At 39.3% G+C, this 288,358-nt stretch overlaps 1 protein-coding gene across 3 annotated transcripts; it reads left to right on the top strand.

Annotated features, from left to right (window-relative positions):
• Window positions 1-73,249: 73,249 nt before the first annotated feature.
• On the top strand, window positions 73,250-275,862 carry LOC146379112 (cell adhesion molecule 2-like). Of its 3 annotated transcripts, XM_084942414.1 has the most exons (11): window positions 73,250-73,739; window positions 207,259-207,285; window positions 220,982-221,131; window positions 234,686-234,838; window positions 237,887-238,024; window positions 249,287-249,448; window positions 250,667-250,757; window positions 250,874-251,052; window positions 253,836-253,949; window positions 269,220-269,342; window positions 270,250-275,862. In XM_084942414.1, the coding sequence occupies exons 1-11, from the start codon at window positions 73,679-73,681 to the stop codon at window positions 270,366-270,368; spliced, it is 1,317 nt and encodes a 438-aa protein (XP_084798540.1). In that variant the 5' UTR covers window positions 73,250-73,678; the 3' UTR covers window positions 270,369-275,862. The 3 variants fall into 3 exon arrangements, with proteins under 3 accessions (XP_084798540.1, XP_084798541.1, XP_084798542.1); XM_084942415.1 differs by lacking the exon at window positions 207,259-207,285; XM_084942416.1 differs by lacking the exon at window positions 253,836-253,949.
• Window positions 275,863-288,358: the final 12,496 nt, after the last annotated feature.

Genomic DNA, 288,358 nt, shown 5'->3' with positions numbered 1-288,358 from the left:
TTCCTTTATCAGTGATGCAGGTTGTCCTACCTTAATGGAGGGCTATTTTATTATTTTATTATACAGTAACAAGCTCTTTTTCCAGACCAAACAGGCATATTCTAAATAAGCTCGACACCCTTTGTGTTATCTGCTTTAAGTTGGCCGTTATACAATGGCATTTCTGATTTGTTGTCTTCTTTTTAAGTTGAGGCATAGTATCCAGGATTCTAGCTAGTGAGGATGTAACATTATTAAGAAGATAATTGACCTTTGTGGGAACTGAATTTAAGTAGCTGCTCTGCATTGTAGCATACAGCATTGAAAAGGTGGTGGAATCACTTTCTTAAACTTACAGCATTTTTTAGAAAGTCTAATGAAATTTATTGTCCATTTTCTGCATAATGTATTTTAATAAAATAAATTTTAATAAATAAAATAAATTGGTCAAATAAAGGAGAATTTGTGGGAAATACCATTAAGTTCAAGTTCAAGTCAGGTCAAGTCAGCTTTATTTGTATAGCACGTCTTATATGTGTGTATACATATAAGTATACACACTTGTATATATGTATATATATATATATATATATATACATATATATATGTATGTATCCTGATTGGAAATCTTGTATATATACAAGTTCGATTTGATTATTCCAGAGTCTCGGAGCAGCGACGAAGCAAGCCACCTTTGGATTTTAGGTGGGAGTGTGAGGCCTGTAAAAGCATCTGATTGGTGGACCGCAGAGTTTGAGCAGGTAAGTGCAGGCTAAGGAGATCTGAAATGTAACCTGGAGTCAAACCATGGAAAGCTTTAAAAACAAATGACAGAATCTTAAATGTTCAGTTTCTATGCTTTCTGTCAGAAAAACATCAAGAGTTGTCTCATAATTACCAGTTAACAATATAAACCTGTAGGCTTCAGTCGCACACACACAAATCTCTGTCCTAATGAGGACACAAGTTTCTCCTTAGTGAGTATGAAAAATGGAGGCTGCAGCCTGACGGGTCATAACATTTTCCTACCTATTGATGTTTAGGGTCTGGCTGCTGGGTTGGGGTGGCAATAACTCTGGGTTCTTGGCTAGTTTAGGATTAGCATGCTATCTGTGCAAAGAGGAAAAGTTGTAGTAGCAGTATAATGCAGTTGTCTTTGATTTGGTTTCCACTTTACCATCATCCTCTTGTCATTTAAAATAAATAAATAAATAATGTCCAAATCCAGGCTGTAGACCGAGCCATTACTTTCCTCCTATGATACACGAACTGCACATTAGTGGAACCAATGACCCTCCTTACTCAGGAGTGTTGACTCATTTAAACTAACATATTCATCCTGCTCTAACCTTGAAGTTTCTGTAAGGTAGAATAAATTAATGTGTTGATCAATTATTAATTCATTAACTAACAGGGTCTTAGAAGAGAGAGAGACCTAATGTTTAATGGACCACATTTAATTGATTTATTTTTCCAGTTGAGGGTATTATATTCTTTCTTTGTGAATTTGTTAACTGATTTTTAATTTGTTTATTGATGGCCTACACTGTTCCAAAAAATAGTAATGTCAAAGTATCTTACTGTATATTTTACAGTTTTGTACTGTCTTTTTAGAATATCATTAAATTTACATTAGTAGACTGTGATTTTACATGTCAAAGGTAAAATAACATAACATCACTGTAAATATAGTAAAACACAATTTACTTGTTTTTTAGATATATTTTTTTGTACATATGCATATTTAGATTGTAAAAATACATTCAGAAATGTATCATAATTTCACAAATATTTGTCTGTTATGTGAGAGAATGATCTGTTAAATTCAAATGTAATACTATGGAAAAATATATAAAATGATCAAAAATTAATGAGAATAATCAATAATTAAAGGAGTATTTGAAATATGATTGCTGAAAATTTCATGTCATCTAGGTCTGATTCAATAATTCAGAGGTAACAAGTGAAAATATAATTAATAGGAATAAAAACGAAAAAAAAACATATAAAACATTGCACGGCCACGCTGTGCTAATTATATATTTTGAAAAATAAATGTAGAGGTAGGACTTGCAATTAATATAAATCTCAAAGTATTCACAACATTCCTGAACAGAAATAGGCCTCTGCACCTGGGGTGAGGGTGTGGCCATGAAATCAATGTGACATGCCATTGGATGTTGGGACACATACAAACATGACGCTAAGCATCGGCCAATGAATGTGAACTAACAACCACAAGGTCGCGGGTATGGCTGTACTGTAGGAAAAAATCCTAATATAAAAGTATTTTACTGTGCATTTTACAGTTTTGTTCTGTTCTTCTAGAATATCATTAAAGTTACGTAAATAGACTGTGATTTCACATTTCAAATGTAAATTAACTTTAAATCACTGTAATGTAATAAAACATAATTGTCATGATTATTAAATGTATCTGTCTGTACATATGTATATTTAGATTGTTAAAATACATTCACAAATGTATCATGATTTCACAAATATTTGTCCGTTATTTGAAAAATTGAACTGTTGAATTCAAATGTAATGCTATGGAAAAGTATATAACATGATTCCTATAAACTTGTGTTACATCACATAAGTATTATTATCAATGCTATTTAGGGTGATCGTGGCTCAAGAGTTGGCAGTTCGCCTTGTGATCAGAAGGTTGTCGGTTCGAGCCCCGCCTCGGACACTCTCGGTGTTGTGTCTGTGGTCAAGACTCTTTGCCTACTGGTGATAGCCAGAGGGGCCGATGGTGCGATATGGCAGCCTCACCTCTGTCAGTCTGTCCCAAGGCATGCAATCCATTATTATTTAAACCAACTGTTAACTGTATATTTCTGTACATTTACGTATTATGATTCATATTGCCACATTCATTGACCTTGTTTATAGGTAATTTCATTGTTTGATCACGTTAAAATGTTCCTAATTTAATGTCTAAAAGCACTTGGAAAAGGCAGAATCCCATGTAAAATTAGCGCAACAAACTCTATTTTCATTACTGAAAATAACTGTATTTTCATGAGAAAATTATTTTCTGTTATTTTACGGTAGTATTTTGGCGCCCTAGCTGCCGGAATATTACTGTTTTTTTAGGATTTTTTTTTTTTTCCTATTTATAGATAATTTCATTGTTTAATCACATTAACATGTTCCTAATTTAATGTTTAAGATCACTTGAAAAGGCAAGATCCCATGTAAAATTAGCGCAACAAACTGTATTGTCATTACTGGAAATAACCGTATTTTTATGAGGAAGTTATTTTCTGTTATTTTACGGTAGTATTTTGGCGCCCCAGCTGCCGGAATATTACCGTTTTTTTAAGATTTTTTTTTAACAGTGTAGGAGCAGACACAGTCTCTGCGGAATGGAGTTTTGGGGGGATGACAAGAGGAGAGAAACTGAACAGATGTTTGGAAGACTCCAACCCAACTTTTCCCAACTTTGAGGTGGGTGACTGTAGCATATACCAGTGCACGCCAGGAATGCCTTACCCAGGCAATCACAGCCTGGAATGTCCACAAGCGACTGACTGTCAGCAGCAAAGACATGCATGACAAGTGAATCATCCCTGTATGGATGCTCCTTTAGTTCCTTACGGTTGATTTAAAAGTAAAATTCAGAATATTAAACAGCTAAACTGCATGTTGAAATATACCACTCTAAAAATGTACAGTACCAATTAGTCATTGCTTTACAGTATCTCTCTGAATTACATTATGGAGATGTAAAGAAAATCTGTTTAAGAACCTTGCAGATGGTTGTAAATATGCGATATCTCACAATGCAACATAACTTTTATAATAATACAAAACTTAGTGATTATATAAAATGCATAGCACACTGCATATGGTGCATCCTCCGCACTCATTTTCTAGCATAGCATTACTCCATTGCACTATCCACCATTCCCTTGTGTGAGAAACGTAAGGGATGTTGTCATCATTTCTTGCTCTGTGTGATGTCTCTTTAAACTGAACTTCACATTTTAGGCCTGCAGGTCACTGCAGTAATATCAGTAAATGCTTATACATTCAATATTATTCAAAAAAACCTAGTAAAATCATGATATGAAGTTTATCAAAATTACAAGCCATCTGTGATTAATATGAAACTGTATTTTACAACATTGTCAAGATGACTGATTGTGAAAACCAAGACAAAGCAATTAAATGTGTCTGGTATCAGGGGACTGGAACACACTCCTCTAACCTTTTATTATATTGCTTCTGTCAAAGTACATACATTAACATGAATGCTTCTGATGTAATTAACTTTTCTATTAGCAGACTGGCCTCAGAGGCAGCATATGCCACATTTTAAAAAGGAGTTGTTCATTCAGAGTGTGCCGTTTCAGATGACTCATTAATGATCCGGACCTAATTGAAATGCAGGAGGACTTTTGGTGATCTTTCCAAAATTCTAATACCTTCACCCTAGTGCAGCAGACTTCTAATTTTTGAGCAAAAAAAAAAAACAATGTAGTAGCTATTTAATCATAGTAAACGTGTCGAAACCAGGTCAAAATAAAACCACTAAACTGGCTGAATTGAGTCTTTCTTTTTAACACTGGACACAAGGTAATGTATTTGGATTATAATTTTCTTCAGGTTTCCTGCCCTTATTTAAACTTCAGCACATACCTACTAATGCATGTTTTATAATATGCAGTTCATTTAATGTTTGTCAAGATTTAATAGCTTCATTGCAGAGCAATGCAGACAGACAGGTATGGATGCAAACAACAACATAGCCCAGGACACATGGACTGTACAGGGATTTAAATAAGTATTATAAATTATCCACCTAATTATTATTAAAAACAACTGCGAATTACTTTGTGCACAATTTAAGGCTGATTGTTCTGAAATCATTGTCAGTGTTGTGTATCCTGTAGGTTGGTTTTTTGTTTGTGTTTAACCCTTTTCTTACACCCCACTTGCAGAGTTACTTTTCCACTCAGTTTTGTTTGTACAAGCAGTCCATATGCCTGGGTGCTGATTTTATACACATGTGGCCATGAAAGTGATAGGAACACCTGAATTTAATGATTTGAAAGAGTAAGTGAATAATTTTGGCAGTATAGAGTAGGTATAGTTTTTCCAACTCAGGCTCCTATTGGACACAAGGAGAATGAAACAAGTAATAAGGATTGATATGCACTAAATACATTTATAAAGGTATTTCTTTAAAAGAACTTAGTTGAATTGTGTTATTTTATGTTATTTTAAAATATCTTGATATGAAGATATATGTTGTCTTCAAAGGTACATTACAATATACAGATCTCAATAATATTTGTGTCTGATATTTATTCATAAATTGTTAACATGTGTCTCCTTTCATACTGACAAATATAGAATATGTGAGATATAATCTCTCCAGCGTGTCCTGGGTCTGCCCCGGGGCCTCCTCCCGGTGGGACATGCCCGGAACACCTCACCCAGGAGGCGCCCAGGAGGCATCCTTGTCAGATGCCCGAACCACCTCAGCTGGCTCCTTTCGATGTGGAGGAGCAGCCCCTCCTGGATGGCTGAACTTCTCACCCTATCTCTAAGGGAGAGGCCAGCCACCCTTCGGAGGAAGCTCATTTCCGCTGCTTGTATCCGCGATCTCGTTCTTTCGGTCACTACACTACCCACAGCTCGTGGCCATAGGTGAGGGTATTATAATATATCACTGCGGCCGCAGCACCAATCCGTCTGTCAATCTCCGGCTCCCTTCTCCCATCACTTGCGAACAAGACCCCGAGATACTTGAACTCTTCCACTTGGGGCAGGAACTCATCCCCAACCCAGAGTGGGCACTCCACCCTTTTCCGGTGGAGTGCCCACTGCTTCCCGCTGCTTCACACTCGGCTGCGAACCATTCCAGTGCGACCTGGAGGCCATCACCCGATGAAGCCAACAGAACCACTACTACTACTATTACCTATTATCTATAAATATCTATAAGTCTTTATGGAAATTTAACCAAGTAGACAAGCCTGAAATCATCAATGTGATACCAATAGAATTCAACTTTACAAAAGCTCTTAGTATCAGAAAAACAAAGAAGATGGTAGACTTAAGGGCCACACAGAGTGTTGTTATTTAAATTTAGATTTTAAAAAAATAACCGCTACCTGAAATACCTGGTGACAAAACCTCACAACCTTTTGGCACACAGGATGCTTTGGATTGTGGGTCATATCAAGAAAAGCCTTTGCAAGCTCCAGTTTAACATTATGCATATCAGGAAATATAATAAATACTACTGAAGACTTTATTCACACATATACACAAACTCACAAGTGCAAGTAGTCTGCTCCTACTGACATTCACAGATCTGAGCAGTGGAACTGCAGACTGAGCCAGTGCAAACTCTTTAAAAGAGGTTGATCTTGCCACATATCATCTTTAACTGTCTGGCTGGATGCCTATTTGTAGAGCTGGTCATCAGACATTACGTCAGCATTTTTTATTCCCCCCCCCCCCCCCCGCTACATAAAACCTCTGTGAAACCACTAGACATCACATGCTACATCCCTACATTTTAGTCCTGGGAAGGGTTTAATTGCATCATAGAATGTCAAATGCAAAATCAATATTTTAGCATTTCTATCACAAATCCAAAGGGCATTGATTATTTAACAAATGTAAAAAAAAAAAACAGAATAAGAAGGTTTCTCAGACATATAACCTAATTTAGCACTGGTATAGGGGAAGCATGAAGGAAAATGCTCTTTCCCTGTTTGTTTTGTGGACCAACATTTTTAAAAAATATTTTTAAAAAATCCCAAAAATAAAATAGAAAAAAAAAACAACAACAACTAACTAACAAAAAAGCCTTAATAAATAAGTAAGCATTCATTCTGTCATGCAAATTAGTTACCTTCATTTAATTAACTGCATTAAACTTCAAACTTCATGGTGCTCCATGATACAGACTACCTTGGACAGGTTGCCAGTCCAGAACAGACCAGGATGTTCAGTGGTTGAGTTAATGGATGGATGGCCAAATATTAATTAAAAGTATTATTAGAAAAAAAACACCTAAACACTCAAGACAAACATCTTAAACATTAACCACCCTTTGGAAGTTCGTTTTTCTTCTTTTGATTGTTTTATTTAAACACAACTGAGTTTTTGTAAAATTGTTTTCTTTGAGTGTCTGACAGAAACCAGAATGATTAAATAGGTCTTTGGTATAGCATAAAGCTTTATACACAAGTCAGATGATGTTCATATGGCTGATCAAAGATTACTTTTAGGAGTTCTGAGTAAACAAAATTCCGCTGACAGCCTGAGCTTCTGATCCTGCCTGTGCTGTTCAACACCACAAAAAGAACGGCTGTGTTTGTGTGGGATCTGTATGTGTGTCTTTGTACTGATATTTCCTTTGTCACATACATGAAGTCAAATCAAGCTTACCTTTTACTAATCCTCACTCAATGGCGCCATAACAAGAGGCTACATGTATTTGCCGTATTTGTATTTGTTTCTCTATCTAAGTAAAATCCACACACCACTATTGATATCATCAAGTCTTCCACAGTCCAGGGTTGTCATCGTTTATCTTCTTTTGTCGGTTTTACCCTGACCACTTGTTTTCCTCCTCTTCTTTCTCTCTTCTTTATAGTGTCCATAATCCTGCCTTTGTTGTTGTGATCATGTTTGTATTTCCAACATAATTGGATGAAGGACTGCTGCCTAGCCCGGATTGGCACATCAATTGTTAGCCATCCATCTTTACGGATGACTTTACTGTGCCAGATAACATTCCATCGATGAAAAGAATGGGAAGAAAAGAAAAGGGGCTTCCGGGGAACCGAGGAATTAATTTAAAATCACTGAGCATTTGAGAATGAGTGGCAAGTATTCATGTTGATATAAGTGTTAGTGTGTGAATATCTGAGTGTGTCTCTCTGTGTTTATCATACAAGCCTGTGCATGTTCATAAATTCGCAAACTTTTACTTAATGTTAATATGCTCCGACTTGTTCCCATATATGTTTTTATATATACCAACTGCTGAAAACTGTTAACATGCAGTTAACAATTTCAGATCTTCTGCATTCATAAAAAATGAATTATCATTAAATGTCAAATTTTCAAGAAGTCATAGTGCAGAGAGGAAGGAAATTTATTAACGGTATGTAGATGAACCCAGCTAATGGAAACAACACCACGTGACCTAAAATTGCAATAATTCACAGTTAGAAATGTCAGTGCCTAAAAGGTACTGCAGTGGCTTAAAGAAGACTGGGAAGAATGCAAATTGGATATTTTTATTTCCCAACTTTTAATAATCTAGAATTGTTCGCCAGTATGAGAGTTTATCAGAGAGAAAACACTGTGATCACAAAGCAGAACTGCTTCATTCTATAAGCCTGGGGCCACTCTGAGCCACTGGGTGGTGCAGTACTTATAACAGCCCATTAGCTGCTGAAAGAATGACCTAACCCAAAAATGACCCAACAGATCCAGCATTTGTTCACATTAGCAGAAACATTAGTAGAATCACGTTCACTCTTAAAGTCAGTATTTATACTTTGTCTTTCATCTGCTGTCACTTTATCTGTTACGGCCCTAGCTGGGCCTCCTGATACTGCCCTTGTGTGGGCGTGATGCTTTTCTCCGCCTCCTCCTCTCTTGCTCCACCCCTCTGTCTCTCTCTTGCTCTTCTCTCTCCCCAGGACACAGCTGCTGTTAGTGACAGGGTGAGCTTGTGGGCCCCTGGAAGTGCCTCCTCGTGGTGTGGAGTTTTTGTTTGGTTGTTGTGTTCTTTGTTGTTGCAACCTTTTTTTCCCTTTTTTGACGCGTTATTGGTAATACGGCGTTGCCGGCTCCTTGTGTTATGATTATCTATAATAAAGACTATTTTATTTACTAAAAACACCTGTCTGTTTTCCTTTCATTCTGTTCTGGACTCATTTGTTACTGGTCCCCTCACTTGCATGCCTAGACCCCTTCGGGGGGGACGTAACAATGTGGGGGCTCGTCCGGGATATGAATGGAAGGAACAGCAATTGAGTTTTAGTGAGTTGTTTGCCGGTGGCCTGTTTAGTTGTATTGTATCTGCTGCGCTCTCTCTCCAGTTAGAAAAGGGGGGTGTCTAGCTGAGCGTAAGCTCCTCCTTCAGGCACTCATTTTTTTATTTTGCCTTTATTATTTTCGGAGTAATCCCGGGTGGGGATTACAGGGAGTGCAGAATTATTAGGCAAATGAGTATTTTGTCCACACCATCCTCTGCATGCATGTTGTCTTACTCCAAGCTGTATAGGCTCGAAAGCCTACTAACAATTAAGCATATTAGGTGATGTGCATCTCTGTAATGAGAAGGGGTGTGGTCTAATGACATCAACACCCTATATCAAGTGTGCATAATTATTAGGCAACGTCCTTTCCTTTGGCAAAATGGGTCAAAAGAAGGACTTGACAGGCTCAGAAAAGTCAAAAATAGTGAGATATCTTGCAGAGGGATGCAGCGGTCTCAAAATTGCAAAGCTTCTGAAGCGTGATCATCGAACAATCAAGCGTTTCATTCAAAATAGTCAACAGGGTCGCAAGAAGCGTGTGGAAAAACCAAGGCGCAAAATAACTGCCCATGAACTGAGAAAAGTCAAGCGTGCAGCTGCCAAGATGCCACTTGTCACCAGTTTGGCCATATTTCAGAGCTGCAACATCACTGGAGTGCCCAAAAGCACAAGGTGTGCAATACTCAGAGACATGGCCAAGGTAAGAAAGGCTGAAAGACGACCACCACTGAAAAAGACACACAAGCTGAAATGTCAAGACTGGGCCAAGAAATCTCTCAAGACTGATTTTTCTAAGGTTTTATGGACTGATGAAACGAGAGTGAGTCTTGATGGGCCAGATGGATGGGCCCGTGGCTGGATTGGTAAAGGGCAGAGAGCTCCAGTCCGACTCAGACGCCAGCAAGGTGGAAGTGGAGTACTGGTTTGGGCTGGTATCATCAAAGATGAGCTTGTGGGGCCTTTTCGGGTTGAGGATGGAGTCAAGCTCAACTCCCAGTCCTACTGCCAGTTTCTGGAAGACACCTTCTTCAAGCAGTGGCACAGGAAGAAGTCTGCATCCTTCAAGAAAAACATGATTTTCATGCAGGACAATGCTCCATCACACGCGTCCTAGTACTCCACAGCGTGGCTGGCAAGAAAGGGTATAAAAGAAGAAAAACTAATGACATGGCCACCTTGTTCACCTGATCTGGACCCCATTGAGAACCTGTGGTCCATCATCAAATGTGAGATTTACAAGGAGGGAAAACAGTACACCTCTCTGAACAGTGTCTGGGAGGCTGTGGTTGCTGCTGCACGCAATGTTGATGGTGAACAGATCAAAACACTGACAGAATCCATGGATGGCAGGCTTTTGAGTGTCCTTGCAAAGAAAGGTGGCTATATTGGTCGCTGATTTGTTTTTGTTTTGTTTTTGAATGTCAGAAATGTATATTTGTGAATGTGGAGATGTTATATTGGTTTCATAGGTAAAAATAAATCATTGAAATGGGTATATATTTGTTTTTTGTTAAGTTGCCTAATAATTATGCACAGTAATAGTCACCTGCACACACAGATATCCCCCTAAAATAGCTAAAACTAAAAACAAACTAAAAACTACTTCCAAAAACATTCAGCTTTGATATTAATGAGTTTTGTGGGTTCATTGAGAACATGGTTGTTGTTCAATAATAAAATTATTCCTCAAAAATACAACTTGCCTAATAATTCTGCACTCCCTGTAGTTCCCTGTCGGGGGTAGGCTTGTCGGTGCTTTGTGCACTTGATGCTTAGCCTTTAAAGTTGCCTCGAGCCTGGTACACTCCAGAAGCTAACTAGGCTGAAATTTTAGTAGGTAGGTCTGGGGAGAGGGTCGGCGGTATTTTTATTTATTGGTTAACCTGTGGCCACACATCCCCCCCCCCCCACCTGTTTTTCATTTGTGTATTGGAGGTGGTGCTTCTTTGTTGTTACTGTTAGCCTCAGGTAGTTTTTGTTTTAGTTTCAATGGCTACCTTTGATATTGCCGTGTTTAAGGAAAACCCTTCGCTTGTCCAGCTGGACGCCTGTAGGAAGAGGGATTTGCATGAGGTGGCGTCATTCTATGGCATTTGTGTCTCCACAGCTCTGCGTAAGGCTGAGCTGAAAGCTGCTCTTGTGTCTGGCTTGGTGGAGAAAGGGATAGTGGCCCTGCCAGTGTCTGCCAGTCCACTTGAGCATGGTGTAGCGTCTCAGCCTGTTCTGCAGGTGCCAGCTCAAGGTGTAGCTCCATCAGTGTCTACGCCTGTTGCTCAGGGGATTCCTGAAGACAAACCTATGACACTGCCTCACTTCGAGCCTCTCTCCATTGAATCATCAGTAGGCTCGAAGCAGGACGCTAAGCTCCGTGTCCGCCTGGCTCATCTCCAGTTGGAAAAGGAGGATCGTGAGAGGGAGTTCCAGCTAAAGAAGGAGTTTGAGCTTAAGCGTTTAGACGCAGAGCTTGCCAGAGCCAGGGAGGTCGAATTGAAAAAGGTGGAGGTGGAGGTGGAGGCGGAGACAGCTGTTAAGTTGCGACAGCTGGAACTCCGGCAGGCTTCCCTTCCTCCGACTGCCTCCATTCGTCAGGCAGACACACCGTTTGATGTGGGGAAAAACATTCGTCTGGTTCCAGTGTTTCACGGCACTGAGGTTGACAGTTATTTTGAGTCCTTTGAGCATATAGCCACAGCCTTGCACTGGCCACGGGATTCGTGGGCTATTTTGCTACGATGTAAGCTGGTAGGTAAGGCTCAGGAATTTTGTTCCTCATTGTCAGCTCAGGACAGTCTGAATTATGACAAGCTGAAAAGTGCCATCCTGCTGGCTTATGAGCTGGTCCCAGAAGCCTATAGGCAGCGTTTCCGGGGGTTGAAAAGGGGACAGGGTCAGTCTTATCTTGATTTCGCCAGGGAAAAAGGTGTTCTTTTCGATCGGTGGTGTGCGGCCTGCAAAGCCACTGACCTGGCTTCGATCCAGGAACTAATGCTCATAGAGGAATTTAAGAACTGCATTGCTGAGCGCATCGCAGTATACCTCAGTGAACAGAAGGTTTCCTCATTACAGCATGCTGCAACACTCACTGATGAGTTTGCCCTCATCCATAAAACCAGTGTCATTAAGCACGACCGACGCGATGACCTAGTGAAGGTTAGTGATGTGCCAGCTACACAGTACCCAAAGGGTGAGATACTTGTGTCCCATTCCAAGGCAAAACGAAAGTGTTTTTTCTGTTTCAAGTCTGGCCATTTAATAGCAGATTGTGGGGCCTACAAACAGAAACAGTCAGTCTCAAGGGCTAGGAGTGTACCAGCTAGCAAAGCTGATACAGGTGTGGTTTCAAGAGCCAAAACAAAGCTCTGTTTCGTCTGCCACAAACCTGGCCACCTGGTTGCTCACTGTTTGAAAGCAAACTCAAAGCAAAATCGATCTGCTTTCAAAAGAGTGAACTGTGGTTCACAAACCGACAAAGTTGCCAGTCCTAGGCAACAATTGGAGCATAAATGCTCAGTGGTGTCATTTGGTCACTGTCAGAGATCAACTAATTGTGATCTGCCACCTGATGACCGTCTTTCGGGTCCAGATGACCTACAGTGTAATAGATTGTGTGTGACACAACCATTCCAACCTGCACCTCTGGCTAACCAGCATGCCTTTCGCCATGACCTAGCGAAGAAGCGTCACAGAAGTGTTGCTGTAAGGCCTTCTAGCTGCCTGATGGGTTCTCCATATGTGATGGCTCAAACATCTGGCTGTCATTTGGGACACTATGTTGAGGGACTTGAGCCAACCCCGTTCAGTGTTTTCAACCCATCAAAAAGGTCTTGGCAGATTTGGCAGGGTATGCCTAACCGTTATTATGGTGCATGGTAGGTGATATGTTTAAAAGCTGGGTAGGACGTTCTGTGACAAATCACTGGTTTGTATTTATGGGAGGGGGTGTTACGGCCCTAGCTGGGCCTCCTGATACTGCCCTTGTGTGGGCGTGGTGCTTTTCTCCGCCTCCTCCTCTCTTGCTCCACCCCTCTGTCTCTCTCTTGCTCTTCTCTCTCCCCAGGACACAGCTGCTTCTCATTGGACTCATTTACCACCTGGGCCAACTCACAACTCATTAAAACTCAATTGCTGTTCCTTCCATTCATATCCCGGACGAGCCCCCACATTGTTACGTCCCCCCGAAGGGGTCTAGGCATGCAAGTGAGGGGACCAGTAACAAATGAGTCCAGAACAGAATGAAAGGAAAACAGACAGGTGTTTTTAGTAAATAAAATAGTCTTTATTATAGATAATCATAACATAAGGAGCCGGCAACGCCGTATTACCAATAACACGTCAAAAAAGGGAAAAAAAGGTTGCAACAACAAAGAACACAACAACCAAACAAAAACTCCACACCACGAGGAGGCACTTCCAGAGGCCCACAAGCTCACCCTGTCACTAACAGCAGCTGGCTTTACTGCTGCCAAGGCCCACAAGCCCACACTACTCACGTAAAGCAGCTATACTGTTTCCACAACTCCACACTTCAGGCAGGCTAACTACACACAAAGCAGAGACACCAGAGAACACCCCCCTCCCTGCTCACAGCTCATCCCCAGCTTATATGACCTCAGAGAGGTGATTGCTGACTGGGCCCAGGTGGTAAATGAGTCCAATGAGAAGCAGCTGTGTCCTGGGGAGAGAGAAGAGCAAGAGAGAGACAGAGGGGTGGAGCAAGAGAGGAGGAGGCGGAGAAAAGCACCACGCCCACACAAGGGCAGTATCAGGAGGCCCAGCTAGGGCCGTAACATTATCACATTAGATTTTTTCTTCATGGCATTGAAAAAACAAACAAACAAACATTTGGAACATAGGAAATGTATTTCTTGCATTCTTTTATTGTCAGTAGGCCACATATACCTCTGAGAAGCTGGATCACAGGTTCCACATTTCCCCTTGTATCTGAAAGCAAATAATTGAATGTCATCCACCCATTCACACACTGGTGATGGCAAGCTACATTGTAGCCACAGCTGCCCTGGGGCGCACTGACAGATCCGAGTCTGCCGGACACTGGCGCCACTGGGCCCTCTGACCACCACCAGCAGGCAACGAGTGAAGTGTCTTGCCCAAGGACACAACGACCGAGACTGTCGGAGCCGGGGCTCAAACCGGCAACCTTCCGATTACAAGACGAACTGCCAACTCTTGAGCCACGATCACCCCAATAATAAAAGAAAGCCCCAACAATCAGATGATCTCCTTTGGACAAGCACATGTGATGTTGGGGAGCAAGAACTCCTTTTTAACAGGAAAATATTTTGACCGGAATCAGTCTCAGATAGTGGCTGTCATCTGACTTCACTAATTGAGGTGGGTGGGGCAGATAGAGAGAGATAAAGAAATAGAACACAAACTATGGGGGAGATAACAGATAGCAATACTGCATGCCAATAATGCCGTTTTGGCACATAAATGCATGGGAAGTCAACTGAGCACTCAAAGTGCTTTACACAACTTGCCTCATTCACCCATTCACATAAGCAAAATCTGGATTAGAGAAGCTAATGTGAAAAAGATATGATCTCGCTTTCTATTTCCTGTCTGTACTGGGTTGGCTGTGGCTCAGGAGGTAGAGCAGGTCACCTACTAATTGGAAGGTTGGTGGTTTGATTCCAGTCGGCATGCCAAATATCCTTGGGTGAGATGCTAACCCCAAGTGGTCCTTCAGTGCATCCATTGGAGTGTGTTAAATAAAAACCAATTGCATAGGAAAAGTGCTTGCATGAATGGGTGTGAATGAGGTTGTATAAGAAGGCTTTGAGTGTTCAGTTAAAAGTAGGAAAGCGTTATTTAATTAGCAATCCATTTATCATTTACTCTGATGCTTTGGATCAACTAAAGGTCTTTCAAGTACCTTTGAGAACAACCTGATAATCAGGAACACAAAAGTCCAGCCTAGAAGTAATAAACCCATGAACTATGTTTTAGCATCCACGCTTAGACATTTCTCATTTTTGTGATATCTGTTTAATGTGCATGCTGAAGGGCATATCCTAGTTATAAATGACTCCAAATTTCCTCATAGTGTTACTGGAGGCCAGGGTAATGCCATCCATAGTAAATACCTGGTTAGAGACCATATTTCTGAGGGATTTTTTTGCACCACATACAATAACCACAATTCTTTTCAAATGGACACACTGCTAAAGAACAGAATGATGCAGTAGTTTCTTATAGATGGGAGAAGTTTACCTTCTTGTCATCATTTCATTAAAGCTCTGAAAGAATGTATTTTCATTCTAATGGTCTTTTCCAAAACATACAAGCAGTTTAAAGTAAAAAACACAAAAGTCTAAAAGAAGCAGCCTCGCATACATAAGAATGCTTATTTTCTAGGTATAATTTGTCTGACGTATGTCACCAACACTCCTCCAGCCATCTTTCATGGACTTACAAGTATATCCACAGGCAAAATGCTATTCATGAGCACTAACTTGGATGTAGAAAAGGGTACTCATTATTTTGAAATGTGACAAAAGGACATCAGTATGACTTGGTAATTAGGATGTTATGGTACCATACATTACCACCACTACAACCCTGTGCTACAATAGTGTCATTATATTTGTTTTTGCTGACCAAGAGACAATAATCACATTTCCTGTGGTCACAAGAGGTCCATGTCACACAAACCTAAATAGAGGCCACATCTCTAATGAACTTTTAATCCTACTTTTCTGAGCCCTTCCCTTCTTGTCTCCCTTCTTTTGCCTGTTTATCATTTTGTCTGTTCCTTCTCTCTTTTCATCAGCGTTCTCATCTTTTACCCCCTAAACCTTCTTTTTAGACCTCTGTCCTTCTCCACCTAGGGTTCATAACTGCTTTCATTACACCTATCCTAAAAAAAGCTCTAAACAGTGACTTTACTCCTCTGGCAGTATTTTCATTCCAATTCCAGTAGCTTGTATATTCTATTTTGTGGTCATCAGAGACATTGGAACAAACTGGTGCGCTCCTTATTTTCTTTTGTTTTTCTTTTTTTCTGAAAAATCTGATCTTTTCCAACTACAAATTTTACCCACTGAACTAAGAAGGAATAGGTTTGACTTGAGGATTTATTGAATGGCATTTTAAATGTCACCTCACAGCACTAGGAAGGCTCTTCAGCTATAGTAATTAGATGAATATTTAACAAGCACATTATCTGTTCCTGACAGCCAAAAACATTCAGAAAAGATGGGCTCATTGTGCTTATTATGGACACAATGAGCCATTACAGGTATTGTTTCTTGGTCACTCTAAAGGTGACACTTCTTCTTAGTCACTACTGATGTAACAATGCCTTGCTTTCCATGGTAATGGGATATAAACAACAACTATACATTTTAAATGTCATCTCCCTCTCTGATGCTGCCTTTCTCTGGTACTCCCTATGTCTTTAGTTTACTGTCATACATGAATACAGCGATTCTCCCTTTTTACATCCTGGCCTCCTAGTGGTACTTTTCCCGAGTCACTGTGAAGAAGGAAGAATACGTTTAAGCTCTCAAAATCTTATATATCCATTTCAAGCTGTATTTTTTTTTTTGCCATTTGTGCAAATGTTTTCCTGTTTTTAGCTATCATGTGGTAATGCATGTCTTTTAATCATGCCTATAAGTAAATGATATGTGCATTTCATAAATTGTACACAAGCATGTCAGATTATTGTGTACATCTGCGTGATAGTTGATCCAACCTCATTTTTTAATTTGTGTTTTTATATTAGTGAGTTTTTTCTGATTATACTGGGAATAAACATATACCAGAGTACATTATGAAATGTGCAAATGAAAGCACAATATTGCTCATAATTCACAGGTAACAACGCAACTAATTTAAAAGAAACAAATAAGGATTTATTAACATGTAAAATTATATACTATGTAAATATAGCACTTATTGGCTAACCTTGCAGTGTAAATGGAAATAACTTCCTTACCTCATTTGGATTAGTGCATTTGACTTAATGTAATCTACTTTTAATAAGTTTACTTACTCATATTGTGCGATCTAAACTGTTGTCTGCATACTGAGTATTGCTATACGTGTAAGACTCATGGGACGTTACATTCAAGTCTTTTGTTTTTTACTGTTTTGATTATTGTTTTAGTGAATGTGCATCTTCTGTGTGTTTTGTGGCCAAGAACAGGTTATAAAGGTATTGTTATAGAAACAGGCCACTATTGTAGCAGTTAATGTAAGGTTCCAGTGTAAATAAAACCAGTGTCTGTGGCACAGACTGATCAAGCCAAGCAATGTTTCTTCAATGTTAAATAATTAACAACCAACTATATTTTTAATATATTAAGTAGACTACAGTTTTATCAGTGAGGCCAGGGTGAGCAGGAGAGGAGGGGGGGTCGCCGTCTTATTTAATGAATCATTTCAATGTAAGCAGCTGTCTCCTGGAAGTTTTCAGTCTTTTGAATATGTGGCTTTACAGCTGAAGGCCCCATCCAAAGTTGTGTTTCTTAATGTTTACAGGCCTCCCAAATACTGCACAGACTTTTTTAATGATCTCAGTGAACTGCTATCTGTGATGTGTGTTGATTTCGACTGTGTAATTATTGTTGGGGATTTTAACATCCATGTGGACAACCCTCAGGACAAAGGGACTAAAGACCTGAGTAACACTCTGGGCAACTTTGGGCTGACTCAGCATGTAACAGAGGCCACACATAATAGAGGACACACTCTTGACCTACTGATCTCCAAGGGCCTGAGCATTTCGAAGGTTACTGTGTCTGATGTGGGCCTGTCTGACCATTACTGTGTTTTCTTTGAAAGTAAAATTTCAGCCCACACAAATATATCAACAGCAGTGATCACAAAACGGTGTATAACTGAATACAGTAGTGAGATCTTTAACCAGGTCTTCCCATTGACACCTGACCTGTCCAGAGGTTCAGTCAATGAGCTCGTCAATAGCTTCAATGCGAAAATGTTAAATGTAATGGACACTATTGCTCCCATTAAGGTGAAGGTTATCTCTGGAAGGAAAAAGTCTCCCTGGAGAAACTCCACACTGGTGAAAAATGAAAAAAGAGAGTGTAGGAAAGCTGAGCGCAGATGGAGAAAAACAAACCTCCAGGTTCATTATGACATCTATAAAGAGAAACTTCACAATTATAATTTACAACTGAGGAGTGCAAGGAGGTCGTACGTCTCTGACATCATCAACAAAAACAGTCATAATGCTCGGGTCTTATTTTCTACAGTTGACAGGCTAACAAACACTCCTGTGTCAGTGGCAGCTGAACTTCATTCGACCATGGCCTGCAATGACTTTGCCAAATTCTTCACAGAAAAAATCCAAAAGATTAGACAAGCAATTGGTACATCAACAGCAGATTCAGGACGTGTACTGTGTCCACCGAAAAACTGTTTAAACACCATCAAACAGTTTCACCCTATTAACAGCAAAGACCTGGAGGAAATCTTAGGTCAACTGAACTCCTCCTCTTGCTGTTTAGATGTCCTGCCAACAAGTTTTTTCAAAAAGGTCTCAAAGACTTTGGAGTCAGACCTGTTACAGATCATCAACTTTTCTTTAATGTCAGGTGTGTTTCCAGAACCACTAAAAACTGCTGTTATTAAACCTATACTGAAAAAGGACAATCTTGACAAGACACAAATGAACAACTACAGGCCGATCTCAAATCTCCTATTTTTAAGTACGATCATTGAAAAAGCAGTTTCTCAACAGCTCAATTACTTCTTAAAACAGAATAACTGCTATGATGCCTTCCAGTCAGGTTTTAGACAGAACCACAGCACTGAAACCGCTCTGACCAAAGTGTTTAATGACATATGTCTGAATACAGACAGTGGAAAAATGTCAGTCTTAGTTTTACTGGATCTCAGTGCAGCATTTGATACAGTTGACCACAACATATTACTCAAACAACTGGAAAACTGGGCAGGTCTTTCAGGAACTGTACTAAACTGGTTCAAAACATACTTAGAAAACAGGAAATACTTTGTATCAATAGGTAACTTCACATCTGAGCAGACAAGTATCACATGTGGAGTTCCCCAAGGTTCCATCTTGGGACCCCTTCTGTTTAACATTTACATGCTCCCACTCGCACAGATTATAAAGAACAACAAAATAAACTATCATAGCTATGCAGATGACACACAAATATATATCACAATGTCACCAGGAGACCGAGGCCCTGTACAGGCTCTTGGTAAATACACTGAGGAAATTAATGACTGGTTGTGCCACAATTTTCTCCAGCTAAACAAAAACAAAACTGAAGTAATAGTCTTTGGTGCCAAAGAAAAACGATTACAGGTCACCAGAGAACTTCAATCTATACACCTAAAAACCACAAACCAGGCAAGAAATTTGGGTGTAGTGATGGACACAGACCTAAATTTAGAAAAACACATTAAGACAATAACAAAGTCAGCTTACTATCACCTCAAGAATATTTCAAGAATAAAAAATCTGATGTCTCAATGGGACCTGGAAAAACTAGTCCATGCATTCATCTTTAGTAGGCTTGATTACTGTAACAGCATCTTTACAGGTCTACCTAAAAAATCAGTCAGACAACTACAGCTCATTCCGAACTCTGCTGCTCGAGTCCTCACTAAGACCAAAAAAGTGGACCACATCAGTTCAGCTCTGAGGTCTTTACACTGGCTGCCTGTCCGTCAGAGGATAGACTTTAAAGTTCTGATGCTGGTCTATAAAGCTCTGAATGGTTTAGGACCAAAATACATCAGTGACCTCCTGACCCAGTATGAACCTTCCACATCTCTCAGGTCATCTGGATCCGGTTTTTTATCAGTTCCCAGAGTCAGAACCAGACACGGAGAAGCTGCATTCAGCTTTTATGCTCCATATATCTGGAATAAACTCCCAGAAAGCCTCAGATCAGCTGAAACACTCAGTTTATTTAAATCCAGGTTGAAGACTCACCTATTCTCAGCTGCATTTGAATAAAACACCAAATCCACACTTTTAAGCTTAAATTTCAAAATTTACATTTTAACTACTGATTTTATCTACTGGGGTTTTTTTTGTTTGTTTTTTTTAATCAATTTTAAATCATGCTTTTATTTGTTTTTGTTTTTAATGTCTCTGTAAAGCACTTTGAATCACCTTGTTGTTAAATTGTGCTATATAAATAAACTTGCCTTGCCTTGCCTAGACATAATGATACAAAGACCAAAAGAAAAAAAAAACAGTAGAAATTTATTTTGCAATGCTATTTTTTGCTTTCACTTTTTGCATACTGAATAATTAAAGAATGGAATCAGTGTATAACTATACTCACCCCAGGGCAGCAGCTGCATGTGATGGCTATCAGCGCTGTATACATATGCAAAAACACAAACAGTCAGCCACAGCAGGATTAGACAAAGGCATATGTGTATGTTTTGATCCTGCTTTGCTTATTCACCCATGCACACATATGCAAACACAGACACAGACTCACTCTCTCAGCAGGATCAGATCCAAGCATTAGTAGTTTTGATCCTGATCAAGTGCTGCTTCAGATGATATTGCTCTAGTCATTTACAAACGGTTCTTTTAGTCATTCGTAAAGGTAAATCACTAATGTTGTATAGTTAATAAAAGAAACATAGTTCCCAAAAATGCATGCATTTAACATTGTTCATGTGTGACTGTTTAGTTGTTATGGATTTTTTTCAGTAATTTATTCATTCTTTATGTGCTCTGATGACCCCCTATCTTGATTCTTAAGACTTCCCTGCTTTTCTGACTGCTCAGTCACCTCAGGGCACAATCTGAAAAATGTGCCCTGAAACCATTTTGGTTTCAGGCTCTGAGTTTTTGCTTTTTTCATGGGTGTATTTTGAATTTATCCAATCAACAACAATGTGCATATAAATCATAGACTAAAGGATAAATTTGGTTGTCATACTGGAACCTCACCATTAGTATTTTGGCCACTGCTAGTTGGTTTTCTGGAGAAAAAACTGTCTATAATCACAGAGTACGAAGTTAGCAGCTAATGCTAGCAAACTTGATTAGCAAGCTGTAACCCTAGAACAGCCTAGTGCAGGGGTCAGCAACCTTTAACACCCAAAGAGCCATTTGGACCCGGTTTCCATGCAAACGAAAACACTGGGAGCCGCAAATACGTTTTGACATCTAAAATGAAGATAACACTGTATATATTGTTTTTTACCTTTATGCTTTGTGTGAACAACTAAGGTGTGTTGCTTAAATCCATGAAGTGCTACAGAGAAAATTACATTTTATTTATGTAATTAACACATTTTGAACTCTTAAAGAAATATAACAAAAGGAAAGACACCCAGCTGAACTAAAATGATCCATGTAGCAAACAAAAACTGTTGTGAGCCGCCACCCTTATATCGCCTTTGGACTTTTGGAGCCTTGACCTGACTTTTAAAAAATAATTGGAAAAAAAGCACTATGCTGCTAAAAGATGAAAAATAGATATTTGCAAAATTCTGCCTAAATATGTATTTTACCTGGTTAATGTGTGTGGCGGGGCGTGTTCTGCCGCACCGCTGCAGGGGAGGTGGACGCACCTGAGCGGGACCCGCAATCACGCCTCGCCGCGTTTGCGTCTGTGCTGTCTGTGCTGTTGTGTTGGTGTGTGTCGGGCTGTGGGCTGCAAGGCTGCAGCCGGCTGTATGCGTCAGCAACCGTGTGTGAAAGGTGGTCAATAAAGACATGCTGAAAAGCGTGTTCATGCGGACATCGTTGGGTCTGCCGTGATATGTTTACAATGGGACTTCTGCTCCTGGGCCTCTGCGCGCGGCGTCTGGGGATCGGGGCTGTGCGAGGTCACTTTCATCTTAGCGCGGGACTGTGGGCTGTCATCTGTGAGGCGTGAGCGGTGTTTGTTTTTAACATAGTTCACAGTGGAGAACAGTTGCTGACATAATGTCGATCCGAAGATCCATAACTGGCCTACCTGGGGTTGAAAGTCTCGATAAATGCATGGCGTTTTGGCGGGTACACCGGCTTCCGCAAGTGTGACGCTTATTTTGAGCGATGAAAAAATAATAGAATATAATTTTGTTTTTATATTCCAATATCACAATAATCTTCTAATTTAGAACTACAAGTTAAAAAAGAACTAACATAAATAAAATACACTTCAGCTAAATACTTTTCCCAAACCACGCGGAGCCGCACTATAAGGACTAAAGAGCCGCATGCGGCTCCGAAGCCGCAGGTTGCCGACCCCTGGCCTAGTGGGTCATTTTAGCCCCTTGGCTTTTTTATTTTTATATTTAATTTTGTTAAAATAAAAATGACTTTTCCTAAAATGGGCTTATTCATTAATGAATAATGAATTTTGGCTCCTATTACATAAACCAAAGTTTGCTAGATGTGATTGATAAATAAATATATAAGGGACTACAGGGAGGCTGTTAAATTGATGCATCTAAAAAGTGTTTAGGTTTCATAATGTTTTGCCTCAAGTGCCATGTTCTGCCTTAAGTTCCTGGATTTGCCAGCCTCAAGTGCCAAATCCAGGAACTTAACTTAAATTTTTTTTGTCTGGCAGCCTTTGCAATCACAGATATGATCTGAGTGCACTGTCGCACCAAACACATTTTGCTTTTCCAAGATCAGCTCTATAAATTCTGTAAAGGTTCTTGTTCAGGATTTATCTGTTTATTTCTTCATTTCTATTCGTGTCATTTCAGTTATTACATATATGTGATGTACAGTATGACAATGTTTAAGGTGGGACAGGCAGAAATATAAGGGGGGGGGGTACAAAGAGTACAAACAGAAATACAATGTTTTGCCAACTGCCGTAACTGTAACAAAAATAAACATACAACACCTGGAACACAAACATTTTAAAGTGCACCTGTACATAAATCAACAATCTTCTTGTGGTGTTTGTGAGTCTGTGTGTGTGCATGTGTGTTTGTCTTTGTCACAAAACACACTTGAAAATGAGGATGGGAAGCTGCAATAACACACCCCAGAAGCCAGAGGCACAGAGAGATGGATCTGGCAAACCAGGCTATTCGCACCCCCAAGAGTACCGAAGACCTAAGGCCACATATCCCATCCCAGCAGGAGGAGGAGGTAGACCCTATATGGTGCACCCATGGCCAAGGGGTGGGAGTCCCAGCGATTCAGGAATCGACCACTCTAGAGGCTGGCCACCCCAGTACGAGGGCTCCAGGTGCCCAAGAACCGCCCGATTCCAGGAAATTAAGTTTTTGACAAGTCTGTGTTGCCATGATGTATATTTTTCAAATAACTGGAGTCCTGTTTTTTTTAACTAATTAATTTATTTATTTATTTTTGCAGTGCAGACGGGATCATTGTAGATACAGTGCTTTTGTACCAGTTAATGCATTAACCTTTATATTTAAACAAACACTTTGCAATATTTAACTAGGGCAGCTTAGCTCTCCCAAGCCCCTCAGCTCAGCTGTTTTTACACTTCTAATCAGTCACACTAAGGATTTAAACTTCCAGCCTTCCACCTCTCTTTTGCCAGTGTGACAGAGTGCTTCATGTTGTGGCTTTCCAGCATTCTGTTTTGTTTTTCAGAAAGCCAGGATTTTTGAACCTTTGCTTGTACTTTGAATTGTGCCGCAGCCTGTTCTCTGTGTTTTGTTTCCCTGCCTGGTTTTTGAACTCTTGTACCTGTAGTGAGTAATTCTAGTTTTTTGCTTTGTTGTTTGTTTTTCTTGCTTGTTGGGTTTGTTCTTTTTTTGTTATTATTGTTGTTGTCTTTACAACCCACCTTTGCATGCTGCATTGTGGTCATCACTGAGCTGAACCTTTGACATCATTAATATAGAGAGAACCATGTTGCTTTCTAATTATTCCCTTTACCTTCTGTTACACCTGTCTAGTTAAATGAACCAATCAGTATATGAACAGGGTAAAAAGAAAAGTGTATCATATGAAAATCTGTTGCAGTTACCTTCATTCTGTGCAGGTTTATCTCTCCTTGCTTCCTTTTTCCTATTCTAGAGAACATCGCCACATGGCTTGCTCGTGTATATAATGGTTTCTATTTCAAAGTGTTTAATACAGACAGTAGAAAAATAAAAGCTTCCTGTTGTTAATTTCTAAGTCTGTGCATAACCCCAGTCCCTGCCTGAGTCCCAAACCATAGCCCCTGGAATTGGCATTAATTGCTTGTGAGGGGAAAGTAATTATCTCAGGTAATTATTACTCTGGGTAGAGTGAGAAGCTGGAGAACCCTTCTCTTCCAGGTCCCTGTGGAGAGAAGTAAAAAGAATTCTGACTTTAACAAGCTTAATTGGAGGGGCAGGGCCTTCGGAGCTATAAGCTCTCATGCCTATAAGGTTTGTGGTATGTATATAAAAAAAGCAGACAAACATCTACCTGCACAGCCAGTAAGGCAGATGCCTTTGTCTTAGCCTTTACATTAATATTCTTTGCACTCTGTTTGCCCCTAGCAGAAAGATACATAGACAAAAAATAATTTAGTTTCATGTAAACATTTAAAATAGTCCATCTTGCTGAAATCATGCAAGATTTATGCCTCAATTATAACTTTTTGCCCTCTTTGAGAAAACCATTACTCTTTAGAACATTACAAAAAATTTGTCGCCATGAGATCATGGGCCAAAGCACATGGGCTCATGAAATGACATCACTGTGGAAGGGTGTCTGATACTGAAAGATATTGTCTTCAACCATCAAAGAAGTAAGGCAACTGAAGGTAACCAGTGAACTTAGAAATCATAAAAGAAAAGTTGTGTAATGATTGCCCTGGAGATGTGCCCGCATCACCTGCTGTGCAGCAAACATGCCAGTCAAGCAACAGGTGGTCAGTCCTCTGTTAAGTCTTCAGATCTGTATATATATATATATATATATATATATATATATATACATACAATGAGACACACTTTTATACAAAAATGCATGTATGATCGCACATACATATACAATCACACATACACAGCTAGATTACTTTAGAGGTGATGAATAAAAAGGTCCAGACACTGACTGTGTTATTGTCTCCCAGACTTCTGTTTTGTGATTCAGGGTAACGTGCCAGAAGCTACAAGGCCCAGGTTAGGGTTGGGGTGGGAGGGGTCGCTAAAAACTAGCATTTAAGAGAAGGAGTTCTTTCGATTTACTGGAGAGCTACAAAAGTGGCAACCAAAGAGTCACAGAGTGTAAATGTTTCTCAGAACTTAAAAAAAATTAGACAAAACACTAGCCTGTTCTACTTCATCTCTTTTGTTGTGGATTCCCACTGGTGAATTAACTACCCTGTAAGAGGTGGGAGAAGGCCAGCAGTCACCTGCACCAGGAAATAACAATGCTTTCACACTTAAGTATACAGAAAATTTGAGCTCTGCAGAGTTCTGAACTCTTCCTGCTTTCTCTGTCACCCTCTGGACCTTCTCATCTGTGACCTGACTTCGCTGTTTTCTGCTGATAGTCACTATGCTGTGCTTTTTGTTCATTACCACAAGAAGTGTTGCCTTCTGTTGTTCTGTCCTCTTGGGCTGACCAGTTTGCTGTTGAGTGCTACCATTCTTGTCCCAGCTGTTATTTCTTTGGTGTTACTGTGCTAGCCTGTCTTTCCAAAGTGGTAAAGGGCAGTTACTTGGACTTACGCATTGGATTCTATCTGTGTAGCATTTTAAGTAGCGCCTCCCAGAGATTAGTGCCTTTGTTGCCACGAGTTGACATTGTAAGGATGGCCATAGTATGAACTCTCTCTTGTGGCTGCTGAAGAATTTCCAAGAGTTAAAGGTTATCTTTTTTGTAATGGAAATAGGAACTTGTAATCAAAATGTTCACCACTTTCACATTGGTGTTTAAGATCACTTACTGGAAATTGTACCAATTCAGTTTCACTTTCATTCAGGCATCGTGAATATTTCTGAAATGCCTACACTGACATCTACGCTGACATCTATAAAAACAGAAACAAAAACAAACAAATTATAGCTTTTTTTTTTTTCAGAAAACATACCAAATACCAAAACCATTACCAAATATATAGAAAATATCGATTGGAGGTCCCCAAAAGGTGATTCTGTTCATCTGGACATAGCGTTTTCAGTGGGAGAAACGTTTCGTCACTCATCCAAGTCACTTCTGGATGAGTGATGAAACATTTCTCCCACTGAAAATGCTACATCCAGGTGAACAGAATCAATTTATGGGGATTTACTTACCTGGATGATTGAGCATGCCTCAAGATATCCATAGGAGGATTAAATTTTATTACAGAAACATCTGAAATATCTGAATGTCTGAAATCCCATGGAACTCATTTATGTAAAGTGGAGTTTACTCCATATCGAATATAAAACAGTTTTAGATGGCTACTTGATTTGGTACTTGTAGCAGATACTCCACACTAATGTGCAAATTGAGTGAAAGTTGGTAGGGAGAGGTTATAGGGGCCAGATTAGAATGGGGCCTAAGGGTGTACTCACATGGCACAAGTCAACTGTGCCTAGAGTTGACTTGTGCCATGCCCGAGGACAATTGTCCCCGCTCCACACTTCCCCACTGGCTTGCACTCACAATTCTCTTAACATCTGAGCCAGTGTTTCAACCCTCTTTCTCTCTCTCTGTGTAGCTATAGAAAGCATTGGATCTCTGAGCTGGGATGTGATTAGCAATCATGCTACACGTATACCATGCCTGAGAGCAACTGAACCGCACCCAGGCCCACCTCTTCAAGCTCCACAGTATGCTCAACAACACCCAGGCACAGCATGCAATGATTACACTTGCCAAATGACCTGGAATCTGGGTATCCTGGGGTTCAGGGGTAGATTTATGATCAGAATCCAAACAGGTGTAGATTACTGGTTGATGATGAAGAATTGGAATTTAAACATTAAAACTTTTTATTGAAAACAACTTTAAAAAATAAAAGCATCAACTAAACCAAACTATCAGTGCATGCAAAATAGAAAAACACAGCAATGTAACATTTTAAGAAGCCCAATGAACTAAATGAATGCTACAAATCATGTAAACTCTGCTCTGTGGATTTTTAAAAGAAGACTGAAACAGTTCATGTGTTAATAGCTTATCAGCATGCGGTCTGAAGGAAGCTGTGATTTAAATAGCCCTTTTCTCAGGCAGGCTTCAGATTGTGGAAAATGGTTTTATACCATTTTTTTTTTTTTTATTGTAACCAATTTAAAATCCACACTTGAGTTTTCTCGTCACAGTCATTTTGACACAAAACTGCACTAAGTGTTGTATTAATCAATGTGCAGTAAAAACACAATTAGCCAGTGCGTGGAAGACACAGAAACAATAACTAATAGTGAAGTGATACTAAAGTAGTAAGAAACTACACCGAGGACACAGAAACACTAAGTAGTTACTGCTTTGTTTCAGTGAGTGTTGGATTAGAATTATTCAAAAACTCGTAAAGAAAAATAATTTTGATAATTGCATCTAATGTTTTACAAATACGCTATCTCTCAATTGACTTTTTAGGTGATAAAGTAATTATGATGATTATTATTATCTACTACATGGTCCTGGATTAAAAGTATTATCTAATAAATTATTCCTGAAATGTCTCACTTCCTTTTTAGAAAGTACATCTACATGAGTGGATAGATTCTACTGGAAATAGCATTCAGTTCTGTATCAAATGTCTGTGCTCCAAATGTGAAAACATTCATTGTTCCCGTTTGGTTTTGGACAACCTAACATTTTAACTTAAGCGCTTACCACTAGGTAGTACTTTTTCCGAAAAGATTGTAATTTCATGATCTCATTTTGATAGTGTGGCTTTTTAAAACTGATCTACTGATGCTCTTTACCATGGCACAAACCTATGCCTTTCAAAAGAAGAGAAAAAAGGAACACGTGAACGACAAGAGCACAATGGAGAATTGCAGCTCAGCCAAAAAGGGTATTACATTCCTGCTGGAGAGCATAGGAGGTAAAGTTCTGACCAGATGGGAAAATAGATGGGTTCATACAGAGGATGGATTGCAAAACCTCAAGGAACTCTAGAACAGAGAGCAGGAAAAGACAGATTGTGCTCGATCATAAACTCTTGATTGGGAGGGAATTGTTACCCTTCTGTGCTTTGGAAAGGACTCAGGAACTGACCTTAGAAATAATGGGAAAAATACAAAATAAAGGGAAGGTAACACATTTTTATTCCCAGGTTCTTAAATGTTGCAGATATGTTATCTATGAGATATGTATAGAATGTTCTTTGGGATCTGTGCAGTGATGTACTGGTCATGATAATACTGGACACAGGGAGAAAACGCTGCAGTTTGAAAGAGAAGACTACAATTTGTGTAGAAGCTTTGTTTATGTCCAAAAGTTTCTTGGCTTCTACTCCCTGTTTAGTTTCACTGGGTGTTGAGTTTTGTTACCAAATCCATAAAATATGCACATTTATGACTTTAGTCTTGCATGTTACAAGATTATACTTGACTAAATTTTTAGCTGTTTGTTGTCTCGTGAAAGATGTGTGCACAAAGAAACGATATTTTACCCAGAAATAGCATGTCTGTGTCATTTCTTATCACCAGTTTTCACAACTGTGCCTCAGGTACTCCAGCATCATTAAAGGGTCAATGTTGTTGAGCTGTATTTATTTGTAGAACCACTGACCGTCATAGACAATGCTTCTAAAATCCTTTTTTTTTTTTTTTTCAAATGACCTGTTGGACTATAAAACTAGGACAAGCCACCTGTATATCATTCAGTCAAATGTGTATTCACTTAAGGTCAGACATTGTGAGGCCCATAAAAAGGGGCTTGACTATAAGACTAATGCAATGTGATTCCAAGTTCACTCACTATGAAAGCTAATTTACAGTCCATTATTGAGAAGATCAAGAACATTCAGAATGTGAACAATTTCAAAATCCAAACTGTCCCAAAAATGCCCACGTGCAGGTCCACAGTAGCTGTGGGTGAATCTATCCCACAAGGGCCCTTTTGGATCCTCACTGGCCCTCCTGTGGGTTAGCACATGAAGACTCACAATAGTTTTACCCCAAGGAACCTCTATTATGGCTTTCTGTGGGCAGTCTAGAGTGTACTTACGGGGATCCATACAGGGATCTCAAAGGGCAAAAGTGCTGTTGTTTTGTTGGCAAACCTACTTGTGACCTGCATGGGGAAAGTGTGGCTTTTTCTGACCACATAGCCCCACAGTTCACCCACAACTACCCACACCAAGGGTGGAACTGTGAGCATAAAGATGGTCCCACAGAGATCTCTAGACTGAATCTTTTTGATAACCTGCAAGAGAACTCAAGAAGTGAAAAATATTCAATTCACTTCAGTTTCATTTATATACGGCCAAATCACAACAAAGGTTCCCCCAAGATGCTTATATTTTAAGGCAAAGACCCAACAATAATACAGAGAATGCCAACATTCAGCTATCAGGTCATTTTCCATTTTCTAAGGTAAACTACTTTGTTTGAAATGATTCTTTCTTCGAGAGGGAGAGTCTGCATAGTTTACTGTAGTGCACATGTTTGATTGTCAAGCAAAAGATCCAGCATTCAAGTGTGGGCAGAGACATAGAGAACAATATTTGGTGAATAAGGGAGTGGCTGAATGTAGTCATGTCTGGGCAGTGCACTGTTTTCTGTGCGCAACCCAAACTATGGGCTGCCCCATTTCATTTCGTGTTGATACTGGAGCCAACAGTGAGCTGCACATTCCTCGATACAGTTTTTAAGAGCTTGCCCAAGACTAGTTGATTGATTAATTGATTGATTGATCATATTTTTTTTAAATTACAAATAGAAAAAAACTTGGAGTTTCATATTACCTTTTTTTTTCTTCTTTGTTTTAAAGAGAACGTTAAATTACGATCCAGATGTGTAAATACGTACGAACCTCGGTTCATGACACCAGATGCCTGGAAAAAATGGAAGAAAAAGGTTAAAGGAGTCTATATCCAGAACATCCCTAAAAACGGAAAGAAAATAAATTCCCCCAAGAAGCAGCAATATGAAGTTATGGAGAACTGTTTTGGTTTGGGAGAGAAAGAGAGAAAGCCTCTTCTGAGGCTCCTTTAAACAAGAGCTGGGTAATCGTCAATTACTCAAACCAGCACACCTGAGGAAGAGAAAGGAATGTCCTGATGAGCAAGAGAGACAAAAGTGGAACAAAAAAGAAGAAAGAAGGAAAGACAATGCAAGCAATAACAGTTACATATTTTCCAGGAAATAATTGCAACTCATGAAGCAATTGCATAAAAAATGTTAGTATATTCATTAAGAGGATGGCTGTGTGAAACCAAGTGTGAAAAGATTCGTAGGTGAGCTTTCCTGTTGACGTTTTTATAACATGTTTTTTTTTGAATTATTAAATGTGTTTTACCTATAGTTTGTTTCTATTATTCACAGGACTGTCTCCAGGATTAAAGGTTTTCTGGCGTCCAGCTCCAAGTTATGTTAGACTTGGGCCAAAATGATAAATCAACAGTTACTTATATAGCACCCTTCTACTCAGTTTTGAGCAGTCAAAACACGTTCTACTAAAAGTCATGTACACCCAGTTGCTCACATTCATACATCACTTTTATCTAATGTTTATCTGCATCAGGGGCAACTCGAGGTTCAGTATCTTACCCAAAGATACTTGACACATGAGCTGTAGGAGCCAGAGATCAATGCGAACTTCAGATTGGTAGACAACCACTTCTACCACCTGAGCAGCAGCAAAATAGCAACAGTAGCAAATGCAGTACTCCAGTTGCCTAACATGGCTCTCAGGACAATACTGGTGTAATACTGGTTTTGGATGAGAGGCATACCTTGGACGGCTCAACAGTCACAAATTCCATTCATTTAGATTAAATTCAGAGTAGTATTAGAAAGAGAATCCAAAAGATCTGGTGGAACCATATAAGTAAGAACTTGGTGACCATGTCAAGTAGGAGCTCCCTTTGAATGGGCAGAGATCCCTGGGAGAAACAGATTCAGGAAATGGCAACCATCTGGCATTACTAGTTGAGGGTGAAAGCAAAGAGAAGATATACGATGAAAATCTTGTGGAGGCTCTTCTAAAAAGAGGCGTGGCTGCTACACCAACAATCTGAAGAGTGCCATGTCCTTTCTGACAAGGTCCCAAGAAAATAAGAAAGATGATCATCAAAAACAACAAACTGGAAATTTCATTGGAACATGGTCATCATGTGGAAGGACAGCAAGCCTGTAGTCATGGTGTCAACTCTCTATTTGATTTGACTTCACGATATGTCTTTGAAATGGCAGAAAAAAACAAACAAATAAATAAAACAAAAGGTACATGTCATATCACCTGCAGCTGTCTAGTCCCACCAAGAAGTAAACTGTTTGTACTATGCTTGAGGCCTTGAAACAACCTGCCAAGAGATATTGGAATACTTGGAGTTTCAGCTCCGTTTGGCTGAGGAAAGGTATGTCAGTGAGAAGACACTAATTCAGATGAGAGCAGTTTTCTTTCTAAATGAAGAAAATGAAAGATCACTTGTATAAGAAATGCCAGTCCACTGATCCCACATGCACGCTGCAGAGTGAATGGACTAGGTGCAACTTAATTAATGTGCCTTCAAAAATTCAGAACATATAACACATAATCAAAATATCTCATTTACAAATACAAATAATGGAAACTCATATTGTTTTATTTTATATTTTAATGCATAATTGCAGTGGTCCCTTATATTAATTAATCTTTAATTATACATATTTGAAAATGCTTGTCACAACAGACCCATCACAAATGGGCGCCAAGGGATAAGCCTTTATGATATTGGTAAATTTTACTGTCTAATTTGTTTGAACTTTTATTGATTTTTATTTTTTAAATATGTTTTTTTGTCTTTTTCCCACTAACAGGCAAATTGTGCTCAAAATAGTTTTCTCCACTTCATCACTTCTGTTTGTTAAATATGTTGTAAAGACACGAGACAGGAGAAGTTCAAAATATTACTTTTACACAATAGTAATCAAGGAAAAGCCATTTAGGAGAAGTGTGGTGGACCTGCTTGTTCAGTCTCTTGAGATTTGAGCAGGTAATGATCTGCTTTTTCAAGAGGTTTGGGGCAAAATGTATTCAGCCAGGGCCGGGGTGGATGCATCCATTTACTTTTTTTTTTCTTAAATTCATTAATTAGAGCATTGAATATAACCTACATTTTAAATAGGTCGATTCATCCCACCATTTACAGAAACAGAAAGAACCATTTGTCCAATTCATCCTGCAAACGACTGAGATAAAAATAAAGCAATCTATATTCTCAGCTGATTACCTATTTTAACTAGCCTACTTCATGCACCCTATTACAAGATATTGTGATGCAATTACAAGATCAGTGTGACAAAGTACCTGAGCATGTATTATTAATCAATTTAAACACATACAAAACAAGAAGAACCTTGAAATGAATGATACACATGCAACAGGAACCTTCTTATTGCTTCTCATCTTTTCTCTTTTTTTATCATATAGGCTTTTCTTCAATATATGCCAAATTACACTGTTTATTTTTTTAGTTTATGCTCCACAATATTTTAGATTACTCTTCATGGTGGAATTAAAGGCAATGTTTTCTATGCGCTCTTCTCACTGAATTCTCCATAACTCAACCTTTTTTGCTGTGCATCAAATTCTAATCAGGTAAGCATCTGCTTAGGATTCACTAAACAACCTTTCATATTTACGCTGGGATAAAAAATTAAAGCTTTCTAGGATATTGCTCATTTTCTCCTTCTGCTGTTTGGGATAAGGGCTATGATTTATTCATTTCTAACCATTTTGGGCTCTAGATGGTATTCAGAGTCAGTTTTCCCTTTTAATCAATGTTAAGATAAGCAGAAGTTGCATTTTGTAATTTCTAACGCTATCCTTGCATAACTCTATCTAATGTTTCTCTGCATGAGTGTGAGTGTGAGAATGTGTATGAGTGTGATGCATGCGTCTTTGTTTTTGAGAGAAAGAAAAAGGCATAAATCATGGCTTTTACCTGCTTTTTTTGGCTTCTATATTTCTATTAATATTTTTTGTCTACTTGTTTACATGTGAATCAACATGCATGTCACAGTCCTCACATTCATGCACATTATTATCTATGTCAAAGCTGATGATATCAGGTATTGGTTGAGGCGGTGAAATTAAATTATAGCCAGAGTATGTAGATGAGATATTGTAATGCATGCCTAAGGTTGTGGAGAGCTGGATGATTAAACAGCTTTAAAAATAGCATACCACCCGAGAAGGGACCAACAGTCAAACACACACACAAACAGATTGATGAGTAAAAATAAACCCAGACACTCTTTCAGCTTGATGTCATGATGTCACATGGCTATATGAAATTTTCAGAGACTTAACATGTTGCATAAGAAAGCTACATCTTGCTACCTCAGCCTGGAGTTGTATTTTGACGTTCCCATTAAATCCTTCAAGTGTATGATGTGCTTGTACTCGGGCTCGTGGGTTGTGTTTTTATACCAAAATCTTTTTGACAGAGGCTCTTAATTGTCCCCGGGCCGGCTCATCTTGTCTGCGACTACATTATTCCATTTGAGATAAAACTAATAAAGAGGCAGGACTTCACTTTTATCTGAATTTTTACTGACCTTTTCATCTGTTTCTACATGTGTGAAGCATGACTGGTCTTTAGATACACACTTTGTAAAACAGATGCAAGCCTGAGAATTTTTGAGTGATCGTAAACAAAATTACGCGTGCATGAGTGCAAGTGACTGGAAGTTTGTCTGCAGTGAGATTAGATTAATAGACTTTTTAAATTTGTATTTTAAAAACAAAAACCCTTCCAAACAGCACAGAGGCATTACTTCCTATTAGGCTGCAGTGTGTGTGTCATGCTTGCATATGTTCACTGCCTACGGGGAGTTCCTTGCTAAAGCCTCAGTTTATGCTAAAGGGAGCATATTGTTCTTCAAACCCTGCAAAGGAAGAATAACCCACAACACACAGAATGTGATGTATTCACCATGAAAGGTTTGTGTTTCTCCACCTTCCTTCCTTTATTATTTAAATTGAAAGAAACAAAAAAAAAATTTTTTTGTTAACATCATGGAAGATAATTAAACATATTCTTTAATTAAAAACATGAAAAATGAGAAACCACTAAGGCTTAAGAAGAAAACAACATGAGCAAATGGGTGAATAAAATCAAAAGCACTACATATTAATTTCATGTGACTTTTTAGTTCAATGTTCTTTTTACACTTTCTTGATTTTCTACACAGTTGGGTATTTTGAACTTGTTAATCTGGGGATTAAAATTTCTGATTTTATCAACAGCAGGCACAATAACCCCACATGGGTTGAGGCAGATTTATTCAGGACTCTGTAGTGACTATGGATCTGTAATAGCATAGGGACAAGCCAGTCTGGCCTAAATTAAATTTGAACACAATACCCTCTGGTTTGGCATAATTACAAATGTTTCACACTAAATAATGAAGCAGACTGCAATGCTAATTCCACGGGAATGACAGAGCAGCAATACTAGGACAAAAAAAGAAATTTCCCATGTTCTTTGATTACAAACGGATGCTCTCAGGTATGATGAGGGGCTGAGTAGTCTAGAATCTGAGAGAGATGACAGCTGACTGTTTATCTCCGAGTCAGGTGCTTTTTTTTTCTTTTTGAAAAAGCAGTTTCTCAACAGCTCAATTACTTCTTAAAACAGAATAACTGCTATGATGCCTTCCAGTCAGGTTTTAGACAGAACCACAGCACTGAAACTGCTCTGACCAAAGTGTTCAATGACATATGTCTGAACACAGACAGTGGAAAAATGTCAGTCTTAGTTTTACTGGATCTCAGTGCAGCATTTGATACAGTTGACCACAACATATTACTCAAACGACTGGAGAACTGGGCAGGTCTTTCAGGAACTGTACTAAACTGGTTCAAAACATACTTAGAAAACAGGAAATACTTTGTATCAATAGGTAACTTCACATCTGAGCAGACAAGTATCACATGTGGAGTTCCCCAAGATTCCATCTTGGGACCCCCTCTGTTTAACATTTACATGCTCCCACTGGCACAGATTATAAAGAACAACAAAATAAACTATCATAGCTATGCAGATGACACACAAATATATATCACAATGTCACCAGGAGACCGAGGCCCTATACAGGCTCTTGGTAAATGCATTGAGGAAATTAATGACTGGTTGTGCCACAATTTTCTCCAGCTAAACAAAAACAAAACTGAAGTAATAGTCTTTGGCGCCAAAGAAAAACGATTACAGGTCACCAGAGAACTTCAATCTTTACACCTAAAAACCACAAACCAGGCAAGAAATTTGGGTGTAGTGATGGACACAGACCTAAACTTAGAAAAACACATTAAGACAATAACAAAATCAGCTTACTATCACCTCAAGAATATATCAAGGATAAAAGATCTGATGTCTCAACAGGACCTGGAAAAACTAGTCCATGCATTCATCTTTAGCAGGCTTGATTACTGTAACAGCATCTTTACAGGTCTACCTAAAAAATCAGTCAGACAACTACAGCTCATTCCGAACTCTGCTGCTCGAGTCCTCACTAAGACCAAAAAAGTGGACCACATCAGTCCAGCTCTGAGGTCTTTACACTGGCTGCCTGTCCGTCAGAGGATAGACTTTAAAGTTCTGATGCTGGTCTATAAAGCTCTGAATGGTTTAGGACCAAAATACATCAGTGACCTCCTGACCCAGTATGAACCTTCCAGATCCCTCAGGTCATCTGGATCCGGTCTTTTATCAGTTCCCAGAGTCAGAACCAGACACGGAGAAGCTGCATTCAGCTTTTATGCTCCATATATCTGGAACAAACTCCCAGAAAGCCTCAGATCAGCTGAAACACTCAGTTTATTTAAATCCAGGTTGAAGACTCACCTGTTCTCAGCTGCATTTGAATAAAGCACCAAATCCACACTTTTAAGCTTAAATTTCAAAACTAACAATTTAACTACTGATTTTATCTATTGTTCTGATTTTATCTGTTTTGATTTTATATACTGTTTTGTTTGTTTGTTAATTAGTTTGTTTGTCTGCTTGTTTTAATCAATTTTAAATCATGCTTTTTATTCGTTTTTGTTTCTAATGTCTCTGTAAAGCACTTTGAATCACCTTGTTGTTGAATTGTGCTATACAAATAAACTTGCCTTGCCTTGCCTTGCCTTTTTTCCACAAGTGGAAGAGGTGTAAGATTTTTTTAGGGGAAAATCGCACTTATCCTCATAACATTGTAGAGTTAAATACATACATTGCTGTTTCTTCATGCACCACAAAAGAACTTAAAATAGCACATTTGGAAAATTTATATATACTTAAAGAAAAAAATGGTGAAACATACTGTGATTCATCAAAAAGTAATTTAAAGGAGATGACTAACATGCAGAGAACAATTTAACTACATTTGTGTTATTCCCAAAGGAGAATCCTGTGAAGATGCACCATTGGTGCGTCTGGACGAGTCACAGAAAAAGGAAGCATTTAAAATTACTTTCCTTATATTGTTGAGATAGAAAAAATTACAATGAGAAAAGTAATAAAATATGAGAAAACCATCCATAAAAACTCTCTTAAAAGATCAACATGCAGTATTGTAGCTCGGATATAAAAAAAAAAATTGCTTTTTGTAGTATTGAGGAACATCGACGTGCATATTCCCATCAGTAGCCACAAACAGAGGAAGAAAAAAACAGGACACATTTTATTAAACTGTGAACATATAATGTTTTTGTATTCATATATATATATATATAATACTGTTTGTCTATATAAAAAATACTGTTTGTCTTGCATATTTTGATTTCTTTCAGTACATCCATGTAAATACAGTGAGTTGGGATTCATCAGCAAGGGGGAAAAAATGTAAACGAAGGAAAAATGACAAATGACGAATGAACAGATCTAACAAGTTAACCTAAGTCCAAAGAAACATGCAGCTTTGTCTTAAAACTCAACACTGGCTGAGAGAACATAATTTAAAATGAATAACAATTGAATAAGGGGAGATCACTTTGAATAACTGAGCATCATAGAGATAGAGAGTAGTGTATTTGGTGATTAGACTCCAATGATTCATCATGCAAGAATCCCACCGGTGACAGGATTCCGAACAAAACCCCCTGGAATCTAGATACTGGTGGTGGGGGTGGTGAAGGGGAAGACTGAGGCTTGGATGGAGCTCTGACTTAGATGTCTGTCAGGTGGAGAAGGGGAGGAGGTGGGTTTCACAGATTTAAACCACACAAAGCAGAGGCTGATTGGCTCAAAGGAGGCAGGCAAGAAGATGATTGGACTAGAATAACGATGTAGAGCAACAAATAATGATTACTGAGATTGACAGCGTGTGAAATCGCTAGTGATGTGAAGAACAGTAAGGCAGCATAACACCCAGGAAAACAGGCAGATGAGTGATTACATATAATGCTTCAGAACGTATTGGCCAAACTTGTGCATGTCAGTTATGTACCGTTATCTGAGGTATTGAATGTCCCCAAATTAATTTATCTGTTCTGACTTTCTCATCCCTGGTGTGTGTGAAAATAAGCTGACCAAACACCTGTCAGAGGAGTCGGCTCTACCTGTTGTTGGCATCTTATTTTCTTTGTTTGTTATTTTCTTAAAGGAAATAGTGAACTACATACATATCTAGATATATTTAATAGTATTCGTTATTTAGATAAAATGCTGTATTTCATTCTGAGTGACTGAATCAGTGTCCACATCTTTAGTATTTAACGTTTGTCTCACGGAACACTGAGCAAAACAAATTATCCTGAGGTCAGAGTAAAATTTGTTTACTTTACTTTCATATCACATAATCTTACAAAAGCTTTTAATTAAATTAAATACAATTTGTTGAATTGGGCTGAAATAAGACTCCTTTACTGAACAATATCCCAATAATTAGCTTTGTGTTAATATCCTGAAGTGTGACATGTTGACTATTGGTAAAGTGCATTTCCAGGAGGGATGTGCAACACTAACACACTCTCCAATCATGACCCATTGATCGTTTTAGGCACACTGAGTACAACAAAAGAAATAGAAAGTTACCCAAACTGCACCCAATCAACCATTTAAACCCTTGACATTAAAATACTTTGCATGTCAACAAGCATCTAGTGCCACAAACAAAAAGGATGAATTTTCATTCAAGAGGAGACAGCATAGCAAAGGTCTGAGAGACGATTAAAAACCTCAAACTCTGAGCCAAATAGGTTTGATATCTCGTGCTCAGGAGCACTGGGTTGTGTATTTACCAATCACTGTGCTGCTTGTTTTGTTGAATGTGCTGTCAGAATCCACAAGCTACGACTGAGCAGAGCCTAATGATCTTCAGCAGTCCCAGTTCATTTTGGGTTGAAGTGATACATGAAAATTATTGCAGTGTTTACTTGTACAAATTTACTAAACCTCTCTTCCACACTCCTATCAATTTACACCAAGGCAGCTTAGCGCAGGCTACCTCAAGCATGGCTGGCAACATACAACACAATGCAGTCAATCCTGCACAAAAAGGCAGCTGGGAACTGTGCTATAAACTCACCACAGAATATGGCATAAAACTAGGCTTACATAGCAATAAAAATGGACACATTCATGCTGTACTCTGTACTGAATTTTTTTTAAATTCTCAAGTTATTACATTGGCCTACGTTTATTTAAGTGACACATCAGTAATTACTGCACCTCGATGTTGTGCCCCTGAATTTTAATTCCTACCCTGTCATGTAAATTTGATTTACCATATACCTATACATTGAAGTGTTTATAGGTTTCCTGCTGTTTCCATTTTACCAGTTAGGCCTATTCACATAAGTATGTGCAAATAGTATGCTGCTCTTATAATGGCAATGGTAATTTTATTTTTATTCCAGGTATGGAGAGAGATGTGCTTAACGCAGGAGATAAAAACATAAAAACTCATATAGGTTCACAATATTTTAAGGCGCTAAAAACAGGTAACTAAAACGACAACAACAACAAAAAGTTGCTGTAAGCTGTGTAGCAGCTTGGGTTACTCTAACACTAAAGAAACAAAAGGTCAAGCAAGCCTAAAGAACTGTGTCTCTCTCTGTTCATTTTGAATCAGTAAGTCACTGGTTCCCATTGTGGAAAGGGTTCAAACATGTGATGGTTAAAGAAAAATAGCTGTGAGGGTGGCAACAATAAGAGAGTTCTGCTCAGCTTCTGTTACAAGCTGTGCAACAGTGGGGTGGCGATCTATCTCAGCTAGAATCTCTAGAAAAGTGTGTAGAAGCCACTGGGGGACTGATTGTGTTACCTTGCTGTGTGTTCCTAGTAATTTGATTGTGGTGGGTCTTTGGTAGCACCTCTAACAGGCTGGGATGGCAGCCAGGTGTGCGAAGTGATGAGCTGCCAACCAAGACTCTGGTGAGTCCCTCCTTCCATTTCCACATGTTTGGATGCTGTGCTCAGAGATATATATTAGACGTATTTGAGTATCCCAGTTGCATCTCTCTCCTGACCTAGTAAACTGCATGTGTGTTACTCTTGTTGGTACATGCAGGATATAAAGCATCAAACATCAACTCATTTTACCACTGATGGCATCCTTTCTTTCTCTGCATTATATGGAAACTGCTGCTCATCAAACCCCACATTTAGAGTCTTAGTGTTTTAGACTTATTTGTTTTTGCTGGCAGACTGCTTGTTCTGTGTTTGCATTCACCATTTGTGGGCAAAAAGATTATTCCTTCGTGGCATTACAGGACTGTGATAAATAAAAAACAACATAAGCCACAAAAACTCAGCTGGTCTACATTTATCAAGACACCTGCATCAGTAGTAATTATTTTATACAACATATATATATATATATATATATATATATATATATATATATATATATATATATCTTATAGTGGCATTCCCTTTTCAATTAAGCATTTATTGTAGTCGGATGCTGACTTGGGTACAGTTGCATATAACAAAAATCAGGGAGCAATTTAAGAAAAAAGATTGTTGATGGCATTTTGTTATTTTAATTTTAAATGAAAAATGTTTAGGATCATGTTAGATTGCTGCTGTCAGTGTGACTTAATTAATTAAACACTTAATATAAACAAGTTTGGATGTTAAACATAACAGGTGAATTTATAAATATATATGTATGTATATATTTTAATATCTTTATTTAAAATTGCATTTACTTGTGCAGTCTCTGTCTGTTCTTTCCTCTTGCAATCAAACAAAAATCAAATGGTGAAATGTTATTTTAAGCACCATTTAGACAACTTTTGTACTTAATATTTAAATCATCCCAAAATGCCACTGGACAAAAAATAAAATAAAATAAAATAACAGGCAGCATATTTTCAAGTCTCGGAGACAACATCAGGGAACATGATGGTTTGTGATGGACTGACCTTTTCACATAGGACTGTTGTGCCCCTATGTATCAAATGCAAAAAGCCTAAAAGCTGCAACCATAACATTTCTTCAGAGCTCCCTTAGACATCGCAGATAGGGTCCCAAAGCAAGACTGCAGTTTAATGAATGAAATATTTGCAAAGAAAAGTATAAGGTAGGATAAGAATTTGAAAATCTGTGGTGGAGTACTTTTTGCTGCTTTGCGGTAAACTAAAAAAATACACATTCAGGGTTTTAGTCAGGGTTACAGGTCTGCAAACACCAAGTGGAAAATTCACTTCTGACTTGTGTACTACAGGGTATTTCTATTTGTAGCTAATTTTGTGGAAATAAAAATTGAGATTTTACAATTTTATATTTTTATTGTGCACTATTGTGCCCCTCAGACTAAGATGGTTTTATTGTATTTGTGTTTGTCTTTTCTCAGTACTTGCTGTAATCTTTTCAATGATTTTATCTTGCTCTGTATGTACACATCAGTCTGTTTCCAAGCGCAGCAGAAACACTGTTAAACGGGAAGAAAATCTCAATGCAATGATCATTTAAATTAAAGTGCAAAAACAACAGAAATGGTTGAACTTTAAACTTTGTCCTTTAAAAAGAAAATATTTTGTACAATTCATTGCCAGCAAGATGGTTCAAAAGACTTAGATCTGGGAACAACAAGAGATTTGAAAAGTTATGCAACTGAAATAAATAATTAAAAAAGGAAAAATAAAACTCACACCCAATTAGATAATAGAGTACTGGTAATAAAAAGCATCTTTACCAAGGCTGTACTAAAATACTGAGGTGCTAAACTGGCCTTTCTGAGGTTCAGACCTGTCTCCTATTGAAACCTTTGCACTTGGCGCATTATGGAATAAAAAATACAACAAAGGAGGACCCAAACTGCTGAGCAGAGCGATGTCAAAAGAAGACGTGATGCAATACAGTAGTAAACATGCCCTGTCTACACTCTGAAATATGTTCTGGGATCAAATGCAAAACAGATTAAAAAAAAATAAGTTTCAAAAAAAAATTTTAACTTAAAATTTTGCGTAGCAACCCATTTAAATCCTTTTTTTTATATGAGTCTCGGTGTTTTGTTTTGAGTGTTAATGCAAATGCATTAAGACGCTGTATCTTTCAAACTGCATCTTTGTTTGGAAGGATAAATAAAGATGCTGTTATTTGGTGTCATCATCCTAATATTGTGGTCATTACTTTCAGTGTGCTATAGATAAAGCAAATGTGTTGCAAACTGCCTCCACACACCTGCCTGTACAATTCCCACCATAATTACTGCTGAGGTTTATGAGTGTGTGTGTGTGTGTGTGTGTGTGTGTGTGTGTGTGTGTGTGTGTGTGTGTGTGTGTGTGTGTGTGTGTGTGCTCGTGTGTATGCACGCATATATGCAGTATGTAGGCCTATGTATCTGTGTTGGTGCATTCAACTGTTTCATAGCAGATGGCCGCTAAGTTGCAGGATTTATAACTAAGGAATGGCATTTTGGGAGACTTGAGTGAGGCAGGAAGATGAGAGATCTGTTTATGTCTTTAATGCACATGCATCCTTATGTGTTTGCCTGCTTTTTGTATGTAGTTTCACTTGTTCTGGCTTCTGACCCCATGGGCATGACAGTGAATATTTGTACAGTAGTCCCAGCATCGCATTTTAGCTTGTGTAAATGTGTGCGTATTTCTAAATAGGAATCTCATCCTCTCTATCTTCCCCTACCTTTAATGGCTTCTTGGCTGAGTCACAGCCTCCTTTCATTAGCCAGTGGCCACAGCAGCTACACTGTTTTTTTTTTCTTTCCGATCTGCTCAGCTCAACAAGGAAGCTTAGCAACATAGTGAGGAATAGATGTGAAGCACAAAAAAAGGTGAAGATAAGAGAAGGATGGCTGAGCTCGATTCAGGATGGGGTAGGGAAAGGCGATCTCTGAGAGCCGACAAGTGAAATGGGGCAAAGAGGGTAAGAATAGGTGAGGGGAGATAAACGGGTGGCGCGTGAGAGGAATTGGTCGATAGTAATAGACTGCATAAGGTGAGCATGTGCTAGTGAAGAAAATAGGGCTAACAGTATGGACCGTGTGAGGAAACATCACACCTCCATCTGAAAGGTGACACTGATATATGATTTCAACGTCATGTTGTTGGAACCTCTTCATTATTCTCTTCAGTCTCTGCCTCTTTATTTTGTCCCACTTGTCATGTTAGACTATTATCTGCCACTGCCTTCTCTCTTTTCCTTTCTCTTGCTATGAGGCTGCTTCTATCACTAACAGTATATTAAAGTGCAGTGTATTATCTGCCATTATCTCTGTTACAGTAACTGCCTGTCTACTGATAACAGTAATCAATTACATCTCTGTTCACTGTGCCACTGCGCACTTACTTTATGTAACACAGTCCTCATCTCTGCACTTTTTTTGGTCATTTGGTCAAACCTCTCGCCTAACTCATTATTCTTTCTGAATCCTACTTCACTTCTTTAATTCATCCGAAATATGATGATCTCATCTTTTTTATCGATCCCAGTCCCTAAAGTTCGACCGCGTAATAAAATTTCTGCTGTATTAATTGTATCACATGACTTTTTGCTGTTGACCCCACCCTATTGTGTATGCACTCAAATTAGAATTATATTAAAATATATATTGTTAACTGGATAAACCCATCATGGTTTCGTTCATTAAGATCTTTTCCCCTATAAGATGTATAATTACAACATTCACAAAAAAACGGAAAATTTAAAAAAATTGACTGGATTAAATGCTTTAACAATAATACCTGCATGGTCTGGTTTGGATGATGTAACAGTACATGTTTTTATACTAACCTGACCTAACCTTTCATACTAACAACACCAGTCAGCAGTGTTCCAGAAGTTGTCCTCTTTAAGACAAAATATGCTAATATATGGATTTTAATGTGCTAATTCAAAATATAACAATAAAAATAGCTAATTAGCTATCATTTCCAGGATATTAATTTTTGTTGTTGTTTTGTATTTACAAAACAAGCTGTAATCATAAACTTTGAGCTTGTGTGTTCTAATTTTTTTATAGTCACTTACTTCATAATGTAATAGTTGTAAAATTCCCACACTATAATTTAGGATCACAGCTGGATTACTCCACCTCAATTCACAAATGAAGAATTAATTTATTTGAATCCCAGCTTGCCAGGCCAGGTGAAGCTGTGTCGCGGTATTATGACATGTAGATATTCTGGTTTCATCAGTTTGTCTTGCCTGTCTATGGGTGTCTCCAAGCTTATTTAATCATTTATCAATGTGCCCCAGCAACAGAGGTAGTGCAGTGCTTATATGCATTTCACTCATGCAAGTCCTATGAGTTACTTTAGTTACTTTAAACAACATACTGTGGAAAAAAAGGAATTAAAAAAATATTAGTTGTATCATATATTAATATTAATATTAATATGTAACTTTACAGCGTTACAGATTTCCTGCTATTGGGAAAGTCAAATCCAAGGTCAAATAGGTGAAAAGGTCAAATAGAGATAATCTAATATTTGAAATTTGATAGTTACAGTTCATACTTGATACAACTAGAATTCATCAGATTTAACAAAATTGGTTATATACATAAACATTTATCCTCCAATTTAATAAGATTTTTATTAATTTTGTTTTGGAAGCAACTCTCTTCTTTCAGGTATAGAAAAGTGCAAAAAGTCTCTCCAACTCCAACAAGATTCAAAATGTTAGTGTTCACAGGGCAATTACCAAATGGCATCATGTCACTCCTATTCTGGCTTCTCTACACTCTCTACAATTTTTTTTAATTATTGTGGACATTTTAAGATCACTATTAAAGCATGCTGTAGTCTAGAACTAAGCTGCACATGAGAAATGTTGTCTGGTGACCATCCTGTAGTCAGAAGGATGGACACATCGTGACTTTCTTCAAGTCACTTCTAGAAACACAATTCATAAACTCCCCTCTCTCTCTCTCTCTCTCTCTCTTTAATTTTTCGTGTGTATGTTTCTGTTGTGATTGTTGACAGCTTGTGTTTTTTTTTATTTTCTTTGCAATGTTTTCTCTGTCTTAGCTTTTTTTTTCCATTTTATTCTATTTTATTTCTGGCCTTTTATTTGACTTTCTGTTTGAATTCATTATTGTGCTTTTGATTGTCTGTCAAAGCACAATGTGAACTGTGTTTGTAGGCGCTATATACATAAGTAATGTTACCGGCTATATACATAAACAAAGTTTTCAGCACTTTATTTGTTTTAAATGAACTTACCAATACAGTTATTATTGCAGTGTTGACGTGGCATTGGTGCAGTAATAATGTCTGGCCTGCACTAATGGAAAGAGAGATTTCCAGACCACTGAATCTGTCTACAGAGAAGGTGCATTTGCCTGGGCCAGAGAGCAGGACAGGAGAAACTTTGGCTAATCAACTATGATATTTTAAAGAGCCACAACTTGTTTGTTTTTGGCAACTCTATTAAATGACAAAAGGTGAAATATGCTGAACCTTTTTTTCTTCTTCTTCTTCTTTTTCTTTCTTGGCGTTGCTTCATTATGGGAACTTTAGTTAAAACAAGATGCCGCTTATGTAACTGTGTCAAATTAAAATGACTTTAAATTCGAGCAAAAAGTTATCTGGTGATTGTTTTTGGAAAACCAATTTCCAAATTGCTAATAGGGAACTAAAGTGAAAACAAATTCAGACTGATGCTGAAAATAAAGTGTAATGAGGTTATTGTTCTTTCTGATAAGAGACAAAGATAAAGTAGCATTACCAACATATAATATCCATCAAATAATTCTTGATTTTTGCCTTAGCTAAATTAAAAGCACAATGAACATTGTTGTGCCTAATATATCATGATTACATTTCACATAAAGATAAATAAATACTGATTTTCATTGCTCCCAATAATTATCAAGAAGACATGAACATGATATATATTGCTCTTGTTAAAATGGAGAGAATGTTGTCTCCGGGAGTTTAGCTGATTTGATTTAGAGCGGCAGGGTATGGTGGGTGTGTTCCAGTTAAAGAACACGGAGGCAGCTTCCAGGTTTGGGAGATTTATTCAGCTGTGGTCTTCTGGCATTCACCCACAGCAATAAACCAAAACCCACGAAATGCTGATGAGAGGACACAAGGAGCAATGCTGGCTATCAGCAGCTACAAAGGCAGGCTAGCAGCACACGGCACAGAGTGGTGCATTCAAGGAGCATCAGCATAGATATGGTGAGTTCAATGACGTAGGACATATCAATTTCCACAGTGCAAACACTATATAAACAAACCACAACACTTCAACCAAGCAAATAACGTGTAAACAGTGGGCTTTCTAACACAGCCGCCCCCGACTGTCTGCACAGACAGTCGAATCCAAGGTAGAAAGGCCACTCAGGTACGTGGATCCTTATCATCTTCAAGCATAGGGAGTGAGACCAAACGGGCTACTGGTCGAATATACGTTCGATCTTTGACCTTAACGGCAGCAGTCCGGATGCGTCCATCAGCTCCAGGGTAAGTAGTCGTTACCTTACCAACAGGCCATAAAGCTCTTGGGAGCTGAGGATCAACTATGAGCACCACTTGGTCCGGTTTGAGGCACTCCGCCTCCTTCTGCCACTTCTGTCTCTCTTGCAGGTTAGGCAGGTAATGACGGATGAATCGGGACCAGAAATGGTCGACAAGAACTTGACTATGTCTCCATCTGCGACTCCCGATAAGGTTACTGGGATCGTAAACCACTTGAGGGAGTGATGCATCATAGCGTCCCATCAGCAGGATGTTAGGTGTGATGGGGTCTGGATCTGCTATGTCTGATGAGACGTAGCCGAGAGGTTTAGCATTTACGATGCCTTCCACTTCCACAAGGACCGTACGAAGGACAGTTTCAGGGACTGTCTGCTCCTTGAGTACGACCTTAAGAGCAGTTTTCACGGACCTGACCTCTCTCTCCCAGGCGCCACCGAAGTGAGGAGCACTGGGGGGGTTGAAACGGAAAGCAATCTGCTGCTCTGCCAAACGCTCCTTCAACTGAGGCGCCATGGTCTCAAAGGCCTCATGGAGCTCTCGAGCTCCACCGACAAAATTTGTCCCGTTGTCACACAGGAGCTCAAAAGGTTTGCCTCTTCTGGCAATGAAGCGCCTTAACGACATCAGAAAGGAGTCAGTGTCAAGACTCTCGAGAAGGTCTAGATGCACACAACGGGTCGTCATGCACTTGAAGACTATGCCCCAACGCTTCTCTGTTCGACGTCCAATTTTCACAGTAAAGGGTCCAAAACAATCAACTCCAGTCGAGTAAAAGGGTGGTTTATACAGACGCAGACGAGCTGGTGGCAGATCTGCCATCTTTGGGATGGAAGGATTGGCACGCCAAGCCTGACACTGCCTGCAGTCTCTCTGATACCGTCTGACTGCTTCCCTCCCCCGGAGGATCCAGAACCGGCGACGTAGTTCAGCCAACACTCTTTCTGGTCCAGGATGAAGGAGGGTCTCATCAAAATCCTGGATGATGAGCTTAGTCAGAGGATGTTTTGGGTCTAGTATGATCGGGTGGATGGTGTCTAGCTCCAGCTGCTCAACTCTTCGTAACCTTCCTCCAACTCTGATGAGTTCCATATCCTTATCATATTCGGGTGATAAGGAGTTCAAACGGCTGTTGGTTGGCAATGGTCTGCCAGACCTGAGTGCCTTAGCCTCATCTGGGAATGACTCTGACTGGGCCTTCATCAGGAGGAGTTTCTCGGCTTTGATGTAATCATCTGCTTCACTGTGCGAGCTTGAGTTTGGGTCAGCCGCCCCATGTAGGGACCGCGCTGTTGTCTTCATGAGATCCTTCCAGGTAGAGAACATGCTGATTTCAGGAAGTTGAGGGCAGGAGTTAACCCTAACCTGTCCACAGAAATATGATTTCTTCAGCTCACCATCCTCTGGCTCTGGATATGCTGGTGGGCTGGTCGGCCAATGCTCCTCGGATCGACGTAAAAACTCAGGGCCTTGGTGCCACCGATGTGGTCGTGACAGCTCCTTCAAGGTCTTGCCCCGGGTAATGTCATCAGCAGGGTTATTCGCGCTATCCACATATCTCCAGGTACTCCCATCTGTAAGACTCTGGATCTCTGCCACCCGTGTGCCCACAAAAACTTTATAGCTGCAAGATTCTGACTTGATCCAGTGGAGAACGGTCGTAGAGTCCGACCAGAGAATAACCCTTCGAATGAGCAGCGTGAGCTCAGCTTGAAGGAGACCAGCTAGTTGTGCACCAGTGAGAGCGGCACTTAGCTCCAACCGTGGCATGGACAACTGTTTCTTTGGAGCCACTCGGGATCTAGCCATTACAAAGGCAACATAGACTTCCTTCTGAGCAGTTTCTGTCCGCAGGTAAGCGACAGACCCATATGCTCTCTCGGAAGCGTCGCAAAAGATGTGAAGATCTCTGTTCGAAGCAGACAAATCAGCAGATGCTGGTGCATAACATCTGGGGATTTCCATTTGGATAAGATCAGGAATCTCCCTTTCCCAGGCAAGCCATCTGTCACGAAGGCTAGGTGGCTGGATCGGGTCGTCCCAGCCGAGCTGCTCCTTCCAAAGATCCTGTACCAGAATCTTGGCCCGTGTGGTGAACGGTACTATATAACCTAGCGGATCATACTGACACGCAAGTGTTTTGTAGACGTTCCTCAGTGTGGGTTCGGTTCTCTCCCCCAGTCGATGTCTGTATTTGAAGGAGTCACGAAGGCAATCCCATGTCAATCCCAGAGTTGGCTCCCAAAGGTCCGTGCTAGACTGAGAGAGCCATAGGTCACTACTCTCAGATCTGACATTGGATGGAAGATGTTCAATGACAGCAGGGATGTTGCTGGCCCATTGACGTATCTCAAACCCCCCGGTCTGGAGCAGCTGGCGCAGACTGTCGACTAGGGCCTTAGCTTCCTCTTGGGAGTGAGTGCTGCGGAGGCAGTTATCCACGTAGAACGACTGCTCTACACAATCGACGAGGTCATGATTGGACCTACAAGTGTCCCGGACGTGCTGCTGCAGTGCATAGATGGCACAGCATGGACTGCATGTAGTGCCAAATGGTAGCACTTGCCATTCATAGATCTTCGGCTCTTCATTCCTCTTCATGTCCCGCCAGAGGAAGCGCAGCACTGGTTTGTCTGCTGGCAAAAGGCGTATCTGGTGGAACATACCTTTGATGTCGCCACTCACAGCAACTGGATACTGTCGAAACCGAAGAAGAACTCCTAGCAAAGATGGACCTAGGGCAGGTCCAGGGAGGAGAATAGAGTTGAGGGACTTCCCTTCGTACTGGAAAGAGCAGTTAAAGACGATCCTGTCCTTGTCATTGTGTCGCACCATGTGGTGAGGTATAAACCAGGATTCTGCAGTGGTTCTAGCTATCTCATGTGGCACCACAGCTACATAGCCCAACTTCTCTAGCTTCTGAATCTCCTGACAATATACTTCAGCGCGTTGTGGGTTTTTGACAAGTCTCCTCTCTGTACTGCGCAGACTTGGCAAAACTGCTTCCATAGGAGCTTGAAGCGTGGCGGAGTTGACGCGACGAAGCAGTGGTGTGGCATACCTCTGTGTCCCATCGACCGTGACCCTGGTGGTGGATGTCTGGAGTAGGTTCAGAGCTTGCTGATCTTGCTTCGATCGGGTTACCTGCTTCTCGCTCACATAAGGCAGCGTATCAATCTGCCAGAGACGCTCAACATTCCTGAAAAGCTCACTGGTTGGCACAACGGTTGTTGTGAACAGGCACTTCTGCTCAGTTGCAGGAGTTTGGTCGATACTGATGGGACCTTGGAGCGACCAACCAAGCTTGGTGTGGACAGCGATGGGTCCCCCTGTCGGGCCCAGATGAACTGGTTCTGTAGGTGCCAGGAGATGAGGCATGTCAGAGCCGATAAGCAGCAGAGGTTGAACATGGTCTACCAAAGGTAGAGGTAAGTCACGCAGGTGTTTATAGCGGCGTTGGAGAATCCTCACCGGATAGGAATGTTCTGAGAGACCAAGAGCATCGGCGGTGAATGCCTTTAGTATATGATACTTCTCCCCAGGTTTGTAGGGGGAAGACACTTGGAAGGAGACTGAGGCGCCACGAAGCTGCACTACCTCTTGGTGGACAGTGCGCAGGGTGAGTGTCTCAGGCTCTGGGGTGAGGTTTAAGCGTCGAACAGCTTGTGGTAAAATGATGCTTCGTTCTGAGCCATCATCAAGTATTGCATGAGTCTCCAATGTTTGGTCCCTGTTGCACAGCAAGACCTTTACAACCTTCAGCATCACCTTGGGGGAACGGTTTGGCCTATCCAAGTACACTGTTGTAGTCGGAGCAGTCATCATGAGCACACTCTTCTGGATCTGCTGGGCCGCATCATGCAGTACAGTCAGGTGTTGCTCTCTGCAGGTATTACAAGGTCGTTTGAGGGTGCAAACCTCCGGCTGGTGAGTTCTTCCACATTTCCAGCACCGCTGTTCATCAGTTAACCACCTCACCATCTGATCGGTGGTCAGTTTCTTAAACTCTACACAAGCGTTCAGGAAATGCTCCTTATTCTCGCAGCGGGGACAGTATGGTTTTGGTCTGGATGAGGACTTTGGTCGGAAAGAACTCCCTTCTGCGCCGGGGTTTTCCCGGGAAGTCAGGAAGAAGGCTGTAGATTTCTCTTTTGGTTTATTGGGAAGACGCTGGTCTTTCTTTGTTGGCTTATAAGCTTCAGGACTATAGAGTGAAGCAGCTCTACCTGCGATGCGCTTCGCTTGGGATTTCATCTGCAGCCAGGAACTCAGATCAGGCAGGGTATAGGTTTGGTCAGTACCTGTCCGAAGAATGCCTTGGTTCAAGCAATGCTCTACAAACCCATCGCGATAACTGGGTGGCATCTTACTCAGTAGTCGGTCGACATGAGACCCACATCTTAGCTCAAAGCCGTTCTGGCCCTCCAGTGTCCTAAGCATCCCTACTAGGGATTGGATAGACAAGGCAAATGCGTCAAAGGCTTCTGCATCGCCGAATTTGATAGCTGGAGCATTCAGAATTGTGCTCAATTCACTTTGGACGAGCTGACGGGGTTGCCCATACTTGTCCTGCAGGGCGTGCATGGCCATGGTGTATGGCGTTGGGTCGTGCATGTATGCCTTAGCTAGCTGGATTGCACTAGGTAGCCGTAGGTGCCCAAGCAGCACTTGATATTTATACTGCTCATTCAGGTGTGGATGACTGTTCAAAAGGTTGTCAAGAGCCATTTTCAATAAGGCAAAGTCACTTTCACGGCCACTCTCAAAGGAGGGAATCATAGGTTTGGGAATGCCATAACCTGTGGCGAGGAAAGGGTACGCATTAGCTGTCGGTAGTTGATGTAGCTCGGACTTAGTCCGGGTGGGAGTGCAAAGTAACTCTGCTTCGGCCGGGTTGGTGCAGGCTGCACGAGCGTACTGCGATGGCTGAACTGAGAATGGAGTAGATGCCTGGTAAGAGATATCAGGTGCAAAGGTAGTAGACCGAGGTCCAGCTGGAACAGTTGGGTGCAGCACTTGGGGCATGCATTGAGAATGCAATCGATGCGAGGCCATGGTTACTGGCGGTGGAGCTACCACGGGCGCTGGAGGCTGGATCACGGTAAGTGCTGAGGGTGGAGCGACTAGCGGTACAGGAGGCTGACCCACGGGACCGACTGATGGTAGAGCTGCATGGGTGCTCGAATTACTATTCTCCGATGGGCATGGTGAGACTCTGGAACCACTGGGTTCTTGCGCTTTCTCTTTAAGGAGAGAAGTAACCATCTTGGCTATCTCCAACTCGTTTACCCTCTTCTTTAGCTGTCGTCGCCTCTCCAGCTGTCTGTTCAACGACTCTTGGGTTCTAATGGCTTCTTCCTGTAGCTGCTGGGCCTCTCTGGCTTGAGCTTGAAGTCGTTGACATTCATATTCGACTTGTTGATCCTCTTCTAGGTGCTGTTGGAATTCCTCAAGTTCCATCTGCTTTACTCGCTCTTCGAGCTGGGCTGTTTCCAGGTCGGATAATGCGTGGGAAGGGAATCTGCCTATCGACGAGCGTGATGCCCTTGTGGACCTGGAGCTGGAGCTCCTCTGGGATGAGCGTGTTTTACCACTATGTGAACACTGGGAAGCAGTAGCCGGTTGCTTGGTTTGAGTTTGTCCCTCAAGAGGGAGTGTTGAAACCTCATAATCGGTTAGGTAAGCAGGTGGCCGTCTCTCTCTCTGCGAAACACGTGGGGGTGCTGAGTCAGCCTGGACATCTGTCTGTTCCATACCTTAATCAGTACTCTAATCCGGCTCGAAGGACCATAAAATGGAGAGAATGTTGTCTCCGGGAGTTTAGCTGATTTGATTTAGAGCGGCAGGGTATGGTGGGTGTGTTCCAGTTAAAGAACACGGAGGCAGCTTCCAGGTTTGGGAGATTTATTCAGCTGTGGTCTTCTGGCATTCACCCACAGCAATAAACCAAAACCCACGAAATGCTGATGAGAGGACACAAGGAGCAATGCTGGCTATCAGCAGCTACAAAGGCAGGCTAGCAGCACACGGCACAGAGTGGTGCATTCAAGGAGCATCAGCATAGATATGGTGAGTTCAATGACGTAGGACATATCAATTTCCACAGTGCAAACACTATATAAACAAACCACAACACTTCAACCAAGCAAATAACGTGTAAACAGTGGGCTTTCTAACACTTGTATTAAAGCATGCACGACTAATGCTTACTCATATACATTCCTGGCTGTTCCTGAGGTTTTACATTAATTGCTTGATGAAGTATGGATTCATGATCATTTATGCATCTTTGCTAATGTTTACTTTTTCAAAAAAAAAAAAAAACTGCAAGCCTTGATTACTGCCACTGCCGCTTTCACTTCAAAAATACATCAGGTCTTAAAAAAGTGCTGCCTTCACCTAAGACCTCTCTGTAGGCTGTGAGTCTAGTTTCACCTACTGGAACTGAGTATTGTCGCTCTCCACTCCTTGCTGATTTGCACTTGAGTGGGGAGAGACAAGGTCAGAGGTAGCAGCTATCAAACATTAATGCTGCGAATATTCTACATTTTACACACTGTTATAAACTATTCTATGTGAAGTGTCTGACTGGAATAAGATATTTGTAAAAACCATGCCACAGTACCTATGCACAGACACTGAAATAGAATAGAAAACTGGCCCTTACCAATGTTCTGCTTCCTTCACACGTGAAATATTTCACATTTGTTTTTTTCTTAGTAATTTAAGTGTCTGGCGATGTCTCAGCATGACCTCGTTATCTGGAAAATCGGGAATATTTATTATATAGAATTGGGTAATAGCGTTAATGTGTAGGCAGTTAAGATGCAGATTATTTCTTAATTTTAGCTTTTTATTCTGAGTCACTGTTGATGGTCTGAAATTCATTTCAATTCATAGACGATTTGAAAGTGACATTGGTGTACCTTTGCACTTAAGTATTCTGCAGGATATTTGTATATTTGGTATTAGAAATGTTCATACTACATTGGGAAGCCTATTATATAAGAAAAATTAGCAACCCTATAATATACATTACTGTAATATACAGTAGGCATATTTTACTAGCTCCTGATTTAAAAAATCAGCATGAATCACAATATTTGATCTGCTCTGACCAGATCTGGAGGAGACAAAAAAAAATAGCACTTATTTCTTTGTATTTATTGTTAGACAGTTGAGCATAACATGACATCATTTTATTCATAATGTGGGATGCCAGATTTAGACTCAAAGGCAGTGAAGCAGTGATACACTTTCACAAAGAGTTAAGGTACAGCAACCTCTAATTTCACGCTGATTTGTACTGACCCATTGCTTGATTTGCCTTTGCCCACAAGGCCAAACATTGCAAACCTTACTAATAATGAAACTCCAAAGGGATGCTAATGACTGTGTAATATAAACAAGGAAGCAGAATTCAGTATAATCTCCTGTAAGTGTATTTTGGAAAACCTATGACTTTATCAGCTCCTCGTTGTAATATCCAAATAGACTGTGCAGCCGAACACGATGGATGTTAATTCATCTTAAAGAACTTAAAAAAGATTGATGTCACTGATTTCATTGAACTTTGTTTTTGGTCATTTACTTCTGATTTGTATAACAGAATTTGTCCCCTTAATTCTTCTTTTTGCAGCAGCCGGCCTAAAATTTTCTCTCTCTCTCGCTGTGTGTGTGTGTGTGTGTGTGTGTGTGTGTGTGTGTGTGTGTGTGTGTGTGTGTGTGTGTGTGTGTGTTAGTTAATAGCACAGTGAGGGCCTGTAAACTCAGTGAGCCTGATGGCCAGAAAGTTTGTCAGCACCCAGGAACCCTTTAAGCCCATGATCATCTGGACCTCTGTCATAAACCCAAGGTTTATAGCAAATTCGGGCCCAGACATGCTCACTGACACCTTACTCTTAAAAAATAATAGAAGCAATTTGATGAAACAGTAAAGCTGAAGGATCCTGCAAGGAGACTTTTGCTTCAAAGGGTGCTCCCTTGAAATGGGAAGTAGTTGTAGTAACATGTTGGAAAATTCCACCTTATGTGATTTCCATTTGTAATGTTATTATCGCTGTGTGAGATCACAAACTTTAAAGCATGCTCTGGATCCAGAGACAGAAAACTCATTGCAACAAAAAACCCATCAGCTTTCTAAAGCTGTCACTGTCCAGTGAAAACCACAAAATATCAAAAATTAAACCAAAAGACTACATTTTCTTTATTTTATTTTATTCACTGTTTTTCAAATTTTTTTAGAGCCGGCTCTGTGTTTCTTCTTTTTTTTACTTGATTCCCATCCATCATTTTTCTTTAGTAAACCTGAAACGTGTTTCATCGAAGTAAGAGTTCATTTTTGATGTATCACATTGCTAAAGCTCACAGTGAAGATCGTGTTCAAAATCGAATAAAAATGCAAGCTGCTGTGTAGCTGACACTTGTCTCTGGTGTTATTCTGCAGTAAAATGTCACATTCACTCCATAACAAAATGCAAAACAGTGACAAATAATAAATTCATTCTCCTGACACCACTTAGGAGCACTGGGGAAGTAGAAAAAATATGGATGATCTACTGCACATTAATTTGGTAAAAGATGAATAGCATTTCTAATAGCAGTGTCAGGTATGGTGTTACCTCTTGGAAGTAGTGTGCATGAGTTACTTTTAATATGCTAATTATAACAATACAATCAGTAGTAGACTTACTACAATTTTGTAACCCTTCCCTTTCATTCTTGCTGCTATCCTTCTGTGCACTGTCCATTGCTTTGGATGGGTGATCCAAATATTCTGTCTCACTCTCTCTAAAAAAAGCATATTAAATAAGTTAGTACAACTTTCACAGTGCTTTAGTTGCCTAGATCTAACAAACAGCATCAGTTTAACAGTTCACATATCCATAAAAAAGCCAACTATTACACTTTACCCACAATGAATGTTGAGAAATAAATATATAAAAACAAAAAGGTTGAACAAGCAGTTTTGCTTTGAAGATTCAGTGACTTGACCTACTGTACAAACATGGCAGAGAAACAAGTACCACAGCAGCTACCTTAGCCTTAACATATAACGCAGAAGTCTGAAAGTGTCCTGCTTATGTTGCATTAGCTTGATAGATTATTAAAAGATAAGGAAACAACCAAAAGAAAAAAAGGCAATGGCTCATAATAAATAGATAAAATCACAAGTGAGTTAAAAGTTCCTGACAAAGAAATTCATATACATCACTACAATAAGATTTATAAATCATACAAAGTCACCCACAAGCAATTGCTTGCCATGTTTAAACATTGGCAAAGACTGTCACAACACCCTCACAGCAGTCCCAGAAGTTCAAAGCTGCTGCCTCTTTACTTTGTCATAAATGCTGCTCAGGAATTTGTCTTCTTTGCACAGTTCTTTTGTCTCTAGGCTCTTTAAAAACAGTGCTGCTGGGGATTAAGTGAAGTAAGCCACAAATAATGACCTCAGACCATCATTGTTATAGTGCAATGTGACACAACTGAATAGATGCAGAGTCTGACCTGTGAAGGTTAATACCTATTGTTGACAGCAGATCAGTCTTGCAAGTTCATGGTGAGAAAGAAGGCAATGTGCCACTAATAAAGCTCCATTCTTACTTGCTTAGTTGGGCTGCAGTTCATTTAAATTTAGAATGTGTCTAAACAGGAACAACAGCAATAACACAGAAGCAAACGGTAGCTGGAAATCTGCACATAAAAAAGTCTTTATAGCGTTCATTGTATGGGATTTTTAAGTGCTAAATGGAAAAAAGATGGAATTGTAAGCTACCAAACCAGGCTACAACTTCAACATGCAAAGAAGTATAATTTAGCAAATGAACCAGTGTGATGTTTCCATTGCTGCCAACCAGAGTTGGAGCTAATAAAAACCTCTTGACTACTACAGAGTTTGCCTCAAGAATGAAGATTAATTGCACCCTTTTTCTTAAGGTTTTTATCCAGTGTGATAAGGGCATTACAAATATAACAATAGGAGGATAGTTTATCATCCGCTCTCACAACTGCTACGGATTAAAACCAGGCTTCGTTATAACTGCCATGATCCACAGCGTTTGTTGTTCTTTGCAGTTTTCTGGCTATTTTTGTGGAAATGTCTGGTTGGTTTTTCGTTCTTATTCTTGAGCTTTAGTTTTGATTGTTACTGTTGGCTAAGTCTCATTATTGTTGGCTTCTGTGATTACTGTTATAATTGTTATTCTGCTTTGAATTCATTCATGCTTTCGTATTTATTAGCTTAGCCTCCCTAGTGCCTCCTGTATCTTGTTGTTAAGTCCTCCTCTCTGTTCAGCGTTTCCCTGTTGAATTACTTCCTGTTTCATTTTGCTGGTTTCCTGTCTCATGTGTTTTGCTGTTAGTTATATTTCTCCCCAGTCATTGTTTTAATTAGCTGCAGCCATATCTCATTGTCCTCCTGCGTCCACTTCCTTTGATCACCTCTTGTGTGAGTATTTAAGCCCTCTCTTGTGCTTCCTCTGTGTTCCCGAGGACTTTGGTTTTGTATTTTGCTGCCCATTGGGCTTTACGTTTTTGTTTGTCTGTTTGTTTTTTTGTTTGTTTGTTTGTTTGGTTGGTTGGTTGGTTGGTTGGTTGGGTTTTGAACCTGATAAAACATTTTATGCTGCCTGTCTTTGAGACTTGTTTTTTGTTCCTGAACCTGCATCCAATGACAGCTGCCGCATAATAAAACATAGCCATGACCATGCTTGGGTTAATATGATTATGACTATAACATATTATTTTATAATATGCATAACTAGCACATGCAGTAGTTGGGTACATGCATTGCAAAACACCTTAGCACAGGTGACTCAGCAAGACTTAGAGTTCAGCCTTTTGAATAAGAAATGTATCACGTTAAATGTCTTTTCTCCTCCTTCTGTTGTATTAGCTGAGCATTTTCCTAAATTGGCAGCGTGTTATAACTAGACCAGATCAATACTCCAGCTGTCCATATGAATCAGAACACAAAGCACAGGGCTGGCAATACCACACAGATCTTTGTTTTATATGTTAAAACTGAGTTGTTGTCAACTGAGTGCCTGAATGTGTGTGATTAGCTACAGATACAAGCATGTATTTTATTTTATTATTATTTTTTATTATTACTAAAACTGTGTTTCAGTAAAGACACTAAACATCAGCTTGTGTAACTTTCTGTGAATAACCAATACATTTTAAAGTCACTTGTAATGCAAGAACACCTTTGTATATGGAGTGGCCAGGGGGAACCGCTAACCTGGCAAATCTCTTTCATCACAAGAAGGGCTGCGTGTATCCATTGTGCAAATCCCATCCTTTAGTTTTCAGTGAATGTACGTTTTTGCTTCTGCACACAGATGGGATGCTTAGTTGGTCATTCCAAGAGTAGGTCAAGTGCCATGTAGTGCCCCTCTTTTCCCTGATTCTGATCACAGCACTTAAAAACAAAATTGGTTCCTGACAAGAACAGGCTTTTGCAGGATTTTTGGGGTATATGAAATCTTCAGACATCCAAAAATCCTGGGTATCACTTTTATCAAGTGTGATGAGCTGACTGTCAGTTTTTCCCAAAGGAGCTAACGTTGAAACAATACCTGTCATTTAGGTTAGCCAACACTTTCTCTTGATTTCTTGTGAATAGTCTCTCTCTGTCTCTCACTCTTTCTCTCTCTCTGTCTGGCTCTCTGAGCTAGCGCACACACATGCACACATGTACACATAGAGAAATGCGAGGGCTGTGGCCCATGGGGATATTTTTCTTTTGGCTGAGGGATCAGAAGGATGCGGAGCTGTGAATGCTTCACTCCCGCTCTCCTCTAGTGTGTGCACTCGCTCACACTGTGTCGGGAATTAATGACATCTCTGTGGCCCATCAACAGCGCAAAACTCATGGGGAGAAAACATAAGAGATGGAGTTTGGAGGGAGCAGCTACGGAAGAAGAAAATGGCAGATAAACCTGGCACTTTATGTTGAATTTTCTGACCGGTACTGCAGCAAAAGAGGTGATAAAGTACTTGAGAGCAATAGGAATGATGAAAAAAAGAACAATAAGTTAGTGCTGAGTCAGATTGGTGATATTGCAGGAAGAGGTAATTTCATTTTGGCGTTCCACCAGAGACTTGCAAGAAGAAGAAAAAAATCAAGCTTTTACACTTTATGCCCTTTCCTTTTACCTTCTTACATTCATGCTGAGGTACATTGTTTTACTGAGTAATCTCATTCTCAAGTACACACAAATACAGTGTGTGTACCTGAGACAACATACACGTTGAAGTAAGAAAACACAGGAAATGTAGATGGGATTAAAATAGTAGTGAAAAAGTTAGAGCGATTGGGAGGGATTAAGGAAATGTTGTCACAAAGACTTTTAACCTTAGAATTTCTGTAGCTCAAGTGAGATATCAAGTTTCAGGACATTAACTGCCCTGACTGTCTGTTGTCCTATATTAATGTTTTCTCTGTTTTCCCCATTTGTAGTGGCTCCAATTCCCAATTTAATATTGGCAAGCTGTTGGGCACAGTAACTAAAAATGCTGCTGACAGCACGTTCAGTCTCCGCAGACAAAATAGGCAAGGTAGCTCTCCTGAGTTACCCCATCTATGAGATTTTTTGTTGTATTTCCGCACTTGTGGACATTTAGCGGCACAGCACCTGTCCCTGTATGAAACCAAGCATAACTGTCTGAAATTTTACATGTAGTTCCCTTTTGCTATCCTCCTCCTCTTTTTACAGTGTCCTTAAACCCCCGACAGACTCAAGCTCCCTTCACATACACACTGAGTCGAGTATAACAAATTGTGGCTTTTTGATGCCATTTATAACATGTTAAATTCAATTTTTAGTTTAAATTTGCTCTTAAATGTGCATGTGCCATAGCAGTGATAGAGTTTTTTGGGACACGGCACGGATTGCCTTTATGAGAAAGCCAAGCAGTGCTTGTGGCACCTTCCAAACATGGCCCCAGATGGTAGCAAATCCTTCCCATGATGTTCACCAGACCTTCTAGCACAAAGCCTCGGCCTTCCCATTCACGCCATCACGTTCTTTTCTTACTCCCCTTGATGTTTAAGGGACAATAAGGTCTTTTTTTAACCTACTGGGTCACTCTCGATTATTCTGAGTGGATCACTCTATCAAAGGTAAGCCCCCCCTGCTCGCTGATGTTGCCACATGTCCAGTCATTTTCTTCACTTCCTGCTCAGCCTGTGCACCCATCATAATTAATTCATTATAGATGTTATGTTTTTATGTCTAATGCAAAAAAGGAATGGATATTGGTAAGAGTAGGTGTATTTATTTGTTTTTTATTATCCATTATTGTCCACTATCTTATTGCTATATGATCACTAATTAAGAAAAAAATGAGACGTTGTTCATGCATTATAAATAGATCTGTGGCAGAAATTCTTTTATGAGGATTTTCCTTGTGTCAGATCAATACTGGCTTGGACCACACTGTGTATTTACAGAATATGAAAAGTAAGGATTAAGCTTGTGTTTTGTCTGCTTAATAACAACTCTTTCTTTTTCTCTTTCTCTTTCTTTGACTGAGATGCTGTGGATGTCAGCCTTCTCAATTTATTTGAGTCTATGTATTACCTTGTGACTATCTCAGTGATTGTTTGGCATGCTGCTCAGCAGATTAAAAAACCCCCACTTATTTTGTAGTTGCAGAATGGCGCATCATAAAAATCAGGCTTTTATGTCCATCAGCATTGAACAATCATTTAAAATGAAAGCTGTTGGCGGACACTGACACAGATATTGGCTTACAGACAGACAGTCCATTACTATTGGCAGTAAATGCAGGAAGAGGGGAGGCATTCCCGCATAACTGAAAAGAAGTTCCCTCTGACATAATTTGTATACATATGATAAAACTGGTACCTTTATGATGCTTCATTTCTGTGGACACTGACAAAATAGGCACATGTCCACCAACTTACCGCATATAAAAATGCAGACAAGCATCTGACTATCTCACCAAAACACATCTATCTCCAACCATCCATTCTGTTAAACTCTTATCCAGTGTAGGGTCACAGGGGGACTGGACACATCTTATCTAACACTTCAGGTTGCGCTAGATTAAAAGGGAGGCTTTTCTCAAACTCAGAGCTGATTGGGAAGCAATGTTGGCATTGCAAAACTCCCAAGTTTGTTGAATCTGCTTTTTTGTAATGACTTCATATTAATGTAGAAGCAGAATTTGGTCATTTTTCAACAGAGGATATTTGGAATGATTCTTTTTGAGCTATATTCTTGATAATAGGATGACAAAATCAGTGGAGAATGCTTCCTTTTCAGCTTTCCAGCAATGCCAACTACAAGGAACTGACATATATAATGATAATGTAAGTAGGCATGTTCAGTCAGCAGAGTAAAGGGAGTTTATTATGAGCAAAGTTTAAGCTCAACCTTTTATAAACTTTTTTTTTTTTTTTTTACTAGATAGGCTTCTAGACTGAGTTATATCTAATAACAACCTGCAGTGATTTGTTATACCAAATGCCAATACTTTGCTCCAGTGTCCTCCCATGTGCCTCCATTACTGACTTGAACAAATCCTTGGCTTATTTGGGTGCGTTAGACACACTGAGTCAACATTTTCTGTTCATTTTCTCTAGGTCCACCGTCTTGAGTAAGATTGATTACATAATTGACTTGTGGTCACCTTAAGTACTAGAATTACCCTGGACTGCTGACTTTAGCTTGCTCTCCCCAGAATTTATGCCATCAACATTCATGGCCAACTTACTCGGCTTAGATAGCCTATAGGTTTCCATTAGTCTATTTCCACATTTACTGAAAGTGACATCTCTGTAGTTTGAAGTGGCAGTAGTTTTCTTAGTATGCCATCACAGTTAGAATAGATTTTCCTTAAAGTAGAGACAGTAAATAAAGATGATTATTTACTGATTCTTTATCACTGTTTCTAAAAGAAATACTAACAAACACAAATCACTGCGAACTAAAAGACGACCACTGACAAATATATAAAGGATTTTTCTAATCATCTTAAAGATCAACCTGACAAAGGTATTGTAATTAAAAAAGATTTATTAATTAATTAGATCAATCCAATAATTAATTAACTGTGCTATACATCCATCCATAAGTTTTACAATAGAGGTAAAAATGGGAATTCTTGCTCACTAAAAGCAGTGATAAAATATTTAAGATGTGTATTATTAAATCAAAACTCGACTTGTAATAACAAGACATGCAAATGTTCCCATGTTGGAAAGTAATATTTCATATCAAAGCGCTGAAAGGCTGAATTTTACCAAATACGTCAGTGTTCAATCACTTCACTGTTATCAAACAGTGTTATTAATGCAGTTTTTGTTGAGGAAGATGAGTTCTGGAGCACAGCAGGGCAGAGATCAGCAGTGTATTTGCACTAATGGGGTGATAACACCCACACAGGAAAGCACTGGCATCTTTAAGTGACAGCTCCTGCTGTCTGTTGTAGTGCTTACTGGTCTGAAGAGGTCACTGAATCCGTTTTGGATAGATCTGGCTTCCTCAGCAGTCCGTGTAGGCAGCTAGTTTGGTGCGGACCAGCTGGCTGTAATTCAACAAGATAAACAGAGAATGGCTCAGTACAATCCTAATCAATAGCTACAGAGCTGTTTTAATGAATTAGCAAGCAGAAGGAAGAATGAATTAAAACAGCAAATTGCAAAACAAGAGTTGTTGGCATTCATAGATATACGGGTTGGAAGAAAAACACAAAGCAGACGCAAGTGCGCTGCAAAAAAAAAGAAAAAAGAAAATCTTGAAGCCTTTAGAAATTTAAATTTTGATTAATGGGAAAATGGAAGTGCCGTGACACTGCTGCAAGAAATGATCCCTTTTTAACTTGACAGCACATTTCTTGGGGAAAAAAATAACATGAGATTAAATGGGAGTTTTAAGAGGCGTTGAGCGTAAATTCTTTAGGGAATGACAACTGTTTCGATACACTAGATGATTCAGCTGACAGTGAGGTTTGCTTTTTGACTCCAGGTTTTGGTGACCTGACATCGATCCTCCATCTTCAAGCTATTAGATATCTCAAGCACATTCTCCTTCCTTGATGTATGAACATCAAATGAAATCCGATCAAATCAGAATCCAGTATTTGCCACATTTTTCTGCTCGGTGTGCATTTAGTCAACAAAACATACAATAAAAGAATCTAGTTTATATCCTCAAATGTAAACAAACGATCTTCTTTTTAAAGCTACTTTTTCCTTTTTATTATTGTGCCCCAGAAAATCAAATCTGAAAGAAGCTGTCATGCCGTCTCTCGAGACTTATCAGTGGGTTAATATCTGATGACCTGATGTTTCTATCGGCCTGTTTTTCACTGACATTGAAACACATTTCTGCTGACTGATGAACAACAGATATATCCAATTATTTTTGAAATTAAAGCAGTAGTCAGCTCTTCAGTGAGTGTTTACGCCAGTGCTGAATCACAGAGCTTTCTTCTGTAACAGAGGGTTTAAGTGAATCAGCTGCCAACCATAGCTAATTACTATTCACTTGCCACTTACAGATGTGTGCAAAGGTTTCTGCACCCTCTGGGCAAATTACATGTAGTATCATCATTTATTTGCAGGCTGAAATGCGTCGCTCACAGCCTTTTCCACAGACTAATGATAATTAACTCAGCTTAAGTGAAGGTATCAGAAAGTAGTGTTCTTAAAATGCTGTTCTAAGAGCGGTACCTTTAATAAGCTCAAACTGCTATAATGAAAAACACTAGCTTGTTGTGGCCACAGGGTTAACAGAGAAGAGAGAAGTTTATGCATTTTCAAGGTCATTCCCACACAGTAAATGTGGACACTGACTTGTCAACATTTTTATGGGTTCTAGGGCTGAGCAAGCTTTACATATCAGCTGGCAAAGACAGTCTGACAACAGGAGAGAAATTATAGATTTAAATTGTTTGTTTTAAGTTTTAAGAGCTCATAGAACTCTTGTGAAAAATTAAGTTTCTAACCACGTTTCAGCTGCGTTAAAACCACTTTTAGCAGAAATACTTTAATCTTTTTCTGCATGCCTTTATCAGTCTCTCACATTGCTGTGAAGGAATTTTTCCTCATTTTTCTTTGCAGTGTTACTTCAGTTCATTGAGGTTTGTGATAATTTGTTTATGCACAGCTCTTTTAAGGCACCACCACAGCATTTCAATCAGGTTGAGGTCTGGAATTTGACTGGAGCGTTGCAACACTTTGATTATTTTGTTATTCAGCCATTCTGTTGTGCATTTGCTGCTGTGTTTGGGTTCACTGTCCTGTTGCATGACCAGACGTCTTCCTAAGCTTTAGCTATCAGACAGATGTCCTCCCATTTTGCTCTAGAATACTTTGGTATACAGAGGAGTTCATGGTTGGTGCAATGACTGCAAGGTGAGCAGGTCCTGTGACTTCAAAACAAGCCCATATCGTCTACCAGCGTGCTTGACAGCTGGTATGAAGTATTTGTGCTGACATGCTTGCTTTTCATGACATGTGATGCTGTGTATTATGACCAAATTTCCACTTTGGTCTTATCCATCCAAAGAACACTGTTGCAGAGGTTTTGTGATTTGGTTAGAAGCAACTTTGCAAGCCTAGGCCTTGCTGCCAAGTTTTTTTCAGAGCAAACATTTCCAAATGAGCCACACTTGCTCGGTTTTTGTTTTTTTCTGATTGTACTGTCTTTAACATTTAACCTGATAACATTTAACCTAACTAATATCTGTAGAGTCGGAGATGTAGCTCTTGAGTTTTATGCAGTTTCTCTGAGTATTGTAAAGTCTGACGTTCAGGGGTATCTACTGAGCCACTCCTGTGAAGACTGTGGCATCATGGTAACACAGGGAATGCTCCTGACCTCTAAACTCCCAAAACAGCTGCTTTTATAAAGGTGGTCACACTTACTGATTATCAATTAATCAAGAGCATTTGATTCGCAGCACCTGGCTCCTACTTATCCCCTCAATTCCTAAGGAAGTACTAATGATGCACTTAGTTTTTTAGAGGACTGTGAAAACTTTATTATTCACATGTCTCTAGGTAATAATACCAGACAGGGAGATATAAATGCAGATATTAGTAATTGTCCATCTCTTTCAACAGAGCAAAAAGAACATCCATAACCTTGTTAAAGTGAGTCATCAGTGAATTAGTAGTGTACAAAGACTGCTCTGTCCTAAAAAAGAAATGTTCATATGTGAAGCAACAAAGATTATCAGAATTTCCAGCATAATAAAAAATAGTAATAGATTTTCTGATTCTTTGATTATTACATTTTGTGTTATCTTGTTTTCTGCGGCACAATTGCAAAGATTTTGTATACTTTACAAGTGGACGCATCTAAATAGGGGAGTAAAACATCTGGATCGGTAGTTTTCTTACATCTTCCAGCAATAACTAAAACACACACAGACGCGCCCTCTTACACATACACACACTCTCCACATAGAACTTCTTTTTGGCAAAATGTATGAAGGTGACATTCAGGAGTGAAGGTAATTTAGACAAAATAGCACATTTAGCCAAGAATTTAGCAGATTGTACACACAGCTTCAACCCTGCAAGCAAAAAATAAATAAAATAAAATCCAACTTTGCTTGTAATTTTTGGCCTTTACTATGTGAAGAAACTGAATTAGATGAGTTGCCAAATTACCCATTTTCTTACATTTAGCTCTGTAGCTGTAGATCCAAATGGATTAAAACACGAAATATGCTGAGAGTGAAGTTTGGAAAATGGTATCTGCTAATTAGTCACATACACCCCTGGGCTCTGATAATGTGTGAACATTTGTATGCAAGTTTGTATCCACATCTAGCCAGGTTTGGGTTCCAGGTTCCACATTTTTAGACTAAAGGCACATCTTACAATCAATGTTTAGTCCTGTATAAAATCTTTCACTTCTCACCTTTCCCGTCGTTTAAAGGGGGGTCTTTCAACTTAAAAAATAAAGGCCCGTTTTGTGAAGATAAAATTTTCAATCAGGTGTGCATTTTAAATAAAGTTAACTCTAATTAATTTTCTCTAAAGAATAAAGACCTGGTTTATTTTATTTTTGTCCACATTACAGCTTCTTTTATGTGCGAAGCTGATAAATTCTCACTTTCAGCCTTTTATTTTCACCTTCCTCCTTTCTAAATGTCAGTGCCGCCAGATCACTGTGCCGTCGTTCCACCTCTGAACACCCAAACGGAATTGAGGGGAGCCAAGAGGAACCGGAACAATTTGGCTTGATAGCACACCCTCTGCTCAACATTGCTAAGCGACCACCGTGAACTCAATTTCGTGAGCCTTCCCTTACCTAGAGGCTAGAGCAAGTGAGGGAGAGTGTGGATGTGTATGCTTTTGTGTGTCTGTGTGTGTATTGAAGACCCAGCTCTCAAGTGAATCATCCCAAAATCTGTGCAAGTTCTGGTCTGTTGGGTTTTTGGTCTGCACTTGGTCGGTGTATGTTCATGTGTGTATAGTACTTGTGTGCAACTTTGCGTGCATGTGGCATTTGTGTGGTTCTGCATGAGTGAGAGGTCTCTGCTGGCCCAACTAGATACCTCAGCTGCCGACAGTCACACTCATATTACAAATAAATGGCAAATGATGGAGCACATTACTCTCTCTCTCTCTCTCTCTCTCTCTCTCTCTCTCTGTGTGTGTGTGTGTGTGTGTGTGTGTGTGTGTGCTCAATATGTACTGAAGACCTACCTCTCAAGTGAATTGTCCAAAAATCTGTTTAAGTTCTGAGAGAGGGAGTTTTCATAGAACTAATTTTATTTACTATGTGAATGTGCATATTTTATATCTCCATATGGCACAATGCGCCAAATGGTTATTTCTGTTCAAGTAAATGCTGTAACTCTTCATGGTATTAAATTCAGAATTTTCCTTTTTAGCTGCCTTAATCATCTTTTTCTGCCACCATCACAGAGTGTTGCTGGAAAATTGAAGCACTAGGAGCCTCTTTCTAGCACTTGATCTTAGTTTTACTCCCACTGATTTGGCATCACGAGCACTGCTTAGCTGAATATGGCAATCAAACACGGAAATGTAACTTAAATGGACTGGCTAATAATTTACCACTGACTGCCAAGAAACAGTTGGTGTATTCAGCTCTGGCTACCTCCCCCTAGACCGGTGCTGGATCTGACTGAATCAGATGATGTATTGTGTACAAGTGCATAGACAGACGTACAGGCAGGGAGAAAAAGAAGACGTGGGAAGACAGACAGAGGCTCAAACAAAAATAAGAATCTTGGCTTTTGTTTAGACTTTCTCCTTCAACACTCATTCTGTGCAAATGAGATGGAAAAGTGCTGCAAAGCTTTGTATTCTTTTAATATAACTGAAAACAGTTTAAAATATGCTACAATGTTATACCTAAATTTAGTATCATTTCCACGATGTTGCCAACAGAGTTAAACTACCGTCTTACTGCAATCAAATTTGAATATTAAAGAAAAAAAATAGTGTGTGCGTGTGTGTGTTTGGAGGGGGGTTGAGGGCGTCAACTGATAAAGGTGTTGTCTTTGAAATAACTATGCAATGCTGAACTACCAGCAAGACATAATGTGACATTTCACAGGCAACAAAACATGCCTTTTTGGACCTTTAGAAGTTTACATTTATGAATCAAAATGATACATGCTTACAAACACACATAAAGCTTTTCTGCTTTTTGTATGGCACGCAGGTTGCACTTCAACAAGTTTAGATTCAAAACAGTGTTTTGCTCCTGCAATACAATTTGGAAAATGGATTATCATTATGACATTTGGATAGCCAAACAGTAAGTGATAATATCATATGTAAAATATAGAAAATGTGCTGTGCATGAGGACATGAGGGGTGACTTGAGCCACCCCTCATGTCCTCATATTTTTCTTCCAAGGAGTCTGACTTTTAAATAAAAATTTTTTATTTTTTCTGTCCAGTGCTTGTAACTGATGATTTTCAGAGGAAGTACTTTTTTCTTTTTCTTTTTTTTTATTAAGCCACTTAACACTGACCCATGAATCATTCAAGAATTAAAAAGACACCTAACTCAAGAGATGTACCAGTGTTGTGTCTATAAATTACATACAACTTAGGCAGGATTTTAAAGAAAACTATTGTAAGAATTTTAAATTGTATCTTTAGGAATTAAAGTAAATGTATTTGAAAGGCATGTCCTTAAGAAAGACCTGACACAGTGACCTGAGAGATGCAGGTCATGTGTCAGGCACGTCACTTTATCCATCTACTGTTCGCTGAAGTCAGAAATGGTCTCAGTGGAAGACGGGCTGTCAAGAAGCCATTTTTTTTTAAAAAGGCAAACAGGGAGTAAAGACTGAGGTGTGTGATACAGGAAGGTTTTTACATATTTAAAGCAATTAACATATAAATACTGAAGGTTGTTTCATGGATCAGGAAAGCAGTTAAAAAGAGAAGTGTAGTGCATAAAATAAAAGAGATATTCTATTGATACTTGGTATTGTAACATACAGTATTAAAGATAAGTAATATCGATTAGTCCATTCATTCTTTATGGTACAGGATTGTAAGGAGAACAATATAGTGGTGCTCTGTTTTATTATGATGATCTGTCTGTGTGTGTAAAGATGCTGCAGGTAAATAACACATTGCCCTAGAGCCCCCAGAGTAGATGCTCTGTTCCTGAATATGCCCACATAGTAGCTCAAAGAAACAAAACTTTATTTCCTGTCTCAGTGCCTCATATCTACTACAAATCAAATAGTAATACACAAAGAACTGTCAACTACAAGTAAATACACATACATACAATAGATCCTCTGAAGAGTCTGAGTTTGAGACTGAATATTATGCAGGTGGGGAATCTATCTGGTCATTTATACCTTTGAATGGATGTGGAATGCTGCCATTCTCATTAACAAGAGGGCAGTCCCTATCGTCTTTGTATGCAGAGTTTGGTCTAGGAACACTTTCCGAGTGAGTGGTACTGAAACAATTGGTGTGCCACTCTAATCTCAACACTGCTGCTGAGCTTTGGATCTGGTTGTATTTGGCAGACAGTCTCCCCTTGTGGTGTGGCAGCCTGCAATAGCTCTGCTCTTTGTGGCACTTCACGGTTGCCAAAATCGGAAGAAAAGGTCATTTATACTGCCGACACAGTGGGAGAAAAACACTCAGGTGTCTGCAAGAGAAGCAGGCTCCATGCTGAAGTTATACATCCATTCTGCAAAGTAGCAACTGTGCTGTAAAGTCTTTTCAGTTACTGGTGCACTCTGCATCTACATATAATTTTCCTTCCCCTCGGTTTCCTGTCTGTGCCGCAGCAGAACTTTTCACCGTGCTTTTCGCCTCCTACTCTGTCGGATGGATTTCACTTCGCAGTTTTGACATGTATAGCAAGTATACAGTATTTGTGTTGGCAGGCATTCTATGCTAAATTGCATATATTACCAGCTTAACACAATATTACTACTGATAATGTGATGAGATCCTGCAGTATTTAAATAGCTGTGATTTAGAATGAATTAGTGATTTCATGCTACAGGGTATTCCAGATTTCTGAAGTACCAGGCGGTACTTTTTGCTCGAATTAGACAGTGAAAAGCAGGCAGACGGAAGCTGAAAAATGGATTGCAGGGGAGTGCTGCAGAAAAAGAGTGTGCTCCAAGCCCCTTAAGTCCTGGCAATAACATCAGCACAGTTCCAGATGTCACATCACAAGTCCAAAGAGTATCAAGAAAACACAACATGTAATTTTCAAAACTTACCAAGAGTAGTTGCATCTCTGTGTTTTAATTGAGTTTTGCAACTAAAATGAAAAACTGAGTTTATTATTCATCAGTAAATATGCATACATTTACATGTCATTTCTGTTTACGGTAAACATCCAGTTTTCTGTCAAGGATGTGGAATTGTTTAATTTGTTTTCCAGCTTTACTTACTTATTTCAGTTTTGTTATTGTGAGTGGCTTTGACAAAGTAGGTCATTCATTTGAATATGCAGGCTCACGGACACATGGCTGAAAGAAAATTTCAATATAAAAGGTGAGGTGATTTATGTGGTGCCCCGCCTTGTTCCATCCAAGCCAAAGTGCTAGGCCCTCAGCTAGCTTGGCAACATGTGTCAGCCTACATTAGGTGGACCAGTGAACAATAGTCTCAGCCAGGAGCAGGTGGTTGTGACTTGAAACTCTGAGAGGAGGGTGTGCACTAATGGCAGTGTGTGTGCGTGTGTGTGTGTGTGTGTGTGTGTGTGTGTGTGTGTGTGTGTGTGTGTGTGTGTGTGATAGAGAGAGAGAGAGAGTGAGAGTGAGAGAGAAAGAGAAAGAGAGGAAGGAGAGAGAGAGTGGTCTATCTGCCATCTGGAGCGCTGAGACAATCCCAGGTGAGGCGGAAACTTGAATGTGCTGTTTCTATCAGTTCACTGACTGGCCACTCTCCTGGATCCAAATGCTTTTTAGAGGAGACCCCCCTGGTTTCTTTGCTATGCCTCTAGTGATGACACACACCAATTCTGAGAGTGTGAAATGAGCCATTACCAGGTGTGCAGCAGCTCCTCTTAAAGTGGACTGACCCAAAAGAAGATCAGCAGGCCAAGTCAAGTCCAATTTGCTCGTAGAACATTTTTCACAAGCTGATTGAAATATTTTACAGTAAATAAGGGGTGCAGTGTGTGTGTGTTTGTGTCTGTTTGTGTGTGTGTGCAGGCAAGCAAAAGCTGTCTTGAAAGAAAGCTTACAGCAGAATAACATTTAAGGTCATTTTTAGCCATCTCAGCTCACTGATTATCAGTAAAGCGTAGAACAAGTTTGAAATCAAAAATTTGATGTCATTTTTAAATTACTGCAAATTTGTCACACGCGTGCACACCATTCGCCCCAAATAATGAAAAGAATTGAGCAATAGAGATGGATTGTCATGTAGCACTTGCAGAGTTTACCTCGTCTTGTCTGTTAGCAGATAACACTTCCTGCTATGCAGCTTTAGATGTGTGATTGAAATTATGCTGAGTTGTTATTAGTATGAAAAGGCAACTTTGAATAAGCAAAGCTAATTTATAAATAATGCATAGGGCACATTTATAATCAAGCTAAAGATGCAATCTAAGGGAGCAGCACTGTGCCTTTACCTCAGAACTGTGTCATGAAAAAATTTGGCATACTGTTTCAAAGTATGTGACTGACAAATTATTACATAAAACATTTGTTCCATAACTAATTTTGTTTTGCAATCACACCATATGCACTATCCAAACAGCAACTCCCTAATAGCTGCTGCATCAAACGTTTGATTGCAGAGCTTCTGGTTTCTATTCTATGATTAGTTTTATGATGCTTGAAATTGATTTATGTGTAGAGATCAGTGTTGTTTTGTGCACTTTATCCATTACATTCTTTTGATAGTTTCACAGTTGCCATATAGCCAAGTGGTAATATGCTCAAAGTGTTTCACGTTTCCATGGCATTTTAAAAGACTTGCTCGTTTTAATGTTCTTCGTATCTTCATATGGAATAACAAAGCAGTCGGAAGCCTTTTCTCAAAATGAGAACTCCTCGAGTTGCTCAGCAGGTTCAATTAATTTCCATATACAGTCCAGCAGGCTCTGTGTTTCAGCACTGTCAGGGTGAAATAAGTGATACCAAATGAAAGTACCAAGCTTCAGCTTTCTCCATACAGAAAGATATATGAGACAGGGTGTTTGCACTTTAAGACTTTTAAAACTAATCAGCCAGATACAGATGAACTCAAACAAAATCACCATGTGTGGTGCTTTGTAGATGGACACCGTGACTACTGATTTATTAATATCATCAAGCTGCACTTTGTTTAGTTTTTGCCTTGCAAACAGTTTTCTGCTTATACACCAGGTCTGTCTTCTTATGCCTCCCATGTCACAGATTTCTAGCGACCTCATTTTCAACCTGTTAGTTTTACACTATTTTTGATATCTCGCATTTATTTTTAGCTTTTCTTATTAATATTATCTTTGCTTGCATTTTCACTTGTTGTCAGCCAACAGCTCCACCTTAATCTAAATAAAGCCACAGTCAATCATCAGCAACAGCTGCCTAAGAAATACATTTTACTATTACTACAATGTGTTGAGTAAGTTTTGAATACTTGCAAATTGGCCAAAAAGCTGTCTTACATATAGCTAGTTACACATTAAATCAAACCCTCTGTTTGGTACCATCGTTTTTTATTACCTTTGCCAAGGGGGTCATGTTTGTGGTGGTGCTTGTGTGTGTTTTTCATTATGTCTGTAAACTCAATAGCTCAAAAAGCTTTCACTGAATTCTGATAAAACTTTGTAGGGGTAGAGAGTGGGGTCATGTAATTAGATTAATTAAAATTTGGCCTTATATCCACCAAGGTCTTCAAGGCCAATGTAATAATTTTGTGGTCAAAAACTGACATAAAACCTTATAACTACAAGTACATATTGTCAACATATAGAAAGTAGCATATAAATATTTGAAATATCATGCTATATTCAAGCTCTCCTTCAAGGTTACTAGATTGATAATTGATAAAGTGATAAAAAAGTGATAACAATGCTATATAAAGCTAGATAATACGTTTTTAGACTGACAAGAACACATAGACATGGGATGTTATGAATTTCTTTTGTACATTACAGTAACAGGTTATAACTGATGAAATAACAATATGAAAACATATACAATGTTCCAGCAATGTCTTTGTTTGTCCGTTTGTTTTCTTTTTATTGGAAAACAAAATAAACTTGTGATTAAAAACTTTTTTTCACTTGATATTTAACACATTTAAACAAATTTTTACTGAAAAATGAAATGAGTGCTACATATGTACTATGGCCATGTGAATAAAAATAATAATAACAAAATTACACTCAAAATTGTATGAGGTACTTTTTTTCCTGCACTACAAACTTCTTGTATGTTTAAAACAAATAAACAAAGAAAACACAATGACCATATAGAAATTAAAATACTATTTCTTTAAAAGTAAATACCACTCCAAGAGGTATCTGCTGAAGCACAGAACCTAAAGGGCAATAGATACGTCATATGGTCCTACCAGTACACAAAAGTCTGTTTAGTGATAAACAATCCTAATTAATTTCTGTGTTACTTATAGACAGACAGTATGATTGTGACCTAACCATCCAAATTCAGTTTCTCAGACCACCCTTTCAACATACAAAACTACATTAAAATGTGACGATCATACATGATCACATACCTCAGCCATGAGTCCTCAGTCCCGACATGTCAGTCTCACCATGCCCTCGTATTGTGGGACCTGCTCTTTCTTTTCCTGCTTCAGTCTTAACTGCTTTTTCTATCTGTGTCCCTCATACCTATATGCTGCCTTGTCCCCTCACATCCCACTTAACCTCACCATCCGCCAGATTGTCCCCTGCAAGACAATCTTCAAAGCTCAGGTATTTGTCAACCCTAATACTTCACAGTTCTCTAACCTTGATCATCACCATCAACCACGCGGAAAGAGATGAAACGTGTACGTGAGTTACCCAGTTCATGCAGGAGGGCAGCTCACGCTCAGGAGCGTGTCAACACGCACCTTCTGTGTTTTGAATTCAGAGTCCATTCCACGAGTACACTGTAAAAAATGATCGGTCTGTGTCGATTAGGCAGTGCCCAGTAGCAGCATCCCGGAAACAATGCATTTCACGCCACACTTCAGAGGCTGAAATCACAGATCCCACTCAAACAGCTGAATCGTTTTACCAGTTCTGCAGTGGCTGATTCAGATTGTTTACAGGGAAATTTAAATAAGAATTAATTTACGAATTTCCCAGTGTTTCCGCCCCTTATGCTGCCTTCGTCCCAGCTTTATTATTCAAACTGTATTGGTCATCATCACTCATGCAGTGTATTCGTTTTACTTATAAGAGGCGCAACTGCAGAGTTGCACAATTTTCAAACGTATGTTTATAGAGTGGTGCGTGACAGCGTACTTGCATATGGGTTATCTAACTCTTTTTATTGTTCATATAATAAAACACACACGCACACAAAAGAATTCTGCTACTGAGCGAGAACATTCCAGGTTACCACGAAACAGCTGCCTTCAGACATTTGCAAAGATTAGTATCACTGACTCGACAAGCTTTGTCCACTTTCCTGTGCGGGGGGGAGGGGGATTAACTCATCTCGTTGACCTTCCTTCTGCTGAGACTGAATCATATTTTAACAGTGAATGTCTAAAACCTTGTTGAAAGCGATATTTCTTGCAGTATGCATCGCGCACGCGCATGGCACACGCAAACGCACAGACGCTCTCCCCTCCAGCTTCCCTCCCCCGCGGGTCGTTCTGATTGGTTCACCTTTCATGTCAGTCAGAACCGTGTGGGCGGGACTCAAACAATCCACTCGTGTTCCCTTCGCTGTGGACTGTACGCCACAGCAGACCAAGAGCGGGGCAGACAGTAGTAAGGCAACGGCATTCATCCTGTTACCGGAGGACAACTCTTCTTGGTTCCTGAGGTTTTCGGTTCCTGTTCAGAGGACCGGAAACTAACTCTACACCTTACTGGCGGTGCATTCGTGAAAGAACACCCAAAATATTGTTTTTGATGACCGAGACTTTTTACGTATTCCAAAGCAAGACAGATTGCGGGTCGGGAAGTCGGTTTGCATTAACCCCGTTCCCCGTCTCCAAGAGACGCACAAAAGGCACACTCCCAAGTCTACCTGGATAAGCTGACAAAGCCGTCCGGTTACAGATCCAGAATTGGAGAGGAGAAATAAGCGCGGAAAGACGGGAGCAAGACAAGGGGAAGACAGGATGAAACTCAAGAGTCATTTGATTTTCACCCTCTATACTATTTATGGGATTCTTCTTAAAGGTGAGCCTGGGACGGGTGGTGCGTACGTGCGTGAGTTGTCTGTGTGCGTGATGTGTATACGCGCATGTTCCAGGCCAACAGCAGGGCAGGATAAACCCTCTCCGTTACACACACACACACACTCACAGATAGAGCTTCTCATTCACATGTGCTATACGTGTCTCTGTGCCTGCGCGTATACTGTATACGTGTGTTGAATGGATGCGCGTTTGTCTGAAAACGCGAGGCAGCTAGAGAAGAAAGCGTGCCCTGTAACAGCCAGGTTGGCTAGAATATCCTGTTTTCATAAATGTATGCACTGGGCACGGGTCCTCCACCCAAGCGCGAAAGCCTAAAGTCTGTCGCATCTGTGTCTTTATGATGTTGATGTTGTGTCCTGTGTGTGATTGGTTGTCCAAAAAAAAGAAAAAAAGACACACCTCAAAATGATCACAATAACCGTCCCCCGCGGTTGTTTTTGACTTGCAGCACTTAAATGAGTGCCGGAGACACTGGCAGCTTTTTGCGCACCGAACAGTTTGGCACTGCTCGTTAAGGCAGCTTTAGAAGCTCTTTGACATGCGGAGCTTTTTGTTTGCTGAGTGCATTTCCCTGTTTTAATTCATGATTGAGACTTATGTTTAGTCTGCTCTGTAGAGATATCTGCGTTTTTGCGTACGGTCAGCTCGGGCGGCTTGTGCGTAAGTAACGATTTAAGGAAGCCTGGATTGACGACCACACGTACATGGGTTGATATGGGATTGACAGAGTTTTTGTGTTAAATTCTCAAAAGTTTTCATTCCGAAATGATTGCTCATAATCTTAATGTCCTTCACTCAGATTAAGCCTCACAGTGCTAGTATAAAATATACTGTACGACTAATTTCCGATTTCAGTTGAGTCTTAAAGGTGTGTGATTTCAAAATATTCTGTTATTTCAACCTTCTTATTTATTTTTGACAACTATAAACAGCTTGCAGCTGTGTTTAGGCATCAGACGATCCAACTGTAAACATGAGTAAGGTGACATTGGGGGTCAAGGTCAACTGCTTTTACTAGGAATGCAACATTGGCAAAGACTAGAATCCAAACAAAGTGGCACTATATGTAATTTTTCAGTTTTTGTTTTGACATGTTAACTTCTTTTAAATGGAGACACACATAAATGTCCATAGATCAGATGGCAAATGCCATCTTTGATGTTATGATTATTAAACGTTTGTCGGTTTGGAATGTATATAAAAGAAAAAAAATGAAAATGTGCTGTTGTGGTATTTTAGACTCTGATTTTGAGAATACACATCATACTGAAACCACTGAAAACCTGATGCAAATTCTACTGTACATTTCAGCATCATTTTTACATAAATTCTCCGTAACCTCTATATTAAGCACTGGATGGCGTTCAGCCCTTTAGGCATCCAAATTGACATTATAGTATTCCTATTTATGTACAAAGTAAAAGAGGGAACACAGGTTCTTGAGATTCTGGAATGGACCGGCAGGAGAGGGGATGACTTTACTTTGACACAACTGTTAGTCTCTCAGCAGGGCCACGTTTGCCACACAAACCTTTTAGTCCACTTCACCCCCCCCCCCCCCCCCCCCCCCCTTTCAAATGATATCATGATGTATTTAAAGAACTGCGTGGCAAATGTATCAACATGAAAGGCAAAATTAGCGACATCTTGACTTGAGGAAAAAGAGAAATCTCAAATAAGAGAGCATTTGTGCTTGATTCCCTTGATCATTTGTTGTTGTCTCTTTGAAGTGCACGTGTGTGTGTGTGCATAAGAGCGAAATGAGAGAGAGAGCAGTCCTTTCTTAATAACCGCATGATTAGAGCAGTTCTAGACTTAATGAATGGGTTTGTAATAAGGTATCTTAGGGTAGATCTGACAGCTTCCATTGCAGGATTTACTGATGTTCCAGAGCCTTTCTTTTTCCTGCTCATTCTCTTAAGGCTGGCATGCTCTGTGAGTATGTGTGCATTTGATTATGGGTATGTGTGTTTGCATATATTCCTATAAATGCGTGCCCTATGTTTATAGCTTATGTTTGAAGAGGCCTAAGCAAAGCCATAAGCATTCCGCCAACAGCAGAGCTCGTTGCATGTGTGGCTCCCCACCACACACACACTCACATGAGGCTCTTTCCCTCTCGTCCTAACCCTGAAGAGGATAATGCTAGGCTGCTTGATTTGAACAGTCATCTCTAGGTGCAAGACCTATTATTGCATAGGTTTCACACAGCAGGCAGTTCAGCCTCCACCTGAATGAAGTCTATCAAGCCGAAGACATATCCGCGCGCTCCGTAAATGACAGCTGTTTCAGCCCCTCTGGCCTCAAGCCAGCTGGCATCAAGAGATCCCGAGACTCTAAATTTCTGTCACCGACGAGACCTGCGCCACATATAGTGCGAACGCGAAATGTTGTGATGGAGGTCGTTGTTTACCAACAGCCCGAGTTGTTAGCATATTATTCTGTGTGTTTCATGTGCCCATGCCGTAGCCAGAGAAAACAGCCTGTTATGCAAATGGGTCTCTTACGTAAGAGCTCAGGGCTGAGCAGCAGGCGAGGGGAGATAGAGGCAGCGAGTGACAGAGAAACAGGGAGATGTTCTAGAATAGAGGAGTTGATGTAAGAGTAATGTGGGAGCAGAGATGTGGAGGAGGAATGTGCAATCTCCTCAACTAAAGTGTGTGATATGTGTGCTGGTTGTTGTTTGCTGTTTGGATGCTAGTTTATCTTTGCTGCTCTGTCTGTTTCTTGTTGCTTTGCCTGCCTGGCAGTCTGTCTGTTTTGAACTCTGATCTTGCTACCCTAAATACAGACCCCTGCTGAGGGATGTGTTTATCCCTGCAGTGAGTCTAAGCTGCTGAAGACTGACCCTCCATCCCTCTGTACTTCCGTCCATCCCTCCCTCTCTTCATCCTCCCATCCTGGTGTGGAGCTTTGTACCACAGCAGCGTGGGAAAGCTTCTGATAACAAGCAGCCTTGTGTGTGTGTGTGTGTGTTTACAGAGCCACTGATTACATGGGAAAAACAAGATTTCTGTCTTTCGTGCTCACTTGCACTTTCCCTCCCACTTCTGTGTTGTTTTCACGGTCATGCTTTGACGCAAACCGCATGTGGTGTACTCCGGTACCTTTTACCCAGGCTATGAAGCTCCGGTACTGAGAACACTCAGTCTAGCAACACTGGCACTATGTGCATTGCATAGTACACACACACACTTGGAGCTCCACTGTGGATTCATTGCTGCTCTGCCAAGGGATTTCCCATGATCAAAGCCAGTCTTTTGTTAGTCCAGGTGTTAAAAAAGTTAAAACAGAAAGGAGGAGGAGGCTGGAGGGGAACATAGTAAGATTCAGAGCTTACACGCTCTTCCGCTCTTCATGGCAGAGCAGAGATGTGTCACTCCAGAACTGCTCCAGAAGAAAAAAAAAAGCAAAAACATTGTGATCCTGCCACCTGTTCCAACTGTTTCCATATCACTAAACCAGTGCATGTGGACAGGTTTTGCTTGGGAATACAAAGCTATGATAAGTTAAATACAGAGACTCTTTTGCTGTATTTAAACACAGGGATAAAATGAGGCAAGAAGAGGCAGGAGGCCAAGCATTGTTAAGCTTAATACACATGTTGTCGCAGATGGCAGAGATTCAGAGGTGGCAAAAACACATGTAGTAAGACACATGGGCGAAATAAAATGTTTTTATGCAAATGTCCTCCAGTTTGTAGAGTGCTAGCCAATAGCTCAGTTACTAAACCAGTCTGTGGAACTCTCTGAGGCATTTATATGAGCCTGCAAAATAGGATGCACCCACACCAAGTGACGCAGCAGAGACACCAATGCCAGGCGGACGGAGTGTCATTGTTAAACCACACAACTTCAGCAGTGTTTGTTATATAGAGGACTTTATCAAGCTGAAATTCAACTCAAAATTCCAAAAATAAAATGAGCTGATTTTTTTTTAAGTTGTGGAATTCTTTCTGTCATGATGAAAACTGCAGAAAACATGGCCAAATTAGTATGTGCCCATTGCTAAGTATCTCCAGATATGAAGTGGTGGCATGACTCATCCTGCCTGTAGGATGGGCTGGCTGTGGTTCCAGAGGTAGAACAAAGTGTCTGTGATTTAAAGTGTCCTTGGGCAAGATGCTGCACCTCAAACCTTAGTGTGTGTCTGTGTTTGTGTGAAGTAGAAAGCCCTGTATGTATTAAATGTATTGATGTGAATGAGAAAGTAGTAAATGTGGCTTATGTATGATGTGCTTTTAATGCAGCTAGAAAAGCGGTATATAAATGCTATTTACCTTTCATTGCATGTCTAAACACAGTGACATATGTGCTGATGTTTTTTATGTACGTTCAATGCTTCCAGGTCAACCCATTTTGCAGGTAAACGCACAAATCAAAAAGCTTTAAAGCAGACATGCAGCTTGTTGAATTCTATAATGCAGGGTTTTACAAATCCTGCTGACTATCACCTGAAATATAGAAATAGTCTTGAATGATTTTCTGTCTGATACTGTGGTCTTTTTAATCACTGCACATTTCAAGTGTAAATGTTTAAAAAAAAAAAACAACTTTGCAGTTATGCTGCCAGGCAGAAGTTCAAGAGCATGTCATATTTAGAAGTAGTACAAGTGGTATTTTAATTTTAATAAATAGTATATTAGATTAACCCAGTTGACAGACGTTTTCGAGTAGATTCATATGCTCATGATGCTGTTAGAGAACTGAAACACAGAAAGTGCCAAACAAACCTTTTCCCCCACAAATAAACATCTTTGTAGTGAATCCGTGTAAAATAAATAAAGATTTGTATTTTGGCGTCAGGGCTGTGTTTCGTATCTCTTAAGCAAAGTGTAATTTAAAGGCAGCCCAAAGCGTGAGAAGGGAGAGATCAAATGCAGCTTTCCGTGGAGAATGGTGAAAATACAAGCCCACAGGTGGATTTGGCTGCAGCAGCAGCATCAGCAGACAGCAAGTTTGCACCCTAAATAGACCTCCCGGTAGGAGAAATAAGTGTGCGAGCTCAGCTAACATATCAGCTGATGGGGCTTTTCTTCAAAGTTAACATGCCCCCTTTTATGTGTACAAGTAAGAAGATGAACTAAAGTGCTTGTGTCAATGTATGACGTTCATCAGCCTGCTCTGACCACAGCACCGATTCAGTATGATGCGTCATTCTCATGAAGGTACTTAAGGCTAGCCGTTTCATTCCATCTTGTAGGCAGACCTCTATGTTTAGCTGCTTTTAGTTTGAGTCTGACTACAGAGAGCAGATATCATCTCACCCTGAAAATTAATCACACGCGCACCCATCGGGAAGGAGACAGACAGCGTTATTGGGTGTTAGTGTGTCTGTGTGTACGCATGCTTGCATATGTGATGTCTGTATTAGCAGTGAATTCCAAAGGATTAGCGAGTAGCTAATCTGAAGCTCCAGTCTTTGACAAACCATGTGTTACTAATCTCAAACACTATGGAATAAAGAGACACAAACACAATCACCTTTTGGATTAAAGCTCTCCCTACAGAGAGTGTTGCAGGGAGAGTGTCTTTTCACTTTTGCTCAAAACAGTACAAGAACATTCAGAGTGAAAAGTAAAGGAGAAATGAAAGAAAACTAAAGATAGCTGCATTGTTTTCTGCTTCTTTATTTTCTTTCTTAATCTCACACACACACAAAGACCTTACAGAATCGAACGGGCTGATTTGATGTGCTTTCAGTTTAACCTACTGTGCTCTTCAGGTTATCATAGGGTTTCCTGTCTGAGAACTCTGAGCCTTGATAAGTTCTTTTTATTTTATTCCATGTGCTCTTTCATCTGACAGCTTCTTTTCCCACAATTCACAGAGGGCCAGAGTCTGTGTAAGAGTGTAAGAGTGATTTCCTTCTTCTCAACTTTGCCTACTTATATGTCGTGCCCCGACGGTGTTATTTGTTTGTGGACTCTGTTCCTAACAGACAAAATAATTTGGCCAGCAAAGTTAGCCCATATTATGTACAGAAAGATACTCACAGAGCCATATTTTCTGTATACAGTAAATAAACATGTACAAATGTGAAAACAAAAACCCGGCAGTGTGGAGGAAAAAAACCAAAAACAAAACCTGCCAAATCTCTTGTTTTCATGGTCTGCATTTGCTCTGATAATATTGACCCAACGTGGGATGCAGCTTCAAAATCTTGGCTTTTTTCCCCACTTTATTGCTGCTCTTTTGGTGGCAAAGATTCATCTTTCCCTGTCCGCGTGCACACATATTTGTTTTCATCAAATCTGAGTTGTCAGGAAGAGTTTACAGGAAAAAACGGTGAAACGTTTTGGAAGCAGACCAAAACACAATAGGGTAGAGAGAGAGAGATGAAACTTCAGGGCTAAAGATTTGAGGCGTTTTTCTAAATTCTTTTTTGTCTTCTTGAATAGTCTGGTCGAAACAGGAAATGAACCCGTATCCGTGGAGAATCCCACAGGTGCACTCACAATCTCTGCTTCTGTTTCATAAAGCAACCCCTAAAATGGTTTGCATCCTTTTTTGCATTTCCTCCTAATGATGATTCTACATTTTTTTTTAATGGATGGCAGCACTTTATCATTTCTCATTGCTATAATTTACTTTTAAATCAGCGTTAAAATGCAGCTGCATTAGTGGCAGCTGCATAAAACTTTCCGTGCATATACTTCATTTTAATTTAATGGTTCTTTTATATTTTGCAAAACACCAATTTGGCCCTTAACTGCTTAACTTGTGCATATACATTAACAATATGGTAGTATTACATGATACTAATTGAAAAGCAGGATTTACGACATCCACAATTGCACAACTATGCACTTGTTTTACCATTATGGTCTCAAAGGAAAGCTAAAGCTAATTGAAATATAATTCCCCAAAGACACATGTTCATGTTAATTGACGCTATGTGCGCCTCTATTTGTGTGTGCGCGCACTTGAGTGTGTATGTTTTTTGTATTCGTCTTATCGCCAGAAGTCACTTTCTAGTCCCTTGTCTAATCATCAGCTGGAGGGTCTCCTCACATCTTAATTTAGTCTGCGGGAGCTATTAAGCACCCTTTTGCATGATCACCATTCATAAACACATCTAATGTAGCAAAGTTATTCACTTAGAATCTCCTGATGTTGGCTCAGACTCAGATCAAATCGGTATTTTCACCGTAAATCACCGTAACTCACTTTTTACCAAATTGTTATTTCAGGACTTTAGATCCGAGAACAAGTGGAGGACTGTGTGTACTTGTGTGCATGGGTTTCTGTGTGTGTGCATGTGTGTGAAACTGGAGATTATATTTAAAGGCTGTAATTCAGTGATTACTTTTGAGAGCTACAAGTGTGAAATTTCATCCGGTTAAAAAGATTTTACACCATAAACCCATACACCTGTTTACAGACACACAATTACACAAAACACACACACACAGCATCAACATCAATTGTAAAAAGATGCAAAGTGGGCATTTGGAAGAAGACTTTTCTTCGTACACTTCTTGATATGTGTAAATGTTGACATTCGAATATCTTTGTATGCTTGTATAGGCTCTCTGTGTATACACAGGCCGCACTGTATGACATCTTGATATCAGCTGGGGTCTGTGTCATATACGTTTTTATAGCAGTATGGATCCAGCTTGTGAGTATTTCAAAATCTTATGTGGCTTCAAAGTTTAGGCTCTGGCCGCTCTGTGTGTAGAAATTGCTCCAGGCCTGTTGTACAGGGGAGGGAAGATGGAGTCAAGTGAGACAATTTATAACAGTTAAAAACCAAATGAACTGAGACCCTTGGCTTGGGTGAGCGAGCGGCAGCATACATAATGTGCCTTAGGGATTTCTTCTCCGCACACATTGTGCTACGCAGTGTTGCGAGTGTGCGTGTGTATGTGTGTGTGTCCAAGCTAGCAAACACATAGCACACAGAAACACGCACCCCTCTCTGCCATCTGTCTCTGTTTGCCACAATGCAAATCCATTATATGCTACACAACATTATTCCCCCCATCCTAAGTGGCACACACCCCTAAGCTTACTTCCACTATCCTCCTCGGTGGAACGGTGACAATTTGCTACCACATACACATCTTTGTTAAAGATGCTGTGGCATGTTTCCAGCTGGATTTTAATACATATTTTCATGCTCCATTTAAATTTTTTCGTAACTTCGCGTTTAGCATTGAAGCGCTGAGATTTTACAAGCCTGTTTGCTTGTTCCTGCTGCCTCATGTGGAAATTAATGTGGTGATTTATTTATTTTTATTTCCAATTGGTCCCTTTCGAACCATCGCTGGACCCTAATAATCCTGCTTCATCCAGTTATTAATTTTTGCATTTTGGCAGACAGACTGAACTCAAGCACATGCACAGACACACACACGCACACACTGCATGAATCTGGGTAAGGCTTGGCTCAGTAGTTTTATAGCTAACTCATCTCCAGTTCTAATCAAAAAGCTTCCCCAGCCCTGAACCTCCTGCTGAGGAAACAAAGAAGTTATTATGTTTTTAAATGGTCTCCAATTACGGGTAATTTCACCGCCTATCTTAAAGCTATTTGCTTTTCTCTCACTTTGCTCCGGTTGGGTTGAGCAAGCATTGTGCTTTGCAAAAACAACGAGCAGACAAGTTCGACATACAGCAGATGCATTCTTTTGGAAAGCAGAGCGGTCCCCTTTTTTTGCAGCCCTTTCCCGGCTCTGCTCATCTCTTATCATGAGAAATGGCAAACACAGTCAACTCAATTCCTTGTTTATCTTCCTCATTATTGTTTGGCTCACAGAACTCTCAATTACCCCGTCCATCTCTTATACAGTCAAAAGCTCCCACTGGCTGAAGCTGGTAAATATTCTCACGTAGTTAGAATCTAGTGAGTCTCATTTGCGAGTGATGTTAATATACATATAAACATGTACACATGCTGTGCTTGAAACAATTTTCAAACAGTGTAATCTAATCAGTTAGCAGCCTGGTGCTGCATTTTTATGTTTGAATAATTTTATGTTGCTGCACAGAGCCTTGCTGACAGTTTCGAATGTTAAACGGTGCCCCACCTGGGGAGTGAATTTGGTTTTGATGGATTTGGGTTTCATTTGTGCGTTGGGATTCTGGCAGTTGTCTTTTATTTTTATTTTTTATGACATTTCAATGATAGAGGCACTCTTCAGCAGAAAATTTGTCAATGCAAGCATTTGATTAATACGTTGCACTCGCATTTTCTGACCGTTTCACATCCAAATAAATTCTATATTTGCAGAGACTGAACTACACCGGATGCAAAATGCACAGGCAAACAATTAAAACTATGAATCACAGGTAGCCAGCAGTTTCTGACGCAAACTCTCAGCTTTGCTATTAAACCCATTTATTCATGGTAACTGTTTGCTTTACAAGGCACTGAACGTGTTTAGCAATATTCCTTTTTTGAAAGTATAGTTTCTTCTTTTCTTACTGCTTCCTTAGCTTCCACTCTAAATTCGTACTATGGCTAAAATCCTAGACTCATTTTCCCCGCATGCAAATGCTGCTGTATGTGTATCCAGTTCAAATGGACCAGCTAATGCTAATCTCTGCTAATCCTCTGAGAAGCACCCTCAGAACAACATTATCATGCTACTCTGTAGCTGAGATGGCTAGTGGGAGAGAGGGGACAAAAATGGTGAATGGAGACATAGGCGGGGCAAATATTCAAACCTTAACAGATGACTCACACACACAGACACACACGCCAATCCTGGTCACCTGACTGTGTCCGCCTTTGCACAGACACACACACACAAAGAGAGAGAGAGAGAGAGAGAGAGAGAGGGAACTCTCTAGGCGCAGTATTAATGAAGCAGTGTTAACCACAGTTATACTCAGGAGGTAAGGGGTAGCCTACTGTTCAGGACTATGTAGTGATCCTAAGCCTTTGCCTTAATGCACTGACCACTCTAATTCTGAGCCTCTAAACGACAAGAAGCCATATCTTTAGACTGTATTAGTTCCTCGACACAGGTGATCATAGTTTAGCTTGCTTGGGAGGAAGCCTTTAATCCTAGTACCACCTTTTGACCTCATAGGCATTATGTTTGTAAAACTGAAGTCCCTTAGAGTTACATTTGAATACGATAGCAACTTACTTAGCTAAGGCGATTCTCAGAAATGTACACTGTAGGAATAGTACAGTGTACATAGACTTTTATATTGGTTGTGTTTTTATTGAGATTTACATGTTCGTGCCCGTATGGGATTGCGTTATTTTCGAGCCTTTAATCAAAAGCTGCAGTTTTGATACGTTTTCCTGACGTCAGCGCCTGTGCTTTCTTTGATGTAATCTTATGTCCCACGTAATGTAGCTCTGCTTGTAAGTAAAATGAAACTGATAAGTCAAAGATAGTCATGCAATTGATTAATTGCAGTCTTGCACTTGTACTCTAGCGCTGCTAATTCGCACACTACTTGCACATTCATGATGTTTACGAGGAGACATTGCCGCATGTATAGGCATGTCCCTCCCACAGATAGCAAATATGACATTTAAAATCAACGCCACTTTTCCAGTTTAAATTAAGTGAAATGCTGAAATCACTGACATTATGGTACATTATTTCTGTGCGTGGCACAGCACAGCAAGGCGCTGTTTGGAAAAAAAAATATCATATCATCCTTGGGAAGAAAAAAAAATTAAGCAAGACGTATCAGAGACTAGGGCTGAATTAACTCGAAGCAAGTAGACATGTACTTGTTAATTTGTATTAAATTAGGCCTTTTAAAGTATGACACTACACCAAACAGAATGATTGCTTGGACCGCTTGCATTGCTTTCATCCCTTTCCAGCTCGATTCTCAAAATTAGCAGCATAACTCCTGAAGTATCAGCTCTCCTGATATCCAGTGGGTACTTAACATTCAAAGGAGGCCACCTCGATAAAAGAGATAACAAGAAAGCAGAACCGAGGAGGAAGGCACAAGCAAAGACAGCAGAGAATTCACCAGGGGAAGGTGATGGGTTGTTTTGAGATGCTATGCAAGTATTTGTTGTGCCTGTGGCTTGGCTGGTGTTCTGTATGACATGCTATTGGCCACTGCTGTGTCAACACTGTCTTTAGGTCTCACTATGATAAGATGACATGAGACAGGAATGGGGGTTACAGCAAAACACTGAGTGCCTGCGACACAAAATGGGTGGAGGGTGAGGGAATGTGAGAATTCGGAGGATGTGGTGGTAACAGGATGGATGAGGGGAGAATAGAGGAATTCCCCAGTGCAGTGGGGGGGAAAAATAAGAGAGCCCCCAAAAAAAGAACAGCAGCCACGCATGAAATATTCAGGAAATGAGACTTGACACATCTTCTGACTTGTCCTCAAACACCTAAACTCAGGCACAACATCTCACAAACGCAAGTGGTATTCACAAAGAGTTTGACACATTTATTATATATCACAATGAAGAGCTGGAGCCTCACAGGGTCTGTATCACTTTTGCTATGTGAATGCAGAAAAAAAGGTTGGATTTTCTATTTAAGTTTCAGTAATGCATAAAAAGCACACACATAGCATATAGATTTTGATGTCAGTCATTCTTATAGTTTTATGAAACATGCAGACCCCCGGATGTGAAAGCTGCTGGGCTGCCCTCCAGTTAGTAATGCAGGGCTGCCCTCCAGTTAGTAATGCAGCAATGCAAATGTGTTTCAGTCGAGAAAGAAAGTTGTGTCACATGTTTTCACTTCACTACTTTGTCTCTCTCTTTTTGCATCTCCTTTCGCTCTTCTCCCGTCTCTCGCCTGGATATTTCGTTTCTCTCTCACCCCCGACACCACTCTCTCCAGTGTCACCCTTGGCTTTCATCTTGCCAGGGTGCTTCCTTTATAAGAATACTCCAATTGGCTGACAAGCGCCCTTGTCAGACACCATTCATTGCACTTGCGTAGATATGAAAAGTGTTTTAACAAGCACCGCTGAGTTTTGCAGTGTAGTGGAAACTGCATACCAATGTCAATGCAGATCCTGTGACCGAATTAAAGAAGCTGTGAAGTTTGGAAAAATTTACGTTGATGTCCTTGTCAGACGTTAAAGTTTTACTGCAGCACCCACAAGGTGGTGACTAACTACAGTTGATTTTGTTTTGCTGTTATCCGTAGGTAATTTGGACAGCAGTGAACTGGATTCTGAGCACATTTTGTGAATTTGATTTACCAGAGACAGAGGTGGCAATTAAATTTTATTCTTAAAAAAGAGCACTCAATCATGGCTATCACAGAAGTGACTTCCACTGGATATTTATATACTGTGGCACATAGTGTATAATTAGGTGTGTTAATAGTTGATAATCATTAATAATTAATAGTTATTTTAAGACTTTCTTTCTCATTTATAATCTCCATAGACTGCTGTCTGGAGACTGGTTGACAAAAGCAAAAGAGCAAGGTACAGCAGCCATTTATTCAGCAAGTGACATCTGGACAGTTGAGTAAGAGACATACCCGTCTGATTAGTGATTCTACTTTAATTGGGCCTTTTTGATAGATTCACAGCTATTAAACCTGGGAGGACAAAAAGAGGTAAAAATAACAAAAAGGTGTTCCTAACAACAAATTTGAAGCTCTCAGATTATTTTTGTCGCATCTTGATGTTGCGCTTTGTAGGTAGTCGCCTGTCCACTTGTCTTGTGGTAGTCATCTTGTGGCTGCAGACCAGTTTTGTTTTTTCTTTTGTTTTTTTGTAGCACCCATACTCACCAGAGTCAGGCCAAGTTTACTATTTAGGGATGTTTCAGGTTTCTCAGAACTAATGTGTGCCCATGTTATAGTATTGTTTCATCTGTGATTATAGACTGTGTGTTTAGTCTTAGGTGGTTGCTAGGCAACGCAATGACGCCATAATATGTCAAGCATACTGAATGTTTTGTGGATATACATTAAATTTTATCGCTATTGAAATGATGCAAATGCTTTTTGATGGTGATATCAGAGCATGATGCTACAAATGGGTCATTTTAACACTGGTAGGTGGTTGCTAGGCAACACAATGAGACAATATCTGATTTAGATAAGAACCTTCATGGACCTAAGATGTACCTGTGTGCCAAGTTTGCTGTTAGTCTCAAATTATGTGTAACAGTACGAGTAGAGCAGCCTAGTGAAAATCTGGGCAGCTGTTGGAAATGACGATACAGATGCCAGTGTTTTGGTACCAGTGTTTTGTTGAGAGAATGATCCATTCCTTCATTAAAACACTGAACTCATTAATGTTTTTATGATCTTTCACTTAGAGGTTATTTATCTGTGATGTTTGAATTTGTGAATATCTTTCCAACTGTAACTATGTCCTAAGTATGTGCACAGAATATTCGCAATAGTTTGTGCACAAACTGTCAAGGTTTGCACTGGCACACCGTGTGGAGGGAGGAAGAGGATCCAGATGCAGACACTTGAAACAAAACTATAATTTAACAAAAGGCAAGCCGTTTATTTGTGGCTGGGAAAAGATACAAAACAAAAGCTGGATGCACACTGAGGCAAAACTAACTAGAAATAAACTTGGAAAAACTAAATGCTAAACATAAGAGACAAAGAACAAAACCTTAGACATGATTAAAAAACCTGACCATGAAAAACCCTGGAAACATGGAGGCATGGAAACATGACGAAAACTCAACAGACGACCTGGCAAGGATTGAGTGAAAACACACAGACTAAATGCACACAGGAGATGATCAGGGGAAGTGGAAACAAATGCTGAAACAGCTGATTAGAATGAACATAATGATGCCACAAGGGAAATGAAACTAAACACAATGAACATGGGACGGACCCCTTCAAAATAAAACAGGAAACATAATGAGACGCAGACATTGACAACATGAGCTTGACAACATAAGACATGCGGACATGAATCACATCAAGGGCAAAATACAGGGGTGAAGACACAAGGGGAATCTAATAAACAATAAACTATAACAGGGCAACATAGGCAAAATAGAAATGAACTTAGCTAATGAACTTAAACATAAACCATAAACATCAAAATATATTAAAACTCAAAACGCTGGGTCAAATGACCCAGGATCATGACACAAACTAATCCAAACATAATAATCAGCTAGTAAAAAGTGACCTCGATGTATATATTTGTCCCCTGTTAGTACAGTTTATGTGTACTAAAAACGTATTAAATAACACTTGTTGATTTATACAGTAAACAGAGCAAAATATTATTCATATTTTAGTTTCCTCAGAGTAGCCTCTGATTGCCTTGACCACTGTTTTTCAGACTAACGGCGATATCTTAAACAGCTGCAGGAGGTCTCTAACAGAAATTGATTGAGTGACTAACCTTTTTTACTTTCTGCACAAGTTCACAGCAAGTCTTCAACAATCAGATAGGCATTAGCGGGATAAAATGGTACTTCACAGCTGTAAAGGTCTGCTATATCATTATGTTATTTCTGTTCTATTTTGGTTCACTGTCCTGGTCAAAATACGTAAGTGGAACTCTGTGTCCTTAAAGTAGCTTGATCTTTTGCAGCCAGCCTACAGCAAAGAAACAAAAACACTGGCTGAAAAGAAGGGATGACATCATGAGTGTTCTACATTGACCACATAATGATATAAGCCACAAGGATACTGTCTCTGAAAATAGATAGAGGGTTTGCTTTATAGACCATGACATATAATTTTCTTTGTTCTGAGGTATACATGCAGTGCTCTGTTTCTGTCAGAATGTACCCAGGCTGTACTGATGTAACTGTTACACTACAAAGCTATGTTCTCCAGGTTTCATTTTGTGTCCTTTACACTTGTGTTCTCTATCTGACTATCCCTGGATAAAGCAAGACTTGAGCTTTAAATCTGCATAAGGCCAGTTCAGCTGCTTAAAGGTTATGTGCATTCAAATAATTTCATAAGGCTTAGATAATTTACAGCTAGGCATTTTTGTGTCTTGCACTGCACAATATGCATATAGCCTATAAACACCAATTGTATTTAAAGCTTTCTAAAATAACTTTTGGATTTTGGCTTCTACCTAGATTTTAAATATATCATTGGCATTAACGAATTTGACTTAAAATATGATAAGAAGATGAAGGTGTTGAGAAATCTAATTCAAAATGTATAGTTGGAGCACCAAAAGGCACCCAACAGTGTGGAAAATTCATGAATGCATTTCGGATTGTCTTATACCACATTAAATGAAATGACACATTCTTCTTAAAGACAGAAAGCTGTTTATCTAGTCAATAAAATGATGCAAGTTGGGCACGTCATTGCTTGTTTTGATATGGTTATGGTTTGATTTGAATGCTACTAATTGTAGAGGAACAAAATAATATTAAACATGACATCTGAGCAACTATTGACTCAAATGTGCTGCTACCTTGTAGTGACAAAAAAAAAAATGCATTATATGTTTAGTTCCCATTCATTGGCTTTTGAGCATGCATTCTGCTAACTAATCCGTATACATATTTCTTCATTTTAAATTAGTGTCCAATGAGCCAGGGACTGGAATTAGCCAATTTTCAGTGATCGTGGCCGGGACTGGTGACCGACAGGTCAGTGACCCATATATCAAATTAGGAGCCCGTCCATTCATGTGCAACATGCACACTCACAGACATGACATGACATTCTAACATGTCATTAGCATTGCAGCTCCTCACTGTGAGTGAAGACACAAAGTTCACCAAAGTAAACCGCCGACCACAATGAACATTCCTGCAACAATAAACCTTTTCAGACATTTAAATCACCCTCACCCAGCTGAACACGGACTTCTTAAACAAGCTAACAAAGGAAAAGGTTAAAGGTACGGCTACCCATAACTCGGAGCTAGCCACAAGCCAGCAGCCTCGGTATAAGCAAAGCTTCAAATTTAGTAGAATAATTATGGAGATGAGAAAAGAGAAGATTGCTGATGTCTTGTTAACTGGTGAATTGATAATGATTTTTATATAAATCTGCTGTGCCTGCTTTTTTTTAGTAAGGTAAAATATGTCAGGTAAACACAGGTGGGTGTACGGCAACTCATTTTTTTTCATTATTATTATTATTATTATTATTATTATTATTATCATTATTTGTATTTATTACATAGGAAAGTGGAGACCAGACAGGAAAGCATATTGTGGCATGTAATCATCAGCTCATACCGGAAGCTAAACTGACACCTGGAAATTCTGAAGTTTAATAACTTCTTTTTTAAATTTTGTTATTATGAAAAACACATTTTTTAAAAAGTTTAGCATTGGAGAAAAAATATTTTTATTTGTATATATGTCAGAAAGAAAATCAAACGTGGCACAAATTAGTAAAGGCCACAGTAAATGTCACACAGGAAAAAAAAAATCTGAAATCATAATCAGGCGAGAAAATTGGCCTTTTTAAAATCTCAGTTTTAAATGTCTAAAGCTCTCGATCAGTTTATCTGGACGTTTTATGTAATGGCCATTGAATGGAAAAGTTGTATTTAAAGTGGTGACACTGCGTCAGATTTTTAACACATACACTGATGTAGTCACAGCTATCAAGAAACAAAGAGGGATTCTTCATCTTTCTAACGTAACCCCTCTTCCTGTCTGTCTCACTGTGTACGTCTGCTTCCTTTTGCCATGTCTCTTGGCAGGGCAACATGACTTGTTTACAGTCTCTGTAGTGACAACTAAATGAAATCACATTTCCCATCAGTCAGTGGGCTAATTGAGGCTAGCTCTTCCATTAGTTGTCTGCTCACATCTGCTTTGTAGGGAGATAGACCGATCAATGCTCAGCCAGAGCTGAAAACTTGGCACGCATAGACACACACGCACACGCACACACACGCACACGCACACACACACACACGCACACACACACACACACACACACGCACACGTGTATTTACACATAGCTAAAACTATATGACTTGCAGGTGCAATCATTTTGCATCATTTTCTGTTTCCCAGACACACTTCCATGTTTTACTTGTGTAATTTCCATTTAACCAACCTTTTTATGTGCAAATGTTTTGCATGCAATCCAAGCGGAAAAGTACTTTCACTGCTGCATCGGGCTCAGGAAAAGAAGGTGATACAAGGATAATACTTTCACTGCTCTGAAAGTTTGTATCAGAGAATGAGAGAGTTGAGCAGCTCGTCCTCCATCTTTTGTGGTATAAGAAGGAATCTGGCTGTTCCCACAGTCTTGGCAAATTCTGCCTTCCCAAATCCTTTTTCTCAGTAATTCTGTTGTCCTGCCAACGGTGAGTGAAAGCGCAGAAGTGCATTATGGACTGGTCATGCATGAGTAACGAGGGGCCCCTCTGATTGTGTGTGTGTATGTGTGCGTGCCCTGGGCTTCATCTACTTTTCAGCCTCACATAAACCCCGCTATTATAGAGTGGCCATAAGTGGTCTTTTGCTCCTACAGTACACAGCTTACTAGAACCCCTCCAGGGAAAACAATGGAAGATAACATACATCCCTGGATTGATTAGAAACTTGCTTTTGCAGTTCACACCCACATCGTCCCTTAGCCCCTTGCTCCTTATCCAACCACCCGCTCCCACCCACTACCACATTGCTATGCATCATACATTTGTAGCAGGTTGTGAAGTGGTTGCCGCGAGCTTCTTTCACAATTGACGAATCAATCCAAGGAAACCGTGACTTTGTTAGTAAAGATGAAACCGTGACAACTTTTAACATACCGCAAGCGATCATTTTGCCCAGTTCGAAATCAGTGTTGTGAAGATTCTGTGGATACAATAGTCCAGTCTGTGCTGATCAGATTGTCAGACTGATTTTCGGCATTTTGTATTTGTCTTTAAATCACATCTGTTTTAGTCTAGTGTGCCTTGGCCAAAGCTTTTGAAAGCTGTACAGTGTTTGGTTTTTAATAGATTTACTTCTGCCAGTGCAGCAGAGAATAGTCATCAGCAGAGGCAAGTGCTGCCAACGTCTGATTCAGATATATATACATATATTTTTATAACCATAACAGAATTTATAACTGAATTAATGTATACCCTTATATTTAATGGCATTTTCATATGCATTATGCAGATGCTAGAAATAGCTTTCCTTTTTAACATTTCGTTAACCCACTTTAAAAGAAATTCTCATATATACACATTTTTTTTAGCTTACTATTGCTGCTGGGATATTTCAAAAAAACACAACAATTAAAAAACACTTGTGAATTATACTTATATACATATTACTCACCAAACACATATAATTCTTGCTCTCAGCTGCTGGTGTCTTTCTGATCTCAACCCATGTCAGTGTCTCAGCCACATGCAGGTCAGATGTAATCAGCGTGGATCTCACACGCCCACAGGTGCACACCTTTGACCAAGGTCACGTGTAACATATTTGGCATGCTGGGGTGTATTTGCTGATGTTGCATCGCACTCTTTTCACCCTCCTTTCCTTTGTTCTTACAGAGCAGTGTTTGTGTGTGTGTGTGTGTGTGTGTGTGTGCGTGCGCGTGCATGTATGCAAGTGCTCAGACATGTCATTCTCCCTTGCTACGGGCACAATTGTGGTTTGGAGCCTGATATTGTTTGGCTTTCTTTTAGTCACATTCTATTTTTGTTGTGCCTCAAATGTAGCATGACTCCAAGCCTACGGCACAGTATAGTGCAAAGTAACCGAACGCCAGCGCACAGGATTTGTGTTATGTCTTTGTTTATGTTTGTTTATGTGCCTATATCACCAATTAGTGAAAGCGCACTGTCACACAAGATGTATAGATAAATAATACCCGCAAATACTTAATGGATTTGAAAGGATCTTTTCTCTTCTTTGTGACTGCCTCAGGTGTGAGTGTCCTCTTAAGTGCTTCCTTATGTGAAATTTACTGGTGAATGATTAGATATTAACCAGTAACGACAGAGACAGAAGCCTCTTTGAGGCTCTGGATTTGCCGTTTTCCTCAGCCTCTTGGTGCACTGTTAGCCAGAGCCAAAGTGGTTCTGCAGGGTCAGCTTTGGACCTCTGACAGGCTGAGAGACTACCTCCCACTCATGCTGTCCTGGCTGTAAAGCATCAACCCCCTCTTCCAGGCACCCTGAGGTCTCTGTTTAAAATCCATAAAAAAATGTACAGTCTGTTTGAGAATTAGTTTTTTGTTTTTACTTTGTGACTTGTGCTTGTATACCCTGTGTATTGTAATAATGGATTGAATTAAAGGATCCAATTCATACTCGCTTGTATTTGTTAGAAAAACACAGCGAAGCAGACATATTAGAGTGTGTGTGGGCTGTGCTCACATGGTGTTGTCCTGTATCTAGTGCAGTAGCCCAGGAGCTAGATTTATTCCCACAGAGCCATTTTGAGCAGGCATAGCTGTGCAGAATTGTTTCGATGCTGGAAGACTGGGAGAAACCCTAAATTCCCTTTATCTGTCACTGTTGGTCATTATTTGATTATTTGCCAGCTGTTTCCTATTTGCACCAATAAACGGCCACAGATGCACATACGCAGGTTGCTGGTACTGGATAACCCTGTTTGTAGGAACCAGCATTGTATATTAAATTGGCGGCTTTTATGGACATTTCATGGAATTTTCTTCTTCTTCTTTTTTTAACAATAGCTACAGACGGCAAGTAACATGCCCTATATGTTGGAGCCAGGTAAGAAATGAAGTGGAGGCCAGGGTGTGTAGCACAAGTAAAACAATCCCTGCTGCTAAACTTCTTGATGGCTTTGAATGCAGTTCTTCCAAAGTGGCATCTGTTTGGTTTGCAGAAGAGACACTAAATCAGATTTCCAGGAAAGTGTAGATACTGCTCAAGTAAAAACCATAGAGAATAGCATTACTATGGTTGTCAATATATATGAGAGTTTTTTGGAAAATGCATGTAATTTTTCACCTAGCCTATTTATCAAGGTTTTTAAAGCCCAAGTGAGGCTTTGAATAGGATGCTCTGTTTGTGAAATTTGGGGGTGACGCCAATGTTTAAAATACCAGTTTGGCAAATAGCCATTACTTGCGTATTTCTGTCTTTTATTCCCCATGTTATAAGAGGGAAACACAGTAAGTCGTATCATGAGTAGAAAATCAATCATACAAAGTCTTTGCACTCAATCCCAGAAATAAGGAGTGATGGGACACAACAGACTGATGACTGCCATCTTAGTTGCAAGTATGGCAAATACTGGCTTATACCATGTGTGCACATCCCTAGTTTTGAAAACCAAAAGATGCTATAAATCAATCCTTTTCATTTCTTTTAAAAATAATCAGTCTCTCTGAACTACCTATTCTCTACTCCCTTTCTGTCTTTGTTTTGATTTCATTCACTCTGTGTCCTTGGTTGGTTGGAAACCGTGGATTGCATAGACATTGCACAGACAGCTCCAGATTTCATTAGAAAAGCATCCACAACAGCATTTTATAATGACATCTCCACCACTATTGTGCTGTTTTATATCCTGTGTGTGTGATGAACAAGTATTTTAAAACCCTTACATTATAATTTAAAAACTCGACTCCACTGTTTATACGCGTGGTTTAAATATAATCACCTAACCATTAATGTTTAGAAAACAAGGCATATATTTCTTTCCCCTATGAGCTTTAAATACTTTAAAGCTTTAAATTGTAATTTAAGTGCTAATTATCTGGTACATAACAAATATCTCCTAGAGTATTTCTCAATTTACCTTTCACTTATTTTATTCATGTACCAAAGAAACGACACCAGAAACTGTGTGTTTATATAAAGATCAGAACATGCTGGACACAAATTTAGATGCAGTCATTCTTTTATCGGTACCCTACTGTGTCTCCATTCGATCCCTGACCAGAAAGAAAAACACTGAACCAAAAGCAAGATTATACAATAAAAACATTAACATTCATGCTCCCTGTCCCATAGGACTCACCACTGCAGTGCCCTGACTTTTCAGAACTACAAATCTTACTTCAGATACTTCAAATCCAAAACGGCTCTTACTGTTAAGGCAGAGCACAAGACAGGTACACATCACCGGCAAAAATACAAATAAAATGCATTTTCAGATTAGAGAAACACGGTAAGAGATATTTTTCCCACACATTTACTAAAACTTAAATAGAAATTTCATACTATTTTAGAGCAATAACCCCTGTTGTGTGCTTTTACGTGTCTATAAAAAATGATCTGGTGAAACAACAGCAATGATGGATGGCTACTGATTCTTTTTAAGTTGTCATCTTTGTAGTTTGTCTTATTTTTATTTGACTTTTTTCTCTTTTTCACATATGTGACTTTGGGTTTTATGAGTTGGAGAAGAGAAATTTTCCACAAACCAGTGGTAACTGAGACAGGTTGGCTTCCCCCCCCCTTATAGTAGTAAAATTAAATGAAAGTGAGATTCAAATGTGTTTATTTACTTGCTAAAGTAAACCTAGAATTTGAAAATATTCTAAAAATAAATATAGTCTCACGCATTAGGGAATGTTGTCCATTAATCACATAGTTGGTGGTTTTATCCCTGTCTCCATACCCACATATCGAAGTGTCCTTAGGCAAGATGCTGAAACACAAATTGCATGGTTAGCCAAGTGCCATTCATGCTAGTTTAGTGACATCCATTAGAGTGTGTGGGAATAAAAAGCAAGATGAAAAGTGCTTTGCCTAAAAGGGATATGCCATGTAAATGAAATCTGAAATGAAAAATGAAACATAAGCATCAAACATGAAAATTTTTAAATGGAAAAAAGTTTGTTTGAGGAAAAATCAAATCACTGGAGTGTGTGTGTGTGTGTGTGTGTGTGTGTGTGTGTGTGTGTGTGTGTGTGTGTGTGCGCGTTTACATTTATTGTGCATGCTCATGCTTTGGAGTGTCATTAATCAAATGGAGTATTATTGTTTTCAGCATCTCGCCCAAGTCTACACATTACCATTTTAATGACATTACTCTCCTATTAATCTGCTTACCACACAGCCAGTGGTGCAACTTATAAAACTATCAAAGAAGTACTTTGATAAAAAACAGAAGAAAAAAACAAGGCCATAAAGAGCGAGGGAACAGTAATTAAAAAGCCACTCTAATGAAAGAAACCTCATAAACAAGAAATAGGAGGGAAAGAATGGCAGAAAAGTGCATATTCTGCAGTCTTGAATTAGATATATGACAAATAAATGGAAGGCCTTTACAGCAGAGAAACACTTTGGTGTGTGGCGACACAAAGTCATACTCAGTGCCTCTAGCCATACCCGCTGCAATTTCAACTTATTAGAGCTTTCCCCAGAGCCTAATCAGATAACTAAATTAAAGCTGCCATCAACATCTTGCAATCTAGATCCAGGGGCTTTTAAAAGTGTTTCCAAGCATTTTTAATGTCTTAAATCTAACTGTGCTACTTTTCTGCTTTCTCAAGCATCCAAGTATGAAGTGAAGATGTGGTCCCGTTGCTAGAATATGAAAAGATTTTTTCCTTTTTTGCCCGATGAGGTGATTAACATTGTTCACCAGGGCTAATGAATCTGTGAAATTCATTTACATGGGGTGACTTACAGACGACTTCCAGGCATCTACAGCAGTGAAAGGCAAGTAAGGCCCACTTGGGCACTGAACCTCTTAAATCTTACATGCTTAATTTTCATCACCTATTAGCTTGTAGAGTTTAAAATATGATGTGCATACTTTTATACATTTGATAGAATAGAATATATGATATAAAGACAGGGCTTCAGTTTAGCCAACCCAAAATGATGTGAACAGATGTTGCAAGATGGGACTGTAAAAAGGTTGTGTAGCAGTAAACACAAGTCACCTGCTCTTAAACAAAAGTACCTTTTGTTTTAAGAGCAGGGATATGGTGTACCATGTGCAAGGAATATAAATACAGCTGGCTGAGTATTTCCCTGTTTGTGACACAGAGCTGAAAAGAGATGAAGCTTTGCTCTTTCTCAAAAGCTAACAGGAGTTGGGTGTTTGGGATGAAAAACCTAAAACTAAGGATGTTCACTTCTTAACCTTTTACAGTTTGAAAAAAATGTCTATTAAGAGATTAAAGATACTGAATATCAAAAGAACAGCTCACACATGCAGTGTGATTGACATGCAGTACTGTGCAAAGTCATCCATCCAACATTCAAAGTTTTTCTTTGGACATTTGCTGCTTTTTCACTCATTTTCAATCCAGGCCTTTGATAGTAAACCGACTGGTTCTAATATAGCACTAGGGTTGGTATTTAGACTGGAGCAGAAGGGGTTAAACCACCAACCATCTGATTAGTAGAGGACCTGCTTTACCTCCTGAGCTACAGCCACCCAGCTTCTGACCAATTTTACAGAAATATATTTTTATTTGTTAAGCCATTTAAAACTTAGCTATCTAGCTCAGAGGATGAACCAGTGTTGTTTCTGCACATATCAAACAATTTAGTAAAGAAACAATTTTAAACTCATTTTTAGCCTCTTTGTTACTAGCAGCCTGGTAAAATGCATAATTTTAGCAGTTTTTTGTTGAATCTTTGAGAATTTTTTTTTTTTACCAACAAAGTAATGTCCAGAGAGCTATTAGCCACAAACTTGGCATATCTCAATATAGTGTGAAATGTGTACAGAAAAAAAGAAGAGCAGAAAAAAAGACATGGCAGGCCTAAAAAAATAAAAATAAAAATTAAAGTAGATAAACAGCGTTTGAAAGCTATGTCCTACATGGTACTGTACCCATGTGCACCAGAAATGTGAGCAGTGCTGATTTTCTAACACTGGAAAATAACTCAAAATGTTAGAAATATTCCAGTGTTAGAAAATCAGCACTGCTCAGTGTTAGCCATTGTTAATCTTCAAAACTGACTAGGTTACTTTTAAACATATAACACTGTCAAAAGTGTTAATTTAACACTCAACAGTGTTGTATTTAACACTCAGAGGTGTGGACCCATATAGACACTCTCTAGTGTTAATTTAACACTGGAGATTTTGCTGTGTAACATTTTACGCCACAGCGCTACCAAAACCTTTTTCAGAAAGAATACGACAATCTGCTTCCTGTTCCAAAAACAGGAAGCAAGATCTGCTAAGTTGATTGTGATATTTTACTGTTTTGTGTTGTAAATGTGTCGGGCTGTTTAATTTTCCCTTCTATCTGGATAATTAGTCCTCTCTTTGTGGCACTTTCATCATCAGTTCTCTCACAGGAACATTGTGTCATTATGTCGCGTGTTCTTCTATTACAGGTTGGTGCTGCAGGAATTAAAGCTTATCTGCTGTAAAGATGTTCCGATCAGACTAATCGGTTTTAATTTATTGCTTTAAGAATTGGTCAGACCAGCGACAACACTGGACTCAGAGCATCTTTAACATCTCTAATTCTCTAAAATCTCCAGCCTGTGGTGGCTGGGTGGCTCTGATCAGAATTAGTTGGTGGTATCATCTTCTGGAGAATTCAATGCCAAAACACCATCAATTACAGATTACCCTAACATAATTGTTTTTTTTTTATTAAAAGCTGATCTAAAAAAAAAAAAATCCACATTTATTATTTGATCAGTTTCAGCATTAAAAGACCTCACTTGTTTGAACTCTGGTTAAAACTGGTATTGATGTAGACATAATTATTAAGTGGAACTTTTGCTAATAGATAAGGATGAGGGAGAGGATGAGGGAAGTTTTGCCAGGGGGGTGTAAGCGAAATCGAATGCATGTGAGATTGTGGATGTAAAAAAGCGACTGCATGAATGGTTGACATAGGTTCAGATAATACAGGGGGAAATGAATGTAATGCGTGGAGGTGTCAGGCTGTAATGAAAAGTGTCTCATTTTCATTTGAGCTGACCAATATGACAAGATAAACAGAAGTAATAGTAACAGGAGCTGTGGCTACTGAATATCAGTGGTTAGACATGTGCAGGCAGCCTGACTGTAAATCGCATACAGCCGTTTGACTCCTCTCATCCTCTCTCTCTCTCTCTCTGTCTGTCTGTCTCTCTTACTCAATTTCCCCACTTTCATTTAGTCTCGCCACATCTTTACTCTGCATCGTTATTTTCACAGCAAATATGTGCAAGCCTCAGCTTTGGTAGATGCATAGATGGTGTGACTGAAAGAGGATTCCTAAAAGTCGCATCCCAGCAGCCCAAATATGCTGTCCAAGAAAAGGTCTTATTGGCTTATCTTGTGCTGAGAAGACCCATTCACATAATCCTTAAGCAGCTAGAATCCAGAACATCCATCCTTGTCAGCCATTGTTCTGTTCAGGAAAACTCTCCCTGTGTGTGTGTGTGTGTGTGTGTGTGTGTGTGTGTGTGTGTGTGTGTGTGTGTGTGTGTGTTTCCCTGAAAGCATGGCACATAGTATGTGTAAGTAGTGTTGCCTACCTGTGCATGGCTGCATGTGTCATTGTTTGCTGTGCACCAACAATGCTATGTTTATTTTTTTTTTGGGGGGGGGGGGGGGGGGGGGGGGTTTGCCTTTGTTTCACTTTGAAAACTAGTAATAATAATAGTCCTTTAAGCGACAAAGCGGGAAGAGAAGCATATGTATTTAAAAAAAAAAAAAATTTCATTGTCAAATTACCAAAAGAAAATTGAGCCTGTTGTTGTCAGTTATCTAACTATTTTCATTTCAAAAACAGAGCACAGTGACTAGGATGGTGACATTACCAGTCATTTTGTGCATGTTGGATCACATTGGGATGCGCCTGCAGTCAAGGGGCAAACTTCACATGGTACACTAGATAAAGTTGTGAACCCTTAATTGGGAATTATGCAGCACATGAGAACTGACCAATGTTGTGGTTGTCAGGGTAGAGCTTGATTTTTCTTTCCTTTTTTTGGTGTGTGTGTGTGTGTGTGTGTGTGTGTGTGTGTGTGTGTGTGTTTGAGTGGACTGGGAAGTGGGAGGGGGGGCAGTTCCCTTAGCAACCTGACCAGGGTCAAAATGTCATGCTGTTTCACTGGCTGAGTGTGCTGCCATATGCAAATAAGGCCTGTGCCAGCCTTCAAACATTAGCATTAGTGGGCATTTGCATAATATCAACTTTTGCCGGTGGGAAAGTAGGGCGAGAGAGAGAGAGAGAGAGAGAGAGAGAGAGGGCTGAAAGAATTTGGAATTGAAAAGAAAGAGTGGAAATCTTTAACAAAACACAGAAGGGGTATGAGGTGGCCTTTTCCTGCAAACTTATCAGCCATTCAGGACAAATGTGTCTCAGCCCTGAGAGTGCTCTATGTGTTAACAAGGTTGATACGCGCTAACTCTGTCATATTTGACATGATGTGCACAAACAAGGGCAGAATCTTACGTTTTCAATGTAAATTGGGGAATTTTTAGAAGAGAAGTAAAACAATACAGTTTGTGCTTCACTTTTGTGTTTGTTTTGTTCATTTGTGTGTGTGTGTATGTGTGTGTGTGTGTGTGTGTCTGTGTGCTGTTTATAACATGGATTTGCCTTCAATCAGCTTCCCCCAAACAAAGCCATTCTCCAGAGATCAAAGAGCCTGCCTCTAACTAGCTTACTTGTGGATCAGGTGTTGAGATTCCAGCGTGCACCGCGGATTGCATTCTCTCTGTTGCTCTGGCAGGTTTTTTTGTTCTGTCTGCGTTGCAACATTGCAGCCTACGGTCTCTAGTGCAAATGTTGGCACAACAATCTGCATAATTCCCAGCTTTTTATAATTACGTGCAGATTTATTAATGATTGTTGGTACTAATAGGAAAAAAAGGAAATGCGCCAATTAAAATGTATAAGCTTAAAAAATATATATGTTTTTAACCTCAGAGTATATTAGGGTACCTTCGAGTATACTGCAAGATTATATTTGGTATAAATGACATTCATTGAAGCATAGTATCAGTGACAAGCTATTTTTAAACTATACATCTCAGCTCTCAATTTCACACCAGCAAACACTGTACACATTACCTTGTGTATATTCTTGCATTTGTGTGTGTGTGTGTGTGTGTGTGTGTGTGTGTGTGTGTGTGTGTGTGTGTGTGTGTCCCAGCCAACTCTGAGGATACTTGTTAGGCACAGATAAATGTCTGATGCTCCCTCGGGCTCGCTTTTAGCTCGCAGAGCGTAGTTTTTCACAGTGATTGGATATCGACAGAGGCATCATGCTCTATAAGTAGACCATATACACTTTCACTTTGACAAATAATTCACCTATGCAAGCACACGGGATAGCATAATGCATGGCTGTCAGACTATTTAAACATCATCATATATACAAAGCAGTGCGCGTCACAAGAGATAAGGTTAGACTTGGCTGTATAAATTTTGCAAATGTGTTTAACATGCTGGAAAAAATTAGGTTACAATCTTCGTGTCATCATTCTTCACTGTTTTCCCTCCTCGTTTCTCATCCTATTCTTTGCTGCCACTTTCCTCACTCATTCATTCATCACTTCGGCAAAGGAAGTGTTTTCCCGTACGCAACACATTTTATTTTAAAGATGAATCTGCTTGAACATGTTCCCCTGAAGGTGCCAGGGAGGAGTCTGCAACCAGCAGCTTTTCCCGACACTCACCCACTCCCCAAACCCTTTTCACTGTTTTCTGATCGCTCTTCTGCTTCTTATCAACTGCGGCCTCCCCATTTTTGTTCTCTTACTCATATCTTATGTTTGCATTCTGAAACTGCCTGCTGTGAAAGCTTAGAAGAAATCTCCTAGTAGACACACACATACAGTGCACTCAGTTAGAAAGCAAAAGCAGTTACAAACTTACTGACAAAAAAGGGCGTGCACAGACGAGAAGTAGAAGAAGGGATTAGATCTAATTTTCTTTTACTCTTCCAGGGAGAACTGTGCTTTCAACCTACAGCAGATCAATAAAGTAAAGCTTTTTGAACAACTGTATCTGTCATCTAATGATGGAACTGGAGGTAAATTATTATGTTCTTAGTGTTATGCAGTTACTACACTAAGAAACACTCTATGTCTGCTATCCTTTAATAAAAATGCTCATTTTATAGCCGGAAAGAGTGAAAGTAAATGTTAAGGGGTCCCTGCCATTTTAATTGGCAAGCCCATTTAAGGAAACAAAATGTTATGCTACAAGAGATGGAAAAAAGCTAGTTCTTTACTAATGGTTTGATAGCTGCTACTGCTTCCATCTAGGCCGAGTCCATTATGAATTAACCCTTTTAACAAACACAGATCCATTATACAGTTATAAAAAAAAAATTCTACTCCAAGCAAAGTACTGAGGCAACTGTATTTATCCGGTGCTCTTTGTGTTTCTGCAAGATTAAGTAAAAACGACATAGTTCATGTTCCAAATTGTGAAACCTGGTTTTAGAGCATATTCTCTGTAAAAGATGGACGTAGCTACTGTAGCATCCCCTTTGATAGTCATTTTTAAAATTACATTGTGTCTTGTATTTCCTCTTCACTCTCTCTATTAATGACTCAATGTTAAATATACTATATGGACAAAAGTACTGGGCGAATCCTCTTAATCTTTGAATTTAGGTCCTTTCAGTCCTGTGACACAGGCATGTGATACCAAGCACCCAGTTGTGCCTTTACAAACATTTGTTTAAAAAAAATGTAATTAAAAAATGATTACTGAATTCAAGCATGGTGCTGTAAAAAGCCGTCGCCACTGCCATAACAAGTCATTTTCTTTTTCTTACGTAAGTGGTACTGAAGCAAAGTGCAAGTGTCTTGAAGTAGCACGCCATGTAACGTTATAGAGAGGGTCAGCGAGTGCAGAGGGTGTAACAGTTGTCAACAATCTGCTGACTGCAGACCTCCAAACCTCCTCTGGCATTAACATCAGAACAAAAACTGTGTGCCGGGAGCTTCATGGCATGGGTTTCTATGTATGTATAATGTGTAGGTGACTTAATACTTTTGATCATGTATTTAGTAGTGGCTTAGTTTTAACAGTACCTAATTTGATTTGCTTTGTATTTATATTAGGAAATTGTTTCTAATATACAGACAAAGTTGTAAAGCTTATATACTAGTAACTGAAGTTCTCAATTATGTATGTTATCCACAGGTCTGTGTGGATAACATTGTTAAAAAGTTAATTGTTAAAATACTTAATTGAAAACAGAGGTGTAACCACTGTATGGGCACTGAGGAGTCTTATCACACTACATACCTAAATACCCTTACTGTTTACGTGGTCTGCTACAAACCAAATTCCCAAAAAGTGAAGATGCTGTATGAAATGTAAATAATAAAAACAGAATGCAATGATTTACAAATCTCATAAACCCATCTTTGAATTACAGTAAAACATGGAAAGCATAAATATTTGCATAAATAGCAAAAATATTCAAACTGCGATTTTAATGACAATATCTACCAATTAGGATTCTAATCTGCCAAATAGGATTCTAGCTGCTCAGCAGTCTTGGATCTTCTTTGTTGCATTTTGTGTTGTTTCAAGATGCACTAAAAATGTTTAATTTGTGAAAGGTCTTCAGCAGGATTGGTGTTGTAATAGCTCCAATGTGTGGTTTGTTGTTGTCTTGCTGAAATATGCAGCGTCTTTGCTAAAAAAGACGTCATCTGTATGAGAGTGTATGTTGCTCTAAAACCTGTACATACCTTGAGCGTTGATGGTGCCTTTCCAGATGTGCAAGCTACCTATTTTTTAACTGAGCATAATAAATTGGATGGTCTCTCGTCTCTTTAATCCAGAGGGTGCAGTGTTTATGTTTTCCAAGAGGAATTTCAAATTTTGATTGGCGTGAACCCACAATAGTTTTTCTACTTTGCCTCAGTCCATTAAATGGACTGAATTGGCTTTGGCTCAGTGCATTTCTGCATCATGTTCATGTATGTCTTGTTCTCTGATAGAGCTCTAACCTGCCTTTGTGGATGGCGCAGTGAACTGTGTACACAGACAATGATTTCTGGAACTGTTCCTGAGCCCATGCAATGATTTCTGTAAAAGAATCATGCCTGTTTTTAATGCAGTGCTGTCTGAGGGCCCAAAGATCAGGGGCATCCAATATTGATTTCCGTCCTTGTCCCTTGCGCACAGAGATTACCAATTAAACTGATTAGTTGCAAAATGTTCCTTCAGCTGTTTCTCTTTTATGCCACTTATTTTTCCATCCTTTTGTCGCCCACCTATCCCAACTGTTTTGAAACATTTTGCTGTCATCATCACTCAACATTGTAGAATCATTTTAAAAAGGCCCCAAAATCACAGGCATCCAGATTTTCAACCTTGTCCTCTCTGCACATAGATTTCTTCAGATTCTATGACTTCTATAATGATATTTTGTACTGTAGATAATAAAATTTAGAATTCAGAATTTTTAGAATTTCTTCAGAATTTTAAATTAAGAAACATTATTCTGAAATGTTTCCACAATTTGTAGTCTTTTTGCAGTCCTTCTATACACGATCCTATTACTGACCTGTCGTGGTTCAACCTAATTATTACCATTTACTTTTCCAGCCATTTGTTGCTCCTGTCGAAACTTTCAACCTCCAAATAATCTAATATTTTTGATGAAATGGCAAAACTCAGTTTTGTAAGTTTCAGTTTGTAAATAAAATTTACATTTATGTGATTTGCAATCATTGCATTACATTATTATTTACATTTTACAGTGCCCTCTTTGACACTTTTTGAAATTGGGGTTGTACGTGACATTATAATAGTAGTGCTGGTGGTAATTTCACATATCTTGAAAGTTATTTTTTTCCCCTGCTAACCAGTAAAAAAGACAAAAACAGAAAAAAAATGCAACATTCAAGATGTTAAATACGCACACACAAAAACTGCTCTGTTAGAACAAAGGGACAGGGGTGAAAAGAGTGCAATGCAACATCAGCAAATACACCCCAGCATGCCAAATATGTTACACGTGACCTTGGTCAAAGGTGTGCACCTGTGGGCGTGTGAGATCCTCGCTGATTATATCTGACCTGCATGGGGCTGACACACTGACATGGGTTGAGTTCAGAAAGACACCAGCAGCTGAGAGCAAGAATTATATGTGTTTGGTGAGTAATATGTGAAAAAACAAAGTATAATGAGTACATAAAAACCACTGTACAGTACACCTAACAAAAAAAGTAACAAAATGATATATTGTGATGTGATTGAGACACAGCGGGTCCATAGATTGGTGTTTAGAGCCATCTTTATTATACATCACACCACAACAACCCCAATTCCCCATGTTTTAACACGCCGGGCATGATTACGAATGCACCGCAGTCCACGCCCCACCACATATATATTATAATATAATAAACAGATTTGACTAAACTTGTGATGAAGCTGAGGGCTCTATTCACCATCTGTACAACATCTGATTTAAATGTCGAGCTGTGATTTGGAGTGCGACATCTCACTTGTTGGAAAAGTACAGATTGTGATTCGCTCTTAAGTCGTGACCAGTCCTGTCGGGAATAATAGTGATGAACAAAGTTATCCCGCATGCAAAAAATATTTCAAGATGCTTCTGCGTGAAACAGTAGATATTTAAAATTCTTAAACAAAAGACTGCCATAAGCTGTGGGGAAGACACAATCGTTATTTCTAAGTGTCATTAACAGCCCCTCACAGATATTGTGTCGCGCAGTTTCTGTGATGTTTATGGCCCAAAATTGGGCCTAAAAAATGGAAATATAATGTCATGTTTGCTGGGTTTTTTTCTCGTAACGGTTTATTTATTTTTGCCTCTCATCTGTCTTCTCACTTCTCTGGCACCTTGCTTGGCATGAAACAAAGTTTTTCTTTACAAATATAAATAGAAAATAAATACGCCATTGCAAGATGGGTCCACTGACAGGGTACGAAATGGATGAAAATATTTTCATCTTTTACACATTTCCAAATATCACACATTTTCTACTATATATTGACGAGGACAAATTGGTATTTTAAGTAAAAGACCGAACCACGCAACCCTAGCCTGCTGAAGAAAGTGTGGTAAAGCTCTTTTTTTGCATCTCTTTTAATTGCATTTATCAACATTGCATTCTATACTTCTTGGTTTCTTAGTAATGCACAATCAGCTTTAGGCAGCGTTTCAGATGAATGTCATGACTGGAGCTAATTTTTAAGATCACGCAACCCATCGTGTAACCCAAATGTAACTGTCATAATCCTGAGTGTGTGTCTGTGTGTGTGCACCGTACAGTACATGGGTGTATGCGTTACAGAGAATCGTTTAATCCCATATAGCATGCCACATATTTTGACAGGGGCTGTCCCCGCCCACAGCTTTGATTTTGTGCGAGAAAGGATAATTATTTCACCTTTCACTTGAAATTCATTATCAGAGGGAGAGGAAGAGACAGGTAAATGACAGGTAATTGCTTTTCAGAGTCAACACCATTCTTTCTCCAATATACCAGTGCAAGCGGGGAGATGGGAGGAATTGAAAAAGACCAGGTGAGAGAAGCGAGACAGAGACAGAGTGGGAGGAATGAGAAGGAAGGGCTAATTTCCATAATGAAAAGGTAATAATTTGTGGTGTTAGTGTTAGTTTCAGTCTAGTGTCTATGGCATGTCAGCTCCTTGCTCGAGGTCATTGTGTGGTACCACTCATGCATACTAAACCCACATGGCCCGTCCCTTCTCAAGAATGTCAGTTTCACCTTTCCTCTTGTGTATCATCTTTCTGAATCGATGAGCTCCCACTTTTCTTTTCCCACGTTTCCATTTTTTTCATGCATTTTTCAAGCATTTCCTGCGACCCAGAATAGTAAAAAACAAAGAAATTCAAAAAAACCCACACAAATGAATCATATCCACTTGTACAATCCTACAAAGGCCACAAACTTTATTTCATGCAGCACTTCCTCTGACTCTCATTTTGGGACATTGATATGTGTCTTATTTCTCTTCTTACTTACACATAAACTCACAAAAACCACAATCCCTCAACCTAGCTACATGAATGATTTAGAAGCATGCACACTGACTATCTGCCACCTGCCTTGGGCTCTGCTCAGGCCCACCTAGCGGCTGCTGGCCCTGCATGTTAATGCCCAGCGGATAGGGACTTGCATGTTAACATGAAGCGGGACTCTAAGCGAGTTGACAGACTGACAGGGAGCAGACACTGTACACTATTGCTACTGGTTAAACGAGTTGGAAGTTGGAATATCAAGAAAGCTCTGCCTTGAAGTTGTTTTCACCTATGGCCACTGACACGTCCAGCAGAACTTACTGATGTAATGATTGAGCTTTTGGACACATGTTGTATTGCTACGGGCTTCCAGTGAATCCCCGAGGCGTTTAGACTGAACCTATTGTAAAGTGGTATAGAAATGTCAAGTTAGAGCAATGATAGCAAGTATTCTAATCATACTCAGGGAGGTTTTGTTCTATTTTTACTACAGTGGTCCTTTTTAACAGATGCTTTAGGGAAGGACTGCCGATGATGTGTACTGTTGCTATGTGACTAATGGAACCATATTTGAAGTGCACTTCCCTTTTTCTAGATAAGACTTTGCTTGTTTTTACTCCAAGCACTGTAAACCATCTGATCACATGCTAAACTGTCAGTGCTGTTATGACTAAACAGGGTACAGATTCTGCTGTAAACAGAAACGAGAGGTTCTTTGTTTTGGGTCACACATAGCATCAGTGAATCACAGATGCAGCCTAGGGACCATATTGCAATGGCCTTTGAGGTAGTTCTCACTACAGTAAGTGTCTTCGCATTTAGCTACGATAACACACAATCACACACCAGCTATGCTATCACAACTGGTAAATATAAACATGTAAACCAAACAGGGATATCTGTTTTGCATATGGCTTAGAAAATGCTGAACAAAGAATAGAAACGACTGTACAACAGGGCAAATGTGCCACCATTTGACCTTTGTGCCACCATCAATTTTTTTAAAGGTTGAAAAGGCTGTAGGTCTGTGACTGCTGTACACTTCACACTGTAAAGAAAGCTGACACGGTCAAGTCTTACAGTACTGATGGTGAATAGCATGATGGCCTTGGTGATTAAAAAGTAAGTCGTCCATTCGGTCAAAAAAAAAGGTTTTAGAGAACCCATTCATCCTGCAAATGTTGTACCTAGCTTCTTCCAGTAAATTACATAAATAGAGTGATTTAAGCCATTTTAAATCAGCTTACAATGCTTCTTATTGCACATGATTGTAAATTGCAAATTAATTATCTAATCTGGGAGTCTGAGTGGATAATGAGCTTTTCAGCCTTAAATAATCTTCCACCAGATTCTCACCAGCATATACTTTAAAACTTTTTATTTATGTAATTGTTCTCTGTCTTGATTTCCATACCCAGTCAGTTTCTGTGTAGCGAGTGTCTCAGCTTAGGCAGCAAAGGAAGGTAATTGAAATTCATTATATGTGTATGGTCACTTTCTCCCCATTAATTTTTGTTTCCAACTCACTTGCTTTTCTAAATAGACTCCATTCTTTCTCAATATAAAAACATGTGCTTGAAGAATTTTAATGTCTAACTTGCAGCCAATTTTAAGAGGTTGAATACATCACAGGTTTGGAGAAGACTGTTCCTGAATTTTAATTGGCATTTTTATTAATCAAGCTGACATAATTCAAAAGGGTTTGTTGAATTTGCATCAGAATCTGCCGTTCTCTGTGATAAATGTATATTTGGTTATTCACTGCTCAAGCACAATATGATCTGTTTATATTTTGCTTATAACTGATATGCAAAGAAAAAAAAATCTGTGTAAAACAGAGTGCTGGGCTAGTTTTAGTTTTAAGGCCTAGAATACCTCCGTGCTAGGAAATGTGGAAACCCGGCCAACTTTTTAAGGCGTTGCTATTTGATTTATGCATGTATGTGTTCTCTAGGTGAGATTTTGGTCTCTGCGTAACTGTGTAACAGGATTAACCCAGCTGGGTTGCATATCTCTTTCCACTATCTCCCACTGGCAATGCAGAGTGCATCAAGCTGAGGAGGCTGTCAGTGGGTGGGCGACATATTCTCCACAACTAGAGGGGGATTTTATAGAGTTTGGCAACCGGCACAATAGGATACAGGGAGGCAGCTCCCCTTCTATCCACCTCCCTTCACCGTCTGGGCTTGTCACTACTAAAAGGGGAACAAAGGCGAGAGCAGCTAAGGGATTTGATTGTTCTTGTTTGGAGGAGAAATGTGTTGTCTGCATGTTGGTAGCATTTTCAGCAACATCCTAAACATGGGTTTATGCTAAAGGTGTACAGGGAGTTGGATGGCTCATCTTCCAGATAGTCAACTCCTAGATATTCTCTGTGGTGAATGTGGGTATGAAATAGGTTGTCTCTCACTGTATGTTAAAGCAGACAGGCACCACTGCTTATTCAGGCAGAGGCCCAGCCCACTCTCTTTCAAATAAACACATAACACTTTATGATGGACTACTCTACAAATTGTATATGCAAGCAGTCTGTAAATAGGAAATGACTGCAGACGGCATCCACAGAGTCCGACTTCCACACCGGATGATAATAATGAATAATTTTTAAAAATCAAAGGGTTAATGGGTGGAGAGGAAGTGTGGTGTAAGTAATCAAGCAAGAGGAAACTTGAGACAGAGAAAATTAAAGCGCTTACGCCATAGTTGGCTCTGTTGAGGTGGAGGCCTTTTTCCTGGAATCCAATGAAGTGGACATTAGTGCGTTGGAGCACCATGGTGGTCACAAGCCATTTCAGTTTGAGCTGTTGATTCCAGCCCATGTCATGCTCAAAGCCAGAGCTCTCTGAGCTGGGGCAATGCAAGTGCTGCCATCTGCAACCATCACTAAGCCATATTTGGATCTGAAGAGGAAGAATGCACTCCAACCATCAAAATCAGTCTGATCCGTTGCTCCAAAATCGAAAAAGTGCTGTTATTAAAAAAAAAAGAAAAAAAAAAAGTACAAACTTGTGCTAAGAATAACTCTGTCAGGGTATTGTAAAAGCGCAAAAAGTTCAAAATGATTGCATATAATGTTATCACAGGCCTGTAAAAGGAGTGGCCTGCATATATACATTTTCAAACCCTAAAATGCAGAAAAGCTTTAAAAGAAATTTCAATATTGTCAGCATTATCAATGCATTATTTCACAATTCCATCATTATTCATTTTCATCCCAAAAAACACAAGCAGTAATTCTTTAAAAAGATGTCTTCGTGTAATCTTTTTGGCTCTTAGCTGGACAAAAAATTACTTTTAATTGGCTCATGGGAATACAGAAGCTGAAGTATTAATAGTAATAACAATGTGTTAGTTGCAGCCATACACTACATGCACGGCAATGTGTGAGGCCATTGCCTGGGAAGATCAGAGATAGTAAACTTCACCCTTTAAGCAGAATATGTGAAATGCTGTGGCATCCACGGCCATAACATTTTGCCTTATTTGACAACCATTTTTTCTTTACATAACTAGGTTGGGAGCATGTGCACATCAGTCTGAATAAAAAAAATACTTTCTGTGTTTTTCTGTTGCCAACTGAGGCATGTATAAATATTCTACTTGTAACAATAAGCAGAGGAGACAGAGGTTGAGAGTGTGCCTCTCCTCTCCTCTCCTCTCCTCTCCTCTCCTCTCCTCTCCTCAGCTGAGGCCTATTGTAGTTTGCACAAGTGATGTTCAGACATTGCAGGGAAAGAGCTATTGTCTCTGTCTAAAAACAAATATGCCTTTTTATAAACTTTTAGCACAAAGAAAGGGGCAAAAATAACTGTGCCGTATATACCATCATACATATAATGTCCTATATTGTTTGTTTCTAAACATTCAACACAGTTGGACTTTGCTTGTGATCATTATTCTAACCCCTTGTTCCTCTCAGACACTCTATAGAAGATTCCGGGCTGTGGTACATCAGCTCCCTCAAGTCCGTAAAGTGTTGGTAACAGTTATGCTGATGATTATCACGACTTGATCATTGTGGCTGAGTAGTGACGGACATTGCCTATTCCGGTGAGCATTTAAAAGACTGCGCATATGGCCACGCTGAAGTCATCCTAGTGTGTGGTGCAATGGTTACAAATGAATGGCTGCGAGTGATGTTAAAGCAGGCTGAGTGACTCTTGTTGGACATGGGGATTTGAAAGCCAGCATGTTGTCTCCAGTGGAGGATGCGTTCAAAGCTCACTAGCTGCAGGCTTTACCTCTCCACAGGGAACTTTATGGAGGAAAACACACAGACATACACCACTGAGCATTTTTAACAAAAATATTTTGCACTTTGTAATACACACAATCCACTCTGTTATGCTGAATTATAACATTTATGCGGTTGCTTGCTTGGGGTAACATCTTGAACATGCTGTGTTGGTCAAAGTTTTTGGCGTTTAAAACAGTTTTTTCCCCCCTTGTGCACATATACCACATTACAAGCTGTGTACAACATACAGTCTAGTTCCAATTAACAGCAGTGACTCTGTATAAAACTATGAAAGGGTGGGTACCTTAATGTTAGAGGCAATCTTATTATATGCGTGTGGATCCAGCGTTGTGCTGGGAGTTGGTAATCATCCTGCCAGTTGGTGGACAGACAGAGTGGCTTGCAGGCCACTCAGGGGACACCAGACACTTTGCCTCCCCTGTGTCAGTGATGAGGGACAGAGAACACCACAGGGGGCCAGCTGACACATGGGTCACTCCGAGAGAGTCTGAACCTCATCTGGCCTCTTTGTTTCACTTGCCAGTCCTTAATGCTCCCCCTAGACATGCCGGGAATGCCATTTCTATGAAGTGCTGTGTTGCAGTAAGCCAGGCTTTCGTTCTAAAACTTGATATACATTAATGTTGACAGCTCATGCAATACTTGGGCACATCGTCTACTTAACAGGCGGGGGTCTACATTATAGGATCCCTTATATTGTGTTTGATAAATAAGGGCTTTTTGTTTGTGTTGATGCTCTCATTGATTGCAGTGTAGAACTGTATCTCCTGGGATAACTGGCACTGAACTGCAACTATGCATATATTTCATGTGTTGAAATGGGCCTTGAGTGAAAGACAGCCCATAATAATAGCATCCTTGGCAGAGTTGAACCCGCGAGTTGTTGATGGCACATCATCACTAGCAACAGCTCTCTTTTTTTTTCACATGCAGTTCCAAACATTTACTGCCTCAAACCTATGTTATTGTGTTAATCATGGATGAAACAGTGATGCTAAAAAGAGGTGCAGTTGATTGGAGCAGATGTGACATGTTTGTCAAATGACCTACTTCTGTCCCTATTACGAATTAAAATTGTATGATGGCGACTGGAGCGACTAATGAATGTTAGATGTGGGGGTGGGGCCAAGTGTGCTAGTGGAGAGGGGAAACAAAGGTTACACGGGAGTAAGTGTGCATTTAGGTCTATGTGCATGCAGTGCCTATGTGGTTAAATGTGTAAATAATACATTGGGGTTCATGTACCATATAGAGATTGCATTAATGTTGCGAATCAGCACAAACGCAAACAGGCATACTGACCAACGGGCCACCCCCAGAGCCTGAGTGTTAATGGCTCTTTAATTGGTTGAGTGTTTGCAGGGAGGTAGCTTTAGACAGATGTTATCTTGCCCTACTCTCTGTAGGAGGTGAGAGCGGGGCTCTAATGGTCTGCGCATATGGAACCGATACTTGGACCTGGGGTGGAGACACAACCTGCTGATCTGGCCCTTTAGCTACTTAGCTTCTGAATTAGGGTGTGTGGGAAGAAAGTTGACTGAAGGAAGATTAATTTCCACATTTTGCACCAGGCCCTGTTGTGCCAACATCAGCAAACTGCATGTCCACTGCTTGTAGTAACAGTACGTTTGCCCTTATGGACAAACACGGGCTTTGAGGGGGATGCAGTTTTTTTGATAAATGGACACTGGCTTCACTCAGGAAAAGTTGTTTGTCTGTCTTGGCCCCAACTCTTGTTTCTCTTTCTTAGTGAATCCTTTCCCCCCATCTTCCCCCTCTTTGTCTCCTTCTTTTCTCTCCATCTTTTTGGCTCCTCTGGCTCAGCGAGGCACAACTGTGTGTCGTGAGAGATCATATCCTCTTGACCTTGCTCCAGAACTTCTGATATATTTCATCTTTTCATCGATTTTTCTACTCTCTGCCATTTTTTTTTATCGCCCACCCCCTCCCTTCCGTTGCCATTTTTCTTCCTCTCCACAAAATCATTTTCATCTCTCATCCCATACAAACATACTAACAGAATTTCTATTAGTCAGAGAAAAAGAATGGAAAAAGCAAGAGAGTAAGGGGATGGTACAAGATTGCATTTTCCATCAGAGTGAACTTTGAGAAAATGTCCACAAACAAATAGAAAAATACAGGTATGCTAGAGGAGTAAAGATGAGCAAAGAGGTGGAAGGGAAAATCAATATACTCATGTGCATGCATGTGTGCGCGCACACACACGCACTCACACCCACATACACAATAAGGTGTGTTTTTAAGGTTAGGCGCTACGTACAAAACAGCCATTTACCCCCATATGATAACAGCAGCACTTGACTTGAAGCTTTCTCTAAACACTTTAGTGTCACTACCTGTGAGATGGGAAAAAAGACACAAAGCAAGTTCTTTTACCAACTGACTTTTTGACCTTGATAACCCCCGCTAATGTGTTTTGACTAACACAGTGTGTCCCATTAGCATCCATGCTGTTGGGGGGGCCACAAGATCAGCCACCGTATGGTGTTATGGTCAGGGTTCAGGGTTATTGTTACGCAGGCGGCGCAGCCATCGTGTTTACTGTCGATGGAGATGACTTGGCTCATGACCCGTTGCCCTGTTGCATATGGGTCCTCCCAGTGAAACGGCTCTGTCGTTCTGAGCATCCACCCTGAGCTGTCATTCAAATGTTTTCATCAGCTCTCATTGCTGTGCTTTATCTCTTGTTTGGGATGAGTAGTGAGGAAAAAAACAAACCAAAAAACAAAACATGGGATGAAGGACGACGAAACAAGAGACGTCTCACAGAGGAACACAATGGCCAGGCTATTTCCTGTCAAATCACTTCATCCTTCTCCTTCATTACTTAATTGACAAACAGAAATGCGCATCCCTGCAGTGAACAGCTCCCAGAGAGCACTACCTTGAATGAGTCAACTTTTCTGGGGTGGAAAGTACAGACTAGCAACAGCAAGAACAGACTCCCAATTGATTTGTCAGCTCAGTTCAAAACAGGCTTATGTAATATCTTCCTCCATCTTTTGCACTCTTATAAACGTTCTCTCGATTTAACCATCAACAAAATTTGGTTTGTGTGTTTGCACTTGCAAGTGCTTATATAATCAGATGAACTCATGCACTGCCAGATATGCTTATTATTAATGAGGCAGAGATTTGGACTGTTATCTGTATTAATAATGTTTCCATTAAGTGAAAATTAAAATCTTGTGCTTACATAATTCACTGTCATTATTTTCTAACCAAAATGTTTTCATTGTGCCCCCCCCCCCCCCCCTTTTTTTTTTTTGTCTGCTGGCTGTGTTTGTTTTCCTGCAACCAACAATGACAGTGGGGTCAGCTCGGTGTCAGTCTGTCATTAATTTTACACAGTCCCCATTTAAGTATATGGCCAAACATTAACAGGCAGGTTGAGTTTTTTTAGGGGGGGGGTTGTTCGTTTTTTTTCTCTTTGTCTGTCTGTTTCACAGCCTTGTCTTTGTGTCCCCCTGCAGAATCCTTAGCATACTTCCCAGTCTTTTCTTCTAACTGTTTATCGGGTCCCCTCATGGTCAGTGTAGGTACTTGGCCAATCCTGTAAAGTGTCTACAGTAAAAAAACAACAAATAAATAAAAAAAAAAAAAAATTAATTAATTAATATTGTGTCATATTCTTTTTGTGCCTTGTATACCCTTTTAATGATCTTATTATAATGTAATTCAGATTAGTTTTAATTTGTTTCATCTAAAAGACCGTGTGAAGCAAATTAACATAAATTCCAACCCAGAGTGAAACCAATTTTTTTTTCTTTAGCTGTGTTATCTTCTGTTTAGTCAGTCCCATATCAGAAAGTTGTGTAGCCCTGTTTAAATAGGGAGAGACAACAGAGGAGAGAGTAGAGGTTTTCCTTTTCTGATACGATAAGGTAGAGGGAATGTTTTGACTGCAGGCTACATGTGGCAGTGAAAATAGCCGAGATACAGCATATCAGAAAAAATATCTGACGATATCTGAATACTTTTCAGGCAAAAGCTGATCATCAGTGTTTGTGCATTTTATCTGAGACTCTTGCAGAGGTACTGCAGCAACACTTTAACAGTTTTCAGCGGATGTCTACATTAATTCTGCTGTTGCTGATGACAAATTGATACATTGTCTGTTCACCAAGCAAGTCTTATGTGTTTATTACACCAATTAAAGCTAAGAGGAGATATATTGACTAAATTGCACTGAAAATTTCAGCTGCCAACTTATCTTCATAAATGTAATTTTGTTTCATCATAATGAAACAGTTCAACTATATCTAAGCTGTTCTGGTACATGTGCTTGGTTGTATTTGCTTGATTTAATGGTTTCTCAATATTTTAGTATTTGATATGCCTGCCTTTTCCAGTCAAGGTTGACACAAAACCTCAAAATCTGTGTTAATTGGCATGATTTAATGTTTTTCAAGGATATCAGAAATGCTTGGCTTTCTCATTTTTCATCCACTCCTTCGTTGGACTTGTATGTTTTCATTATAACAGTAGTAATGTCCGATTATGAGTTGCACCTTAATAGTTGATGTGTTATAACTGTTTTTACTTGAAGAAGACAAGAAGATGTGTGGTTTATTTTGGTTTTGTTTTCCAATGGGATAATTTTTTAATTTTCCATCATTACAGATCCTTCCCTATCACAGGAAGTAGAAAACTGTGTTTTCTATTGAATAATGGTCAGTGGGGTACACTCCTGAGCTGGATTCAAAGTAAAATAAAGTCAGTCATGTTGTAGAGATATTATGATAAATATTAACCTAAACTACAATTTAAATTGAAATACAACATGGAAATTTGCTTGTATTTCTGCAGATCATACAGTACTGTACCTTACTTTGACATATGGGAATTCTTTCTCGTGCATCGCTTTGTCTGTATCAGGTCCATGGCCTTGCCTAACTCTGTCTATCTCATCAGAGAGAGTGGGGGAAGCATGACCTCTGTGTATTTTCATGGTTGACTGGAAAAAACCTGAGTCTACCAGTCCCAGTGGAGAAGGAGAGGATTGTAGAGTGCAGGCTATGACATCCTTTTCCCTGTGTGCTCATGGTTGGCCTCTTGTGGACAATCAGTTCCAAAGCTGACATTTACGCACAACTTGCTCTGCTCAGAGAGGGAGAGGGAAAAAAAACTGAAGTGAGTGGGTGTGTGGGGAAAGAAATCTGACTTGCATTAAGTTACATCTTAAGTTTAAGAAAAGATCAAAAAGTCTTTCGCCGAGTAATGGCACGTACAGGGTTTTCTACTAGAAAAATCTATTTCTGTGTATGACTGTGTTATGTACAGCTGTCACATGGGATACTATGGACTCATTGTGGGCAATGGTGCTTTAACATTCTCCAGTTCTTACAGCATTCAAAACTGTTTTTCATTTACATTAAATCTATTTTTATTAATCTAGTGAAGACCGACGTGTTTTTATGTGTACTTCTCCTCACTCTTACTGCCTACAATCCCAGCATGTCTTCACGAGGATAGATGAGCGGTTGTGGAACGTGAGCGTATTCTGACTGGGCTCGTAAATGCATCACAATGATTTAAGTACAAATGTGTTTATGTTTACAGGCAGTGTTAAAATGCAGTGTCTTCACAGGAAACTGTGCTGCATTTAGACTTTTCACACTGTTAACTGCTCAGAGTGGCTAACTGCCTTTTACACACTTTATTGTGTAATGGTGTTTCTTCCTGGCTCTGATCCCACTCTCCCTCTGCTTGTCTCTTCCTCCCTTAGGTGAGTACCGGGATCCCGGATGCATGTGTCATAACCACGAGAAGGACTGGCTTGCTCGTCACAGTATGCGGTCTTGTTATATTAAGCTCTCTGTGCTTCTTAAATCCTCGCTGTAAATTTACTGTGATTCTTGATGGCATCTACACTTCCTTGAGAAATGGCTGATTATAGTTGCGGGGCGCTACAATAGATAATCATTAGCCATATGCACTGTGCACTGGCATCGTTCAAGATTTAGAGTGCTGTCCGTGGTGCTGAAAACAAATCTATTGCTGCCAATACATTTGTGCTCAGTTGTGTAATAGGTCTATTGTGTGTGCAAGAATCTGTGGGAGCATGTGGCAGTTTGTACCCGTCCATCTTTACAGCATGTGTGTGTGTGTGTGTGTGCGTGTGTGTGTATGTACTGGTATGTGAGCGTAGCTCCATTATCTTTGCGTCTGAACAGTTTTCCCGTCCCATGCATCATCCACCCCCGTCTGTCTCCATGTCAGCCCTGATAACAGCTCCTATTGCCCACAGAGATGACTAATCAATAACACACAACCATGGGAACAACAGCTTGCTCTCCACACAGACATACAAGTGCGCACACACAAAGCGGCTCACTGTCCGCAAACATTGCTTTGACTGCTGTAAGCTGACAAAGAATCTGTTGTTTTCTGATTTCGGGATATCTGGAATGCTCACACTTCCACAACACCACCCACTGCTACCAACACTGCTCCCGCAGCTAAACCACACCTTCACATAAAAAATGCAGAAAGTGTGTGCCCACACACCCACACACACGCGCACACATTCCCGCACGCAGACACACAATTTGTCAAAAGACCCAGAGTCGGTGATGCTTTATCAGCCTTTATCACTGTGTGGTTGAGGATGTTTCTTCTTACAAAGAATCTTCAGTTTCCTTCTGCTTGCATCACTATTGGTTCTCTTCCCTTCTTATCTATTCATGTTCCCCACTTTAATGCTCTTCCAGTACAAGGCCTGTCAACCTCCGTAGAAGCGAAATCAGGGCTTCGGCTGAGTGAAACTGCTTACTGATTTTACTTGATTCAATGCCCCTCACCTTCAATGAGTATCTCAGTCAGCCTCAAAGGAATAACATAGGACAGATGACAATAAATGCATAAAAGCCTTGAAAGGCACTGGTAGAGCACCGTTCGTCCTTCCCCTGTCTTTTTTATTCTATTTTCTTCCACCTGTCAGTGTGTTGTAATGCCCATAGACAGACTGGCCTGTTTAAAACCTTGTCTTCTGTCCTGCTCCCCCCACCCCAAGGTGCCATTCTGACCCAATAACTCCTTCATTCCTCTCTCATGCTTCATTCACTCCTCTTGCTGCTTCTCCTCCCCCCCCATGCTCCTCTCAGTCTCTCTCTGTTGCTTACTCTCTCTCCCTCCGGTGGCCAGAATGCTGTAATTGAGTTTTTTATTCAAGTCAATTAAAAGTGCAGGCCCAGTCGGAGACAAAACAAGTCTGCCCAGTTGCTTTTTTCCTCCGGCTGCCTCATTTTTTATTCAGTCCACTCTTTATATCACTCAGTAGCTAAGAAAGCACGGGGTGTGTACTTTCATTTCATATGTGTCATTAAACTGTTTTGACATTGTTTACAATGTAATTTATCTTTCTGTATGACGCCTCCCCTTCTCCCAAAAGAAATCCTATTTAAATGGTAATTCAAACTTCCATTAAGTTGGGGCCTTTGTGAATGCCATACAGAAGTTGCTCTATTCCTCCCTTCTGCCTCAGCAGCCATCTGAGGCATGATTGTTTACTCCCAAAAAGCTAAATATTTATCAAACTGAAACATCAGCAATGTTGTCTTCAGTTGATAATGCTTTCCTGTTCTCATTTAGCATCATATTTTCTTTAGCCACTGAAGTGATGAATGATGGTGCCAAGTTCACAGGGATCATCTGAGATGATAGAGCGTCATAACTGTGTGTCATCTGCCGAGGTATAATAACTTTGTAATCAGAGGGAAGGTTCACCAAGGTTTGAATGAGCTGGTCCACTTCAGACTCCGAGTCGAGTATTGGGTGCAAATTGATATGCAGATGTTGACACGAGTCACGCCGCATATCACAACTTAAATAATTTCTCTCCCTCATTTACTGAATTGTAATTGTGCAACGCGGAGATAGTGAAAGTGAAGGTAATGCTTTTCATATGCAAATGAGGAATGAAATGAGAGATTTGCAGCATTCATTAAAGAAAAGCAAGGAGATTTATGATGGCTGTGCGGCTAATTTTCTTTAAATGCTTTAATCAGTGAACCGTTTGGAAGGCACAACTCTGAAGTGGAACTTGTCCTCTTTATAACCACATGCATGCTTACACACACACGTGCACTGCTTGCGGTGTATTCTTGTTTTAGTGACGTAGTGGCGAGGTTGAAGTAAAAAGCTATTAACACTTTATAATAACCATCATTAATAAATCATAAATTGATGGGCAATTAAGCTTTATTTCACAGGGTTTTTTTTTCTGTTAACAAGCAATTAAATTATAAATAAAGATGTTTACTAAGTGGTTAATAATTACTTTAAAGGACATTGCTTATTTTTAATACTTAAACTGAAGGGAATTTGTAAATGAAGAAGAACATTTCAAATTGTTAATATAAACCATTACCAGAAAAGTAGATATATTTGTATCCAATTTCCAGGTGAACTGTCCATCAGCTGATTTAAAAGCAATTCAGTCGGACAACTCACTTTTTAAGTGATTTATGCAAGCGGAATTTAGGGTGTCTGGTATCCATGCTATGGCCCTGTCACTCCCTGCAAATATCATACATATAGAAATCAGTGATGAGCCAGTATCTCCCCAGAGGCTACAGGTGGATGGCAGGATAATGGAAGGGTTGAAACAGCAGGCAGCAATGCAGGGCAGCATGACACTGATGTGTCAGAGTGAGAGATGGGAAATTTTGAAGCCTAAATAGACCACCAAATTGGGAAGCTGTGTATGACGTGTAGAGAGCGCAGCATGTTTCATGTGTATGATGCAGTTCAGCTCGAGTTGAGAGCCTCAGATAACGACGTTTCATTAGGAAACAAAATTTAATATATTCTTTCTATTTCTTTAAAAGCTATTTGATTTTGAATAGAGGCATATTCTATTAAAAGTTGAAGTCATACTATTTTTTCCTCGCGTCAATCAAGAGGATGCAGATTCTAAGGGTTTTTCTTTCACTGAATTATTTTCTGCCATGAGGGTTTTTGACATTTCTGATGCTCAGATATTCCTGTTATGATGCCCAAACCTGGGGAAATGATTATTTGATCATCTGCTGAATTTCCAAGTTTGTTCATTTCGTTGTAAGTGAGCAGTCTCTAGTATTTATAGGACTTTGATCTTAGCGTGCCCATGTGGCACACAGACTCCAATCAATCAATCAGTTTATAACAAATCCTTCTGATCTCAACTCGTTATACGTATAAAGCAAACATGTCCACAGAATCAGTTTCTTCCAACCTCTCCACCACCATGGACAAAACCAAAGAGCTGCCAGAGGACACCAGGGACAAGATTATATACCCATACACAGCTGGAATGAGCTACAAGACCATCAGCAAGATGTTTGGTGAGAAAGTGACAACTGTTGGTGCAATTAGTAGCCTAGCTAGTCTCCAGACCTCAATCCAATAGAAAATCGGTTTAGAGAGCTGAAGCTTCGGGTTGCCAAGCAGCAACCAGGAAACTTAATCGATTTAGAGAGTTTAGAGGAGGAGTTGGGCCAAAATCCCTCCTGCAATGTGTGCACACCTGATGACCAACTACAAGAAACATCTTACTGCTTCTTCACCAAGTACAAAGTCAGCTTTTGCTTTGGGATCAAAGACTTGGTTCACTCAGTGACATTCAAGTCAATTTAAAACTTTTATGTATTGTGTGGGTTTTTTCCCTGGATTTTTGGTTAATATTCTGTCTCTCTACATTAAAATGAAACTACCACAAAATTAGTTAATTTCTTAACCTATAAATTCAGCAGAGGATCAAATAATTATTTCCCTTACAGTATTTACGCATGACCATAGGCATTACATTACAAATGAGGGTAGTAACATTTTTTGGCTGTGTGTCTTTGTTGTAATTCTTCACTTATCTGTATGACTGTGTGGGAAAGTGAACCATTTGACTGTTTCACTTATAGAGGTAAACCCAGCTTAGCATGGTGTGTGAACATTTACAGCTGTGGTCTGTGTGCTCTTTGTTAGCTGCCCCACAGCTAACACAGCTGTTGGCCTTTTCACAGCTATTGGCCTTTTCGTTATTTACAGTAGTTTTGCAAGGAAGCAGGGTAAATACCATGAAAAACTGAGGGAAGATAATTGACGTTGTCTGTACGCTGCAGAGGAGTATGTGTCTATTCAATCAATACCTGTATAAATACTGACTTAAATGATTCAGCTGTAAGAAATGGGGTTAATAGCATGTGGTGCAGCCTTAACTGGAGCTGGCTGTGAGATCATTTTGAGCTAACAAAATGTATTTCGAGAGCACAAATCAACCAGTGTTGCCTCCTTTTTTTGTGAGTAAAATTCATAACCTTTACATGGTAGGGCAGCTGGTCTAGTTTGAAATTATTTCTTGTGTTTGGCAGATTAGAGAGAACGTCTTTTTGATTAAAATGCTAAACCTTTTTCCTGTCTTGTTGTCACACACGCGCATCAGCAATACATTTATTTCGGGTAGCTGGTTTTTGATGTACCTGACGATGTGGAGCTTCTGGTTCTCAGGGTGCTCATTTGTAAGATGGTACATTCAAATTAGGTTTTGATTGCAAGCCAAAAATATGTTCTAGCACAAAAGGTTTTTTCATTACGTTCTGTTTAATGCTAAATACCCTTGCACTCATTTTAATTGCTCTGGATGAGAACATCAGCAAAATAATAATAATAATGTTTATGGGCACATTTTCTTCCCAACACAAACAACATTTATGAGGGAAGTTGGAGTGATTTCAAATTACCGGGATCGTAACATTCTAGATCCAGGACACAAACATACAAATAGGAAGAATAAAGGCACGCTTCTGACAGTTTTTAAAAAGGCTAAAAGCACAAACACGGATTGATTCATTTCATCCGCTTTACACTTAGGTGCTGAACGCTTAAATATAATCAGAGAACAAATGCGGCATGACATCTTATAAAAATATTACTTAGATTCATTTCCAAAATGTACGCTTTTTGGACTGTTTCTTCTAAACGGAAGAAACAGTCCAAATAGCGGTGATTGGACAGATGGCATGTTAAAGGCCAAACTAAAGCCTGCTGCTGTCAGATCCACATTATTCTTTTATACTCTTCTGTTAAGCTGTTTATCTGCCTGGGACTTGCACAGAAGTGAAGCACTGTTGAAAGTTTAAAGGTCCTAATGTGTGTTACCCTTTAATTGATCAAAACCTTCACTCAGACTTTAAACTTCCATATAACATGTTACAGCTGTAACACATATTAGTATACTGTGTGGATTTTGCAGATTAATTAATTCTGTATCTATTCATCTGCTCTGTATGAGAGTTCAGTATTCCTATTTCTGATACCTTTTTTCAAATCTCTCTGTTTCCATGGATACTGAAGACTGTAAAAGGCAGGTAGACGATGGATATACACTTTCAGGCTCTCTACTGTTTGGACTCACCAGTTACAAGTGCTGTGTTTAAAATGTCCTACCTGAATCGTCAACCATTTAAATTGTCTAAAGACGAGAATGTATGTGAGGTGTGGTTTCTAATGTGTTTTCACGGTCTAGACAAGACCACAGTCAGGTCTCATTTTCTCTGTTTCTTTGGCCTGTTTTTGTTTTTCAGCCTATTTTTTGTTATGTGTGTCAAGATTTTAAAAAGGTCATTGTACAAGCACTGCATCGGTGAATCAGATTGATGAGGTCAATTTGTATTTATAGGGCATTCACAAGCTGTCTGTAGCTACTGTAAACAACAGGCAAGACATGCATGAGTGTGCAGGTTGGTTTCACAACTAGATAAAGAGGTGAACAGTTTCAGGTTTGTTAATTCGAGGTATTCTGCTGAACTGGGGGGCTAAGAGGAGAAGAATGAATAGAAAAGATAGTCAGGTGCATTCACATAAGCATATATAATTTCTTTTCTTTTTTCGTATAATAACAATAACAAAACATCAACTGTGACCTTAGCGAGAACTTTTCTTCACCACTCTGAACCAAATGTGAGTATATTTTGCTCCTGCCTTACTTTAATATGAAATAGTTCTTTGGAGGAAGTTCAGTGAGAGGAAAACTAAATCACAAAATACCTTTAAAGAGTGACCAGGATGATTTACTTGAAAATTTTTACGTTAAAAGTTTAAAACATTTTTCACATTTTCCAAAAAACTTTATGTGTATAAATACTTTAACACACTGGCTTCATGTTCACTTTGGACAGTAGTCAAACAGTTTCATTTTGTGTACTTGTGCATTTTAGTCTTTTGTATCTTTTTTATTACTAAACTTTTATTAAACAGATATTGGAAACATTCATGCCCTCAGGTATGCCCACACTTTTGACTGGTACTGTATGCTTTGTGGTCGCTTTTTTACAAGTTGTCAGTTTTGTCCTTTTACTGTCACAAGTTTTTGTTTTGTGATAGTAATGTCAAGAAAAAAATGTAGCCGTGATTAAAGATTTTTGCACAAATAAAAGAAAGGAACCATCAATCTTCTGAATAATTATTTAGTAAAGTCTTAGTGTATCATTTGGATTTTTATTATAAATATAAGTAACAGTCTGTTTTTTAGCATCTTGAGTCTCTGTCTTGAGTCACAGACAGAGACAGTTGGGTGTTTAAAATCTTCAAACATGTCTTTTTGTGGCCTTTGTCTTCATTTGTAACTGTTTTTCTTTGTCTGTCTTGAATTCAAAGTGACGTTAAGAGTTTTGATGATGGATGGAGTGAACATTTCTAAAGCCCTTTTGCTCAAGCACGGTGTCTGCTTCAAATCTATACCAAGCATCTATTTTTGTATCTGTTTTTATGATGAAAAATGGTAGTCTTCAAGTTCATACTCAGGTTACATAAAGTGATCATCTCAGTCATCTCAAGTTATTTTTTTTTCATAGGGAACATTTTAAATGAGCAAATGGGCTGCAAGAGAAAATCCATTTCAAAATGAATAATGCACTATATTTCTATCCTTATAAAACCCTGCATGCCCTTCCCAAAGACACATAGTCTTCTTTCTCAGATCCATGCATACTGTGCTGGCACAGTGCAAGGTAGTGCAGATAGAGATCAGATACCTTTGTCAACTCACCTCAGCAGGTTGTAATGATATTGATGTCAGGAAGTCATCATGGAGGACATGTATCACAGCAGGAAATGTCTTAGGTGAAACATGTCCTCTCTGTACTCATCAATTCTTTAGCAACCTGCTGTCACCTCACTCTTCTGGATACAGCAACACATCTCCCACCTTTTGCTTTTTTTTTCTTCTTTTTTTTTGCATTTGTCCTCTCTTGCACTCTCTCTCAAACACAAGTACTGATTCATCCATACAGAGTGAGTTAGGGTGAATTCTACACAACAACTAAACAATGCTTTATCCACACACGTTTCTCTGACTTTACAGGATTTTCAAGGGAGAATCTCAGGCCATATGAGCTAACAAAATAATAAAAAAAAAAAAAACCAAAACATTGACACATTATTAAGGTTTTAAGTGTAAAGATACCGTAAAAGGCTAGATCAGTTTAGCAGGCTAAAGTAGATGTTTCACTTCTGGTAATGTGATCTGTTTTGGAAAAAAAGGGAGCAAGGTGCACTATATGGGCTCAACATAATTCCTTAATTCGAATCATCTTTGCCTCTCATTTTGATTGGCTGCTCGCCAGATTGATGCTGGTGCAAATGCTAACAGTGTTGTTTGATCGCACGAGAGCACATATGTTACTTTGTTTCTGCACAGCTTAACTCGGGAATAAACTGCGACCTGCTGGTGCCTGCTTCCCCCCCCGTCTTTTATAGCGAACAGGTCTCTGTACAGCTGTAAAGGTCAGAAACAGTAAGAGGGTCTAAGAAACAGCTGACTTAAACATAAATACTGCACAGGAAGAGTCTGCACCTGCCATGTTTGTTTTTTATTGACTGTGCTACCTTCCTGCCTGCTCCACTGCTTTGCATAGTTCTCATAAAAAAATGACATTTTTTATCATAAAACAGATGCTGAATGTGAAAGTCCTGCATAAATGCAAAGGATGTGATGGATTTTTTTTCTTCTTTTTAACATGGGTAGACTTTCTACTACTCTCTGATAATAATTTAAGATAAAATGACACATAATTCAGATGTCACAGCTCTTTGTTCTTTAACTTTTGCTTTAGCTTGTGAGAGTCCTGTCTGCTTTTGCTGACATTTAGGCATGTTAGCATGTTGCCATGTTGTTGTTGAATATGCAGGCTTTTTCTGTGTTGTGTAGCTCTCTGCGGCAGGCAACGCTGAACGGTGGTAAAATACGTCTTAGTAGTATAAACGCTTTTTTTTTTTAAGCCTAATTTTTGTTTTATGACATCTATTACTATCTGACAGGTAAAAAAAAAATCCATAAATTTTCTCGCTCCCTGTGTTGCTCTGTATGTGTCCACATCCCCTGCTGAGCTGAAGAGAGTCTAGCTGTTCAGCTGAATCTACTAGTGAATTAACAGTTCTACAGCCTGGCAGGTGCCTCATTAGAAATATTTTAGAGCTGTTATCAGTAACCCAACGCTCCCTGTTTAAAGACCTACAGCCTAGTGTGGTTGTTTTTTTGTGTTTGTGTGTTTGTGTGTGTGTTTGAGACAGAGAGACGAAAGGGAAGGCGTTTGTGTATGTGTGATACTGGTTTAATTGGAGCTGTGTTAATTCAGCACAGTAGTGATTTAGCACACCAGCTGAATGTGTTCATTTTCCGACCTCAGATTTATTTTTGGTGAGAAGTGCTTCTTGAGCAGCTGTACTTATGTGAGGTGAGTCTCCTGAACATCCTGAAACGTCCCAGAATCAGCCAGTGAGACGCTGTTTGTGTTAATTAGAAAAATAATTCAAGGTTTTGAACTGTGACAAGCTGTGAACGCACACATCAACTCGGTGAAAAAACTATATTGACTTAATTTTTAAGCCACTGAATGATGAATTAAATGGTGCAAATACGGTTTAGTTGCCTGTTAATTTCGCATTTTGACCTGTGTCCTTGAGTTTTGATATGCTGACGCTGTTGTGTGGTGTTAAAGAAACTAAAGAGCTTAGAGAAGGTTCCTTTAGTTTGGAAAACTGGAGCCTTAATGATGATGCAGAATGGCTTTAATGTGCACAGCTTGAAAGAGTGCTGCTCATTCTTCGGTTTGTTTTAGCCAAATTTTAAGTCATCCGTTTGACATTTTGGTTTGCTTAGGATGAAATACTATGATTTATCTGTGTGTGATTTCCCGTTTTTCTCTGCACAGCACGCTCAGAAAATAATGAGAAACGTTTTCCCAGAGGCTGTGGAAATGCTATTTAAAACCTATACCGTCATCATAACATAAAGCAATAAATACATTTAGCCTGCATGAGAAAAGGAAATCTATTGCACTAGTAATATGTTTGCAATTGTTATTTTTCCCCTTTTACCAAATTTTTCATATCCTCTCCAATCTGATATAATAACCCAACTTTCAGAGTCGCAAAAAAGAATGAAAAATAAAGTTAAAGATTTTTTTTTTGTCAAAGCTCCTTCGTATTTTTCTAAAGCTTAAAGTGATACATTTCAGTTACATGCTCTAGGTTGAAAGACACATTTTTTTCCCATGGTCATAATTAGCAGAACATTTCATGAGGAACGTGGAGTGTAAAATGTTTTCTTTGCGGCCCTATTTTTCTTTTGACTTCAAAAGACTTTTTATTTTTATTTATTTCTTCTTTTTTTCAGTGTTTTTTGTGTCAGGGCAAAAAGGGATGAAGCTTTTGTGGTGAGAAGCAGAGAAACACTCGGTGAACTAAAAAATGTGGAAATTGACAGAGTTTAGTCTTTGGCTGCTGACAGTGTTGACTGGAGTAGAGCCGAGATTTTCAGGCTGCTTCCACAGACAGTAAGATCAAAATTAACCAAGATTTTCAGAGTGCAACATATTGCCAGGCACTTTCTTGAGTATACTGTACGTTCGCAGGGGTAAACATAGAGTTTGAGGTTCTTTCTGTGCATTTGTGGAATCACACACATTTGGAATCTAAACATTAGCTGGTTAAAATAACGGCTTCACAAAGCAGAATGTAAAGTGAACAATGGCATTTTGGCTCGAGATATGTTGAGATGGGGGGGGGGCTCAGTACGTTGTTCATGAGAGTGAAGATAATTTGTAATTATTTTCAGGAGCACAAAGGCTTTTGACACTGAATGTTAATTGTTCAACTGGGTACACAACCACTTCATCATTTTGCTCACAAACAAGGGAATATGAGCGATGAGACAATGTGACATTTAACATAATAGGATACTGGGTGTCTCCGGGGGTAACAGGAGTCTTGGTTATGAGATTAGAAATGTATGAAATATACCATATACTGACATTTTCTAATATGTGTGGAGGACTGTGAAAAAAGTCTTGAGTCATTTTTTAAATATTTTGTTTCCAAGGACCCAGACTTGGTGCAAACCTAGGGTGCAGTGGTTAGCATTAGTTTGCATGTTCTTCCCATGTCTGCATGGTCTGTCTCCAGGTACTCCGGCTTTATACAACTTCATACAATATAAACAATTTTAATATTTGCACTGCACTTTTTTAACTAAACCCTATCTAACTGTCAATCTGTCTCTCTGTCTGTCTAACATTTAATTAGCCAACTTTTTACTTTATTAATACAGACACTGATAAAGTGAGAAAGTAGCTAATGTTGAAATTCTTTGGCTATTGTGGTCTTCAGTGCTGCTTATGAAATACCACTCTAAACAACATGAGTCTTTGATTGTATTAATATAAAAATAGTGTGATATTAGGAAATGGGTTTTAAAATTGGTAAACCTTTGGTCTTCAGGATTGGAAAGAATGTTTTTAATTCAATAAATATGGATGGGTTCATGCTGAAGGAAATTTGGCTTTCATTTAGCTCTCAGTTTCACAAAGAGAAATGCAGTCCAAGTCAACACAGTCTATTTTCACTTAGTCTGAAAAATATCCACAGAGAATCAGTTGAGCCTGGAAGAAGGAATGCTTTTGGCATGATGCTCCACTTCTCAAAAGTCTCTCAAAACCTTGTGAATAGGCATCCAGGCTCATCCATTTCGCAGCCCGCTTTGCATGGCACCAGAACCAAGAAAAACTCATTGAGTGCCAGACCACAATACACAAAGTACAGTTTTCTCTTGGTTTTTTTTTTTTTTTTGGAGTTTTGAGACAGCTGATGTTAGCTTAACAATAAGTCTCAAATGTGCTAGATAAAAAAAAAAAATCCTGAAAAATCAGAGAAATAATTAAAGAATAGTGAACCCTGACAAACGTGCTTTTGCTGACTTTCAGTGGCGACTCAACTGCTTCTTTTGGGTTAGAGGTGCAAAAGACCACATCCAACACTGTTAACAAGTGCAATCAGGGGTAAAACTTATTCCGCTTAACCGGAGGTTAATGCTGTTTAAATAATTAGATACGTGATTTATTCAATGTTTTGTAAATCAGAAGGGCAGTTATCATTTAGAAAGTTGATACTTTAGATTACAGTATATATATATATATATATATATATATCTGCAAAATCTATCTATCTATATATATATATATAGATAGATTTTTTTTCTTTTTTTTGGGGGGGGGGGGGGGGGGGGGGGGGGGTATTGATTAGCTCGATATTGCAAAGTGGCAACCACATGAGCACAGTGAAAGAACCAAATTTTTTACGGTATAGAACTTATTCATCTGCTTTTATACACATGGGAAGGAGGGGGTGAAAAAAACTAGACTAGCAGAACGGACTGTTTCAGTATTTGATTGTCGTGTTGTAAGGTGAATTTCTTGTATAGTGTATAATAGCAGATTGACAGTTCCTTACTTCTCTCAGACTCCATCATCAGCTTTTCATGCACTTGATTAAACAACTGTAGCAGTTTCTAAACTGTCATTCGTCATTACATCTTGTATTGTGGGTATTGAGGCCAAGGCCGGCTGGACTCCAGACCGTGCCTAATTACACTGTATATTATATCAAAGTGTAATCCACAGTCTAACACTTGCTCTTTGACCTGGAAATATAGCACTATATTTCCAGGCAGACATGAGCCTCCAGAAAGAAAAATAAATAAGGGAAGGCGTGCACAGATCTGACAGCGAGTAGTCCTTGTGATATTTCGTGATCTCTTATAATAACAATAAAAAAAAAAGAAGAATTTGATAGGAGTCCTTTTTTCCCCTTCATCCCATTTATCACATACACAGACAAAGACGTTTTTCTTTCTTTCCTTGCTTGTATGCTTGACACCGTAATTATCTTGGGGATTTACAAGCAGTCACAAGGCAACTCTGAGGTTGCGCCCAGACAAAAACACTTAAAGGCATTTCGGTCATTGTGGAGTGGATGAGGCTTTGAATGTGTTTGACAACAATATTGTTCTTGTCTTAGTAGTTGCTTGTCTGGAGATTCATCAGATTTTAATGAAAAAAAAACATTTCTAGTGGACAGCCAGCACTCAAGGCTAGCACTGTTGTTTCAGAGGCAAAAGGTTTTAACCTGCCTGGATCCTGTGCAAGTGTTTTCTCAGGGAGATAGGAATTTTAGGTTCACTGGTGATTCTACATTGACTATAAATGGGGATTTGAGTCTAAGTTACCTCCCAATGCCAGCTGGCTCCAGCCCCCACACCCTCTCAACCTTTGCCCACTAATCCCCTTCCCCATGATCCTTGTTAGATAAGTTAATATATTTGTGTAGATTAAATATTACAGGAAAACAAAGGCCGTTGTGTGAGGTTGTGTAATGAGTGATAATATTAGCCTTTTGTACATAAGTTTGTACATAAGTATAGTGTCCACACACTATACCATTTTTAGCTTGGAAAAAAAATGAGTGCCATAAAATCTGTAGGGCAGCAATCCTACTTTCAGTATTTAATTATGGATCCTTTAGCTTATCTCCCTCTAGAAAGGACAGCATCATCTCCCATTTCATGCTACTCCACAAGCGGAGATTCACCCTGCCTGGCAGCTCTGCTTGCGCTACAGTGTCACATAGAGCCGTCGCACACTTGAACCCACACATCCACTCCCACATGCACAGACACACACTCGCTTTCACCTTGTCAGCACTTGCTCCAGATGAATCTTGATGGATAAAGCTTCCATTAACACATTAGAGTGTCTATATCCATGTCAGTGCAGCTGCGCACCTCATGCATGTGCTCCCTCTGTACACACTGCTCATCTTTCCCCTGCAGGTGGAGCTGAGCTTGTTGCACAGCAGCAACAGCAGCAGGGTGAGCTGTGATTAGGCGTTTGCTCATGATGATGTAAAGTCAATTCAAAGAGGCATTAATGTGTTTTCTGAAGAAAAGTAGCTATTTTCCACATCCTAAAGATCACTTTGTTCACTGAGGTGAGTTCAGCTGTCTAATGTTAGTTCTTAAGGTTCTTTCTTCATGCCTCATTAGCATTGCTATTGTGTGATTGGAGGAGATGAGCTTTTACTCTGGTTTTGACTTCAACCCAGGGCTCCTTACTCCTGCACTCTCGCTCGCTGTCCATTTTGACTTTATTTTCTCACACACATGCAGTTTGGGGCAGATTATTATAGAAACCTGTAGTTCTCCCATCATGCTGTAGTTCTATTAAATAAATACAGGACATATGCTTAGAAACGTATTCACGTAACTTAATTGTATGTGACTATTTACGCTGCAGCCCTACAGACATGTAATTTGGACAGCAAGTGGATTCCAGCATTTAAGAAATTTCATTAACAGATTTGTTGGACGTCATTTTACACATCGCACAATCTGTCATCAATAGATGCAAATACAGTCAAACACAATAGAATTTTTAAAAAGCAGAAAACAAAGCGCCTTTCATAATTTGGAACTGCCAACGATGGCTGACACTGAACCACATCGCTCATCATTTCACAAGATGCCAGGATCTCATCCGCCCACTTGCACGCATCCTTGGAAACACATATACACAATTACACAGACATGCATCTCTTTCTTCAAATAAACACACTCTCCACCCCCTCTATAATCTCCATCCGTCACTCAGCGGGGAAAGACATCCTGATCCTCCTCCAATGAGTTGCTCTCCAATATGGAAGGACGCAGTGTATCAAAGTGCAAGCATTTATCGATAGCTCTCTTTAAGCCTTAATAAATACGCCTACAGTGCAATTCACAAATTTGATCTTTATATGTAGTATTAGAGTTAAACAATGACAAAATGTATATTGCTTCTAAAATAATTAGATAATTCCCAAAGATAAGCTCATGTACAAAAGTAGCTGCAATTTCATGAAAATTGTTTTGGGTTTTTTTCCTCCCGTAGTTGCCTCATTCTCTGCATTTACATTTTCTCTTTCTCTGTGTCTCTTTAGGTGAGTCAGTAATGCAGTAGTGTGTGGTGAAACCTTCTTCTCTGAAGCACTGGGTTTGTAAGTGATGGGAAAGCATTCACAGTGTTTATTTTCAGTAATGACAGGTTCACACTTATTTTGGAAACTTTCTGAGTATGCCATCAAATCTCAACTTTTTCAGTTCCTCAAATTAATTCAAAAAGTCAGAAAAAAATGTAAAGCCAGAAGCATTTCACCTCTTTCTAAATACATATAAAACTGCAAACCTGGTCTCCCCAACCACTGCCAGGAAGGTTTTATAAGGTCTAGTAGTTCTGGCAGGTCTTGTTGACAGGAACCTGCACTGCTTCATGTTTGGTAGAAATGTTCAGTTTGTCTCTTTCAACATGGGTTAACCAGGAAAGATCACCAAGCAATATCATGAAGCACACAGCTTGACATCTCAGCAGCAAATAAAACTTTATAAATCCTAGGAGATGCCACTTTTCTCTTACTGCCAACATTATATGCCCAAAAGCAAGGAATAAGGAGTTCATGTCTCCTTTTCTCTGTTTCCACTTGTTTTTGGGAGCTCAACTACTGTAAAGACTCTTGGTGTGGTTGGTGTCATCTAAATAAAAATCATTTAGTTCAAGTTGAAGGTGGTGGAGATATCCATAGATTTTAGTGATTCCAACCTGAAACTGTGTTTTAATTTTGATGTGATGATAGGCTGCATAGCTTCAGGATAACAGATCTTTGAGATAGTGCTACATGGCAGGTGGCATCTACTGTTTGAGCTCCTAGTGCTAGTTTTTCCAGTTCAGACATGGCACCCTAGTCAGCTCTTGGAACAAACAAAAATACAGTGATCATTTCTGCCAAAATACATTTGTTAACACTTTGCTTCAAAAGTTCTCGCATTGTGATTTTTATCACTAAAGAATGTCGTGTGCAGGCTGTGACATTTACTTTCCTGTTCTCTCGGGATTTGTTGGTACAAACATGAAGTGGACTGATATCAGCTTAAAAGCCTCATGTGATCACTTACTGCTATTTGTACAGAGAACTGCACATGTATTACAAGGTTTCTCTCATCCTATTTATAACTTTAGTAAATGCTATGCTCCATTAAAACGCTCATTTCTATTTTCCAATACCAGATGTTTCTTTCAGTATTTTTGTAAAAACGCTAACACAGTTAGTTTTAATAGCTTGAAAGTCAGTAATTGGTATGACCACCTGTATTCTTCAACGTCACCTGACCTCTGTTAGGCAAGCTTTTTCGTCATTTCTTTAGTCCTCCGGGGAGATATTTAAAGCTTTTCTTTGGAAGGTTGCTGCTTTTCTTTCCCCTTCTCTGTGAAATGATCACACATTGCCTCAGTAATGTTGAGGTGCAAGGCTACCAGTCACCGATTGTGCATTTTTTCCCTCCATGTATGCTTCTACTACATTGGCAGTGTGTTTGGGATCATTGATATCATATTAGAATTTAAGCAGTTGCCATTTCTGTATTCATAGTTCTGTCATTTTAGACAACATCCAACACCACTTGCCGACATGCAAACCTTGACAGAGCCTCCACTTTGTTTTGCAGATGGTTGTTGACACTTATTGTGTGCGCCTCTCTGCTGCCCTTGACAAAAACCCCAAACTTTCAAATTTGGATTCATCACTGACTGATTTTCAGTCCAGTTCTAGTGTAATCTGGCATATCCCCGATTCCCTTCCTTAAGAATGGCTTCTTGACAACCTTTCTTCCATTAAGACCATCCCTGATGATGCTTTGGCAGCTTAAAGGCCAGAGGGATCTGTCAGGTCTTTGCTGCATTTGTTCCTTTGTCTTATGGACATGAAAAAAAAACCATTCCTCTGAAAATGGGTGAAAAGGAGGCTAAGTGACAAGACTTTGGACATCAGTGTTCACCACTGCAGCCCAGGCCCTCAAGACTCAATCTCCTCCACCTCCTTTGAAAGTTTTTGAAGACCCTGATAACTCCACAGCCAAAGGAGTTTCTTTGCCACCACACACGCCACCACGCTATGTGATCACAGCCTGTCAACATGCCCCTCTTAGCTAGTATGCTGTGCAGGGGCATTGTCCATGATAGACAGCAGTTTGTAAAAAGGGCCTCTCTGCAACTGATCCCAGCTCACTCAGAGTCTTCTCTCATAACCACGGTATTTAAAAATAGTAGGCCACTCTCAGAATGCTCACAGTAGAGATAATACATAATTTCTAAACCATATTTCATAATTATTTTCATAAAGATGAAGAGTAGCCACAACCGGTCCCATGTGGTCTTTGATGGATTTTTCAGTGATGAATAAAGACATAACAGTCATTCTTCTCCCCGTTTCTGCTTATAAATTTGAGACTGCTGACAGCTGTTCCTCGGGTATTTGTCTTGATATCTGTAATACTAGATAGTACTGCTTATTTTAGATCCATACCACTCAAAATAAGGTCCTGCATTAATAAAAACTTGACATGTTTCTCCAAAAAACTCCAAAAATCTTTCAACTCTGCTCTGTCCCTGGCATTTACCAGGTAGAGCCCGTGCATCAGTATTTAGAAAATGTTTTTTGTTTTTTTTACTTGAGGTTTTCTTTTCTTACATGCAAATGATGTTTGGATGTAAGAAAACTCCTGTTTTGTTCCATGAGCCCTCTTCATTTCTCGCTGGTGATAGTAGCATTAACATAGTTTGTATTCCCGAAGTTGTCACTTGCCTTTCTAAAAAAACACTAGATGAAAATTTGGAATCATGCTGTTTGAAGACTGTGGCCAATATTTATTTTTCCATGAATCTGCATTTCTTGTATGTCAAACACACACATCCACAGGGGCTTAAAAAGTACAAGTAGAAAAGCTGCTTTCGACTGCTCCCTTATTCACAAGGGGTTGCCACAGCGGGTAGCTCCGCATGTTTGATTTGGCAGAGTTTTACACGGGATGCCCTTCCTGACGCAACCCCAAAGGGATTTGTGTCTCCTCCCAGAATCAAACTGGGGATCTTTCACTTGTTAGGCTTCACAGTGGAGTGCGTGTATTTGCTGTGCTTAAAAAGTACAGGTAAAATAAAAATAAAAAAGTCAGATATACAATAAACTGAACTGAATCTTCATCGCCATTAAACTCTTATAAAGTTTCAACAGAGAGCAGGAAAAAAATAAAATAACAATGACGTTTTTTTGCTCCCCCAAAGGGGAGCAGGTTCCCCAGAGTGATGTGCGCAGGTTTATGCCCCCAGCTCATGGGTAATTAAATGACAGACACATACAAAAACAAAAGTTTAAGCAGGCCTCATATCTTTTATTTGTATCTGCTTTTCTTTTCATTATCCCCCCTTCTCTTCACCAAGCCCAGCTTAATGATACTGAAAGGCTGAGCTCAACCCTCTATAACCTCATTCTATCCACCAGGACATTAGCAGCCCCTCCCAGTGCCCTCTGTCTTCTCTTCATACTCCTCTCTTCATCAGACGCTAAGGCACACAAGCACTTTCATAAATAAGCAACATTTCCCTTCCACACACACACACACAGGCCGTTGGGCAGACACATGTACAGACACCTTCCCAGCTGTCTCTAGTAAAACATTAAGCACCCAGACTTTTGATCATGCAGAGTGCGCCTGACTACTGAAATAGTAACGAATGAACTCTCAGCAAAAGTGAAACTGTTGTCCCATCTCGGTGTGCTTTGATTGGATCACATAGCAGGCAAATCCGCCATCCATAAAAAGGCTGCCGTGCAGTGAACCCCAGCTGTAGCAAAACACACGCATCTGGTTTGCATTAGCACAGTATTACTCATCTGGGATACATGTCTGCTCTTGCAATGAAGACCACCCTTCTGTTTTCTCCTTTTTTAAGTGGTTACTGGAGTCATTAACTACTGGTTTGGCTCATCATAAAATAGAAAGGAGAAAAAAAGAATGACTGACTGGAAAAGACCAACAAAAGTCATTTTAAATTAAACTTATTGGGAAGAGCTTGAAGGAGAGGGTGATGGGCTCAAGAAACTGGCTCACAGACTGTTTATGGAGTGTCACTTATAGCCTCGTGTTCTTTAATAAAGATATATAGCATTAATATGTGCATGTGCCCTCTGTTATGCTATAGGGCTTCCTTTCCCCCAACTAGTTTCTGACCAAAAGAAACCTCTTGTTTTGACTCTGCCTTTTCCATTGCTAGATACTCTAGACTGCCCTGATTTGCACAGGCCAGTGAACAAATACTGCGCTCAAAAGTCAGTGAAAGACTTGAGCACAGAGTTGTGCATTTCTTTGTTTTTTTTTTCTTTTGCTTTTTTATGAACACACGATATAATCACAGAAACAAAGAACAGACTTTGAAAGCTGTCAGATCTCATCGCCCTCTCTGCCAGTTTCCCTTCCTCCCTCCCTTTCTTGTGTGATGTGTCACATTCTGGGGTGTAAACAACCTCTACACTGGCTCAGGACTAGCATAGCCTCCCTTTGCAAGAGCTGTCACATCATTTTAGATGGCACATTAGATTGTGAACACAAGTGCACGCACACACACACACCCATACGCACACACACAGCAAACCCACACAACTCTCAGTTTATTGGAAAGACCTAACCCTATACAGCAGTTGGCATGTCTAGACTCTACTAAAGCAGTGAAAAACCGCATCAAACACACTCAAATCCATGAAATGCACTAAAAAATCATTGTAAGTACCCCTCATAAGTTACCTTTAGTGTATCTGAAAAATTTTAAATTAAAAAAACAAAAGGAAAACCACTCAAAATTCAACTCGTATGTAGTTGAAATGAGAAGTGACTAACGTACTCAAATTTACTCTGTTTTAATGAAATGGAAATTATACTTAATACTTGAGTAAGCTCATATGTCAGTGTGCAAATTGAAATCAGCTCATTAAGAGTAGTGGGCTACTCTTAAATCAGTATGTAAATCAAGAAGCATCGCAATGGTTCCACATGCGCTTTATGAACACACACCCTCATTCTTCATTTTACTTCGATTATGCACGCCCTTTGACTCGGGGTATAGGTGTGTTGCTGAAATTAGACTGGACTTGGCGCACAGAGCAAAGTGTTCAGCAAGAAGTTAGCCGAGACAGCTAAAGAGAAGAAAGGACGACAAGCGCACAGAGCCAGAAAGTGTGTACAGTGTGTATGAACACAGCCGTGTCTCTGTGACTGTGTCTCAGAGGTTTACCTCAGTCTTTAAGAAGAAGCCAGCAATAACAGAGCTCAGAAACCCGCAGTACAGTGTCTGCAGCTCAAGCCAGCAAATAACTGGGCGATATTGTTTTGTGGGTGCACTATAGGGCACACGTTTGAGACATGACACGGAGCGAGATGGTGGAGCAGTCAGAGCGACTGTCCTGTTTATGAAAGGTCACAGATTTGAACCTTGCACTAGTCAGCTACACACACACCCTGCCATTCCCCTGCCTACTCACCGAACCCTGCATGTGCTGTTTTTTTCCCCCAGTTTTATTCATTTTACAAAAGCATTATTGTAACGGTTTCAAAACCTAAACTGCAAAACCTAAATGCGTATGCGAGTGCACATGTGTGCACTGATCTACACATAAACACACACACACACACACACACACACACACGCTTATTTTTATCAGGTTTGATTTTTATACTTGTGTACTTTTCATCTTCTACACTATATGAAATATTCTGCAGTCCACAGTTATTCCAAGAAATGTTCACGCCATGGAAGAAGTTAATACGCTGGTACCATTTTTATCTTGTTACAGACTTTAACAATATTATATAAAACATGTACTAGCTTTATAAAATAGAAAAGCAATCAGAACAAAGGTGGTCAGATTTTCTCCAACTAATTCTGTATTGCTATAATGAACTTTGGTATATCTTTTACTGAAGCACAAACCATTGTGCTTTAAGGTGTAGTTTCTATTTTTGTTTCTTGGTGGTTATGGAAGAAAAAAAAATGTGGCTGCTTCCCTTTGGAAATACAGTCGTTGTTATTTTATATCTCTGGATATAAAACTGTACTGTAGGAGAGCACACGGGGGTGCACAGCCTATTTCTCAACGCGTTTATTTTCCAGAATGGTCCCCATATGTGTCCCCGATGAATTGCTCAAGATAAAAGTAGAGCCTTTTGGTGGATGTAAAAAGAAGTTAGATTGAGTGGGTGGAAACTGTGGTCTGGACTCTTGGCTTTGTTGCTGTTAAATATGGGTTTGAGAAACACCACAAATTGAGAGTCCAGCCTTTATATTAGATCATTCTTGGGCTCACTGGCACAAAAGCATAGTAATGAAAAACACACCGTTCTATTCAGACACACGAATGCTGCACTTTGTTTTGCTCTGTCTCCTTCTTTCAGAAACAAATCTACATAAAGCAGATGCTTCAGACTTCTTGTATGACACTGGAGGAGAGCGTTGACCGAGCCTAGCCGTTTTGAGGAAGCGGATGTATTATTTGGCTTCAGATATGAGGTTTTTTTTAAGTAACATTAATTTTATTAATTTGTTTATTCCATGAGCCCATGTTGTTCTGAAATTCTCTAAATCTCCCCCAAATTTGCTCTTAATTACCTCTTATACAACAAATGTACAGGCTAGCTCCTACACACAGACTGTAAAGATGTCAACAGCGTGCTGTGCTGGTTTCCCAATTTCATTGGTACAAAACTAAGATCAAACAAGGCACTGATAGGAATTTGACCTCAAGGGAGCACGGACTCCCTAGGGAGGATTTTACTGTGGTCCAAGTCAGAGCCAATAAACTCTCCGTTCAAACAGGGCGATGACACTGACAGATATTTGTGTATGTTCTCGTATGTGTGTGTAAGCTTCCCATGCATGTGCTCTTTCTCACTGGCTCCAAAAAGTATTCTGTGACACTTTAAGATCAAAGAACCCAGAAATTGGCACTTGTGAGCAAGCATTTACCAGGCTTTGATGTTAAAAAAAAAAAGAAAAGAGCTAAAAAGCTAACAATCTGATGGGGTTAGAGATAGGTTGAGGAGAAAGCATTTAGTGTTTGAGGTTAAGGAAAGTGTTATGGGTGGGAAAATGAACTAAAGTCAAACAATTGTCCTTAACAGAACAGAGGTGCGTGGGCTCGTACACGGTTTTTCTATTGATTTTTATCTTTGTGTAACAATCTCATGAATCCTTAGAGGGAGGTGTTACTGTCCTCTGCCCCACCAGGGCCCACATTGCCCTGCATGGAGAATGGAGGTTTGGGATTGAGGCCAAAAGGTTGATTGCATTAGTGACTTCTATCAGGATTCATTTGAAGACTGGTTTAGAAACAAAGTGATGGTTTTTGAACTTTGAGGGTGACCTTAACATTGGGGTGTCCATGCAATCTTATCCACTGGGACAAGTGTGTGTGTATGTATGTGTGTGTGTGCACGCACCCATTGTCCACAGAAGTTTCTCAAGATCATATATCGGGCAATGTAAAGTTTTTTCTGTGGCTCTTTATCTCTCTAACTAATTTCAAAATTAACTCATGAATTATTCGCAAAAGCAAGTTCAAATAGTGCAACACATTTGTTTAAGATGTGATCTGGCAAATAGATGATAAAAATATGCAAACTAAGGAGAAACAGATGACAGAGGGGGTTTTGAGGACACACAAGGAGGAGAAGCGAATCAAGAAGAAGCCTCATAGCAGTCGAAATGAAAAGAAGTGGATGAGGGAAAAGTATAAAACACTGTAAATTCTCTGTCTTAACAGCGATCATAAAGAAGGCACTAAATTAAAGGACAGCAAAGTGGAACTAATGTGAGGAATGCTCTGTTCCTTTGTTTCATGGTTGTTATAATGTCACTAGGAATTAAGCACTGCCCTGAATTTTGTTCTCATATTGTTACCGAAAGTCAAACACATGAAGTTCTCCTCGTTTGCAAATCAGCACATCATGCCTTCATATAACTCACAGTCTTGTAAAAGTCTGAAAAAATCTGAAATCTGAAAAGTAAGTGATCAGCAAGCAGTGTTTCAGTTTCAGGTCGCTAAAATCAGGCATATTTTCCACACCTTTTCCACACAACTCCTCTTTGTTAACCCCAGTTATAAGTGTTACGTGACGGAGAAAAAGAGCAAGAGAGGAAAGCGTGTCTCGGGAATAGTGTCCTACTTTGAAATATGCACTAAAACGCATTTCAGACTGCATCCATTCCAGCTCGTTACATCCCTGGCTTGCCTGGATGTGATAGGAAGCTGCGCTGGATTGCAACCTTCAGGTTTGTCCTTCACAAAACAATAGCTCTAACAATCTTGCTTTCCACCGCTAGGTCAGCGGTAACAAACTCCCTCTGTCGCGTGCATGCTTGCTCAAGTGTTTGCAAACACGCCGAGACATTTCCCTGAGACCGCAGATCAAAGCACGTGTCACAAGCATTAAATCACAGTTTAGTCATTGTTGTTGTTGCTGTTTAGATACATTGTTCTCGACTTGATTTTTTTCTTCATCCCCCTCCTTCCTCTCATCTACTCTCCTACCATCTTTATTTTCTTGTATGTGTTTGGTGGATGGGCTTCTGTATCATATGAATAATACTAATGTAGGCCCGTCTGCATGCACTGGTTCTATCCTTGAAAACTGAATGTGTCACTCTGGGTGTATGACAGCACTCTTTAGTTGTTACACCCACCACCCCTCTGCCTTCTAGGTTTATGTATAGACTTTTTGAATCATTCGTTCTATATTCAAACGGCCGTTCATCACACTAGATCATGTCCGCTTTTGGAGTGAAACAAATAAATAACACATCTGAGTCCCTTTCTTATTGTATTCAGTCTTTATTTTACTTTTTCAAGTCCTAGCTCTTTTCCTTGTTATTTTTCTAATTCTCCTTCTGTTTTTTCATGATATCCAGTTCCCAAATCGTCAGAACACTTACCCCTACCAAGTAGCTATTTCCAAAAAAAAAAAAAAAAAAAGGCTCTTATTCTTTGTCCCTGATCCCTCCCTGACTATGTCAGTGTGTGACTCCAATACTAAATGAGCCACTTTTCATTGCTAGGAGATAAAAGATGGACAGGGACAAGTCGTACCCTGCTTTCTTACTCCCTCCCTCCTTATCTTGTCTCTCTTTCTGTTCGCTCTCTCTCTCTTTCCCGCTGTCCTCCCCACTGAGCAGTAATCTGGCTAATGTTGAGTACACAAATTTGTTAAGTTCGACTGCGTTTCTTCTCATCTGTGTGTGCGCACATACACAGGAACAGGGCGCGCTCGCAGATGCATGCTTTGGCCAGGATGTGATCACGCATACACCTGGTGCATTTACACGTTGTTTGTCTCTCCGTCAGCCGTCCATGTGCTGCTGAGGGCGAAAGCTGTGTGTCATGAACCCTCCATAGCTGGCCAGCTGATTGTTGCCCATCTGCATTTTTGGAAAGCAGCACATTAACAATCGGGGAAACAACACAGGCCCCCAACAGCTCTCTCTCCTGCCTGCTATTAAAGGAGGAGTGAAGCTGAACATATTTTTATCCGACCTGTAAAAAGCTCAATTTTTACAGCCTTTGGATCTTTTTATGGGTCATTTGCACACACTGTGGGTGTTCTTGTTTCTTGGTATCTACAGTATCTCTTTATCACCTTCCCTCAATCACTCTGTCTGTTTCTATTTGTCTTTGCTACACCAATTACTGCACCTCTCAAATCCCTTTTGCCAGCCTTCCCTCTCTTAGCTGTCTATTCTCCTCCTTCACATTCACTTCAGTCCCATCAACACGTTTTTTTCCAGCTGTTCCTTCCCTCCACTGTGTTTTCTCACCTATTCTTCACAACACCATCTTTCAGTTTTCTTTCTCTCTTCACTCATCTCTCTATCTGCAATGGTACAACTGTCCCCTTGGTCTTTTTGAGCCTATCATTAGGGTCCATTAAGGTTTCGGCTGTTCCGCGGAGAATCATGAAAACACTCTGTCACCTTCAGTGGAGAAATTTGGTGGAAGATATTAGGGAAGCGAGAAAATATCAGATGGAAATAAGAGAGAGCAATTGAATTGAAATGTGGAAAAAAAATCACTCTGCTCTGTTATGACCGTTGTGAAGACTTAACAAGAAAGGTGCCTGTGAACTGGCTGATTAAGAAAAAGGATTACATCAGTGTGACAACAGGATGATATTGCACATTTTGTGTTAAACGTGGCAACATAATGGTGAGGTGCACATTATCATCTGGGAAAGCATGAAATTGTGGTCTTCGCGTTTTGGTGTGGCCGTCGCTTCCTACAGATTATGCAACTTGGCGACTGTAAAATATAACTCGTGGATTTCAAACACATGACTGCTTAAGCATTACATTTGTTTCCAGCAGCGCTGAGTCAATGCACAAACAATGCTGTCGAGCTGCACTTGAGTTACAAGCACGCACATAAATAAATAAATAAATTGCATTTGTGCAGTGTACTATGTCTGTAGTATATGTCAGGTTACATGAATCAGTATGTGTGTCTGTGAAAGAGAGAAAGTGAGAGAGGGAGAAAGAGATCTATCAAAATGACACTTAAAAGCTTGTAGATCCGTGAACTGCTCAGCCAAAGTGGAGCAGAAGTCCCTTAGCTCATGCCTGGCACTCACACATCTATTTTAATTTCGCTGCTCACTGTCAGTCTTGCCTGACTAACATGTGATCAATATAGGCAGACACCCATGTAATTATGATAGATTGGATTTCTCAGAGCATGAAACTTGTGACGTGGGGCAGGGGGATTGTGACATGTTCAGTGTGATGGTAGGTCTGTTCTCATTAGACAGCACATTCTTGTTTCCAGAATGTCTGCAGTTCAGCATGGTCTCCTCCTTCTGAACATCAGCTCAGTCACACTAGTCCAGCTGGATAGTCTATGGTCCAATTACAAAATAAGGGCCCAAAAAAATGGACGCTCTCAGGAAAGATTTAAACGTTCCTGCTCACTTTCATATCATTCTGTCGTGTTTTCAGGTGCAGGTAAACGAGGTAGTGATTTGTGAGTTTATTCCATGCTCTAGAAAGAGAAATGAACAACAAAGCAGAAGGATAAGACAACAACCCAAATTTAGGTACGGTACAGTGTTCACAACCATGTTATTTAGGATTACCTTACATATTTATCACCTAATGTGAGCTCAGTTGTCTCAGGTCTTGGATGAGAGCATGAGTAAATGAGTAAGGCTTTCAGACAGAACATGCTACAGTTGCATCTGAGTTCAGAGCACAATTCAGGGGAAGTCATAGGGGAGAGCAGTAAATTCAAATCTTTTTCATTACCCACAGTAAGATACTTTAATAGATTTGTAGAGCTGTTGGGGAGGAACACATACAGGAGCTATGTTTACACATGACGCTTACCTTTAACAAACTACCTGCCTCTTAAATACACACCTGACGTGTCTGCTTGGTCCTGTGGGTATCCTTCATAGCGTGCAAGTTCAATTAATTTGAATTGCTTCAGTTGCTGCATGAGCTTGCTCAGCAGTAGTGACATTATAGCTGAAAGCCCCTTAAGTTATGAAGCCAACAAAAAGTTCTAAAGGCAAAAACTTCCATTTGTGGTTTGATAAAAAAGAAATCCCCAGGAAGCACTCCTGATATTTAGAGTCAGGTTGTTGCGCGGTCTACGCTCAACCTCCAAATGCGTGATTCCCCCTTTGTGTATAAGTCTAGACACAAAACAGCAAACTGTTTTAGGTCAGATGACCCAATCGATACACAGGCGAGCAGTGGGGTTAAAACAACAGAGATGCTGTGACAGAGTCGTATCATTAAGCGCCATACAAAGAAACGGTAAGATGTTAAAATCAATTTTGTTTTTTAAACTAGACAAATGTGAGACTACAAACTGCAGACAAGTTGCAGACATATAACAGAAGTGTAGATGAGAGGATGTATTTTACTTCAAAACTTTCTCCAGATCATAACCAAATTATTGATAAGAAAAAGAGTTCTAGCTCGAGTATCGCTTTACCACGTTGACGACATCGACGTGGCCTTATATTGAATTCATACAGCTTTATGCGAGTGTGATATGGAAAGAAAGCAGCTTGAGCTGTGTGGGGAATTTGACATTTTCTGTAGCAGCCCACCTCCACAAAGGCAGAATGTTTTTGTTGTGTAGAGTTTGATAATACAACAAAAAATGCAACATTTCCTATGCTGACAAGCAAACATCACTGAATAATTCAAGCAAAGCATTTGCCAATCAACACACAGTAGCGCCAGTAAAAACATGCAGATTATTTCCTCTGTTTGAGTGGACTCCAGCAGGCACTTTTGATGCTGGGTTGGCACTGAGTGCATTTATCCAGTGAATAACAAGCAAGTCACACTTGTTTAGTTTACAAGAAGTGCAAATCAAATTTCATATGTCAGTCACAAGCGCCCAGTTTAAACAATGTTCAGTACTCAAATAAATTTTCAAACTATGTTAATTTGCGCTGCACGGCTAGTCGCTGGTGGCCCAAATCAAGTGAGAACTTCACACAATTAATTTGCCCTGGCTGCTGTAGAAGTTACAGATTTTGGTAATTATAGTAATTAGAATAGTGTTAGAGGTTTTACGTTTACAAAAATTATTTTAACCGGACCTAAAAAAAAATAAGAAAATCTGGTTTGCCCGATGAAATACAGAATAACATTTTGGTAGTCTTAATAAAATAACACAGTGGAGAGGAATGAATGTTATTGTTAGATAAAAACTCAAATTACTGCCTTGCCAATGTTCACCAAGCTGTCATGTTTCAGATTTTGAGTCTGTCCATATTCATCTAATTTATGTAGTGAAAATTTTCTTGCAAGCTTACCTTCTTTTCCCAAGTTATGGAATTCAAAACTATCCAGAAAGTAATTTTTCACAACATTTTACTGCTGCATACTGAGTTATAAAAGTGGCCTTAATCTAATTTTCCTGACGTATTAATGTTAAAATAAATAGCGCATGGCATCTATCCTTGTTAGCAATTCATAGATAGATAGATTTCACATTTAAAGTTATTTTATGTTTTTATTGTCATGCCTGTCACTGTTGTACTGTAATTGTTTTCTTCTGCTTTTGCTCTGGTAGTACTGAAGCGACAATCTGCTGTAGAACTGGCCAACATGAAAGCAACCATATTTTTTAAAGATACAAAGAAACATGAATTTCGTGCCGAGTGCCTGTGTAGCACTCATCTGTGAGGAGGCAAATGTATTCATGTATATGAAAAAGCATGTCGCTGAGCTATCTCTGTCTACATGATTTTGTTTTCTATCACTGATATGTAGTGGGAGGTAATTCTTTTCATACAAATGTTCCTGACAGGAGAAAGTATAAAGCAGTACAGTAAGGATAGTTTATCAGTTAACATAATATAATATATGTGTAAAACCTTTGTGTAACACTGTTTATTTCTAAACCACTTCTTCAATTTTCTTAAAGTGGACTGCGGTAAAAAACATGTAATATGTATCCATATTGCTTCAGGCTTTTTCTGTGGAAAATCGTGGATCTTTATCACATCATCCTTCAAATGTCACAGTTTATTTTGTTGCCGTGTGTGCTACATAAGTGCCCCCTTGCACAACCATACATTTCGCGAGTATATACTTTCCTTTGTCCTTATTAAGCAGTTGTTGTTTTAGAAAAACTGCACAGTTCACAAGAGTGGATACGGCAGGTTATGGGAAAGGGTGAAAAAGCGATTCAAATACTCGTCATGAGTACGGGAGGGCGAGGAGAGCTGAGCTGAGGTGATGCGCCAGCTATGCTGCCAGACAGTGAAGGTTCACCTCAGCACCCCGCTAAGAGGGTGTTGGGCACAGGTAGAGAAGCTTGCTGTTCCCCTGTCTGACTCTGTCACAGCCTCCCTATGGGAATCTGCCATGTGTCAGCAACCTTAATTACTACACCTCATCTCCTCAAAGATTAATGATGCCTCTCTTCTCCCAATATTTATCATCTTATCCACTCATTTACATTCTGCTGTGCGCGTACTGTATGTTTGTGGGCCAGTAGTTGTAAATGCGTGCCATTTCGCACAACAGTGATATGCGTAAACTCGATTTTGTTTTAATGTAGTTGTGATTGTCTGCTAAGATTATTTGTGTGTATACGCAGTAAAATTAAGTGAAATGTCTTGAAGATGGAGCATGCTGTTAAACTCATTTGTTTTCTTAATTACCTGCCGTGCCCCAAAGCTCCAGTTTGCTTCAGTGCTTAGGTCCTGCCCGGTGAGGCTTTGTTTCAGCTTTTGTTAGTATTATTCCTTGTTTTATTATTAGTCTTTCTGTTTCATGCTGCTTGACATTTGTGTTTGAGTGTCAAATCTGTCTCTCAAATGTGTGCCAGTATATACATGTTTAAAGATGCTGCTTTGTGTATTGTCGACTCTCGGGGATTGATGGCATGTGTGTTTGTGTGTCAGCTACAAATAATAATGCATGCTGTTAACGTCTAGATATTCCCAGTGCAACAGCTCAAACTGGAGCAAGCATTCACAAACCATTTTTAGAAAGAGAGACCAACAAAAAAGAACAAGGCATAATGTCTAAAGGTCAAAGGGGTGTTTCTGTCTCTATCCACTCCTGTTTGCTTTATGTAATATTTATGTTGTGGCTTCCCTAGCCTCTCCCAGTCTAATCCACATACCATGACCAACCAGCCAGATCCACCCATGTTGCTTAAATGCCAGTAAACTAGTCTGGGGACACTGCTCTGTTATGTAATTGTTCAATTTAAAGGTGATCAAAAGCTGGCTATCCTTGTCTTGGTTACCTTTATACGGCTATCTGAATGTATAATGTCGGTCAATCGCCTAGTGGTGCATTTTCATTTAAATAATTGTTCAGATATCATTTACCGTGAAAATAAGCCCTGATTATCATGCATAACTGCAGTTTTATCATTGAATTCCCCCTTTCTCTTCAAGTCAGCAAGTGCTCATTTTTTTTCCTGAATGATGTCACAAATATAAACAAAATGTGAAAATAGCTGGGCAAGCTGCTGCCAGCCAAATCACAGTTATTAATATCAATTTATTCCCAACCTCTCGTCTTTCCTACAGTTTCTGCATAATCAAGCTGTCATCAGGCAGAAATATTGAGATGGGGAGGAAGGGGGTGGAGGGTATAAAGGGAAAGGGAAAAAGGGAGATAAACATAGCTGAAACCTCAGGGAAAATGTATTTCTCTTTAAATTGCTCTGCAAAGTAACTGAGTGCAACACTGTATGGAGTCTGTTAGGAGTTTGGGAAGTATTTGTGCTGAGTTGGTGTATGTGAAGGTGCATTAACAATAATCTTAAGGTATGTATAAACATAATGATAACAGGCACATTGCTGGATTAAGGTGGTCAGTATGTTTGATAATATTAGAAAAGCTTAAAATTTAGCTAAGGCAGAAAATGCAAATGTCCCTGCTGTCAAAGATGACAGTTGTGTATTGTGCTTTTTAATAATTCTTATCTCTGATTATCTAAAGCACTAACTGAGAAGGATCAGTGTGTTAATTGATTGAAGAGTCGCTAATTTACATGATAATGTGGTGGAAAAAAATACAACCCCGTGTGACAGATGACGGATGATGATAGGCAACTTAATTGCTGGGTAATTAAAGGAAGCAGCAACATTTTGGGTGACGCCGTAGCTGGATTCGTATCTCTTCTCCCATGATTAAGCCCCAGATTATGTTTCTGGATGGTCATTTGAGCATTGTTTTCCAGCTTTTTGCACATTCTTTGGATGTCTTACGACAAAGGGTAGTGGCATATGTGTTAGCACAGCTCAAAGCTCGGTGATCTTATTTTGTTATTTATAATCACAAAGCTCGTAGAGTCTGAATGTGCAATATTCAAGATATACAAAGACTTTAAAGTTAAAGATGTATGAAAATAGTTATCGCTATGTCAGAAGTTTGAGTCTGAGACAGCAAGCAGGTGCAGGTGTAAAAAAATTGTCATTTCTTCTGGGATTTACATTTAAAATTTACTTTTTGAAGATTATTCATACACATATTTACTGAGGCATAGATTAAACACGTACATTAAAACAAATCACTGAAAATGGTAACTGTTCTTTAAAAAGTCACTAGGTGATGTAGAAAAAATATTCAGCTGCCTTATTTTGGGCCCAAGGAGTATTTACTTTAGAGCAGCTATTCCCAAAGTCAGGAAGTGCTGTGGCCTACTTAAAAACCAGAAAATCCGATCTTCACCCTAATCATAGTACAAGAGAGAGTGATGTAATTAATTGAAAAATGTATTCAAAAAACATAAACAACACAGGCTGTTGGCTATAAATTCCTAATGCTAACCAGACATATGCAATGTGTGACCCACCTGCCGCTTCTGGGAGAAAAGCTTCCACACAAAGCAGTGTATCTAGGTCGGACTAATATCGCAATCTAACCACCTTCTTTACCAGCTTTACTTCACCTAAAAATACACATTTATATAAATATATAGTGAGTAATTTCAAAATACATTTCTGTCATACCTTCAGAGCCCACCAGGGCATCCCGTGTGGTCACTTTGCTCAACTGAAGAACACAAAGTGAACAGTTATGCTTTATTTGAAGTGTCTTTAAAAGAATGTGCTAATAGTCTTTTCCACAGAATGATGTCTTATGAGTTTAGGTAATAAGTTTCAGATAAACTTGATTGAACATTTCCAGCTTAACTAGAGACAACAGCACCTTAGACTGGTGCATCAGTCACTGGTGCAGTGCTACACAGCCATCACTGTCTTATATATTAAGTCCAAGATATGGTGTGAGATTCGTTTGGCTGTTGATATGGCTGTTCACCAAATTTTAACCAAGCGGACACATCCTATAGTTTGATATTCTAAACTTACAACATCCAATAGAAACAGTCTTACTGGCTGAAATAGTCTTATTTGCCTGTGATTGTACTTAATGAATGAGTGTGTTCAGTGGTAATGGGCTATAATATGGTGCTTCCTAATGATGCAGGTGATACCCTGATGTTGACTCAAAACATGCTGTCAGTTATTATACGATATAGTTCTGATGGAAACTATTATCTGTCATCAAAAAACCAAAAGGAGTACATGACACTCATTATTATTTTTGGATAATATTTCTTCACTTTAATTGTTTTTTTGCCACTGCTTTGGATTTAGAAGTGTTAGCTCTATAGCAATTAATTTTGAAGTGTTTCTACATGAAACAGCAAAATAAATGAAACTGGAACAAAGCTCAGTTGTGAATTACATCTATTGTAGTCTTAATTGCAGCTATTTAAAAATCATAATAATGTGGTTAATTGACTGTAGAAACATAATCCTTGTTTAGCCATTGGAATTCTTGTGTCAAGATATTATTTGCCAGTTTTTCTTCAAATTGACTGCCACCATATATCCTCGCAAGACACTTTAAATGAAGTGCATGAGTACTTAAAAATACAATCTTGGGCTCATGGTTTTTTTAGTATGGTGCAGCGGTATATTATGGTTCCAATATTCTTATGGAAACACATAGCCATTTCCAACTAACCTTGGGTGGAGAAGGGTCTGAGGAGGGAAAGGCAGTAGCAAATAGGAGTATTAATCACTAGACAACCCCCCTCCACACACACACACACACACACACACACACACACACACACACACACACACACACACACACACACACACACACACACACCCAAGTATCTAACAGGAGGCAGGAGCCACATATATGGAACACCCAGCCAGAGAGAACCAATCATTCTCTGAAAGGCAATGAGATCCCTGATGAGCAGCATCAATAGTAATCATAGAATTTTCCATGATGGTGATGGATTTTTATGCCTTTTTGCCCTCATTACTGGCCAGTCTGATAGCTTAGCTAAGCTCATATTAACTTAGCTAAACTCAAAAATAGTAACACAAGTAAGCTAAAGCATATTTAAAACAGAGTTTGGTAATAGAGTGAGTGGTAAATACGATGTTAAACAAGATTTATTGCTTTTTTAGCTTGGAATAAAACACCATTATTATCCCAACAGTATTGTTATCTGGTGTTATTTTACTGTAACTAATCGTTCCTCATATCTGTGGTTGGGAATGACTGGAAAGTACAAAACCTTGGCTTTGTGTCTGCAGTTTTTGTAGTGCATTGCACTTTACACCTCTCAAACTTGGTAAATTCCCCTTAGCTACAAACATAAAGTTGATTTAATTTGAACTGAGTGGGCTGTTTCACTGTCAACAGGCAACCTTTCTTCAGTCCAAATCTGCTCTGAAGGTACATTGACAAGAAATATCTAACTTCGACTCTCTTCTGAAGTTAATGTTGGACTCAAATTACAGTGCAGTAGCAGCTTGCCTGAAGGGAAAACTTAAAGTAGTTTAATTTGCCATTTATACTGTATAGGGAAAACTAAGAGAAGAAATCCAGCATGAAAAATGCTGAGGAGTTCTTGCCTGCTATTAGTCCATTAGATACCATTTGTCTGAACCTTTGAAATACAGGCCAATCGTTGATTTAATTTCTAATTGACAAAGTAAAATTAGATTTTTCCACCTTGATCACATGCCAGTAAATCATTCAGCCCTGACTGTTGAGGAGGAGGAAAAAGGGGGGTGAAAGTACTGATTCTTTGTTCTTTTTGGGTAAATTGAAGTATATCGACCTCTATTGTTCTTGAAAAACTACCAATTTAATTTTGGATTTAATTTTTTTTTTTAAGTGTTAACATGTTAAATAGAATAATCAACGAATAAAAATGTTGTCATTTTCAGGCAAGTATCTATCTATTCTGTATCTATCTTCAGTTAATTGTTTCCTTATTTGAACAGCATTACAGAAATAGTAGTGACATGAAGTTGGTGAGGGTATGCGAGCATGATGGAAAGGAGCAACAGCAGTGCAAGAAGACCTTTAGCAGGTCACAGAAGATTAGAAAGGATATTTGAAGGTTAAGCTGAACTGAACTCTGCACCAGTGTTTTTATGAGCACAGAGTTAAGTAACTGTTTTGTTATTTCCACAAAAATACAAAGATTTTGTTGCAGTATTAAACTGTTTGGACATTTGGTTGCTTTTTTTGCCACATTATGTGTACAGACTCAATTTTACATGCTGAATGTGAAGCACCTGAGACCATGCTTTGGCTCTACCCATGCTGAGGGGAAGTTTTCCTACACATATGGAGCTTATGGGCTATGTCTAAACAAGCATAGATGTTTTTAGTCTTCACAGTAGTTTATGTCAGTCTTCATTCTGAGGTCATGGGTGCGCGTGCACCATGCCACAGTTGGTTTGTCGTGCGTAGCACACAAAAGCATACACATGCATAATTAGAGTCATTAGTTGTAAACATGAGGTAATCGTTAGTAGTGGACATATTTTTAGACTCTAATTAAATGCTTTTCGTGTCAAAAGAGCACAGCTTGTCACGCTTGATGAGTAAGATCCATTCTAGTAGCGCTTTTATATTTTTAGATGCTAATTATTACTTTTTAGGTTCTTCTTATAATGAGATGTAATGTACATATGCTGAAGTCTTGGTCAGACCTTGTTGGTCCAAGAATTTGTGAAAAAGTGAAATTCCATTGGGAATCTAAACCCAGACAACATTTCAATCTCTTGTCTTAGGTTGTGGTCTTTTCATGGTAAAATTGTATTCTTTTTCATTATTGCATATTTAGGAACAGCTAGTAAAATAAAATTAGCGGTGAAAATGTTTAAACATTCGGATTTGGACCCAGAGAGAGCGAGAGAAAGAGTTTATTAGGCTGGTTGTTATAGACTCGCTTGCTGTTGTTTCCAAGGGAACAGCTATGCTGTGTGTGGAGGTTGCTGTAACCTCTGAATTCTCAAGCATTACTTTCGGCTATGGGTTGAAATTGGCTGGGATATAACAGGATAACATCTAATCTCTTCAATTAGATCCACCAGGAGGCTTCCCACTGTGTGTCTGTGTATTAGCTTGCATGCCTTTGTGCGTGTGTGTGTGTGTGTGTGTGTGTGTCCATATGTGCAAACACATACAGTATGTGTGAATATGTGTATCAATCTGTTCTTACACAATAAGCCAAAAAAAAAAAGAAAAATCAAATTTGTCATAGACATTGTTTGTCCATCAAAGCCATATGTATCATCTACTAACAGAATACCAGCAAAGAAGATCTATGGTGTGGTGGGAAAACTATTTTTTACATGAATGGTTCTCTCTGTGTCCAATATATAAGCTTTTAATGTCCTTTTCTCACACTCTTCAGTAGCCATCTAAGTACATACTTAATACTCTTTCCTTTAGCATATATAATATATAATTATCTATGCTCAGCACTCCTCAAAGAGCTGCACTTCAACCAATATTCAGTTATAGCCTCCTCTATCCTCTCTCCCATCTGTGCTCGGGGCAGAAAATATGTTCCTCTCATCTCTCGTAAGGCATAATTTTCTCTTTCTCACTTACTTTCTTTCTATCTCCCATTCTCTCTGCCCCCCTGCACTTGTTTCTTGCAACACTGGGTGCTTTTTTTTTGCATTAAGCAATTGCATCTTAACCACTGTAAATTACATTACAGTGTAAGAAGTGAAATATTGAACACAGAAGCCTATAGAGTAACTTAAAGCTGTCATATATATATATATATATATATATATATATATATATATATATATATATAACATGTATATTATAATTTAAATTTGTTCATGCAGTCTTGTATCTTAATGTTAATTAGGTTATATCTTATGTTAATTATGTCATTATTATTATTACCTAGGTAAATTAAATTAGCACATGGGGGTATATTTCTTAAGGTGTGGGCTCATTGTTAACATATTTGGGGTACAGTCTTTATTATTATTTATTTATTATGTATTACATGAATAAGGAAAACAAGATAAGAAACAATTAGAAGATACATTTGAAACTAAAATGTCAATGATGTAGTAGCTAGGTTGTATCACAATCTATCAGAATATTCTAGGTTGCTGCCTGCAAAACAACAAATATGACCTGACTTGGTCACAAGGTGGGCAAAGACTCATTAGTCATGTGTAAGTTTGACTACTTTGTTCAGTACTGCAGGGATGGCAGTGATTTTAGGAAATTATAGAGACACAGAAGGACAACAGAAAACTTGTGGCGGCATAAGCTCATCGGTCTTTTGGCCAGATAAGATAAAACTCATAAAAAAAACAAACAGTAGTGGGAGATAGATGAACAGGTTACAAGAATTTGTTCACTTCTTCAACCTCTGTAGGCATACCTATTCAGAATAGATCAATAAATTGCCATTTGTTTGCCAGTAAACCATTCATTTTCTTAGGTGTGCACAGCAAGAGTTTAGCTTCATTTTTCTGCCTCTATTAAATATATATATATCTTTACTTGTGTGTGCTTTTCCTGCTATTTTCTTTCTCCGTGTCTATACTGAGTCATGGCACTGCAGACCTGCAGGAGTACTTAGATTACCACTCGGTGTTCTCACCTGTTTGGGTAGAATATGAAAAAGTTTGAATTTTGAAACTGGAACTATACAGTAAAAGTGAAACTTTTCTTTCAAGTGCAAGAAAAATCAAACTCACAACGTAATTGGTGATAAAAAATTTATATAAACCTGCCCCACCCCGAGAAGGTCAAGCTCCTGTGCACCTCCTTTCTTCCTAATGCTTACACAGACTGCCCCCTCTTGCAGAAATCTCTTAATGAAAAATTTCAATCAAAGATGATTTTTAAAAAAGACAGAAAAAATATTTTTAATTAATACTCTTACCTTTTATACATGTATATTTTTTTCTTTCATTTTGACTTGTTTTTTGTTTGGACGAGCACCCTGCTTTGCGCCAGTGGGGAAGTTACCGCCTCACTGCAACATGTCTTCGAGAAACCACCTAATTTTAGAAAATGATGACAAATGGTGTAGTTAGAAAGGCTTAGGCTCTTCAGTTACTAAACTGCCTACAGTTTGCTAGCTAGCCATACCTTCCTCTTGTTATCTGTCCTTAATGCAAACATTCGTAAAACAGCTCAGGCTTATATTTAAATTTCCCAAGAATTATTAGCTGAAGAAGAGGTGGATTAATTTTGCGAAGATCCACATTGTTGGAGAGCTTAAGCTCACCGTCAACAACCTCCTCAGCTGTGACCATTTTACTCCTTAAAGTTTAAAAAGAACCTTTATTAGAGAAAGCTCATGAACAATGTACTTACTTCTCTTTTCCTACTGAGAATGCTTTTTGTCCTTTAATGATTTGTTGTATATCATTAACGTAAAAAAAAAACAACAATTTTTAAATTTGGTGCTAAATTTACCATATCAGCTTGGCAACAGCAAAGTGAAAAAAGATATTCAGTATCTAATATCAATATCCCCCTCCCTTCCTGGTCCCTTTGCTCACTTAAGCAGCCCATTTTTAGCTAGCATGAGGGCTGTCAGTAATTACCCTGACACCGCTTGCATTTTATCACATTTCTAAATCCTCCTAATATAGAACTTGCTGACTTATTTACTTATTTTAAACATTCTAACAGATTTTCTTCTGTGGTGTGAGAAGCTTGGAGTGCATGTTTATTACTGTTTTTCTATACTTTCAAACTCTCAGTAGGCAGAATCTATTGGTTTTCTCTCCATCGCTGGATCTGGTTTGCAAAAAAGTGCAACATTCAGATCACAGATAGTGAGTCCAGCATACCTACACAAGAAAACAAACAAATAAAAACATATACTATTCAATGGCACAGATGTCATTAGCTATTAAAAATAAGAATCCTAATAAAGTACACAGATCCGTGGAAATGAAAAAGCATTTGTTGTGATAAATATAGATTAAGGGTTTCAACATGTTCAAAGAGAATGGCTCTTCAGGGAGTATGTCATACAGTCAGCTATGTGAAGTATGTTATCAACTTTGAAATATTCATAAATATCTGTATTTGTGATAGTCTTTAGCTCCTTTCTTTTCCTCTATGATGCTGTTAAAGTCATAATTTTTTTTTAACCAAGTAAAGCTCTTAAAAAAACAGGAATTTTTTTTTATTGTGTTCTGGTTCAAAATCATTAGCCATTTGCATTACTGGATTGATGAGCTTTTCTTGGAAAATATGCACTTAGTGTTTTTTGTCACATGAATCTCACATTAATCCAGAATACCCCCGCAAAAAAAGGGAGCAGCGTCGGAAAATTTCCAAGTGATCTTGTTGAAATGTTCTACTTATCCACAGGGAGCCAAGTAATTTCAAAATGCTGCAATTTGAGTAAAAGCTAAAACAGTGTTCCAGCAAGAAAAGGGCACTGGTAACACACTTTCTCTTAAAAAGATAAATAAATAAGTAAATTTTTAAAACAGGCAATAACCGTAAGGAAGAAAAAGGCACGCTAGATTGTTTTAATTATTCAATTTTACTTACAATAGAGTGCCTCAAAAGGTCAGGAATAGAAGAAATGCTCTGGGAAAAAAATAATGCTGAAGGAAAATAACTATAACGTTCAAACAAAGTACTCAAGTAGGAAAATCAATTAACCTGTGTAAAATCTACACATTTATTTTTTTAATACTATGTAAAATTATGATATTTTATATGATAGCCTAATAACTTAAAGGTACTAATTATAATTTAGAAGGTTTTCAAAGTAAGATGGTAGCAACATGTCTCAAAAAATTTTGAATGAGGGGAACAAATGACTGGAAAAATAAGTGGAACTATTTAAAAAAAAAAACTGTTGGAGGAACGTTTTTGCTACTAATTATGTCAGCTGGCAACAGGTGAGTTACATGATTGGATATGAAAAAAAGAACATTGTAGGGAGTTTCTCAGAAATAAATGTTCACCAATCTGCGAAAAACGGTGTCTACAAATGCAATTTTAGAATAATGTTCCTCAGTGTAAAGACTGAATGTGAAGACTTTGAACAGCTCATCTGCTACAGCAGCGGTCCCCAACCCCCGGGCCTCGGACCGGTACCGGTCCGTGAGTCGTTTGGTACCGGGCCGCAAGAGTTGAGGCTCAGGTATGAAATGTATGGTTTTCAGGGTTTTTATCGGTTTTCAGCGTTATTTTGTTATCGTTTTTACCGTTAACTCGGTTTTCCTTGGTCTTTTCACGTGTGTTATGAATAAATCTTCTTTTTTTCGGTACCGGTACTAGTTTTATTTTGTTGTATTTATCCGCGACACCTTAAAGGACGGTCCGTGAAAATATTGTCAGGCATAAACCGGTCCGGACCGCTGTTCTACAGTACACAAAATTGAGAAAAAAAACTCAGTGCATGGAGAAATCTCAAGATACAATTTCACAAGAGACAAGGTATAAAATGAGACAAAGCTTTTTTGGTATGGACTGAGACAACGTGGTCAAACAAATTGAAATGTCAAATTATTTTTGGAAAATATGGATTGTGTGTCCTCTGAAGTAAAGAAGCCAGGAACCATCTGATGGTATGGGGGTGTATTAGTGCCTATTAAATTAACAGCTTGCACATTTGGAAAGGCACTAATGCTGAAAGGTATATAAGGTTTTAGAGCAGATATTACAACAACATAGCTTCATATTCAAAAAAAGTCCTACTGAACTGGCCTGCCTGCGTTCCAGACTTTTACCGCTTGAGAACATTTGGAGCACCATGAAATGAAAATAAAAAGAAAAGAAATCTCCTTTATCAGACTGGAATGGGAACATTTCTCTCTCAAAATTCCAGCAACTGTGCCAGCATCAAATTCAAAATTAGAGAATATTTTTCTTAAAATGGTTCATGCAAAGTAGATGACATTGGAACAGACAGGCACTTGATTGCACTTGATTAATGTAGCACTATCCACCAACCATGATGCTTAGTCTGTGGCACTAACAGAATAAGTGCATTGGTGCTAGCTAAATGTTTTGCTTCTGTGTAAATACAGTTGGTGGCAGAGAAAGAGAGTCTGAGGAATTGTTATGTATTGTTAACTTGTTGGACTTTCCTCCCTTAACCTATAGTCAATGACAAAAAAACACCTCTATCATAGAACATTTTTTTGCAATTTGTCTGACAGAAGCACTTTTTTCCCTACTTATTTGAAGCACAAACGGCAGGTCTATCACATGCATTTGCATGATACTACTAAGAATATGTCATGGTACACTGTGGGATAATATCACACCTTTTCCTGGTGGGAATCTCACCACCAAGCACTTTAGGATGAACAATAAATTCCCTTGTATTCTGTAGACAGACGTTTGCCGGTTACCAAGATTACGTGAAGTACCCCCAGCTAGATGATGTTAATGCAGCACTACGGACGATACCTACAACCACGATTACCGACACTAACAAACTGATCTACAATACGGCAGCAGTGATCAGTGAGATGCTTGGCTACAAGTTGAACAGCCACAAGGGGCAGTACCCTCCATGGAGAAGGAGGCTAGAGAGCAAGATCAAAGCAACACGGAGGGAGGTTAGCCAACTAACGGAGTTGCAGAAAGGTGCGGCAAAGAAGGTGCATAAGAAATACAGCAAACTGTCCATACCTGAGGCCTTGGAAACTGCCAAGCAAAGACTCACAGCCCAGCCGCTTGAGGAGGTACACCAGAGAGATAGAAGGCAGGAGAATAAACCAGCTGTTCTCCACAGAACCAGCAAAGGTGTACTCTCAGTGGCAAGGGAACAATAAGAGAACAGCACCACCAAGGCTGGAGACGGAGCAATACTGGAAGAGCATATGGGAGAAGGACGCAACCCATAACGGCAATGCTCAGTGGCTAGTGGATCTGAGGGCAGACCATAGCGACCTCCCTGAACAGGGACCAGTAACCATCACAGTGGCAGATATCCAAGAAAGGGTCTCCAGTATGAAGAGTTGGACAGCACCAGGGCCCGACATGGTTCACGCCTACTGGCTGAAGAAGCTGACTGCACTCCACGAGCGTCTGGCAGCACAAATGAACCAGCTGCTAGTTAACGAGAGACACCCGGAATGGCTAACCGAAGGTCGAACGGTCCTGATCCCCAAGGACCCCAAGAAGGGACCGGTCCCATCCAACTACCGACCAATAACCTATATATATATATATATATATATATATATATATATATATATATATATATATATATATATATATGTATATGTATATATATATATATATATATATGTATATATATATGTATATATATATATATATGTATATATATATATATATATATATATATGTATATATATATATGTATATATATATATGTATATATATATATGTGTATATATATATATGTATATATATATATGTGTATATATATATATGTATATATATATATATACGTGCAATCTGAAGAGGAAGGCAAGTGAAGAAAAAATGACAGCAGTTGTCAGGGGTGGTTAAGGATGCAGTTTGAAAAAAAAAATCAGCACATAGAGGAAAATCCTAGATAATTAGCAAAACTGAAATCCCTTGCTGGAGATATATATATATATATATATATATTTTTTTTTTTTTTTTTTCCACAGAAATAACATTACAAAATGACAGACTAAGCTGTCCATAATAAAAACTGAGGCAGCCTGTCTGGTGGAGCAGTCATTAGGTTTTTGAGCAAGACAGATCTTCTATCTATGCAAAGAAAAAGTCAATCTGGCAATATTCTGTATTCTGTGAGGGAAATGAATTTATGTGTGGATACTTCTTTGCAATCGCAAAATTGTAAAATCTGATTAAAGATATACACAAGAGACATAACTGCCCCACTATCTAATTGAAGAATATGGTGAGAACAGAGTGGAAGAAAAATGAGAGTTGTCACTCACCTCATAGCTCGGCTAGCATGACATTATTCTCTTTCAGAATCACATGTCTAAACAGATGAGCTTCACTGGTCTTGCATTTAGAATATTTAATGTGTTTCAGAAATATTTTCATGCTTGTTTGTTTTTTAATGCTGCTTTTAATGAGAGAAAAACAAAAAACGTCACGGATTATTTTTTCCACGTTGGCTTATTATTCCCTCTAAGGAATTGCCCACTATTCCTGTAAAGCCATGTGACCGTTAAGTGTAGGCTAATCTCTGGGTGCTGGGCTTTAATCCACTGACACTTTTTATTCTTTATTCAATCTCTTTATTCAACCCTTAAGAGTCCCACACTAGTCTTTATCCAACAAATATCACGTCAGTGTTCACTCTCTTATTAGTCCTCACTTTCTCTCTCAAGTCTCATCAGTAAAGCACCTGTGTCATACAGCAAAAACAGAAGCTTGTATCCAGAGGCTTTTTCCCAAATTGATTTAGGACTAACGGTACATATCTGTGGAAGCCCAGGATGACTAAATGAGGACTATATATATGGATTTTTTTACATACACTTGTAGAGCTATGAAAAAAGTCAAAAATCAGTTTAAAAATTACACAGTAGTTGTGAGATTACGATGGGAGTGATAAGTAGGAGAGCTTTTGGATCAACATGCTACAGCATGTAGATGCTCGCACACTGGGAGAGCTACAGCGAGGTCAGGAGAGCTGTTCACATAGCATGTCTGCTGCATTAGTAAAAATAGCTGTACTATGCCTGTGTGCATGTTTGTCTGTGTGTCTGGAGATCAGGTGCATGAGCAGAGTCTTGTGTGAGTGTCGGACTGTAAAACAGCTGTCTGAGACAGCGACTCTGACAAAGATGGATGAGATGGCTGCACGAGGAGCTGTCCACCAGGGCAGAGTAGACATTGCCCTAAAGGACGAAAATACCAAACACGTACACATATATTTATTATGTCTCTCTTTTTTTCTCTCTTACACATAGACCAAAATTGTGTGTGTCCAAAAAGAAAGCTGTGAATTGCCTCTGTATTACTATTTTGCTGAACTGGCAACTAGGAAGAATGGCTGCTCTGAAATCAGATAAATGTGAAAATACGAATGTCATGCTTGTCCATGCCAGCTGACGCAAGACCAGACCAGACATACACACACATTCGCGCACGCACACAAACACACACACATAGTCAGACTTACATGCTCTATTTCCTGACAGATAACATATTCATTGGATTTTTTTTTTTTTCTTTTCCATCGTCAACATGGTGTCACTCAGCGGTCATCAGTTTGAAGAAATTGTACACAAACACACACACAAACAGAAAAATAAAGAAACACATACATAGATTTAAGAATGACATACTAATTAACAAACCAATATTTCTGTGTCAACATTTTTATTTTATTTTTTTGGACAGTATGAAGAGTGAACGAATGATGATGAGTCCTCCTCATAATCCGCTATCCCAGCTTTGGTATTTTTTCTTTTAGTTTTGGAGGGTGGGATGTTTGAGTGTTAGTAGACAGTTATATGGATAAAAGGAGTCAGAAACAGAGACAGAGAGAACAGACGTTAAGGATAAGGCCAGTAGCACTTGCACACAGTCTTCTTTAATGCAGTCGCAGCCTTGCAAGCACATACAAACACAAAGAAAGAGAGAAGAGCTGTCTCTTGTCAGTGCCAGTCACTTAGTCACAGTGCCATGGACAGCCACCTTGTACAGAGTAGTTTGTTTTTTTATGGAGAGAAGAGAAAGACAGAAAAGCAGCTAAAGGCTAGAAAGGGATAGAGAGATAGAGGATTAAAAAGCAAAACATGGTAACAATGAAAAAATACCACCAGATGAAATAGAAATAAATACTCAGGCGTGAAAATGTTTATTTGCTCTTCAATGAAAGGTTAAATGCAGGAGAGGCTTCTGGAGAGCCTGAACTTGTCCAGCTGTGTTTACATGAGCATTTCCCACAGCTTTTTTTATTTATTTAGTTTTTCTTTGTTGCCTACTTCAGACCCAGCCAACACACTCAGACAAAAACTGGCTCATCCCAAGGACAAAACTCCCAAACACAATCTAAACAACGTAGTGTATAGAAGAGCCACCTCGACAGGACAAGACTCAGCTGTACTTCTGCATCTAAAGGTCAAAGGTCACTCTTTTGAGGGTGTGTTCACATTTTTGACAGAGAAGACAGACTGTTTGAAAGAGAAGTGAAAGAAGCCATCTATGTCCACTGTGAACTGCCATCTTTGAACAGAGGGGGTGCTTTACAACACCGTCTGCCACTTACAATCCAGTTTTTAACACCCACTCATATATTGCATCAGTTGATCTTAATAAGTCACACAATAGGCAAGGTCTCACAATGGTTTCACCCAAAACCTCTGCTGATAATGACCCACACTTTTTCACATCTTGTCTCATGTGATGAAGCACAAGATCAATGGTGTGTCAACGACCCTCTAAAGGGGCAACTCCCACTAGGGTTTAAATACCTGGGACTGTCCAACATTTGGTCTGAGAACTGAAGAAGCTTCTCACATGTGAAACATCTTCAAGAAAAGAAGTTTAGTCGCTTTTCTTTCCAAGGTCTTTAGATCTTCAGTTACTAAACTCCAAAGAATGTTCTGTACAAAATGCTGACTAACTAATTTAATTATATATAAATTGTTTGTGTAATTTGAGTACATAAGTGCAGTGTAAAATGTTAAATTTAACAGAAATAGTAATGAAATTTACTTGATTGGTATACATTCTGTTTATACCGAGCCCGAGCATATTTTCCTTAAAGATTAAGTATTTAAATAAATAAAGCTTAGATTTGATATATTTCCATTTCATTTTACTCAGAATGATCGGTTCATGTTTACTGAGGGTGAAAAATCATTTGAGTGTAGAAACATTCTGGGAGGATGTGCACTGATTAACACCTATTCTGTACATCTTCTGTGGGATGTGTTACTTTCCTTCAGTGGCCACGGATTTACACATTTAATCCCATTAACTGCAAATTGTGTAGGTATTTAATTTCTACCAACCATTTCCCAAAGCCTACCTCCACCTGAGACAGCCTTGTGTTCCAATTCATTGCGCTGGAGTTTGAAAATCAGCACAGAGTGACTTAAAATACTAAATGGTACTGATTGGTTTTCATCCCAAAAAGGAATTCTGAGCCAAGCTTAAAGTTGTTATCACTGTCTATCTGCTAGCCCTCTACAAAGAAGAGAAGTGAAGAGATCAACAGAAGAGAACTTTATAAAGTTTTAAAAACTGCAACATTTCTCTTAATATGGGGTCAATAAATCCACTTAATTCCTGTTTGAAAGTTTTAGCTGGTATTTTGTGATACAACTGCAAGTTTTTTAAGCAACTGGCCAAAGAGAAAAAGAGAAGAAATTGCTATGACAAGGTCATTTTTAAATTTCTCTACTTCTGAAACCCAAAATGGTGATACTCATAGGCGTGTGCCATGTCATGTCACCTGCAATAATAGTGATATAAAATGTTCATATTGCAGTGTAATTGCTATACCAGCGCCATGCATTTACATTCCCTAGTGAGCAGCAACAATTTCAGCCCAGGCATGTCTGAGAGCAAGAGCCGTGCATCAGCCTCCAATAACAATTTAGTATCTAAAAAGGAAGGTACTTCAACATCATCCAGCAAAGTACAGTACTTGCAAAATATGCAAGCAGATTGTTCCCGCTAAAGGTGGCAACAACGCACTTGTTTACCACTTGAGACACAACAGACCATCAAGGACAAGCAGGCTATGAAGAAGGCGATACTAGCAGCTGGTGATGTGCTACCAAATGTAAATAAATGACTCAAACAAACATGGCTGGAGTACTCAATAGCTGCACTCCATATGACAGGAAGAGCTGGTTCAATCAGCTGGTTAAGAACCCACAATGCAACATCCCAGGTAGAATCATTTTCAGTTTCAATATTTGCCGCAGCTGAAGAAGTACAAGGTTATTTTAGTTATTGTTAAACTAAAATGTGTTCTGCACTTATTTTAAACTTAGATTGTCCAGGGAAAACACTACCTAGGTTAATTTTCTGCTTACATTTGACTTATGCTGCGTCACTGTGTATAATGTGATGTCAATCCTATTGCACTGTAATGTTGCTATTGCTGCTGGCACCTTGTTTCAATAGATTCACACTTTAAATTAGGAAGTGTGTCATCAGTGACGGTAGCTCATTGGAAAGGAAGGATGGAAAATACCATACATCTGCTTACAATTTTAAATATCATTCCTGTGATTTGTAAATACAATAAAAGATTCAGTATTTTTTCCCTATATCAATAGCAATAAAATCTTGATATTAACTAGTAATAGATGCTTCCATGGAAGCAGCCGTTCCAACTGCAAATAGTTCTTCCATCCTTCCAAGTTTGAAGTTGATCTTGTACTCTGCATTAAAAAAGGCTTTTTTTAGATACTGACGGGGCTGCAGTGCCTCTGATTCATTGAGGGAAGAATGTTTTTATTCCATTATATGCATCCTGCCTAGCTTTGGTTAGCTATTCAACTCTCAGGGTTATTACTGTAGAGAATATCAATGGTTGCCACTACATTTTATACATTAAGTTCAGTTGGTCTTAAGTGATTGGAACTCAATAGCCACAGTAAATGATTATTCCTGAACTATGGTCTTTATTTAAGATGAAATATTGCTTTACCATTAGTGCAGCAGTTTCATGTAGTCTGGAAAGGCAAGTCAAAGCACTGATACCATTCTGTAGCCTCAAGGACATTTCGACATCAGCTTAAACTAGTCTATTTTTTTCCATTTTTATTTGTCTTTATAATGGGGAAAAAGTATTGTTCTGCAAACTTTGTAAAAAAGACAAAAACAAAAAAAACCCCATCATAATATTATAATGAAAATAAAACCAGAGCCACTGCAGTGCTTGTAAATACACCCAGTAGACCCCACAAATGCTACTGTCAAATGAAATCAGATATGAGAGGATATTTAAAAGCAGATTGAAATTTCCTTGTTGAATATCTACACTTATTCCTGCTGTAAATGTGCTTTGTAAAGATTAGCTTGTGTGCCCCTTTATGTGTTTGTGCTGCTTTAGTCGTAACAAAATGTCTCGTGTTTTCTATCTTTTGCGCTGCCATATTGTTTTGTGTTGTCAAGTCTCAACTGCCTCTGAATCTGTTAGATCCATTGTATTGTTGCCATCCTCCTCTCTTACATTCACCAGCTGATGTGAGGCAAGGCCGCCTTGTAGTGCCTGCTGTCTATTTACTCCCATTCAGGGGATTCACTTGAGAGGCCACAGCTCAAATAAATTCACTCAACAGCCACTGCTCAGTAGGGACCTCTTTCTCCCTTCCCCACTTGCTTGCTCATTCTCTCCCTGCCTCTCCCCCTTACTTCCTCTGTTCTTTCTCCATGTCTTTCCCTGTCTTTGTTCATTTCTTTTTCTTTCCCGGTCTTTCTGCCTCTCTGGCCTCACGTCGATTTGTCCATTTCTCCTTGGCCTTTCTGTTTTTCTCCTTCAAACTGATGAGGAGCACTGGTTTAACACTACAGCAATCAACCAGCACCATGGGAAAGCATGCATGGTGCTGTAAGACATAAAACCTGGCATGCTGAGTTGCTTTTAAACAAGTACCCAAACAAATGCAATTTCATGACTTGCTATGTGAAAATGCACGAGCGGCATATGTTGGATGCTCGTTATTAGTTGGTTACCGAAAGGTAAACCTTTTCCTGAATACATTTTTTTTCTCCTTCAGAGCGTTTGACCATTGTTTATTCAGTAAATTTTCAAAAGCAGGATGCCCTCCTCTGGTGATGCACACAGATTTTCTTTCTTTCTTTTCTTTTCTTCAATAAAGCTCGTAAGGGTGAACACACACAGACACTATGTGTACATAAGCTCGAGAATATACACACATCTGCACACACAGACACGTAATCTTATGTTTCTCCTTTCCAGAAGGAGCATGAATAAAACAGGAGTGCAGAGACTCAGTGAGAAGCAGTGAGAGACGTGGGGTGTGCTGGCAGATCTCTCTGCAGCAGTGGCAGTGTATTCGTGCCACAATCTCCGTGTCTGGACTTACAGGATTAGCTCACTCTTGGACGATGTCTGCTCTGAGAATGCGCACTCTTTTGCTAACCTTTCTGTACAAACATGCTCGCACAGGCACACACAAACACACACACAGACACACACTTAGACACCAGTGTGCACATGCAGCTCCTGTACCCCATTCTTGCAATGCAATACACTTCCAAACTGTTTAAAAAAGCAAATTAAAACACTTCATAGGCTGTGCAGTACTTCCTAGAGTGGGCACTTCTCTCTTCTCTTTTCCCCTCCTTTTTTCACTCTTTCTACTTCACGTTTCTTTGCGTACTTCATTGTCCGTCTCCGTTATGTTTAGAGTGTGTTCTGAAAACCACTTCTTTGACTAAACATACAAATGGTACTTATTTATACAAAGCTGTTTACTGTCTAAGATTTCGACTTTGCCTTTCCTTTCCTAAACGATGTCCCAGTATATTCTATAAGAGTCACCTTTCCTTAGCAGTTAAACAGCTCAACCAGCTTCTACGATAGGTCCCACTTAGACTATTTGACCATAGTCGTTGTATTTTTTCCACATTTGTTTCTTCTCCATCTTCTTTATTCTCTCATGTGTCTCCTGGTAGAAGTTGCTTTTGCTTTAAATTGCCATTTATATCATTTGCATGTCTTTTATGGACTTACTTTTGTTCATTTTTTCCTGGCTTTAAAGTTTACTTTTATTTGCTTGAGCACTATATTACTTTTTACCTCTTATCACTCATGCAAAAAAAGATTGTAGAATGTGGTCATTTCATTTATTTCAAATGCTATAATTTTCTAAACAACCCAATCTGATCTGGCACCTTTGAAAACTATCTCTATGCGGTTTTTGCTTGATATTCAGTGCTGCTTTTTGCAGGTAAATTAAAACTAGTTTTACCATTAGAGTGTTTGAAGGTGAAGTATTTAATGTGTTCTTCATGAGGAAGCAGTTGGAACCAAATTAACTCAAATGAGCAATTTGATTATTTATAAGAAATAAGACATCCTCTCTTTTTAGGCAGTAACAGATTCTGTTGGTGGATATATCAGAAATCCAATTCCGTGCCATTCCTCCTTAAAAAATATTGATATCAGTAGTAGACCGAAACCTTGTGTGTGTGTCTATCTCCTTGCTCTCTTAGCTGGTCTCCAAATCAATACTTCAAAATCTCCAGGGTTTCTTTGCCCTGCTAGTGAAGCAGTTATGAATTCTGAAGACTCAGCTGACTGAACCTCTGACCCTGAAAAACGCCCACTGAAAAGAAATGAATGCTGCCACTATGTTATTTCAGTCGCAGTAAACAAATGGAATGTGGAATGTGGGGAAAAAAAATGCAATACCTCTCAGTGCTTTTAATATTTGATTCTCTTGAACGACCTCAATTCTCAGAAGGTCTGGAAGAAGAGCCTTATTCCAAAATGAGGTATCCACTATTTGGAAAAAGTGGTGACACCTACGCTGAAAGCAAGACTGATGGCAAAAGCTAAAAAATAAAGAAAGAAAGAAACTGTCAGACTTTTTAATGGATAGTTTGTTAAAGACCTTGGCTGAATGTAACTTTTGCAGACTGGTGTGGCTACAAAAAGACGTTACTATGTGATTTGTAAAAACAAAAAGACATATTAGGCCCCAAAACCTTAATAAGCTTTATGATAATTTTCAACAGATTTTAAGTTTTAAAGGTTTGGGCTACATTAACTGCATTTCAACATAAACTCAACAATCAAGCCTCCTACTTCCAGCTGTTTAAACTTTAAAGAATATGTATATACAATTCCTGTAAGTTCATGGTGTTGTTAACTTGCACAATAAGAAAAACAGAATGAAATATTCTTATTTGTTGTGTATGTGTATCTGTGTTTGACTTTCCTCTGGGTCTGCGTGCAGCTTGGCTCACTAGTTTTTCAGATAAGAGGAGCAGTGGGAATCCTATGAAAGCTTAATGTGCAGCTTCATATTTAAAAGGAAGTGCATTAGGGGTTTTGTGCCCCCATCAACCTTCTCACAGCAGAGCTCTCCTGCCTGCAGCTCTGCTCAAACTCCTCTCAAAGCCAGCGACCCACCAGATCAGTCCACCTCTTTTGCAGCAGTGAAATTTAGTCCTGAATAAATGAGTTTGCATTTAGTTGCAAAGTCTTTTTCTCCTGCAGTAGCATGGTTCAAGTTAGCGAATCTAACACTAGAACAAACCAGCGTTACTGGAAGTGAAAGTAGTTATAAAAACATATATAGAGTAGTTAACTTTTAGGTCAAACAGACTGTTTATGTTTAAGTTTTCACCTCGATTAGATTTTTGATCCTGCATGTTTTTGAGGTTGTTTCACTGCATTTACTATAAATATGCCCGGTTTACATTGATTTTTTTAAATCTAAAATTCTCTTGCCTTCCGATTTTACCTGTTGCATTTTGCATTTTACAATATCCATCAAATGACGGTTTCAGTGTTTGCTAGAGAGAACGAATCTCCAGTAGAAGGAGAACTTATTTGGGTGATATTTCCCTGATTACCTTCACAGCAGAATTATCCCCGTATACACGCTGACTCCGAACAAAGTGCCTGCACATTAGTTCAAGCAATGTCAGTGGTTTCCCAGCACATTATTCTTTAAAGCACCATTATTTACTTAAAAACTTTATGAATATGTTGTATTCAGGAGGCACACTTATGTTTGTGTCTTTTCTAAAAGCTCTTGGAGTTTATGTCGGGATTTGAGCCTTTTAAAACCGGCTATATATAGCACCTGATGTGAAATACTGGATAAAGCAGCCTACTTTTATTTATTTATTTATTTATTTATTTATTTATTTATTTATTTATTTATTTCAGTCCTGAATCATGGATGGAAGTGCTCTAATGTTTCTTCCTGGCTATACAGGATGACAAAATAGTCGTGTCTCATGTTGTGATCCATTTTCCAGTTGGTCTGCTGTTCGTTTGGGTGTTGTTGTTCTTCTAAAAATGCAGTCAGGCTAGCAGCAGGATCCCAGAGCTTGTTTGAGGTGGCTGTGTTTCCTGTCATTAAATCCCTTTTTGTTGTTGTCCACCTGGTGGTGTAAGGTCCAGATTGCTCCCAGCTTTTCTTCCAGTGGATGGTCCGAGCGAAACAGGTTATACTAGTTTATACTTGCAGGTTTTCACATTTGTCTTGTTTGATAAGGGCGATTGCAGAGTTTCAGGAAGGACAGTCATTTCACATCTCTCTCTTACAGCTGATACAAAAGCATTCATGTCTCATTATTGTTTCAGACCTCAGATGTTTTACATAAACAGAACTGGCTTTTACGTGACAGAGCAAGGTTAGCTCTTTGTTTCCCAGTGTGTTGATTGAGGTAGAAATACAACAGTGAATAACAGTGAGAGAAGATAATGACAAAGGTAACAAAAGATAACAATGAAGAAAAAAGATGCTGTGAATTTCTGGTAAACTCAGGCACTGACAAGTGTAAGTTCTGAAGACTGTGTCGTCTCTGCATTTCTTTCTTTTGCATTTTAAAATTCCATTATAAATTCTATTGTAGTAGCTGCACGTAGAATATCACATGCTGATGCACCCTCCACTGTATTTACATTGGCTCTTATCCATGCTAAATAATTGCCCATATCTCCATGCTTTGCCATCTGTCTATTTCTGTCTGGTATTGCTTATTAATGTGCTGGAAGAACTATTAGCATTCTTCATTTTTTAGTAACGCAGTGTCTTCGCGCCCCCCCCCTTCCAAATTTGTTTTTAACATGCACTTTTACACATTTTTTTTTCTCTGTGTAACTTAGAATGATTTTGTTTTCCGATGGTGATTTAGACCAAGAATGAATTCGTTCCCTCTGTCTCTGTCTCAGACACACAGTATTAGCCTCACACTCAACGCTTCCCTCGTCCTGCATCATAGTCTCCCAATTACTCAGAGTCAGCGTGGTTCAACGCAGAACAAAGGCTAATTTGAGGCATGTCACTAGCTAATTTGTGACATGTGGCTAGTGCTTTGAAATGATATCACACATAGCCTGTTGAAACAGCTCTCCATTTTGATCTCATTAGCAGCCTAGTTGCATATTGGTGCTGGCCTCACTGTTTATCAGCTCCATAAAAGAAGTCGTTTGCGAAGAAAGACTCTTTAACAACTGATCACATTCTGATTTGTATATAATAATTATCTTCAGTCCCACATGTGGTCATGACCGCTATTTATCTACAAACAAGGAAAAAAGGAAGGGCCTTTATCTGAAGGCTACTACTAAATATCATAATATTTAACGACATAACCGTGGGAACATTAGCTAGTCAAGTACATTTGGCTAGTGTAATGAAAAGCCACCTAGACCTACTGTATCAAAATTAACTGTCAGTTCGGTATTATAGTAACAAAACACCTCTGCTATGTATTCACTCGGTTTACACCCCACCCACGCCCAACCTCAAGATCATAATAATGTGCAAACATACTTTGTTAAACTACCAAGTGTCTATTTCTTGATTAATAGATCACTTATTCACACTCAAGCAAATCTAGGAAACTTCTTAGGTCCCTCTGAAGTGCTTTGCACTTTGCAAACTTTTCTAATCAGCACTGATCTGAACAGCTAACCTTGCTGTGTGGTTCCAGCCCACATAGCATCGTTGGTGTTTTGAGCGTCGGTGGCTTATAAATGTTTTTCGCCAGACGAGACAGGTTTTGTTCTTCCCTCTCGTTTAGCTCAATAGGCTCTGTAATTAGCTGGCGGAGTGTGTCTGGGAAGAGGAAGAGCACAGAGGCCTTGATACCCAGACGTGACCATGAAAAGCATTTTCTTGTTAAGTTTTAGACTAAATGATTGATGTATTTCCCCCCACGTGGGCCTGGCGACCTTCCGTGCTCTGATCTGAGCCTGCCTTGCCCTGATTGACTCTTGATGAAGTTTTGATTTTTAGTAATTTCCCAGTGCACCTCGTAGTTGAAGGAGAGGTAAAAGGGTTTTGTGAACAGGTATGAAAATATTATGTTCAGCAAGAATATATTGTAGGGGTAATGTTTAATACCATGCATTTTCTCGCTAGAGGTTGTTCATCCACATATTAATATTTTGCTGATGCAGATTTTTGCTGTGTAACTGTTGTGATCCTGTGTTCAATACTTCATGTGCAGATGTATTGATCACAGCGAGGACATTACGTAATTACACAAATTCAGTAAAGTTTTTCTTCTGCAGCAACAGTATAAACTTTGCGTAGATTCTCTTTAATTTACTTTCTCTTTCAAATACAAAGAAAACTGATTCCAGGCTTTTGAGTGATTAATTAAAATGAACTTTGTAGCCCATGTAAAATTAAAAACCATGCGCTTTTCTTTCTATATAATACATATGGTGTTTGTTTGTCTCAGCGTATTAAAGTTTTGATCAGATTTCACATCATCAAACTTTTACCATCACAAAACTCATTAGAAAACCAGGTGTGCATGTGTGTGCATACGTGAGTGTGTGTCTGTCAGTCCTATTAATAAAAACCCATCAGGAAATCCGAGTGAAAGGATTTGGACATTTGGATTACAGACACTTAACTTAGGGATTTAACACTCGCATAGTCTGAAAGCAGCAAAATCATTATTAGCTGTCTGAATGAAAGGTCACTTATATAGAAGATCATAAAAATGGATTCTCTATCTGTTCTTTCCCCAATCTGCTTTCTTTACCTTTTCAAAAAAAGGTTGGCTGCAAAAGGTTTACGCTCCAGTGTTTTACAACCTTCTAAATCTAACTTTTCTAAATGTCACTCTCTATGGGCTTAAAATATGACACGTTGATGGCTTTTTAATTGGTCATTAATTGTGCAGCTACTGTATAACTATAGTAATTAATACATGCAATAAACCTACGTTATTTTTCTGTCAAAAAGGTGGTCTTTTAGTCTTAGTGCTGCCATAATTTGCAGATGTTTGCAGGTGTCTCACCCTAACCACAGGTAATTCTTAGCAGCACTGGAGCTCCATATGTGTGCATGGAGGAAGCTGATATTCCTCCACACACCATATCTATGGCAATGTCGGATATTTCTGTTGTTGTGTTTCTAAGCTCACACATTCCTCTATCTGTCACATGCTTCATGTTTCCATGTAAACACTCGTTCCTGTTGAGCTAATTCGGATGTTGTTTTGCTCTGACCTCTGTTTGACTGCTGTGGCACAAACACTGAACACAGTGTTCCTGACATCATGAAATGGGTGTCTTTTCTTACTTTAGATATTCCAGGTGTAACTCTTTGACCCGTACGCTCCAGCTACTGTATTGTGCAGTGCGTCACTGTTGTGAAGGAGTCGCTGCAGGTTTCCCAGTCACAGTAAATAAAACATCCTCCCCATAGTGGTGAAATATTGAACAGAAGAGGCACTGAGATGCTTGTCTTGTCTGAGGTAGGGGGGTAGAGGGCCAGGGGGGTTGTGGATGCGGAAAATGGAGAGGAAAAAGCACCATGGCCAGGGTGAAGCAGTGAAGATATGGGTGAAAGCGCATCACCACAGAGAATTCAGTTGGAAGAAATGGTTCTGAAAGACAAATATGATGGGATGGTAGTAGAAGCTGATAATGGACTGTAGGCAGGGTTGCTCTTCCTTTCTGTTTCTCTTGGTTGCTCAGATTGAAGAATTCATACATAAACTGTGCATAAAACAAAAGTAACTGCAGGTCATGGTGACTTTTCTTTTGCCTTAGACATGTATGGTCTCCTCCTTGTTCCTTCATTAAGCTCCTGCTCAGTCACTCTCCATAAGCTGCACACAGCCTCACACCAAATATCACACTACACTATCTCCGTTGTCACATCACCACTAACACATGCCTGCAAGGCTGCACTTGCAGGAGAAAATAACATAACTCTCTGCTTTGTGAGTGTTTGCACACTTGTAAAAGGGAGGGTTGTTATTCATGACATGGGCTGCTTGCTGGTGTATTTGTGGATTTTTGGTTTATTGAATATCTTTGTTGATGTTGGATGCAAAAGTATTTAATAATTAATAGGATAACAACTCCTCTTCTTACACATCTTACATTAATTCCACATTTTTTTTACATGATTCATTCTGGCCAGTGTCATATTGGTCAAAGTTAGGCTTTTTCCTTATTTTCTGTTGCAGTGGTGGATGCTCAAATTAGACATGGCTAAAGCATACAGCATGTGTGAGTAATCACTCTGAGTAAATGCTTAGATTTCAGATGGCTCTTTCAATCTCCAAAAGTTTTTTTTTCTACTCTTGCCAAGTGCCAAGAGCATCAATATGTTTTAAACATAACAGTTTCATTGTATATTAAGAGATTCTGTTATTTCTGCATAAGTTGGTCTTTGTTTTAGAGTAGCTCATTCTCCAGTCTGGAGTTTATAAAATATAGTAAAGTCATCATTAATAAATGAGATAAAACATCCTTCAAACCTAAACATTAAATAATCTTCTCTAGCTAAATAATGTAGCTCCATTAACAGAAATTAAATATAAGCCACATGAAGTCAGGCCTTATCAGAATCCCTGTTATAATTTTCTGATAGATGTAAGGCCACCTTTTGTTGCTAGCATTCTGTCATCAGGAAAAACACCCATCGGGGTTGACTAACACCTTACCTCACATGGTTCCCTGTCTCTGCGTCTGATCTGTCTGATCCCTGTCCACAGTAAAAGTCTGGGAAAGAAGCAGCATGAAAACAAAATATAAACCTATTTTATAAACATCAAACAGCAGACATAGCTCTTCTCCTGGTCGCAAGTTATACTGGTCCATCCTTGGCTTCTTTTCATTATCCTTCATTTGTCTTTACTTTTCTTAGATGTAGTATTGGACCCCATCCCTGCTGGTAATACACTCTTATGCTAGATGTAATTACCCACAATACCATTTAGGTGTATAATTTCATAAATGCACAAATGTTAGTGTTATAAATTATCTTTATTCCACAAATTAATGTTTTCCATGATATTCATCCTGAAGGCTGTTAGTATGGAATCTATAAATGCCTTATATTAGTTTTTGCATCTTATGATAAGAACCACGAGTAAAAGCAGTTTTAAAGCATTAATACATGTCCTCTTTCACACTGTCAATACCTCACATAAAGCTTCTGGTAGCCAATATGATAACACATTTAAACCCTCAAAAGAATCAAGGTGTGTGTTTTGTCTGGTATAGGAATATTGGAAACATTTCTCTCATGCATGAAATTAAAGCAAGCCAGTATAACTGGTATCCTGCTCTACCCACGGCTCTCTATGATGCCACTGAGAAGGAATCCCCTTAAAATTAAGGCTGTGAACAAAGTTGCTCTACCCCCTTTGTATCCAAATACTTGTATGTATGTGGAGGCAGCTAAGCAGAAGTGGAAGGAAGAGAGGCTGAAGTTACTTATTTGAGAGAAGGGATGAACTGTGGAACTGCACCAAGGCCAGGGACAAACAAATAATTCTCAAGCTATGCTTCAGAGTTATATTCATATTTATTCTTTTCAAAACCAGTAGAAATTCTAAAAATTTACAAGGTAACACACTTCTGGTATACAGATGCAAGTATATATAAAAAAATATACCCACTTCATGCACACAAAGTCAAAATATATTTGTTACTTAAAGAAAATGGAAAAAAGTAACTGTTGGGGTTTCCTGCTGTGTCTAAATATGTAATTTTGTCAACCCCTTTCTGTGCATCACGACTGCACCGCAGACACTAATTACTACTTTTCAGCTTGGAATCACAAAGGAAACTACCACCTATAACAAACCTTAAATCAAATGCCTCAATTATTTCGATTGGCATTTGTATAAAAAAGTCGCTTCACTCTGTGTTTTAGATATTTTAAGTTGTCAGTCAAAACTCAAAATGCAGATAGAATAGATACAAGAAAAAAAGAGAGAAACGTTAATTATCACAACAGTTCAAGACTCAACCCCTTCATGTTTATTTCATACCAGATGTTTGCATGAGCCTAACCTAGCCTAATCTATCTTTGTCATAGGAATTGTTTTCTATGCACATCCATGGTGTGACTCAAATATGAACTCTGACCCCAGATCTCACTGATTTATCGTGACTTAAATATTCTGTGGCCATACCAGAAGAAGAATTCATATGCTACTTATTATCAGATTGGTTAAAAATGATAAATTTGCAGTGTTTTACATCAAAAGGTCAAAGGTGAAGTTTAGACAGGCACTAAAATGGAAACTGCAGTTGACCGGTTGCCAGAGGCATACAGTTGCAAAGCCACGATAACCCCTCTGTCCAGGGCAAATTTCACCCAAGGGAGACAAATAAAGAAACTTTGACTTTAAATAGTCAAAAGAATCTAACAATTCAAGAACTAGCAGATTAGAACGAGTTTGTTCAACAAGGTAAAGTGAGCAATGTGTGAGGTTTAATGGGCAATACAGTATGGTTAAATTATCTGTTTATTTATTTTTAGTATTTCTCAGAAAAATGATTAACAAACTTCTAACAGGTCAGAGATCAGGGCAGGTCATCTACATTGCAGAGTAGATGCAATATTTCATGACAGGGTCTTAGTGTCTAAGATGCAATGTATAGAACGTCATGGTATTGCAAAACCGAGGTTCTGAAATATATATATATCTATAGTGTGATAAAAAGTCAATATTTTTAGATAGTTATGATAGGGTTTTGTAAATACCCAACACTTGGAGAATTGCAGTATCCTTTATGCGAACGTCAACACTGATGAAGATGTTCCAGCACTAACAATCAACAGATACAGCTGCAGGAATACAAAAGAAAAGTGCCGTCAAAAACACATGTTGTCGTCTTTAAGTTCTTAAAATTGCTATATTCAAAATTTGAGTGCAGCAGAATTGCTATCCCAGAGAGGATTATATTTGAGAAAACTGGAATATCTAACACACCATTTGACTAATAACCTTCTTAATGTAGAACAACAAATCCTCAATTAAAATCATTCTCTTTAGCTCAGCTTAGATATTGGCAGTTTGCTCTCCTGAAAGCCACTGCAAGTATGAATTTAAAACAGGGAGACCATCTGTACACTACACTCAAGTCCAGTAATGAGAAATAATAAGCAAACAATAATGCCTGCTTTTGTTCGCTTGTTTAGATATAGTACATTGATTTAACTTTCATACTTCCTTTAAACCTGTTAATATTACTGAAAAATGACTTGATACTAAAATTTATTGCTAAAATGTTTTGGGGGTTTTCGGGAATACATAAGTAGCCTTTATAATAGCATAGAAAGTACTGGCATATGTGTTTTTTTTTAAAGATTTGCATTGTGTGACTAATTGTTAACTGTATTTTTAATTGTGTATATGCTGTCAATACTGCTGAATGCATGTGAGCTTGTTGTGAAGCTAAAACCAATTTTTTAGATTTTCTGAAAACACATTGTGCATTGTGAAGACAATAATCTGATTATTTATTTACAATCCCAAACCCCAAAAACTCAGGACGCTACGCAAAATGTAAATAAAACAGAATGCAATCATTTGCAAATCTCATAAACCCATATTTATTCATTTAGTAGAGCATAGAAAACATATCAAATTTTTAAACCTTGAAAATGTAGCAGAAGAAAAAAAGTGATCTACTTCACAGCAAAGTTTTCCACTTTGCTTCAGTCTGTTTTAAATGAGCTTTGGCTGAGAAAAGATGGTGGTGTTTCTAGATCGTGTTCACATATGGCTACTTGTTTACATGACAGACCTTTAACTTGGACTTGTAGATGCCACGCACGGTGTGTGAACTGTGTTCACAGACAGCGTGCTCCTGAGCTCATGCAGTGATTTCCATGACAGAATCCTGTCTGTTTTTAATGCAGTGTCACCTGATGGCCCGAATATTATTGGATTTCAGTGTTTGTTTTTTTGTTCATTCGGCACATGCACATAAATTCATATTTAAATTCTTCACAATTTTCAATTGAGGAACCTTATTCTGAAATAAGTCCACAATTTGACCCACACCCACAACCATTAAATCATGAATTAACAGTGATTAACCACAATTTCGTTGGAAAGCTGGTATCAGTTTCACTAGCTGTATGTGGGTCTGATTGCTGCCAGACTTGTTGAATCAAGAAATCACTTCAATAGAACCTGTCTTTAAAAGTGAAGTAGGCCAAAAATCAATAGATCATGCTACGATCTTAAACAACAACTGAGAAAAAAGCCATCGACGTCAGTCAGCTTGGAAAGGATTACAAAGTTATTTCTAAGGCTATGGGGCTCCAGTGAACCACAGTGAGAGCCATTATCCTCAAATGGAAAAAAACTTGAAACAGTAGTGAACCTTCAGAGGAATGGTTGGCCAAAATTACTCAGTACAACATCCAAAGAACTACAGGCCTCACCTCAGTTAAGGTCAGCATTCATGATTCAACAATAAGAAAGATGCTGGGCAAAAATGGCATCTATGTGAGAGTTCCAAGGTGAAAACCACTGCTGACTAAAAAGAACACAAATGTTTGTCTCACATGTGCCAAAAAACATCTTGACTTGTCTTTTGGGAAAATATTCTGTGGACAGAAGAGCCAACAATCAAACATTTTGGGAGGTTTGTGTCCTGCCAAATCTGGTATTATACTGAGGCAGCATTTCATAAAAAGATCATCATAGCAATAGTCAAACATGGTGGTGGTAGTTAGGGATGGGTACCGGTATCCGGTGCCATTATGGCACCGGTTCTGACATAAACGGTAGTAACCAGACCGAAAAGCAGCGCACATTTCGGTGCTTTATTTCGGTGCTTTTTTTTTCCTGAGATGTCACACACTTTGGATTCTAGCCAATCATTTTACCTTTGCAAGCATAGTAGGCGGGCCCGGGTACGTACGTTGTTTTAGAGCAGAGCTACAGATTAAAAATGCCCAAAGCGAAGCGGTCAAAGTCTGGCTGTACTTCACAGCAAAAGATGCAAACTCAGCAGCCTGCAACAAGTGCTTTAAGGTGATACTGTGCAAAGGAGGTAACTCCTCGAATCTGATGAAACACCTGGCGACGTATAGCATTTTGTTAAAGCTGAGAAATGCACCGTATTTGATAGCTTGCTGCGAGACCTCACACCGTGCACATCTACTGCGGGTGGGTTGCCTGTTATCGGACCCGGAGTTAGCAACATCCCCCAAGAACCCGAAGAGTACAGTCCTGGCCCCTAGCCCTGCCAGTGTAGCAGAAATGATGGCGGATGATGATGGCAGCAGCAGCCGTTCTTCACTGCGTGAGTAGCTTAATGTTGTCCGTGTGTAATTTACGTTGAGTAGGCTAACCACGTTATTACATTAATGCATGTAAGGTGAACTAGCAAACACCGTCGTAGTTACATGAGGCTGTCTGCTTGTTTGATGGCAGATACTCCCTTCACCCTGGCCAAAAATGACCAAAGAAAAAGTGGAAAACAGCTAAACATGAGAGGTTTTTGGACAAAGTTTGTGTTTTTTCCATTGATAAAGCACTGCTTCCAGCCAAGAGTGATGCCATAAATCCCCTATAGCTGCAGAAAAGGCTAACATTGTTATCTTTTTACAAAAATACAGCTGAACATGAGAGGTTTTTGGACCAATTTTGTGTTCTCCATTCTTTAAGCACCGGCACCGTTTCAAAAGTACCGGTTTGGTACTGGTATTGGATAAAACCTAAACGATACCCATCCCTAGTGGTAGTGTTATGGTTTAAGGCAGGCGCTGGCAACCTTTAACTTTAGAAGAGCCATTTTAGCTCCTCCTACCAAACAACAGGACAGACAGGTGGATGATGGATGTAATTGGGAGAGCATAAATTAATACATTTGGGATATGTAATAACAGGGTTACGGTTAACCTTCATCCTAACCTGTGGCTCGTGAGTCACATGTAGCTCTTTAGCCACTGTTTTGGAAACTGTGACAGACAGAAGGACAAACCAATAATTCTCCCTTCCTCTGGGGGGAGAATTGGGGTTTTGGGGTTGGTCTAGGAGCTTAGGGAGTAGTGGATCTTTGGCCTTTTGTTACGGATTTGGTCCCTGTAGAACCACAATACGAGCTTGGTTTGCACTGCGGGCACTAAGTCAGACCTATTCCCAGTGGGTATTGACTTTTCTAACCATAGTGACAGTCCGTACAAATAAAAAGATAAAGTTAATGCAATAAAGGAAGTTAATGCAATTTTATTTTCTCTCTTTCTAAACAGTAAAACTTCAAAAACGGTGTTGCCTCTAGAACGTGCAGCTTGTTTATGACAGCTGATAAGTTTTACCTCTAGCTCAGACATTTGCAAAATTACTTCTGGAAATGCAAAACAACACAACAAACAAAATAGAAAAATTGCATTGTCTACAATGTTCCCACAGATGATCACACAAACACGAACACTAAAGCATCTGGTGGTTATATTGTATTTCACTTTTAAGTGACTAACAGCTGTCCCCTGGTTGATTTCTAATTAGAAAGCTATTGATTACACTCAATACCAAACTTCCACTAGGCCTGATAAGCAAACACAACAGATGTTTCAGAACATCAATATGGGAATCATTATTTAATGAATGCCATATTTTCACTTAGTTTTAGTATCCCATTTCAAAACGTAAGTACCAACACATTCCTAAATTAATGAGCTGCAGGCAGCACCACAGTTTCAGACCAATATAACAGTTTTAACTTTTCTCTGGCAACTGCACAGGAAGCAAAAAAAGTAGTCAAGTGGTTGTCTGTTTTTAATTGTCAAATCTGCTATATGGAGCTTTTGTGTTTCATCTTTCAGCCCCATAATTATACCAGAAAAAGTGGATTTGTACAGTAGTTTAGCAAATATCTTACCTCCATTCTAATTTATTCTGTACCTTTTTCTACCCGAGTCTGGCAAATGTCGACCTGTATTTAGCAGCACTAATTAGATCAGTTCTGCAGCACAGGGGAGACAAGTTGGATGTCACTGGTGGTTATATTTGTGCTCACTGGTTAGAATTTGGTAGTTCTATTTCCAATCTTGTTTTATAACAATCTTATCATAATAGAAATGCTGAATATAGCCACTCAAAACAAAAAATCAGCCAAAGGTCCCAGTGGAGATGTGATATAATTGATAATCACAAGTATATTGATAGTAATCTAACATGCTTTTGTACGTGCTTGTTCATTATTTTATTTGTAAGTCAGCCTGAGCACACAGAAGAAGGTTTACCAATGTAAACCGCATTTTCATAATAGAATACAGATGGATAGATGGAGGGACAGATGGATGGATAGATCAGATAGATCAAAGAAATCAAATCTTTTTTTTTTTCTTGCTTTTGCCACGTGACAGTAGTCTGGGGTCAAGAAACACATGGTGCAAGAGACTGCTTTTGATGTTGAGTGTTGATTTACAAGTTTTGACAGCTATTAAACATGCCTCAGGTTCAAAGTCATGCTTCAGCAGAGTGCTTTAGTCACGTCTCTGCCCCTGCGGTTCACCCTGAAGAGGGTCCCCAGTGCCAGTTCTTCTTCCCAACTGAGGAAAAGACAAAGGGAGGCATATGGCAATAGAGACACTATTAGGAAACTTTCCACTCAAAATCTCTGCACCCATTGGTCTTGGCTAACTTTTGATGTCTTAGAAGTACTGTTCAGCTCCATTTCATTAGTTCAGGCTTGGAGATAGATAGTTGGTCCTCTCTCCTGTTATGACAACTGTTATATTAACCAGCTGAACCTGCCAGGTGCATACACTGCTCTCAAAACAGAAACTCTTTTCATAACACACAAACATACCGCCTGACCATACTTGCACTGGATAATGCTGGTTTAAAAGTCACGCAATGCGATCTTGCTGTAATGAGGAACATTGTGATCCAATCACGAAACTGGTTGTGACTGCAGCTTTTCAATAGTCCCGCGTGGCACAAGGAAATGGCATTATCTGTTAAATGGAACTATTTCTCTCCAGAGGATATAGAGTTGAGGTGCACTGCCAAGACTGTAGTCAATAGCAGTCCTAGATAATCAACACAATTTATAGAGAATCATTTTGTTGTAGCAATTTTTAGGATGTGTAAACATAAAGATTTGTTTGTTAATTGACTTCACCTGTAGCGGAACTGCCTACAGAACCAGATTTCCATAAACATTATTTGTTTCATTTACTGTTTAATTATACTATTTATAATCATTCTTTCTCCTCAGTGAGTGTCTATACATGCATGTGTTCACGCGTGCACGGTGCCTGTGCCTGTGCGTGCGTATGTGACATCACACTCAGCAACCCTCACTAAACCCTCTTATCCTTCCTCTGGGGGCACAGCTTAGTGTAAACAAAGGGAGAGAGCGCAAAGAAAGGGGGAGGCGGAGTGGATTATCATCCCTCTCCTCTTGAATCCGGGGGAGATCAGCGAGTCATTTACACAACATAATTCATTTAAGATGTATTATTCCCCAAAAACTAATGGACTTAAACACAACAGCTGTTGCCAGCATATGACACACTTCAGTCGGTTAAAGCAACCAATCAAGGCTGGGCTGTCAATGCAGTTTGGTTTTCCAGCATTGAAGCTTCCCCCTTTTGATGCCTTGGGAATTGCGATGTGTGTCTCTCTTCGCCTTCAGCCGTGAACTTCAGTTAATGAGAGAGGCAGAAATTCTATAGTGGATGTACTTATTTTTTACAGGCTCTTATACACATACACACCATTACCTCTTGCAAGCCAGCTTCCTAACAGAGCTCAAGTATATACATATATACCAGTTATCATCCTTGTTATAAATTTGTTGAAATGCCAAAAAATCATAGATGCACACACACGAATATACAAAGAAACCTGACACACATGTGTGTGTGTATATATATATATATATATATATATATATATATATATATATGTATGTGTGTGTGTGTGTGTATATATATATATATATTTATTTATTTATTTATTTTCCAGCTTAGTAAGTAGCAGCAGAGAAACTTATAGTATTGCCCACCTTAAGAATAGCATTAGCGGAAATGAATGACTTAGTGGATGCGTTATTTTCTTGTTGCAATGGTCTTTTAGTTTTGCAAAGTGCTGACTTGTGTTGTGCTTGACATGTTTTCGGAAAACAGCCATCTATACTCAACTCTTTTTGTTTTTTGTCATTTTGTCTTTCATTTCCTCCTCCTGCTGGACTGACTGTTACTAACCGATGTTGTTTCATCATCAGGTAAGCAAACAATTTCCTGTACTCTGGCACAAGTCTGTTGTGTGACTTGGTTCCACATCCCCTTGTATCCTTTGTCCTCTACTTGTTAAAACCATTTTTGCCTGACAGTTTTCTGGTGATACTATTTTTTTTTTCTATATTCGGCCCTCTGGAGTAAAACTAAAGGCCAAAATTATATTTTCTTGTTGGATATAATATAAAGCTATTGGATTTGCGATGCAGAAGTTCTTATTCTCTTTAAATCGAAACTTGCTGTTAACCATAGGGACATTTATATGTAATACCAGCTCTATCACCTTCTGTATTCAGATATAATATGTCATTCCTTATAGAGTTGTATTGTGATTGTATAAGATGTTAGGGTCAATCATTCAGAATACTGTATTTTCAGTCATTTGAAAACACCACCAGTGTATTCACAACATCAATATCAAATCCTCTGCTGCCACTTCTACAATTTCTCTCTAAAAGTTTCATATCTTTTGTTATTAAATCTTCATTTCTCCTCCATTGGAGTCATAATATTATGTACTTATTTTCTAAAGCCTGAACATTTTTTACTGAAAGTTGCAATATAAAATTGAAAACCTAATTTAAGCAACATACTTTAGTATTATTGTGTGGCACTGCCCGTTGAGCCTGTTGAGGCCGAACCTTGGACAGATCAAGCTACGCAGCTTAGCAGGATTTACTTTCCTTTACTTTAGCACTGTGTATTTTGATTTAAAAACATAAACTCTATAATAAAAAAAAATCAGACTGTCTGTTTCATTACAACAAGTAGTTAGAACAGTGGTTCCCAAACTTTTTTTCGCACGCGCACGCGCGCACAAACACATCCTCCAACCACACACACCCATATTTTGCTCCATTGCGGTTTATTTCACACCTCAAACATTCAGTAAACAATTAAGCAAATACAAGTAATCTGCAGGTAGTAAGAAAATAAACTCTTTTCTGTTTCCGTCCACACGTAAACGGCGTTTCGAATCACCGAAAACGGAGATTTTTTTAAAACTCCGTTTTTGGGTTTATGTGTGGACGAGGAATACAGAGTTCGTCACGCAACGTTAAAGGTATGTGCCTTTTTTCACGTCACGCTGTGCGCCACATTATTGTTTACAGGAGAGGAATTGCAGAAGGACAGATTGCCAGATTAACAGTATTTTGTCTCTATCTTCAGGTTTTACACGCTTACATATACACACGCAGTTACTGTCCCTCTATTTAGAAAGGCGGAGGCGTCACGGTGTGATTATTTTACATGTAGTTGGTCAACATTGCTATCAATACATTTTTCAAAAAATGCCTGTCTGTGCAAAATGGGTTTAAAAACATACACAACTGTGGGATACTGTTTGTCCATGATTTAGACAGGGGGAACAAATCGTGGCAGGATCAGCCTGATATTATTTGTATCCCACTGTAACTTTACTGTATAAAGAGCTAACATCTCCAAAATGTCAGGAGTAGTTAGTCAAGAAGTGTTTGTGAACTAAAAATTAAGAATGTGGGATACTGTTTGTCCGTGATTTGGAGAGCCCAGCGCGTGCTCTCGATGCAGGGAAAACCAATTCTGCAGGGGAGACATACCTTGGCACTTGTGCAGGTGAAGCCAAATGGAAGATATGCTTCACCATATTTTCTAGTCTTTGGCTTAGAATGAAGTTGGTTTGGAAACATATTCAGCGATGCTTCATCTCCTGCTTTGCGTTTGTGTGGGCGCCCCGTGCTAGCAGTGTCCAAGCGTTGTTTTGTTTTTTCCCTTTTCATGCCACACTCCCCCTGCAATGGCTCTGCGCCCCCCCTAGGGGGCGGGCCCCACACTTTGGGAAGGTATGAGTTAGAATATAAATAAACAATATGTCTGCTCATTATAGCTTGCCTACTCAAGCTGTTTACAGTATGGTGTGTTTAAATGTCCATAGGTTGTGCCTACAGGCATAAAAATGATTAAGGATACAAATCACTGTTGAATGTTTTTGAAAGTTAATCCCGTGAGTATGCACAGAGTGCCAGGTTCAAGCAATTAAAAGTACAGATCTTTAAGCTGACGTTCATCTCAGTCCTGTACATCTCCAGAAAAAAGCAGCAAACCGAGCATCTTTAACAATGGTATCTCAAAAAAGAGGCACTCTGCGGAGTCAGAGTTAGGAGTTAGAGGTTACTGGCAAGCTTTCAGGGGTCAACCCAGTGATGGTGGCTGTAGTAAATATCTGTAATGGCCAATAATAAACAGAGAACATATAAGGTCCCTGCTATTGTCAGCAGAAAGCTTGGTACTATACATCATTCTAATGGCATCCCAAATGGACAATGTCTGCCATTGTCTCTAAGCACCAAAGGCAAGAGCAGCCACCACCTCTTTATCTCTTTAACTACCCAAGCTGCGGAGAAATACATGTTGTGGTACCTCATAAGATCTAACCATCCACCACTATAAAATCCTGTCCAATGAAAAGATCTAATATTAGTCCTGTGCTGCCAGTTTAACTAGCTTGCTTTAGTGTTTGATGGGACCAGTGTGTGAGAAGCTAAGCAGTAAATCTTCCCTCTGTTCTGGAGCCGTTACCCACCTGCACCTATCCCACCAAAAAAAAGTATGGATTTAAATCCAGATGTCGGCAAAGGGTTATACTTCATTCAGTATGTCAGATGCGGTATTACATTGCATAATGTGATGTAATACTGTATTGAATTGTATTGCATTTGACTGCAGTTTGTACATGGACGTATCTGTGCACTGCAGCCAACCAGCACACCATACATGTGCTTGTTGTAGACTGAAATTGTGGTGCACAGCCTGCGAAATGTTAATGTTTTTCTGTACTTGAAAGTTCTGTGTTCCATGGAGGATACTGAATGTTTAACAGTGGCAGTGAGCTAAAAGAGAAGCTTCCGCACCACCAGAGAGATGTTTAAGCTTAAAAGTCTTTGTGTAGGTCTTTTCTGCTAGCCCTGCAAAAACCTGTGCCATCAGTGAAAGTGAACTGTGCATTTAAAAATGTATTATAAATGAAAGAAACCAGTGCTTTCCTGTTGTGCGCTTTTATCTCTTAAATAAACCAAGTGAGCTATTATTGGTCACCTGAATAGACAGTAATCACAATAACACGCAAGTATGCAAATATATCAAATTACCTACAAAACCAGATTATTTTGTCTTAGCGATACCTTTGTTTTGATATGACAATGGGTGTCTTGTTATAGCTTGTAAATTTGGAGACTAATGAGAAACTATATGCTTCTGTTTATGTTCAACATAATGAACACAGTGCTACTTTCAGAGTTACAGTTGACATAGTCAGTACTTCACACCCAACACTGACAACGATTTTTTCATAGACCTCAGAAGATTAATTTGTGGGGGGAAAAACACTGACAAAAAAGTGATGTGGAAAAACAGGAATCAGCTACTTTTGCTTTAAGTGTGATTCGCATCATCCTAGATCCAGCCCTGCCACAGCTGTTAGCTTTCTAAATCATTTCTGGATGACATAACTAGCGTAGCCCTAGTCAAACATAATGAAACTAACACTATAAAGCATTTCTGTTTGAATAGGAAGCCTCTGATTAACCATTTATATAATCGAACAATGTGACAAGTGACATATGAAGTTTATTTCATGTTTCAGGTTTCAGTGTGTTGACATTGTCACAGCGTGAATAGCATATTGAATATACATAGCACACGGTAGATGCTGTTTAATTCAGCATCTAACCATCGGCTGCCAGCGCCTGGTCCCTCATTACCCATCAGCCCATTTGCCAGCTGCCTCATCATTACCCATCTCCCCTGGCGGCCCCTGTCACTCAAAAGGCTTGGGAAAAGCTGGAAAGTCAATTAATGTGTGTTGCATGCAAGCATAACTGTCTGCCTGTCTGCTCGCCTGCATGTGCATCTGTGGGAGCGAGAGAGAGAGAAATACAGCAAGAAGGTGGTTATGTGTAGAGTTAATAGTGCCTGGGTGAATAGTGTGCAGTCAGTACTGAAGGTGAATGATTCATGTCCTTTGAGCCATATTTTTGAAAAATGTGACCAATAATTTAGATCCATGCCAAATGCTAGGTAATGTGCAGAGGAGAGAGAGAACAACATACGCTTGATATTACTTTTATTTTACATGTGGCACACAATGCTTTGCACTTGTCTTTGGATTATTATTTTTGGTTATTTGCTTTCCCCTGAGCTCGGCCTGTTTTTGCTGTGTTTTCCTGTTCACTTGTTACTTTCCCCTTTGTTCTTCCTACCTGCCCGTGCCCATGTGTCTTGTGCCTGCATTTGGGTCATCTTTTGAATCAGACTTAGTGAATCAGTGCGTAGCTGCTATCCTTTCAAACAGTAATTAATTGTCCCTTACTTTCCAGTTTTCATTAACATTTTACATTTCTCAAAGGTAGTTTGTCTGTATGAATATAACCAAACACATTTTGTGGAATCCTAAATTCAATAAAAGAAACCTGATTTTGCACCAAGTTTTTGCATTTATTTGGTAGAAGTGTTTATGCAAGATTTCAACAAATGTACTGTAATCCCATTGCATCTGCATTCACAGGAATGCTGTGCTGCATACGAGCCAACCTTCAGTTGGCTGTAGGTCTCAGTGTTCTGAAAGGCAAAGCCTTCATTCTCCCGATAAGCAGTTTTTTGGTTTAGTAGAGAATAATAATAGTGAGAACAATCCTTTAATCCTCAGAATGAAAATTGGATTTTTATGTTAATCTGAATATTTCTTCTCATGTATAATTAAATCATCCCCTTTCATTTGCATCAGCATTAATCTGTAGTATCTAGACATTCCTGCACTTGTTTTTGGACCTTCTATAGCCATATCAGGTGTAATCAAGTGAGTAGCGTGCTGAGTGGTGAGCGCGTCTTATCAGAGAAAAGTTTTGCCTAGTTTTGTTGTGTGACTGCAAAAGGTTGCCTGCAAAAAGACTGCGCAGTGTTTCACTTTTTTTCCCTTGAAACAGTACAGTACATTCAAGTCACAGATATTTTGTAACCAGATGTTTTTGCCAATTGGCTCCATTTATGAGTAGCTGGTGTACCTATTTCAAATTCAGTGGGAGGTGTAGCTTGAATTTCTCAGGTCTAGGATGAAGTGCGTGTGGGCAGTTGAGTGTTTACATCATCCGAAAATGTCAAAATGGATGATACTGAAGTAGAAGCAAATGAACAGATGATAAGAAATGTAGGGGTGAGAAAGGAAGGAGAGAAGAGAGAAAGAGAAAGTTTTTTCAATGCCAGATGGAAGAGCAGTTGGCACCTCTCTCATTACTGTGGGGATAGATTTTCCTCTATCGCACCAACACACATACAATCACACAAACACACATGCACACACATGCAGAGCCACCTCCTGTCACTCGATACCACCTGCCCAGCACCTGGTCATCAAAGCAAGACCAAGGAGGGCTCTTATCTTTAGTTGAGGGAGAAAGAATTAGACCAATGGAGAAGGCGTAGAAGGGCACTAATGCCATATGCTTTCACTTTTGGTTCTTTATTAATGCCTTATTTGTCTGTGTCTAATTCATCAATTTACCTGAATCAGCTTTCTGTCATCTCATGCCATATTATATCTGCTTCTTTCTCTCTGTTGACGTCCAGACATGTGGATCTGTGTCACGCCCTCACAATCAAGGCAAGCGAGGCCTGTCGTGCCTGTGATAAATTAAATGTGACACAGATGGGTGGAGTAGTTTCCCCCTTTGATCCAAGCAGTGCAACAGAAGGACAGACCCTGACCAACACATGTCAGACAAAACTGTTGGGCACCACCAAAGATAGCTTTATGGTCCCATTGGATCTGAGCCAGGGGTTGAAACCACAGAGAGAGTTGGCCAGACACACACAGAATGGCACCACGGACAGAAACGAAACTGCAATTATTGAATTTGAGGAGTCACAAATTCTGTGGTGTATGGTAAAATGTGCGAGGGTGATACAATGCATGATTGTGTTGAAAGAGATGCACCAAGTTTTGAATAAATCATATCTGCAAGTGTGAACTTCTGTGTCTTAGCCTGTCAAGCTAGATTTCCTCACAAGCTAGTTGCAAGGTAACAGTGTGAGTCACAGCTGAAGAATGTGCAATCAAAATGCACTCAGCCTCATTTTCTGGCAGATATGTCACTCAAAAACGAGTAGGCAGCAGCACTGACTTGCTTTAGATTGACAATTATCTGATGTACAGCAAAAAAGTGGATGTCGTTATTGGCGTTTGAGCTCAGAGTGTTCACATTCATTGACTCCCACAACCGTACCCGGGCAATCTGGGGTCTGAACTTGGTAGGAATGCGTTACATTTACTCTATTCTTTGTATTCAACATTCACTGTCTGCTCATCTGTCTACTGCCTGACTTCATTCAAACTCCTGTCAACTTCTACGAGAAGTCAGACGAGATACAGCATTGAAGTCCAATACAAACTATGACGAGTACCACACAATACAATAACATACCATTGATCAGGATTGTGCAAGTTCCACTAAAATGCACTGACTGAAAACGACAGGTATACATAATACTGTGTCCAGTTTCCACATGCAGAGAAGGAGACAGTATGCATGCAAGGACAAAGACTTCTTTTGGCACTTGAGATTATGTATCCCCTAACCAAGCCCTTTTAGTCATAGGGCCCCAGTTTGCTACACCTGTGGTTATGTTAATGTTAGAAATACATTGTCATTTAAAATCACAGTTGTAATTGCCCCCATGGAGTGAATTCATTCACACCTGAATTTATTAACACTGGGATATTATGCAAACACGATTTCCTGACAGTCAGGAGAAAGTTTGTCAGTGCTAAAATATTCTATTGATATCACAATGGCTGTTTTGATTGTAATGCATTACATTAATCTAAAAAATGCACATGGCATAATGGCATACTCATGGCTTTTTTTAACTATATCGACTTGAAATGTAATAGTTAATATGAGATTGTGTGGAGGGTAAGGAAAATCATTTTGCTCCTGCCCCTATGTGTCTGTGTATAATAGCCTATTAGAGCCTTGCTTTTAAGCATTGGTACTGCAGTACTTACACCAAACTGTCTTGAGTAGACCTAGGTCATGCTTGCAAATCTAATGAGAACAATGACCTTGTGTTTTCCATTTGGATGGGTGGTAAGTCAGTCTATCTCTGTTCCCCACAACCACAACCATCCCTCCCCTCTATGGACATCCATCTTTAAGAATTTCCCCCTTTCTTCATTCTTCTTCTTCCTTTTATTTCCCTGGCCATGTTTAGGCCTCCCTTTGACTCTCCTTCTATCTCTTTTTGTCTCTCTCGCTCTCCTCGTCGTGTACTCCACTGGGCTCTGCACTGGCATCCTAAATACAATTACAGTCTACAGCTGAATGGAGAGGAAGGGTCCTCAGGGACCCCTAGAAACAGGAAATGGTCAGGAGGGTTGGACTGAGGAGGGAACGGCAAATCCCTAATTCAATTGGCTGAACCTTGGCAACAAGCCCCTGGCGACTCTTACTGTGGAATCAGTGGAATCAAACAATGCGGCTCAAACCACAAGAGAGATTTTCATCCACACTTGCAAACATACACACACACATGCACACACACAAACTGACACAAATGCATCTCATTTCCTTGTTTCGTAGCTCTACGTTTCTTCTTTTCCCCTGTATAGTCTTATAATGCTTCATTTATACATACTCTATTTGAACAAACCATACCTTACCTTACACCATACCTCTTAATCTTTTAATTCAGTTGTTTTCAGTCCCTCTGGCAAAGGTGTATAGATCAAGTACTTAGCCATATCTGCCTTTACAAACATTTGTGAAAGAATGGGCCATTCTAAATAGCTCAATGAATTTGAGTGTGGTACTATAATAGGATGCCAGTGTTGTAACAAGTCACTTCATGAAATTTCTTTCCTCCTAGATATTCCACAATCAGCTGTAAATGGTATTACTGCAAAGTGGAAGTGTTTAGGAACTACAGCAACCCAGCCACGAAGTGGCTGATCACATAAAGTTACAGAGCGGGAGAGCTGAGTGCTGAAGCGCATAGTGAGTAAAAGTCGGCAACGCTCTGCTGACTCAATAGCTGCAGAGCCCCAAACCTCCTCTAGCACAAAAGCTGCACCAGGACCTTCATGGCATGTAGCACCTTGATGCAACTCTTGTTGTGTTTTTGCGCAAAATAAATAAAATTCAGTGAATTGAATGAAATGGGGATAATGTGTAGGTGCCCCAGTACTTTTGTTCATATAGTGTAGGACAATGCTTAATTTTCAATCACCAATATAATCACAACTCTAACGCTAGCTTAAAGGTTCAGAGTTAGCTTCTTTGACTTTTTGTAGTCTCCCATCTTGCTGTAAACTCTATTGTTGCCCAGTTATCATAACTGGGAAAGTGATCAATAGCTGCTCTATCTATCAACTCTGTTGACCTAGAGCCTAGCGTTTATGAGTAATTCATGATTGTAGAGGAACTGCACACTCACACATGTTCAATACACTCACAAATATAGACGAAGGGGAAAAAAATCAATCTGTAACAACGTTAATCCACACTGTGGGTGTCCATCAGCAACCTGGAGAGAAGACCAGTCACTGAGGCACATGCGCATAAGCATTAATAACTAATATCGCAAGGGAAAAAGGAAGAAGTGATTACTGGCTTACTGGCTGTGCTGAAGACTACTTTGAGCTCTGTAACCTCAAAACACATCATTTTAAAATTAGTACTTTGAATGTCTCCATCTCTAGTGCTTACTGAAAAAGTCCCTAATGCAGTCATAACTGCAACCCTTTGTTAATGTCATATCATGTGACTGTAGCTGATGATCTGTGGAAAATAAACTGGAGTCATCAGTAAGCCCTTAAAAACATTTTCAAAAGACTAAAAGCATAGCAAGTTCTCCTGTATAACAAAGGATTTGTTCGCCTATTTTGAAACCTCTGTGTCAGATTTCATATAGTGGAAGACAGAAGTGTATATAAAAAATGTATATTGTCCAATTGAATAACTCACCATCAGATGGGAACGCATTGTGCTTTTTTTGTAGCATAGAAACTGCCGAGGGATCCCTCTTCTAACCGTGGAAAAACAGGTGCACAGAAATAACTTGAAATATTTATTTATTTATTGCATCATGCTTTCTCATCCTTCTCTCTCAGCTTTGCGTCTTCTGCTTCTTCCACCTCTTTCTACCTCCTACTCCCTTAAGCCTCCGTTCTCAGATGCGGTTGCCTCTGTTGCTCTAATGCTTGTGTGAATAGTACTATTAGGCCCCAAAACCATACTGATAATTGGAACAAAGTGGGGGATCGATGCAGAGGGCACACACATACACAACAATATAAACAATCACATTTCCACACAAACACATACTGGTGCTTTCGCAGACACACAGTGGACTGGAGCCCTGGAATCAATACAACTCAAAGGCAGGATTTTCCTCAGCATTTACAATGCATGCTCAAGACAAGCTACCGTTGAACATTTTGTGCAACAGATACAACAACACTGTGTTATCATTATTATTTGATTTGTTTTGGGGGGTTGTCCTACAGAACTATGCACTAAAATTTATGCAGACAGAAAACACACATTAAATAGTAAAAGCTTTTGCTCCCTCAAGGTTCGCAGGACTGAAATGCCTTGAACAGTTTCCTGGAGTCTGAGAATCATCTAATGTCAATATTTATGTATATATTAATGACAAAACATGTCCATTCTTACAAATTCTTACTGTGGAAAAGCCTTGTGCTTCTTTGATATTTTACTTACTACAGCATACACATATACTTCTACATTACTCTTTTGAAATGTGCCACTACAAACCAGTTTTCAATGGCACTGCTCTTGCTAAGACAGAAATAAATTCAAAAATCTCTATTTCTCTGTGGTGGAATGTCTGTCTTCATTTATGTGTGTGTGTGTGTGTGTGTGTGTGTGCGCGCGCGCTTTCAGCATGCATGGATGCACACGCATGTGTGTATTCCCCTAAATAAATGTCTTGTGTTTTATGGAGTTTTTCCTAGGGGAGGAAGGAGCAGCCAACTGAGACTAACAGGCAGGTCTAAGTGGAAGTGTGCTGATGTGTCTAAGTGGAAGCGTGCTGATGTAGGAGGTTACTACATCCATTAAAACAGGAAAGATATTTAATCATGGCCTTCAGTTGTCCTTCTTTGAGGGCAACAGCATCATAAATGTCCCTGTTCTTTCTTCCACAGGTCGCTTGTTGCCCTTTAAGCAGTAAAAGTAGCAGAGATGTTTAAGATATTAAATCCCTTTAATGTCTTTAGATTAATTGGAGCCTAATGGGCTCTTGTTTGCATTCTTTTTTTGGTTTTGGTTAATTTGAGTTAAAATGTTTTTTTTGCTGTAGCCCAATCTAAGGTTCATTCGATTTTATTTCTTTTATATCTTGAACAGCAAGGACCTCGTGCAATATACATCCTTTTCTCTACACATGAAACAAACACAAAGCAAGAAAAGAAAAGAAGAAATTACTGATGTTATTCAAGTTTACTTATTGTTGAATTTTACAGTTGGGTTAAGGAATCAGAAAAAATATGACTAAGTGCATGTATTTTCTATTATTTTTAATATCTAGAAATCAAACTGTCCCACATGGTTAAAGGCGGCAAAAAGATTGAGTAAGTAAACAAGCGTTGAATATTCCTCCTATATCGATCTGATTAAACTGACACCCAGTTTTAAAATTACTGTCACATTAAAATTCCATATAGATAAAGGCCCATCGTTAGCCCATCACACAATGTCTACACTCACATACTCAAATTCGGCTTCATCCTTTTGCAAATAATGGAAAAATAACCATCATGAACTCTTTTCTGTCGTCTTACAGCTCATTTAGTCGAGGATTGACCACACATGCGTGTTGCTCTGCCCTTTGATTCCTTGGTATTTTTAAGTCATTTGACTGTTTACAAGACATTTTAGAGACGTGCAGGAAAATGTCAACAAAAATCAGACATTTATCCACATTAAATACACAATTTCCTGCCCGTTTTCCTCCATTCCTATTGACTTCAGATCATTAGTTTAGGTTCACACAAGTTCACCTTTCTCAGTTCTTGCAGCGCACCTGAGTTCAGCTGCAGCAGACAGCAATAAACACAGTAGATATTAAAGGGCCGTTAAAAAAGATTTATTTGACTGCTACTTGACTGCTACTTAAAGCTTGAAGTTATGTGCTTGAGACAGACATTTACAGCAGTTATGATCTCCCATATGTGAGATAGAAACCAAGAAGTAATGTAAGCTTAGTAGTTAACATTATTTGTTTCTTTATGTGCCTGTGCGCTTCAATTTCTGTCATATTGATACCTGAACAGGCTTCCAACTTATCTATACATGTAAGGTGCTCCTCCTCTTTTCATACAATTACCCTTCATATTATATGACACCATAGATATAAGGTGTCAGATCAATTACGTAAGATGTGCAGGGTGTTAATAATGGCATCAACATGCATATTTACAGATGTGCTTTGCTTACATGAGGCTGTCAGATTCAACCTTGATTAGCTTTTCTACACTAAAAGTGTTGGGTGTGTCTTGAATTAATATATTTTTGTTAAACAATTAAAGATATACTTTGTATATAAATAAATATTGATGCAGGTGGTGCCTCTACGCAATGTTGCGATTGACTAATCCAGTGTAAGACTAATAAAAATTAACAATTGACAAAACATAAAGTTCTCAAAGTTTGATGAAAATCTTCTCAGGAGTCGACACTGTTATCACAGAGAAAAAATAAAGAATAATGAAAATGAAAACCTGGAGTGAAGCTGTAATAAGTACTGAAACAGTAGTGAGGTTATCAATATCAACATTTCAAATCATGTCAAAACATAACAAACATTGAGCTACTGCAAGGTGAATGTAAACTAATAAACTAACATCTCAAGGAGACTCTGATGTCTAAAAAAGCTAAAGTTTAACATCAAAATAACAATTATTAACCTTTTTATTTTTTATACTACTATAAAGAACATTTTTGTTATTATATTTATATTACATTTTGTTTAATGTAATGTCAATAACTGAGGAAAATGTTGTTTATAGTTATAAATATTGCGGTTAAGTTGCTGTAAGCAATACAGTGTTGAATGTCCATTTATTCAGCTTTTCCATACTCTAGAAATACAACCACGAGGTCAGAAGAAAAAAGGCATAACTGCCGGTCACGACAACAGCTCGCATTAGCTTTGGTTTCATTTTCTGAAGAATGGCAGTCTCAGTTCTTGGTATCAATATTAAATGCCATGGAGCCTGTGCACTGTGAAGTAGCATACAGTGTAATGGTTATATAACACCATTAGAAACAACTGTGAATAATTTTACTCAACAGGTTTGCCTATACGCCGTATTTTCTCAGCTGAAATTTAGTTTTGCTCTGAGTATATCACCAGGAAAAGAATTTGGGAAAGCATGGTGCTTTTTTTACAGACAGATTTAATCTCCTCTATAGCAAATATAGCAACATCAGCAGTGCAAAAATCACAAATGACAGTGAAACCGAGCTGCTTCTTTATAAGAACTGAACAATCATGGCAGTTTTGGTACGGTTAAGTTAACCAGCTATGCTTTTTAAACACTACTTATCCTAAAATTAACCTATCGGAAAACATTTTATTTATATTTTCAGCAGATAGAGATGTGCGTAAAAAGCTACTGTATGTGTTTTTATAGAGAAGTGTCCTTCTAAGGTCATCTTGTCTGTGGTCTGTGGTGTCCTTGGCTGCTTGGCCAAACCATCACAGTTTATTTGTCTTTAGGTAATTGAAAGATTACAGAGATTATCCCACAAACCCAACTCCTACTTTTGGAAAACTTCTACCTCTCAACTCTCTCTCTTGCTCTCTTTATAGTTCATCAGTCAATCAACCAGTAGACCGTTTTAAAAGTTAAAAAAAGCATCTGTCTAAAGAGGATATTATTTATCAGTGCCTCTTTTTAACATCATAATCGCTGTAATAGATTGTACATGTGTATTTTATGCAGATATTCGCATATTTCTGTTTTCAGAAAGCTAAATGCAGTACCAGAGTATTGGACTGTCATTATGTCCACGTGTATCATTAAAGCCTGGCTGCACCACAAGTCAGGATAAATTTGCATTTTGGTCTATTTTATCCACTTAAAAGAAATACAAGACAATAACTGTAGAATTTAGACAATGTCTTCATGCATATATTGGAATAGATACAGTTCTTTTTTGATATGGTAAAAGATTTAGTGGGAGTAGTGTGAAATTTTGCACATAAGGTGTGAAACCTTGTAATTCAGTTCTCTAAACAATAAACTGAAGTTTAACTTTTATTAGATCCTGAAAACAGTAATGAAGTTTGGCAAACTCACACCTAACTGAACAATCCAAACGCGACTCCATTGTGCTTTAGCAATAACCTTGTCATTTCCGTGATGGCTGATTTGCTACGGTTGACAGGTGGGATTGTACCAAGTGAGCGCTTACCTCAGAGGATGAAAACGTATTCATTCAGTAAACCTCTGTGGATTTATTTTAGACTTTATATATGCAGTGGCCTTTTTCTAGAGTTACCAACTGACAATCACAGGTTGCCACCCATCTATGAGAGCATGGCTATGTGTCAGGTAACTGACATTTGAATGGTCTACTCACTCACTGTGTGGTGTTGAGGTGTCAACACCTTTGTCTGGACTTGACAGAAAGTCAGCTCTGATGGATATGACATTGCAGCTCCTTGACATTATTGCTCCCATTGAGAGGTCTGTAGGAGTCCACAGGATACAGGATACAGAATCCCTCTTTCTTTCTCTGTTTCACATACACACTCAGACACATAGCCACGTGCATTCACACGCACACTTGCGTGACGTGACGATACAGGCTCAAAGCCAAATCGCATAATCCTTCAATGATCCATCAAGTGTTTGAGCACCCATTGTGTCCTGACCATTAACTGGGCAAGGAGAGCATCTTTGAGATGGTAATGTTGCCGCTGTCATTTAGCACATGGCCAAGACAAAATGCCAACTGCTAATCAGCCATGTGTGTTAGAGGAAGGGAGAGCACAAGAGAGAGAGGAACATTAAGGCTTTTCATAAATTCACATAGGCATTCTTCCTCATTATTTGTGTGGAAAACCTATCACAATCCAGCCCCAGAAAATAATTGGGTTTTTGTTGGGAATCTCGTGGAATGCAGTGAATGCTTCGTATTTATATAAACTTTCCATCAGCCGTGAACAATTGCACCCATTTGGCAAGAAGTGGACCACAATTAGTGGGTAACTACTGACAACAAGTTCCAGCCAAACGTATAACTACAAGGAAGCTTGTTTGTATGTATTTTTTTCTTTGTTCCTTACTCTTATCATATTATCTTGATTAATCTTTCAGGTCAGAAAGTACTAAAGTACCCTGACTAATCCTTAGTGCCGAATAATACTTTTTTGTAACCTAAGTTCATATCAGAATCTATGTAACATGTGAGAGCGAAAGTCAGAAAGTTTTACAGTAACAAACTGTTTGTTTTGGGGAGATTTCATAAATTTTGGATATTAAAATAATTTCCTTTAGTATTGTTCAAATACAGATCATATCATCTTTGAAACATTAAGCAGTACCTGCGCCCACTTTACTTGGAGCAGCACGTGCATGCCCACACAAATGTGCATCATGGTGCACTGGGATGTTTGGGCGCATTGTGTGGTACACTGTGATGTTGGGGGCGGACATTTAACAGATGGTGCCAGCTACCTCCCAGGATAGTAATGTTCAATTGTCTGTGTCCAATTTACACCTTTGAAATGGGCGAAGAAGACAGGGAGAGAGGACAGTGAGAGAAATGGTACAAATGAAAGCAGGGTTTAAAAAGATACATGGAGTGTATTTTTTTCTTTCTTTTTTATTGTTTGTAACTTTTTTAATTATCACATGGATTCTGTTCCTTCTTTTCCGAAGCTTTAGCGTGCCTGTGTCCGCCTTCTTCTTCCCCCACCACCCCCTTAGTTACACAGCTCCCATGGACCTGTGCCTGCGGAGCGCTATAATAAGAGCGTGTTGAGGTCAACTTTAATTTGATGGGGAAAAAAGCAAACAAGTCACCATTTTATTTATTTATTTAGTTCAATTGCCACACTCGGAAGGAATTAGTTCCAGTTCAATTTGTTCAAAATGACCCAGATGAGTTCAAATTTGTCTTTGGTAATTGAACACAGTTTTTCTTTTGTTCTTCTGTAAATATAAGCTGAGCCATGAAATGGAATTATTCATAGCTCCCAGCTTTGGTTGGAAGGTAATGGGTGAAGCAAGGTGTGTCAGCACCTGGATATTTATTTTCCTTATTGAGTTTGGGGCTTTTTAATCATCTTTTTTTGTACCATACAGCTTCCAGTGAATGAATAAATAGTTATGTATCTAATGCCTGACTAAGTCGGAAGATATTAGGGAGAGAGTAAAATGCCTTTTTCCAAATACATATAAATACATTTAAAATGATAAATTGAACTGTTTGTCATGGGTTGTGTGTTTAACAAGTATATAGAAATGGAAAAGCAAGAGAATTGGTAAAAAGTAGACACTTTAGTCATGACTTTAGTCATGTCAGAGAAGCAGCTTGAACATGATACTACGTTCATATGGAAATGCATGCAATTTTAACGTCCTAAAAATATATCTATTCTGAAGATAAGCCTATTTCAAAAATAAAGCTTGTCAGGTTTTATGTAAATTGCACTGCCTGGGGTTTAGCTCCTGTGGGGAACCTGTGCGTTGCAGCGCTGCTTCGTTTACTACAGTAGCTTCATTAAAAACTGCTCCATTTCTCTGTCTCTCTGTCTTATGTGTGTTGATACATCTCATGTGTGCTCGCTCTGTCTTTGATTAATGTGAATCCACATCACCCACATTCACTCACTTGAGTTTTTCTTTAGAAACACCAGATGGATAATGGAAGTGTAATGAAATCTGTGGACTATACAGACACACAGTCAAGGTTAGCCATTTTTACCTCTGTTTACCTCCCTCTGTCCTCTCCTACTCCACTCTACTCCTTGCTGTCTTCTTTTCTAGTGGCCTGCCCAGGGATAGAAGAATACATGATGCATTTTTGACTATTTTTGGAGAAGGAAAAGACACTTAAAACCATTAAGGTCTCGATCTGGGTGTAGAAATAAGAGCAGGCAACTGGAATACAAAGGCGAGAACGCTAAAGTCACAGACTTGAAATATATCTTAGTCCTTTTTTTCTTTTCGTGATCCCGTCTTCACTCTCCGTTAGGCTTCTTCCCGCTGATTATTGCCATCATTAGAAAGGGCCATTTGCACTGCTGTATTCCACCCATGCACACGCACACACTGACTTTTGCTTTTAAACATGCAATGGTGTGCAAAGAACAAAAAATGTTTCTTCAGCTCACAAATATTAACCGTCACACACATGTGCTCACACAAGCTGCAACATTCATTAGGTGTAATAGCCCTGCAGGACCGAAGCTTTCAGTCTCTCTTGTTAAGAATCTATTCTCTTCTCAACCTGCTGGAAAGGAACTGTAACACAATGCCCTAAATAGAATGGGATATAAAGGTGATGGTTTGAAAATATGAGGTAACAGCCTGGCTATGACTGACGCATTAACAATCACAGGGAGCTTGTGCTGTTTGATGCCAAATGGTCCCTTGAGGGTGAGGCTCACCGGTCAGCTCCCTACAGAGACGCAGTGAGCACTTTGCCAATTTACCATCATTCTACCCTTTGTAAGGCAACACAGCACAAACATGCCTTTGTTCACTGACCTTTGAATAATTCAGCTCGAGCAAAATGCTATGACACATTTTTGATCAAAGTCTCACTATCAAGGGGAGGAGGCATTTTCCAGATGCTATGTGTTCCTCTCCACTGAGGATAAAAGCTTCACTCCACAACACAATCACTAACAGTAAGGATAAAATGACAAAACAGAAGATCCATCAGAAATGTAGGACTGTCCATTTGTTTAAAATAATGAGAGCACATGGCGCTGGATAAAGCATTACTCCCACGTAACTCTTTATACTCTAGGGATTACACCTCTGCGTGGGGTGAAAAATTGGAGCTTGAATTATCTGGAAGTTTTCCATGGAAATTTCCTGTCCCTTCACCCTTTGATAAATGGTTGCAGATTACAGGTTGGTGACCAGGCGTACAAATCCACTTCAAAGCTTTGTCTGGTGGAAGTCATTTGTTACCCCCAAGGCATCGATCACAATATAACCTCAACTTCTAAACAATTCATTTGAAGAAGCAGAGGAAACAGAAAGCACCTGCTGAGTTATAGGCTAGAGCTGGACTCTCCATCATCTAATGACAGCACCTGTTTGACAGACTGCATTTTTCTGCATATGCGAGCACATGTATGCATTTAGCTGTGTCTATCATCCTGTAGTAATATGTGTTTGACTTTTCTTGTTGTTGAGATTCATAATTTTGTTACCGCCTTCGGCATTTTGCGGAAATTGAAATGTGCTTCTCGAGTTCAGGGGGAATTTCTTTAAGGTTTTAAATGGCAAAACTAATGGGCTGTATGTGTGTGTGGGTGCGTATTTGCAAACGCGTAGCTATATTTGCTTTCTGCACTCGAATATGATCCTGGTCAAATCTGCACTTTTCTTTTATCTCTCTCTGCTGTTGGGACTGTCCGTACAGCACTAGACAAGCTCCCAGAAATATGACTGCTACTGCACGCAGACTTGATAACTGATCAACATGTATAAATCACAACACACAAAATCAATCAGTTCTCATTAAAAATAGTCCTGCCATTCTCAGAAGTTGCCACGCAGCATGGGATATGTCAATAGTGAGAGTAATAGTTTCAGAGACTGTCTGAATCCTGACAAACATTAACAAGAGATGCAAATTCTCAGTAGAAGGAACTTTACTCTTCCCATCATTTTTTTCCTACTGGCAACACATTAATTTATTGGAATATGCAATTGTAATTACAGTCACATCTATCTGGGCCTTAATGGTGAGGCAATGATTGCTAGCTGCTGGTTCTTAATTGCAGTTACACTGTAAGTCTACATGCAAGTGAGGCAGATGTCCTTTGTTACAGTATATCCTGCACACTGTGCATTTGCATCTTATAAAAGACTCACATCACAGAGAGATGTTGTACTTTCAGTTATGGATTTATTTGGTTTGATTTATTTGGTTTTGCCTCATAGGCATGTATTTGTTTCTACATTATTACTGCCAGTTTCTGGCTTGTTATTACACAGTTACAAGCATTATTTAGCTATAACCACTGTTAAAAGGTCATTATTTGGATATTGATTTGGTAATTGAGTGACAAGAGTTGTCTATTTCCATGTTATTAGTGTCTTATTTCCACCTTATTTCCCCACTATTTGAACTGTAATAGAAAGTGCTGCTGGTTTATCTTCTTGTAGAAGGGGAAAATACAGCCTTTTTAAAATATGTGTCAAAGTTGTAAATAAATTGATTATTTAGCAATGATTGTCACCAAAAGTATTACTGACGCTGTGCACAATATATAATGTTTGGTTTTAGCCATGTTTCAAAGCCTTCTGATTCAAAGGCAAACTGTTTGAGTTAAAATATTTAAGAAAAACCTATTGTTTGCAGTCTGGCATGTCAGGTCTTTGATGTTTAATATCTCAGAAGTGTGCTCCATTCTGATTAAACCTGATAGTTCCAGGCCTATTATTTGTCTAACAGTTTTTTCAGTAAAAGAGATAATGTTATATCAAACTACTCAAAACAAGGAATAAGATCACTAGAGATTTCTGCACAATACAAACTGCTTGATGTTTCTGATTAGTTCTGGAGGCAGAGCATTATATTTATGGTAGCGAGAATGCTTCATCTCAATTAAACCTTTACCATAAACCAAAGTATTTTTTTAGATTTACATAGGTTATATGTGTGCTTCCAAATGTGCAAGAGTGTGCAGTTGTAGTGAGCAGTGAATGTGTTGTTTTGTGTTGCTGTGTATGCTGTGACCTTTCCTATAGAACCGCTGTGAAGTCAAGTGACAGAGGAGCTGTATACCAAAATGTCCTGACATTAAAAACACGATGCCATGGCCACTGAATCCTTTTTCTAATATACTAACTCTAGATTGTGACCAGAGTGTGTGCATTTTTTTTATAACACAATAAAGTGTGGGGCTTTTTCGGTCTCACCTTCTGCACCACATCCACCACTGACAAAAGATTACCAAAGATGACTTTTCTCACTGTGTTGAATTTCTGTGCTAAAACTTGATCTAAATTAGTATTTGTTCAGTGATGAATCACAACATCTGTCAGCCAAGTTATTTCTAATTGCGTGGCAGATGTTCGTACAAAATCTTTATCACAGTTTTAACATAGTTGTCACGAACAAATTGCTCAGCACCACAATAAAAAAAATCAATGAGCCTAACTTTATGTGGGAAAAATTTGCAGTTGAACGAACATATTAATGATCTATTGAACGTCAGCGCGTGTCTCATTATTCTTTTTCATTTTGTTCATATATATTGACTGTACATGTTCCATTGCTTCTACTTCAGAAACGATCAGTATCATACAGTCAGTACTACTTCCTCTCTCAGTTATGCAGGTATCTAAATGAGAAACATCAGGTGGATTTCTATTTTAAAAACAATGTAAAAATGATCTGAATGGAGCAAATAAAACTAGCTTAAATATATGCAATGCAATCAGTATGGCATGTACTGTATGTTGCATCACGCCTCACAACTTTTCTTCTGTGTACAATTAAATATGTTGCAGTTGGCAACAAACTTTTACTATTTGGGTTTTTACTTGCCCATGTACTGTATTAGTGTAAATTAGCTAACAAAAGCACATCACAACTAAAGCAGTCACATCACAAAAGCTAGCAGGTGGTGTGATTAGGTGGAAACATACATTTAATAGGGAAGACAAACATCGTGATGTGAACTGGATCCAAATAAGAACCACAGAATTACCAAAAGCTTAGACAAAAAGGGATGTCATTTTACTGGGTCACCTCTGTGCTCGACCTGTGCCAACACAGAAATGAAGCCCAAAGAGGTGGCGGTCTATCATCAATAAGTAGTGGATCCCTTGAGTTATTTTCGTTCCACTTTGCCTCTAGGGCAGCGGTCCCCAACCCCTGGGCCTCGGACCGGTACCGGTCCGTGAGTCGTTTGGTACCGGGCCGCGAGAGTTGAGGCTCAGGTGTGAAATGTATGGTTTTCAGGGTTTTTATCGGTTTTCAGCGTTATTTTGTTATCGTTTTTATCGTTAACTCTGTTTTCCTGGGTCTTTTCACGTGTGTTATGAATAAATCTTCTTTTTTTCGGTACCGGTACTCGTTTTATTTTGTTGTATTTATCCGCGACAAGGCCGGTCCGTGAAAATATTGTCGGGCATAAACCGGTCCGTGGCGCAAAAAAGGTTGGGGACCGCTGCTCTAGGGCATGCAGAGTCACAATAACACAGCATATGTCCTTCAAAGAGGTAGAGAAAGAAAAACTACACCTTCTTAGATTTCTTAATATATTTTCAAAGATACCCAGGCTTTCACAAATTAAATTCTCAACCTCTATTAAATCCCCACTGCATATAGCACTGTGCAAAAAAATCTTGAGCTACTACTCATTTCTTTATATTTTGCTTCCAGTGAGTCAGACTTGAGCAATAGTCTTGGGCAATGGTTGTCCAGGCTTTCTGAAGGTCTTTGAAAGGGTTTTCTTTACATTTTCCTTTTTCATTAATTTTGAGTCCTTTTGAAATAGGTGAGAATACAGCAGACGGCTATCCCTAACCCTGGACTGAAAATCAGTGGAAACAGATCTTATATGGAGTTTTTAGTTCAAACCTTTATTAGTATGTGCAAAAGAGGTCAGGAGAGAGGTGTCTATATCCATCTGTAAAACACAGTGGAGGCTCTGTCATGGTTTGCTGTATTTCAGCCAGTGGTGTTAGGGATCTTGTCAAAAGCGATGGAAGTCTGAACACAGAAAAGGGCTGTCAGATTTTAATCTACCATGCATGTACCATCTGGAAAGAATCTGATTTGCAGCAGATTCATTTTTCAGCATGAAAGTGAACACACTGTCAGTGCAGAATACCTGGATAGAAATACACACAGTGGAACATTATCAGTCATGGACCGGCCTCCAAACTGTTTGGACCTCAACATTATTGCTTCAACTATTCCTGAAGAGTCATGAAAGAAATCAACATATACTGATTAATAAAAGTAATAAAGCCAATATTGATAGTAAAGCTTGTTAGATTTGTACAAGCTTATATACTGTATTTTCATATATGTTTGTATATGTTTCAATAAATCGCTCCGCCTATTTCACATGTTCCTGCCAAAATACAAAGTTCATTCCTTCAGATTGCTGCCTTGCAGATAAAAGTGTTTAAAAAACACATTTTTTAAAGTAATGTACTGAACTGTACTGTACGTACAAGGGTTGGTCACTGTGCTGGCAAACAGAATGTACGCAACTAAACAGAAGCTCTCGGGGCCAGATTGTCTGGTGCCATTCACACATGGTCTGGTGATGGTGATTCATAAGATTTTGTTGCAATTTCAGAAAAAACAAATCTGGAAGGCATTCAATCTGGGACCATAAACACCGCTACAGATCATCATCTAAAGATGGAGCAAGTGTTATGAAGAGCATGTACGTGTCATCAACATGTGTGCCTCGTGTGCCCATCTTTGTCTCTGTTTTATGGGCATTCGGTTTATGAGCGCATGATTCAACCGCAGACAGAGTATGTATGTGTAATTGTGTTAAGGAGTGGAAATCAAATATGCTAGATTAAATGACAGAACAAACAGATGTGTGTCTCTCTGTAATGGAAGAAAACATGGGTGTGGTAGACAGATCTAATAAAGCAGGCAGTATGGTGGCAATAAGCTGAGTTAAGTAACCTTGATTCCATCTATTAACACTGTTTACCATATCCTTTATTACAAAGAGATGAATCGCAGCCCTTAGCTAAAGCAGTGCTAAATCAAATAGGATTTAAATGCATTTGCTGCTAACTCAAATGAGATTCAAACGCATTCGCTTGATCGCTATTTTGAAGCTGATTATTTTGCTTTGAATAAAAACAGCCACGAATGTGTGTAGGGCCCTCTATGAATATGTCACAGTGTACATGTTTTTTACGCTCTCATGAGTATGTGACGATTGATCGTTCTATGTACAGCCAAGTCATAAGGTGACAAAGAGTGTGTTAAGGTTTTATAGCAATCTGCTCACCGGTGGAATATTGGTTGGATTCCAAAGGGCCGGGAGTACATCAGACATATGGCAAAACAGCTGCTGCTGTACGAAAGATAAGCTAAACTCTCCATCATGCCATGTGACACCTCAGAGAGCCTCGCTGCACACATCGATCTCCATAGGCTTTTTACTGCTTGTCAAACTCTGAATATACCTGCCACTATGAAAAAAGGTAGCCTGAGGGGATAGGCAATGCAGAAGGGCAGAGTAAGACGCAGGCAAGGAAAGGGTTAATCAGGAGGCAGAATAATTTGAAAAGAGAGGTGATACAAACTCCTGAATGTACATAAGTTGAAGGAAGATGAATGTAGACAGAAAAGAGAAGGAAAACAGGAAGGATGTTGTATTGCAACATCCTTCCTCATGTCCTCCCAGGAGACTTATACCCCGAGGGAATACTGTGATCACTGCTATGTATGTGTGCATGTACATGCCTGCGTGTGTGTGTGTCACAGTAGGTGGTTTCAGTATGAACTATCACACAGTTTATTCATGACAGCTCCCTGCTGATGGATACAGAGACACCGAACAACCTGCTTGCACCTCAGTACTTTCCTGTGTCACCAACATGCAGTCACTCACTTTTCATTTTCTTAGATAAAATGTCATTGTTTGCACATTGCTTACACAAAGATCCTGCTTTAGATAATACTTGGAAAGAGTGATGGAATGCATGTGCATCCATCTGTTCATATTACAGTTATATTTACACAGTTTGAAAAAAACCCCACCAAATGTCTTAAGACGTGATGTGTTAATGACTGTCTTTTGTAATAGTATATAACATGTATCCAAGAAGCATGAAGTTCATTTAATGCAGATTACTTTCACCCTGCAGGACAGACCCCATTTTTACTATGCACTGTTATTTGTGCACGCAAGATGCCATGAAATGAAGTTAAAGCTGAAGTGACATGGGTGGCAGACAAGTTCCAAATTAAAGCAGTTGAGACTCGATACAGACAGTGTTATTATCTTATGGCTATCACGCCTAGTTACACATTCAGCAGAGACACAGAAGCATACTAGAGTTCTAACAAGTCTGAAACGGTGGCCAAACCCTAATTCAGACAAACCGAGAGGATTTACGTGATAGAAACACATCAGAAGGACAGTGTAACAAAATAAGGGAAGGGCTGCTTAATTGCTTCAGCTAACTGCACGGATACCACTGGTATGTTAGCTAAGCTTTGTGGTGAAAAATACTTTAACAGGTGTCTGTTTAGCAATTCTTTATTAAAGGCTTGTTTTGTGTTGGGGTAAACAACGTGTGTGTATATATATATAAGTAATAGTAATTGCATTATTTAATGGTTTTCTATAGATTGTGTTCATTATGCTCGTAGTCATGTAGAACTGTTAATCCCCAGTCCGGTTAGTGTTGGGTCTGGTGAAATCTACAATGCAAGTTTTCAGGCATAACATGAGCTTAAAGACTGCCGAATAATGCAGTCTGTTTTTCAGTCATGATCCAATCTTGATTAGGTAATCATGAATATAATATTGTAATATTTATAGTTAAGCCCCATCCACATCCATAAAAGGGACTTTAGACATACACACATAATTAGCTTATAAATACTAGTTACTGATGTGGTAAAATTGTTGTCTTTCCCATTCATTTTCCCTCTCCATTTCATTTCCAGGTCAGTACACACTGTGCTTTACTCCCATTTATAGTGGCTTCAAAGTTGAGGTTAATTAAACATGGTAACTCCCTGTTTCTCACCACTAACAATTATTTTGTCACCAAATTTTTATTGACATTCCATTAGCATCACTGTTTGTGCCCTCTCGAATATCCATTTCTGCTGCAGCCTCGGTTTGGTCCACCGACTGAAAAGTGCTGGTAAAGAAATATTCATAAATAAAGTGGTGTGTTGATGTGCTGAAGTGAACTCTCTTCTGAACATGAAACAATGGAAAAAGAAGCGCTTTTGTGTGGACAGTATACACAAACAGCCAAACTTAATCCAATTCAGGTGTTACATCCTTATCTCTCTCTAGTGGATTCTCTCCAATCAGTATGAAGTATTGAGAGCGTGTAATAGGTGGCCATTGTGTAATCAACTGGGGATACTATGCTCACTCCATGGTAAAATGGGGGAATGAGAGAACGGGATGAAAAGCGTTTTATGCAATTTCAGCTTGACTTACAGAACTGTTGTGTCGGTTGCCTGGTAACTGTAAAACTGAGACGCAAGTGCGGAGATGCTAGTGAACAAGTCTCCCTCCATTTATTTTTTTCTCTTTTCTTAGCAGCTTGTCCTTTATGTCTCCCTATCAGCCGTATACACTGTATATTCCTCCTTTGTTATGAGTGAAAAGTTGTAAAAACCCACGTTTTTTTCACCTTTTGTCTGATTTTTTTCCCCACAGATTTTGACTTAGAAAGATCACAGAGGCAAAGTTGTGACAGGGAACTCATACTTTGACAGCAGGCATGAAAAGCAGGGATATAGAGAGGTCAGACACAGCTAAAGGAATATTTCACAAAGCCTTCAGTCTCATGTAGAAAGCAGCCCTGGTAGACATGTAACATCCACTGCCCTTTTGTCTGTTGGCCCCTCTCCCTCTTGACCAGTGACACAACAACAAGGTGTGAAAATTTCAAGTGTCTGTGTGTGTCTGTGTGCATTTGCCTGATGAATATGACATATATGTTTCTTTTGTAGCACTTTTTCTTGCATTTTCTTTTGTCTTTCATATTCTCACTTCCCCACGCTACCTTGCGTCTTGGCAAGTTGTGAAATAGTACTAACAAAGCGTAATCATCTCTGTCAGCCACTAAAAATTGGCTATCAGGATTTAATGGCCCTCAAATATAAACAAAACAAAATCCATGTGATAGTCAAGCGAGTGTACGGACTGTTTAGCAGCTGGTTTGTATCTCCGGGCCCGAATTCAAGGATTACTTTTTGCTCCCTTTCTGATAGTGAATTTAAAATTCTGTATGAAATTTCCATATTTGTCATTGACAGAGAGCGCGGTTTATTAATCTGTAATCGAAAAGAAACCACAATAATTTTCATAACCTGCAGACTGCAGTGAGATTCTCTTTGTTCTCCCTCTCCCTCATTCTTTTTCAGGCCCTGTCTCTTAGAGCTGTACACGTTTTCAGGCTCACTGGAGGCATTCCAATAGATCCATCAATTTGGCAAAGCAGTGTGTGTGAAGCATAAGAGTCATTCCCTCAGGATACACACGCAAATACACAGACACACACACGCACACTAATAGACAATCTATGTTGTTTATTTGCCTCTCCTCTGTGTTTTTACCCGCAGGATGTCTCAGAGGTGATGCTCATGTGTTGGTTAGGTCCTCTATGTTGTGGTTCCCTTTGTTTTTCATACATGGCTTTGCTGGCCTGTACTGAATAAGCTGCTAATTGAATACTCCCATAGCGTGCCATACACTGGTTTGGACACCATCCCTGTATGTCCTTTACTTCGCTGATTACAGCGCTGTCAGTCACAGGATTAGGGATGGGTATTGATAAGATTTTCACGATTCCGATTCCATTTTCGATTCTGTTTAACGATTCAATTCTTTTTCGATTCTTTTTAAAAAAAGGAGAACACTAAGGTCGATTAGCTTAGAACTTTGTTTTATATCTTCTCTTTGAACAAGATAGAAATTTAGGAGTAACATGGCCTTACAAACCCAACAGTGACATCTTAAGAGATCCACAGCCTACGGCTCTTCAATGGGGTGTCACAGGGTCCCCAGGAAAAAAAATAAAATAAAATAAATATTCTTCTGTAGCAGTAACAAAGTATAATATTAATTATTCTGTAGCAATTACACAAGAATATCCAGTAATGTCCCTGCCTACAATTAAACACATTCACTTACCGAATGTCGGGGGCATCTGCTGTGGCAAATGGGTGCAAGCCTTTTACCACAAACTTAGTCACTGCTTGGTAACATTCGTCTATCCTGGCCTGAAAGGAGACGCTACCGGTAGACTGCAGCGAGAACTGCCAGCATCTGAGCCAGCCAAACTCTGTCTGCCTCTCTCATCATGGTCACCTAAATGCACAGTAATGGCAGGTTTTGTAATAAGGCAGATCGCGCTAACATAATATGCACTGTTAGTTGATTACTTACCTGCCGCATTAACAGGAGAGGACGTGCAAACGTTACCGCTGCTGCTGGGTTGAGATTCACGAGTCCGGAGCGGAATTAAAAACACGACATTCATTTAAGGTTATCGCGTGTTTTGTGAGCAAATGCTTTTGCATATTCGTAGTGTTTCCTCCCTTAAATGAAATATCTAGTTTGCAAGTATTGCAAGTTGCCCTGTTGTCATCCGTTCTCGTAAAGTATAATCAAACTTTTGAGCATTTGAGCCGCTTAGGCGCCGTGTTTCCTGCCAGGTAAATGACGCTCCGCAACATGGTGACGTCATTCGGAGTGACTGGAATCGATAAGGGAATCGTTTGCAAAAATGACAAACAATTCCAAGGAATTGAAACAGTGGGAACCGGTTCTCAACAAGAACTGGTTTTCGATACCCATCCCTACACAGGATGATATGATGGTTCGCTGGTGTCGGAATGTGTCACTGCATCCAAACATATAAATCACTACTATGAAACAAAATCTTTATTTTCTACCCAAAGCCAAATGACGCACGGCAGCACAAATCCACAACATGACACATACAGTATGCGCAAACCCATATACTGTAGGTCTGGCAGTTAAAAAACCAAAAGCACTCTTGCATGATCCACATGATGTGTCTCGACTAATTAAAAGGTGTCACACTCTAAGGTCTCAATTTGCTGATGAGCTAAATCAGGACATTCTCTTTCAGGGTTGACTGATCTGTGCGGGTGGGGGTTCAGCACTTGTGACTGACATCCGAGATAAAGACAATGCTGTTTCTGCACATATGCGACAGATGCAGACACGCTGTTCTTCCTACAGTTATCTAATCAGTTGTTCTGTCTTCTTTCTTTGTTCTTTTTCCTCTGTATTCTGACATCTGCCTCTCTTGCTGTCCGTCCAACCCCACTTGCCTACTTGGGGACTTCAGTGATGGCTTCAAAAGGCAAAGTTCGAGGTGAGTGGTGGCTGCTGCTGCTGCTTTTCCTGCTGTGCCTCAAACTCAACCTGACAAACCAATATCAGAAAAGAGACTTAACCTTTTATTTTAAAAAATTAATGGACGGATATTTTAGTCTATTTGCTTCTATTCTTTTGTGTGCGTGTGTGTCTGTGCTGTTGTTCCCTGACTATTTTCAGAATAGTCATATTTGTGTATTTGGGTGAAAGGTTTGTTTTTTTTTTTCATTTCAGATTTCTAATACAGGGTTTTGCCATAGTGGGATTTATCACTATCCCAACACTGAAAAATAATGTGGAAAAACTCATTTGTTTGAGAATAAAATTAGACAGTTTGTTTCAACATAGATTTTTAGATTTGTAAATTAGTACTAGGGAAAGGGAAATCATTTAGGTATGTATATAGTGCAAAGACAGCCCAAGGTCATGCAATTATTAATCAGCTATTTAACTGTGTGATAATGTCCTTTGCCATTGCTTTTATTGGAAAGGTGGCAGTACATTAAAGAGATCCAAATCTTCTCCATCATCTTCTGTGTCTCCGCTATTGCAGCGAGAACGGATTATAGATCAAAAAGTGAGTCAGAGAGGAGAAGCAAAGTGTTTATTTGAGAGCAGATAACCTGATTTCATTCTGCGTGCCTCAGCAAATATGCTTCTCAAAGACTAAGAATTTATTCAACCGTGGTTATAATCCCTTTCTGTTTAGTTACCATCTTTGGCTAATGATTACACACACACACACACACACAACAGTCACTTCCTAAGCAGAGATGTGATCATAATTCAGATGAAAGGATTGGTATCAGCTAAGGTTGGCATACCTAATAAAAACACTCAAACTGTATCAAAGCATATTTGGCAGAAATGAAGCTCCTTTTTTTTTTAATTTTATAGATGTTTCGCAGTGATTATGCAATAAATACATTTCTTCAAGAATCATAATCTGAGCCAAACTTCTAAATTAAAGTGGCAGAACTCGAAAGTGTTTGGCTTTTATGTAACTCAGGTTATTATGATGAGATCGCTTTGGAGTTCAGTCCCAAATTCATCCTGCAGCATGACTGTGACAACAATAGGGCAGTCAGAACCAGAAAGAACAATCCTCGACAACAAGAAGAACATGGCTCCCGCAGCAGATGGCATGAGCCCTGATCGCAACTTCATGGAGTCAGTATGGAATAAAATGAATAAACAGAGGCAATCAAGACAGAGGAAATATGGCAAGTTTCTCATTATTTTAAATAAAATAGCAAATCAGCTCAATTGAACAGCTTTTATCTTAATCGAGAAGCCTCCTGTAGAAAAGTAACATTTTATAGAATTATTTCTGTGCTCAGAGCTCATACGGACCTTCTACACAGGTCCTTCCAGTGTTTGTTTCCTTATGGTGCATCTTAACATGCAATGCTAAAAAGCTGTATATTACTAACCCAGTCAGAATGTAATTTCAAGTGAAGGAAGCAACACTTGTTGTTCTCAGTTTGCCTGCTGCCGAATGGTAGATTTGGTATAATCCTCATGTTAAAACCCTGTCATCGCCTTACGTCCTCCTTCCCTGCTATCCTCATCTGTAGTGATAGTAGTCACAGGATCAACATCACATTCCCCCTCAACACTTCGCTACAGTTTTTTCTCATTTTCCCGCTGCGTCTCAATGCATAATGAATTTAGACCACCTCTTTCCTGATCAGAATCCAGCTGCGTGTGTTTAACTGTATCATCTCTGTCTCACTCACTCTTGATGCCCTCCTCTCTTTAAAGGCTACCCTAACCTGACTATCATCCTTTTCTATCTTACCGCAGCAGTATAGGAAATCCATTGCACTCTTTAATAGGGGGAACAGAAGATGTGTAGATCAGAGTCGAGCACATGTCTCTGGCCTGCCTCTCTTACCCTTATAATGAGGCTACTGGTAGGAAAACATAACAAGCCAGATAAGATTCATGCTGATCAGTGGGTGGATAAAGGCTTAGCTCACCTCAAAGTATCGGTTCATCGGTATGTGTGCAACTGAAGGACTGAGTGGATGGTTAAGGGTGCCTTTATTCTTTTGTAAATGTATATATAGCATCGCCAATTACTGCATACAGCATGAAAGATTAATTCAAAGATGTTTTTTTTCTGTTCTTCTACTTTTTTCTTTTTTTTAACTTGTGGAAGTTTACATCGCAGTTATATTTCACAGTCAGCATTGCAAATGAGCAAAAAAACAGCACAAAAAATAAATATATGGCACTTGCATGTGCACAAGTGACACAATTTCTAACTAAATTTAATTAGTGTTATTTAAACTTTACAAAATCATTATAAACATGCTTCACTTGCACCGTAACCATACACAACACAACACATAAATCGATTGGCCAAAATATTTACAAAGGGCTGCTGATAAAATACTCAAGTAGTCACTGATAAAATACTGTCTATATATTATGTAGATGGCATGTGGGTCTCCTCACTAATTCATAGTAACGCTGCAGTGGTGGTGTTTCTACAGAGTCACATCTGAGAAAACATCTGAGAATAATTCAGTGTGATCAAATGAACGTTTATTTTCTGCTCAAATGTTAAAGCTATTAGCTGCATATTGTAAATACACAATCATAACATCTTTTAATAAGTTTCACTCAATTTTCCTAATTTTCCTTCCCAGCATCCCAAAGCAGCAATTTTGGCCTAGTGGCCAAACCACATTACTATAACATCTGTATTCATCAAGTGATGCACACTGGCCCAAAAGCATTTATTCAGTCAATGGAAAAAGAGTCAATGCGAAACTGAGTGTTAGAAACTCTGCAAAAGGCCTCTTCTCCTTATAAAAAAGACTCACTCTAAGACATAAAAGATGCGCTGTTAACATCTGGTACTACATAGCAAGGTCTCTCTCAGAAGCTGTGTCAAAGCTGTTTTTTGACTGATTTTTTATCTTATATCTATTTAAAGATAATCTTGCCCTGAGCTTTTGGAAGCACAAAACTGTGAAGTTTAGTAAGTTTGCTGCAAGCCACAGGTTGACACCCATTTTCTGCTTTTCCATACATTTCTGTACACAACTACTGCAACTCAAAGAATACAAAGTCACAAGCAGCTCTTGTTTGCAGCCTACTCCTGATGTACAATGAGTTGTTCACTTAGATGAAGAAAATTGTAACTTGAAAAATATGCATACCATCGGGAAAGTTGTGATAAGGATTTTTGCAAGCATAAATTATAGCACACATGGGAAATTTAGTGTGGATCCAGGCTTGCAGATCGTCTCAATCAACCCCCGAAAGTACAAAAAGGAAAACCTGTAAAAGCTGGAACCTCAGCACGGTGCATGCATATGCCACTGGAGGCACACGCACATTTTTAAAATATATATCAGAAAGCTGTTTTCCTATAGACTTCTACAGGACCGGAAGTCTTTTTGCAGCCACGACTATAACCTTCTGATGGACTGAAACTTTTTAGGCACTTCCATATACTCTGATATTATTAACATGTAATATAGCTACACATGTGAAACTGTTTCATTTATGTCACCTGCCTAAATTCATGGATTTCAGCATATTTCTTCTCTTTGTATGTCCCGTTTCTGTTTGTGTGCAACCCCCTGCTCGTTGTCCACCCCTCCTATAGTGATACATCCATTTTACTGCATTAAAACAAGTCAAAAATTATTACAGTGACACCCTGAACTCTGATATTGGCCTACAAAAATAAAACTGAGTTGACTTAATTTAAGTTATTTTGGGGGATTTTAAAATTCAATAAAAATAAAGTCTAATTGTTATCAGCAAACTCCACCACATTCTTGTTCAACATAACACAAGGCAAGTTTTAAAAGGACATAGTATACCAGGAAATTTAATATAACGAAGTTGCTAAAACAGACAAAAAAAAAAACAAAACTAGCAAAAGACAATTAAAAAAACATATAAAACTTACATAAAACCTCGAAGAACAAAGAAAACTTTTGAATCTGATCTGTAGCAGGATTGATAAGGAGGAAGTGCACTTGTTAAATTTTGTATTTACATTCATTTAAAGTATCTATCTAGCTTGCTTTCCTAATCTTTTGAGACAGACGGCTCTCAAAGTTTAGGAGCATTAACGACGAAAACTGCATCCCCAGACGAAAAAACATTGGATGTCTGTGAAAAATATTGGCTGTCTTCCAGTTTGGCAGTAGAGGATCCAAGAGTACAAGGGCTAGATTTACTAACAGTCTGCACCAGCGCAAAACCCTCTTTTGGCATTAAAAAGCAATGACTGGGATTTACTGAAGAGGCACAGTGTCAGTTTTGCAACTGACAGGTGTGGATCGAGGTATTTTTGCAGCTGGAATTATTGCCTATATATTTCTAAGAGTTTCCCTCTCAGGGCTCAAACTGTTTTGGTTCTACAGAAAAAGTGTGAATGTGTAACTACAGCAGTGCATGGTGTGCTGCCTGACAAGGTTGGCAAGTGGTAGCATATATAATGACGAAAGTAATGGACCAAGACACCTGCCCTGTGCAACACCACAGGAAATGAGGGCAGTCGCTGTGGTATTATGTGCTCTACTAAATGAAGATGTGATAGTGGCCTGTCTCTACTCAGTATTCTAGTATCTGAGTTCTAACTCTTCTTCAAAAGAGGCTGTACTACAAGTGTTTTGACAGTGGATTTAAAAACTCAAATAAAAAATTCAGTTAGTGCATTTCACAATAATAATAACTGGATTAAGTTATGAGATTTAAGGTTTTCAAATAGTGTGAAACAGAGACGGGAAAGTTTGATCAAATTTGGAGGTTTTATGCAAGGTAAGACTGTATGGAAACCTTACGTCCATGGGGATGCACTCTTCTCCACGTGTCAAAAATGTTAACTTCCCATCTATCCTTCCTCTCCCCAACCACCACGACATAATCTGAACTGTTGATTTGTAAGATCGGTAATCGTCAATTGGAGTGATTTCAGTGAAAATGAAAAACATGTAACTTTAACTGGAGCTAGTATCAGCCCTGTCATTGTGACTGACTCATAGCTGTGGCAAAAGTGCTTTGTGGCAAAGTAAGTCTGACACCAACCAAATGATGAGAGCTGTTTCTTTTTTTCTTTTTTTTTTAAATTAGTACTTTCTGCCCACTGAATCTTGCAGGTCCCCCTGGGGTGACAAGCATTTCCCCAGATCCTTCTTAAATGAACAGAATCTGTCAACACATCACTACACATTAGAAAATCACACTGTGTCATGTTGATTTGGGGAATTTGGGAATTTTTGGTGGCAGCAGTGATTAGTTTGATTTCCCTCATGAATGCCACCCTAGCCTGCGATTATCCTGCTCTCACCCTGTATGAAAGCATAAGAGATGAAATCCTTCCTGTGATTAAAAAAAGAAGATGAAGTCAAGTACACTCTTCCTCCACATCATTTTGCAAGAAAACACAATAAATTTGATTTCCCTGCCCTTATGCTTTTATGATATTTAATTTGAATGACCTACTAAGCCAGTAAACATGTGGATGCCTGCTAATATTGCTTGGCCTTATATTCAAGAAGAAATCTAGCCAAAGCTTTGCCTTCATGGCCTTATAAAGTGAATAATTCAATAGATGAAGCTGTGATCTTGCTATTTTGAAAAACACTAAAGTGAAGATAAAATTCAGTGGATATTGCACCTATTACTATTACATATAAAGCACACAGCAGTATGTATAGCACAAAGAGGGTACACAAAGATATGTATTTAATAGTACCTGCTTATATTTTATGTATAAATCAGGACTGCATAATTTTTGAATGTTTCCAAAGTTTCTACTTGACAGTTCAGAGAATTTAGCTGTGCAAGAACTGGCTCTTTGATGGCTAGAAGGAAACATTTAAGATATTGTTCCTTTGTTTCTGCTCTCGCCTCAGTTGTTTCCTTTTTTCTCCTTTCTTTTTTGCATGTCAAAATATGTGCTTATATCCTTTCCTAATTGTCTTTTGCTCTCAGCTTCATCTTCTTCTTCTTCTTCTTCTTGCTTGTTTGCTTTTGCTAGCTGGAAGAAAGCACTGTATGAAGTATTTATGAAGGCCTGGTTTACCTCTGTCATAAAACCGTGAGATGTCTGACCTTGGCTCAGAAAGGATAGTGAGATCCCTGGCCATTCTGGACTGAGCAAGCTTGAACTCAGGCAGCTTACATGCTGAGAATGGGCAGAGGTTTATATCTCTGCCCTTTAAATTGATGTGGCTGAATCAAGGGCAGAAAATACTGGGCAAATGGTAGAAGTGTCTGGAAACATGTCTGGTCACCAGTTTGAATTTGGGTTGTGGGCTTTTATAAATTTTGATGTGTAGATTTGGCTCCTGAAAAGTGGCATCGCAGAAAAGTTCGGCTGTGGCAGGTCTTTGTCATCAAAAACAGAAAAAAAAAACTCAAGAGGAGATACGTGAGCTGGCATGTTTGTTTCTCGAGAAACATCACTTCTTCTTCGGTGTTTGCCCTTATATCATATTAAATGTTATTATTGTCCTTACATGAACAGCATGTGTTAACATTATCCACTCAGTGGAAAAGGAAAAAACATACACAAACAAACCTGGACTCTCTCTGTAACGCTGCTCTTAAACAACACCTAACAGCACCATGGAGAAGTAGGTGATATTTTGTTGATCTGACTCCAAGGGCCAAGTTGGATGTCAAGTTTGCAACGGCAGCACCAACAGCTGCCCAGTCTAATTACTGTATGTAAATGACAACAGCACTGCCGTAGCCAGCCTCTCTGGTGCCGAATAATTAATTTCATATCTCCAGATCAAAAATGACTGTCCTGAGGTAATTGTATGCTCGTGCTGAATACAAAGGTAGCTCCACCCTCTGCAGGGGTTGCATTCAATTTGCTCACAGCAAGAAACTTATCATTGTCAAAAGAGCAAGCTCAGATTAGAAATACTCACACGCGGGCATGCTCGCTTGCAAGCGCAATTTACATACGCCTCATTTGCCAAGAGAAAAAGAACAAAGCTGAAAAGTGAATGTTTATTCAGTTATAAGAATGAAAACAGAGAGAACCACTATAACCCAATTTATGACCATTTGCATAACAATATCGTTCATATACGGACAGGTGACAGATTAAAGTAAACACCTGAACTGTAGACCCCTACAGAGAGGGGATCAGGTGGCTCTGTTATGCTGTGAGGGGCATAATGATGGCACTGTGTGGGATCACTTGCCCTCTTAGAGGGAACTATGGCAGTTCTAAGTGATTACCTTGGCGCTGTAGTGAAACATTTCAATCCAGATGGGAATGATCTCTTCCCGGATGAAAATAATATGATCTGTAGGTCACAAGGGATCACCTATAAGAAACATCGAACTGAGATGTCCGACAGCACTCTCCACTGCCATCATCAAAAGCCCAAATAAAAGGCAAATCCACACAGGAAGCGACAAGCAGCAACAGGCTGAACAGGAGCCGCAAAAAGTCAGTGACATACAGCGACTTCAGGTGACGGCAGGAGATATAACTTGTGGTGACACAAGGCGGGCAGGTCCTGAGCTTCTCAACCAGCAATTAAAAATAAAAATGAAGAAAACCACTGATTAGTAACTATATAACTTAGGCAACCAGACCCTACAATATCTGCTAGTAACTGACAATCAGCTACAAAGTGATGGGCGATGAGTGTGGGTGCTTCTTAAGGGAATATCTTTGGAGAACCTGATAAAACAACACCTTACTAGTGGTCTTACTTATTTTAATAAAGATTACTAAACTTAGATATAGAATAATAGAATGTATGATATGTCAACTGTATAAATATTTATTGTCAGGTATTAGTTAACTGAAGTTTGGATTATACATTAGAAAAGGCCCCAAAACACAACTGAAAGAGGCAGAGGTGTAAAGATGATAACAACAATTAGAACTGTGTGAAGTCTTCACCAGCTATACAAGGTTTTAATGGATAAATGCACACAGGGAGAAAAATGGAAAGCAGATTTTAAATATTTCCACTTATGAGCGTTTTGGCAGCAGTGAAAGTGCTTTAAATCTAACTGTGCCTCCCTTTTCAAGCAATACCAGTCTAAATGCATTCAATTGTGTTTTTATTGCCGGAGATTTCACTTTGTCTTCTCTTTTCAAGATATTCAAAAGATAAATTACATATGGTGCTTTAGACTCCACTCATACTCTTGTTCTTAAAAGCTGCTATATACTTTTTGTCACAGTGGTAATTACCCTTTTTTTTCCCACAGGAACATGCAATTTCATTTCATAGTGAACGCTAAAGGCTGGCTTTTTATGCCAGGCGTAATAGTGTTATGAAATGTTGATAAATCACATTGGAGACGCAACATTGATTTAGGATGGATGTTGATAGAAGGCGTGAAAAAGGTCACCGCAAAAGAGAAAAGAGACAACGCCGTATACGCAGCGTGTTCTTGAGAAAAACGTGTGTGAAAATTGTCACAGTTGGAGGGAGAGTCCCAGAGTGAGGGCAGTGAGTGATGATGCTCTTCTCTGACATGTTAACTTCTGTTCCAGGAAATTACTAACCACATTTTGTGGCTCATGTGATCAGCCCTAGCCTTTCCTTCCTGGAAATGACAGCGTATTCTTATTTTTATGTTCATTTTTTTCCAGTTGCATGTTCAATATTTTTTCTGATGCTTTAAACGAGTGAAGAGGTTGGAGAGTTTTTATTCTCAAGGACGCTGTGACAGGATACATCCCTGGCTGATGAATTCACACCAGCTCTTGAGATGATAAAACTGTTGACCTTGTACCTTCTCTCCAATCACCAAGCCACCCTGCTGCCTGACACTTTGAGAATCACTCTGAAAACCTTGTGTACCCAGCTGCGTAGCCACCTGTGTAACCTTATAGACACTAACTGGTCATGGCAAAGCTGTCATGTCCTATGTAATCTTTTGCCTCTCATTCATTATCTTCTTAGTGGGATGCCTTTTTTAACAGTGAGCCACTTAAAGGCCACGCTTTATAGTGTCAGAGCATCTGAGAATATGCTTTGCGGGGTGGCTAAACCTTCGATGCGGTTTCAAATGCACATTTTTTAACACAGGATTATTGGAAAAACATCAGCAAGTGCTCATAATACATTTATTCTTGTATTATAACGTATAGCGATAATGGGAAATTCTTCTCTAAGGCCCTGCAGATCTAGTTCAGGTTCAAATGATTAATTGCTCTGAGCTTAACAGTTTAAAATGCAGGTCTACTGTGTTACATTGTGGGTTTTATTTTTGTGCTTTTGACTATTGTTCTTACTTGCGGTAATAACATTGTGCCTCCTAATTCCAAGGGAGTCCCACAAGAGCTCCCACTCAGTATTAGAACTTCTCTTTTCCCAGCGCTGTAAATAAAATTAAAGTTTTAAACAAACCCAGAGATTAACCTAACTTGTGTGGACAAGGAAACAAAGGCAAGCAGAAAAATGTATACACATATTTATTATTGTATTTAACGTGGTAGATAATAGCCAGACTTAACAAGCTAACTCTTAGCTCTTTGCCAGTTCTCACATCTTACTTTTCATAACCCACACAAATTATGGGCATGCTCTACTAATCTGGAATTGTCCTTTAAATTTTAAGCGTGATCCCAAGCCTGCAATTATCACTTGTGCTTGACTGGCTTAAAGGGTAACTCGGCTAATCAAAACTGTGGTCTGCCTCTTCCCGTCCTGTAATCCTGTATTCTCGGCCATACATCACAGCTCTACAGCTCAGTTGAGCTCCAGTCCTGGTATAAAGGTCAGTAGCTCCAGGCTGTCCATCTGTCTGCTGCATCTCTCTCTTTTTCTCTGCTTCTTGAATGCCTAAATAAGAAAGGTTAGTAGACTCGGCTGCTCTTGCTTGAAAGGTCATGTGGGGGAGCAGACAGGAAGCACCCAGGATACTCTTATATTCGTATCAGTGTTATTTGTCCAGTCATTTGCTTGGGCAAGAAGCGGCTGAATTGGCCCGTGCATTTTTCTATAATGCCTTTCATGTTTAGGCACTAAAAGTAAAGTGGGAGCTGTGTGGGGGCTATAGCATTAGTTCCTCCTGTCACTGAAGTTACCGCAGCTTCGTGTGTGCATGCAGGGTTCTTTTGATGCTGCAGAATGAATTAAGAGCCAATCAGAGCCCACCTTTATGGTAATTTGTGATGGATAAGAATCTACAGCTAAAGTGTCTGAAACTTTTGCACAGTATAGTAAATGATCTAATTCGAGCTAAATAAAGCAGAGCTAATTTCATAATGTCATTACTTTATAATGTCATGTAGATGAGAGGATTGTTGACCTGGCTTAGCCTTAGCATGTCAGTCAAGGTGGAGGGCAATTAAAATGACCCCATTCGCCGTGACAGATAGAGCACAATTGAGCAACAGAAAAGAGGTAGGATCGAGATAAACTTTAAAGACTAGGGAGCAGCAGGAGACAGAGAGAATATGAAAATGAGAGACAAAGCAAGTGGATATGCCACCCTTCAGGGATCAACTAGAGGAAAAAACGTGACAGAGAGGGTGGAGGGAATTGAGTGGAATGGATGTGAACTGGAAAAGACAGAGCAAGAAACTGAAAGTAGGAGAAAGAGTGGAGTTGAAGTGAGGAAAGGGCCTAAATTTAGACATGGAAATCAGGAGAGAACAGCTGCCTCCTTCCCTCAGGAGATACATTTAAATCAGGTCTGGCTGGCCAGAGGGGAGAATGGAAGAACCTACTCCACTGGCCAATTAGGCGCAAAGAACACTACGCTGTTCTAATATAACCATCATTGTGGCCCCTTTGGCCCTTTCAGTCCCAATGGAAGTGTAGCACCAGACACTGACGCGAAGCATAGACAGAGGGATCCCCGGACTATTGTAGATCTGTGTAGGAGAGGAGAGGAAAGAAGAGGAGAGATGAAATGTAAAAGCTAATAGTTTAGTGTGTCTAGCCAAAGTAAACCTATGGCATAAATATCTTTACATCTGCCTGATAGACCAGTGTGCCTCTGCTACCAGTCAGTCACTGACCAAATAGCTTTACACATATCTAATTCTGGAAAGGAACTGCAAACCAACTTATGGTGAAAATGTTATGGTATGTGGCAGGCTTTACGTCATTCCATGTTGACCTGCAGCAGGCTGACGTTTCCCTTTCACACAATGCTGCACTTCGTAGCAGAAAACTACAGCTCTTATTTTGTTTCGTATCAATACGCTATGCAAACACCCATATCAGTTTAAACTGCATACAGATTTGAATAAAGCTACATTCAAAACAAAATAAAATGAGGTGTGTTACACAACATATCTACAACATAGTGCTAACGCAATGCCGAGTAATTAGCCAGGGTATCCATCTGTTTCCTTGTTGAAGTAGCTGTTGTTAAAAAATAGTTTTATCAAATTCCAACAGGATCAGCTCAGTCAGTACGAGGCAAAGCTGCAAACTAGCATTTTAAAGGTGTGATAAGAGAGCGATGTGGGCATTTAAATGTATTAGATGAAGAGTCACACTGGATCTTGGGGTGTTATATTTTGAGATGTGATTGAGCGGGCGTAAGTTAGCCATGTGCACTGGTGTAAACGTTTTTAAATGTGTGATTTTACAAACGGATAAATGTTTGAATTTAAAGAAAACAAGTGATTTTCACATATCGATCAGATTCCGCTGGTAAGACTTAAAAATTTGGAGCCCAAAACCAGTGAAGAAAATTTGATCTTGTTGCATCGTAGTCAAAATGTATTAGAATCATAGCACAGTGACTATGTATCTTTTTACACACACACACACACACACACACGCATATATATTTATATATACATATATATATATATAGTTGATCATTTTCTGATATTACAATTCTGATGCTGTGATATTTTGCATTTGGTTACTCCGTAAGTCTTTAGTGAAAATCTGAATGAGCGAGCCACATTTTGGAAACGCTCATTTTCCACCAAGACATACGTGGCATTTTGCCATACTCATTAAATCACTCAATTCTTCCTTGTTTGTCATAAGCAGATAATTTGGAAAACAAACTCGTCTATTATATTTTAAGATATAAGTGAAGAGTTGGCAACACATCAAGCAAGCGGCTCCCCAGACACATCTGCTGCGGTAATGAACTGAAATTATATTTTGCAAAATCTCACTCACAAAACATCATTGGTACCATCGGGTATGGCGGTTAACCATTAACTTCTCTTTGTGGCCACCACAAAGGAAACAAAATGTATCACACTGGGCCGCATGTCGCTCCACTGCGTGAGCGAAAAAAATGAGAAAAAGTAAGTGATTTAAAGAGAAGGAGTAATAAAGAGAGTGAGGGCAGGCGCAGCAGAACGGTAAATCGCTGGCAGATCATGCCTCGTGCAAAACTTTCATGAATAAAACATATTCCTAGCCTCCCATAGCTCACATCCATTTTTCCTTCGTTTCCCTCCTCTTCCCGCTCTATCTCTCACACGCATGATTAACCTCGGGAGGCCTTAATCAACACTGGAAATGACCCGTGCTCCATGACTTACCTCTCGCTTCCTCTCTTTCTCTCCTTCACCTCACCTTCTCCTGTCTCCGCACATCCTTCGGCGTGGGTTTCCCCTGCCTCGTCTGCTCGCCCAGAAGACAAAACACCGTCTGCGGGTTTGTTTATGCTACCTGTGCAATAATTAACTTGTGTAAGAAAACTCAATTAGCAACGTTCAGTGGATATCGTGGCGTTTAAAATCTCACAAATTTGAAATATTTTTTTCGCCTTATATATGTTTTTCTTTTCTTCTGTGTTTCCTAATCCTTGCCTGGGGAGGAATGGCGGTTTAAGACCTGAGAGTTAGCTGGGGATGAATAATCTTTCTTACCTAAGCCTTCATTCACACAGTCTTTAAAATCTGTCCTCCGGGGATTGGGACAGGGATAGATTTATGGTTATTATTATTTACTTGCTTACTTGCTCCCTCAGCCTTCACACTAAAGTGTACGCAAACACGCATGTACACCCACACGAGCAACAGTGTGAGCTGTCCAGAGTTCTGAAAACTGGCAGGCGGCTATTGATGAACTGGCTCCAGAAGTGACCTGTCCGTGGTCCTGAAAACTCCCTCTATTCAGCTTAGAGGTCACCCAGAATGATATCACTCAGTTGAGCTCTGCGATTCTCTCTTTGGATGCAGGCTTAACACAAATTAACATCCATGCATGCACACGAGTCCACAGAGAACAGTTTTTAATTGGTCTTCCCTGTGTAGCTAAGGTTTCAGGGTTGGTACCGCGGGCTAAATGCCTCCTGTGTGTTCAATGTTAGGGTCCAATTTAGCACACAGTAGTGACTGGCCAGTCTGCCTGAACATTTGCTTTGTAATTAGGCTGTTAAGCTTCTTCTTCTTCTTTTCAAACACACAAGACATTTTTGTTCTTCCCTTTTCTTCCCTAGTGAAGAGCTGATTTACTCCTCCAGTGATATTAAAGTATTTTACTTATTTTTACAAGCATCCTTATCAAACAGCTGGATAAAAATCTAATTCCCCAGTTTACCTGCAGAGCTTCTTATTTTATATCGCCGTCCTTGTGCTGAATTGAAATTCATCAAGAGAATTTAATTACCAAAGCACCCGTATAAGTTGAGCAATCGCAAATGTGCCATCTGTCTGACTCTGTCTGCCCCTGCAGCTTTCTCTGTCCCCCACCTGATGCATCCACATCTCCTCTTACATGTTTCTTGTTTGTGTCGTTTTGCAGGGATAAGCGGACAGTATCCTCTGGTTCAGAACGTGACTGTGACAGAGGGTGGGACAGCGAACCTGACCTGCCGTGTGGAGTTTAATGACAACACCTCCCTCCAGTGGTCAAACCCAGCACAGCAGACCCTCTTTTTTGGGGACAAGAAGGGTGAGTTGGAGATGGAGCAGACAACAGCCACCACATGACAGATCTGGTCTTTAAAAGTATATGTTGGGTTTGCAGAGGAATGCATAAAACGGGATTGAATCCTTTTTTGTTGTTGTTGTTGTTGTTGGTTGGAGATTGACCTAAAAAAAACCAAAAAATCGTACTTTTTCTGTGTGTCTGTCTCTGCTGTGTCTCAGCATCTGTCCCACATTTCTCGAGTTTGTGTTTTCATGTCTGTGCAGCACATTCTTTCACAGTAAGGAGAAACAGATACACTTGTGTCCCAGCTGCTTTTCATGATGTTTTTTGCAAAGCTTCCCTCTGTGGATGTGTAGTATGCCGTTATTATTACTCTTTTACTTTGTTACTGTTCATCCTTACACACATAGATAGACACACATCGCTACAAAGAAGCCGTCAATGGTGACAGTAGATGTGACCAGCTCTATTTTGAACAGTATAACCAGTGCTGATTATCACCTGCCATTTGCAGTTTAAGGGCTTTAGCTTCTCTGTCAGTTTGTGTGCAGTTTGTTTTGCTTCACTGTAACGGTTGTCTGTGGTGAATGATTGGAAAGTATAACTGAATAAGGTAAGTGGGGGTGTAAAAACAGGCTAGTGCATTTTTCATCCATCCTATCTGGCATTTCAAGCACAAGCATGATCAGTGCAAACCTTTGATCAGATTAACCACCGCCAATAATAAAATGATGTAGTGGATCAAATCCGTTTTTATTTTCTATAACCCCTCAATCTAAATTTAAAACGGTGCTTAAAAGTTTTAAATTGATGTTCTGGTCAAGTTGGAAGATCAGATCATCCCACGCGTTCTGTTGGTGCTTAGGTCGTACCGGCATCAGCGTCTGCAGCACACAGTATATTAGGAGTGATGCAATATTGTTGGCTCGTGTATAAGTGAGAGCAATAAAGTTGTTGCTGATATTCAAAGACTCATTTTCACATTTTGTGGTATAGCCTTCATCAGCAGAGCATACCTTGCTGGAGTATCCAGTTAGCTATTTAGTGGTACATTTTTCCCCAGGTATTACAATGGGTTCTCGGACCCAAATGACTGTCGTATAACGCAGAAGCGAACAAAAACACTTTGAAGCTACAGTGAAATTTCATAGCACATAAAAGCGTCAGCAATGAAAGCCACATCTTTGTGAGAAGTGCCTAAAGAGTGACAAGCAAAAAGTACAGACTTCACTTAAAGTGCGTGGGCGAGGGGCGTGTTTAAATCCAGTTTAATGATTTAAAAATGTTGAATAGGAGAGATTTCACACTTTTTTATAATAAGAGGTGTTAATATCCGTTTAATCAAACTCATGCTTCAAATGTATGGGTTTGTAAACATTTTGCAACTGTGAGGATATGCTGCAGCATACAAACAGAGGAGAGAATGTTTAGCGTTTTGTTATATAGGACTTTAACAATCTCATCAACACATCCCACTTTCAGGGAGAAAACAGCCTGGGAGTGATGTGTCTGCAGAGAAGAATCGAAGCTCTGTATAAATAACCGTTTATATACCAGAGAGCTGCATATTCCCACACAGACATTTCTCCATTAAACAAATGCAAGCCCTTGTTATCGTTCACACTTTCACCGACGCACGCAAACACAATATCCTGCGTGCATACACAAACTCTAGGTGTGGCAGGAAACTGCCATTGTTTTAATGGCTAATAAGTACAGAGGGTTTATTCCTGACCTTTTACACAATCTTCAGTAGTGTCCCCATAAAGAGGATTCATGGGCCTTATTTAGTTGGTTCATGCCTGCTGGAGTGATTGTGCCCTGCGCATCTCTCAGCTGTATTATTTGAGTGTAATAGAGTATGAATCACACTCTCTTGTAAGTGTCTGGATTAAGCACATATGGGATTTACACAGTCTTTTTCCATTATCCCGCTGCCCACTGGGCTTCCTTGTCCGTTTGGGTGTTCATGCACTGTACGCGTGTATGTTTTCTGTGTTGTTGTTTGTATGTATTTTTGCATAGGGTAACTGAATGCATGCATGGGGCAAAGCATTTCAATTTTCAGTCATTCACGTTTTCACTTACCTGCCTTTTTTCAGAAAGCGCAGCGGTAAAAAGCTGCATTGAATTCAACAGGTGATGTTCTTCGCAGGTTATTCCATATCACACCAGGGGTCGGGCTTGGGGGTCTATTTCATGGCATTTCCAGTGCAAGGCTCTAAGATTGGAAATGAAAAACCAGCCAAGGACTTTCTTATTATCAGAAAAGCAGGGGGATACTACTAAGGCTCCAGAGCTGTGTTGCTGTTTTGGTTTGGGTCTGTATTTGTGTATGTGTGTGTATGTGTGCTTTGGGAGTTGTCTTGCTGAACGTGGCAAATTCAGATGCACATGCTGATGGGAGCACAGAGATGGTGAGTGTTTCCAAAGTGCCACTGGCAGTGTGTGAAAGGAAAGATGTCTCAGCTGCAAACGCCTTTGAGCACAGTAGGTTTCAGATTAATTTTCCTTGCTGCCTGTTGGGAAGAAGAAGATGGGGATTAGGGCAAGCACACAGTTGCTCAAAAATACAACCCCAACTCTGCAACTTTTTGCATACTTTGCTATGTCACAGTGGTTGAAAAAACTATTTTTCCCTCCGTCTCTTAATGTACAAGATATTTTCTATGCAGTTTAGAATCTACCTTGTTTGAACCTGCAGGTTTACTCCGTGTAAACGCAATTCTTCTTTAAATGTTAAAGGTCTATTTCAAAGTCAGCTACCATAAACATCATTGTGATGAATTGTGGTTTTCTCCCCACTCTAATTTAAACTGAAGGAATCATTTCAGATTTCCGTATTGATGCGCGTCTGCGCAACAGGTTGGTGACTTTGCACCGCACCTGCATGAGCACGTGTCGAATCACAAAAAAACGTCACTTGCATCCGGGGTTGAACCCAGTCACAGAGCATTAGCATAAACATATTGCTTTTGGAAAGACAAATGCAGCAACTGACTCCATCGCAGTCTTTTGAGTGGTGCCGGTTTCTCGGCTGTTGTTGTTTAATGTCAGCGCTGAGATTCACCTCTAAGACATTTAGTCAGATGAAAGAGACTCCTCTTGTCTCCCATCCTCTCAAAGGTGCTGGCTGTGAAGAGTTGTTTGAATTTCAAATAAGTTATTGTCCCGAATGTAGCCAATTTTGTCCTTTCCATCACTTACCACTAAGGGACTTAAGCTGTGCTTTGACAGTGAGAGGGATGAGCGCTGGGCAAGAGGGATTCTCTCTTTTATAAGATTCAAAAGAGGCTAATATCTCCTTACAAATTGCTCTTTTGGTTGACTAGATAATAGCTTTATTTCCTGGATGGAGAAATTCTGCAATGGCCCATAATTACAAAATATTCGTTATTCCCATACTAGGAAGAGCCTATGTATAATTACTTTCCAGGCTAAATTTGCAAGCCTATTTAGTGGACTCATCATGTGTGAGCGCTCGCTATGGTATGACATTTAAATCACTTACTCAACATGGTTGCTGTAATTCGCTAACCCTTTTACATAGCATTTCTTTCTTTCTTTTTTGAACACCCACATGTGGGTTTTCATTTTCAACCTACTTCCTTGATTCTTTTCCCTTCTCTTTAATTATCTGTCCACCCCTACCTTCCAGACTATGGCAGGATCATGGTTTACCTGTCTTTACATGCATCATAAAGCGTTTCCCTGCAGCACAAACTTGGCAGAGCTGAATACATTATAGTTCTGTTCAAAATGATACTAAAGCGGCAGGCCTTTGTACTGGGAGCTCTGTGGCTAGAAAAGATGCTGCACATATTTCTCCAGTAATGTAATTAGTGGTCTGATATTTGGGTTTAGGTCATGTTGTCTTTGGACATCCTCCAGGAAAAAATAGTGACATGCCTTGCTGTGTGGTGGTGTAGTATTTCTTCAGGGTCAGAAATAGTACGCTTTATTCTGGAACTGACATCATTTATATTTGCTCGTTTAGTTCCTGAAATAGTTTCCCAGCTAGATAAGTATAGGGAAACTATCGTGTTACACTATGAGAAGATTTTTATTTTAATTTTTATGCCATTTTCACCTTCACTGAGTAGATGTGGCAGAGGCAGGAAATGTGAGGAAAGCGAGCAGATTGACATGCAGTAAAGGTCTGAGTTCAGCGTGAATCAAACCAGGGACTCTTAAAGATCCTTAAAGATATTTGCACCCATGTGGCATTCACTCTGAACACTCAGCCATTGAGTTGGTCTGTTTACAGTAGAAAAAGATAAAAATGGATTTTACAATAATAGTTCTCAGAAAAAAGATCTAAAAGAAACATCTTTTAGATAAAAATACCATTGAATGCCGCTCTTTTCATGTAAATGCTACAGATTCAGCAAATCCTCATGAGTGCTGTTCTGTATATGTATTTGTTATGAATATATAGGCACTGAAATTAGTTTGACATCTTTCCAGCTAAATGCTTTATTAATGCTTAGATTTTGAGAGATTAATGCAAATTTTAAAGCATTTTTCATGCTCTTCAGTTATTCTGGTCTTGCCTCATGCTGCTGAAAAGCCAAATGGACCATTAAAAGGTCACGCTGTCTTTGTAACTTCTAACGCAGTGTGAACTCGGGGAGCTACCTGAGTCCCACGCATATGCGCTGGCATATTAGAAGAACAGTCAAATTAAAAACTGCATTCTAAAAATGGGCAAATTTTTCAAATCTGTTTGCTGCAGAGGTTATTTTTTAGCATTTTTTATGTAACTATGAGCAATAGTTTGTTAATGGTTCTTGAAAAATTACCAAGTGCTGAGTGCACCTGTGGTGGACAACTCTGTCTATGCTGTGCTATTTGCAGATTGATTGAATCTGTTTAAACATTAAGATTAGTGTTATGGGTGAACAGCTAAGGGCCAACTGCTCATTTTTAGGCCCCCAAACTGCTGAATATGAAACTATTCAGGTCCTAAGATATCAAATATTCAGCTGTCTGAATCAATTTGCTGGCTGTTTGTGGTTGTGTGAGCGTGTGTATCTGTGCTTGTAAGCCCATATATACGTGTGTGCATGTGGAATGTCAAGCCTTCCACCTCCCCAGTATGCAACCATGAAAGCTTTGATGCATTCAGAGTATCTGTGCCTGAGCAATTTAGGGGGATAGGCTTTTAAAAGTTTTCCAAAGTAAATAACAAAATAAGAAATGCCTGACAGACTTTTTATTAAACAGATAGCAGAACTTTCTCTCAAAACTTAATCTTAGCTAGAAAGTTTAACTTTTGAGACAGCTGTCTTTTTTCCCCCTGGTAGAGTACCTCTATGAAACATCCTTTCATATCGGGCTGAAGATTGGTACGGTGTTCTCTCTGATAGAAAAAAAACTTGACTGTAAATCTCCAAAGATCCCTAACAAGTCCCCTTTCTCCAAGACAAGGACCATAAAACATGAGAGGAAGAAAAAGAAGGAAAAGGAGATGGAATGTAGGCCTTGGTGGGATAAAGGAGACGAATTAAGGAGGCATTTTATGAGAGCTTTCAGATGCAGTTATCACCTGTGAAAGAAACAGGCAAACTTTTTCTCTGACCTTGAGCATTCTGCGTCTTCTCTCTTTGTCATTTCACTTTGCGCATGTCTGTGTTTGAATGTAACATTCAGCTTTTGATTTGAAAAAAGGGGGAAAAAAACCCTGCTTTTGTTTGCAGTGCACTTAGACGCGCATGCAGGTATTGTAATTAAAAGTAGCGTTCTGTATAGTTGTCACTGTGGATTGGAGAAACTGGTGTCAGACAAATGTCATTTCTGCTCGTTCTGATGTAAAACAGGCTGAGGTGAGAAAGACAGTGCACTGTCAAATGAGGCAACAGATCCAGTTATTACTGTCTTTATTAGTAGAGCCACTTATCATTCACAGGGTGTAGAGAAGAACACTGGAGGCAAATGGGAATAATTACCTCACACTTATAGTGTCAGGCTTATTCTTTCTGTCTTTAAGGAGAAAGTTCTGGAGTGCAGAATTGGGAATAGGAAATAATTTCTCTCTCTCGTTTCTTTTTCAGAAAAAGAAATCCATTTTTTAAACTGCAGCCTAAAATTAAGAGTTGTTTGCAGGGAACCTTTAACACTATAAAAACAAGGATACGACACTGCGGACCTTTTCCACTTTCTTTTAAATGCTTTGCAAAGTCATTTTGAAGGATAGCTGTAAAAATATGTAGCACCTTATAGACACCCCGCTCTCGAGCTGCTGGGGAAAATGTATTCCTCTGCAAAATACAGTAGAGTTTATGGGCAAGAGCTGTCTCCTCGCTGACCCGCTTCTCACAAGGACTTAATGAAGTAGGGCTGGCGAGGGTGTCCCACTGAACTCGACATGGCAGGTAGAGACTGATGAAAGAAAATCATTTCTGTCACAGGAAAAATCTCCACAAGCCAATTACTCTATAGAGTATGGCACATTTTACATTTTAAAAAGCCAGTATTCCACCGAAAGCTATAACGGGTAATGGAGGCTGAGGAATGCCTGAGATAGAGAATATACATTAAGCAATTCAATAGGCATTGCATTCTGTTTGCTTTTCCCTATCAGTCCCTCACACACACACATTCGCGCAGACAAATTCAAGTCCCCAGATGGGTTGTTGACAAGGAAAAGAGAACAGTCACATCCAGACACAGGCGGCTGAATGTATATTCTGAAATTTGCACTTTTCTCATTATAAAACTGTGTCACTTGAATGAACAAACACCTGCCAAGGTTCCATACTAATACATACTATCCCTGGATAGATGAAGGGACAGGGAGGTAGAAGGAAGGAGGGGGTCAGTGGAAAGAGGGAAAGAAAAGGGCAGAAGAGAGGAGAAGAAAAAATATAAGGAAGCAGTAAAATGTGCAAACATGACAGGTTAAAAGTGAGTAGTTTGAAAGTTCTGGCTATTATATGGACTCTGTATGTCCATACAATAAACACGTGTCTAGTGTAAAACAAAAAAAAATGTAATTACCATCCATTCACATACACATGTTTCCTTACCTGCCATTTTTAATGGTTCCGCAGAGCAACACAGGAAAACTGCTACAGTATGTATGCAGTCTAATTTGATATGTGCTGGACTCCAGTTGCACACACACTGCGCATGTCACCATATATAAACAATTTGCTGGCATGCTGTGGTCATCTACTGTGATATTTGCAATTTTAGTGAGGCTCACCTAACATATTGATGGATCACAAAGCCATCAGCTGTGTGTGGTAACAAACTTACTGTAGGGTTACCCTGGTGGAGCTGGACAGAGCTTTGAATACTCAAGCCTTCTGTTCTGTGTGGGATCAAAGGAAAAGTGATTAAATAGATACCTTTTAGTTTCACTGTGGTAACACATTTTAAAGGTGAATGCTGACTATAATGCAGGTTTGGGTAAGACACTGGTCGGACTGTGCCATAGTCAGATTTGGATACTTAACATGTATTGTGCCATTGCTATTTTCTGTGTTTTTAACTAATTATTAAAGTCAGTTTCATAGCAAAACCAGGAGGTGAAAAATGTCCATGACAGGCAGATCATACCTTATGTTTTGAGCTTTAATGGTGAAATGTAAAGATAATGTCAATAAGTGCAATAAAGGCTTCCCAACACATGTTAACAGATTAGAGGCTAAGAGGAAGAGGCGTCAGCACCGCTACTCCACCTGTTTATATTAAAATGTTGACCAAAGGTGGTAAATGTCTGTGTGAACTACTGAAGATGCACTATTTTAATTGAATCTGTTATTAAGGATCAAAAATTAAAATTGCACAGAACAAACAGAGCATGTTTGCCTTCATACACAGTTTCCCACCCATAATAAAAATGTCACTTCAAATATATATATATTTTTTAAAGCATCTTGCACCTTCTGTCTGTGCAAGTTTTGCTTTGTCTTAGCTTTCCATTTCAAAGATGCGCTTTTCTTCTCAGAGTCTTGGAGCTTTGGTGTTACGGCCGTTTACTGTTATCTGACGTCACGGCTGCATTCATGGGAACCTCAGCATGGATGCTGTTCTCAGCCTGAGGCCATCAGCGGTTGTAATTGGATGTAGAGAGAATCACAAACTTGGGCTCAGTGATCAAAAAAAAAAAAATGTGGTTGTATTCCGTCAGTAGTTATTGTGGAATACAAATCTGCCACTCTTTGATGTTGACAACAACACCGTCCTCCACGAACACATTCAGGGCTGTCGGCACTAATGGTCTATAATGGATGGCATGCAGCTGCAGCACCTTCGCAGACAAATAGCAAAGGATGCATTCCTTTTCTCCACTCTCTCTGTCAATATACAAGCTTTCATGTGAAAGACTAGTGGTCGACTGTTTGTTCTACATGCTGTGGAAAAATGTATGTCCTGTGCACTGTTTATGTCTGTGTCTGTTAGCTTTTATGTTATATAAATCATGTATAATTAGTATATAAAATTTGAACCCTAAATAAAATCCAAATGTTAAAAAATATAACCTACATTCATTGGGTGTTTCATCCCTTAATTGTAAACGTCTCCATCTGGCGGGCCAGAAGTTGATGTTGTAATGATGCGGTCACATGAGCTTCTGGCCTCTCCTGCTTACCCTAACCCAGTCAGCGCTCTTCCCCAAGCTCTGCCCTCTGAGAGATCTTGCTCTTGGTCTTCCTAGAGCTAAGTAGCTTCTCCCCTGCCCTGATCAGCTGGGTGGATGGTGCTGATGTCCCAATGGGTTTGCAGTTTCACACACATCTCCTGCTCAGAGATATGTGCTAGATCCAGGAGGACCGTCTCTCTTGGGTAAATGACATATTGCAACCTGACAAAGGTGTGGGCCAAGATGCTTTTGTATAATAGAGGATGTCTCAATTCCCAAATGTGCAGGTTAGCTGAAGGGAAGGGTGCCTCAAACTACACTGATAGAAACAGTGAAAACATTTCTCCAGAAGCCAGTTTCACTGCCTTTGTCCTTTGATTGTCATTTGCCTTCTGCGACCCCTGTATCTCAGACTATCTCTCTAATCCTTCCCAGTTCAGTTAGGTAGTTAGGTAAGCGTTTGGACAATAGCACAACATTTTAGTCTTAATTCAGATAATACTAAAAGTATTAACTCTTTAGGAATTAAAGTCATTGTTATAAACAGCCTTTTCAGGAGGTCATTGGACAAACTAACATAATTTTAAATGATTTTAAATGGTTTGTGTTTAATACTTGTGTTGAAATGCTTTGCAACCAGTGACCACTTGAAGTCCAGAACCCATGGACGTCAACAAATGTTGTGTTTCCTCAAATTCACTTACAGGCCTTTAATGCTGCCTGTGTATACCTCAGCCTGAGATCGTTCTTAACTTAGTTAGATCATATGAGTGGGTTTTGGAAACTGTGCAGTGATTCATTGTAGCTGTCTTCTGCTGTCTTTCAGGATGTTTAGTGTTGCTGATCAGCCTGCACATTCCTTCTTCTTCTTCTTAAAATGTACCTGATTGTTGATCTCTTCGTTTTGGATTTTCAGCCTAATGACAGCCTCCCTCATTTACATAAACATGTGTTTGACCTCATATTGAGAGTACAAGTGAAAAAAATAACCTAAGAACAGGCCTGACCATGACAATGACTTGCCAGTTAGATGTCCACTTTTGATTAATTGTTTTTGGGCACTGGTATAAAAGTGGCTTTAATTCTTAAACAGTGAATTTAGTTTTGTTTTCAACTTTTTTTTAATCTTTAATTACTTTAAATTAATTTAAACTTTAATTATTTTATTCTTTAAACATATGTTAGACTCCCCTTGATTAAATATGAAAATCTTTATGTCACACGTTGATTATTTGATTTACAGTCCACTGTATTGGTGTACAATGCTAAAATTACAAAAATAAATGGAATCATTGTCCAAAAACATATACACCTTACTACATTTCTAGATAAGACAGACTTTATTTGTAACTTGCTGATCAACTGGTCTGATTATGGAAGTGGGACTGAAATCTATGGGTATTTTTACTGTTAGCAGTGTCCTTAACAGCTATGTTATGATTTCATGGCTATATATAACAGCTTTCATGTTTCTAAACCCAGCCAGAATCCCCTCCTTCCAGGGGGCTCAGGATGATCCTGCTTTTTGGCATCAAATCTATCCTGATCTTTGCCTGTAACTACTGGAGGAAACTACTGGAGGAACACATGACTAGATTACAAAATCCGGATTATGTATCGAATAATAAGAATCATATAAATTCAGTATTCGAGGAGTATTTAATCGTCTTTCTCCATTTCTTTATCAAGAGGTGATTGACAGGATTTTCCCACTGATTCAATCACGTTTTGTTACAGCTGAGTCACTTTACAAGTAATCGTATTTATTATAAATGTAATGTCATCACAGCAAGTCAAATCATTCTCATTACTTTGCTTAAGTAAACCAGCAAATCAGAAAAGTCTAGATGCTTTTCAATGAACTCCTCATGCCCCTCATTCTCTCTCAAATCAAATCTTAGAGTGGGATTTCGAAGAGAGGACAGGATGAAGGCAGAGTTGTATCGCGACAGCAAGCAAGCCAGCAACAGTAAATGTATTTCCTGACATTTGCGTGCTCGTACTTCCTTGCCCAAAGCAAATAAGACAACAGTTGAACTGAAGCATTGTTTAACTTTTACACATTCACAGGTTAGTGGAGCTGCCTGAGTAGACAGAATGAGGTCTTAGGGTGGGTGGAAAGAGAGAAACTGAAAGACTGACAGAAAGATAGATAAACAGAGACAAAGAGCAGTTTTTCTCGGGATTTAATCCATATTTGCCTTATTTTATTTGTTGGGACAAAGTCTATGCATTTGTTTGTGTAGTTTGATGACACGTGACAGGAATCCTATCTGTTCAGGAGAGCTTTAACCATCAGCTGAACTGGCAGTGTATTAGACTGAAACTAATTCTGTGGTCTTGCATTAATGGGCATGTGAACTCATACAGACACTCACAGAAACAGCAGTGTACTGTCACTACACTGGAGCCTACAGATCTGTCATGTGCTCATATCAACTTGTCATGTCTGCTCCAGCTCTGTACACAACGTGTAGCGATAACCGGTGTTGTGAAGAACGGGAAAGGACAGAACAAATGCAATAATAAATGAGACAGAGCAGCTGTCGTTTAGCCAAACCGATTACAACACTTTCGCCATCAACGGTAGATGTTTAGCCTGGAACCCACAAAGCAAAGCCTTCATGTCTTGGCAGACCAAATGACACAGCATTGCTCACTGACATTTCTCTTTATTTTTCAGCTCTGTGATCACAGCATGCACACATAGAAGCTTCCAAAATAATGCACCTAGAAAGGCTAGAAATGTGCCACTGTCTGACATTTACAAAGGTACAGTTTCCACTACGTATAGATTATTACCTGTGCAACACTGAATGCCTTCTGCTTCACAAAGTTTTAATGATAATAGAAGGTGAGCACATTTTTCACGAGTACTGTCACGGGAAAAACTACACGTAAATCCCCAAAATTATTATAGTGTACGGTTTGAAAAAAATGTTTTGCAACACATAGATTATTACCATTAGACTTTCCAAAGTTATGAGCAATTATCTGGCCCAGTTCCTCTGTTCTTTGTTACACGTATTCTGAAAATTCCCAGAAGAATTGTTTGGTCCAGGTTCATTTTGGTTCTACATGAAATCTTTTCAATTCAGATTTACAATATCCCCAGTACGGTTGTCTGCTGGGCCAGTAGTGTGAGGCAGTACAATTATTTCTTACATCTCATGTTTTCATGCTTGGATGCCCATCAGCAAAAAGAGTAACATATTGATGAACTGTAAAGAGTGCAACTATCCAGCTTTGCAACAAGACGCCAGCTGAACCAGTTAAATACAAAGAGAGCGCCGGCTTCTTTCAAAGAATTTGAAATGAGGCCTGATCTATATCTTAGCTTTATTAAGGTGCCTATTAAAAATATCTAATTATGTATTACTCCATTAATAAATTCGAGTGACTGGGAAATTACATCCATCCATTTTCTTAACCACTTATATGTTTCAGGATAGCAGGGGAGGGCTTGAGCCTATCCCAGCTATCATAGGTCACCAGTCTATCGCAGGGAAATTGCATCCATCTCTAGTAAAATTACATCTGATGGTCTAGCTGCAGGAATATAACAAAAGACATTGTATATTTTACCTTACATTTAAAAGATGTTTCACCTTGTATTGCGTAGTATATAAACATTTTGGATTGGAGTTTGAAGAAAGGCTGAAAAGCTTAACGCTTTATGATGTTATAATTGATGTATTAGATACCTTGGGTATCATTTCTCATAATTCTGCCAGCCAGACTAAAGTACTCCTCAAACAGACTGTGTAATAGCTTGTACTTTTCAACCCTGTCTAGAGAGGCAACAAAACCCGGAGTGTTTTTTAAAATGATCATAAGATACAAATACGCTTTCAAAAGCTGACATGAAAGAAAATGTAAACATCTGTACAGAAATAGTCATGCTATCTTTCTGTTCTTTCCTTCAATCCAAACATACTAAGTCACACATGCGCACACACTGTACTTGAACAAGGGGAGTTCTGAGTCACTTTCATGGAAATTTAAAAGCAAAGTAGCCTTGGCTGCTCATATTAAATAAGGTTTGTAGAAAGGCATTATACTAGCAAAAGGAAGACTTGACTAAATCTTCCCGACAGCCAAGGCCACAGAAACAGCAGGAAAGAAATTTCTGCACACTTTATAGTTCACACGGCCTTTTTTTTTAAATTGCAAATTAGTGTGTAGTTTTTGGACTGCTATTTCCAAGGTGTCGACGAATTTTATTAAATTTTTTTTTTTTTTTTTAGCGCACGCTCCCGTCCTATCATAGACGTGAAGTCTAGTTTGAAGAGCCCTCTTGTATCTTTAAACTCGCCATTCAATCACAGCAAATCTATTTCTACTTGCACATCTTTCCAAATTCTCATTAAGCCTCACTCTCTGCCTTTTATTGCAATATTGATCCCCACTGCATTCGGTTATGTCTTTTGGAAGATTACATTTTCATATAAGTAAATGTCTGCAGTGGTTTACAGCAGTGAAGGCTGTGTGGTATAGTTTAATGCGGTGGTTTGCTGATGCATTCATTTTTAAAACTAATGGAAGAAAATCAATTTCATCGGTACTGATAGATGATTTTATAGAGAAGTTCATCTAGGATTTGCATTAAGTAATACTGAGAGCAGATGTCGAAACTTTAGGGCTTCTGCTGTTGTTTTTTCAGAACAAAGAAAATGTTTAGAACCAAATAACAGGCAAATATTTTTTTCTTGCTTGTTTTTTTTCCAGATGAGATGATTCTAGATTGGTTAATCTCTCTCTGCGTGCTTTTTAAACTCTCTTTCTCTCCATCTGTGGATGCAGTTTATTCCCTATATGGACATCAACACTGATGCATTATAAGAACCACCGTTCAAATATTACAGCCTTAAACCCTGTACCTGTCACCGCACTGTAGAAGTCCACAAGTTTCCTCCCACAGCTGCTAGTTTACAGTTATTTGAATATTTTTCTAACTATCTGCCTCTGGTTATCTGTGTTTCCAGCTCTAAGGGACAACAGAATCGAGCTTGTGCGTGCAACATCATCAGAGTTGACCATCAGCATCAGTGATGTCACGCTGTCTGATGAAGGCATGTACACCTGTTCTCTCTTCACCATGCCTGTCAGAACGGCCAAAGCTTACCTGACTGTTCTGGGTGAGTACAAGATCCAAAGCAAAAGCAAAAACTCCACCTCAAAGGAAAGTTTCATAGATGGACGTTATAGCAGCTATAATGTGTGTAAAATCTGTAGTAAAGTGATCTAAGTACATGTTTTTCCTCTCTCTCATTTGCCATGGCTAAAAAATAATATATATACTTTTTTTTAAACTCTGAACGGTGTTTTAAAAAATAAAAAAACAGCTTCCAAATGCAACACATACCCTTTAGGTTTCCTTTTACCTCAAGCAGAAATTGTCGATTAGTGAGAAAAAGACGAAAGAAAGCAAAAAAGACATTGCATACCTTACTCAGGTGTCTCGAGTGGCTGTATATCCATTTCTGCTCGTGAGGTTGCTGAAGATACAAAATGCTCCAAATGGACTTTGTTTTTCACTGAGTCTCAGGAGCTTTTCAAATCCAGTAATAATAGTTTGGAAATAATTTGCAAATCTGACTCCCCATTTGAAATCTTTATATAAACATATATAATTATTATAATTCACAAAATGAAAATAGTGAAATTGTCGAGTATAGCAATATTTATGTCATTATTTTGTGAATTTGTTGATTTCAGAAGATTCAGAATTACTAGTAATACAGCATAGCTAGATTTTGCAGCCATACTGGAGCCTTGCTTTTCTTTTTTGAGGCTATCAGCTTATTGGTTTGCTGTGATGCTATGTTGTTAGAAATAGCCTGTTGCTTATGCCTGCAAATGCAGATAAAAAATAGTGTACACTGTTAGTACCTCCCTCCCCTTAGCAGTGTTTGTGTTGTGATCATGGCCTCACACAAACATTGTCTCATTTCTTGCCACTGGGCTTATTATCTTGCCAATTAGTTTTTGCTAATCTTAATAGATGTGCTTGTGCACTCCAGGATCATTAGCTGGCTCTCTGTGTTAACAAGCATTCTGAGAATTAGACATTAAAGGCTACTGCTCAATAAGAATATGGAGAAAATCATTTTGCAGTTTTGAACAATAGTTAATGGTGCAAGCTAGAAAACAGAGAGGGTGATTTAATAAACACACCAAATAGTCTGGGGATGGCCTGGTTTATCTGCCACTGCTTTGGGACCATAAGCACTGGGGACGAATAAAAGAAAACACTGAAAATGATTTTGGAAAAAAAAACGGTAATACTACAAATATGCAAGCTTCGAATTCAAATGATTTGGTGCTTGAACAAAAATATGTGCTCATCTGTTGCCAGTGTGTAAAGCTGATGAGAATGTCATCAAGGAAAGTAGTGTTCAACCTTTTACCTGATGGCACTCTAGATGTTACAGATATTTTGAGATAGAGTTCAGCCTACAGGTAAAATAAATGTCTGTAATAAATTTCATAGCAATCCATCCTATAGTAGTTGAGACATTTCTCTAAAAAATGTGAAACTCCTGAAGGTAAAGTAAAAGTAAGAGCTATGAATAATCAGGAATTCATCCACCAAGGGCCATCAATACTGGCACATTAATGCCTGGTAATCTTTCTTAAGTCTGAGTCATCAAAGTAGCAGGTTTACCAATAGACTATTTCTGGAGCTTAACTATGGGATGCATCATTAGCTGCTAGCATTGCCACTAATACGGCTAATGCTGATGCATGACTTGATGTGCTTAGTATTTGATCAGTAATTGAAAAAGTATGCAAATGTTATCAGTAAAGGATATTACCTTTAGCTCTAAATACCTTATGATCGACCTTAATTCTCAAACGCTTAAAGAAAATGCATATATATTTATGTGTTGATCAGCATAGTAAGCACTGTAATCACACACCACCACAGAAATTTGTGGAAACAGTGAAATCCAATTTCCCTATTTTCCATGTATCAGAAATTGAGCTCTTTTCTGCGTGTTCAAAACTCGGCTTTATAGAGAGAGGGTGTAAAGCTGTACAGCCTATAGCCACCCAAGGGGAACGTGACTGTACACGATGAACAATGCACTTGATCTGCTTTTATTCAGTCTGGAGGAAAATCCATCAAATACTTTTCTGAGTCAACCCACACACACTTATTCGCACACCACCGTTCTTAGCTGTTGTGGCACTCTTACTTTAGATACTTCAAAACTAAGCAATTTGCATTAAAAAAACAGGCACATTAAAAATCACATGTATAATATTAACACATGCTTATCACTAAATTGTGCCTCTGCCAAGCAGCGGCTGTTGTTGGGATTACGTATGCAGTTTGTGCCTTCAAACAAATGGGAAACATAAAACAGGAGGACCTTTAAACTGTGGCAATAAACCTTACAGGAGGTGGTGAGATGGACAAGGCAAGAGTCGGTCAATGGCATTGACTGACAGAACTTTCAGTCACTCAGCTGGAGGCAGACTTATTGCTCATTGACAGTGGAAGGGCAGACACCACACATTTAAAACACTCATTATGGGAAAGGCCAGTGATTAACATTTTCTGTAAATAGTAATGGCCTTGTCTGCGGTCACAGCCTTGTCACACACAGACCTACAAAGCATGCTATTTGTCAGCGTACAGTTTTTCCTTTGATTGATGTGATGATATTTGGGGTTTTATGTTTTCATGGGAAGAGTAGTAGTGAATAAAAACCACAGGAAAAACTGTGGAATTGTTCTTTGATTGCACATTGATGTGTTTTTATGTATTTTCTAATTCTGTGAGCATCAAAAACAAAATTCCTCTCTGCCTCATTGTATTTGTTTTGCAGCAGAGTCAGTGTTTTATGACCTGGAAAAACCAAAGAAACAAAACTAATGGTGAAAAATTATGTCTCTTATAATTTGGTTTGACCTAGCAGTAAAGCAGGGAATGACCCAGTGGTTAGAAAAAAAATCCACCCACCCATGTGCCAGCACGAATCTTCTGTGATGTACCGTCGAGCATGTCGCTGCTTGGTGAATCTCTGTAGTCTGCTCTCTAATCTCCCTGCAGGTGGGAAAGCTAGGGGGGGCGGGTGATTTCCAATAAGGCATACTAATATTATTGTTGTATAATGACACCCTGCTGCGCATGAATTAGTTCTGCCATCGCTGTGATCTCCGTTTCCATCCTTCAGGTGTGCCAGAGAAGCCAGAGATCGATGGCCTGACAAAGCCCGCCATGGAGGGAGACCACATCACTCTGACCTGCATCACCCAGGGCAGCAAGCCCGCTGCTGACCTGCGCTGGTTCAGGAATGAAAAGGAGGTCAAAGGTATGTAACGTCATACCTGCGTTTACACGTGCATCACATCTATGGGTACTGTGGCTAGAAAACATGCCATCATGCAAGCAATTCTAAAAATCCCAATCAGAGTTGGTGAATAAAAAAAAAGCACGTTTGCTTTTGTAGTCACCAAAAACAGGCTGATGATTCATTCGCTTTTGTTCAAAGATTCTGTTATTTTAAAACATGATCAACTTATTTTATAAAATCAAAAATTTAGGCTGTTCTCTGTAAATTAAAGTAAAACAAAATGTTACTTTTTTATAAATGAAACTATTTTGTTACTTTCTTTGTATTCCGTACCTATTAGCTGTGCTCTAATAGCATCACTTTCTGTAATTGGTATCTGCTGATTTACTGATATTTTAATACTCCCCAGTTAGCCCCACAGTGATCTCTTTGGAAAGCCGTCTCGCTGTGTTGTCAGATACAAAAAATATTGGCTATCACATTTCACAATGGCTCGTGATTGTGCTTTGTGATAAACAAACGGAGCAGAAATGTGGCAGAAAGTACTCATTTGTATTTCACAATGGATTTAAAATTGGTATTTTCTTTTTCATAAAACTATTGCCATAAAACTGCCGCTTTGGATGTCTCTACAGTGTATTCTTGTTCCGAACAAGTTGTTTCTAATAGAGCAGATTCAGCATGTGTCCTCTGGCCTGAGACCGATACATTAACCTCCCTTGTTATTAGAGGGCTGCTCTAAATCTCACTGACTGGACTACATACCTCATTTCCACCCTGCTCCCGCTCTGTTCTACTTGATGAACCGTCCACTTTGTAATTGAACAAGACAGTGAGAGGGGGAGAGAGAAGGAAGGAGAGGAGAGAGAAAACTGATAAAAGAGATTTGGACATGAAATGATGAAATAAAGTTTTTCAGGGAGAGGAGGAACAGATGCAGTTGTGTATCAAATAAAGTATATAACCCAGTTGGACAGACTGTCACAGATCATCACAGCTGAAGAACTCTTACAAAGGTTTCTCTGTTGATTCAGAAGGCAGATTAAAGTCAGATATCAAAATGCAAATTGCCCTTTTTCTAATTTAAATGACTGCTGAATTGGATTGGAAATCACACATTGACTTTTTAACTGCCAGAAAACAATGCAAATTTCTAGGAAGACGCTGTCAAAATCTTTGTATAACCCAACAGATCACTGAAACCTAATAAGAATAACAAGCAGGCAGGTGTTACACATTCTGAATACCCAATTAAATGTAGCAGAATAGGCTTTATGAGAAGGATTTGGGATGCGCGAGACAGAAACTCCCCAACATTAATTTCCCTCCTAATACAAAGGATTAATAAACCACATAAAATGTTTTTTTGCCAATGCAAAGATAATTTTTTGTCTTATTAACTTGGCATATTAATACTTTTATTTCGGCTGTCGCAGACTAAATTAGTTATGTCTGTCATGTCTCTGGCACATATTTCTTCTTGTAACTAAATGGGATGTTTTTTCTTTATGTGTATTTTTTAAAATTACTTTATCAATAGATGCTTCTGCTTCTGCTGAGACACCTTATAAATCACTTGGTAAAGTGCAGAGCATGCTAACTTCTTTAATAATTATAATATTTAACATAAACATTTAAAGTAAAATCACATTCTTTCAATTAATGTTGTTGTTGGGGTTTTTCTTTTTACTCTTTTGTAATTTTACCCACTACACTTAGTATTTCTTTTGTTCCCCTTCCAAAGAACAAGCATATAGCATATAACAGATTACAAACTAATTAGCAGGCTGAGTATTTTTTCCTTGCAGGCTTATTGTGTCTCTACGGGTGATTATTGCTACTCCCAGTGGCCAACTACTGAGAGAAGAGCTCCCTGTAAGGCACTGCTAGCCAGGACATTATGTTCTTTTAATTTACCACAGAAACAGGTAGTCAGTGATATCCTCTGTGGCTTAAAGTAGAGAAAATCTCAAGAGGATATGCTCTCTCATTAAGGTCAGATGCTATAATTTGCTGCTGAACATGGGCAACCGCTATCTTTATTTCAATGCTTTAATAACTGTATAACAATATATTGTTCGATGTAGTTGTTTCTAAAATGTGCCTCGGAGCCGCCGTTTATAAAGCAGAACCTTGAGACAAAATATAAATGTCAGATTAGAAATTTGTTGTCAGACCCGCAGTTGGACTCGTCAAGAATTTCAATCCCAAAGGATGTTTTGCCTACGCTGAATTTACTGAAAAGCTCCCTGAGTTTCTGCCGCTACACCCTTTCCACCCATGTTTAAGTCCAGACAGCTCAGACTGCTATCTGGCTTTAGGATTTTCTATGGTGCAGACATGCTCTCAGATAAGACTAAATCAATGCTGGTTTTCTACACAGTTTTAAGCAGATATCATGTTTATCTTTCATTTTAATTACTTTGATGATGAGATTGAATCTGTGTCATCACTTTTGTTCAGAAATGCTCAGAACGAGGTCTCTCCTAAAACGAGCTTTGTTAATCTCGCACGCTGGATCTGAGCGAAGCGATTTACCAACACCTGAAAAAGTCACCTCTAACCAAACAAATTCATGAATAGTAAATAGAAAACTCTGAAGAGTGCTGGTCTCAAAGGGGAAAAAAACATGGATCCCTTATAATAATCGGTCTTCCTTGACAGGTACGTGTCCGTCCATAAAGAACTGTTTCATAAAAAGCTGACAGATTTCAATGTTTTGAAAATGTTATGTTTTGTAAAGATAACAAAAAAAGTGTTCCAAGTTAAACATTTTAGTTTAAACAGCATGGTTGTCTTTTTTTGTTTTCGGTTTTTTAATTAGATGCCTGCAGTGTAGTTGCTTTCTGCAATTTATTTATCAGACATATTCAGGACATGTTTGGTTCAGGGAAAAGCCAGCGCTCAACAATATGATTGACACAGGCACATTTACATATTTAGTTCTGCTTTGTCAATCACTAAAGCATGTCTGCCACTAACTGGACCATTTCTTGTACAAATAAGAAGGTGTGAATGGACCCAGTCGGTCTAACTTGTTATATATGACAACTTGTTATATAAGACACTGAAAGGCTGCTGTCATTCACAAAACATTACAATATATTTATTTCCTTTTTTATATATATATATATATATATATATATATATATATATATATAAAGAAACTGTGTTGCATTTAAATGGTTAAAATGAAATGAAACCAATAGTATGCGTCTGATGGCTGGTGGTCTGGGATGTCCTCCAAAATAACAGACTAAAAAGAAAAAAAGCACCTAAAAGCAAGCAAATAGAAAACAGCATGTGTTAATACACGATGTATCTATGCACGTGTAGGTGGATTGGAGTGCACTTCAAGTGTTCATCATCCTGACAGGATCAGGGTGTGTTCAATGTGAAAAGCCATCTGATTGTGAGCGACCATGCTGGGAATAAATGACAATTGTGACATATTGGTGTGGGATCTGGGGGAATAGAGAAGATTATATTACTGGCAGAGCCACTGGAGCAGTCCATCACCCATTCGCATGCAGTTAACAGACACCCTATGCTAAATGTGGGTGTGTACATCTTTGTATACGTGCGTGCCTGCATGAGCAAAACAGACAGATGGAGCAGACAGCGTGCATGTAACGACATAAGCTGGTGTGTGTGGAACGGAATCCAATATTCTTATTTCTCAGTCTCTTTGTCCCTCAGATCCCCTCAGTCCCCACCCAGTAATGATATATTTCTATCTCAGTTACACACCATAACCCAGAGAGACCTCTTCCAATATCACCACATGTAGAAGTTGTTTACACACCGCTGAACCAGGGGGAGCTGTGTGGAGACCAAGCAAGACAGAGATGAAATGAATATTTATTTCAAATAAGGGTGGGGATGTTCTCTATCAGACTAGCATTATCATACTCTCTGACCTAAACTGTAGAGGTTATTGCTCCATCATGTAACGCAATAGCTCTATTCCAAGGGGGCTTAAGGGGAAAAAAACACAGAGATTTGATTCAAATTCGTTTGCAGTCGCATCCCTATTCAGTTGTCAAACTTGTTAGTGAAGGACAAGGTCTGAACACTATTTAAGGTCATTGTGACCTCACATTTTGCTACACTATCACTCAAATACTACTGACTGTATTCATTTATGGTTAATTGTCCAGAATTTGGTGCTACTCACTATTCGAACATTCGAATGGGGTTGAAGAGGTGAAGGGAAAGAAGAAAACATGTGAACACTGTGAACATTCCACTATGAATCAAGTTCAAGAATTTAAAGAAGTTTTGCAGTTAAAAGAAAAAAAAAATACACTTTTCAGCTGCTTGGGCAGTGTTAGACAGCTTTGCACAATACATAAAAAAGTCTGCGTTGGGACTACATTTATACTATCCAGCTCCCCGGGGTGCTGCGGATCAATGACCATTAAAGATGTAATTTCAAGATGGCTCCTGCAAGTCACGGTGACATGAATAAAAGATGCGTTCGATGCACACACAAAAATACCTCTTTACCCTCTATATCCTGTTACATGTGCGCAACAAAGTACTTGCAAACACGCACATCTGACATATGATCTGTGGAAATCTGTTAGGGTTCTATATTAATCAGCATTAAGATACAGGACTCAAATGGACAAACAAGATGTTCCACCTGTTTTGTTATTTTACAATTTCGGTGAGTTTTTTTCAAAGCTTTAAATAACAATATGTAAGTGCAAAAGGTTTCCTTTCTTCTTTCCTTAGTCTTTCGTTGAAGGTATATCCGACTCATCCTGTGAGTTTGAGGTTAACAGATTTAGACTTGCGCACAGAAGAAGAGATCATATTGCTACGCCCACTGTCTGTGCCCATTAAAAGCCACGTCCTAAAGGTGGAGCACCTGTCCATTTTTTTTAAATGTCAAGACACTGAGACTGACCAGACCGCTCCTTCTGGAGTGGAAAACCGTCTTCACAAATCCGCAGTACACGCTTCTTCGCTGTGAATGCTCAGGGAGTTTCATGTCAGAAAGGACATTATGATACTGGTCTGCCAGGCAGTGATAGGAAGTCTCCTAACATTTAACAGTGCTCCCCCCGGTTGTAGTCACACGTCAGTTAAGCACAGAGTCTAGCTGGTAAGGCAGATCAGTCAGGGGAAGATGCTTACAGACAGCCAACAGGCAAGCTCCCTGAACGCTGCACAGTAGCAGGAATAAGCGAGAAGATGGTGGACAGCACGATATATCATCTCCACACCTCGCTAGAGCGGGAGCTTGCTGCATATTTTTGCTCTTGTTTTAAAGTTTACTCATCCTTATTGTTATGCAGCTCATCTGGCAGGCAAAGGGAACAGCATACATAGGTGCTAATCTGCCAATATTTTCTGGTAATATTGTGTATTTCAGCAAATTTAAATTTAAAATAGTGTTTAGTCTCGCATATATTTTGATTATTCTCACTCTCACCCGTAAAAGATTTGATATTGTTCTTGCTTGTGCAAGTTGCTTTCATTCTCAGATGGGATGCAGCTCAGGGTATGTTGAGTCAGCCCTCGGGCCCCTGCCACCAGGATTAGTCAGGTCTGGCACTGTTGCTCATGATTCCTCCACAAACCCAGCAGACCTCCTCGGTCTCTCTTGTCGGTCCCTCTATGTTCTCTTCTTCGGCTTCAACTCTCTCCTGTGAAATCGCTTAAAGGGGTCAGATTCTGTCATTGTACGCCTGTCATTTCCATTTCTAATCCTCCGAGGCTCTGTCTTGGCTCACACCATTGATACAGAGCCATGAGCACCCACCCACAAAACAACCGCATTTGTAGCCAAATACTACCAGGCTATTTGCGGAAAAGAGTTACCACAGGTGCATATGGCAGCATAGTGCCATTTTTTTCTCCTTTTTTATTATATCGGGTCTACAGAGTGTGTTTGTAATGAGAATAAATAAAAAATGAATATGATTTTTAAATAAAAGCTAAAATTTGCTACAGTATTTTTTCACATTATTTCCAGTTATCCCTCCATTTGCTACTGCTTATTTGGGTCGCGGTTGTGGTGTAAGCAATCTAATCCGAGTTGCCATTGCTACCCTGTACCCAACCACCAGCCACCTCCAGCTCTTCTGAGGGGACACCAAGGCTTTCCCATGCAAGGCAAAAGAAATAATCTCGCAGGGTCAGCTCCAGGGTGTCTTTCTGACATGCCAAAACCACCTCAACTGGGTCATTTTAATGCTGAGGAGCAGCAGCTCTACTCTAAGCCCCTTCTGAATGACTGAGCTCCTCACCTTATATCTAAGGATGAGCCCAGACACCTTTCAAAAGAAGCTCATTTCTGCTGCTTGTATCTGAGATGTTATTCTTTCAGTCACTACCCACAGTTCATAGCCATAGGTGAAGTTAGGTAGGAACGTTTAACAGTGATGCTTCGCCTTCACCTTCAGGTCAGTGGATGCTGTGTTCACTGCAGTTTTTTCCTCTACAGAATTATTTTTTCTGTCAGTTAAAAAATGCTTTCTGGTTTTATTTCCTTTGTAACATTACATATACATGTAAAAAAAAAAATTGCTGAATCTTTTGCAACTTTTCTTACTCAAGCCATTGAATATAATATGTCTGTCATGTAACAGTTTTTCTTTCTTCTTCGATTGACAAGCGAGAGCTTTAATGGCACGTCAATGGCAGCTGCTCTTTTCAGCTGTGTTTAAAATGTGATAAGATACTGTATTTATGGACCAATTACATCAACTCTTATCCAAACACTTCCACACACACACTTTTGTGCATGCTGATTGCTGCTCTTTATTGATGAAGTCTTACTTGGTGTTGGACAACTGTGATTATGTTCTCGAAGTGGATCTCGGAAGACTCGGGAATTATAATGTTAATGAAATTAAACTTTGAGCGAGCATGTCAGTTTCTGTGCTCTCATCCTGAATCACACGCAAGCAATCAGAGACCATTTAAAATTCCATGACAAAAAAAAAAAAGCTAAAGGAATCCACACTCTTAAATTAAACGGCCAAATTATACACTAGAGAAAGTCGTTTTTTGAGTCTTTCCAGCAGTTTTATTTCAATGCAAGTATATTTACAATCAAAGAACTTCAAAAATAGAATTACAATATAAAAACTCAGATATAGTAATATTATAAGATAACTAACTAACTTGAAAACGATAACTTTTTTTGCTGAAAGTCTACTGTGAAAAATAGAACATTAGGAGCATCACCAAGTGCGCATTACAATGATTGAAGTACTTAAATTTGCCTCTTTAGCAGCCTAACTGTGTGTATAATCAGACTGCATAATTCAAGATGATACCTTCAGTTTATTCAGTCATCCCAATCTGTTGATTTACATAAAATAGTTTTTATAAAATAAAAACACTGTAACTTCTTATCCTCTTTGGAAATGTGCTATAAAATATCATCATGTCCATATGGACCAAAATCTCAGAGGAATGTTTCCATGACCTTGTTGAATCAGCGATGCTGAGCGATAGAAATATATATTATACTCACCAGCCACTTCGTTAGCTACGCCCATTTAACTGCTCTTTAAAACAAATATCTAATCAGCAAATCATATAGCAGCATCTCAGCGCATTTAGGCATGTAGACGTGGTCAACAAGTTCAAACCAAGCATCAGAATGAGGACAAAAGGTTTAAGTGACTATGAATGTGCTTTGGTTATTTGTGCCAGATGGGCTGGTCTGACTTTTTCAGAACCTCCTGATCTACTGGGATTTTCCTGCACATATGGACCATAATCTCTAAGGAATGACTCCAGCATCCCGTTGAATCTATACCACAAAGAATTAAGGCAGTTTTGAAGCACTTCAGTCCAACACACTGACACAAATACACAAGATCGTTCTTTTACTCTTTAATTATGAACACAAAGCCAACAACACAAAGCAAACTTGAAATCAGCCCAGAGAAACTTCAAAGCAAATTCTGCTTCAATTCTACTGTAACTGAAACATGTATAAGTAGAAATAGAGGCTCCACTATTACAAATCTGATTCTTCATTGCTGCCTTACTGATGAAGTTCAGGCTCTGTTGCCATACACTCGGCTTTAAGATCACACTGGGTTCTTTGCCACTTTTGTGTTAGCATGCTGTCCACACAGATGTTTGCAAAGTGCAGATTCTTTGCCCTGGATGCAATTTGCACTTTACCAACATACTCTTGTCTTCCCATGGCATAAAAATAAAAGAAATGTTTGTATATCCATTCCTCAAAAGGTACAGATCACTCCATGTTCCTTCTCTCTGCACACAGACTGAAATCAGCTGACTGTAGCACAAGTGAACAAGAAGAAAAAGACGTTTGACTTTTTTTTTCTTCCTATCCACCCATCTTGCAGATATCTGAAGGACCTTTTTTACGCACCTCACTTCTCAATTATGATGTGATTATTGAACTTACTACAAATTACCGAACTTACTACAAATAACCAAAAAATCAAAAAGAGCAAAAACAGATATAGCATATTTGAATTTTTAAAAGGGCATTTGTTTAGAAGGAACCTTCTAGTGTTGCAGAAAGGAGAAGAAAGACAGGTTGGACTCATGTATTGACAAAGAGGCAGGGGGTATCAGTTCATTAGGACCTGCCATAAGTAATAGAAATGGAAAGAAAATGTTTGCACTCCTAAAATAAACTATTGATATTACAAGTTAGATGTAATTTATTTTAGCCGTCCTTTTTTCCCTCTGTCATCTCCTGTATCTTCTTTGTGAAATGCAGCCATTTTCTCTCTCCCCCGTTGTTCGCATAGATGTTGCTAACACTGCAGACCTGTCAGTCATTCATCTCTAGGGGAGGCGGGCTCATTGCCTCAGTTGGGGGAAGTGGCTGAGCAGAATAGTTGATTGGCAGAATTGAGAGAGAGAGGAGACAGTAGGGTGGAGAGGCTTGGAAAGTGGAGCAGATGAGCACAGAGGAAAGAAAGATGTGGAGCGTAAACAGTCTCTTTAGGAGGTACAAACAAAGGCGGTCAGCATGAGAGGTACGGTACATACAATACACTTATGATATATATAAAAACTGAAAAAGAAGGACACATTTTTTGACAAAGCAGGGCAACATCTCAATGCAGAGATAAGCCTGGAGTGTTGAATACATTATAGGAGGGAATTCTTTTCTTGTTTGAAAAGAAACTCTGAGTAGGACGTAGCGACTTGATATGATTTTTAAAAACTGCCTGCTGGCGTAATGTAAACAGACCAAACACATTTTGTTGACGACTGGCTGAAGAGATTTTACTGAGAAAAAGAAGGTTTTAAAATAACTCCTTGGAGGTGGATATGTTTAGATAATTATCATCAAGTAAGACAGCCAGTAAGTAAAAAAAACAAAAAAAACAACAACCTAGTGGCGTTGAATTGTGAAAGGCTGTTGAGTTAAGTGGGAGATGTGTGGTCTGAAAGAGGATGCTAATTTATTGCATAATGCATATATAACAGCTCCCAAGTTTTTAGGAACACGTATACCTTATTTTCCAGTTGCAGCACAAACATTCTGAGAAAATGTTTGTGACTAATGTCATCATCTGCTCTCAGTTCTGGTGTCTAATTTCTCTAAACACTAGCTATTTCCTGATATATTCTGGTTTTAGGTGAGATCCTTTAAGAGGGTGCTAAAGTTTCAGCGCAGTAGTAATTTTCTTAAACTTTAGGTTTCTAGAAAAGGTAACAAAAACATTAGGAGGAAGAAGAATTAGAAGCATTAGAAGTTACTACTTCTGTGATGTAACTGTGGTCATGTAGAGTTCACAGAGAACCACTGATCTACTTGGTCAGGGTACTCAAGGACAGCTTGACAGAGAAAGGGAAAGTCTGTGGTTCAGAAGTCAAATTTTCCACTTTGAAGGACATCTCTGCCTTTGAGGTACTTTGCTTTTAGAGAGGAAGGTTTATCACTAACTGATAGCATTTCAAAGGCTCTGATATGGCAGTCATAAACTTGAGGGCAGGTTATAACCTGTGAATCAAACACATTTAGTTTATCAAAAGTCTACAGTGTCAGAGAAGAAATGACGGAATGTGGAATATTCCAAATTTAAGCTGGTTGTAGGATTTTTCCACTATCTTTGCGGTGTCTGGGATATTGGTGGTCACAGGGAGATGCAACAACTGATTGCTTAGGATAGCAGGTGTTGCTGGGATATCTCTGAGAACAAATTGTACTGATAAAGAGAACTGTGCAAAATGACACTTTGCTAACAGGCTAATTTAATTACTGCCAATTACTGTCTGGTTTCCACTGGTAATGTTTTTTGAAGTAGTTGTCAGGCAGATGAATCAGACCAAAAGGTCGGATAGATATGAAGTGCATGAAAGTGTTGATTTGTACAAGCTGAGTGGGAGCACATGCAGAGATGACAGGTGAGGCCACACGTAATCAGAACTGTTAACAGTGTAAATATATGCATTCAAAGAGCCACAACTTAGAGTTGAGGCAGCTACGTTTCATTTTAACACTGCCTGCAGCAAAATCCAGATTGAATTCGTACTGAGGTAGCCTAGATATGCAACAAAGTGAACTTACAGTACAATAACAGTAAAAGAGCGGCAATAGGGTAGCTTCAAATCTATTGTAATCTTTTGCAGCATGTAACTAGAGATTAGTAAGACGATTGCAACATTACTAGAGCATGTTGTAGCTTTAAATACAAGCAGCTCTTATAATATATTTCTTAATTCTTAGTAAGAGCTCTGTTTGCATATTTTGTATATTGGATTGATTGGCTGTTAGCATTAGCCATATTCTTGGCTAATGCTAACTCAATATTCAGTCACCAGCAAATCAACAGTAATGCAAATTTGGATAATTTGATATGTAAATATGTATTCTATTCTATAAATTAATAAAGAGAACACTTGAAATTGTTGCCGTTTGTTGTAGAAGAGAGGGTTTCTTTTCTTAAAACAAAGGATTTTTTTTAACCTACATTGCAAAACTAAGACGATCACAACAATGTGACGGGTCAGTGCAATGTTGATCCTGTACATTGGTTGAGTTTGAAAAACAACTTAATCACCCTATTCATATGGAAAAATGATCCTTGCTCTTAAACTAGTGAAATGTGACCCGTTTCAGGTATACCTGTAATGAAAATCACTATGAAGGTACATTGAAATTTTAGGCACTAATTGTTTTGCATGATATTCATGTGTTCTGTATGAATCGAAGACTAGGGTGGAATCTGCCAGTCGTTGTAACACATTGGTTCGTAGCTATCTCACCTTATAAGATAAATGAGCTGCAACCGTGACAGAATGCAATTCTCTCCCAAGGTGCCAAAGAGGTGAATGCAAGTGGGAAGACATTTACAGTACGGAGCTCTCTACAGCTGCAAGTGGACAGAAATGATGATGGAGTGGCCTACACCTGCAGAGTGGACCACGTGGCACTCACACAAGCACCACAGCAGGCCACTGAAGTACTGGAGGTCCACTGTGAGTGTAGACGCAAAGTACAGCACTCAAACACATATATGAAGTGTACACATGAGCATAATGGATAACAGAAAATTCAAACCAATAAAAGGCAGTAACTACTGTAAATAGCCATGGTAATGGGTGCTTTTATGGCTGTTGAACCCAGTTAGAGAACATTTCAACTAATGAGGCCTCCATCATTGTATGTAAATGCACTATTTCAGAGCTGATTTTCTGTGATCTTGCGTTTATAATTTTACATTTAGGCACTGGTATTTTATTCAGTCAGTATCCCTTGGTCTGGGCAAAAATGTATTGTCCAATTGTCCAAATATATTTATAGTATTTATATTACCCCCTCGGATTGTATGTGTGTGTGATCCAAATGCTGTGTTTTTGAGGGTTCTGTTCATTATCCAAGAACTGCACTCTTTTGGACAAAGACCTTGGATGTTGTTCCTGGAATCTGCTGGAGCTACGTTTCTAGTTTTGGGTTTATAGCTCCCATTGCTCCTATTATCACTGGGACTACTTTGGACTTTACCTTTCAGATCTGCTCCAGTTGTTCCTTCAGCTCCTGATACTTCTCTGTTTTTATGTGCTACTTCTTCTTGATCTTGTTGTCTGCCACATCTATCAGAACTTCAGTCTTCTTCTGCTTGTCAGCCACCACTATCACCTGGTTTGTTGGCCAGCAGCTTGTCTGTCTGGAAGTTGAAGAACCACAGGAATTTACCCCCTTTGTTCTACTCTGACATCGGGACTTGGGGACTTCTAGTCCATATGCAGCACAGATGTTCTTTGGTTGTTCCTTGGTTGTTGTTGGATCTTCCAACAAGATGGTGCCAGCTTGGATCTTACACCCTGTACTATGTGTTGGATAGTCTCCGGGGGCCCTTTGCAAAGTCAGCAACTTGGGTCCTGTGGTAGACTCCTGCTTATATGGATCTGGTGCTTAAGGCCTGCTCTTGTGCTCCCGCTACACAGTCCTTTAACGCTGTCCTTTTCTATCAACCAGTAGGGTTTCCTGATGTCAGCCAGTTACACATGTGGGGGCTTGGTTGTCTAGGATAATTCCTCTTCCTGTTCCTCATCACCATCTGTCTGCCTGAGGCATGCTTAGAGAAGCTCATCTCAGGGGAATATATATATGTATCCCATTTATGTCAAGAAAATGTGAAAACAATGTTTTATATTTTCTTCCCTCAATTTCAGCCGTCTCTCTGTTTGTCTTAGATGCTCCTCGTGTGGAGATCACCCATTCCCTTGAAGTCCCTCAGGAGGGTCAGTACTTGAAGTTGGAGTGTGTGTCCAAAGGAAACCCTTCGTAAGTCTCTAAAAATTTTCATTAATTGGTTGACATCATGCTTTCATATAGTGTTTTATAGAGTAGACCTAGATGTAGCATGCTTTCTTTCTCTTACATATTCTCTTACCTTTTAGGCCAGATCCTGTGATGTGGACAAAGGATGGAAGTGAACTTCCTGACCTGGACAGGATGATTGTAGAAGGAAGAGAGCTTACCTTTACGTCTCTTAACAAGACAGACAATGGGACCTACCGCTGTGAAGCTAGCAACCACCTAGGGACCAGCAGTGCTCAATATGTACTCTACGTCTATGGTGAGTTCAGGGGAAGCATTGAAATATGGATAATTGCATTTCATGACACAATATAAAAAAGTAAGTTGGTCAGTTACTAATATGACACCACTGGGAAAAAAAAAAAGCTTCAAGAGGAAAACTTGGTTTCCAACAAAGCTATGTAAAAATTGTGAAAAGTATGAACCTCATAGGCATGAGTACAAAACACCATTGAAAAATTACAGGATTATAATACCTCCTGATCTGCATACTGTATCAATGCTAATAGTGATTAGTGGTACCATCCCTCACAGGGAGAATAAGGGCCCCAGGTGACACAAATGCCACCAACGCCTTTCCTTAAATAAACCTGTGTCCCAGATACACACACACACACACACAACACACTAGGAGGGAAATGTGTGAGAGAGGCAAAATTTAGTGCTGCGTTGTCAGGAATATCACCAGGAAGGATAAGTAATTCCTAGTAACGCCAGAGGAGGTGGAGGATAAAGGGACTCAGTGTCAGGGAAAACAGATAGTTCTTCCTCTCTTCCGCTTCTTCACTGCCATTTGTCTCTTGGCATTAAGTAATAATGCTTTAAAAAATAGCAAAGCAGTGAAACATCTCTTTTCACTGTGTTATAGAAACAGTGCGTGATCATTAAAAAACAGGTCGTTCTGACGTTAAGAAGTGGAGATGAAGAAAAACATAGCATTAATAATATTACATGAGCTCTTTTATTTAAAAACAGAAAGTAATGAAAAATCTAATTACAAACTTTTGAGTATAAACCCGAGCTACCCGGGTAACACAGGTTACTATGAATAGGTCATAAAGGGCTGTGGAAACCTCAAGAGTGATGAATGACAGAACAAAATGAAATACTCGTTCGTGCAATTAGATTTATTTAATGAGAGTGCGATGAACGTATAAGCCATTCAGCCTTTCTCTAAGTAAATGCTGTAAATTTTTAAATATAATGCAAGTCCACACAAGCAGATGTTCGGGGATGTAAAAGGCAATCCAAAATATGCTTATTTTATGCAGAATGCCATGTGACAAAATCAAGGTAAGGATTAGGTATAGAAACCTTACATCTTTCTAATTACTCATATCACTGAAATTTAAACTTAGTAGTAGTAAACGCAGTATCTGCTGAGACAAGGTTACTGCAAAGATGCAAATGAGTTTCATTTGCTATATATATTCTGTCTGTCAGATTTTCGCAGATAATTGCTGATGCTTTTAAAATAACGTTGGCGTAGAGTATATCGCTCAGGTATTTAGTTAAAGATTCCTTCTTTGAGTTCAAAGCCACAAAATAGGATGAGTGAAGACTGATTATGTATACCATCAAAAATGTATGATACCTTTCAGCTTCAAATTCAAATCCTGTCCATAGGTTTTATTAAAGGAGGCGATTCTGAAACAGTGCTGTTAGAGACCTTTAGATTTTTTTTTAACCTCTTTCATTCCATCAAACATTTTTTTTACTTGTTGATTAATTGTTTGAGCTGTAAAATTATCAGGAAATCCCTTTCACTGTTTGCTAAAAGCACCAGGAGATGTCTTTACATTCTTGTCTTTGTTTAAACCCCAAAAGTGCTGAATTCTTGAAAATCCTATGATTAATTAAGCAATTAGCTGTGGCTCTTATTTAATTAGTGGATTGCTCACACTTGTCATGGCGCACCACCGCACCTAACAATTTGAAGCTGCAGCAAGAATAACCAATGCATGTAATGACAGTGATGTTATTAAACTGACAAATTCTCTGCCAGAAAAAAGACAATTGGGTGCGGGAGGGTCAAAAAGTCCTATTCAGATTCATTACTTGTTCTCTTGAAATGGCACCCAGTCTGTTCCTATCCTTCATTAGTGATTATCACACCTTTTAGCCTTTCACAATTGCCTCCATAATTCTTGGAAAATACCTTTTTAATGGTTCTCGAACAAGGGGACATTTTCTCTCTTTCCCGAAGACATGCAGTTTGCTGCTTAGTGAGTCACGCTAAGGCTGAAATGTCACCAAGACACAGAGGACAGTTGGCCCAGAGAAAGACTACGAGAGCCAATTAAAAGCTTCTGGATCACCATAAAATGCAGAGTGACATAAACATAAAAGCCAAGGTAGTAATGTAACCTCATTAACTTTGTCACCCAATGTTTCGCTCTCACTTTTTTCTGTAGCTTTAACATGTGACAGTGAGAAACGATCAGTTTTACTATTATCCTGTAGCGAGAAGCCAAAATTCAACACGGAAATGAGAGCTTAACCGATATTTTTTTTTAATCCATTTGTCAGATTACGTTTTCAAATCATCAGCTGTCTTCCCTCTCACATGTTGAAAGGTTGCTAGTGCAGGGTCTATCTCCAGAGACAGTCGCCAGCATTAGCAGATTTAAGGTTAATTCTGCTCTTTTGCTAAACAAATTGCCCTCACAATTCAAAGACAGAATACTTGAAATCAGAGTTGACAGAGAAAATGTAGAAGATTGGGACTCTTAACATCGCCGATCATTTCAGAATCAGTGAGAAAGCCTTACTGGCCCACTAAAAGAGGAACAGTAATGCACTCAACTCATGTATGTTGTTAAGGGCATCACATTTCATTATACTGGAAAAGGCATGCTTTCTTGTGCTGTGATCTTATGTTATATGCTTGGAATTGTGTCATAATTTTCCCTTTGTGTTTCCCATCACTGTATATAGTTTTTTTTTCTTTGTGTTCTTTTAACGTATCTAACTTTCCCCATGTGAATTCATTTTGCTGTTGTTGTATTTTGTGTATATGTGTTTATCTGTGCCCTCCACCAGACGCCCCCACCACCCTGCCTCCACCCACCACTCCCCCCCTACATCCCATCACTCCAGATCCTACCGCACTATTAGGCTCCCACGCCTCAGACCCCACAGTCACTGGCAACAGAGGTACAGTACCACCCCACGCATCTCCACAGCATGCTACAGCATAGTCTAACTTCCCTCTCACTTCCATATCTCCTCTGTTACTTCTTTCTCAGCTACTTCTCTACCTCAGTCATTCATATTCTTATTTCTTGTGGACATAAAACATGTGAAGACACTTATGGGTCATCCTACCCAATTATTGCCTTTAATTTTTGATACTTAAACTATTTTCTCAGCTGAAGGACTGTAAACATTTTCTTTTTTATGAGCAATGATATATTTTTTTACACTGGGACAGACTTTTCTGAGTTTCAGAGAAACTCCAGGTGTTCAAATACTCTGTGTGCTGTCCCCTTGGAATTGCAAAGACTCCAGCACTTCTGTGCCCTGAAACCTCAAAGAAGCAAATGTCATGTCCAACTGAAAATGTCTGGCCACTGGAGATATCTCATCATCCCTTCTAATGCTGTGTTAACTCTTAGAGAATCCTAACTTGACATAGTCCCTTTGCCACTAAGACTGCATAGTTGGTGTTTTTAAAGTGGTCCCTGTACAGAACTAAGGCTTTTTTATTGTTCATCTTATGCCCTTAAACATAAATAAGACAATGCTAATTTCATCATGCTTGTAAGCAGGCCAGCTCCAGTAAGCATATAGCAAGCTTCATTAAACTTTGTGCTTCCGATCATGCATGAACATAGGCGGGCTTAATGCTGCATTTGATAGCAACTGGGAACTAAGAATTTCCTGACTCTATTGAAAACAAACAATACTTTTGTACTTAGTAAGTCGGATACTTTTTCTGAACACTGACTCTGCATTTTCCACACATAAAATCTTTCTCATATTGCTTTTAATATAGTAAAACTGTGATTTTTGCTTCTTTTTGGCTTTTGTGTTACTTTAGATGAGTAAACTACACTACATTCATGACCTTTTTTGTTTTCTGTAGGGGAAAAGGAAACAAAGAAAAGGTTGGGGTAGCCATGGTTTTTTTGCCAGTTTGTGCACTAACTTGGCAGAGGTTGAAAATGTTTTCATTTTGGCGTCCGAATTCTCACATATGAGGTAGATCAAATGCAGCATAAGGCCGTGCTTCCCTTATCCCTGTGTACAACGGGGACGGCAGCATCCTGTTCCAGCTCTAATGCGGCTGCCAGAGCCGATCGCTCCCACTCAAGACAATGCTTGCGATTCCACCAGACATGCTGCAGCCCGTTTCAGCAGCGTCTCAGAAGCAGATTACAGCTACTGATGACACAAGGCCCTGCAGCAAAGGGCTGGCATAACAATCTCCTCCTGCTAGCTTTTGGCTGAGTTTTCCACAGAAGTTTTCACTTTGCTGTCTGCCTTTCAAAAACAAGGGCAGCAGCAACCAGCCAAGGTTGCAAGCCACATGAATTATAATGCACTGAGTGGTGAGTCCCAGGTTCAATTCCAGCTTGACATTTGCAGCTCGTCGATCTCACGAGTAACATGATGTGATAATTAACAAAGTTAGTTGATTTTGACAGACTTAATTACCACTCGCGGCATCATAGGCTGCCGTTGCCACTCCTCAGTATACGATGCATACTCTCGCTTCAAAAGGAGTCAGTCCCACTTGAGGTCCTCTAGCACGTCCAGCTGAACTTGTTCAAAGAAGCCAGTTGAGTTTTTTTCTTGTTATTTCTTTTTTTAGTTCTTTGGTTGTTTTCTGACCAAGATCCCTACTGTATTTTTTTATGTTTTTCCTTTTATTTTAGGAACAAAGTCTATTTGCATTGGCTAATTACACTGTGCTTTTCCTGAGGCCATACAGATCTAAGCAATACAAAAGAAAAGAAAAGCAAGAGAAAAGGAAAGAAAACAGAAAGAAGAGGAAAAAATAAAACCAAGGATCTGTGTGTAGCAACTAATTGTAGTGTATTTTATACGACAGTTCTTCCTCTCTTCCATGAAATCTGATCTAAATTGTTTAATAAACTCTGTCCGTACTTTCCAGTAATCATCAAACATGTCCACCCTGAGTCTCAAATGAAATGTCAGTTTTTCCATTACAAAAATATCATGTATCACATTAAATCAGTCTTCTCCGTTGAGGCGCTCAGCCCTATACAACAGGGAGGTGACCCTCAGGCGGACACAGAAAATGCTGAAAGGAATCGCATATCCCACCTGTCTAGGGAAAGCATCAGGATCCTTCAGGAGGACACGGCTATGGAAAAGGATGTTTCGGCACCCCTGCGACACATAACTGGCAGTAAACAGATGCAGTAGATGAAAAGGATATGGCGAGCCTCTGGGAAGGTGTAGTTGCTTTAACCTATTTGCCAGGGCACAGATGCTGACATGGCACCACATCTGCTACAGTAGATTGATATGTCCACGTTTTTGAGTGACACGTCAATTTAAAGCTAATGTGCTGTGATGGCCCATATGCAGAAGAACTTGCTCACTCATATATCATCTTCATCATGGTTTCCAAAGCTGTTATCAGTGTGTGACATGTTTTCGTGAAGTGATTGTGTAAACAATCCATCATAGTGTGATATCGGTAATAGCACATAAAAGAAATTTTGTTAACATATTTATAATGCTGTATATTTTCTCACAAAGCAACATATTTAACACTGTGTATTTTCTCACAAAACGTTGCACAAAATATGAGCTTTCAGTTCAGCAGCAATTAAATATACTTACATGATCTATGCATTCATACATTTTCTGACACTTATCGAGGTCTGGGTCACCAGGGCAGCAGCCTAAGCAGGAGTCTCCCCCTCGCCAGACAACAGCCACTCTTCTGGTGGGAAAGGGAGGCCTTCCCAAGCCAGTCAAGAGATATATTGATTCGAGGGTTACTGGGTCTCCCGCTAGTCGGAAGTATCCAAAACACCTCGCTTAGGAGGTGTCCAGAAGGAATTTGAGTCAGATAATTTAACTACCTTAGCTGGCTCATTATGATGTGGAGGAGTAGCGGCTCTACTCTGCGACCCTTGCTATCTCTAAGACTGAGCCCAGCCAGCCTCTAGAGGAAGCTCATTTCCACCACTTGTATGCCACAGCTCGTAGCCATAGCTGAAGGTGGGAATGTAGGTCGACCAGTAAAGCAGCAGCTTTGCTTTCACACTCAGCTCTCTCTTCACTGTGACAGACTGGAGCATCATCCACATTACTGCAGCTGCTGAACTCACGAACCCCAGAATTCTTGAACTCCTTAACCGGGGAAGCAACTCTGTCCTTACCTTACCCTTTTCCAACTGAGAACCAGTATTTCAGACTTGAAATGTTAAATCTCATCCCATCCGTGTTAGGTGGTTGGGATGAAAGCATCTCATTGGCTGAAATCACCCTAATGGCAAGCTGGATGAAGCCAACAGAGCAGCAGCATCTGCGTATAACACACAAGATTCCTAGACCGCCAAACCCTGCACCCTCTGCTCCTTAGGTGTGCAAAAAATTTCCGCCCATTACTTCAAATAAACGGTGAAATATAAGAGAAGAGAGTCACTGATCCTTTACATGCAGTTCACCCAAGCAGCTTTATTCATTTCCATTTATGTGTGTATGGTTTTTTTCATCATATAGACCTAAGCAAGATATCTTCTGTCTTGTCTGTGCTCTTTTGCTCCCTCTCTTCATTCCTCTCAACATCATGGTCTCCATCTCAAAATAATTTCCTCTCATCACTGCTGCTTTCTGTAAATTACCGTCTTTAAAGTCCTTTGGGAGGCTTGACTCCCCTTCTACCTTTCCTCCGCTTTAGTCCCTCTCTAAGCTTTTGTTCAGTTATTCCTCTCCTTTCCGCTTCATCTCTTCTGCCCCCTTACATCTCTCTGAAGGCCCTGTTAGATAACAGTCTTCCACACATTGTTGGATGTTCTTCATCAGTGTGCCTCAGTTCTTCTCTGATGTCTGTTTGTGTAGTTCAGAGACACAAGAGGAGCTGAGCCTCTCAGTATATCTACAGGGAATCTAAATATCAGACTCCTTCACTGCGTTCCTAGTCACAGGATACTACACTATCTGTTTTCATCTGTCTACTTGATTTATTACCAGGTTTTTTATGGCCCTAGATGAAAGCAAACAACTGTGGAGCTTTACCAGCCCCATGACGTTTTGTATTTTTGCATAATGAAGTTGTCTTCTTCCACAGGCATGCTGTAGGTTCAGCACTAAAGGCTGTATGCGTTCTCAGGTTTCCCTTTGTCGTTTCGGTGATCTTTCCTTCTGCTCTTTTATCAGCGTATGGGTTTTGTTTTGTTTTTGAAAGCGCACGACTATCCCTTTATGCATTTATCTGGATACCAGCATTAGGGTTGTGGTTTCTTTGATTGGCTGTAGATGATTTCTCTATGTAAGCCCTCAATAAATTGGGTGGACAGTTATGCTGTTGGTACCTTTTGGAGCATTTCCATGGATATGGCTTGCTGTGTGGTACAGCTGTTCAAGACGTTTGTGCTTCAGATTTCACGAGTGAAATATTAATATTTTATCTACCTATTGGTGTGCAACTATACAGTAAAAGGAGTCCGCTTGTCAACTGAGCTTTCTAGTGTTAAGTGAAAAACTGGCTCTCCAATCTCTTATCCAAATGTTGACACTAAAACCAATGGGTGATGTCACAGCGGCTATGTCCATCTTTTGTATACAGTAAATGAAAAATGCTGTCTAACTCATGTTGCACAGCAACTTTAAACTGCCTGCAGATATGAATATCTTTCCTTTCAGTTGTTAAAGGATTTCATATACTGTATTCACAAAAATGTGTTCCCATAATGATAAATGTTATTGTCTAGTAGGATTTCACAGTAATGGCTTTTTTATGTGTTACTTTGCTGACACAGTCTCTCCGAGTTTTAGTGGCCAATATAATCATATACCGAGACATTTATTTATCCTTGTACGAATATTAGACAATAAATATTTTATCGTACACTTACTGAAGCTAATAGGAAATTTAGATTTGATAAAACCCATGCCTTTACTTGTCTTGTTGACCTTTAGAGTGCTGGTAGTGCACAAAAAACCAAGAAATTCCTCTGGTTTTCATTTGTATTGTATAATGCCAGAACTGATGCATTACTGCAGTCTCTAATTCTCTTTATTAATGATGTGCTGGCAGGTATGCCCAACACTTACACTGCTTCAGTAGCCCAGCCAGTCTTAATGGCTATAATAACTCTTTCAGTAAGTATCAGAGGTCTATGTAATGTCATCAGACCTTCACATTATGAATACACACACGCACTGACGCACAACACACGCACACATGCGCGCACATCTACACGTTCTCTCTCTTGAGTTCTCTAAAATATGCCAAATGCTTTTTGTGGCTTGCAAATTAGCATTGACCTTGTGATGCTAAAAGGTGAATCATGCACAAGGGTTTCTTTGGTGTTTAAAATATTTACTATTCACTTCTCATAATAAGCATTCGTGTGGCCAACCCCAGCCCCTGTAGCCTGGTGTTGCTGCAGAAAAAGGCCCCACTGCTGGGAAGACAGCAATTATTCATGCCTAGTGTCTTCTCATGTGGAGAAGAGAGAAAAACTAAAATACCCCTATACGTGATTGTAGAGTAAAGGTCTTGTTGCCCACGAGGATAAGAAGATAAAAGTCAAGGAATGCAACAAGAACCTTGGGACTATTAATCAAAGTGTAGTTGTCTTAATTGATACAAGAGGGATGGTTAGCATTTTTACTGACAGTGGAGGTTATCATGATACTCTGTACTTTATTCCCTTTTTTGTGGCCGGTGCTCCAAAGCCAAATCATTATTCTTCTCCTCTTTAAACTGAAACCAGTACCTGCAAACTTAAGGAGAATTCAAGAGCAGAGACAAGTTCAAAGATCAAGATTAGCCTCTGAGCTTTCTCCCTTCTGAAGTGCACTGGCCAAAATGCTGCATGCAAATAGTAAAGCAAGGTTGTTGGCAGTAGAACCAGCTTGAGATGCAGATTGCTGAATAACAGATTCAGAATAAGTCAAAGTCTGCAGGCCTATTTTTACCAACTTCTGTTTGCAGTTACTCTTTTTTCCCCAACTTACTGTCCTTGAAGAAGAATTAAAGGAGAGCAATTAGGTCTTTACTTTTTCGCATTTAATGTGAAAAATGTTATTACTGGAAACATTACTTTCCTTTAAAAAGTTCTTTTGATGAAATGTGGCCAGAAACATATTAATCTAAACACTCACCAGCCATTTGCTTATGTACATCTTTTCAACTGCTTGTTAATGCAAATATCCAATCAGTCAATCACACGGCAGCGACTCAAAGTTATAACTGAGAGTTTAGATTTTTATTGCAACATTCAGATGGAAGTCAGAATTTGGCAGAGAACAGACGAAAACATGGCTCCATCCTGCCCTGTATCAATGATTCAAGCTGCTGGCGGTGTAATGTTGTCAGGAATATTTTCTTGGCAGACTTTGGGCCACTTAGTACCAATCAAGCATTATTTAAACACCACAGTCTGAGTATTATTGCTGACCATTTCCATCCCTTTATGGCCATCGTGTACCCATCTTCTGATGGCTGCTTCCAGCAGGATATCACGTGCCGTGTCACAAAGCTCAAATCATAACAAACTAATTTCTTTAACATGACGTTGAGTTCGCTGTACTCAAATGGGCTCCACAGTCACCAAATCTCAATCCAATAGAGCGACTTTGTGTGTGCATCCTACAAATCTGCAGCAACTGTTTGATGCTTTCCTGTCAATATGAACCAAAAGTGCTCAGAAATGTTTCCAGCACCTTGTTGAATATGTGCCATTAAGAATTAAAGCAGTTCTGAAAATTAAAAGGGGGTCAAGCCGGCCATTAATGAAAGTTTGGGATGTCACTCCACGTGGCTCTGAAACTGTACACTAAGCCACACTGCAGTTTCTAAATGTTATGATGCTAAACATGCTGAAAACTATATGTAACCACACAGTGAAACGACAAGCGGCTTTACCTCAGCTGTAATTGCTGTCATTACTAACGTCTGTTTTTGCTTCCTGAGAAAGGAGAGGGAGAGACAGCTCTATCTGCTCCCCGCAGCTCAGACTCTGATGGCAGCTTTGAGGCAATCATGATTTACCTGAAAAACACACACACACACACTCACACAGGCCATTATCACACTACATGTAACGTATGTAAACTTGCTTATGTATACTGACAACCTGTCACCTGATTGTTGACTGTCATTTCATGTTCCTTCTGTGCTCTGGCATTGCAGTCACTCCAGATTGTGATTGCCTGCATAATTCACAAAATACCCATAGACGGTTTAAATATAGGCTGTATTCACATTCCAAAATAGGTTATTAAACATCATTAAGCCTATCTGCACATGTCAGAATGTAATATAGTATAATATATAGACTATAACATATAACATTCAAGCTATTTGTTTTAAATCTGCCTTATATAAATCTAAATTATACATGATTTTGTAACCCAAAAAGTGAAAATAGGTGAGAAAACATGCATCAGAGAATACAGTAATTAACCTTACTAATGATCTCAAAACTAAAAAATAAATAATTGGGTGGTTAATTGAAGGTCTTTAATAATAAGCTTTGTGTATTTAGGGAGATTGTTCAAATTTCAAATCATTTCTTTTCATCGCTGTCACAAAGTGTTTTGAATTCAAAAGAGCTGATTGTACTCCACAGGTGACCATTTTCTGGCTATAACCACACACTCTATTCAAGCTTATTCAAGCTTATTCAGGCTAAGGACAAACCTTTTGTGAAAACTCAATAAGGGAAAATCCTTGGAGGGATTTGTAACTGTTTTATTCTATTGATATCGATCTTGCTTTTAAATGAAGGACACAGGTAAGGCAATGTGATGACCAGAAAACATATTTTCTGGAGGGCGAGTAGCCCGGACAGCTCTTTAGTCGCTGTGCTTAAACCAGAGAGGTACAGGCCGCTGCATCCCTGGGGTGAAATGGTTAAATATCGGACAACGGAGATCACCTTCACACCGCTCTTTAGACGATAAAGCTTAGGAGCACTGGAGAAATTAAAACATAATGCAAAGGTCTTTCCACTTATTGCCAGGAAAGCTTATTGATATCCTGTCACATTAACTCGCTTTGGGGAAGAATTATAGCAACAATTTGGAATAAAGTGTAGAACAGAAAAAGAGAAATCGTTAGATCCTGGGGCTACTGTTATGAATTACATGTAATAGCCCTTCTTTTCATTAAATCCCAATGGCAGAGGACACTTTTGGCAATCTTGAAGAAACACATACACACAGAGAAGGCAGTCCAATCTTCATTTACTGACACGAAGTGCTATTTGGTCCTTTTATAAATTTTTCCTTCCTTGTCTCCCACCCAACCCCCCAAGTTGGGCTTGTGGTGGCAGCTTACTTCATCCAGAATCGCTCATTTCTTTAAGCCATTATTTGTGCTGTTCCTGTGCTGCAGTTGGCTCACACAGCGCGGTTCTTTCGGCAGAATGTAGCAGTGTCGTTTGTGGTGGAAAATATTTGAAAAGCAGCAGCAACACAGGCAAGATTAAGTTACCACAAGTGTAACATTGATGCTATCTTTCTGCTTCTTCCTTTGGTGGATTTTATTGCTGTTTTGAAGAGGTTATGGATTTTGCAGAATGTAGAGCTGCTTTGATAGATGATTCTTGCATGAGACTTAATTAATTCTTATGATTAATTATCTCGCTTTGCTTATAACTCCATGCTGTTACCCTGCTGACCACAATTTCTTTTTATTCCGCGAGTAAAAAAAAAGAAAGAAAAGAAAACCACTGGGTTGAATATTCAAGATAGTGTCCACATGTGGGCTTTATTGAATGATTAGCTGAAGTAATTTGTTTTCAGAATCTAATTAATCCGCACGACCCAGCAAACAGTAATGTGCAAGGACACACACAAACACGGCAACACACACATCTTGGTAACATCTACTCTTTTTTTTAATTCTCTCATGGGCTTGGGTGCATGCATTCAAAGGTGGACACACAAGTGTCTTTCGGCCCTCTGCTACAGCCTCCAGGGACTCTTTCATCTTGGCAGTAGAGCCAGCATTAGATGCAGATTGGTGAATTTCCAGTCTCAGCCAAAAAGTTGGGCATAATTGACTCACTGAACAAGCAAAGTCTGCAGGCACTTTTCACCACTTTCTCCCCTTTACTTTCTGATGGTAGACACTCTAGCTTTTGTATCGGTGGCTTTAACATACCATCAGTGCAGAGGAATTAACACAAAGTAATTCATTTCATTTTTGTTTCACGTTAAATGTGAAGTGTTTTCAAATACTGTTGTAGAAAAGACTATTACTAGATACATTATTACCCTAAAACACACAGAGAGGTTTGGAATTAGCCTGTTCGCCTGTGTGAATCTGATGGAATTCTGAATACCCTGGACTGACATCATTTGTCCATACATGCAGGTGTATTCCATTCTTGTGAAAATGAGAATGTTTAATTGACTGAGGATGTGATTATAGTTCGATCTCCAAAGGTCACTTTTGCAAGAATGAAAATGATGATGAAATGATCAAGTTTGGATAGACATGGATGTAAACTACGGGTCGATTTGTTTGTGGCAGCACACAGGAAGTTTTGTCATGAAGCTGTACCTCAACATGTAGCACCTTGCCATGGAAACAGCACACTTTTGCTATGCTTACCCAATGATGTTATGGTGTGACTTGTGTTACACATATAACACATGGGCATGAATCTATGGAAACATCCCTCAGAGACTTTGGTCTTTATTGGCATGATAGCATCACACAGTTGGCTGCACATCCATGATGCATGTTTGCGATAATTAGAGATTTGTGACATGGCACATGATATCCTGCTGGGAGCAGCCATCAAAAGATGGGCACACTGTGGTCATTAAGGGTTGGACGTGGGGAATAATAATACTCAGGTGGGCTGTGGCATTTAAATGATGCCCAGTTGATACTTAGAGGCCCAAAGTGTGCCAAGATAATATTCCCCACGCCTTACACCGCCATCAGAAGTCTGAACCATTCATACAAGGCAGAATGAATTTCTGACTTTACCATATGAGTGTTGCAGGAGAAAGTCCTCAGACCAGGCAACATTTTTCCAAATTCTATTGTCCAATTTTAGTGAGCTTGTGGGAATTGTGGTCTCAGTTTCCCTCTTCTTAGCATACAGGAGTGGCACTGGGTGTGATCTTCTTCTGCTGCAGCCCATTGTTTTCCAGGTTCAAAGGTATGGTCATATTTCGCGAACAGTGAACAGGTGCATCTAAAAGAATGGCTGCTGAGTGTGCAAACAGACGATGTGACAACAAGCTGCTGTATTTGCTGTCATTCCTAATGTCTGGGCTGCTACCTGTAGATAGAACCGTTTAGACTGAAAGAGCTGTATCTGAGTCCTGCAGAAAAAATCATGGTGGCTGTGAAACAATCAGCATTCGGCAAAAAATGTAGAAATAAAAAATTTTTAAAAAAAAAAGAAAAGTGAACACTATGTATAGCGTGTACTATACAGCCTGTCAAAATCAGGAGGGGTGATTCAAATGTCACAAATATAGGCTGGCTTCAGCTACCCAGTATAATACAAAAATATAATAAATATATAAAAACTGAGGGATACAATGTATTGAAATTATTTAGTCTATTTATGGATCCACTGCAGCCTGTGCAATAGGATTCTGGCCTTTTTCTGAATGCTTACACTAATGGGCGCTGACAGCTTTACTATGAATTTCTTTTCACTTGCACAAAACAGCCTCTTTGTGATCATAAAAATCTGTTTTGTTCACCATCTCTAATGTGGGAGTTCAAACTCACAGTATATTCTAAGTTGTTGTTTTGAGTTGCTTTTTTCTAATTTTATATCAAATGAAAGTAAAAGTTTAAAAGGTTTCCAGACAGGCGTGCCAAACAGTGTGCAGGCAAATATCAAAACACATTTTAATTACACTTACTAAATGGGTAATAAAAGGGGAACAGATGTGTGTGGTACATTATAAGCACTGGTGTTTTTGCACAGACTGTTTGGTTTTATGATGAAGGGACAGAGGTGGTCGCATATTTTTCGTGCAGCACCTCAAAGCAACAGGCATCATTAACCAAAAAAGTAGTCCCCAAGCCAATAAAACGTATAAGCTCCATACACATACTCTTTTAAACTTACTGACATCCCATTTGGTAATCATTCCATTAATGTACAACAAGTTTCATATTTCCTGCTAAAATAGCATCCAATTTATTTATGTATTTGTTTATTTTTATGTTTCTCATGAATGGAGACATATGTTGAGTTTCAGTTGCAAAATTCTCTGTTCTGCCACACCGAAAGATTCCCCGACCCGCACCACAGATACAAGGACACTGCAGCTCTATAAGCAGCCCGTGCTTAAGCTAGCTTCTGCTCTATTGATCTGAGCTGAAACCACTGCTTCACAGAGCTAAATCTAAAACTGAGAACAAAAAAAGCATAACACAAAAGAAGAAAAGGTGCCTGTGGGGGATGAATTTTAATATTCACAAAATTACGACCGAGATGGGAAGAGAGGGAGAAAGATGCGTGTATGTTAAAGCAGCAGAATGGAAAGGACATTTGAATAGCTTGCACTGTATGACGAATTAAAGGATTCTGTCAGTGCAGATGAAAGGCGGCGCGGTGGATGGTGTACAGCTATAACAATAATTTACACGTGGCAAACATTTCTCGTGATGTTCTTCAGATACTGACAGCAAACGGTGTTTGAAAAGTGAGATAAGGACATGCAGTTGACATGCAGTGTGCTGCTCTAAGAAGCTTTCTTTGACACTTAAGCTGCACACGGTTCTTTTGCTTACGTGCTGTCTGTGGAGATAGCAGCCCTGCTGAACCAAACGCGAACTAGCTTAGTGTTAGATACATATTTGTCAGCTGTGAGTGTCAAAGGAGTCTCTTTAAGTCACAGTTGTAGATAAAGTGTTAAAATATCTGCTTTGGATTTACAGCACTTAGTTCTTAAGTACATCAATCCTTATATCACTTTTTAGACATCATGTCATTAGGTATATATGCTTAATGCATACACATTTTTATTTCCAGCCTTTACACAGTCTCTTAAAATGTGCACAGTATCTTTATTACATACCCTTCCACAGTAACCCCATATGGAGCCAGCAACAATGGAAGAGATCAGATGAGCAGTTACACTTTTGGCTCTCTGCGGCCATACAGTGGTTCACAGAAGACCTGAACCCTCTTTAATTTATTAAACAAGCCCAATGCGCAAGGCCAGGCGACAAGGAGGGTGTTATAAATATTAAAAGAAGAGTTTGCTCTGCCACACTCTCATATTAAATCACACAGAGAAGAATGTATCTGCCCTTATTAAAAGATAATGTGTTCTGGAGCCATAAAAATGTATAACCCACAACTCTAGATCCCTCTCCTCCTCCCCCTTCTTTCCTCTTTTGTCTTGGTCCAAGTGAAATTTCAGCCTTTTTGTGTGCATCAATCTCTATTTTGTCCATTTTTACTTTGTCTCTTTGTACAGCCTTGTTGTATTTTTTTTCTCCATCGTTGAGTAACAGCGGACTAGACCAGAATACATAAGAGCAGAATAGATGATTTTTTTTTCTTTTTTAAATCACTCGCACAAAAGGCATCTACACATTGTAAATGTTGCAAGCTTTTGACGCTGCATGAATATCAAGTTAATGGAGTGCTGGAAAATTTGGTCTTCTCTTCCCTTTATCTTAAAAGGGGCTTGAAAGGTTATGAAATTTTGAACATTAATAAAACAACCAAACAACTACAGTATGCAGATAAAATCAATGGCACTCTTAGCTTCCCCTTGCTGTGTCTGTAGGGGAGAGTAGAACATTTTCACACATGTTCTGTACTTTTCTAAACATTACACATCAGGATCTCATGTGAGAATCCAGAATCAGCTGGATCTGACGTTAACCACCCACCTCCCTAGCACAAAGTCCGCGAATATCTGATTGAGCTTGTGTGAGAAAAGAGCCGGTAATTACCCAGGTAATTCAGAGCAAGTGAGAATTACGTGTCCTGCAGCCTGCAGGCTCTACCCATCAAAATGAGGATTTCCTCCAGTGAGGATCTTCTGTCGAGAATCTCCTGCAGTATTCTTTTTTTTTCTTTTTTCTTTTTCTCTTTTTTAAAGAAGGACAACTTCAGACAAGGCCTCAGCTTGATTATCTCGACAGTGCATGGAATTCATGCGTAAGAACGGCTGAATAGGGTGACCACTCACGGCATATTGTAAAATCTTTGAAAAATCCTCTGTATGCGTGGTGCAGTGAAAAACTCTTGTTAGCAGAGTGGATTAGAAGCAAGAGGAGAGGAAGATAATGTTGGGCTCATGGTGGTCAGATTGATCCAGCAAAAGCAGGACCTTCTTATTTTTGTCAAAGCCTATCCACCAATGCAACATAACCAGCTACAGTTTGGTGAGAGACTAAGCTGTTTTTTTGTTGTTTATAATGTCTAGGATCTGGCTAGTATGCTTCTTTCTAATGCCACATCAACACACACACTGATTTTGTTTTGTTTTTTTTTAAACCTCTTTTGTTCAGCCGCAGACGACGACTCGAATAATATCACTTGAACTCTGAGCAGCTCTATATGTAGCTAAAAAGGCGTTCTGCAAGTTTTTTCACATATTTCACAAAAATGTAAGTGTTGGCATGGCCTTGGAGCTATGAGGGGGCAGTAGCACGATGTATGACTCGTGTTATGAAGATTGCATTAATGTTTCAAATGTTTCAACGTAGTCAGTAAGAACCAAATGGGTTATTCTTCTATTTCTGAAGCCACTGAAAGTGCATTTTTTTCAGGATTTGAAATTTGCATTGTAATCTATACAACAATCAGACATCCAGTTGGCTTGTTTGTGGCTGACTTGTGGCTGTATAATAGCCAAACCAGAGTGGAAGCGGTCAGACGGTGATAGTGTATGATGTGTGTTTAAAAAAAAGAAGAAAAAAAAATACTCACAGTCCTGACAGGTGGAGGTGAGGAGACACAACCATGTGTGTAACTTAATGCCCTAGTCCTCGCCCTGCTGGGTCCTGCCAGGGGAACATTCCTCTACTCTTTGCTCCACTGACCAAGCAGAACTGCGGCGCAGTGAAACCACAAACGTCTGTGCGTATGCGTGTGTGTGTGTGTCAATTTGAGTGCGTGTGTCCACTGGGAGGCAGTGAAGTCTGACAGCCTGGTCACTCGGACCATGGAGACTTATGGAGCGAGAGCAAGCCAGCTGTTCAATTTGGCCACATGGGCAGACAGAGAAAGAAAAGGAGAATACTGAAGAGAAACAGTGTCAATATACGACGTGTGTTGTATGGCTAAACCATCCTCCTATCACTGCCTGCCCTGCTCTGACATTGCTGTATTTTAGCTATCACGAGCCCACACACTGCACACAGACTGGGGCAGGGTTGCATGTGGCATTCCTCGGAGAGGATAATGAGATAAGTACTAATTTCTCAGGTGTCATAGACTGATATGAATAATACAGGCCATTCCGTTACCTATCTTCCCCACCGCTGTCACTGTCACCTTCTTTTTTTTAGATCCACCTACAACGTGTCCGTATGCTGTCAGCGCATCGGTGTCGTGTCTTACCTTGAATAACCTGAAAACCAGACTTTGTGAAAAGAGGAAGTCAGTGCGAATAAAGGAAATAAGCTTTTGTTAGAAGAAAGGGAAACCTTTGATGAGTTTTTGCATGAGGTGTGGACAGGCAGATTCCTTTCTCTTTCATGACTATCATCTCTACTGCTTATCCAGCAGCTGGAGACCTGTATTGACTCCTTATTCATTTTCCCAACAACAATTTCTGGCTAAGAATCAGAAAGAGATTGATTCCCCCCCCCTTTTATTTTCCAAGTGATGATTTATTTACTGTGTACTGCTCTTCCACTACTGCCCTGGTTTGCATGTTGGGGACTCTTACGGCGCTGTGAGGGTGGTCCTGAATTATTCACTTCTTTTCTCCAAGTCCCTCTTTCATTCTCTTTTTCCTTCATTTTGCAGGGCGAATGTGTGCCTGCTTGTCTCTTTGTGTAAATCTGGTGTCCGTCTCTCTTCCCCTCTCTCTTTATTTTATTATTCTCAGACAGCTACGAAGCTCTGCTCTGACTGCATGATGTGAACCAAATGATAGCAGCTTAGAACAATCGTTAAAGCAGGAACAAGCTGGAAATAATCATCTCCTTCCTCTTTGCTCTGTTGTGTACTGTCTGCTGTTCTCTTCTCTTACTCCCTAACCTCACCACTTGGCACTTTCATCAGCTCTCTTTGTCTCTCTCTCGCCGTCTCTCCTCAGATCCCAATGCTCTTGGGCAGCACGGCACTGACCATGCCTTGATCGGAGGAGTGGTGGCTGTAGTGGTCTTTGTCACCTTGTGTCTAATCATCGTTCTGGGAAGATACCTGGCCAGGCATAAAGGTAAAATCCACAGTGGACCAGACCTACGGCTTTCAAGGCTCATGGAGCTAGTGGAGCATGTCCTTCTTGTCCCATTAGAATACAGTCCTTTCCCAATTCCCAAGTTACACCTGCAAGTGTAGAACAAAAGTGGGAAAGCTTACACCATCCACACATCAGAAATGTTAATGAATATGTGCCTTTGATATGCAGCACAAAGTAATAGCACATGTTGTTATTGTTATTCACTCTCTATCCATGTATTTATCAATAATGTGAATGGAGTTTTTTAATTGCGCAGAGGTCCGTAATATTATTTTAATTTAGTTGTGATGATGATGGGAGAAAATAAACATTCATAAATCCACTTTGGCACCACAGAAAAAAAAGCATTTTATTCCCAAACAGTATTAGACAAACAGTAATAATGTGAGGGAAGAAAGTCGTTTACGCAATTAAATGTGCTTCCTGTATGTGTAAATGTAAATCACTTCTCAAACAGAAAGTGATCGATTGATTCTCAGACTAACTTGTTACAGTTTAGCTCCAAGTTCGCAAAGAAGAGTGGAAATAAAGTGAATTCACAGTTGCTGCTCGGTTTTCGTCACTAATGCCACAACATTAACTTCTAAGTTTAAGCTAAGAGCTCAATTTGGACTTGCAGCTGTGAGTTCTGATGGTCGTCACACGCAACGTAGGAGGTGTTGATGCTATTCTGCTGTATCGGTGCAGGGTCTCACAAATTTTGCTCTGCTTTATTTAAATACTCCACTACACTATCCCAGCTCCTCATTGTTTTAGATATGAATAATGTAACACTACTGATGTTGTCTTCAGATGTGTTTTTTTCGCCTCAGGCAGCCAACACCATGCAGGGCTGCTTGGTATTTGTTTTCCTCAATAGAAGTTTGTTTTTTCGTTGCCACAGGAACATACTTGACAAATGAGGCCAAAGGAGCGGATGATGCCCCCGATGCCGACACAGCCATCATCAACGCTGAGGGAAACCACGCGCACGCGGAAGAAAAGAAAGAATACTTCATTTAGACTGCAGGGGGAGCTGTGCAGCTCTTGCCTTCTCATTTCCTTCTTTTGATCTCTGTACTTCTTATTCTCTCTTTCCGTCTCCCACTTTTCTTGTTCTCCTCCGGCCACTGGCCCCCATCATGTCAACAAGGAACCCACAGGCAGTCCACAAACAGACAAGTTCCAAGTGTGTTTTCCTGTTATTTCCTTCTGTTGAAATGATCTCTGTCATTTACATCTTGTCCTTTATTTTTTCATTGGTTTGGGGGTTTTTTGTTTGTTGTTTTTTTGCTTTTGGCAGATGTTTTTCACTGGCAGCTTGCTGTTGCTGCTGAAGTTGCCCCTTTGTCACTTCCTCATCTTCAACATGAATACCTAGAAATCTGTAAATCTACCATGACTGCTCCTTCGCTTTCTCGTTAGTCTTTACTCCTCTTCCCCACCAAGCAGACACCCAAACACATATTCCCGTTCACACACATCCACGAACACATATCATCTCTCACATCAACACGGTGCCTAAAAATACAGACGCCATTGAACTTCTGTCAATGCCTTCATGTATCGTCTGTCAGTAGCAATGTAAATGCTTTGTAGATGGTTACCTTAGCCATCATTCCATTGCTTAGCTCACAGCTTTTGATTACGCATCGAATCTTTTTGTTTTCTCTTTTCTTTTTCTTTTTGAATGACGATTTGTGCTATTTACGCCTTATACATGTCTGTCACACTAAATATGGTACTTTTAGGTGATCCACTTTTCCCTATTCCATCTCCCTCTAAATAGAGTTGTAATTAAACCGTTGACCCTTGTAAGATACGAAGAAGGATTTGTGTAACACTGTAGCAAGGTTTATCAGATACAGTAAGTGTACAATATGATTTGCATTATTAGGGTAGGAGTAATAAAGGGTAGTGTGGTATTGTTTAGAGCAGAGAAAAACACACCAAAAATATATGAAAGATGCTAGGTTAAGCGTTCCTTTTCAGCAAGCATAATCAAGTATATAAAACCACTTGCTAAATGTGCTGCCCAGGTACTTTTACCTGTATAGTCCTGCACCGTCCAGGCAGCGGTTTAGCAAAACACCATCACCTTCAGTGTCATCTGGACAGCTTACGGTAGTTTGTGTTTTCCATAAAGGGTTCAGGTGTGCAGAAAGAGTCACTCTCCTCTCTCTGTATAGGCTGTATAAATTGTATTCAAATAACTTTAGCTTTTCACTTTGAATAATTTGGTTATCGTTTGTCACATTGAAATTATTTTAAGGCTTGAGGAACCCGTGAAATGTAAACTCAACCATAAGGTGTTAAAACAAGACCAGACCAATAACATCTGTTTGATTACTGTCATTGTTTTTGATTCTGTCACCTTCAAATTTATTTTTAAATAGTTTTTAATAGTTTAGTGAAGCTGCCCTCATCAGCTTGTCATGCTTTTTATGCCTATTTTCCCAGTCTGTCTCCATTAACTCAACTTTCATTTCCATTTCACGGGGTCTTCAAGAAAAAAAAAAGCGAATAGAAAAAGAAACAAATGGTGTGAGTGCTGGGTCAGGGATCTGCAGGGGCCTCTTTTCCAAAACTTAAAAAAAACTGAAAACAAATAGAAAAGCACAAAATTGTCTGAATGAGTTACTGTGTTCATTTGCCAACAACTAGATCGCCTTGTGAACGGTTCTTTCATTCAAATGGGTAACGAGAAGATGACAAGGCTGTCTTTGATTCAATTCTGAAGAAAAAAAAAAAGTGCAGTGCATCTTTTTGAAAATGTAAGCTAAATCATGTTTTTATATTTAAAAAGAAAATGTTTCTAATATTTTTTTGGTTTTAATGGTTAAGCTCCCTGCTGTATATTGTGTCTGCTACAATGTGGTTGGTTGTGAAAATTGCTGTTAAATTCTGGATTCCTGTATTTGCTCAAATATGTATATTAGCCACCTTATCTAATTACTTTTTTTTCCATTACATTATCCTCATTAGAGAAATTTTAAAACAAATGTATTTTTGTTTTGGCACAAGGCATGTATATAATGTGTGAGAACTAAATTTTGGTAATACACATTAGCATGTTTTTGTTTGGTTCTTTTTCATGTTTAATTTATTTGAAATTGAAATTTATTTAAGAGAGAACCACAATGAAGATGGTATATTTGTACCTTGATTTTGGGAAAACGGTGGCTTTGTGTGTTTGTGGCCTGATCCTAATTGCTCCAAATCTGACGAAGTTGATGTTCTAGGACATTTGGCAAATCAAATGCGCAAAACTCCGGAATAAGCTGCTTTTCCATGGAAATTGAGGTAATAGAATTTGGAGCTGAAATCAAAAGAAACAATACCTCCATGCCGGTTGCAGGAAAGTTTCCACATATTAAGACAGCCATGACGCGTCATAGTCAGCAACCTTTCATCTTTCATGAGTTTGGAGAAGTTTGGCTTCGAAGGAATGATCCTAAATGCTCAAAAGCAAGGCACTAGTCTGCTACCAGGGAGCAAATTATAATCAAGGGCAATAATATTTTGGGCCCAATTGTCTCCATTTTGGTGGTCTAATTTACAACATTATGCAAATAGGGTCAGCAAAAATCTTTCGTCTGTATTTTGTTACCCGAGCACTTCTCGAGTGAACCACAAGTTGGGAATAATTAAGTCAATCTACTCAGTTTTACCTTTCATCATCGATGTAGGATTTAGGGGTTTTTGACATTTTAATACATTTTAAAAGCAATTATTTGTTTGTTTTGAAAATAAAGAAGCTTTGCCACAGTTTCCATATCTCACACTTTTAGTGCACTGAGCATATCACTATATACAGGTTCAACTTCAGCGTCACCACAAATGCTCTATACAAAGTGTTCTAGTCTAACATGGTTCTAGCAAACCTTGGGTTTTACATGTGTAGATACATTTCTTACAATGATTTAACATCTTTATCTTTCTTTTTTTTTGGTTTTTGTATCTCGTTCTATTCATTGTGTCTTAAATCACTGATGGTGTCGATCACACTTGGTGTTGCTTTACAACTCCAACTTTGAAACAGGAAAGTAGTTGAATGACTTTGTTGATTCTGAAGTCAGAGAAACAAGTTAGGCGGTTTCATATCAAACACACTGAGAATTAACCGGGTCTGCAGTGATGAGTTGACGCTGGCATTAGTAATAAAACAGTTGCCATTTACTCAAGTATGCACTCTGACCAATGTGGTGGATATTTCTTAGTAATTAGTAAAATCTGTGCTTTGTTTTGAGGTTTTTTTTTTCTTTCTGAAACTCACATGTAAATATTTGTTTTGACATCATAGTAATGAGCTAATTTGTTGCAAATGGATTTTTATAATCATTAGACCAAACCTGAATCTTGTTTAATTTGTTATTTTAGCAGCCTGGCACATACGACCATGCACTACGACAGGATCAACTGTAGCTCTGTTATATCTTGGCTATCTTTGTTTTATTTCTGTATTGTTGTCGGTTGAAAATAAGCTTTAAACGCGTTGCCTCCTTGATTTTCAACGTTTATCAGTTGGGTTAATATTCGCTAGATCACAAGCCTTTAATTTCATCCTGGCAGCAAGACAGTAAAGGCACTAACAGAGCCGCAGTGCCATTTTCATTGGGCACAAGTCCATTTTGTGGGATTGTAAGTCTCTAATTTCCTGGCTCCAAACAAACCCACTTTCTTCAACTGAAGGTGCGAGTCAGGGAGCTGTGGTTGTGCATTTATGCAGATTTAACAGTGCAATACTGGCAGTAATTTCGACATGAAATTGCACCCAGTTTTGTGAACAATTTCCAGGTTGGCGGAGACACAAACAAGCCTGTGCAAAATCACATTAAAAAAAGTTTCATGCATAGGCTACTGTTTTGCCTAGGATTTGTCAGGTTGAAATGCATAAAACCCACACCTTTTACGGGATGTAAGCTGTTTGCAGTGGGTTAAATTGGAAGATTGTTTATAGTTTCACAGTTCCTCGTGGGTTTGTGAGACCATTCGCTTTGAGTTGATAAAACTTCTATCTGTAATCATCTCGTGTGTTCTGTTCTGAATACAAAAGACGGTAACTGTATGATCTCAAATTACTGTTACTATTTACAATGTGGGCTGATACAGTATATTGTTGCCTAAAAAATGACCAGATTACAGAGTATCTTATAAAGTCACATTAAAACACATATTTGAAAATCTTTATATTAGTGCCTTGTGACTCTGCACCTGAAGTTTGCCACTGAACCATCCTCCTGGGCTCATTTAAAGAGGAATCAGACAAGTTGATGCAATGTGTGATTAATAAAGCTTTACAAACCTGCTAAAAAAAGACACTCGTTTCATCGTACCACGTTGACCTCGAAGCAAATCGGGTCACCAAACATCGCAGGCAGTAATGACACACACGTATTTTTTTAACTTCCAGGAAATTAGAGGCCCACGTTAGTATTCAAAATATTAAAATCTGCTTATAAGCAGAAGTGAGCGTAATGGACACTTTGGGTTATAGTCTGTCAGAAATTCTCCTTTTTTTAATCTTATGGTTTATATTTTTTTAATACGTGAGTTTAATGGCAAATGTGTTCTCTACAGTAGTGCTTGTAACATGACATGGCTTGTTCCTGTCCCATCTCCCTTCCTCTGGCTCTTCAGATGTCTTTGCTGTACAGTATGGCTTCAGTGCACTTCTCTATCACTCCGCAATAGTGACACAAGAATCAATCAGCCCAATTTCTTTACTGTCACACCGATGACAACATGTGACACAATCGCATGTAGTGATGTTTCTTTTTTTATTATTATTATATCTGTTTCTTTTGTTTTGCATCTCAGGAATATATTTCATTTAGATTTTGTTCGTTTGTTTGTTTGTTTCCTGTCTTAAAATGGGGACTCGTGAGCACTTTTCACTCTGCTAGTCCCTGTGTGCTGACACCATGTATTTTTTGAGTTTTAAGATTATCACAATGATAATAAAAAATGATTCAGTGACTCTTCAATAATTCTGTCACCTTGCTGTCATTGGAATATTAGACTAAGGAAACCTTTTTTTTTTCTTTTTTAATTTTTTGATCACTGACTTGAAATACTGAGATTTAGAAATATGCTGCAAATTACTGAGTTTCAACAATGATGGAAGGTGTCTTTAACAGAATCTAATTTTAGCTTATGTAAGCGGTTCAGTGCTTTTTGTCCTTTATCATGTTTCCCTTTGTAGCAACACACATCTTTATGTATATCAGTCTTTAGGTGGCAGGTGCTGCAAGGCACTGTCTCTCACTAAATACAAAATATCCACAGTGAGGCTCAGTAAAGATCAGGATTAGAGCTAGACAAATGTTAGTTCAGCCTCTGATGTACCTTGGTGAAATAGGGGGTTTGATATCAAGCTGTACTCCGAAAGCTTGATTTGATATATAGCACCGTAACGGAGGTGTTTCTCTCCCATTGTCTGTGGGATTTATTATATTTAATTTAGAGGTTCGTATGTATGAAATGAAATTGTTGAATAAATAGTTGCCAAAACATCTGTATAAGCCTGATTCCATTTTTTCAGTCATCATTTTCCTCCTGAAAGCCTCTTACCTCAGTATTTCTCAACTGAGCGATAATGATATACAATAAATACGCTAGAAACATCTGAATTTGTCCTCATGAGGATCAGTGCACAAGCGCACCCACACAAACACATACATATACACATACTTGCAAAAAGACAATAAAACACATGCACAGATACGTGTTCATGAATTTTTATTAACAAGAATAATTCATGTTGTGTTTTTGCGCCCTATCTGAGCTCTGTGGCTGTGATGGTACTATGATACCATCCACATTATAATGTTTTCAATATTAATAAATCCCCAGTTTGAAAAAGGTTGGTACATTAGGTGAACTGTAAATAAATACAGAATGCGATGATTTGCAAATCTCATAAATCCATAATTTACTCACAACATAGAACACAGAAAAAACGTAAAAAATTTAAACTGTGACATTTTACTAATAGTAACACGCTATGAATTTAACAGCAGAAAAACATGTAAAAAAAAAAAAAAGGTTGTGGTGGAAAAGTAAGGGGGGGCTAAAGTGGTGGAGAAACATTTTTCATCTGATTAGGTTTATTGGCATCTGGTCAGTAATATGATTGGGCATAAAATTGTAAATTATAATTGTAAAATTACATTGATTTTGAATCTTCTACAAATTGTGACAACAAAAGATTCAGAGAATCTGAAGAAATTTCTGTGAATAAGGAATAATGGCAAAAATCAATATTGGATTGCTGTGATCTTCACTCCATAGAGTGGCACTGTGTTCAAAACATGCATGGAAATCACTGCTTTACCAAAAAACAAACAAAAAAAAACATTTGGCACATCATAAAAGCAAAAATAGCTCATTGAAGACCCAGGGCTGCTGAGCAGCTGTAGTCCTCAAACAGATCCGAAAGTCCAGAAGCTCTACTCTTAAGTTCCCAGATGTTTAAAATGTCAATGTTGCTGCATTAAATTCAAAAATACATTCGTTTTTTCTCATTTTAAACATTTGGTACATTTTTGTGTTCATCCTGTTTCTTTTTACAATTCCACTTTTGTTGGATTTGAGGTTGTAATACTCCTTCAAAAGTGTCGCTATCTGAGATATGCATGAGGAACTTTGAAATTAGAGTCAGTAAATCAGAAGAGAGCAGTGCATGGAAAAGTCGTTGAAAAGAATGAGGGCAACCTGGTGATTTATTTCAAGTCTATGTTGCTGGGGAGAAATCACTCTAGCTTGAAAGACACTGAGGGAGATGAAATACAGAGGAGATCATTCTTAAAGTTTCTAATCATTATTGAACCATATTGTCATACCATCCATCTATTTTTCTTGACTGATGAGCCAACTAAGTCGGCCTGGACCATGCCCCAGCTGTCCGGAAAGGCAGGGTACACCCTGGTTTCCAGTCCATGTGGGCTGCTATATAAAATAATAATAAGGTGGAAAATATGTAAGATAAACTTGTGCCAGGAAAAGTCCATATGAAAAAGAGGGGTGTTTACTTAACAACTCAGTGTATTTCACCATAGATAAGGCTGAGAAAAGCTCTTTTGTGGTGATTCTACTGGTAAAATTGTAAAAGCTGACAAAGTATTAAGAGAAATGAGAAAAATAGAGACTCCATGTATCGTTACACCCTTCACTGAGGCGCATCTCTACTAGCTTCTTAGTTACTCTAATGAAAGTTTTAGAAACGGTGCCCAAAAGAGAGAAAAACATTCACAAAGAGCAGAGTGCTTTAATAAGTAAGCCATAATTTTCTTCAGATCCTTTGAATTAGTCAAACCCAAATCCAAACATTTGAGCAGGCAGAGTATTTTATTGTAGTAATGAGATCGGCACGTACATTATCCTCTTTCAATACTTGTGAAAAGATTAAGGTTTGCTTTCTAACTGCATCAGGAGAGTGAGAAATGGGCATAAATGAAGGGAAAGATGGAGCATATAAAGAGGAATGTAAGACTATGAAAAGGGAAAGACAGGGAGGAGGTGTGGATGCAATGGAGCCTGAAAGACAGGAGGGAGAGGTATCCACCCCTTTCAGTGAGTCAGGAGATGATGACTGAGGGGGGAATTAAGTAATGGCAATAAGATGTCACGTTAGACTGAAGAAAGCAGCTGCAATCAGCCCATCTGTCAGGAATAAATACAGCTTGGAGTGGGTTGCATTTGTGCCACCGAGGTATGATTCTTCTCCTGATGGAAAGTGAGGGGTCAGTGAATGACTCAATTACCACTCAATTTGTCAGAGGAGTCTTGTGAACCGGCACACTGAGAATGAGGAAGACCTAACAGGACCAGCAAAACTGCATTTTCTTGCAAAATGTTACTGAGCGGACATGTTTTTCATATTTCCTTACTGCCAAGCAGGCTTTGTAGACAAAGGGGTTGTATCCCATGTGAGAAATATGTCTTCTTCTTCTTCTTTCAGCTGATCCCTTTAGGAGTCTCCACAGCAGATCATCTGCTACCCCATCTCTAGCATCCTACTCGTTTACACCCGAGTTGAATGTCTCCGTGGTCTTTTTCTTGTCCTCCTGTCTACAGCTCCATATTCATATCCTTTGTCCAATATATCCGCTACCCCTCCCCTGCACATGTCCAGATCATCTCACCCTTGCCTCTCTAACTTTGCCCCCAAACCGTTCAACTTGAGCTCTCTCTCTGACATACTCATTTCTAATCCTGTCCCTCCTGGTCACTCCCAATGAAAATGTTAGCAACTTCAATTCTGCCACTTCCAGCTCAACCTCCTGCTTTTTTGTCTGTATCACTGTCACCAAACCACACATCACAGCAGGTCTAACTATATATACCTATATACTAGGGGTGCAACGATACTCGTATCGATATTGAACCGTTCGATACAGTGCTTTCGGTTCGGTACGCATATGTATCGAACAATACAACATTTTTTATTTATTTTATCAACTTTTCTTCTGACAATGCTGTCTGTGTTGAGAGCTCAGTGGATCTGCGTTCAACTACTCCGCCTAGGCTGCACTGTCGAGTGCAGATCCACTGAGCGCAGCACAAGCTAGCAAGACAGAAGCTAAGCTCGTTGCAACATGGCAAATTGAACCTCCCCCACCCTCATTCAGATCTGGCCTTTGGAACTATTTTGGTCTTCATGTGAAGCATGACCCTGATGGTAAGCGAGTCATGGACAAAAGTAAAACAGTATGTCGGATGTGCCACGCAATGCTCAATTACATGGGTGGGAACTAGTGCGTTAGCGCAGTTTGCTCGTTAACGTGTTGACGCCGTCCAGCCCCACGCACGGGGCGATCCGCGGTAGCTCGTTAACGGAGATTTGCCGTATTGTGGCGTTAACGTCATTTCAGATTAACGCTGACAGCACTAGTGGGAACACAATGAATATGACTGCACATTTACGCCGACATCATCCTAGTGCAAAGACAAGTGGAAGCAGACAAAAACAACAAGCACGCATGCTACAAACTTTACCCGAGTCATTTAGACCAGTGTTGCCAACTCCTCAGTAAGGAAAATCGCTATTGGTTGTCCTAAAAGTCGCTAGAAGTCGCTAAATGACGTCATTGCCTAATTTGCATAATTGGTCATGCTAATCTAATTGTAACCTATGTTGTTGGAGAGAGAAATAACATCGTGGAAGAGACATAAAGTGAGTAAAAAACGTCCTTAATGCATTTAGAGTTTATTTAGAACTACAAATTAAATTTCTTTTAGCAATTATTGTTTTTTTTAATGTCACAATTCCAACCCTGCTCCTTTACCCGGGCTTGGACCGGCAAAAGTGACCCGAAATAGGCACTCTGGTGGAGTTACTTTGTGTGTGTTTATAAGTAGTTTTAAACCTTGTGATCCACAAAACAGCATAAGAGTAAAAGAGTACAAGAAGAACTGACTGCGTTACAGCACCTGCTGCTTTTTGAGAGTAAAAGCAATACACGCTTTCACGTCTTTTTTTTAGCGACTTTTTTTCTAAAAAAAAGTCGCTAAGGGGTCTGAAAACTCGCTAAATATAGCGACAAAGTCGCTAAGTTGGCAACACTGATTTAGACAGCCGTTAGCACATGATTCTCCTTATGGAGACCTGATATGTTTAATATGCTGCTGAGAGTGTACCCCAGAAGAAGCGTATAGTATAGCTTTTATTTTGGAAAGAGCCATTTCTCTGTAATAAACTCTTTTCCAAAGATGAGTGATTTCTCGATCAGATAGATTAATTTTTTTTATTACTTTGTTGTTTCAGCAACATTAAATTTAAAAACTGTACTTTTGAGTTAAAATATATATTTATAATTTTAATAAATGACAAATTAAAAAAGCATGAACATTTTTTTGTATCGAAAAAATATCGAACCGTGACACCAAAGTATCGAACCGAACCGTGAATTTTGTGTATCGTTGCACCCCTAATATATACCTTAGCTTTGTCAAATTTGCTGAAAGATTTAAATCTGTAATATTATTGCTTTTATAGGTGTGATGTGCAGAAGTACCAAACTGCTGGATCGCATGCAAATGTCTATATGAAGGATATTAAGCTGAATCTAGCCATCCATGTTTTTTGTGAACTTCAATTACAAAGCCTTGATTTTACCATTTTATCTGTAGCCATCTTTATTTTTTTGGAGCCAGTTACCATATTTTAACCAAAGGATAATTTTTTTCAGCCCAACAAACCACATGGCTCCATCTTCCTGTGCTTCCAGCATCCACAGGAAGTCTGTACTGTAGGGGTTCAGTGCTTTGTGACTTTAAGCATGGAACGTCACTTCTCTGGTGGGGAAGGAGAGATACTGGTTAAATTTATTCCGATTCCACTCTGGAACCAATTTCCTGCAAACAGGCTGGACTTGTTCCACTGTTCGGTGTCCCAATGCACATCAAGCAGGGGTCGCTATACTTCTATCCCTCCTGATGATTAGTTCCCTGCACCTTCAGGTTACTCACCAAGTTGCAGTTTACAGTAGTGAGGAAGCTCAGTGTCAACTTGGGCACTGAAAATGAAACCTGGAGGGGTATGACTGGGAGGAATGGCCACCCCAAGTGTTGTTCTGTTTCTGTGGGACTCAGGAGGCAGCTGACAGATACTGGCAGACCAGGCAGAGTGTAGCATGAGGATGGAGTGATGCCTGGAGTGGAAAATAGAGGTTGGTGGATTGATTCGATAGTATCAACATCAGTGCTGGTATTGGGATCAGATTGATACTAACACGGGGAAAATGAGCTATCAAAAATGTCTGAACCTGAATTTATTTTATTTATTGCCTATAGACACATTTACATACCAGATCTATAAAAAAAAACTGTTTTAATATGCATGAAAGCTGAAAGGTGTAATTTATTGTCTTAACACTAAGTATTGTGGAAAGTAAAAATCACAGTGATTTAGAGCTTAGAATTTTCAAATGGATTATGATTTATCTGATAAATTGTGACACACTGCTCTCCTCTATGTAAGCTGCCTTTACAGGTTAAGAGTTGTTGTGGAAGTTTTCCAGTAAATAAAGCCTGCAGATGAGCGGTAGCTAACATTATTTAATCAAAACACAAAGAACGGACAACCAAGCTTGGTGGAGAGCCTGCATTATCGCGGGGCAAACGGTCAGCAGCGTCTCCTGAGCCTAACATGGCTCTCAGTTAAATACCTTCTTCAGGAACAAAAGGTGTGCAACTTCTTCAGGTGTGCAACACAGCTGTTGCACACCTTAAGGTTCACACTCCCTTGCTACCTCCCAGAGTCCTCAAAGAGACAAAAGATTCTTCCTGTGGAGTTGTCTGCTTCACCCAACTTCCTTACTAGACCCCCACCATTTGTCTTACTGTATGGGAGTGAGACGTGTTAAAATCCAGTGGCACCAAAGCATTATACGATAAAATAATGGGATTAATACATAAATAAAAGAAATTCCTATACAGAGTAGTGGTACCTGCTCTGATATCGGCAATTTGCTTGGTATTGGATTTATATCAAAATTTGCAGCACTGCACAGCACTACTGGAAAGAATACTTCACTGGCACACCTTTCATTGAGCAACCAGAATCTTGGGATCAGTTTAATGATTTTATATCTTTTATTCTTTTATGTATTTATATATTTTAGTCTATGTGGCATATATTAATTCATACTGTTGAACGTCCAAGCCTTGTTTCCTCTTCCCTAGCTTCTAAAGGACTCACTTTTAAGAGGGGTCTGTTTGTTACTAGTGTCGATGACATCGTACACCTTGTTTCTGTAATCGCATCCCAAGAATACTCTCCTTATGTTAACCTTTTCATGTTAACATGATGTGGGGGGACCCCTGCCTCTCCACACATGTTGTGACAGCTTTTACTAGCCCCTGGTGGATGGATGGATGGATGGATGGATGGACGGATGGATGGATGGACGGACTTTTGAGCTAACCTTAAGTGGCCATGAGTTGGATGATTTTTTAGTATTTCATAATAAAACACACCACCGAACTGTCTCATAATCCAAATCCAACACCCATCACTGTATCCATTTTTAGATGGATGTATATTCTCTTTATATCGGAAATAATTAGATACTTCTTCAAACCTTAAGCCTTCGAGGTAGACTTTCAGTTTTCTCCAAATGGAAGATTTATGTTCTCAGTTATTTTACTGGCAATAAGAAATATTAGATTTGTCAATATTTTTCTCGGTAAAAGTTGACATAGAGGCTTTACTGAATGTTTCTAAGCCGTTATTTGTTATTCTTTTCACAAAAGAAAACAAGTGGGAATTTGGCTCAAATATTCCCCCAAACATGATTAATAAATCATGAATTACTACGATTTTAAACCTGTTATAAAAGTGACTTAATAATAAGTTAAAACACAAACGCACAACAAGCCAGGATACAGAAATGTTATATTAAAGTAAAAAAGGATTGCAATACACGGTATACATTCCAATTTGTGCAGCCTATTTAAAATTGCTGCTTTGTTGCCACCAGAGAAATGACAAGGGAATAAAGCAGGGAGGGAAATAGGGGTATTATTGATTGATGCATTCATTTAAGTTTGTCAGTGCAAGACTGTTTCAGAATAAAGAATAGCCCACATATTGCCAAAGCAACCACGTTAGGGCACGTTAAACACGTTCATGTAGGAAAGTTTAAGTTAATAAAAAATAAAGTCTTGAAATCAGTCTTGAGCATAGACACAAATGTCTGGAATATGAATATAACACATGAATGTTCACTCATGTGTTTACTCAGTACAGAATTTTCCTGCCCCTTAGTTTAATGTTGGGAGACGCACGGAAGAAAACTGTTTGGGGGAGAGGAAAAAAAGCAGCAATTAGAAACATGGATGCAGATGGTTTTGCTCAGGAAAAGAGTGATCTCATAGAGTTTATCTCTATTTTTGAAGGCTGCTGCACAAAAGGCTGTTTAAGATGAATGGTGCCCCGCGCTCACACACGGACACACAACTCTCGTTAAGTGTCACTTTCTGAATGTGCCACGGTGTCGAGCCTCACACCTGCCCAGCGCTGTCAGTCTGCCAGCTGTGAGAGCTGGAGCTGTCTCGAAGGTATCAGCCGCTCCATATGCAAATACATTCCTCTTCTTTATGATGTGGATGCACTAGCCCACATATCTCCTTCTTTCAGTCCTTTTAGGCAGAGCCACTTTATTCTATCTTTCTATCGATGCTTATCTTTTTCTCAACCGCTTTTCCCCTGCTCTAAACGCAGGACTCTTAATTCATCTTCATTTCCCTCTTCATCCTCCTTAATTCCCCACTCGTCTGCAGGATCCTGTCCAATAAGAGCTCCGTTGACCTTGCAAGATGATTCTCTTCAGAGGATGACAGAAGATATGTTAGTAGCCTTTGAAGTTCAGTTATTGTGCTGACCATGTGAGGCCAAAGCTTCGCCAACACATTGCCTAGATACATGTGCACACATTCTCACATGTGCACACACACAAAATGTTTGCTGTGCTTCGAGATGCCATCAGAGAGGAAAAAAGGCTTTGATGTCTACATGTTTTACTTTGAGGGAATTTTCCCCACATGAACCACTGAGGTCCTCTTCGACTTTCGTTAAGTTCAGGCCAGTGAACAGAGGTGATGAAGCAGGGGACTGCCAGTCAACACCTTGTACCCGACACCCTCCCATGTCACGGAGACATAGTGAGAACATATATTTTTATATTGTAACAACAATACAAAATAATAAAAACAAAGAGAAGCAGAAGTTTAGACACTGGTAAGGTATATATGAAATGATTCGATTTCTGAGAAAATACTAAATTTTGAGTGCATATTTTACTCATCAGACCCTGAATGCAATTATATTTGATGCAGAACAAGAGAACACAAAAAGACAAAGAAAGTATCAGATGTACTTCATTATTTTAGGTAATGCATGTATATTGAGAAAATAATAAGATAACTAATATTAATATATAATCACCAAACCAAATATGAAGATATAGATAAAGTTAGATCAAGCAACATCGGTGATGTCTAACTTAATAATCTTGGAGTATGTATAACTTCAGATATATGGATGACATTAAGCTTTATGCCAAGAGTGAACAAGACATCTATTCACTGATCCACATCACCAGGATATACAGCAATGAGATCAGAATGTCGTTAGGACTGGAGAGATGTAGTCAGATGATAACAAACAGGGAAGGTAGTCAGAACTGAGGGGATCAAACTACCAGAAGGCAACATTGCAGACATAGAGGACAACTACAACCCACATAGCAAGGAAGTCTGGCCCAGATCTGGTATCAAGCCAGCACTGCTGGCTGACTTCTGGCTTGATAAGACGTATGTCATCCAGATATGGGCCAGGCCTGGCATAGATGGCACTGTCTATGTGATGGGAAGTACCTGGGGATCCCACAGGTAAATGGGAACCATGACGAAGCTGCTAGGAAAGCTGCAACCACCAAGTACCTGCAGAAGGTCAGGCAAGTCCTGAGGAGTCAGCTGAACGGTGAGAACAAGATCCGGGATATCAACACATACATCATGTACCCTGCTGGGATAATAAGCTGGCCAAATGAGGAGATAGAAGCCACTGACATCAAAACAAGGAAGCTTTTGACCATGCATGGAGGGTTTCACCCCAACTCCAGCACCCTGAGGCTAAATGGTAAATGGAAGGAAGGAGGCTGGACTAGTGAGTGTCATCACCACAGTCCAGGATGAGACAATGAACATCCACAAATACATCAGGAAGATGGCCCCAACTGACCGCGTGCTCAGTGAACACCTCAGCCAGCAGAAACCCAAAAAAGAGGAGGAAGAGGAGGAACCATCATGGAATGACAGGCCCCTGCACGGCATGTAGCATCGGCAGATAGAGGAGGTGGCTGACATCCAGAAATCCTACCAGTGGCTGGACAAAGCTGGACTGAAAGACAGCACAGAGGCGCTAATCATGGCAGCACAGGAACAAGCTCTGAGCACAATATTCATAGAGGTTGGGGTCCATCACACCAGGCAAGACCCCAGGTGCAGGCTATGTTAAGATGTCCCAGAGACAATCTGTGCCGAGCATGGCCTGGAAGTCCGAAGTCAAAATGGAAGACGCCCTCAAGGGCGGTGGAGAATGACCGAGCTAAGATCCTGTGGGACTTCCAGATACAAACAGACAAAATGGTGGTGGCTAACCAACCGGACATAGTGGTGGTAGTCATACAGAAGAAGACGGGCGTAGTGATAAATGTCTTCCGAATGACAGCAACATCAGGAAGAAGGAACACGAGAAGCTTGAGAAAATGTGGAGGGTGAAGGTAACAGTGGTCCCAGTGGTAATCAGTAATATATATATATATATATATATATATATATTAGGGGTGCAACGATACTCGTATCGATATTGAACCGTTTGATACAGTGCTTTCGGTTCAGTACGCATATGTATCGAACAATACAACATTTTTTATTTATTTTATCAACTTTTCTTCTGACGATGCTGTCTGTGTTGAGCGCTCAGTGGATCTGCGTTCGACTACTCCGCCTAGGCTGCACTGTCGAGTGCAGATCCACTGAGCGCAGCGCAAGCTAGCAAGACAGAAGCTAAGCTCGTTGCAACATGGCAAATTTAACCTCCCCCACCCTCATTCAGATCTGGCGTTTGGAACTATCTTGGTTTTCATGTGAAGCATGACCCTGATGGTAAGCGCGTCATGGACAAAAGTAAAACAGTATGTCGGATGTGCCACGCAATGCTCAATTGGTGGGAACTAGTGCGTTAGCGCAGTTAGCTTGTTAAAGTGTTGACGCTGTCCAGCCCCAAGCATGGGGCGATCCACGGTAACTTGTTAACGGAGATTTGCCACGTTATGGCGTTAATGTCATTTTAACGAGATTAACGCTGACAGCACTAGTGGGAACGCAACGAATATGACCGCACATTTACGCCGACATTATCCTAGTGCAAAGACAAGTGGAAGCAGACAAAAACGCATGCTACAAACTTTACCCGAGTCGTTTAGACAGCCGTTAGCACATGATTCTCCTTATGGAGACCTGATATGTTTAATATGCTGTTGAGAGTATACCCCAGAAGAAGCGTATAATATAGCTTTTATTTTGGAAAGAGCCATTTCTCTGTAATAAACTCTCTTTTCCAAAGATGAGTAATTTCTTGATTAGATAGATTTATTTTTTTTATTTTGTTGTTTCAGCAACATTAAATGTAAAAAATGTACTTTTGAGTTAAAATATATATTTATAATTTTAATTAATGATAAATTAAAAAGGCATGAACATTTTTTTGGTATCGAAAAAATATCAAACCGTGTCACCAAAGTATCGAACCAAACCGAACCGTGAATTTTGTGTATCGTTGCACCCCTAATATATATATATATATATATATATATATATATATATATATATATATATATACAGAGAGCTCCTAGAGAGAGCTTCTGATGCTCGTGCTTTTGTGTCTCTGTGCAATCGCACATTTATTGTTCACTCTACAGCCCTTGTGGGGGGGAAAAAAAGGTGTGTTCTGGCGTTTGCTTTCCATATTTTTAAAACAAATTGGCATCCACTACATTGCTAAAAAGAGCTGAAAACTTTGCGATTCTAACAAACAATAATACATTTGTGGCACAGGGGGAAAAACTACTTTACTGGCCCTGGATAAAGTTGTCAAAACATGGCAGAAGTTTTCCAACTGCTTATTTCATGTGAGAGAACGTATCCATTAAAGCTGACAGCCTGGACATGAAACTAATAGCAGCTGTGCGGTTTCACATCAAAAGTAATAACAGCACAGAGCCAAACATCACTGTATGGCTGTCCAAAGAAGCTCATTTTATGTGAGACACCAGTGTAGTAGGAGTATATCATGGTGGAATGTGAGCTTTATGGTGGACTGCAAAGCATTAGTCCGCCTTTGGCTGGATGCTGCCATGGTTGCAGTGGTACCGCTAATTTATATCTGCTGCACAACTAATGGAGGATATAAAAGGCCTGGGGTCTGTCCATTCTAGACTGCGCGTTTTGGGGCACAGCTCCAAATGATGAGAAAGCACAGTGGTTAGTGTGTGTGAGTGTGTGTGATTGGGTGCTGTGAATGGTGATGCCTCATTAAATTGCTGCAGTGTTATCATAGTTTATTATAACAGATTACACTCTCTTTGCATTTTTGTCTGTATTTCATGCACAGACACTGCAGCTAAGTACAAACACACACACCACTTAGCAGCAGCTCTGAAAGCGTGCGTTACGTAATTGCTGCAAGTATAAACCAAAAAGTATTGCTTCTTTTTCTTTGGCAGGGGCAGCCATTCACTTCTGCTCTCCATCGTCTCCGTTTTTCTCTGTGCGATAGCAAGAACATGAGCCATTCATACTGAACCATGATGCTTTGAAATGTAGTATCATTAATTTTTATTATTCATTCGCGTGTACTACCTTTTAACCTTATTAATCGATTTATTAATATTTACTCTGTTGTTGTGCTCCTAATTGTAATATAGCATGTTTTTGCTCAGTGCAGGTTGTCTGTGCATGGCTGCATCAGCAAGCTGACTCTGTATTCTTAGTAGGTATTTGGTAGCTCCTCTAGGGTTAATTGCTTGGGTCTTCAGTTGAAATCTGTTTGTTTGCATTTTCATCCATCCATCCGACTTCTTCTGCTCATGCAATTCAGGGGAGCTAGTGCCTATAGCTGCCATAGGGAAGAGGTGAGGTACATCCTGGACAGGCTGCCAATCCATCACAGAGCTAACATACAGAGACAGACAGCCATTCATGCTCACATTCACAGCTATGACCTATTTAGAATCATGATATAACCTAATCCCGTGCAGGTCTTTGGACTGTGGTAGGAAGCGTGAGTACCTGGAGAGAACCCACGCAGACACGAGGAGAGCATGCAAACTACAGAGAAAGGCCCCAGGCTGGATTATAACCTACGACCTTCGTGCTGCTGTTTTGTTTTTTACAAAATAAAAAAATTACAGCATATTAAAAGAATTATCTAGCTGATGAGATTT

The sequence above is a fragment of the Perissodus microlepis genome, chromosome 10, assembly GCF_051167445.1.
Source record: "Perissodus microlepis isolate ML-2025 ecotype Zambia chromosome 10, ASM5116744v1, whole genome shotgun sequence".
NCBI lineage: Eukaryota > Metazoa > Chordata > Actinopteri > Cichliformes > Cichlidae > Perissodus > Perissodus microlepis.
Note: the sequence above shows the minus strand (reverse complement) of the source record. Positions and strands in the feature narration are given on the sequence as shown.

Excerpts from the sequence above, each read along its gene's own strand:
- LOC146379112 (XM_084942414.1), top strand. The coding sequence starts at position 73,679 with ATGAAACTCAAGAGTCATTTGATTTTCACCCTCTATACTATTTATGGG. Across the intron at positions 207,286-220,981 it reads TTCAAAAGGCAAAGTTCGAG|GGATAAGCGGACAGTATCCT; the intron begins GTGAGTGGTGGC and ends GTCGTTTTGCAG. Across the intron at positions 250,758-250,873 it reads GTGTCCAAAGGAAACCCTTC|GCCAGATCCTGTGATGTGGA; the intron begins GTAAGTCTCTAA and ends CTTACCTTTTAG.